Raw genomic sequence first — 288,358 nt, forward strand, 5'->3', positions numbered from 1 at the left:
TTGGTTGTTGCATGAATCTTATGTTTTAGTAGTGTCTGGCGATGGTAAACACGAACACCGGTTGCTCCGATGTCCATGTGCTGTTAAAGTCAGGCTAACTAACAAAAATAGCACCATTTTGGATCTGGAGCGGCCACTGCGTGCTACCGCGCTGCCATCTTGGATCAACAATAGGAGTAACCTGGAGCTCCACCTACTTGCTGACAGCTTATTCCTGTTTAGTCAGTTGAGATCAGTCAACAAGAACACACTGGCATGTAGAGTTATTAGCAAGCTGTTGCAAATTTACTTTCATCTGTATGATCGTTTGTGTGAAGAAATTGTCCATGAACAAATGTCATGTGATTATTTTGTTTAATTAGTCTAAAAAGTCAAGAATCAAATCTACTCAAATACTCTATACTGATATACTGCTTCTCTCATGTGCATATGCAAACAAAAGACATTCACACATCTGCCCATAGTGAAATATGCCAGTCATCATTCTTTTGTCTGTCCCTGACAAACTTGCCGTTAACTTTCAGCAAAATTGCCGCAAGTTTCCCACTTATTATTTTCAAACATTTGCTGTTCCCCACAAATGTTTGCCAGAAGATTGCAGCTTTTCACCAGTAGTGAAACCTTTGCAACAATGAACAGTTTGCAGCAATTTGGAGCTTTTCAGAACACTCTATTTTTGTAAGGGGTATTCTGAGCATTAACCCTCTCTTATACAACTCATCTTGCAGTAGTTAATACAGCTTCTTTTACTGATCTTGTGTGAAGTCTACTTATAGAATGAGGGATGAAGTCAATGATAACACATTTTAATGTCATATTAGCTGACGTTTTACATGTAATCTTGAGTGTCCTCATATTTAAATGCTCCTCTAAAAGCCTACCCCAGCAGTGTGGACGGTGTCTGAATGTTCTTAAAAAGTATGCCGTTGGTGAGCTGTGTCAAACTTCTTTTTGGCTCCGAACAAAGAACAAAGAAGCACTTCGTCGTAAGTATGCTGAAGCATTTAACCCATTTTTTTAAAGGATTGAATGGATTTTTTTTATTTTATTGTATTTTATAAAAAAAAAAAATAAAGATCACGTTTAACACTGCGGGCGGTAAACCAATTAAGTCTTCCGCGTCCATCCAGGGACCAGACGTGGAGGTTCCAGAGGTCTGGGAATGGGTGCAAGATGGTGCCCCATTCCTGAGAAAGAAGGTCCGTCCTCAAGGGAATTTGCCAGTGAGGTGCAAGGAGGGTGAGGTCCGAGAACCAAGTGTGGGTGGGCCAATACGTTGCCACAAGGATGACTTGTTCCTCGTCCTCCCTGACCTTGCACAGGGTCTATGCAAGTAGGCAGTAAGCAGCTGTGTGCCAGCGTGTCTGTGCCGAGGGGGGCTCCCGTCATTGCATACCAGAGCGGGCAGTGGGAGGATTCCCGGGAAGCGAACAGGTCTACCTGTGCTTTGTCGAATGGAATCCAAATCAGCTGGACCACCTGGGGGTGGAGTCTCCACTCTCCGCTGTGCATCGCCTGCTGCAACAACGCATCCACTGTGGCATTGAGGCTGCCCAGGATGTGAGTGGGCCGCAGCGACCTCATCCGCTGCTGACTCCAGAGGAGGAGATGGTGAGCGAGTTGCGATATGTGAGTAGAATGTACGCCACATTGGCAAATTATATACGCTACTGTCGCAGTGTTGTCAGACTGGACCAACACCTGCTTGCCACGGATCAACGGTAATAGCCTCCGCAGGGCGAGCAGTACAGCCAGCAACTCTAGGCAGTTGATGTGCCAACACAGCCACATTGAACTCCCCAAATCACCCCCAGTGCCAGCCGGGCCGGCCTTGTACCCGTTGGGCTGCTGGAGTGGCTTTCCCTCGGAAGAAGGAAAGCTGCAATGTTGCAATGGTCATATTCTCACAATGAGAACATGAAACATCCACAAACGCTGCCTCAGTGTGATCGCTGCCCAGACACATGAGGCAGCGCCCGTGGCCGTCGGAGTACGAGAGATAACAACTGCATCCAGGAATCACACAAAGATGGAAAGGCATCTTTATAAAGATGCGTCTGAGGGGAACTGAGAGTGCACGTAAATGCGCAATCTCTTCCTGTCGCTCCACACACCAACTGATTGTCACAACTCATGTTTAGGTTTCCACCCATCCAATAAAATACCTGATCGTCCCATTTTTAAAAAGGAAAAGTTTCAAATATGAAAACAAAAAATCTCGTCCTGAATTTATTAGATTTTTCCCGTATTTTAAGCTGGTCAGATATTGCGTCACAGCAAAATAGTTCAAGATCGTTAATTAAACCTTGATATTCAATGTAAATGTTGCAGGCAAGGGACCGTCTAAAAAGTCCACACATTGTGCTAAAACGTCTTAATACTGTTGTGGGTGTGATAAGGGACCGTCTGAAAAGTCCACACAAGCGACATCTGCCATTGCAACAAACACACCCACCCACTCTCATGCCTTAGAAAGAGTGTCTTTTGTACTGCAGCTCCAAAAGTGCCAACCCAACTCACGTTACATCATATACCCAAATTTGTATTTGCATATTTTAATTGTTGCTGAATTCGTTTTTACATCTGTTTGCAGGATCTTTTTCCTCTCCATGCTCAACTGAGCAGCGAGTCAGAATTACTACTATAATGACTCTTGAAAATAGGCAGCTTAATATTCATACACATTTTTAAATCAAATTGGCATATTCATCTGAATTACAGCATGTCTGAAAGTGAATGTTCGTGAATGCTAGCAACAACTCACCCGCCAGTGGATGCGATGTTTCGAGGACTCATTCATTAGTGTGACAGTGTACAGTATGTGTGGTTTTGTGTATGCTGCAATAAAAAAAAGAATGGCTCTGAATTAAGGCACGATCGGCCCATTCACAGAATTAAGATAAAGATCGGCCGATCTAGATCAGTGGCCGATCGATCGGTGCATCCCTAATTCTTACATAAAGCGTGGTTCTAGCATGCATACGTTTACTTACGTTTGCATTTGCACTGAAAAGTACAATATTAACAGCATCTAAAATGTCAGTCAGTTTATGCACAAACAACTTCAGAGACATATGTTATGAATTATTATTGACTCCATGAATATTGAAAATGACCATAAAATATACCACAAAAGCACCATACATAAGACTCAATAATCACACCGTGTAGCTCTGTTCATGTTGTGTTTTTTGAACTGTCGCAAAAACATTACATTTGTTGACCCTTGTCGTAAATCACTGCCATAAGCCTTAAAGGCACCGTAACCTGTCACTCGCAGTGCATAACATAACTGAGTCCAACAGGAAACAATACTGAACGTTTTCAGACATAACATTTTCTCCCCCCCCCTGGAAACTGAAACATAACATTCAGCCCCCATTCCCCAGTGTCACAATCACCCTGTCACATAGTCCCCATGCCAGACGGGCGGGACCCTCATTCTCTGAGGGCGTGCTGGCCGTGAAGCTGCGTCGGGCGGTGCTGGAGGAATACCCCCCAACCGGTTAGCTCTTGGCCTGGGCTGCCAACCTAGAGCCACTGCTGGGGACGGAGGTGATACCGGTGCTGTGGGGGCTGCGACTCTGTGCAGGCGGTTTGAGTGCCAACGAGTCCCATTCTCCAGTCTGTAAGTGGCAGGACCCAACTGCTTAGTCACCCGCAGGGGCTCTGACCAGTACGACTGCAGCTTATTTTGGCGGTGGAGGTGTTTGATCCTGACCCAAACCCCTGCAGAAAGTGAGGGGTTTTGCACTCTGTGCGTGACATCAAATCTCGCTTTTATCCGAGCCTGCAAACCTTTCACCTGAGCTCTGGCTTTCTGGAGCCCTGGGCTTCCACGTGTAGGAGCTGGCTCAGCTCTCAAACAGTCCAGTGGTTGCTTTAGTTCGCGCCCAATCATGAGCAATGCAGGTGACACTCCAGTGGTGGAATGTTTGGATGCCCGGATGGTCAGAAGAGTTTGGTCGAGTGCGTTGCTGAAGGTTTTCCCTTCCTCCAGACAAGCTTGGATTCCATTTTTAAGGGTTTTATTCAGTCTTTCCACCCCCCCCCCATTACTCTCTGGGTGATACACTGCCGTCCTGATGTGCTTGATGGACCGTATCGTTAGAAACTCAGTGAACTCTGCCGAAGCAAATTGGGGCCCGTTATCCATTGTGACAACACTGGGGAGGCCCCAGCGCCCAAACAGGTTGTCCAGGCAGTCGATGATGGAGTGTGCAGTGATGGAGCTCAGCTGGAAAACCTCTGGCCATTTCGAATGAAGATCGTGCACAACCAGCAGGTAGCGAGCGTGAGCAGGTGCCCCATGAAGTTCTCCACAGAGGTCGACCTGAATATGTTCCCAGGGTGAAGACGGCCAAGGGGTCGGGGTGAGAGGGGCTGTGGCAGGCTGACCAGTTTTCCCACTCAGGAGGCAGCAGGCGCAGTTACGCACCAGATCCTCAACATCAGAGTCTATGTGGGGCCACCACACTGTGTCACGGCAGCGCTGCTTCACCTTGACCACCCCCAGGTGCCCCTCATGTGCCATGTTTAGTACTCTGGACCTGAGAATCTCCGGAACGACCGCACGGTGGCCACGGGCCAGACACACTGCCCCCCAGCAGGAGAGCTCGTTGCGGAAGCGGTAATAGGGAAGCAACCTGTCATCCACTTTGGCCGGCCAGCCGTCCTGGACGTAGTTACGAAGAGTTGTGAGGGCCTCGTCTGTAGCTGAGGACTGCTGCAGCTCCGCCAGAGTGACTACTGAACTGAGGGGGCCGTGCAGGATGTGGACCCAGTCTTCGTCGCTCTCTGTGTCTGGTGTCACCTCGGCCGTCTCCTTCGTCACAGACACAGCTCTAGACAGGAGGTCGGCCACCGTGTTGGCCCGCCCAGGCATAAACTCCAGACTGAAGTTATACTGGTTCAGCCTGTCAGCCCACTGCAGCAGTCTCATGGGCCTGTGCCCCGAGCCTTTAGTTGCCAGCAGTGCCGTCAGCGCTTGGTGGTCCGTGCGGATGGTGAAAGGCCTCCCATATAGGTAAACATGCCAGCGTTCGCACGCCCACAGGCAGGCCAGGGCTTCCCTCTCCCCCACCGAATAATTCTGTTCTGATGGAGTAAGTGCCCGTGAGGCGAAAGCCACCGGGCGTTCCACCCCCTCTTGAATCTGTGAGAGCACAGCGCCTAGCGCCACCCCAGATGCGTCGCAGGTGACCATAGTGGGCGTGGTCAGGCTAAAATGGGACAGTGTGGGTGGGGACGTGAGCTGCCGTTTGAGGATGCACGCAGCTTCGTGGCAGGCCGGGGTCCAGTCCCACGGAACATCCTTCCTGAGAAGCTGGCGGAGGGGGGCCATTGAGTCAGAGTAGTGTGGCATGAATCTGAGGTAGTAAGCGGCCATCCCCAGGAAGGAAGACAGCTGGGATGGTGAATGCAGGTCTGGCAGGGACAGAATGGCCTCAGTGTGGGACATTATTGGGGCGATGCCCTCCTTCGAGAGCCTGAAGCCCAGGAACTCAACCTCCTCAACCCCGAACATGCATTTCTCAGAGTTCAGTGTGACCCCATGCTGTTCAAAACGCTGAAAAACCTGCTCCAGGCGATCGTCATGCAGTGCGGTGGAGGGCGCATGCACCACCACATCATCCAGGTAGATGGATACACCCTGGATACCAGCCAGTATGAGTGACATTATCTTCTGAAAACAGCTTGGGGCTGATGAAAGTCCAAATGCCATACGTTTAAACCTGAAAGCCCCCACGTACGTGACAAACGCCGTAAGATCCATGCTGGCCGGTGCCAGAGGGACCTGGAGGTAGCCGTTTCGTAAGTCCATCTTACTGAAAACAATGGAGCCGTGGAAATGGCTAGTGAGCTCCTCAGCCGTAGGTAGGGGATACTTATCAGGGATGATGGCTTTGTTGACATCTGTGAGGTCGACACAGAGCCGCAGTCCGCCCCCCTTTTTCTTGGCTATCACCAGGTTAGACACCCACGGCGAGGCGTCAACAGGCTCTATGACGTCCGCCTCCACAAGGCGATGCAGTTCGGCCTCCACCGCGTCACGGAGGGCCAGGGAATGCGCCGTAGGGGCTGGATAACAGGGCGGACTGATGGTTTTACAGTGGGCTGGTGTACAAAACCAGTCATGTGGCCCAGCCCGTTGAACAGTTGTGGGTAGCGGTCAGGCCAGGAGGTGGCAACTTGCAGGACATGCAGGCCCCTAGCATCACTCACACTAAAACCCAGGGCAAGGAACAAGTCTAGGCCCATAATGTTAGCTCCCTTCCGGGTGATGCAGAACTTGGTGGCAGGCGCACATTGTTGATCATACCTGACGGGCAGGCGGGCCACACCCAGAGTGGAGATGGGAGAATGGCCGTAGCCTAACAGGGGTTTAGCCACTGCTTCCAGAGGCACGCGACTGAAAAAGCGTTGGTTTTGGTTCAACTTGTTGCAGTTACGACAACGTTTCCCTTGGGCAGGGCATGACTGATCTCTGGTTGCATGTTTAGGGGAGCCACAGTTAATACAGCTCTTGTGCCCACTCTCCCTAGGCCCCCTGTCCACTCTCTGTACATCCAAACGGTCACTCACCCAGTCAGCCGCCTCTGCAGTCTCTGTGTGCTGAACTGACAGTGGTGATGATGTCACAGGCTCGTGCGCAGCGTGGCCGAACTTGCGCGCCTCCATTAGGGCCGTTTCCAACTGCTTTCCAATTACTAAAGCATCCGCTAGTGTCGTGGAGTCTGGCTCTAGTAAAAGTCTCTCCCTCAGTTGGTTACATGACGTTTTCTCTATTAACTGGTCAACTATAAGTCCATCCTCCAAAGCCCCAAAATCACAAAGTCTAGCCAGCTCACGTAATGCTGATACATAGTGGAAACGGTCTCACCCGGCTTTTGCGATCTCTGACGGAACTCAAAACGGTGCATCCGCTGGCTTCTTCCGGAGCTGAAGTGGGCCTTCAAGGCGGTCGTGGCTGTGACGTACTTATCATCCGATGAGGTGAGCGTGGCGAAGATTCGCTGTCCCTCCTGCCCGAGACAATGGCGCAGGAGCGCGCACTTCCTCGCCTCCGCTAGGTCCGAGTGTCCCAAAGCTAGCAGATAATCCTCAAACGATGTCAGCCAGCGATCCCAAGGAACAGCTGGATCACCGGGAACAGGTAGGAAAGGTGGCGGTGGTGGTAAGACGAATTCAGACATCCTCGTTCGCCAAATGTTGTGTTTGTGTAAGACTCAATAACCACACCGTGTAGCTCTGTTCATGTTGTGTTTTTTGAACTGTCGCAAAAACATTACATTTGTTGACCCTTGTCGTAAATCACTGCCGTAAGCCTTAAAGGCACCGTAACCTGTCAATAGCAGTGCATAACATAACTGAGTCCAACAGGAAACAATACTGAACGTTTTCAGACATAACAATCACAAGTAATCCATACTTTCCATGCACTATCATCCAGGTTTTCAGATAACTCTGTGTAAGGAATAGACCCAAATTTAAGTCTTTATTCAATGATTTATTTATTCTTAATTTCCTTCCGCCATAGTGATCGTAACAGTCAAATCCTTCACACTCATTTAAACATTATGACAGGTTTCATGTCAGTTATGTCAAATGCTCATAGTAAATTGTTACTAAAATTAATGTCATTGCACATTTAACTGCCTGTTAAGTTTTTCATATAGTTGAAAAGTAGTTGCTGTAGTTTAGGGGTGATGTGGGGTTAAGGGATTTAAAATATCTACATAAAAGTAAATATGTAACAACAAATTAGACAAGGACAATTACAATATCCACATTATCAGAGTAGAGGGCAGATCTGTTAGCATTGCCAATGTCCCCTGCTGAATAAGTACAGCATGTGCTTGTTTATATAGAGCGGGTACTACAGAACTGCTTAAATGGGTTATTGTAGGAATTTTATAACAGGGCTCAAGCACGTTAAGCAAATGCTTAAATCCAGTGTTTTCGAAGACCGAGTATGGTAGAGGCAGCCTTTATCTGCAACATTTAATCCATTCACATATTTACCCAAAGTAGAACTCATTGTATTCTGCACATTGACATCTGCCCTACCTGTTAGCCTTTTTAGTATCAGTGTCAAAACAATGAGAAAAAAAACATTTCCCACAATCTTATGTGGATTTCTTTCACAATATAAATCATAAAATACATTCACAGAGGGTAAGCAGTGCAAATGATGGCCAAGTACAGTATAGCATTAGCATTAGCACCATGAATGCAGAATGTAAACATGACAAATTACACATTTATCTTCTGCACATATGCACTTCCAGTCATTATCGAGAAATTAAAACATCTTCAGACAAAGAAAATGTTTAAACTCTTTATGTCACATTGATTGACTCATTGATTAATGTTTTACATGTAATCTACCGATAGGACGGCATGGGTATTACATTGAAACATATTTAAAGTCTCCTCTAAATACATATTTAAATGCTCCTCAAAATGCTGGCACCAGTATGGTGTCTGAACATTCATAAACATTATACCATTGGTCAGCTGTTTCAACCTTCTTCCTAGCTCTGAACGGAAACTAAAGAAGAATTTTGCAAATAACACACCTTGTCTCAGCAAGTTGCATAATTTGAGCTATCATTCATGTTCGCAGCACAAATGGTGTAGGTGTTTAAACTTAGGGTCAGTGGTTAGTTTAATTCGCTAGCCCTACTGTAAGGACAGCATTGTATTTGACTGAATACCACCAATAACATTTTTGTTCCTTGCAGATGATGCCACCTGGCTGACCTCCACCAGCATCATCTTGGTCATAGGATGGACTACACTCTCTTCTACTAGACTACATAGATGAAAAATACCTTTATCAGCCAAATAATAAGGACACTTCATTTACATGCACTTGCACTGTAGTCAATTCAGGATGGACTTCAAAGACACTTAGTCGTTAAATATTAGAGTTTGTTCAAAATCCATTAGTTTTAAATATTGCCCACCAACATCTTTTGACATATAAGAGGTCATAGTACTATAAAACCATACTGTATGTTTCAGAACTCAAAACATATTTGTTAGTCCATTTGTTCGCTTAATTTTTCTGTGGATACTTTTTCAAACAAGACACAGTTCGATGCAGGCTTTGAGGAGAGACTTCAATTAAAAGTTGATGCAGTGCCAACTATATTGGACCTGACAGTAATGTCGCAACAGACAAGTGTGAGTATCCATGTTAAAGCTAGTGTTTGCAATCATTTCCGGAAATATTTTTTGTTATACTGGTTGAAAGTCTCTTCACATCCAGATAGCAATCAATAATTTAAGTGGTCTAAATGTAATATATATATATATATCTTCTGTGGAAGGGACAGGACTAAAAAATTATCGACCAATCATTGCATTTGGTCCGAATGTTCTTCCTGTCTGTCAGTCTATATTTGCATACCGCCGAAAAGAAAGAAAGTGTTAGAAACTTCTTCAACGAAAAAAAGTCTGGATCAAGAGTGTGCTAAAAGAAGAATTAACATTAGCGTTGCTTTTCCACACTGGGGGCAGCTGCGGGACTCAAAGGGTCTGAAAAAATGATGGCATAGTTGCTGTTTTTCTTTTGGACATGGTTTGATTTGTTTTTTTTTTTATATATTTTGTTAATGTAATGAGTCTCTCCTCCTGGCACTTAGACTCTGCTCTGTGTGTGTTCATGTGTGATAGAGGAGGCGTGGCTTTGGAGAAACCTCTGAAGCGAGGGCGGGCTCTATACTTTCAAAGCTAGCTTGCTAACTGCTAGCCTCTCTGGATTACACACCCTAGCTTTAATTGTATTGCTTTATATTACAGTATGTATATATAAATACAAATTCTGAAACAGGCATTTCTCTGTGCAGTTAGTGCCTCTTCTGTGATGGGGAGAGTCTGAAACTGCACCCGGCTGAGGCATACTCTGTCGTGGGGACGCTCGTCCCTTGAGCTTGACTTGCTGCAGCTAGATTATAATGTGATGCTCATGACTTATTGAATCATAATATTTAAAAGGAAAAACAAGACAAAAACACTTGATAACACTAGGATTTTTTGCACCTATTTCATATTCAAAGATGTAACCTAATTATAGCAGTGGGCGTTCACATTGAAGTCTTAAAGGGGACACAACCCAAAGATTTAGCTTTTTAATTAGAGGGCCAAAAACAGGATAGAAAATGGGCAATTATTCCTAAGTTATGAGTATTTTTGATTAAAATCATCTAACTAACATTATAAGTGGACCACAGTGAACATTATAAAATAAAAAAATGCAATGCATGACACCAAGGAGTAGTTTACCCACAAATGAAAATTCTCTCATCATTTACTTTCATTTACTACCCTTATGCCATCCCAGATGTGTATGACTTTCTTTCATCTGCTGAACTCCCATCTCCTTTGGTTAATACAATGCAAATGAATGGGTACCAACATTTTGAAGCTTCAAATATCACCTAAGTCCACATAAAAGTAATCATTATTACTCCTGTGGTTAGAGCTATATCTTCAGAAGCGATATGATAGGTGTGGGTGAGAAAAGAGATCACTTTTACATGTGTTTATGGTGATTCACATTCTTCATGCATATCGCCCCTATAGAGCGGGGAGAAGAATTTCAAGAAAATGACAACTTAAATATTAATCTGTTTCTCAGCCACATCTATCATATCACTTCTGAAAATATGGATTAAAACACTGGAGTCATATGGATTATTTTAATGATGCATTTATGTGCTTTTTGAAGTGTCAAAATTTGGGCACCGATTCAGTTGCATTGTATGGATCCACAAAGTAGAGAATTATAATTTGTGTTCTGCAGAAGAAATAAAGTCATACACATCTGGGATGCATGAGGGTGAATAAATGATAACATAATATTAATTTTTTTGGGTGAACTATGATGTAGTCTTTGTTCCTTGAACATTTGTAGTTGTCAAACTCATTCATAACAAAAGTGAGAGGCACTTCATTCATTGTGATTTTAAAGCAATTAATGTTACTAAACTTAACAAGATTGTCATAAAATGTGGCTCAAGTTGTTCGTTGACTGGATGCTCCATGTCTGGAACTAACGGTAATTAAGCGTTTAGATCTCTGAAAAAGCAATGGAAAATGGATGCATGAACCAGACAGCTGGATACATGCAGTACAGAGCCATTGAAAAGAGAGTAGCGACAATCTTTGATCTCGTTGATGCGCGATCACGTGGTTCATGTAGCTCTCAATAGTTCCAAATAAATCTGTGCTGTCAACCAGTTTGAATGGTTTCGGCAGGACAGATAGCAGCACCAACTAGATTTACAGCAATATTCGGTGTGTTAACACATAATGCCCATTGGTTACTGGTGTGTTGTATCATCTATATGTCTGCTACTTTATTATTATTATTTACATTTATTTATATTATATTAACATATATCACTAGGCAACAGTATTGTGCAGCAGAGCTAGAAATGGCTATGCTTGCTACCATACTGTAGCTTACTGAGGACTATTGTTTTACTTTACATTTAACGTTAGGCTGTTTAAGTAAATGGGACTTAATACAAATTTCATAATTGTTAGTTTTTTTATTAATTAGCCCACATTACAATTTACTACATTGATAATATAAATATATATAGTACTCAATGCAATGACAAATTTAAATCTAATGTAAATATCAATCACACCACAACTGCTCAATTTAAGCCAAGAAAGGAGTTTGGTCAATAGTACAGAATATACAAGGCTACTAATTGCATTCAATAAAACATTGTATTATACAATATGTCCAGTGAGAGGGTAACGGTTGTTCCCCCACCCATGGTCTTCCACTCCTGTTATTTGCAGTGCTAGATCCAGTGATCTAGATCAGTGGTCTTCAACCCTGGTACTCGAGTACCCCCTGCCCTGCATGTTATATATTGTTTTATTGTTCCCTCTTCCAACACACCTGACTCAAATGAATGGGTAGTTATCAGGCTTCTGCAGAGCCTGATGACAACCAAGTAATTTAATTCTAACGATCTGTTATCTTACAATAAACTTTAACTAAAGCTGGCTACATAATACCACTATTTACTAAATTGATAAGAGGTCCACTAATACTTGTAATATGAAGTCATTTCATCAACTTACCAGGAAGCGTGCTTCGGAAACACTGAAAATGAATGCGGTTGCACGTTGGAACTATACAATGTTTGGAACTATTGGTCGGCCTATGACACGCGTAACTTCCACAAACTTTGATTTCAATGGAAGTCTATGGGAGTGTCGCAACACTCATTTTCAATGGCTCTGGTGCAGTACTAACAACTGTAGCACATATGTTATCTCTTATAGGTGAACAACATTTATGCCATATAATTGAAAGTTTGAGAGGTAGAACTCTAAAAGTGACTATAGATCACTCCCATTATAATGAATAATTATAATAATTATGTGCATCTAAATTACAAGACAATTTCATTGCATCTCTCGCATAGACACCCAGTAAACTCTTAGAAGAAAAGATTCCTTATAGAACCCCAAAGGGTTCTATCACTCGCTTCATATTTGGAACTCCTAAATGTTTCTGTTTAGAACACTTTTTAAGGTTTCTATAACAGGTGAAAAAGTTATATTTAGAACCTTTTCAGGGTTCCCAACATGGAATCATAACATTTGTTTTTTGTTTAGGTTTTAAATTTAGATTTGTTTATAGATATGCGAATTAAATAGTTCATATAGATGCTATCTCACTAAGAAAGTGACATAACCATATAAAACACATAATATTATTCAGTAAGCATTTTTAATAGTTTGTATTTACAACAATTTACAGTGCATTCATAAAGTATTCAGACCCCTTCTGTGACCCCAAATGAGGAAAGGGTGTTTGGCCCCCTCCAGCCAATGCCTCCACTCCTCCAGTGCCATCTTGATGGCCAGCAGCTCCCTGTTTCCAATATCGTTATCTTTAGAGTTGGGGTTAGCCGATGTGAGAAGAACGCACATAGGTGAAGCCTATATCCCTCTTACCCCTCTTTTACAGAACAGCTCCTACTCCCACATCTGAGGAATCTACCTCCAAAACAAAGGGTATCTCAGGATCAGGAAGGGTAAGGATGGGTGCAGATGTGAAGAGTCGCTTAAGTTTGTTGAAAGCTTGGTCTGCTCAGCTAGTCTATGAAAACCATCCTGTTGATTTCTTGGTAAGAGCGGAGAGAGGCTCTGCAACCGAACTGAAGTTCCTGATGAATCGTCTATAAAAGTTGTAGAAGCCAAGAAATCGCTGTACCTGCTTAACAGAGGTTGGATATGGCCAATCCAAGACCACCCAAATCTTGCCAGGATCCATCTGGAGGCAGCCTTGGGACACGCAGAAGCCAAGGAAAGAGACTGACGGGATGTGAAATTCACTCTTCTCCAATTTCACGAAGAGCTTATGTTTAAGTAGCTGCTCTAGGACCTGCCGAACATGTTGAGCGTGCTCTTGGGGGTTGTGGGAGAAGATGAGAATTTTGTCCATATAGACAAACACGAATTTGTAAAGCATCTCTCTGAGCATGTCATTAATGAAGGCCTGGAAGACGGCTGGGGCATTCACCAGGCCGAACGGCATCACCTGGTATTCATAGTGGCCTGTCGGGGTGTTGAAAGCTGTCTTCCACTCATCTCCCTTACAGATTCTAACCAGGTGAAATGCATTCCGGAGGTCCAGTTTGGTGAAGATGGTGGCACCCTGCAGGATCTCGAAAGCCGTGGACATGAGGGAAGAGGGTACCGGTTCTTGATGGTGATATGTTTAAGGCCTCGGTAGTCTATGCAGGGCCGGAGACTGCCATCCTTCTTCTCAACAAAGAAAAAACCAGCCCCAGCAGGTGAGGTGGAAGGGCGGATGAACCCACTGTCCAGAGATTCCTTGAGGTACTTCTCAATGGACAATCTCTCAGGACCAAAGAGGGAATAGCATCTTCCACGGTACTGGGAAGCAGCTCGATAGCGCAATCGTAAGGTCTATGAGGGGGCAGTGAGGCAGCTCTGTCCTTACTAAAAACTTTGTGGAGGTCTGCATACTCCGGGGGTACTCGGGATAACTCGGGAAGGGAGGTTACAGACCTGGGTCTGTCCGGCTCCATCTCGAGAGGAGCCAAGACTTCCGTGGACAGGGACTTGGGAGCAGAGGTACAATTCCGCCTGGAGAAATCTGGCGAGGGTCTAGGGAATGCTCCTAGTGGATCTGGGACACAGCAGAAGGTGGAATCAGAGACGCAGCAGTTGATTCCCCATGTCCTAACAACCCCTCGGGCCGGGTATATTTGAGGGTTGTGAGCGGTCAGCCATGGGAAGCCGAGAATCAGAGGAAGCTTAGGAGAGTGAATCAAAAGGAACTGTATCCATTCCTGGTGTTGCCCCACCCTTAGCTGGAGAGGCGGGGTGCATAGAGTAATCTGTCCAGAAACCAAAGGGCTGCCATCCACTGCCGTAATATTAAGAGGTCTAGGTAGGGTGACAGACTGAATAGAGAGGCTCCTGGACAACTCAAAATCCATAAAGCTCCCAGCGGCCCCAGAGTCTACAAAGGCACAAACCTGATGATGCTGAGTGCCATGGGTAAGGGTGGCGTGGAAGGACAGACCAGAGATCGCCGAGCAGGGGACGGTTCCTACTCTCGTCCTGGCTCCCCTCCTCCTGGACGAGAGTTGGCTTTTCCTGACAACTCAGGGCATGTGGAGCAAAAATGGCCTAACCCGCCACAATAGAGACAGCGTCTTTCCCTCATCCGTCGGTTGCACTCAGCTTGAGAGATCCTGGTTCTACCCAGCTGCATGGGTTCCTCGGGATCACAAGGGGACGAAGGCAATTTAAAAGGGTTTGCAGACTCCAGCAATCTGACCTCCTGCCGTCGCTCCTGTTGGCATTCTCTTATGCGATGGTCTACCCGGACGGCCACGTCAATGAGGGATTCAAGATCAGGTGCATGATCTCGGAAAGCCAGCTCGTCCTTGAGCTCAGGAGACAAGGCATAGTGAAAGGCGGCTCTCAGGGCTCGTTGATCCCATCCACTCTCTGTGGCAAGGGTGCGAAACTCAATGGCAAACTCTGCTACACTCTGGCTACCTTGAGAGAGGTGAAGCAGGCGACGATCCACATCTCCCTTACTGGCAGGATGAAGGAAAACTCTCCTCATCTCAGAAATTAAGTCTTGACAATTAGTGGTAAGTGAATCTTTGGTCCCGTAAGGCTGAGGCCCAGTGCAAAGCCTTGCCAGTGAGAAGGGTTATAATGTAGGCCACTCTACTACTCTCAGTGGGAAAGCTGCTTGGCTGAAGCTGGAAGGCCACAGCTTCACTGAGTGATGAAACCTCTACAACTCTCAGTGGTGCCATCGAATCGCTCAGGGGCTGGTAGTCTGGGCTCAGATGGTAAGGCAGGCATAGGTCTTGGTGAAGCATCAGGAGGAGGGACTCGGGAAGAAAAGGATTGGGACTGGCGACTCAGAAGGTGGAGGATCTGTGAAGGTGGAGGATCTGGTCATGCCTCCGAATGGTCGTGGCCTGGCTTGAGAGGGCTGACAGAATCTGTTCAAGGTTAGATGAAGGCTCTTCCGCTGGGTTCGCTCACAGGTGAAGGGAATGAGGGTTAATTAGTAGATGTTTGAACTGGGTTAGGGGTGTAAGTGCCATCTGCAGGAGAGGAGAGGAACATGGCACGGAAGGTCCAGGATGAGCGCCTTACACCTTCTTTTTTCAAATTGTATTATGTTATGATGCGTTAAGTCAAGTCAATTGGTTTTTATTTTCGTTTCAACCATATACAGTTAGTACAGTACACAGAGAAAGAGACAACGTTCCTCCAGGACCATGGTGCTACATAAAACAACATAGGACAAACGCAGAACCACATTATACTACACAACTAATTAAAATACCTATATAAAATACCTATATATACCTATATACCTATATAAAGTGCACGTGCAAACATGTCCAAAAAGTACGGGACAGTACAAGAAATTTATAACAATGAACAGGACAATAGGCACAGTGAGAGACAGTGCAGCGCCGACCAGTACACAGTAGTGCAAAAAGATGACAGTTTCTAAAAATCCAAATGTAAACATAACATACTATGAGATAGTGTTCTATGCACATAGATTTGCACACCTGAATTTGGGGATTTTATGCCATTGTTTTCTGCAGATCCTTACACGCTCTGTCAGGTTGGATAGGGACTGTCGATGGACAGCCATTTTCAGGTCTCTCCAGAGATGTTTGATTGGGTTCGAGTCTGGGCTCTGGCCATTAAAGGACATGCACATAGTTATCCCTAAGCCACTCCACTCAGTTTTCCCCAGCGCCACACCTTGCTGGTAAAATGCAGGAGCTGTCCATGGTACCAATGCAGCTATACAATGGCAGGATATAGTGATGCGCATGCGCCCTTGGTGCCAATGTTGTGGCACACAGCACTTCAGCCAGCACTGAAGTGGTCTCATGTGTAAGAGACCTAATGGGATGACGGCCGATGCCGCCGCCATAAATCCCAATGCTTTAACAGCCAATCGTCAAGGTAGTTGAAGATGTGTATGCCGCCCCGTCTCAGAGGGGCGATAACCGCATCGATGCACTTCGTAAATGTGCTAGGAGCCAGAGACAATCCGAAGAGCAGGACTTTGAATTGATACGCTGTTCCCTCGAACGCAAATCTCAAAAACATCCTGTGTTGTTGTACAATTTGGATATGGAAGTACGCATCCTTCAGATCTTTCAACACAAACCAATCGTGTGGGCGTACATGCGATAGAATCCGTTTCTGAGTAATCATTTTGAATGGGCACTTTATAAGTGCGCGATTTAAATGTCTCAGATCCAGGATTGGCCAAAGTCCGCCGTCTCTCTTTGGGACAAGAAAATAACGGCTGTAAAACCCTTTTTGTGCTTGAAAATTTGGCACAATCTCTATCGTGTTTTTCACGATTAGAAATGCTGTTCTCACTGCACTTTGCTTCCAGATCTCAACAGGCCCGGCTTCCTGAACGCGGTGTCCCCGCCTTCAGCCTCACGACTGTTCCCTGGCCGGCCGGTTCAGACGAGTTCAGAGGATGCCAACACCAGACCTCCTCAGTCTGGTATGCCCGCACACAGGCTCCCCTCGGGACAGATGCTTTGGCACACAGCTGGCCCGCAGGGCTGCGCAAATACGCATTTCCCCCAGTGAGCCTTCTTGCACAGGTGCTATGCAAGGTCAGGGAGGACGAAGAGCAAGTCATTCTGGTGGCCCCCTACTGGCCCACTCGGACTTGGTTCTCGGACCTCACGCTCCTCACGACAGCCCCTCCCTGGCGAATTCCCCTGAGGAAGGACCTCCTTTCTCAGGGACGGGGCACGCTCTGGCACCTGCACCCAGACCTCTGGAACCTCCACATCTGGCCCCAGGACGGGATGCGGAAGATCTAGCCGGCCTACCACCGACCGTCATAGATACTATCAACCAAGCCAGAGCCCCCTCTACCAGGCATCTTACGCCCTAAAGTGGAGTCGCAAACTGGTGTTCTTCCTGGGCTGAAGACCCAGAGAAGTGTGTGGTTAGGTAAGTGCTCGTGTTTCTACAGGAGAGGCTGGAGAGGAGGCTGTCCCCCTCCACCCTCAAGGTGTATGTCACCGCCATCGCGGCTCACCACGACACGATAGACGGCAAGTCTACTGGTAAGCACGACTTAATTATCAGTTTCCTAAAAGGTGCTCGGAGGCTAACTCCCTCCCGGCCTAACCTGTTTCCCTCCTGGGAACTCTCGATCGTCCTCACGGCCCTCTCTCTCAAGACTGGCCTGCTGATCGCACTCGCCTCCATCAAGAGGGTCGGGGACCTGCAAGCGTTCTCTGTTAGCGACACTTGCCTGGAGTTCGGTCCGGCAGACACATCCGTGATCTTAAGACCGCGACCGGGCTACGTGCCCAAGGTTCCTACCACGCCCTTCAGAGATTTGGTAGAGAACCTGCAAGCACTGCCCCGGGAGGAGGCAGACCCAGCCCTTTTGTTGCTGTGTCCGGTATGTGCTTTGTGTATCTATCTGGACCGCATGCAGAGCTCTAGACGCTCTGAGCAGCTCTTTGTCTGCTTCGGGGGACAGCAGAAAGGGAACGCTGTCTCCAAACAGAGGCTCGCCCACTGGGTTGTCAATGCCATTTCATTGGCTTATCACACCCAGGCCGTGCCCCACCCCTTGCGGGTCCAAGCTCACTCTACCAGGAGTGTTGCGTCCTCATGGGCACTGGCCAGGGGCACCTCCCTAGCAGACATCTGCAGAGCAGCAGGGTGGGCAACACCTAACACTTTTTCGAGATTTTACAATCTCCGAGTTGAGTCAGTATCGTCCCGTGTTCTCTCAGGTCCGAGCCCGTAGAACTCGGTAACACGCTGACGATCTGGCCGGGAGAATCGCTTGCGCCTGGCGCCCTTTCCCCACCTAAAATAGTGCACCTTTGTTCCCAGGAGATCCCATCCTTCGGGTCCCTAGTTTAATCCTCCATAGCCCTTTTGGGTCCACAGTTCAGTGGAGGAACTCACCGACCCAAGCCACTACGGGTACCCAATCTACCCTGTACTGGAATAGGTGCTCCACAGATAAGGCCTCCTGTTCGGACTCCCCCTGTGTGTAATTCTGCAGTACTGTCCCCTCACGAGCGGACCCCCGTGTCTCCCTTAGGCAGTTCCAGCTGCCTCGGTCGCCATGCTGTAAGCTTCCCCCCTCTACGAGGCTGGATCTACCACCGCACCAACTTTCCCACATACTCCTAAGCAGGCCATGTGATGTATCCACCACTCTTTGCCTCTCCTGCAGGGTAGGTGTGGCCTCCGCAGGGTCTTCTTTCCTTAATGCATGTAAGGAAAGACCCCCTTTCCTTAATGCATGTAAGGGCCCTGGCCTTAGTTGCTCTATGCGAGAAACATAGAGAGAAAAGAGGCCCAGCCAGGCTTGGCCCGTTCCCAGGTTGGCAAGCATCACCTTGTTCCCCCCTCCAGGGTAACCAGAATGATTCTGATGGCTTTAATGGGGCATTGGGGAAGGGTACGTGCAGTCTGATACAGCTGGTCGCCTTTGCACGTAAGAATACCTGCCCGCTCCTGTGTCAGCAGTTTACGTACATGGCTCAGCGCATGGCACGTTTAAAAGTGGACCCCTAGTGTCGCTTCTCTGACACAACATGGAGAGCGACAGAAGGGGAATGTCTAGGTTACATATGTAACCTCCGTTCCCCGATGGAGGGAACGAGACGTTGTGTCTTCCCTGCCACGTCGCTGAGCCGAGCCACTGTTGTGGCCGGACCATTTCTGGCTCCTCAGAAAAATCCTGAATGAACTCCCGTATTCGCCCCGCTTAAATACCTGTATGTCCGGGGGTGGGATATGCAAATCTGCCAACTTCTCATTGGCCTTTTTTCATAGATCAGAGGGATATATCGGCGCTCAAGAGAGACCCCTAGTGTCGTTTCTCTGACACAACGTCTCCTTCCCTCCTTCGGGGAACGGAGGTTACATACGTAACCTAGACGTTAATGTGTTCTACAGTTACTAAATTACAGGGTCAAGAAAAACAAAAAAGTATGATTATAGTCCCAAAAGTTGCAAAATGCCATCATATAGGATTTTTTTACCCTAAAAAAAGACAGAGTGAACCCAAATGCATCTCATTCTTCTCTTTCTTAGCAACAGATATAGCGCGATAGCTTTTCTTCTGTCAACAACTCGAACTAAATGTAAAACAAAGAATCACAATGATTATTGTTGATGATGATGATAATTTTCATACTGTTTCAATGTCTTAAACATTGTCAAAGTTAACGTTTGGATTTAAAATCAAAATTACTAACACATTTTTGATTTTGTGGCACACAGAAACTGTGGATCAGTAGCGCACTGCAAACGCAGCATATGTGAAAGCACTATAGCGCGTGATGCTCCTGTACCGTATACGCACCGCATACGCACTGCACACGGAGTATGTGTGAAACGGGCGTTAGTTCGCATTTGCGCTCCTTCAAGTTTTTTGAACGCAAGAACGTGTTGTTCTGCCTACTGAAGTTTTTTCTTTACTGTATAAACTGCGCATTGCTCATACAGCTGAAATTTCACTTACTGCCCTCTGGAGTAAACAGGTGGTACTACAAGCTTGCATTTCTTCCATATTACGGTCTGGGGGGGCATTGCGATTAAATGCGTTTTTTTTTTTATGCATTATTTTTTGTAAAATTAATCACACTGAATTAACACGTTAAATCTACAGCCCTAATATACATATATATATATATATATATATATATATATATATATATATATAAAATCCAAGTGCATAACCAGTGATAACATATAAAATTAGGTTTTCAACAAGCAATCAGGCTACACAGTAGGTGGCTGCATAGAAAACTGCAGCCATCTACTGGTTATTATTGTCATAACATGATTTTCAAGTCATGTTATTCATATTTTGTTCACCAGATGGCAGAAATCTGCCTCAAATATTTGTCACATTTTGATATTTTATTCATGTTTCAACTTATAGAAGTGTAGGTTTTTACTTTAGTAAAGTTTAATAACTGCACTTATTTGATTATGCAAATTAATGTTGAAATTGAGAAATGTACATGTATATAATATAAAAATAGCAAAAATCACAAAAGAAGAGCATAATTCTATTGTTATTACTATAGGGGCAAGGAAACTGTATCATCATCATCATCATCATCATCATCATCATCATCAAAAAAGGTTACACCTCAGCTCTTTCCAGTAAAAAATGTCTAGGGTTAATTTAAAATCTGACTTGACTCTGAATTTTAGGCCTTATGTATATCTAATAATCACACAGTAAAGATTATTCCAATAATTTCTAGTTCCCTTTCGTGGAACTCGAGCTGCGTATGATCGTTAAGGGACACTGTTCGGATGTCACATGGTCTGAAGCCCTAATACAATCATGCCTATTTATTGGCTGATGGCGTTTAAGCGACTCCCCCTATGGAGCTACATCATGGGCTACACAAAGGCGTGCGCTTTTGCGCCATCGATTCAGATTCTCTTTTCTTCAGTGCACAAATTGTCTAAGCCTCCTGAGACTACATTATACCCAAGAAAAAAATTTCTTAATAATTTAGTCTGACTGCGATGGACTGGCGACCTGTCCAGGGTGTCCCCCGCCTTTCGCCCAATGTTAGCTGGGATAGGCTCCAGCCCCCCGCGACCCTGTACACAGGATAAGCGGTTGACGATGGATGGATGGATGGATGGAATTTAGTCTGATCAGAACTTGACACGTATTAGCGTCAATTAGTTTGGCTGTAATGTTCAGATTTATCCCAAAACAAAATTAAAATGTCAACGCAGAAGCACCTGCAAAGTGCTACAACAATTATGCATTAGACTGACATTAGTGTGTGAAACTTTAGTGTTATGAATGGAATATCTTTAGACTCACATGAATAACCTGTACAGAATCAATTATTGACATCATCCACATGCAATATGAGTAAATAATGATGACCCTGGAGAAATTCCAGTGAGGCAGCAGTTTAGTGAAATGGATTTAATGAGGGTCTCTGTAGCTGCATCATTTCTGGGGCAGTTTCTTGACTTGAACGAGACCTTTGGTTGAAAATCAAATGTTTTAATGCATGCTTATGTCATGTCTAGATGAGTTTTTGTTAATGTTTTTTTTTTTCCATTTCTTTTATTTTGACATTTCTAGTTCCTGTTTCATGTCATGTTGTTCCCTTGTCATGTGATTTCATGTTTCCCTCCATGTTCATGTTCATGTGTCTTGTTTTCATTGGTTTATTGTTTCATTAGGTTGTTATCAGTTCTAGTTTGTCATTGGTTTTAGTTTATTGTCTATCTTGTTTAGAGTTCTGTTTGTTCATTGGCTTATGTTTCCCATGTACATGTATTTAAACCCTCATGTTTGCCATTGTCTCTTGTCAAGTATTGAATGGAATGTAGCTTTGTTGTTTTATTCAAGTCAAGTTTATGCCAGGTTTAAGTCGTCTAGTTTTTGTCAAGTCAAGTTAATTTTTATGTTCACATTTATAGATAGGGTTTTTTGATTGCACATCTGTAAATAAAAGTGTACTTGGGTTCTTCACTCCATTGTCTTCATCTGCTCCTAAGTCAGCAATGTTACAGAATACTTGAACCAAACTATGAACCCAGCTGTTCAGCTCATATGGCTAAGTCAGGGGAATCGTCCCCTGGACACTATGTGGAGGACTTTTGCGATCTGGCCTGCCAGGTGGATTTTAATGTGGTCGCCCTCAAGGACATTTTTCGGGTGGGTTTGAGTGAGCAAATCTCCACTGTGTTACCTGCCAGTCGCAGTTCCTTCACCCTGGCTCAGTATATTGACCTTGCCCTAGAGATCACTGGTTCCACATTCACTGTGGGGGAGGCGGATGTCAAGCCTGTGTCCCATGTCATGATCGACGAGCCAGCGTCCACGCCTGCCACGGCCAACGAGCCAGCACCCACGCCTGCCACGGCCAACGAGCTAGAAGCCTCGTCCGTCCCAGATACAGCGTTGCAAGCCTCGTCAGTCCCAGAGCCAGCGTTGCAAAATCCGGAGGAGGCCTCCTGGAGGAGGAGAAGAGCTTTCGTCTCCAAGTCTCTGCCCATGTTCACGACCACAGAGGTCGCTACAAGACTCTGTCCATGCCTATGATCATAGAGGTCATTTCCAAGGCTCTGTCCATGTACACGACCACAGAGGTTGTTTCCCAGTTATCCACGGCTCCGCCTTCCATGACTTTGCCCCACGTCATGGCAGCCAAGCCAGAGTCAGCTCCAGGCCATGTCACAGCCAAGCCAGATTCAGCTCCAGGCCACGTCACAGCCAAGCCAGAGTCAGCTCCGTGCCTTGTCACAGCCAAGCCTCCGTGGTGTCCTCCTCTTTGCAGGGACACCCCCCAGCTTGGACCATATATTTGGCCCCCAGCCGAACGATTTTGTTCCTTTAACAGGAGAGAATAATAGAGAGAGGCCCGGCTGGGCCAGCCAGTCCTTATACTTCTGAGCAGTTAGCCTTTCACCTAGGTGTACGGGACCGCTTCATACCTGCCAGTGTGTTGGGGTAGTTATGCGACGGCTTGCTGCGCTGGCTACGAGGCTCACAGAGGTCTGCCCGTCTCGCACCGCCAGTTTGCGAAACTCGGTTCAGCTCTTGTGGCATTTTCCATTGGGACCCCTAGTGTCAACTCATCGACACAACGTCGAGTGAGTGACAGACGGGGAACGTCTCGGTTACCGACGTAACCTCCGTTCCCTGATGGAGGGAACGAGACGTTGTGTCCCTCTGGCCACAACACTGAACCAACCGCTGAAAGCGCTGGGTCTTTGGCTTGGCTCCTCAGTGCGATACCTGATGTGTATTTTCAGCGTCACTCCTTTTATACCCATATGTCCGGGGGAGTGGCAAGGCAAATTCCACACGCCATTCTCATTGGCCTTTTCTCAAAATCAGAGATGTCTGGGCTCCGCAGGAGCGACCCCTAGTGTCAACTCATCGACACAACGTCTCGTTCCCTCCATCAGCTAACGGAGGTTACGTCAGTAACCGAGACGTTTTGCGATCCCACACAATAGTTTTGCATTCCCTCACAATAATTTTGTTCACTCACAATAAGTTTTGCAGAATAAGTTTTGCGTTCCCTCACAATAGTTTGCATTCCCTCACAATAATTTTGTTCCCTCACAATAGTTTGCGTTCCCTCACAATAGTTTGCATTCCCTCACAATAGTTTTGCATTCCCTCACAATAATTTTGTTCCCTCACAATAGTATTGCATTCCCTCACAATAGTTTTGTATTCCCTCAAAATGATTTTGTTCCCTCAAAATAGTTTTGCGTTCCCTCACACTAATTTTGTCCCCTCACAATAGTTTTGCATTCCCTCACAATTGTTTGCATTCCCTTGCAATAGTTTCCACTCACTCACATAGTTTTGCATCCCCTCATGACAGTTTTGCATTCCCTCACAATAGTTTGCATTCCCTCACAATAGTTTTGCATTCCCTCACAATAGTTTTGTTTCCTCACATTAAGTTTTGCATTCCCTCACAATAGTTTTGTTTCCTCACATTAAGTTTTGCATTCCCTCACAATAGTTTTGTTCCCTCAAAATAAGTTTTGCATGCCCTCACAATAATTTTGATCCCTCACAATAGTTTGCATTCCCTCACAATAATTTTGTTCCCTCACAATAGTTTTGTATTCCCTCAAAATGATTTTGTTCCCTCAAAATAGTTTTGCGTTCCCTCACACTAATTTTGTCCCCTCACAATAGTTTTGCATTCCCTCACAATTGTTTGCATTCCCTTGCAATAGTTTCCACTCACTCACATAGTTTTGCGTCCCCTCATGACAGTTTTGCATTCCCTCACAATAGTTTTGTGTTCCCTCACAATAGTTTTGTTTCCTCACATTAAGTTTTGCATTCCCTCACAATAGTTTTGTTCCCTCAAAATAAGTTTTGCATGCCCTCACAATAGTTTGCATTCCCTCACCATAGTTTTTTGTTCACACACATAAAGTTTTGTGGTCCCTCACAATAAGTTTTGCATTCCCTCACAATAGTTTCCACTCAATCACATAGTTTTGTGTTCCCTCACGACAGTTTTTCATTCCCTCAAAAAAAGTTTTGCATTCCCTCACAATAATTTTGTTCCCTCACAATAGTTTAGCGTTTCCTCATAATAATTGTTCCCTCACAATAGTTTAGCATTCCCTCAGAATAGTTTTGTTCCCTCACAATAGTTTTGTTCCCTCACAAAAGATTTGCATTCCCTCACAATAATTTTGTTCCCTCACAATAGTTTGCGTTCCCTCACCATAGTTTTTTGTTCCCACACAAAGTTTTGTGGTCCCTCACAATAGTTTCCACTCAATCACATAGTTTGCATTCCCTCACCATAGTTTTTTGTTCCCACACATAAAGTTTTGTTTCCTCAAAAAAAGTTTTGCATTCCCTCACAATAGTTTTGCATTCCCTCACAATAATTTTTATCCCTCACAATAGTTTTGCATTCCCTAACAATAGTTTGCGTTCCCTAACAATAGTTTGCATTCCCTCACAATAATTTTGTTCCCTCACAATAAGTTTTGCTTTCCCTCACAATAGTTTTGCATTCCCTCATAATAATTGTGTTCCCTCAAAATAGTTTGCATTCCCTCACAATAGTTTTGCATTCCCTCACAATAATTTTGCGTTCCCTCACAATAAGTTTTACTTTCACTCACAAAAAGTTTTGCATTCACTCACCATAGTTTTGTGTTCCCTCACAATAGTTTTGCATTCCATCAGTATAGTTTGTGTTCCCTTACAAAAAGTTTTGCGTTCCCTCGAAATTATTTTGGGTTTCTTCGCATTCCTTACTTTTACTTAAGTAACCTTATTTTAATAATATTTGTGGTAAAAAAAACTGTAGTAATAATAGAATAAAACCAAAAGTAAGGTAATAAAAATTATAATCATTCAGCCAAAAAAAAAAAAAAAGATTAATTCCAATAAGGGATGGACAAAGTTAGCAAAGTAGTTGTGAGGGAATGCAAAACTTGAAGAAACTCAACATTTTTCAGTAAAAAAAATCCTCTTCAAGTGAAATGGCACTAAAGGTATTGCTCTCACAAAAATATATTTTCGATCTAAATATTATATGAAATGCTTTTGTGCCACCTGCTGTTTAGTTTTGGAATGCTGAATCTATAATGTTGAAATGTAAAAGATAACAACAAAGACCATAATATAATAAATGCCAAGAAAGTATTTACTTTGATCTTTAAATGCAACTCATTCAAAACAATACTGAATTAAATATTTTATCATCATCTTATTTTTCTTTGTCAATAAGGCATGTTGAGAAAAGTTCAGATAAAGTACAAATGCCTTTTTTTCTTTTTAAACACCAAATCCAGTATACATCAGATCCTTATGATTGTGAGTGATTAGTAATTTTCCATAAGTATTTTCAGAATTTTCATTAGATAAAAAAGTTAATAAAATTGCTAACAACATGGTGAAAGCCCTAATGCATGGGTGAAAACAAAATATCTTGCATAATTGCACTTGAAAAATTATAATTGCTCTCATTACAGTCCTCATGGCATCACAGAGCCAAAACGAGACAATTATTTTTGTACCAGCTACTTCATATTCAGCAGTTGATTGAAACAATTTTCAACAATTCAGAGCTGAAATACCGTATATCTCAATTTTCAGCTCTTCTGAAAACATGAACACATTTTCTGCTACACCGCTTTTTATCTATATATTACACACATCTCTGCCTTTGTGGCTGGTGGATGAATTCAAGTACTGACTTAAATGGCTGAATTAAACACTTTAAGAACCACCCAACAGAGAAATGGAGATTGAAACTTAAACACACAAAGTCTTTAGCATTAAAAAGTAAACTCATCAAAATAATTAGAGATATAGCAGATTTCAATAGTGGAGTAAATTTGCAAAGACATAAATCAACAAAAATGTTAAAAATATTTTACAAGACTGCAATATCATAAACCAGACACAAAATCATCACATAAAATGGCATTTTAAAGTGCACGTTGACAATGAAAATCCATTCAATATTTAACTCTCCCTTTTTTTCTTAAATAATCACTACACAATTAAAATCACACCCTTTAGAGATTCTAAATTAATGCCATGGAAAGTTCAAGAAGCTCTCGATATAGCAAAGACCATAAGTTGAGAGCTTAAATTCCCATTGTGTTGTAGTGACCACAACAACCAATCAGCAATGATTAAATTAAGCAATGTGTCACATTTTAGCTGCGCTGTTCAACATGTTCAATATCTCAGTACAACTATCAGAATTCAGCCCACAAAGATCTCCGTTTTGAGGCAAACAGACCCCTAGTGCTGCTCTAAAGAATCCAACCGTCTGTTCAAAAATGTCTCTTTCCCCAGAGCAGTTTTCCACTCTAAGAGAAGTGAGGTTTCGACCAAACTATTCCTGAGGGCTGGTGGATGTTGGAGTTGGCACCACAGTCAATGTAGCGGTAAGCTTCCAGTGTGTTCTGTGCTGTCCGCACCATGTAGGAGGTTTTCACTGAGGTCCTGGTGTACAAGGGAGAGGTGGTTGTGTACATTTCATAAAAACCTTGATATGCGTTTTAAACTAGATTTTAAAAAAGATCTCACATTTTTATGACCTCGGACAATGTTGTTTGTCAATGACCCTTAACAAATTTTAACTTATGTTTTACTTAATTTCAATAACTGTTTCTAAGAACAACAGAAAGAAACAATAAAGGAAGTGAAAATATAATCATGAGAGGTGATCAACAGAGGAAACTTACTGCATGAAAACAACTATGTTGTGGACCTTGATGCTTGCCATAGAGCAGAAAGCACTGAAAAACAAACCACAAACGTCAAAAACTGATAAACCATGTACAGTGGCCACAAATATGTATTTGGAAACTTAAGATACACTTGAATGCCATTGCATTAGACAAAATATTTGGCATTTAATAGGACAAGCACACAATTAAAGCAAAACATCAAAAAATAAGTTTTGTTAGGTTTGTTCACAATTTTGACATTTTCAAATAGCTTAAAGAGATAGCTCAAATAAAAATAAAATTTCTCTCATCATTTATTCTCCCTCATGCTATCCCATATGTTTATTACTTTTTCTTCTAGAGAACACAAATTAAGATTTTTAGAAGAATATTTCATCTCTGTAGGTCCATACAATGCAAGTGAATGGATGCAAACATTTTGAAGCTCCAAAATCCACAAAAGAGAAACATAAAAGTTTAAACATAAAAAATTATTAATTCACATTCTTCATGCATATCACCCCCTACTGGGCACAGAGGAGAATTTATAATATACAATTATTGATCTGTTTCTCACCCACACCTATCATATCGTGTCTGAACACATGGATTTAACCACTGGAGTCAATGGATTACTTTTATGTTTCCTTTATGTGGGCTTTGGAGCTTAAAAATGTTGCCATCCATTCAATTGCATTGTATGGGCCTACACAGCTGAAATATTCTTTTAAAAATCTTAATTTGTGTTCTGCAGAAGAAAGAAGGTCATACACATTTGGGATGGCATGAGGGTGAGTAAATGATGTGGACAACTATCCCTTTAAGTGACCAGATACACACAGATTTGTGGAATAGCCAGACAAACAAGGCCAACTAATTTGTTATCATGATATCATTGTTTACAGTACAAGAATCATCGTATTTATCCAACGAGAGCAGAATGATACTCACTAAACATAAGAAAGGCTTCCACCGATTTCCATACTGATAGTGAAGTTGACCTGCATTTGAAAACCTGCATTTGTTAATGTGCAAAAACAGTGCAACCACATTCAAATAAATAAAATGGCTTTTTCATTTCTGCCACTTAATGACAACATGGTTGAATCATGAACTGCTCATACCCTTCTCTGACTGAGCGGCTGAATTTGGATGACACTGTCAAGCTGTTGAGATCCGATGACCGTCTTCATATAAAGCACCTGACAGCTCAGGCTGTCCAGCCACATCGTGAAGAAATTGGAGTTGGTGAAGTTCAGAGAGCTCTGTGAAATCATATAACAGACCATACTCAATGTCAGTGTTTCACATATTGTCTTGCAATACTAAGACCTTCATGTAGTTACAGTTCTTAAAAACAATTGAGGTTCATGTGAAATCAGTAATGTTAATAATCCATGTAATACGGGGGCCTGGGTAGCTCAGCCATTATTGAAGCTGACTACCACCACTGGAGTCGCTAGTTCGAATCCAGGGCGTGCTAAGTGGCTCCAGCCAGGTCTACTATACAACCAACCGATTGAATGCCACTGCATGTGTTACCAATTAATTATAAATAAACCATCGTTTTTTATATCAGCATTTTAATGCTTATAAACGCCATACCAATATTTGGTCAATTATTAGCTAATACATATTGGCAGCAGATACATCAGTGCTTCACTAGGTTTTGCCCATATGATGTATCCCATTCAACAACTCATCATCAATTAATCCTTTTCATTATCAATAATAACTCCAATTAGAACTCACTGACCGTGTTTACAGTAAATTCACACCATTCTTCAACCAATGTCCATTTTTTTGCTAAACCTTAAATCCAAAAAGAGGTTTACAAGCATAATGAAATAGACATAGTCTTATTGAAAGTGTTAAAACTGTTGCGGTGCTTTCAACCATCTGTATTTTGATTAAACTATGTTTCCACCTACAATCTCCTCGCTCCAAAAATGTGCGTGACATACTACATACCGTATATTACACCAGCCTGATATCTTGTAGGTCTCAAAATGAATTTAATATAGAAATTTGCTACAACCCCTGGCAAAAATTATGGAATTGCCACACTTGGAGGATGTTCACCCAGTTTTTTACTTAATAGCAAATAAACAAATCACTGACATGACAGGTAGAGTCACATGGGGTAACCTCCTCGTGGCCGTGATTAGTGGTTCTCGCTCTTAATGGGGCGCATGGTAAATTTTGCATGGATCGCAGAGAGTAGCATGAGCCGCCACATGCTGTGAGTCTCCACAGTGACTTGCACAATGAGCCACCTGATAAGATGCACATATTGACTGTCTCTGATGCTGAAGCAACTGAGACTTGTCCTCTACACCCAGATTGAGGTGAGTAATTGTGTCACCACGAGGACCTACTAGTGTTAATTTCGTCAGACGAGACGAGACTAAATATGTTCGTCAACTACCTTTTTTTCCATGACTAAGACGAGACGATGACGAGACTGCACCAATGTCCAAAAACGCTGACTAAGACTAAATTAACATGCATTATTGTTGACGAAAAAAGACGAGACTAAAATGTTTTGCATAAAATAAAAACGAAGATAAAATCTATCTTCATTTTCGTCAACAATCGTCTCCACTTTTTCATCATGAGATATATTCCGAATGAGTTTGCGCTGTTGCTCAAGTGACGGTTACAGGTCTCATACTCCTGTTGCTGCCAGCCTGTGGATGCAACACGAAACTACATGGAGCAAGAACACAACAACCAGTGGCGAACACGCGACGAGCGCCGATGACATGCTAGGTAGAAGGAAGAGGCTCGATATTTGGTCGCATTTTACTTACAATGACATTGACAAAAAGTCAGAGTGTGTCATTATAACTGACGGGAAGCACTGCAGACAAAAAATATCGGGGAAAAACACCACCAACCTTAAGCGACATCTAAAGGCTAACCACCCACACATTCAGGTAAGTTAACTTAAATGAACATCTCATAAGCTAATGCTGATTTTAGCCTTTTCAGCTTCCGAAGCCTTTGCAGAGCGGGTCTTTAGTTTAACTGGAGACCTTTCAAGTGGCCGCCGCAACAGAGCGAGAGTTACATTAGAAAGAAGTGCTTTTCTAAAGCTTAACAAAGTCTAGACGAGTGATAACTGCATACTGTTTTGGTTATTTGTTCTGTTTTCACTTTAAATAACCTTCAATTTAAAGACACACACATTTTTTCTAACACTCTACCTTGTAATGGATTTTGCTTACTGTTGCAAATCTTGCCTTTGAACTTGATTGTTTAATTGAGTCAGTGTTTAACCTAAAGCTGTAGTAACACGTAACAGAAATAATTATTGTTAGCCTTGTTAAATCTCATTTGTCTGTTATTTCTCAAGACCAATCTACAATTTAAATAGGTTGTATTTTAGTCCTACAGTACAGTTTTTCTGGGTACACTCTGAATAGAAAAATGAGACAAAAGGCAACCAAAAACAGCTTTAAAAACCTTTGTAATTTGTCAGTCTGAGTCTGTTGGGCCCCAGCTTTTGAATTGTGTTGGTTCAAAATAAAATAACCTAAAGAACAAGTTCATCATTTGTGAATGTGTCTCTTAAATCAGAAAACCAGACACTTTTAACAAAGTGAATTCAACAAAAATCATTCAACAAGTGTTTTTTGTCAGGTAATTATGACATTTAACCAATATTTGAGATGTGTTAAACACTATTTGACTGAAATGGTTATCTCAGAATTAATCTCAGAAATAATTTATTTTAAAAAAGACAAATGTTTTGACTTACACTTGACTAAGATATATTGAGTTTTCTTTTGACTAAAATGACGAGACTTTTAGTCGACTAAAACTTGACTAAGATACCTTAAATTCTCTTTTGACTAAAACTAGACTAAAATTACGAGACTTTTAGTCGACTAAAACTTGTCTAACAAAAAAAGATATGTGAATGACTAAATATGACTAAAACTAACAAGGACATTTGGCACAAGACTAAGACTAAGACTAAATTAAAAATAGGTGACAAAATTAACACTAGGACCTACTAAGATTTTGCAGGTGCGATTCACCAAAAAGGGCTAAATAGCTGATCGCTTTATCACACTTTAATATTGTTTAGTCTCCCATTCAGCTGATGAAAACAGGCTGCGTGATCATGAGGAAGGATTACATCAAGATGTAGATTGGAATGCAGGTGCGGAAAACTTTTTATAAATAAAATAGCCTTCTTCTATCCCACTGTTGCTTGCGTACTGAGTACCAGGGTGTCACAGCCATTGACCAGAAAAATAAAAAAAGGCACTTCATGTCAAAAAGGTTGCAAACCCCTGATATAACCCATTGTAAAACACTGTCACAGAGACATAAAAAGATTCACCGTCATGTTGATGAGCACTTTACTGTTGTTGCGGTCAAAGTGCACAGTCACAGAGCGAATGCCGTCATCAACAACCAGCACAGGTCGAGGAAACATGAAGAAGGCCACCAATGAGGATGCCAGCAGACACAGAATCACTGACAGCACCACATACAACTTCCTGCCAAGAGAAGAATTGCACAATCATCAATCTATTTCTGTTTGATCAAGCATTTTGCTTTGTGTGTCTATTGCTTTCTTACAGGCAAATAACAAAAAATAAATAATCTAGAGACTGTTGTGTGTGAAAATCACAGGAGATCAGCAGTTACAAAAATACTCAAACCTGTCACAAACAATCATCCATGCGATTATCTAAACAGCCAATCGTGTGGGAGCAGTGCAGTGCATAAAATCATGCAGATATGGGTCATTAGCTTCAGTTAATGTTCACATCATCCATCAGAATGGGAATAATTTTTGATCTCAGTGATTTGGACTGTAGCATGTTTGTTGGAGCCAGATGAGCTGGTTTGAGTATTTCTGTTACTGCTGATCTCCTGGGATTTTCACACACAATGGTCTCTAGAATTTACTCAGAATGGTGCCAAAAACAAAAAGCATCCAGACAGTGGCAGTTCTGTGGATGGAAATGTCTTCTTGATGAGTATGGCCAGACTGGTTCGAACTGACAAAGTCTACAGTAACTCAGATTACTGCTCTGTACATTTGTGGTGAGAAAAAAGTATCTCAGAAAGCTATTCTGTGATGCTGATTGCCGATGTTGTGGCAGCATGAGGGGGACCTACACAACATTAGGCAGGTGGTTTTAATGTTGTGGCTGATCGGTGTATATACTAATATATATATATATGTATATATATATAAATAAAATAAAAAAATATTCAGATAATTAAAGTGCATTACATTCTTGTAGCAGAAGAGTTAATCATTGATAAAAGTGGCTTTAGAACTCAATGTATTGTTTATTACCATATTATTGATCATAAGTCAATCATTGGCACACAGTTCACAGCAATCCATTTCACAAGTGAATTTGTCAATCAGTTCGAGATTTATTATGAGGGCTTGTTTAAGGAATCATCAATGAACAGCTGCATCAGACATGCTTGTGTAGCGTCTTGGATGCGTTGCATCATAAACATAACATTTTTAAGTTCAAGATTCAAGTTAAATATAGTTTAATTCTTAGAACACATATTAAGATCCCTTAGTTCGGATTTGCACTCCATCAAGTGTTTTGAAGGCAAGAACGTAATGCGTGTTTGTGTTGTTCTGCTGCTCAAGGTTGCTTTTCTTCACTGTATAAACTGCGCATTGCCACGCAGCTGAAGTTTCACTTACTGCCCTCTGGAGTAAACAGGTGGTACTACAAGCTCGCATTTCTCAGGATTCTTCCATATTACAGTCCCCCCCTAGAAATTGTGATTAATGGCATTAATTTTTTTAACACGTTATTTTTTTGTCAAATTAATCGCACTGAATTAACACGTTAAATCGACAGCCCTAATATATATATACAGATGTGGCCAAAGTTATTCATAAAAATTTCTAGGGGTGCCAATAATTGTGGCAAACAATAAATAGAAAAATATTTAATTATGAGATTTTTCCGCCCTTTCAATTAGTTTACTTCAATTAAAATATTTTGAATGAAAGATCAAAAGGATAAACAATAAAGACATATTTTTCACAGCCTTCTTTGCTCATTTTTACCAAGGGTGCAAACATTTTTGGCCACAACAGTATATATACTCCAATCAAAATGTACAAACATCTCAAAGATGATCCTGAGAATCGGGATGCACCTGAGCTAAATTTCAAATGTCATAGCAAAAAATTCTGTTTTTTGCTTTGACATTATGGGGTATGGGGTGTCGACTGATTTGAAAATAAAATTAATATAAAGCATTTTAGCATAAAGCTGCAACATAACAAAATGTGAAAAAACATGAAAGTGTCTGAATACTTATATATACACACTCACCTAAAGGATTATTAGGAACACCTGTTCAATTTCTCATTAATGCAATTATCTAATCAACCAATCACATAGCAGTTGCTTCAATGCATTTAGGGGTGTGGTCCTGCTCAAGACAATCTCCTGAACTCCAAACTGAATGTCAGAATGGGAAAGAAAGGTGATTTAAGCAATTTTGAGCGTGGCATGGTTGTTGGTGCCAGACGGGCCGGTCTGAGTATTTCACAATCTGCTCAGTTACTGGGATTTTCACGCACAACCATTTCTATGGTTTACAAAGAATGGTGTGAAAAGGGAAAAACATCCAGTATGCGGCAGTCCTGTGGGCTGAAAATGCCTTGTTGATGCTAGAGGTCAGAGGAGAATGGGCCGACTGATTCAAGCTGATAGAAGAGCAACTTTGACTGAAATAACCACTCGTTACAACTGAGGTATGCAGCAAAGCATTTGTGAAGCCACAACACGCACAACCTTGAGGCGGATGGGCTACAACAGCAGAAGACCCCACCGGTACCACTCATCTCCACTACAAATAGGAAAAAAGAGGCTACAATTTACAAGAGCTCACCAAAATTGGACAGTTGAAGACTGGAAAAATGTTGCCTGGTCTGATGAGTCTCGATTTCTGTCGAGACATTCAGATGGTAGAGTCAGAATTTGGCGTAAACAGAATGAGAACATGGATCCATCATGCCCTGTTACCACTGTGCAGGCTGGTGGTGGTGGTGTAATTGTGTGGGGGATGTTTTCTTGGCACACTTTAGGACCCTTAGTGCCAATTGGGCATCGTTTAAATGCCACGGCCTACCTGAGCATTGTTTCTGACCATGTCCATCCCTTTATGGCCACCATGTACCCATCCTCTGATGGCTACTTCCAGCAGGATAACGCACCATGTCACAAAGCTCGAATCATTTCAAATTGGTTTCTTGAACATGACAATGAGTTCACTGTACTAAAATGGCCCCCACAGTCACCAGATCTCAACCCAATAGAGCATCTTTGGGATGTGGTGGAACGGGAGCTTCATGCCCTGGATGTGCATCCCACAAATCTCCATCAACTGCAAGATGCTATCCTATCAATATGGGCCAACATTTCTAAAGAATGCTTTCAGCACCTTGTTGAATCAATGCCACGTAGAATTAAGGCAGTTCTGAATGCGAAAGGGGGTCAAACACAGTATTAGTATGGTGTTCCTAATAACCCTTTAGGTGAGTGTATATATTCAGATATATATATAATCTGCAGGCTTTATTTTTCAGATTTTATTACAGGTTACTGAACTGTATAACCCATCTGTGTACACTGTGTGAACACTTACGTTCTCCTGGGCTGTAACCTTTGATCACTGTAGGGGATCAGAGCAACCAACTCATTCACTTGTCCTGTAAGAAAAACCTTTATTCAATAAGAAAGGCAGATAACATGCAGAATCACTACAAAATGTGGTCATCTCAAGATCTCATGACTGCAATCAATGGCAAAGATTGTCTGGTTATTACTTTACACAATACATGGGCATGGTCGCTCTGTAGAAATCTTATATATATCAATTTAATTGTGAAGAATTTATACATTATGGTAGTATTTGTAATGCCTTTATTCTGATTTGACTTTAAAATTTGTCTGTATAAATGTCTTTGCACACCAAAGGCGATGCGATTATAAGAGGCGAATCGCCGAGGAATGCCCCTTACACATAGAAAGCGGCACGAATGTTCACAATTATCATATTCACGCAAAAGAAAACTGATTTCTCTACAAGCTGCAGCAGTGATGAAAAGTTCGTTGTTGAGTTGCTCAGGGAGAAATAAAACATTCGGGACACTTCACAAATGATTTCAGTTCATCTGCTGGATGAGTTGACTGGCGTATTATCATGTGCACACAGTCTGAGGCATGATAATAAACAATTGAGTGTAAAAACAATATTAACGATTAAAACATGTTATCAGTTGGAACAATGCTGATTACATGCCACTGCCAGGCATTCTCTAAATTCTTTTAGGTATTTTAAATACATTTGTTTAAAATCAATGCATAATGCAAACATATAATGACTGTTGTAACAAATGTTGTCAATTTGAACTATACTGATTGCATCTTTATGGATGTATATTAACTACATTTGCTCAAAACATGTTACTAATTAAACGTGATGCCATTTAAATGCTCAAAGTGTCTGTATAATGCAAGCAATTAAACACAGATTTCATCCAACAAAACCCATCTTCAGTCTAACCCATTAAAAGTTACTTTAATACTTGCCAATGACACATGTTAACAACTATTAACAGAAATAACAATTTTGAGGAGACATTACCATATTTTTGGTATACAGAGGCATTTTGATACAAAGACAAACAGTGCACTGCAAGTCAAAGCAATAGTATTAATATGATTAATATTTGCCAAAGACAAACACTTAAAATGTATGAAGTTGTTAATTAAAAAAGGTCGATACAAAGGCAAATATGTCATGATATGTTATATTAGAGATATTGGATAACTCTAATATAAAATAAAATGAAATACAATATAAAGACAATACACTAAGATCAGAGTATTTTAAGGGGACGCAAGGCACCCCAGTACAGAGCACATGCGATATGTAGTAGGTCTGGTCGCAAATTCCTCCACTGAACGCGCAGGCCAGAAGACTAGGAAGGAAGAATATCCAGGAAGCGAAAGCTTAGTGGCTAACCTGGGAGACACTGGATCAACTTGGTGAAGGGCGCTAGGTGCAAGCGGAACATCCGGTCGGCTGTTCCGTATTACCGAGTTCTACCGGCTCGTACCTGACAAAACACGAGACAAAGAGGTGCCGTTGCGAGGAATGTGAGTTCCGAGAACCAAGCCGTGTGGGCCAGTAAAGAGCCACTAAGATGACTTGTTCCTCGTCCTCCCTGATCTTGCACAGCACTGGTGCAAGAAGGTTCACTGGGGGAAATTAGTATTTGCGCAACACCTGGGGCCAGCTGTGTGTCAGCGTGTCTGTCCCGAGAGGGGCTTCGGGGAGTACCAGAACAGGCAGTGAGAATTGTCCTGGGAGGCAAAGAGATCTACCTGTGTCATGCTGAATCGGCCCCAAATCAGCTGGACCACCTGGGGTTGGAGCCTCCACTCTCTGCTGGGTGAAACCTGTCCCGACAGCGTGTCCGCTGCCGTGTTGCGGTTGCCCGGGATATGAGTGGCGAGCAGTGACCGGAGTCGCTGCTGACTCCAAAGGAGGAGATGGCGGGCAAGTTGTGACGTATGATGAGAGCGCACGCCGCCTTGGTGATTTATGTACGCTACCGTTGCGGTGCTGTCTGAACGGATCAAGAAGTGCTTGCCCCGGATCAGGGGAAGAAACCTCGCAGGGCAAGGAATACAGCCAACAAATCTTGGCAGTTGATGTGCCAACACAGCCGAGGAGCCAGCGGCTATGTGCCCGTTGCACGCGGCGCCCCAACCCAGTTGAGAGGCGTCTGTGGTGACCATGACACGTCTGGACACCTGCTGTAGGGGAACTACAGTCTGCAGAAACCAGAGGTCTGTTCAAGGGTTGAAATTCTAACGGCAAGAAGGGGCGAACAGTATGTGCCGAATCGCTATGCCCATCTCGGGACTCCAGTCTGAAGCCAGTGCTGAAGCGGTCTGAAGCCAGCCGTGCAGGCCTCAATCCTGTAGGAAGGAGGCGCGGCACAGGGGGCAGCTGAAGGGGCTTTCTCTCGTGAGGAAAGAGAGCTGCGACCGCAACGTTGTCATGGCCATGTTCTCGCACTGAGAATATGAAACATTCATAAAATGCTGCCTGCGTGTGATCGCAGCCCAGGCACGCGAGGCAGCTCTTATGACCGTCAGAAGCGGAGAGAAATCGACGGCATCCAGGAACTACACAGAGGTGGAAAGAAACCTTGAAAAAGACGCTTCCTGAAAAGGACGTTCAACACCTGCTGCGTATTGCTCTTTTGTGAGTGAAAATAAACTCTTTTAGAGAAATAAAACTCTTTTAGGAGGGAAAACACTCTTTTAGACAGAAGCACTGTCGAAGCGCCCAGGGGCGTGAACCGCCCAGGGGCGTGAACCGCACAGCGCCGCTGGAAATGCGCCGTAGATCCAACAGCAGTGCTCTGCCAACAGAGGTGAGTGGAACAGTAGTGAGACTGAGCTTGCTGCTGCACAACTGCTCGGCTCCGAAGATAAAATCTGACTAACAGAGACACGCCTAACAGAGACACGCCCGCTTCCCTTTATACCCGTATGTCCAGGGACAGGACATGCAAATTCTCTCTGCCAATTTCTCATTGGCCTTTGCTCAAGTTTAGAGGCTTCCAAGGAAGACCCCTTGTGTCACTTCATTCAACACAACGTACAAACAGCTTTCTGAGTTTTAGCAGCACCTGTTGCGCTGGTTTTTGTAACTGCAGCAGCTCCTGACACATGATCCAAAGCTCATATTTTATTGGTCAGGGCGTTTAATCAGCCAGCGAAGAAGAAAATATGGACACACTCACCGTTAAAAAGCTTCACTTTGTCTGTATTTGATTTGGGCAAATGTTCGCACCAGGTGAGTATGACTCGTTAGCAATCTATTGTTTCGACTAAAAATTTTAATTGTTGCGAGGAATTGAGTTTGGTGGGCAAAAGCTTTTACAGTCAAGACAAACTTTGATTTTGGCTTGACGAAGCCTTGTCTGAAAGTTCAAACTATTTTAAAAAGTATTAAGTTTGACAGATATACAGACATTACAGTAAGATAAACAGCTAGCTAGATAGTTAGTCAGACAGACTGTCAGACAAAAAGACAGTTGGACAGACAAATAGATAAAGAACAACTTAATGTAAATTAAAGGCCTTTTGTGGGTTTGTTTACATTTGAATTGCTGACAGATGGAGTTTAAATTAAGGAGCATTTCCATCACTGTACATCTATAGGACTTTTCTGATCTTTGATCGACCGCTGTATGAATATTGTAAGTCCAGTCAGTAGGAAAAGACACAACACACTACTCCAGAACAGTCTGAATGTCTGTGCAAAGTTTGTTGGATGTTGCTTAAAATCACTTAGAGGATTTAATGTTATAAATATTGGTCTCTTTGTATGGATTTTGAAAAAACCCTAAACAAAGTTTGTAGAATGACAGTTTGTAGGTGCCGTCAAGCCAGCATAACAATAATCTAATGAGAATCACAATTGAGAATAATTAGAATGACAAAACACCAATAGATACAGTAATGAGACTTTGGGGGAAATGTGTTTCTTAATTGTTATGAAAATAATGTCACAATGCAAACAATCTTAATGGTCTTCAAAAGTGACATTTTCCTAATGCAAAAGACTTTAGTGGCTGAAAAGTGACCCACATCTGTGTTAAGACTTCAGGTGATAGTTCAACCAAAGATGAAAATGTCCTCATTCACAGGTTGTTTTAAACCATATTACTTATTTTTTTTTGGACGGACACACACACACACACACACACACACACACACACACACACACATGTAGTGTTTCCATGTTTTATGGGGACTTTCCATAAACATAATGGTTTTTATACTGTACAAACTTTATATTCTATCCCCTAAACCTAACCCTCACAGAAAACTTTCTGCATTTTAAAATTTTCAAAAAACATAATTTAGTATGATTTATAAGCTGTTTTCCTCATGGGGACTGACAAAATGTCCCCACAAGGTCAAAAATTTCGGGTTTTACTATCCTTATGGGGACATTTGGTCCCCACAAAGTGATAAATACACGCTCACACACACACACACACACACACACACACACACACACACACACACACACACACAGAGATCTTATGGAGACTGTTAATCTAAATCACCAATCACTTTCATAATATTTTTCCCCATTCAAAAGTGAATGGTGACTGAGACTGAACATTCTGCATGAATTAAGATTGAAACTGAACAACATTTTTATTTTTGACATTCATACCTGATGGGATGCGTCCAGAGCCCTGGCAAGTAGGACAGGTGATACTGTCTCGACCAGTGAACTCCACATATGAGAACTGGGCGATGTCGTCCTGTCTGTCCAGCCCATCCAGAGAGTCATCGCCGCCCGTCTGAACGCTCTTCTGACCGGTCCTGCTTTGATCCGGGAGAGACAGTAGCGAGCGGCCGAGACGGCACACAGATGCACCCATGAGCTGTCCACACCAACTCCAGCCTGATAAAATGATTGTCCTTCAACACAAAAGACGATCAACAATCACTATAAAAAAAGAAATACTAATATTTTTCTGACCATTGTATAATACGTTTTTTTAGTTCCAATGAGTACGTATGAAAATACCATGGTGCATATCCATGGATTCGTATTTCGTATAATTTGTACCGGGGACATTCAATTGCCATGGTATTACTATCTGATACCATCACTGTGTACGGTCAGATAACTTTTTTTGTAAAGGAGAACATGATTTCGCATATGTCTGCATTTATTCAGCTGACAGAAGCAACTCTACTCGACAGAACAAACTACCGGCAAGCAGAAGGAATGTGTAGTTGAACGTTTTATAACTGTTGCATTTTGATTTGTGGGTAATCTGGAGTGAACATTCATGTCTAATGCATCGCTTACCTCGAAAGACACACAGATATCCGTCTAATCACTCTCTTTGTTGTTTCGGTTTAATTCAGCGGTCTGCCTGTGTCACGTGTATGTGTTGTTTCTGTCTGTTCTCTCTCTCACTCACACACTGCTCTGGATTGATCGATATGTTGACTCTCTACTGCCATCTACAACTGTGGAGGTAAACTGCAAGTAAAGGAAAACGAAGTCGGAATGGGATTATTTTGCAATAATGACAGGTTGACTGTGATTTATCCCACTTATTGCACGACTATTTACCAAATAAATAAACATTAAATATCGTTTTCATATTAAAAAGGATTACATATAGATTATCATAATCATATAATCTTTATATAAAATATGAATGCATAGAAAATAACTGCATTGTGTCACTACATTATATTTTGTAGGATTCATGGTAAAGTGATGGTAATAACATGGTATTTTTATTTAGACTCTAAAGTAAATTCTTGTCATTTTTATTTGTTTAGCTCTTTTCATAATGTGGCCTGAAGTCCATATTTAAGCAATTTACTAGTGTCCCCACAAATTCGGAAAAAATCGTGTTTTGTCCCGTATTTCCCATCTCCTAAAATTTCCCTATCACCTATGGGATTTTCTCAGTCACTTGAGTATTCTAATCAAAGGTAGCCAAAGATACAGCTTGTAAAACCAATAATATCATACTGTGTTATTTGAAGTACATGATTGGATTAAACGATCAAATCAAAATCCCCTATCAATAGACGTCCAGTTAGTGAACTGATTGAAGAGTCAATCTGAAAGAGCAAATAGATGAAATTGAAAAATGTCAAGGAAGCGTGCAAGTACATTTAATGAGGATCTTCAAAAAGTGTTTAAATTTCTAAAAAAGGAGTCATCGACAGCCTAGTAAAGTGAGGTGTGAGATTTGTGGAGCTTGATTTTTCATTGCCCATGGAGGCCAAACTAACATCGCGCAGCATGTTCACACAAAAAAGCATGTGCTTGCTGCTAAAAGTAAGTGTGCCACACCAAGTTTTAGTGATTTTATTTGTGAAGCCAAATTCTGAATCTGACAAGGTGCACACAAGTGAAGGACTTTTTGCTTATTATTCTGCTTATTATATTCATCTCCACTCAGTGTAACCATCATGAAGGCAACGCTTTTCGTACGTCTTAATTTTGGACTGAACTGCTCTGCATTTTACGATAAACTCTTGAAAGACAAGCACACACTGAGAAAAATTGCTGCTACAGTTACAGATGCTGATGCACTAGCAGGAATCTGGTCACACTAACTTGTCACAACACGTATAGTTTCAAAATAGCTTTACAGAAAGTCAAGCTTAAACAGAAAATTAAGATGTAATATCTATTAAGTCTTAGAGTCATCATTGTGCAGTTTGATTAAAATGTGATTGTAAATTGTGTCTAAATATAAATAAGTAAATGTGAATAATAATTGTTCTTAGAATAAAATTATCCATCCATCCATCTTTAACCGCTTATCCGAAGTCGGGTCGCGGGGGCAGCTGCTCCAGCAGGGGGCCCCAAACTTCCCTATCCCGAGCCACATTAACCAACTCTGACTGGGGGACCCCGAGGCGTTCCCAGGCCAGTGTGGAGATGTAATCTCTCCACCTAGTCCTGGGTCTTCCCCGAGGCCTCCACCCAGCTGGACGTGCCTGAAACACCTCCCTAGGGAGGCGGCCAGGGGGCATCCTTACCAGATGCCCAAACCACCTCAACTGACTCCTTTCAACGCAAAGGAGCAGCGGCTCTACTCCGAGCTCCTCACGGATGACTGAGCTCCTCACCCTATCTCTAAGGGAGAAGCCCACCACCCTTCTGAGGAAGCCCATTTCGGCCGCTTGTACTCACGACCTAGTTCTTTCGGTCATGACCCAACCTTCATGACCATAGGTGAGGGTAGGAACAAAATTGACCGGTAGATCGAGAGCTTTGCCTTCGGCTCAGCTCTCTTTCGTGACAACGGTGCGATAGAGCGAGTGCAATACCGCCCCGCTGCCCCGATGCTCCGGACAACCTCCCGCTCCATTGTCCCTCACTCGTGAACAAGACCTCGAGGTACTTGAACTCCTTCACTTGGGGAAAAACCTCATTCCCTACCTGAGTACGCACTCCATCGGTTTCCTGCTGAGAACCATGGCCTCAGATTTAGAGGTGCTAATCCTCATCCCAGCTGCTTCACACTCGACTGCCAAGCTGATCCAGTGAGAGCTGAAGGTCACGGACCGATGATGACATGAAGACAACATCATCTGCAAAAAGCAGCGATGAGATCCCCAGCCCACCGAATCAAGCACACCTTCCCCACCCCGACTACGCCTCGATATCCTGTCCATGAATATCACAAACAGGATTGGTGACAAAGCGCAGCCTTGGCGGAGACCAACCCCCACATGGAATGAACTCGACTGCGCCGAGGACCCGGACACAGCTCTCGCTTTGGACGTACAGGGATTGGATCGCCCTAAGAAGGGACCCCCACCCGCATCTCCGCAGCACCTCCCACAGTCTCTCCCGGGGACCCGGTCATACGCCTTCTCCAGATCCACAAAACACATGTAGACCAGATGGGCATACTCCCAGGCCCCCTCCAGGATCCTTGCAGAGTAAAGATCTGGTCCGTCGCTCCACGGCCAGGACGAAAACCGCATTGTTCCTCTTCAATCCGAGGTTCGACAATCGGCCGAACCCTCCTCTCCAGCACCTTGGAGTAAACTTTACCAGGGAGGCTGAGAAGTGTGATACCCCTGTAGTTGGCACACACTCTCTGATCCCCCTTTTTGAAGAGGGAACCACCACCCCGTTCTGCCAATCCTTAGGCACTGTCCCAGATTTCCACGCAATGTTGAAGAGTCGTGTCATCCATGACACCCCCTTCACATCCAAAGCTTTCAGCATTTCTGGTCAGATCTCATCAATCCCCGGGGCTTTGCCACTGCGGAGTTGTTTGACTACCTGAGTGACCTCCCCCAGGGAAATAGAATCTGATCCCCCATCATCCTCCGGCTCTGCCTCTACCATAGAGGGCGTGTTGGGATTTAGGAGTTCTTCAAAGTGTTACTTCCACTTCACAACACGTATAGTTTCAAAATAGCTTTACAGAAAGTCAAGCTTAAACAGAAAATTAAGATGTAATATCTATTAAGTCTTAGAGTCATCATTGTGCAGTTTGATTAAAATGTGATTGTAAATTGTGTCTAAATATAAATAAGTAAATGTGAATAATAATTGTTCTTAGAATAAAATTATCCATCCATCCATCTTTAACCGCTTATCCGAAGTCGGGTCAGGGGCAGCTGCTCCAGCAGGGGCCCCAAACTTCCCTATCCCGAGCCACATTAACCAACTCTGACTGGGGGACCCTGAGGCGTTCCCAGGCCAGTGTGGAGATGTAATCTCTCCACCTAGTCCTGGGTCTTCCCCGAGGCCTCCACCCAGCTGGACGTGCCTGAAACACCTCCCTAGGGAGGCGGCCAGGGGCATCCTTACCAGATGCCCAAACCACCTCAACTGACTCCTTTCAACGCAAAGGAGCAGCTGCTCTACTCCGAGCTCCTCACGGATGACTGAGCTCCTCACCCTATCTCTAAGGGAGAAGCCCACCACCCTTCTGAGGAAGCCCATTTCGGCCGCTTGTACTCACGACCTAGTTCTTTCGGTCATGACCCAACCTTCATGACCATAGGTGAGGGTAGGAACAAAAATTGACCGGTAGATCGAGAGCTTTGCCTTTCGGCTCAGCTCTCTTTTCGTGACAACGGTGCGATAGAGCGAGTGCAATACCGCCCCCGCTGCCCCGATGCTCCGGACAACCTCCCGCTCCATTGTCCCCTCACTCGTGAACAAGACCTCGAGGTACTTGAACTCCTTCACTTGGGGAAAAACCTCATTCCCTACCTGGAGTACGCACTCCATCGGTTTCCTGCTGAGAACCATGGCCTCAGATTTAGAGGTGCTAATCCTCATCCCAGCTGCTTCACACTCGACTGCCAAGCGATCCAGTGAGAGCTGAAGGTCACGGACCGATGATGACATGAAGACAACATCATCTGCAAAAAGCAGCGATGAGATCCCCAGCCCACCGAATCAAGCACACCTTCCCCACCCCGACTACGCCTCGATATCCTGTCCATGAATATCACAAACAGGATTGGTGACAAAGCGCAGCCTTGGCGGAGACCAACCCCCACATGGAATGAACTCGACTGCGCCGAGGACCCGGACACAGCTCTCGCTTTGGACGTACAGGGATTGGATCGCCCTAAGAAGGGACCCCCACCCGCACTCCCGCAGCACCTCCCACAGTCTCTCCCGGGGACCCGGTCATACGCCTTCTCCAGATCCACAAAACACATGTAGACCGGATGGGCATACTCCCAGGCCCCTCCAGGATCCTTGCAGAGTAAAGATCTGGTCCGCTCGCTCCACGGCCAGGACCTAAAACCGCATTGTTCCTCTTCAATCCGAGGTTCGACAATCGGCCGAACCCTCCTCTCCAGCACCTTGGAGTAAACTTTACCAGGGAGGCTGAGAAGTGTGATACCCCTGTAGTTGGCACACACTCTCTGATCCCCCTTTTTGAAGAGGGGAACCACCACCCCGTTCTGCCAATCCTTAGGCACTGTCCCAGATTTCCACGCAATGTTGAAGAGTCGTGTCATCCATGACACCCCCTTCACATCCAAAGCTTTCAGCATTTCTGGTCAGATCTCATCAATCCCCGGGGCTTTGCCACTGCGGAGTTGTTTGACTACCTGAGTGACCTCCCCCAGGGAAATAGAATCTGATCCCCCATCATCCTCCGGCTCTGCCTCTACCATAGAGGGCGTGTTGGGATTTAGGAGTTCTTCAAAGTGTTACTTCCACCGCCCAATAACCTCCTCGGTTGAGGTCAACAGCGTCCCATCTTTGCTGTATACAGCTTGAATGGTTCCCCGTTTCCCCCCCTCCTAAGGTAGCAGACGGTTTTCCAGAAGCACTTTGGTGCGGACCGAAAGTCCTTCTCCATGGCTTCTCTGAACTTTTCCCACACCCACTGCTTTGCCTCCCTCACAGCCGAGGCCGCTGTCGGTACCTTGCAACTGCCTCCGGAGACCTCCGGGACAACAAAACCCGGAAGGCCTCTTTCTTCAGTCGGACGGCTTCCCTGACCACCAGTGTCCACCACGGTGTTCGAGGGTTACCACCCCTTGCGGCACCTAAAACCTTGAGGCCGCAGCTCTCCACCGCGGCTTCGGCAATGGAAGCTTTGAACATTGCCCACTCCGGTTCAATGTCCCCAACCTCCGCAGGGATGCCTGAAAAGCTCCGCCGGAGGTGTGAGTTGAAGATCTCGCAGACAGGGACCTCCTCCAAACGTTCCCAGTTCACCCGCACTACTCGCTTGGGCTTCCCAGGTCTGTCCAGAGTCTTTAAATTATAGAATAAAATTATATTTTATTTAAATGATGTTCTAAGGTATCTGAAGTATTTCCGTACTCTGCAATATTTCCCATTATCTAAGCACAGGGGTGGCCATGGCCACCATGAACCCCATTGGCCACCCCACTCGCAATTGCCAATTTGGTCATTTTTACATATATTTATATATATATTCCTTTCATGGGATCTTAATTATTTCATTAAGCTTTGGGAATATCTTGGGTCAAACAAGGCCAGTTAATTTAAAGCATAATTCATTTAGAACATATATTACACAGAAGGAAAACATTGTCCTTTCATACATATTGGAGGTCCACATTGCAATGCCATAAGCACAGGTAAGACCATGGATGCCACCTTGTGACTGTGAATAAGGGTAGGGTTGTGCAAAACTACCAATTTTTACAATCGACTAGTCGGTCAGTTGTTTGAACTACTAGTCATCTAGTCTGTGCTGAGGATAATAATTAATAATTAGGCATAAAAAAGCGCCACACTTCAACTTGGAAACTAACAGATATTCCACAAAAGGTTAAATAACTGTAATATCTTATTGCACAAAACATCCCATTAAAACAACCATCGCTAAAAATATGCTAGTGGTCGAGCCTAGTAATCGATTAGTCAATTGTTGGATGACTAGTCTATTTGAAATACTGTAGGAAAGAGCACAGCGCATAAAGTTATTGGTTTTATGATGACTCGTACAATACTTGCACGAAAACTAGGCTTGAATTGTGAGTGTTTCGGCTGAGATGAAGAAATATATTTATCGTGTGTAAAGCACCGAAAGGCAGATGAGTATCACTGAATTTGCCGGAAAACCACTGCAACAACCAACATACTTAACTCCCGCTTCAGTTCCACTCAAATACCTGCAATTCGGGGCTGGACCAAAATCACACTAGAGTTAGAGAGAGAATGCTGCAAATGCATTCATTTCAATTGGGATGGTGCGTCAGAAGGACAAAGAGGGAAAACATAATGGTTTCGGATAGTGAAGCTCCGTCATGTGACCAAAAGTTTAATACATTTAAACTTTTGCTGCAATACACTGTAGTGTAGGCATCCATTGACCAATAAGAATCTCAGAAAGGCAGGACTAGTTGCGCTGTGAAACTGAACAAACATGGCGGACAAAAACTTGGTGAATTAATTCCCTGTCCTCTTATCTTTTATCTGGTTCATTGTCAAAAAGATATATTTTAAATAGCCATCTCTATCCGTGACTTCCCTCTGTGGCATGTGCCTTCCAAACACACCTTAAACACACCAGTCCCATGGGATAGATCTGCCAGAGCTATCCCTTGTGTGTATGTCCTCTAAATGAGATGCTTCTGCAGGTATCGTGATAATCCACTTTTATAAAAATGTACCAGCCCCCACAGTGATTTTGATTGGTTTTGCCACTTATTCAGACATATCTTTCATTGCCTAAAAGTGGTGGGCCATCACTCAGTAGTTTGAAAAATGCTCCCGTTGATTCAATGATATGGCAGATGTGAAATTAGCAGCATGGCTATGTAGGCAATCTGTTGCCTAACAACAGACAATGATAAAGTTTAATGTCATTATACAAATATGTCTGATCACAGAATGATCCCTGAAAGCACACATACAGCACATGGACATCTATTTAATGCGTGTGTTTCATCTGGAATGTGTCTGTAAGATGCTCTCAGAGGTCAAAAGGACATTCAGCTTATGTCTTAGAGATGCTTATGAATTAGAATGCATGTATATCTGCTATTTTTAAGATGATTCTGAGATGTATGAACACATTAGAATGCAATGCTTTCCAGATGAAACACTCTTTAACAGACATCATAATAGTATGTGTGCTATCTAGGATGTGATCAGACCAATCAGAATCAAGTATATTTCAGACAGCTGTGTAATAATATTTTTAGTTTCTGATTCCAGCAGTGTTCAGCTTTGCTGTGCCAGAGAATATTTGTAATGAACACGTATCCCTTAAAAGTATTTGTAATCCATTTACAAAATTTACCTGTTTGACATGCTACTTTGGCTACTGTATTTTATTGGAAAATGAAATATTACACTACAAGCACTGCTAATGACAACTGATCAAGACAATATTGCATCTTTAATCTCATTAACAACAAACACTTGGTACGTCAAATGGCTCTTCCCACATTTATAATAGGTGCAAAATTATAGTTAAAGGAATAGTTCACCCAAAAATGAAAATTCTCTCATCATTTACTCACCCTCCTGCTATCCCAGATGTGTCTGACTTTCTCTTCTGCATAACACAAATTATGATTTTTAGAAGAATATATCAGCTCTGTAGGTCCATACAATGCAAGTGAGCACATAAAGGCATTATAAAAGTAATCCATATGACTCCAGTGTTTTTATAGATATAATACATATAATACATATCTTCAGATGTGATATGATAGGTGTGGGTGACAAACAGATCAATATTTAAGTAATTTCTTGCTATTCTTCTCCCTGCCCAGTAGTGGGCGATATGCATGAAGAAAATTAATTGCCAAAAACAAAAGAAGAATGTGAAAGTTAAGGTGGAGATTGACTGAGTGGGGAGGAGAATTTTTAGTAAAAATGTATTGACCTGTTTCTCACCCACACCTGTCATATCACTACAGAAGTCATTGATTAAACCACTGGAGTCTTATGGATTACTTTTATGCTTGCTTATGTGATTTGTGGATCTTCAAAATGTTGGCACCCATTCACTTGCATTGCAATCTTCGAGTTCAGCAGAAAAAGAAAGTCATACACATCTGGAATGGCATGAGGGAGAATAAATGAGAGAGTTGCTCAATACAAACCCCATACATTTCAGATAAATAAGCAGTAAAAAAATATGAATTTTTTTTCTGACAGAAACGTAACATTTTCATGTTTAAGTTGCATTCCATTAATACTATTATCCAAAAAGTGATTATGCTTCTGCAGTGGTATTAACATGGGAATAACTACCTTAAACCAGCAAAACATTCTTAAATGTATACATGAGTGAAAAATTACCTCCCACAGTTTATACAAAAGGTTTATTTGTAAATAATTTTTTAAACATAAATCTTTTTTTCTTTTCTTTTTTTTCTTTACTAATGTCATCCAGATGTCTCTAGAAACAATCCATGATTATGAGAATATCTAAAATCTTTAAAGTGACATGTTATTATGTTAAGAGTAATTCGATTTGGATTGTCACATCTGCTGGGGATTTTGGTGGTGTTTCAGGAGCAGTGGTCGTTTCTCGTGCATTCATTGGAGTTTATCAGTTTCTTCTCAGAAATTAATATGCAAAGGAACCTGGTCATCATCTGAGAAGAATCTCACTGAAATAAAAAAATAAGACAAATCAAGAGAGTAAATCATCATCATCATAATTAGTCCTGTCAATACCATACCCTATGCACACTTCAATATAATATAAAATAATATAATATAATATTCTACTTTATATAAAACTTTAGCTATTGATATCAATTGATAACAGCCCTTTTTAATTTCTTGGGATTAAATTTATTTTAAACGAAGTCAAAAGCTAAATTAGGAATATTAAACTATGAGATTATTTGAATAAAAATAGGTCAATTAAAAATAAATGGGGCCATATAATGGGGCATCTAATTAATTCATATTTTAAAATGCTTAAACTTGTATTTTAGGGGTACATTTAGGTATAGTCATTATAATTACAAATTATGTGAATGGGAAGTCTCCACAAGGAAATGCATACAAATGTATGTGTTGTTAAATGTGTTTATGAGTGCTTAGCACATACCCTGTGATGTGGACTGCCCTGAATAAGAAGACACCTTATCCACATCAGACTCATTTTCAAAAATGGGGACTCCATCAATGTTCTGTAAGATAAATATCTGTGTTCATAGAGAAGACCAAGAAGTGCTACCAATTATCAATTCATTAAATACAGAGTATTATGGATACAATTATTAATTGAAGTGTACAATAATATTCCTGGTGCACAGGGTTGAAATGTCATTTTCTACTATACATTTGAATCTCAAAAGCCTGTCAACAAGGGTCATATTTTACCGCTAGAAAACTGCTTAAAGATCATGAATCTTATTTTTAGGACTATTAAGATTTGCATTGTGACATTATTTTCATGCCAATGAAAAACAACCCACCCCACCATATCCTATTTCTCTGTAATGCAAAAATACAATATCATGTTTTTTTAAAGTGTACAGTATTTATACAGTAATTATCAATGTAGAATTTAACCAGGACCATATTAACCCACTGGCTTACACAGGCCAGTGACTGCAGGGGGGCACCCAGCTCTCATGGGGAGCACATCATGTTAACGCATTCAGCGAGAGACGATGATATAAACCTGGGGCGCAACAGCGAAAGCCGTCCGTGTATCGCATGTTCATAGAAGAACAGTCTGCAGCCACCCCGCCCCCCAACCCTACGACTGGCCTCATTATACCAATTTACTAACAAGCACCACCTCCCATCATACATTTTTGTATCGCCTCCAGCACATTTACCTTCTCCTGTGGTGACACTGGAAGCATGTCGCATTTAGGATGGGTTTAGATCTCGTGTAAAAACCAGAACGTAATAGCATTCGCATTATCAGTGATGAGTGCGATTCGGAAGTTGTAAAAACAGTACATTTTTAGGTTTGGGTTTGATGTTTGGGTTGGGGGGTATAGTTAATAAAACATGTATTCCACTTCACTTTACAGTACAGCTGAAAACATTTAACGGTACAACTCGCATTTGGCATCCCTCCATGGACATTTTACCCAGAAAATGGAGCTCACACGTAGGGTTGCCAACTGTCCCGTATTAGCCGGGACGTCCCTTATATTGGGCCTAATTGATCTGTCCCATACGAGACCTCCCTTGTCCCTTTTATTGACTCCTATGCTGATCTAACCACTGACTGATACAACAGCAACAGTAGCAGTGCTGATCACGACACTTGAGAATGATCACCGACACATGTCATCATCCAATCACAGCCTCCCTCAAGCGAATCAGTATACGTTAAGTAAATGCGGCAAAAAAAAATGTGTGACACTGTTCAGTCCATTTGGTATGTGGAAATACGGATTAAACTGCAAATATGTATAACCCAGCAAAAAAAACAAAAACTGCATCTACAATAAACAATGGGAAGTAAAAAAGACGTGGGTTAAGCCCGTCTGCTGGACTCAACGGAAGACTTCTATACTTTATGTCGTAGGGAATTTTCAGTTGGCTATGGAGGTGAGAATTACTTGACTCAACACTGCTTCTTCAGAAATGCACAAGAAGGCCACACTAGCTAAAGTTGCAAGCAATATCGGTGCATTCTTTGGGGCAGCAGCTATGGTGGAAAATGACAAAATAGCAGCAAGTGACGCCTTGTACATGTTTAAAAGTGAAGATTGACATTACATTTGGCCATTGTATTAAAGAGGTTTTTAATTTAAGCAAATTTGGTGCAGTTCACACAGAACACATTTTGCGTTCCTCTGTACTGTTTTTTTTTTTTTTATTATTGTTTTCCTCTGCGAACAAGCTCTAGGTTGACCTATAAATATTGCGCAGCATCTCACGCCAGAGCCCCACTGAAAAAATGTCCTGTATTTAGCTGATAGAAAGTTGGCAACCCTACTCACACGTGCAACACTTACAGCTTTGTCTACATGGGGCAGAGTTTCAAATTTCGGTAAGCACAGACAGATTTCCATCGATTTGACTGTGAGATCTGTCTGATCCAGACACAGAATTTGGGGGAAATGTGATTTATTGTCATGAAAATTTCACAATGGTATTAAGAATGTAAGTTCTTTAAGTAATATATATTTCTTTAAGAAATTTTAAGTTACATATATTCTTTAAGTTCTATAAGTTCAATAGTAATACAGTGCTGTGAAAAAGTATTAGCCTCCGTCCTGATTTCTTCTGTTTTTGTGTATATTTCATACTAAATTGTTAATATTCAAACTAAATCTAACAGAAAACAAAGGCAATCTGAGGAAACACAAAATACAGTTTTTAAATGATAATGTTATTTATTGAAGCAAAAAAGTTATCCAATACCAACTGGGCATGTGTGAAAAAGTATTTGCCCCCTTAGTTACTAAATCTCCAAATCAATGAAACGGCATTCATTTTGGGGTTCAGCTGGACTAGACACATCCGCACCTGATTACTGACAGCCCTGTTCAATCAAATCAATGCCTAAATAGAACTTTTCCAGCAGCATGAAGTTGGCTAAAAGGTTTCACCCAGTAGCACACTATGCCAAGGTTGAAATAAATTCCAGATATTATGAGGGGAAAAGGTAATTGATATATGTCTGGGAAGGGTTACCAAGCTAAGTCAAAGGTTCTGGGACTCCAAAGAACCACTGTGAGAGCCATTATCTCTGAATGGAGAAAACTTGGCACAGTAGTGAACCTTCCCAGAAGTGGCCAAACTTTCAAAATACCTCCAAGAGCACAGCTATGACTCTTTTATATCTACGTCAGTTACATCTGGCGTAAATCAAATGCGGAATTCCACAAAAAGATCATCATATCTACAGTAAAATATAGTGGTGGTAGTGTGATGGTGTGGGGATGCTTTGCTGCTTCAGGGTGACTTGCAATAATTGAGTGAATCATGAATTCTGCTCTCTTCCAGAAAACCCTGAAGGAGAACATCCGGTCATCAGTCCGTGAGTTGAAGCTCAATTATTATGTATGTGATTATGTTTTTATGCAGCAAGACAATAATCCAAAACATAGGAGTAATTCCACCTCTGAATGGCTCAAAATAAATAAAATTGGGGCCTGGGAAGCTCAGTGGTAAAGACGCTGGCTACCACCCCTGGAGTTCGCTAGTTCGATCCTAGGGCATGCTCCAGCCAGGTCTCCTAAGCAACCAATTTGGCCCTGGTTGGTAGAGTCACATGGGGCAACCCCTTTGTGGTCGTTATATTGTGGTTAATTATCGGTGGGGCACATGGTGAGTTGTGCATGGATGCCACGGTGGAAGCCTCCACATGCGCTATATCTCCGTGTCAACATGCTCAACAAGCCACGTGAATGGTCTCGATGGGTTGATGTCTCAGATGCGGAGGCAGCTGGGATTTGTCCTCCGCCACCCAGATTGAGGCAAATTACTACGTGACCACGAGGACTTAAAAGCACACTGGGAACTGGGCATTCCAAATTAGGAGAAAAAGGGGGGAAAAAATAATAATAAATTTAAGTTTTAGAGTTGCCTAGTCAATGTCCTGACTTGAGATATTGTTGCAGGACCTTAAACGGGCAGTTCATGCTCGATAAACCCTCCAATGTGGCTGAACTAAAGCAGTTCTGCAAAGAAGTGTGAGCCAAAGTTCCACCATATTGTTGTGAAAGACTGATCTCCAGTTATCAGATGCATTTGGTTGCAGTTGTTGCTGCTAAAGGTGGCACAACCAGTGTTGGATAACTTTTTTGCTTCAATAAAAAAAAAAAAAATATATATATATATATATATATATATATATATATATATATATATATATATATATATATATATATATATATTAAAACTGTATTTTTTGTTTACTCAGGTTGTCTTTTGAATGTTATATCTCTTTTGAAATCTAAAAAAATTAGTATGAAAAATATAAAAAAACAGGAGAAATCAGGAAAGTAAATACTTTTTCACAGCACTGTTGTAATGTACTATATATATTGTGCGTGTGTGTGTGTGTGTGTGTGTGTGTGTGTGTGTGTGTGTGTGTGTGTGTATATATATATACATATATACATACACACATGTTCCTCAATTAGAAGGAACTAAAGTCTTTTCAGTGTACTGTGTGTGGATAAACATGCTTCTGTATTTGTTTTATGATGGGACAACTGTAGCCTCATAATCAGACACGTAACCCACTTCTCCATGAGCTTGAAGTCTCCTCTTCAGCTCCATGTTTTCTCGCTGCAGTATCTTATTCTGGACAACAGATAGAGAATCAGACAGACTCAGAGACAACAAATCAACAGACACTATTCAATCAAAACTAAAGCTCAAACATACTGAAATAGAAATCAGGACTGTTAAATTTACAAGAATTCTAATTTTAGAGGGTTTGAAACCAGCATATACAGGTGAAATTCAAAAAATTTGAATATCGTGCAAAAGTTCATTAATTTCAGTAATTCAACTTAAAAGGTGAAACTAATATATTATATAGACTCATTACAAGCAAAGTAAGATATTTCAAGCCTTTATTTGATATAATTTTGATGATTATGGCTTACAGCTTATGAAAACCCCAAATTCAGAATCTCAGAAAATTAGAATATTACATGAAATCAATAAAAAAAGGATTTTAAATACAGAAATGTCGGCCCTCTGAAAAGTATAATCATGCATATGTACTCAGTACTTGGTTTGGGCCCCTTTTGCATTAATTACTGCCTCAATGCGGCGTGGCATGGATGCTATCAGCCTGTGGCACTGCTGAGGTGTTATGGAAGACCAAGATGCTTCAATAGCGGCCTTCAGCTCTTCTGCATTGTTTGGTCTCATGTCTCTCATCTTTCTCTTGGCAATGCCCCATAGATTCTCTATGGGGTTCAGGTCAGGCGAGTTTGCTGGCCAATCAAGCACAGTAATACCATGGTCATTGAACCAGGTTTTGGTACTTTTGGCAGTGTGGGCAGGTGCCAAGTCCTGCTGGAAAATGAAGTCAGCATCTCCATAAAGCTTGTCTGCTGAAGGAAGCATGAAGTGCTCTAAAATGTCCCGGTAGACGGCTGCGTTGACTCTGGACTTAATAAAGCACAGTGGACCAACACCAGCCGATGACATGGCTCCCCAAACCAACACAGACTGTGGAAACTTCACACTGGACTTCAAGCATCTTGGATTGTGTGCCTCTCCATTCTTCCTCCAGACTCTGGGACCTTGGTTTCCAAATGAGATGCAAAATTTGCTCTCATCAGAAAAGAGGACTTTGGACCACTGAGCAACAGACCAGTTCTTTTTTTCTTCAGCCCAGGTAAGACGTTTGACATTTGAAGCCCATGTCCAGGACCCGTCTGTGTGTGGTGGCTCTTGATGCAGTAACTCCAGCCTCAGTCCACTCCTTGTGAAGCTCCCCACACATTTGAATGGCCTTTTCCTGACAATCCTCTCCAGGCTACGGTCATCCCTGCTGCTTGTGCACCTTTTTCTGCCACACTTTTCCCTTCCACTTAACTTTCTATTAATGTGCTTTGATACAGCACTTTGAGAACATCCAACTTCTTTTGCAATTACCTTTTGAGGCTTTCCCTCCTTGTGGAGGGTGTCAATGATGGTTTTCTGCACAACTGTCAGGTCAGCAGTCTTCCCCATGATTGTGAATTCAACTGAACCAGACTGAGAGACCATTTAAAGGCTCAGGAACCCTTTGCAGGTGTTTAGCTGATTAGAGTGTGACACTTTGAGCCTACAATACTGAACCTTTTCACAATATTCTAATTTTCTGAGATTCTGAATTTGGGGTTTTCATAAGCTGTAAGCCATAATCATCAAAATTATATCAAATAAAGGCTTGAAATATCTTACTTTGCTTGTAATGAGTCTACATAATATATTAGTTTCACCTTTTAAGTTGAATTACTGAAATTAATGAACTTTTGCATGATATTCTAATTTTTCGAGTTTCACCTGTAAAACAACTGATAGAGATTTGCATCAATGGACTTTTGACTCAAAAACTTTACCTTTACTGAGATATAACCCTTGTGACAAACTTGTGTATGCTGATTGATTACCTTGTGTCTCAAGGCTTCCACAACCAGGTCACGATCACCTCCCAGACAATCATTTTGTTTGCAAGCCTGGAATGCATCACCTATGATGGACACCAGCAGATGAGACTGAGAGAGAGAGAGAGAGAAAGAGAGAGAGAGAGAGAGAGCGCGAGAGAGAGAGAGAGCAAAAATAATAAAAATACACTTGATTTTAACATGTGAGTGGTGTTTGCTCATGCAAAAGTTGTCACGATGCAAAGTTATGCAAACACATTGAAGACTTCTGTAACTCACAAACTTCTTGCTCTGGAGAATGTAGCAGTGAAACACGTCCGCCGCAGGGTGTTTGGTAACAAAGCCAAGGATTTTGGGCTGTGTCGGGTGAACTGCACAGAATGAAATGGAGGACAGAGCGCAGGTGTACAGCATGAACTGAGAAACAGAGAGAGGGAGAGAGAGTGTAATGAATGTCAAGACATGAGAGTTTCCTGTATTTCTTGAGATTTGGGGTTTGTTTTGAGTTTTTATTAAATGCTGTGATTAGATCCACCTCTCTTACCTTGACATTTATTACAGAGAGAGTCATAGAGGTGCTTTCTATAAAGGCTAGTTCACCCACAAATGTAAATTCTGCCATAATTTACAAGAAAGAAAGTCATATGGTTTGGAACAAAATGAGCATGGGTTAAATCATGACAGAATTTTCATTTTTGGGTGAACTGTCAAGTTAAATATGTGTATACACCTCGGTCACACCTTTGTTTTATGTTCTAGGATGTCAATGGCACTCCGTGTAAGAAACAAATATGCTTTCTTCTTATTTTTTTTCACTTTCTCATTCATCTCTTTATTAGGATCCTGAATGAAGGAGAAAATGGAGAAGAACTGGTTACAGGGATATAAACAGTCACATTTGTAATGAGAGACATTTATGAATATATATCACCTGCAAGGTTTCTACTGCGTCAGTGAGAATCTGCAACCCAACTGCACTACCCACCTCGACACGACCCCAAAACTACAAACATAGCCCACAAACCACTATGTGAGTGCTGAACAGTACACAGTTGCGATAAAAAAAATTATGAAAGCATTAGATGACAAGAAAAGTAGCATAAACATTGCAAGTCATTGCAAAAATGTCTCTGAAAGTAAAGTTAGTTCTGAGAAATGCTCAAGCATTATTTGTTTGCTTTTATTATTTACAACATTTACACTTTCTATGGCAATTAGATGATTTACTCACTTTAACTGAGAAGGATATTTCACTGTCATCATCTATGTCATTCATTTTCACCACTCTTTTGACTCAACTGTTGAAACAAAACTCAAGTTGTAGCACAGAGGACGATAATTTTTTTCATTATTATTTTTATTATTCTCATAGATAAATAACATATAAGACATATTTTTATATCTTTATTTAACATCGCAGCTGTTTTAAACACATACTGTGCACTGTAAATATAAAAATTTACTCAATTTAAACTTAAGTTTTTACTAATATTACTAGTTTTAATTAAGTTACAATTACTCTCTAATCCCTAAAGTTGTCATTAATAAAAACATTTAAGTGATCCTAATTAAACAGTAAATAAAATGTCACAATTTGGATCATAACTTAAATATATATGTTCTTTAAACTGGCTTCGAGTACTACAAACTCAAAATTATCAAGTATAAAATTGTGGCTGTGTGGCATACCAATAAGCCCTTGCACTGGAATAAACAATGGATGTTAGGTCAAAACAAGGGAACTTAAGTCAAAAAATAATAATTGTTATTTAAAAATGTATATAGTTTTCATTATTATTAATAATTAAATTAATAATACTATTGTTCTTGTGTTGTTGTACTGTATCTGGTTGATAATTGTGATTTTTGTGAAGTCACCATTAGGGTAGTAAGTGTTACCTCACATTGGAACCTGTTAATCTTAAAGGAATAGTTCACCCAAAAATGAAAATTCTCTCAATATTTACTCACCCACATTTTATCCCAGATGTGTATGACTTTATTTCTTAAGCAGAACACAAATTATGATTTTTAGAAGAATTTCTTTGCTTTTCTGGTCTATACAATGCAAGTGAATGGTTGCCAAAATTCAGCATAAAATCAGCATAAAAGTAATTCTTAAGACTCAAGTGGTTAAATCAATGTCTTCAGAAGCTATATAGTAGTTGTGTGTGAGAAACAGATCAATATCCATTAATCCAAGTCCATTTTTACTATACATTATTCTCCCTGCACAGTCAGGCTGCCATTTAACTTTCATTGTCACATTCATCCTCTTGTGTTTTTGGTGATTCACCAAAGAAGTGAATCAAAAATATTACTTAAATATTGATTGGTTTCTCACCCACACCTATAATATCACTTCAGAAGAATTTAACAACTGGAGTCATATGGATTACTTTTATGCTGTCTTTATGTGCGTTTTGGAGCATCAAAGTTGTGGCACCCATTCACTTGCATTGTATGGACCTACAGAGTGGAAATATTCTTCTAAAAATCTTAATTTGTGTTCTGCAGGAGTAAGTGATGAGAAAATTTTTTGGTGAACTATAAGTTTAAGCCATTGTTCTTTACTCAATTATACTTTACAAAAGTGCAGATTTATGTGCACTAAGAAGTACTGAGTAGAGTCCAATGTGCCATATGGCTAATCTAGAGTCCAGTCATCATTTTCATTTTACTGTATAAGATGTGATACAAATTTAATTTAAATATAAAAATAAAAACATTGATACCTTAATCACAGCTGAGTTAAGTTTACTTGTAACTAGTTATCATTATAATAAAAAATTAAGTTCCGTTAACTTGAGCCAAATAAGTACTGTATGTTTACATAGAAAAAGCATGCAAACCGATTGCCTTAAAAAATATAGGTAAGGTCAACTAATTCGATTTTACAATATAGATGAAAACTCAATTGATACAAGTGTAGTAAACAGACTGTATATATATATATATATATATATATATATATATATATATATATATATATATATATATATATTACAAATATACTGTAAGAAACAATTTATACACTTACGTTTAGGCGAGACCTTTGTATTGTTGAAGTTATGTCTTCTTCCGCTGTCTCTCAGGGTTAAAGTCACACAATGTTAATGGTTAACTATAATATTTCTTTATGGCACATCAAACCTAATAACTCAGCTATTACCATCTGCTGTATTACCAATGTTTTGTCATACTGTATGTATTTATGGACATTTTATTTATCTATAGATTTTATATTTTTATTTTAGTCAACAACCGGATTCTTTGTTTATTTAAATTTGATAAAGGAGATGCCATAAACAAAAAGTTGTTGTAACCAGCAGATGGAGCTGCTGTAGATAAAATTATTCTGTGTTCTATTAGCGTTAAAAGAAAAAAGTAAAACAGAATGAACTAATACATATATATTTTAAACTCATCCAAATGCTGTAGTATCCATCGTTCTATCTAAACTATCACATGAAACCAAAAACATATAACACGAAAGACAAGTTCAAGTAAAATGGTTTTACAAAGAAAGACAAAAACTGGTTTGACAGATCAAATTAAAATTCATCAAATTAAAAAAACAGAGTTAAAATTCTTATCAAGTCAAGTGGTTTTTATTGTCGTTTCAACCATATACAGTTAGTACAGTACACAGCAAAACGAGACAACGTTCCTCCAGGACCATGGTGCTACATAAAAACAACAAAGGACCAACATAGGACCACATGAGACTACACAACGAAATAAAATACCTATATAAACTACCTATATATACCTATATAAAGTGCACGTGCAAACATGTGCAAAAAGTACAGGACAGTACAACAAATTACTGACAATGAACAGGACAATAGACAGTGCAGCGCCGACCAGTACTCAGTAGTGCAAAAAGATGACAGTTTCTAAAAATGTAAACATAACATACTATGAGATAATGTTCTATGCACATAGCAGTTACTGAGGTAGCAGACAGTTATAAAGTGACAGTTATTAAAGTGCAACTCAGGACACGTGTGTGTCAAACCAGTCTCTGAGTATTGAGAAGTCTGATGGCTTGGGGAAGAAGCTGTTACACAGTCTGGCCGTGAGGGCCCGAATGCTTCGGTACCTCTTGCCAGACGGGAGGAGGGTAAAGAGTTTGTGTGAGGGGTGTGTGGGGTCGTCCACAATGCTGGTTGCTTTGCGGATACAGTGTTTTTTGTAAATGTCTTTGATGGAGGGAAGAGAGACCCCAATGATCTTCTCAGCTGTCCTCACTATCCTCTGCAGGGCTTTGCGGTCCGAAACGGTGCAAGTCCCAAATCAGGCAGTGATGCAGCTGCTCAGGATGCTCTCAATAGTCCCTCTATAGAATGTAGTGAGGATGGGGGTTGGGAGATGTGCTTTCCTCAGCCTTCAAAGAAAGTAGAGACGCTGTTGGGCTTTCTTGGTGATAGAGCTGGTGTTGAGGGACCAGGTGAGGTTCTCTGCCAGGTGAACACCAAGGAATTTGGTGCTCTTGACGATCTCAAGAGAGGAGCCGTCGATGTTCAGCGGAGTGTGTTCACCTTGTGCTCTCCTAAAGTCAACAACCATCTCTTTTGTTTTGTCGACATTCAGGGACAGGTTGTTGGCTCTACACCAGTTCGTCAGCCGCTGCACCTCCTCTCTGTATGCTGACTCGTTGTTCTTGCTGATGAGACCCACCACGGTCGTGGTCATCGGCGAACTTGATGATGTGATTCGAGCTGTGCATTGCTGCACAGTCGTGAGTCAGCAGAGTGAACAGCAGTGGACTGAGCACACAGCCCTGGGGGCCCCAGTGCTCAGTGTGGTGGTGGTGGAGATGCTGTTCCCGATCCGGACTGACTGAGGTCTCCCAGTCAGGAAGTCCAGGATCCAGTTGCAGAGGGAGGTGTCCAGGCCCAGCAGGTTCAGCTTTCCAATCAGGTGCTGGGGAATGATTGTGTTGAATGCTGAGCTGAAATCTATGAACAGCATTCGAACGTATGAGTCCTTATTGTCTAGGTGGGTGAGGGCCAGATGGAGGGTTGTGGTGATGGCATCGTCCGTTGAACGGTTTGAACGATACGCAAACTGCAGTGGGTCTAGTGAGGGGGCAGCTGGGTCTTAATCTGCCTCATGACGAGCCTCTCGAAGCACTTCATGATGATGGGTGTAAGTGCGACGGGACGGTAGTCGCTGAGGCAGGACACTGAAGACTTCTTTGGCATGGGGATGATGGTGGTGGCCTTGAAGCACGTTGGAACAACGGCGCTGCTCAGAGAGATGTTGAAGATGTCGGTAAGAACATCTGCTAGCTGGTCTGCACATCCTCTGAGCACTCTGCCAGGAATGTTGTCTGGTCCAGCAGCCTTCCGTGGGTTGACTCTACGTAGAGTTTTCCTCACATCTGCCGTGGTAAGACAGAGCACCTGGTCGCTGGGAGGAGGGGTGGACTTCCTCGCCATCACGCCGTTCTGCACTTCAAACCGAGCGTAGAAGTCGTTCAGCGCATCTGGAAGGGAGGCATCTTTGTCACAGGCAACTGATGTTGTCCTGTAGTTGGTGATGGCCTGGATGCCCTGCCACATGCGGTGCGTGTCACCGCTGTCCTGGAAGTGACTGTGGATTCTCTGGGCGCATGCGCGCTTTGCCTCTCTGATTGCCCGTGACAGTTTGGCCCTAGCTGTTCTTAGGGCTGCCTTATCGCCTGCTCTGAAGGCGGAGTCTCGGACCTCAGCAGCGTGCGCACCTCCGCAGTCATCCACGGCTTCTGGTTGGAGCGTGTGGTGATGGTCTTGAGAAAGTGACATCATCAATGCACTTGCTGATGTAGCTGGTCACTGATGCTGTGTATTCCTCCAAGTTGGTAGAATCGCCATATGTTGCAGCCTCCCTGAACATGTGCCAGTCAGTACACTCAAAACAGTCCTGAAGAGCAGAGATGGCTCCTGCTGGCCAGGTTTTCACCTGCTTCTGAAGCGGTTTTGTGCGTCTGACGAGCGGTCTGTATGCTGGAATTAACATAACAGAGATGTGGTCTGAGTAGCCGAGGTGGGGGCGGGCTCCGCCCGTACGCGCCTGGGATGTTTGTGTAAACAAGATCAAGCGCGTTCGCCCCTCTCGTTGCAAAGTCCACATACTGATGGAATTTAGGAGCACTGTCTTGAGATTTGCATGGTTGAAATCTCCGGCGACAATAAACAGTCCGTCGGGGTGAGCGTTCTGCAGTTCGCTCATAGCCCCATACAGTTCACAGAGCGCTTCCTTAGCGTTAGCGCTGGGGGAATGTAAACCCGGTTATGCAAACAGTGGTGAATTCCCGTGGTAGATAAAAAGGTCTGCATCTAACAGTCACAAGCTCCAACAGCGATGAACAGTAACTAGAGACTAGCATAGAGTTCTTACACCATTCCGTGTTGATGTAAACACACAAGCCACCACCGCGAGTCTTACCGCAGAGAGCTGTATTTCTGTCGGCACGAAACGAGGCGAGCCCGTCTAGCTGAATGGCGGCATCCGGAACTCTGTCGCTGAGCCACGTCTCCGTGAAAACAAAGACGCAGCAGTCTCTAAACTCACGCTGCGTAGCCTGCTGGAGTCGGATATAGTCCAGTTTATTGTCCAGGGAGCAAACATTTGAGAGCAGGATAGACGGGAGAGCCGGCCGGCTAGGGTTTGTTTTTAGCCTAGCATGGACCCTCGCCCTCTTTCCGCGCTTCCGCTTTCTCGCACACCGCTTACGACATCCTCTCCCCCGACCACCGGCATCAGGCGACGCCGAGGGCTGGAGGCCTGGTCTCCGCAGCAAGCCGAGTACGCGTAGCGCCTCCTGCAGGTCATCATGCAGCTTGGATTTTGCATGAGTCTTATATTTGAGTAGTGTCTGGCGATGGTAGACACGAACACGATAAACGCCCAACAACAAATGTGCAATCATTTACGCAGTTAACACATACACAATATAGGTTGTGTGAATCTGCATGTGACATAACTTCTGCATGAATTGAGATCCTATGTCAGTTCACCAGATTAAAAAAATGTAGTAGTACGAGACCATTTTTATGGGAAACTGTATGTACAGACTTGTGTTGACTCGGATTTAAGCATACCTGTCAACATTTGGGTACCAAAATCCAGAGGATGCTGATGGTGCTGTAAATTGTGGGGTTGTGATTTAATGTGGTGAGTAACATAATTTTTCCTACCGTGTCCAATATTAAAATCGGAGCGACACACTTTGCAAAAGATGTGGGCATTGTTGATATGGCTTCGAGATATAAAATACATTTCTTCCATCCAGCTGGTGTTAAATTTACATATGTGTATATATATATATATATATATATATATATATATATATATATATATATATATATATATATATATATTTTGTTTTGTTTTTCACCTGAGTCTTCTCCCATCTACCAGTAATGCTTGATTTAACTTCCCGCGTCTACTACCTGTGCAGATATCAACAGCACAACTGGGTTCTACTGTAGGTTGCCAGGTTGAGGTCACAAATGGGTTGAAATTTGTATGGTGTGTTGATTGTGTGAGTAGGATGTGTTTCATACAAGATTTGGCAACTGGACAACCTTGGAATAATATATTGATGTGATTATTTATATAAGGAGGTTTGGGCCATACAAATTACGGGAGTTTCCCGGGAGAAACGGGAGTGTTGACAGGTATGGTATTAAGACAAAGTCTTTTAGCAAGGTGTGAACGAGTATGTATTGTATATGCAGGACAAGCTACATGCAGTTTCCTGTACAATGTGAAAGTATGCGGTTTTCTCAGGGCATGTTTGTACCTTTATGAAGCTTAAAATAGTTTTCTCAGCACACAGGTACAAAACCGCACACATAATGTACATATCCCTTAATGGTGCTGTTGTTTAGCATGTGTGCTGATGTACATGTGTGCACACTCACTGGATGCGGTACTGTTCCTGTCACTACATATTTCCAATCAGACATTCAAGTTTATATGTGTACAGATGCAACTAATTTTTTGTGCACTGGTGTTGGTGGAATTGCATGTGCTAGGATGCCTTTCATGGTTGTGCACTGTCTCCGTGTTTACAAAAGTGTCTCCCACTGAAACAGTTTAGACACGCTCTTCCCACGAACATCGATAGGGGATAATGGGGTGGCTGACTCCGTTAGATGGGTCCCCCGAGAGTTGTGGGGCCCTGTGCTTCAGCCAGTGTAAGCCCATGCGTTAATGCGCCCCTGTTTGCAGATTTGATATTTTGTTATCTCATTCAATTAATTTGTACATTTTAAGTGTGAATTAAGTGTCCAAAAGTGTCTAAACATTTTCAAGTGTAGATGTTTAGGCATTTTAATGTATTAATTAATCAAACAAAAAGAAGAACGAGAACAAGAGTCCCCTAGAGTGTTACAGAAAGTGAAAAATGAAAGTGAGCAAAGCGTGTTTACATCTATGTACATGTCAGTCAATCTCCACTCAAAAGTGTAATCCAAGACTCCTCCGAGGTAGAGTGGATCCCAAATGCAGGATACACTATGCCCTTGAACACTGCACTAAATGTATGAAGATGCTGCTTTCTTACTCCTTGACCTGTGCTATGGAATGCAGCAGTTCCTCCTTCATAATCCAGGGTCACTTTGACCTTCTTCGGTGGCACAACCAACCCGTCACCTACGACAATATTAGCCAAATCGTGGCATGCCGTCAGCTTTGTGTTGTTCCACTGCAGTCTCCAGGAGCTGGTGTTATGCCCCAGTCTGCTGTGGTCACCTTTACGTGGGATGCCTTTGTAGCACAGTCCCACTGACCACATACATCCAAGCCCTATCTCCACTGCTCACATGTAAACTCCCACAGAGAAACCCTGGGAGAACATGACCTCAGCAGTGGTGCAGAACTGCTCACCCTTGTCTCCAGCACTGCTTTTCTTCCCTCCTGCACACTGCTTGACTGTTTTGAGATTGGTGGACAGCATAAGGCTGGGATGGGCTGTGTCTGGGTTAAAGGTCAGATCCAGAGGGTTCATCATGCCATGGAGACACTCCAGAAGAAGACTCATCTCTGCATGGAAGGTGTCTGTTCAAAGGGTAGAACGCAGCTGTTTGGCACATGAATGTTCTTGTGCAGGTAGGCTAGTAATGGTGGTGTTATCAGCCTGCCTGACCCTTGCTTCAACTTTGAGGTAATGCTGGTTCAAAAGAAACTCTAAGGATTCAGAGAGAACCTCACTGGCAATCTAGTGGGCTGTCCGCAGCAGCTGTTGACAGTTTTCCAAATCACGTAGATTGGCCTGCCAGCTTTTGCCATTAATTAATCTCATCGTCCATTGCAGCACCCATTTGACTCTGTAGAACATCAAATATGAAAAAGGTAAATGTGAGTTACCACATCATGACTGTATGTAACGTTGAGCAAACAACACGATCACACTGGAAAACAACATGTTGCTTCTAAAAAGTTTGTACACCCTGAAATGTACCCCATTAAGTCTACTTTTTGGCCATTTTTGTATCAGTTAATGCATGAACACATTTCCCTAATGATAACGCATTACTCAGGCAACCTCCCGTGGGAGCCAGGAAGTAATTGTGTTCACGTAAACAATGGCAAGCACATTTGGGAGGTCGCATTCTCTCAAAAATTTAATTTTTACTAAACTGAAGGTTTTGTTTGGGGTTGGGGTTTGGGTGAGGATGTGGAGTTAATAAAATACGCCTTACTCTTGACTGTATTGCATCAGTTACAACTAAAAATGCTACTCACTTTGACGCCACTAAGGAAACTGGAGCTCACGTGTGCCTATACATTCAACAACACTTCCAGCTTCAGCCACTGGGGGAAGTGGTTTGAACTTTGTTAAAAGCAGACCGATTTCAGCAGCAAACCTTTCGACCAACTGTTGCCAAATTCTCAGTATGATCAGTCTGCAGCAATACACATATAGTACAATACACATTGTACTATGATTGTATTCTAGTGCTTTTCATGCTTGCCTTATATGCACTTATTTGTGTAGTCATATTGTCCAGCAGTTTATCTTCTGTCCTGTCAACAGGTCCATTTCTTTCATTAGAATTTTTGAGCAGAGCTTCCGTAATCTGTAACTTATCAGACACAGACTTTCCCAGCCCTTCCATAACTCTCTGCATTTCCTCTTTTGCCACCTCAAATGTTTGTACATCGTGATTCTGGTGATCCCCTCCCATCACGCACTCCGAGCAGAGAAACAGTCGCTCTTGTGCACACAGGTATTCCGTTACCTTCCTGTGCACTGGGCATCTCTTCCCATCTTGTTCTACGGGCAACTCCATCAATATGTGCCCATTAGAATGGTGCCATTCCTCATGCCGCTTGAGGTGACCAGGGCACAACGACACACAAACATGGAAACCAGCGGAATAGAATGAAAGCTAATGTGTCATGCGTGTCCATGTTTATAGTAAACACAACTTCCTCAGTGTGGGGGCTCTTTGTGCCACATCTGAAAACCTTGAGAGTGCTTCATCCTGTTGTGCTAACCAGAAAAGTTTGGGACAAAGGAGATGACTGTTTGAAACTGACATGGTCAAACTGAGTCACGCCATAGCCCCTTTGAGAGAGAATCAAAATCAAATGCTTTTGATGTTGCTGAAATATTTAGAAAGAGATCAATTTAAGAAAGCTGATAAGAAACAATAATACTCTAATTTTAAGGAAATACGAAGAAGGCATGGGCAGATGTTGAGCGTGTGTGAAACCAACAAAAACCAAATTGTCAAGACTTCGCTTTTTAATGCTGCACTTTATAATCTGGGAGAAGTTAAAAAGATTAAATTATATTCTTGTCCATTGTGAATACTCAGTTTAGCTGTGTATGAAGCACCACCCACACAGAAGTTCAAGTCAAGTCAAGTCAAGTGGTTTTTATTGTCCTTCAACCATATACAGTTAGTATAGTACACAGTGAATCGAGACAACGTTCCTCCAGGACCATGGTGCTACATAAAAACAACATAGGACAAACACAGAACCACATGAGACTACACAGACTAAATAACATACCTATATAAAGTGCACGTGCAAACGTGTGCAAAAAGTATGGGACAGTACAATAAATTACTAAAAATGAACAGGACAATAGGCACAGTGAGAGACAGTGCAGCGCTGACCAGTACACAGTAGTGCAAAAAGATGACAGTTTCTAAAAATGTAAACACAACATACTATGAGATGAGTGTTCTATGCACATAGCAGTTATTGAGGTAGCAGACAGTTATAAAGTGACAGTTATTAAAGTGCAACTCAGGACACGTGTGTGTGTGTGTGTGTGTGTGTGTGTGTGTGTGTGTGTGGGTATTTATCACTTTGTGGGGACCAAATGTCCCCATAAGGATAGTAAAACCCGAAATTTTTGACCTTGTGGGGACATTTTGTCGGTCCCCATGAGGAAAACAGCTTATAAATCATACTAAATTATGTTTTTTGAAAAGGTAAAAATGCAGAAAGTTTTCTGTGAGGGTTAGGTTTAGGGGTAGGGTTAGGTTTAGGGGATAGAATATAAAGTTTGTACAGTATAAAAACCATTATGTCTATGGAAAGTCCCCATAAAACATGGAAACACAACATCTGTGTGTGTGTGTGTGTGTGTGTGTGTGTGTGTGTGTGTGTGTGTGTGTGTGTGTGTGTGTGTGTGTGTGTGTGTGTTTCAGTCCAGTCTCTGAGTATTGAGGAGTCTGATGGCTTGGGGGAAGAAGCTGTTACACAGGAGGGTGAAGGGTTTGTGTGAAGGGTGTGTGGGGTCATCCACAATGCTGGTTGCTTTGCGGATGCAGTGTTTTTTGTAAATGTCTTTGAGGGCGGGAAGAGAGACCCCGATGATCTTCTCAGCTGTCCTCACTATCCTCTGCAGGGCTTTGTGGTCTGAAACGATGCAAGTCCCAAACCATGCAGGGATGCGACTGCTCAGGATGCTCTCAATAGTCCCTCTATAGAATTTAGTGAGGATGGGGAGTGGGAGATGTGCTTTCCTCAGCCTTCGAATAAAGTAGAGATGCTGGTGGGCTTTCTTGGTGATAGAGCTGGTGTTGAGGGACCAGGTGAGGTTCTCCGCCAGGTGAACATCAAGAAATTTGGTGCTCTTGATGATCTCCACAGAGGAGCCGTCGATGTTCAGCGGAGAGCAGTCACTCTGTGGTTCACTGCCAAACCAAACAACTTCCTATTGGTCAACGCAGAGAATTTGCCTCTCAAAGCATGACACATCTACAGAAAGACTAAACATTTTTTATAAATAAATATATTTATATACTCCAATAATAATAAAAAAACTTCAAAATTGGTCAGACTCCCAAAGCGTACTCAGCATAAGCATAAAACAGGTGTAGCATATAAAATCTCCTGGAAAACATTGGTGCAAGCTGCCACAATTTGAAGTTTATGAAACTTCCAGGTGTTGCAATCAAAGAAAAACAAAACACTTTTTCTTGTCAGCATTACAACTTCAAGAATGCTAAATTGCTGCAGGGAATCTTTAATCAAAGCCCTTTGGAAACGTTCAGGAACAGAATTTTCATAGCGGCATAGCTACCCTGCCAGTCAACAGTTTGGACACACAAAATCATTCATTATTAGAATACATGATCACATAGGGATTTGACATTGCTACCGAAAGTTCCAGTACCCTGACACTGACCCCATTGCATTATTTCAAATGTGTTAAGCGTGTCCTGTGGCACCACTGTTAGTGTGTTGTGAAAGCAACCTCCAAGATATGGGTTCTAATCCCATGGAAACCAGAATGTAATCAATTTCACATGAGCAAGATTCAGAGGTTGCATTTTCCCTCTAAAATTAAATTTCACTGATATTAGATATAGGGATATGGTTTTGTTTAGGGTGTATGGTTAATCAAATATGCATTCCTGTTGACTGTATAGCATTATTTAAAAGTAAAAACAGCTTGATTTTGTCTCCACTTTTTGGACATTTTACTCTGGATGTTCAACAGCAATTCCGGCTTCAGCCATTGGGACAGTGGTTCAAATTTCGGTAAGCACAGACCGATTTCAGCTGAAGAACTTTCAACCTACTGTCACAGAATTCACAGAGAGATCAGTCTCGAATTATCATAGCAGTATATCTACCAGTATATATCTACGTCATTCAACAGTTTGGACAAACATTCAGGTACTAATTCATAATATGAATAATATCAAAGTCATCAATACTATTAAATAACAAAATGGATGTATGAAAATGTAGTAAAACATTTTTTATTCAAGCATAGAACCTCTGCCTAGATTAAGAAGTTCCTATGTACACTGGACAGTTGTAAGCTGCTTTTCCTTCACTATCCACTTCAATTCATCCATTTAAAAATGTTTAAGATAAAGTTTTAGTTTTGTAAACAAATGCATATTCAGGCTCAGTTTACATTCTGTGTATGAAATGGCCCTTGTACAGGTCTAAATCATAACCCATTGAAATTGTAGATGCAGCTCGAGTAAAAAGTAAGTTTTAAAGAGAGAGAGAGAGAGAGAGAGAGAGAGAGTGTGTGTGTGTGTGTGTGTGTGTGTGTGTGTGTTTGATCTTTTAGAATATGTATTTGTTTTATTTAAATTTTGTAACTAGATAATTTTTTATCTGTTCTGATTCAGCAATTCTACATATTTCTACTGGTAATCATTATGCCACATGAATTGTAATATATTCTTAGCACATTGTACTATGTTTGACTTCACTGACTTGATTTGATTAAACTTTATTGTCCTCAAGGAAATTTGTATTGGACATACACTGCATCTGTTGTTAGAAAACATAATCATAATTACACACATAGCAAATCCACACACTTGGATTGCCTCTGAAAAAACATTGCACAACCCCTTCATACAATGTAACTTCATCCGGAATGAATTGGTACAGAATAAGATGAATATTACAGGTCACTTACGTGCTTTCAGCTAGCTTGTTGTATAAAGCTGTTATGGACAAAGGGACAAAAAGGTTCTTAAAACCATTCAGTCTGCACTTGGGGACTCTAAAGATTCTGCCTGAGGGTAGGAGCTGGTACTCTGGGTGGAGGAGATGGGTGGGGTCTGAAATGAGCTTCTGCGCCTGCCTGCCGATTATTTTACTGAAGATATCCATGGGTGACTCCCATGATTTTCATAGCTCTCAGGGTGAAGCATGTAATTCTAGATTTCAACTGTACACCAAGGTTGCCAAACCAGGGTGTAATGCCATAGTGAATGATGCTCTCAACTACAGCATGGCAGAAGAGAAGCAAAACTTTCTGGTTAACACCAAACGCCCTCAATCTACGGAGAAAGTACAGTCTCTGTTGAACTTTAGAGCAGACATCATCCACATAAGAACTCCATGTCAGTTTATTGTCATTGTACACCCAGATGTTTGTAGGAATCAACCTGGGCTATGTTGCAGTTATGTACAACCACTGGTGAGTGGTCACCAAGGCATTTGTAGTCAATTACCATCTCATGTGTTTTCTTTACATTAAGGTTGAGGAAGTACTTGTCACACCACTGTACAAATTTCTGGATCTCGTATTTGTATGCAGTTGTATCTATTATGTCTGTCATAAGACCCAGGATAGCCTTGTCATCAGAAAACTTTATCATGTATGTTTTGGCCATGCTGCATGTGCATTCATTGGTGTACAGGGTGAACAAGACTGGTGAGCTGATGCACCCCTGCCTGGCAGGTGTGAGTTAATCTGCATTATCTGCAACATTGTGATAAACTATGCATTTGATCGTGCCCCCTGACACATACTGTATGTAAATACTCTTAATTCAAGCTTGTACCACCTGAAAGTAAATAATGCATTTCTTGTGTTTAAGAATGGCTAGATGACTAGATGTAACACAACGGAATGAAACAGAGTGCAAATAATTTAATTAAGTAGTAATCAGATCATGTAATTATTTATACTTTTTTATTAATTAATTTCTAGACCTAGTTATTTTACATGTTAAATTCCCAAATACTGAAAGTTTTGGGATTTCATTTGGATTATGTTAGTCTATAGTAATTATAATTAGCTTAATTTAAGAACATTAGAACTCTATGGGAGGTCCCAACATGATATAACAAATGTGCATGTGTTTTGAATGTTAAACCATAGTTATAATAAGTTTGGAATTGTAATTCAAATTTATATGTGGTTTAAACTAGGGTTCAGTATTCAAAGAGGCCAGTTCTTTCCTTAGTGCTTGTTAATGCATATGTGGGCTGCACAGGTTATGGGGGACCCTAACCCAGCAATAGCGTCTGCTTTGAAGTGGAAATGCTATTAAATCAACTTATGGGTCCCCCTCCTCCAACAGGAACAAACATGAGCCACACAGATCAAACCCTTTCCCCACAACATACCACACAACATTGCCTCTTAAATTTAATAAATTAAATAAAGGTGCACAAGACATCTATGCTTCCTGGAACCAGGGGACAATATTAACAATACCACGTTCTTTCTTAGTACATATTAACAATACCACATTCTTTCTTAGTAGTTTGCTGTTGTTTTCTTAGGTGATCTTTCACAGTCACAGAAATGCACAAGTTGTTGTCACTTTCCATTGTCCTTCTTAAATTGATATGTGTAATACAAACATTAATGGGCATTGTGTAGTGGATAAAACCCTTGAATATTCACAAAATATAATTAAGAGTGTTGTTTATCTTCCTCAAAATAAGTAATATATCAGTTATAAATGCTTCAATGAATAACATAATATCAACATGAAAATAGCAAGTCCTGACTCCTAATCTGCAGGTAAACATCTCAGAGTCCTCAACCATGAGATTCATCTGCACAGAAGAACAGTGCCGAAACACAACTCAAGTAAAATGTTCCTCCGCAAGTAACTTTTTTATGCTTCAACCGCTAGAGCACCAAATGTTACATAATGTAGCTTTAACGAAAAATAATAATTTGGCAAATGCAGTTTTTGATTGCAAAATATGCATTATGCAACAGTTAGTTGTGCTCCTCTGGTTGGACAAGCAACGTTCCAGAAGTATCTGCATATTTAGGCCAGAAACATACTTAAGGCAAACAAGCAAATGCAGACAGCAACACTTGGTCAATGCATTGCCAATGGATGGTCCAGCTAAACACTGATGTGCACATTATAGGGGCACTTTTATTCACAAATCTAAAGGTGCACGTTTGGGTGTCCAGAAAATGGGAGAAATTTTAATGATTAGATTAAAATAGTTTAAAAATATATCTATATATTTTTATTTTTATTTTTATATATCCTTTTCTCCCAAATTTGGAATGCCCAATTCCCATTACTTAGTAGGTCCTCATGGTGGCACGGTTACTCACCTCAATCCGGGTGGCGGAGGACAAGTCTCAGTTGCTTCAGTTTCTGAGACAGTCAATACGCACATCTTATCATGTGACACATCAATACGCACATCTAAGGGGGCAACATCATACTCTAGGGGGGCACCAGAAACTCCACCGGCCGCCCTTACTCACATGTTATATGTTATTCAAGGACCCCTGTAGCATTCGTGGAACACAGTCGATCGCCTCGCGCTCGCACTTTCTCATCGCACCTTCGCACCGTGCACCACGTTACCAGGGTAATCCCATGGCACTGAATGACTGATCATGTTCATATTTCATTATACTGTCATGGTACTCCAAACAAAATATCATGGTTTTACTATGACACATATCATAAACATGGGGTTATCAAAGACATCAAATAATTAAACAAGTGTATTACCTTGGTACTTTTTTATCCTTCCGCCCCTGTTCCTGTTAAGGTCTGTGCACATCACTGTAGCTAAACATAGGGTCTACTTAACATGCATTTTTGCTTTACTGAGGCACTTACAAACCTCAGTACTCAAGGGGGTGATAGCGTTACCTTCAAAAGTCTGTACCATAAAGTAAGTTGCTATAATTATTATATTGCTGATAAACAGCAATATTATCTTCAAACTGTTGCTCTGCCATGACAGTAGTTGACCTTAAAGAGAAAACTCACCTTAGAAGTGGACGGTTCACACTAATGTTCACTATAGTGCCCCTTGGAGCAATGCTGAGAATGCAACACATACTGTATTAGTGTTGTGTAATGAATTGCAGTGTGACACATTTCAGAACGCAACAACTTTATAATACCATCCAGTTACAATTACAATAAATATATATCATTTCAACAAGTTCCCTCTATTTTAATCACATTTTGTGAGATAAAAAAATCTGCATGCAAATGAATTAGAAATTATTATATTAGTAAATGAATTAATTAAACTTATGTTTAAGATGGAGTATAGTATGTAATATGATTTAGATGAAGTATAGTATGTAACAGCACCCAAGCACATGCCGGATTGTTTATATGTGCGTGTGTGTGTGTGTGTGTGTGTGTGTGTGTGTGTGTGTGTGTGTGTGTGTGTGTGTTAATGTGATCTGAAATGAATCTACTGTTCATCCACTTTAAATTCGAGTTCATCTTGTATGACCTGTATATGGCACATTTATAACATCCCCCTTCTTGATGGAAGCTTCAATTGATGCATTACTTCTGTGAAGAGGGGAACTGGTTTGAGGGAGTTATTGGAAGATTCCTACGGCCATGCAGTTATTTTGGTTCAATAGCATAAGACATGAATGAAAAGAACCCATCTTGAATCGGGCAGAAACCAGATGCCCATGCAGACATTAAAAGGATCTTTGGAGACTCAGCTTCAGAAATAATTTAAGGAAATTCCGCAAGTGCGGAGCAAAAGCCCAAAGCTATTTATGCAATTTCCATCAGAATTTACAGTTCTGTTTAGATCTTCAGAACTTCATCTGTGCTTTGTGACTTTCGCTATATTTTGTTGGTGCATTTTGTCAACTAAAGAAGATCAAGTTTATGATAGATTGGCCCACAGTATATTGGACATTCAGACATTTTGAGCAAAGATTTTAATATGAATGTTTAATTTTATCAATTTTGGGGTTGCTTGAAGTTATGGTCAGGGTTAGGATATGTAATGTTATAAAACAAAGTTATTTGTGCTTGTGTTTGACATAATTGTCGGCAAAGACTGATGGTTCAATACTGATCTGTTCATCATGCACTTGGAATATGGCACAAGAGTCAAATGGACAACTTTTAAGGTGTTTGTCCTGTTTGGAGCTTGCCAGTATAAATCACTATCCACTTTATGGATATTGGGTTGGAATTATATAAGGGTGAGTAACATTTGACATAACTTTTTCTTTTGGGTGAACTATTGCATTAACAACAAAGCCATCTTTGTGTCCTCCCATATTAGAGGTTAGACTTGCATTTCACATGACCTGGAGCTGGATCAATCTTACCTTACCTTTCCCACCTCCATGTTACGCAGAAGCTCTCCCCCTCTGCAGCTACCCCCAGTAAGTGGGTCCTTTGGGGAGGAAATGGCTCCCAGATGTGTGGAGGTGACCCAGAGCTCTGGAGAGAGAAGTGAGCGAAGGTCAGTCTTGAGGGAAGACAAGAAGAAGAAGAAGGACAACAGAGAATCAACCCACCTTCATCTGAGAAGTGAGAATGGATTGCTTTCACCCTTGGGGCTGAGAAAACCTTTGTAAAAACTATTTGTAACCTTATTTGAAAAATGAAAAGGGCCAGTTCATCTGGTCAAACTCTGTGTTTTCATGCATTTCTGATGACAATGGTCCACATTAGTCATCGTTTACAAAATTCCTTCAACTAGAACTTTCAGTGTATTTAAACAGGACATCACATGATGTCAAATCTCCCTAAAGCAATGCTTAACATATTTAGATGTTTTGAGGATTGATTAAATATACAAACACACAAGAGTCCATTCCTGGTCTGATAGAACCTCGTGTGGCATGGGGTGTGTGGTCATGTGTCTGTCTGTGGGAGAGGGAGAGCAGTAAGGTTCGTCACCTGGGTTGTAATTACTCTGACACCTGTCTCTCATTATAGTGATGGCTGAGGGAGACCTGATAAGGCACACCAGAACGTCAGTGAGAGAGGTGTTAGAGTAATTGCAAACAAGGTGATTTGTTTGCCTTACCACTCTCCCTCTCCCACAGACAGACTGACACATTACCATGCCCCCATGCCACACCATGTTACTGTTATGAATTTAACATGGCTCGTTGTACGTATCATGGCAGTTCATTGGTAAAATGAACACTAAATTCAGTACAACAACAATGACTTTTATCTCCTTTCACACAAATCACAAGAAAAATGGCATATTATCAGTTCAAACACGTATTTTTCGCCCAGTTCCTCTCACAATGTTATCTTACGACATCTAAACACTTTGGAAACACTTTCTATGAAGCCCATATATATAATGCATTATAAAGGCATTATAATGCATTAGTAATGTCTCATAATCCACTTTATAATATGTTATAACTTCTAATAAATAATTGTAACCACAATTATAATAAATTATAATATTTACCTATCAAAATCAAATCAAATAAAATCACTTTATTGTCACCATATACACAAGAGCAACAGTGGGTGAAAGTCTTGGATGCAGTTCCGAGCAACATAGCAGTCATGACAGTGATGAGACATATGCCAATTTACAGATTGTAATCAAATTACAGTACAGTATACAATACACACAATATATAATACAAAGTATAAAAATAGTATATATCAAATATACAGTATATTGTATTGTGCTGTATTGACATTCAGGCTGTCGGTTGATTTGCCAGTATTGTTAATTGGTGGCATAGTGGTCTAAGCACAGAACTGTTAATCAGAAGGTCGCTGGTTCAATCCCCACAGTCACCACCATTGTGTCCTTGAGCAAGGCACTTAACTCCAGGTTGCTCCGGGGGGATTGTCCCTGTAATAAGTGCACTGTAAGTTGCTTTGGATAAAAGCGTCTGCCAAATGCATAAATGTAAATGTCAGTCCAGTGTGAGATAATAAGATGAATAAAGTGCAGTGCTGATGTATATTGATCATGAGAGCTCAAGAGATCAAAAGTCTGATTTCTTGGGGGAAGAAGCTATCGTGGAGTCGGCTGATGCGGGTCCTGATGCTGCGAGATGGTAGCAGTGAGAGCAGCCGATGGCTCAGGTGGCTGGAGTCCCTGATGATCCTCCAAGCTTTTTACACACACCGTCTGGTATATATGTCCTGGAGTGAGGGAAGCTCACCTCCGATGATGTGTCTGCCAGTTCGCACCACCCTTTGCAAGGCTTTGCAGTTGAGGGCGGTGCTATTTCCATACCAGGCAGTGATGCAGCCAGTCAGGATGCTCTCTACAGTGCTGGTGTAGAACTGTGTTAGGATTTGGTGGTTCATTCCAAACTTCCTCAGCCATCTCAGGAAGAAGAGACGCTGGTGAGCCATCTTCACAACGGCCTCAGTGTGGACGGACCATGTCAGTTCTTCTGTGATGTGGACACTGAGGAACTTGAAACTGCTGATTCTCTCCACCGGTGCTCCATTGATAGTGATGGGGCTGTATTCTCTGACTTTCCTCCTGAAGTCCACCACAAGTTCCTTGGTCTTACTGACATTGAGGGAGAAGTTGTGCTCCTGACACCAGTGTGTCAGAGTGTGCACCTCTCTCTGATTCATCATTGTCAGTGATCAGACCTACCACCATCATATCGCCAGAAAACTTAATGATGGAACGTGAGCTATGTGTTGCCATACAGTCACGTGTGTACAGGGAATACAAGAGTGAGCTGAGAACACGGCTCTGCAGGGCTCCAGTGTTGAGGTTCAGTGATGAGGAGATGTTGCTGCTTATTCTAACCACCTGGCATCTGCTTGACAGGAAGTCCAGGATCCAGCTGCACAGCGAGCTGTTGAAGCCCAGAGCCTGGAGTTTCACATCAAGCTTGGAGGGCAATATGGTGTTGAATGCTGAGCTGTAGTCTACAAACAGCATTCTAACGTATGTGTTCCTTTTTTCCTGGTGGGAGAGAGCAGTGTGTAGTGTAGATGCAATGGCATCATCAGTGGAGCAGTTGTTGTGTAAGCAAACTGCAGTGGGTCCAGTGAGGCAGGTAGCACAGAGCAGATGTAATCTCTGATTAGTCTCTCAAAGCATTTGCTGATGATGGGGGTCAGAGCAACAGGATGCCAGTCATTTAACAAATTATTTTGGATTGCTTTGTACAGGCACAATAGTGGATGTTTTAAATCATGTGGGGACCACAGATAAGGAGAGGGAAAGGGTGAAAATGTCCGTAAAAACACCAGCCAGATGGTTCACGCACGCTCCGATGACGCGGCCCAGAATACTGTCTGGACCCGCGGCTTTACGGATATTCAACCATCGGAAAGATTGGGTTACATCCACTACAGAGACAGAGAGTGAACTAACTTCTGTAGCTTAGGCTGTGAGAGCTCTCTCCACGAGGGTGGTGTTAGTTCCCTCAAAACGAGCATAAAAATAATTTAGGTCATCCAGGAGAGAGGCAGCGGTGTTCCCGGCAGAGTTTTTATTCCTGTGATGATATTAATTCCCTGCCACATGCTTCTAGAATCGGTGGTGTTGAACTGTCCTTCAATCTTGTCCCTGTACTGGTGTTTGGCTGCTCTGATAGTTTTGCGGAGGGCATAACTGGCTTGTTTCTGAATTAAAAGCAGAGGTCTGTGCATTATGTGCCGCACGAACATCACTATTAATCCATGCTTTCTGGTTCAGGTAGATCCATATATTTTGGTCGGTACAACATTCTCTTTGCACTTCCTGATGAAACACATTATGGTATCAGCGTAAACCTCGATGTCGTCATCAGAGGCGGACCAGAACATCTCCCAGTCTGCGTGATCTACAGTCTTGTAGCTCAGAATCTGATAGGTCTGACCAGCACTGGATCGTTCTGAGGGCGGGTGCTTCCTGTTTCAGTTTCTGCCTGTAAGCGGGCAGAAGCAGAATGGAAAAGTGGTCCGATTTGCCAAATGGAAGGTGGGGGAGGGATTTGTAGCCATCCCGGAAGGGAGAGTAGCAATGGTCTGAAACCCAGTCCCCTCATGTGTTGAAACTGATGTGTTGGTAGTATTTTGGTGCGATTGATTTGAAATTGGCTTTGTTGAAGTCCCTGGCTTCAGGGTGTGTGGTTTCCTGCTCACTAATACTCCCATCCATTTCCTTGAGTGCCTGGTCTGTGCCGGCTCGTGGTGGGATGTACACAGCTGTGATAATGACCGCTGTGAATTCCCTCAGTTGCCAGAATGGCTGAAACCGAAGCATGAGATATTCCAGATCAGGAGAGCAGAAATACTTGATAGAATGTATGTTCCTCTGATCACACCAAGATTTGTTGTTCATAAAACATACACCACCACCCCTTTTGTCTCAGCTTTTACTGAGAGGTTTTAGCTCTGTTCACTCGTGCATGGAGAACCCCACAGGTGGAGTCTGGAATCTCCATAGTCTGGAAACTATATTCATAGTTATACTTCAGAGTATAATGCTTTAGAATACAAGCAACATCCAATTTTATCTGCAGAAGTTATAATGTATATTATACAGTATATTTGTAATATATAAAATAAGTGTGCTTTAAGTAATGTGACAAAAGCAATGTTTTCTTATAAACATCTAATATATAAGTTGTTCTAAGAAATTACAAGTCATGCTTAAAGTTATATACATTACACATTCAGAAAATACAAAATAACACACCATCCATCCATCCAGATCCAACCAGCTTATTGTGTACAGGGTCGCGGGGGCTGGAGCCTATCCCAGCTAACATTGGGCGAAGCGGGGACACCCTGGACAGGTCAGCCAGTCCATCGCAGGGCCACACATACACTCACACTCACCTCCACATCCACGGCAATTTTTTGGAGACACCAATTAACCTAGCCTGCATGTCTTTTGGATGGTGGGAGGAAGCCGGAGTACCCAGAGAGAACCCACGCAGACACGGGGAGAACATGCAAACTCCACACAGAAAGGCCGGGGCAACCAGGGTTTGAACCCACGACCTTCTTGCTGTGAGGCAACAGTGCTAACCGCTGCACCACCGTTTAGGTTGATCACACATTTAGCCAATCTTCTTGGGTGAAAAACCCACCCAAATCAAATTCTATATGATTCTATACTGGACTCTATTCTATAAACTGTTTGTGCATCTTATTCGGAGACTTGTTGTATAAATAACTTCCATTGTTTAAGTTTGACTTGTAATGTATTTTATTTTACACGTTTATGCTATGGCTGTTTATAAGAAGATATTGCTTTTATAAGTTTAATTAAAGCAGACAAAGACCACTTATAATATGATCATGTCATAAAGCCGGTTTACACTATACAGCACTTATATGATTAACTTTATTATCTTCTCCTGTGTTCAAATTGGATGTTGCTTGCGTTATAATGCATTATACTTTAAAAAAATAACAATGAAGGGGATAGTATGGGGAAAGTCTTATAATGGATTATAACTGTATTTATAATTATTTATAAAAGTTATAACTTACTATTAGATGTATTATGAGACATTATGAATGCAGTATAATGCATTTATAATGCCTTTACAATGCATTATAAATATGGGGTTCATAGAAAGTGTTATCAACACTTTTATTCCAGTATATGATAAGCAGGGATGTAAAGTAACAAATTAAAAACACTCAGGTTACTGTAATTAAGAAGTTTTAATTCCCCAGGAATTATACTTTAAGTAGTTTTCAAAAAATTGTATACTTTTACTTTTACTTGAGTAAATTTTAAGTGATGTAACTTTACATTTACTGCACTATTTTCCCACCGTCTGGTGGATGCATCAAACACAGTTCAACACCTGAACATCCTGGCCGCACCTAAAAGGGCTTTTCGCAGTGAAAAAGGCCAATTGCTTGACTGTGTCATGTGAGTTTATCTTGCTCAAGCCATATATCAGCATTATTCCTGCCTCTAATTTGAAGAAACATATCAAGGTAAATTTCCAATTTCTGCTTACTAGATTCTGTGTTAATAACATAGCCTGTAATTTATCTATCACTGAGATTATTGGGTTGCTGTGAGAGATTAAGGGAATGTTATCAATAGGGCTGGGCGATAAAACAATCTTGATGTTTATCTGAAAAATGTGAGATGTCCTCGATATCGCTGATAAAAGTTTGAGTAATTTCCTATACTTAGCCAAGATGTTTTACATCTAGAACAGGGGTGTTCATTACACTGTTCGCGATAGCAAGACAACCACTGGTTGGTTAATCTAGATAAAATATAAAAGATTGACTTATTTCCTGATGTCTGTAGCTACACGCGATTTGATTGACAGGCAGCTAATGTTTGAACTAATGCGGGTATGCACCTAAACGATCAAATACACTTTATAATTCTGCCAATGCCTGTCTTAAGACATCAATGTAAATGCAGTTGGTTTGGTCTAAATTTAACGTAAGTCAATTCAAGTCAAGTCAAGTGGTTTTTATTGTTGTTTCAACCATATACAGTTAGTACAGTACACAGAGAAACAAGACAACGTTCCTCCAGGACTGATGCTACATAAAACAACATAGGACAAACTTAGAACCACATGAGACCACACAGACTGAATAACATACCTATATAAAGTGCACGTGCAAACATGTGCAAAAAGTACGGGACAGTACAATAAATTACTAACAATGAACAGGACAAAAGGCACAGTGAGAGTCAGCGCAGCACCGACCAGTAAACAGTAGTGCAAAAGAGAAATGTGGAACACTGTATCTCAAAAGGAGGACAATGTAGCCCTGCATGTGCTACTTAAATGAAAATCTCATAATTTACTCACCCACATGCCATCCCAGATGTGTATGACTTTCTTGATTTGGCAGAACTCAAATGAAGATTTTTATAATAATATTTAATCTCTGTTGGTCCTCACAATCCAAGTGAATGGTGACCACGATGACACGACCGTGGTGGGTCTCATCAGCATACAGAGAGGAGGTGCAGCGGCTAGCAGACTGGTGTAGACAACATGTCTCTGAATGTGGACAAAACAAAAGAGATGGTTGTTGACTTTAGGAGAGCACAAGGTGAACACTCTCTGCTGAACATCGACGGCTCCTCTGTGGAGATCGCCAAGAGCTCCAAATTCCTTGGTGTTCACCTGGCGGAGAACCTCACCTGGTCCCTCAACACCAGCTCTATCACCAAGAAAGCCCAGCAGTGTCTCTACTTTCTTCGAAGGCTGAGAAAAGCACATCTCCCAACCCCCCATCTTCACTACATTCTATAGAGGGACTATTGAGAGCATCCTGAGCAGCTGCATCACTGCCTGGTTTGGGACTTGCACCGTTTCGGACTGCAAAGCCCTGCAGAGGATAGTGAGGACAGCTGAGAAGATCATTGGGGTCTCTCTTCCCTCCATGAAAGACATTTGAAACAGAAAAACACTGCATCTGCAAAGCAACCAGCATTGTGGATAACCCCACACAAACCCTTCACCCTCCTGTGTAACAGCTTCTTCCCCCAAGCCATCAGACTCCTCAATACTCAGAGACTGGACTTAAACACACAACACACACACACACACACACACACACACACACACACACACACACACACACACACACACACACACACACACACACACACGTGTCCTGAGTTGCACTTTAATTATTGTCACTTTATACCTGGCTGCTACCTCAATAACTGCTATGTGCATAGAACATTATCTCATAGTATGTTATGTTTACATCTGGCATTTTTTAGAAACTGTCATATTTTTGCACTACTGTGTACTGGTCAGCGCTGCACTGTCTCTCACTGTGCCTATTGTCCTGTTCATTTTTAGTAATTTATTGTACTGTCCCATACTTTTTGCACATGTTTGCACGTGCACTTTATATAGGTATGTTATTTAGTCTGTGTAGTCTCATGTGGTTCTGTGTTTGTCCTATGTTGTTTTTATGTAGCACCATGGTCCTGGAGGAACGTTGTCTCGTTTCACTGTGTACTGTGCTAACTGTATATGGTTGAATGACAATAAAAACCACTTGACTTGACTTGACCACAAATCTGAAGGTTCAAAAATGACATAAATGCAGCACAAAAGTAATCCATATGTCTCCTGTGGTTTAATCCATGACTTCAGAAGTTAAATGATAGGTGTGGGTGAGAAACCGAACAATATTTAAGTAAATTTTTGCTAGAAATTATTCTCCCTGCCCAGTAAGTGGTGATATGTATGGAGAATGTGAATCACCAAAAATAAAAGAAATAGAAAGTGAAAGATAAAGTGGATACTGACTGAGCAGGGAGGAGAATTTATAGTAAAAATTTACTTAAATATTGGTCTGTTTCACCCAACCTTTCAATACTCTTCTGAAGATATTGATAAAACCACTGGAGTCACATGGATTAGCTTACTTTTATGCTGACTTGTGTGATTTTTGGAGCTTCAAAATTTGGCTCCCATTCACTTGCATTGTATTGACTAAAAGAGCTGAGATATTCTTCTAAAAATCCTAATTTGTGTTCTACTTGAGTATTATTTTTCAGTACTCTTTCCACCCCTGCTTGTAAGGCGATACATTTTAACGTTTGCATTACATAATCAACCACATCTACAAGCTTGTTTAAGACTGATTAAATTGTGCAGTAGCTCAACTGATAAAGCTTTGTACTTGAGATGTAAAGGACTGGGGTACGAGTCCTGAACAGCATGTGAGTCGACACATGAAGCTTGTAGAAGCACCACAAAATGACGTGGTTGCTACAACAGTTCCATTGGTTAGGTTTAAGTTTAAGGTTTTTTTGTTGCTGTTTTCCCCTCCTGTCTCCTCCCAGGTCGAGGAAGGCGGGGTTGACCTGGCGGGGCGCAAAGCACACCCCTCCCCAGGGAAAGGGGGGTGGTGTATGTCATGCCGGTGGCACCCTGGCCTGAGGTAACGCCGGGAGGAGTGTGGAGCGGAGGGGGGCAGGGCTGGGCTGGAATGTCGCACGCCCGGTCCCCAATCGGCCTGATGAGGCGCGCGAGGGATAAAGGTGACGACGGTTCGAGAGAGAGAGAATTACGGGCATGTCCGTCATGTGTGTGATTTTGTTTGTGTGTTTTGGTTTAAGTTTGCATGAAATTATTATTTATATTGACAAGCTGGTTCTTGCCTCCTCCTTTCCCATCTTAAACCCCTTACACACACACTCCTAAATGTCACATGCTGTTCCCCCCATAATAAATGCTGGGGCCATTGTTGCAAACCTACAGTACTTGCTCTAAAATTCCCTCCATGTTTGCACATTCTTCCCCACTTTACGCTAGGGATGATGGTTTATCTGGCATCCTCTGCTGTAAATACATTCAGAGTGACCTCTTTTTATAATTGCCTGATCGAATTCGGCCTCTGTCCCCATGGCCAAGTGTTTCAGAACAGGCATAACAGAATTTGATGTACAATTACGCTTCACCAATTTTCATACATTTTTTTCTGTAAATGTTCCTGCTGTAAGCACACTTCAGGACGACAGTCATTATGCCTAAATACAATTAAGGCAAACATAGTTAAACCCCATTCAATCAGCCACAATGATGGAGGCATGAGGGCTTCCATCCACAGTGTCGCTGGTTGCAAGGCGGCCGCCAAAGGTATGCCAAGAGCACCATCACTCAGCATTTGGCACCCTTGGTCCAAGTTATAGAAATTGTGGGTTTGTCCCCTCAATGCCTCCCTTTTGAATGATGGTTTATCCCCACATTGGTTGATACCATCTTAAATGCTAGAGCTCCATCAACAAGTAGGTTATATACATATAAATGGCATTTTTTGCCATTTTTTTGGTTAGTTCAGTGTTGGATTTTTGAAAGAGCATTTTGGGGCTCGGATTATCCCAGCAATGCTCAAAGTGTACATGGCTGCTATAGCGGCTGAACATGCGCTGGTGAATGGAATTTCTTTCGGAAGGCTTTCTCTTGTCCCTCGCTTGTGCGTGGAGCATGGAGAGCGTGGCGTTAGACCTTTTCGTACTGTTCGTGTCCATTTATGGGATTTATTTGTGGTATTAGTCTCTCGGCAGCTCTGTTCGAGCCTTTAATATCAGTATCTGATACATTTCTGACTTAATATGGTCCTGTTATTAGCATTGGCATCATTTGAGAAGGTTGGTACCCTGTCGATCAATCCTTTGTGTATGGAATTTGCACCAGGGTTATCTAAGGTCATACTGAGACCTTGTTTGGGCTATTTGCATAAAGTCATCTCTACTTCCTTTAGCTTGCAGATTGTTAATTTTCTCCTTTTTCTGCTTTTCTCCTCCGCCGTTTGAGTCAGAAGACCATATAAGGCTACATATGTTATGTGCAGTGCATTATGCCCAGTGCAGGCTATGTTTATGTTTACCGTACCAGCCAATGGCGTAAGTCAGAGAAGTTGTTTGTGTGCGTTGTTGGCCGCTACAGGGGTGTTTTGGTGTCCATGCAGATACTACCTCATTGGATTGAGGATGCAATCTCGAGTGTTTAAGAGGTGCGTGTTTTGCCTTTGCCTCTGGGTATTCATTCCCATTCTACGAGGAGCATGACATCTTCATGGGCATTGGCTAGAGATGCATCCTTGGAAGACATTTGCATGGTGGCAGGATGGTCCTCTCCACATACTTTTGTTAGATTTTATAATTTGAACGAGAGTTTGTCACCTGTTTTACAAGTTCTCTGATGGATCAGGTTACACTGCTGTTAGCTTGCCACATGGCTTAGAGAGTTGGCAGCTACTGTTCGCATGGCGTGATGTTATCTCGTCCCAGTTGCATCTTTACACAACATTTCCTTGAAAGGGAACGTCTTGTTTACGAACGTAACCTTGATTCCATAAGAGGGAACGATAAATTGCGTAACTGGCCATATTAGGCATAGTTGCTGCATAGTCTCATACTTGTTGCAGAAAATCTGGTGAAATTGTGTCAAAGCAACCATATTTATGTGTTCTGTGACACGGCTCCCTAAGGCCATCGCTTAAGCGCCATCAGCCAGTGAATTCATGTGATTATATACAGGCTTCATATCACGTGACTCACTGACGTAATCCCAATTGCGTCATTATACAACGTATCATTCCCCCTAAGAGAACCAAGGATACATTCATAACCGAGATGTTTTAGTTAGGGAGGCTGGTTTTAAAAACCTTATCTGTTTGAGAGATCATTTAACTCACTTTTAGCACCACACTGTGGACATTTCACCTAGATATTGCCACGATACGTATCCAACTTTTTCCAGGGGATCTTACAGGGGAAACAAAAGTGGGTGTGACTTCCACTGGGAAGTTGTTCTATAGCATTGGCTAGCTCTGGCTGCAGTCATTTTAGGACCTGTTTACAGGTACTAAGATGTACTTCGGATGATCCCATTGCAAATGGTCAGCGCTAAATATAGTTGTAAACGGGTGCAAAACGAATTGTGATTGGATCACAAAAAACATTCAGAAGTAGTCTGAGTTTAATTTTTAAACACCATCCTGATACATCACAGACGACATTGTAGCACCAACTCTCACCTGTCAATCACCCACCGAACAAAAGTTTAAACTTAATTTTGTATTTAAAAGGAAACAACCAAACTTGAAAAAGCGATTATATACCCTAGCATGACAATTTCACAGCTCTTCCTCTTTGTGTCTGTCTGATTTCAACATGCATGGTGAGATGACAAGCACACACATCTGAAGCTGAACTAACAGAGGTGCTATGATAAAACAACTGATAATTTTGCTCTAAATGTTGCATTTCTAATTTTATTATATTTCAACTGCATCTAAGAGTAACAGCACAACAGATTTGTTGGTGCATTATTTGTCTTCATGACTTTTTTGCAGTTTATTATCATTCAACAACACACTGACACAGAGATTGATGTTTGTCATCATGAAATCAGAGACTCTCCCCTTGAAATCCCAACACTGCATCGAAAGAATGAATGGACGTACACTGCAACAACAGTGTTTACTTGATAATGGAAGTAATGGCCAAATTTCGTTCTAAGCATCACGGGACGTAGTAAAAAGGTGGATAAGGAGCCACGTAATGTAATTTTGCAAGTGTCGCCACAGTCACCCAATTTTCATGTGATCAGGCTGGTTATGTGCCTCTAAATTATACACTTTATCTTAAATTTCAAATTTGCAGCCATTTCTTATACAGTATGTATTTTTTAATGTGCAGGAACTATTCTTGATCCCGCTGTGTTCTAATCCTAGCACTAATTTGTAGAAAGTTAACAAGGACTTGTTGTTATGGCTGCATTTTCATTGTACAAGCAGCAAACACTAGCAAACACAGATTGCAATGGCCTCTCTTCTGTGACACAACTTTTTCCACATGTTATCAACAGTGAGGTCATCGCCACAATATCAAACAAGTCCTGCAGATGTACACCTTCAGATATGGAAAGATTCTTTCAGTTCAGCTGTTCATTTACTGACCACATTCAGTTGTTTCTTCTGTCACATTAAAGCGTGTTTGATGGTCATTTCTAAGCCTACGATTTTTTAGTGCATGTTGATAGACGTGTTGTTTTGCGAGGTACAAACATTTAGTCTTTGTTCATTGACATCCCTGAAAGCTCTGAAAGGAGGTGGCAGGGGGGGAATTTGCAAAAAGTGAAGGAAAGAGAAGAGCGCTGGTGGAGGAGTTCGAGGGGGCTCAAGTGTTAGTGAAACATTATGTCATGGCCTTGACGAGGAAATGAAATGCACAGCATCAATCAGGCGGTGAGCCAAGATCAAAGCCAGCCCCACACTCTCCCATATGGATCTGTTTGACCAGTGCTTTGCTTTTTTTCATAATTTTTTCTCCTTTTCTGAGAGCGGGCCTTTAGTTTTTTCCCTGTCAGAAATTCCTCCACCTTACTGAGGCAACAACGTGGTAGCAAGCAAGGTGAGAGGTCTCGGAAAACCATACCTGCCTTGAAATTTCTTTTTCACAATCATATATTCAACTTTCTCTACTTTTACAACACCAAGTTTCAAGTTTCTGGTTCTTGTTTTCTGCTTGATTTGTTCAGGTATAGATATGTTTATTGAACTGTTGATGCATTATGCGTGTGCATTCATAATTGAACGTTAGCCTGCATTTATACGCGTGACAGATTGCACTAAGGAATGCATTAAGGTAAATGCAAATGGTTTGGGTAACACTTTGTATCAATGTTCTTAATGTTCTTTGTAAAGGGTTTATACAGGGGGTTGTTAATAAGTCATTTACAAATGCATTATAAATCATTTATATGCATTTATAACTATATGAATAACTGCAATACTTGCCAAATAGTGAGCATTTTAAATTACTTGTTATAAATGCCTAATAAATACACTTAAAAAACATAAATTTCATGATTATTTATGTCACAATGCATCAAAAATCAATTATTATAGTGGAATTAAAAGGAGAAATTGTGTCCTCTTTGTGTTTAAATTCTTTACTATAATGTTTTGACTAACTTGTGCCTTGAATTATCAGGTTGATGTCAAAAGAATGGTGCAACTCTGAGTGATTTCCCAACTTACCAAGTCCTAGTTACCTAAACTCTGCAAAAACACATGCCGATCATATCGCCCACGACTATCATATCGCCTTTGAAGATATGGATCTCCATCTTGAGTACTTTTATGTTGCCCTTATGTGGATTTTGGAGCGTTAGAATTTTGGTCACCATTCACTTGCATTTTATGAACCTACAGAGTCTAAATATTCTAAAAAAAATTTTTATTTGTGTTCAGCAGAAGAAAGAAAGTCATACACATCTGAAATGGCATGAGGGTGAGTAAATGATGAAAATTTTCAATTTTCAGATTTCTTTAAATCGGATTATTTACCTTGAAATACAATCTTAAATATTTCTTCGTCGTTTTATTTTAAGCATAACTTTTCTTGTTTTAAATTATTCTTAATGCTAAAACTTATTCCCAAATTTCCAATATGTTCATAGACTTTGGAATCCTACTGTATATTATTTTAATATCTTTGTGACTAAAACAGATTCCTAACGTCAAGATTATGCTTCTATATTTTCTCTGTATATACCTTTCCAAACATATTAGCCCATATTTGCGCACATGATAACAATCATTCACTTTACATGGATGCAATAGGCTTGTGTACCCCAATACCACTTTCACCAGGAGATCCTATGTGACTATAGTTGACCCAAGTCTCATCCCCTCCCATCCAAATCGCTTCCAGTGAACTGTTGTTTATGTGACATTGTACAGTTTCTCCAAAGTTCCAGTACCTCTGGGCTGTTTATTTCCTGTCAGAAAGCTTCAGTGACGTTGTGTTGTATAAATATCTTGATCAGATACAGTTGCGTGGTGTGGAAGGAACATGTGATCAGATTTGCAGATTTTGCCAGGTTTTGACAGGGACCACCATGGTGCTAAACTAAACAAGCAAAAATGCCAATAAAGTGGCTCCGCTGTGTAACTCTATGTGACAAAATAGAGCACAGTGGAACAGGTTACAGTATGTGACCTGTGGAGAGTTTTGCAGATTTTACTCTCTATCAAATTAACGGAATTAATGAAAATACATTTTATGTTTATTTACATTGTCTGATTCAAAATGTTCCACTCATGTCTGGTACATTAGTTATTTTGCACAAAAGCAGAGGTATAAACAATCAGCCAGATAGAAACTCAGCAGATGTTGGGTGTATAAATGTATAACAAAAGTGTACAAGAGTCATTCTGTGCATAAGTTTCCAGCTTTTCACATAAAACCTTTGAACATACACCCATACCACCAAAGGCGATCAAAAATACTAATACTATCCAGCAGTTCTCATTCAGAAATAAATACATAGTCAGCTAAATTCAAATGAACCTTATAACCTGATATTTAAATTTCATCACTGCTAAATATGTAACTGCACCTACACTCAAATGCAAATTTCATGGCAGCGGAATTTGTTTACTTGTTTACTTAAATTCAATGTTATATATTTACAACATGCATGTCTAAAATATAGTTTTGTTTACCCTTGGAATCTCTTGCTATGCTAAAATGTCAAAAGCGAATCATTGCAAAACAGCAAGTCTGCCTGAGACTTCAAACTCTCAGCTCCTTCCTATTGTCTGCATTGGGGGAAAAAGAGGTGGTGTTGGGTGTTAGTGTGGTGTAGGGGGTGTGTGGACCAAAGCTTGTTTGGGGGAAATCTGGAACCAATATGCTTCAGACAATTTCAAGAAAACTCTACATGGAATCTTCGCCCCTACCTTAAATCAAGCCCCCACCCAATGGCTATTTCCCCCAATCACAACTTATATCGCCTTCCTGCTTCCTTTGACAAGCTCCACCTCTAGTGCAATGCCCCCAACCAATCACTGATCAAAGTAGGTAGGGCTTTGGAAGACTAAGGCACTGGCCTTCATAAAAGACCTTGACAGACAGACGGTGATTTGAGATTTCAAGAGCACAGCTGACCTAGACATACTTCAGAGACAGGAAGGAGACTCCGAAACAGGAAGTTTATGGACCCAGATGAACGGCCATATCTTCTTCTTGAGTTTGAAAAAGTCACTTTAAATTCAATTTTTCTTGATTTGTTTTGTTAGGCTGTAGAATTGTTCTCAATCAAAGCCAAAGAAAGGTGTCACAAACATCAAGGGTCGACTGCAGAAGTACAGGATTGACAAGTGAAGGACTGACTGCCATGCGAGAGGAACAGTCTTGTGGTGACTTTCCCGAGGGTGGAGTCCTACCCTGCGAAGAGGAGCAAGAACGTTGGCCCAACAAGTGCCCCGTCGTTGTTGCACCACCAACAAGCGCTCGAAAGCGGGTAACAGGTCCCAAAAAAGAGCCTGGAAGACCGCTATCACATGAGGATAAACCTTCTCCTGAGGTCCCGTCCACAATCGCTCCCTCTGGCCCCAAGCGACCAAAAAGAAGCTCTCCATCTTCTTCATCAACATCGTCCTCTTCATTAGTGCCCACCATCAGTGCAGTGTCACCTCTACCCGGTGAACCTTTCGAAGACCTGCATACGCAACGAGTGATCGCCAACGTCCGAGAACGCCAGCGCACACAGTCCCTAAATGACGCTTTCGCCTCGCTGCGGAAGATCATTCCCACTTTGCCTTCGGACAAATTGAGCAAGATCCAGATCCTCAAACTGGCTTCACGATACATCGACTTCCTCTACCAGGTGCTTCAAAGCGATGAGATGGACGCCAAGCTGGCCAGCTGTAACTACCTGGCCCACGAGAGGCTGAGCTATGCCTTCTCCGTATGGAGGATGGAAGGCGCTTGGTCCATGTCCGCTACCCACTAGATGTCTATCAGTTCCTAACCCTATACCTACCAATCGTCCGACCAGCCTCTGAACTCTGAACCTGCATTCTTCCAGAGAGAAACTGACTCTGATTTTTAAAGTCTATCGCTGCCTCTCTACAGTACTTGCCACAGCCTAATTTCAACAGCTCTTTGACCCTTGCTGAAATGACCTGACCCTGCTTAAAGCTGATCTCTGCCCTTCCAATACTGATATTTTCTCTTTTTCTCAGCACAACCCTCTGCAGGTATGTCAGACCTCAAGTGTATAAATTAAAGTGTCTGAACAGTAATGAAAGGTGAAAGCTGACGTGACCACATGGTAACAATTTTGATGGTTGACTTCCTAGTTTATGATCTGCAAGTTCACACTTTTCTAATTGAGAAATATTACTTATGGATTACTGTTTTATTGGGTTTGTGTTATTACATATATCACAGTGAACAGTGCTTTGTGAGTTTAATGGGTTACATTTAACAAAAATGGTTAATGTGGAATTGTGCGAACGAATATTCGCAATCTAAACAGTTATATTGTTGTTCTGTGAATTCTTTAGTAAATCTTAGTAAATATATTTATCAAATGTCATGCAAAGGAAATAGAAAATAGACTAACATATACTGAACTGTACCCAGTATTAAATGCCATTGCAAGAAACTCCATGAAAAGCCAAACAATTATAACTAAGGTTTATTTTATTTTTTACTTTACAGTTTTCTTGGAACTGGGCCTTGACTTTTTTGTGGCTTGGGCAGCATTGGAACAGAACAGAATCTGTTTTTGTGGCTAGGCCTTCAACAAGTTAGAATAACTTTCATCCTATGAACTTATGGCATTGGATTCTATCTCTCGGTTTAGTCACTTTTTTCAGAATCTAATTTATACATCAAATGCAATAGAATAATGAAAGTTAAATTGCACACATATGAACATATGTTTGTTCAAGGGTGCATGATACTTTTTGAAACATCATGATAGAGTTATCTAACCATTTAATAGTCATTCAAAATCTGGTTAACGATAAGCAAACATTGCAAGTGGTAAGCATAGAGACTGATTATATATTATTTTTTCCCTCCTTTATTGTGATTTAGGCCACTGGTGATTAAAATCTTTTTTTTTTTTAGCATATTTTGTTTTGGGGTGAATTTTATGTAACTTCAGAAAAAAATCGCAGTCTAATGTAAAATCCTGATTTTGAGTTTTGAGGTGACTAATGTGTGAATTTAACATACTGTGACATTCAATACTATTTTTACCCACCAAAATTATTGTTGTGATACAGTTCAAAATGTCAGCTACTTTTAAGTGTAATTTTATTTAGTTTATTTTTTTTTTGTACAATTTTTAATAACAAAATTTAGGTAATGTTTAATTACAAACATTGCAATTTTACTACACTGGGTTTTTGAGTTAATATTGAAACATTTATCTTCCAAAAGTTCCATAAATCAGGACAAAAGTGAGTTAGAACACACACACACACAAAAAACTGAACTATATTGTATTTTATTTTCCACAAAATAATTTATTGAACCTATGCAATCATATTTTCAGATGACTCCAAATATTGATAGTAATGGTTAGTCGTTCATAACTCTCCTAACAGTATTACTGCCAAATGGTATTAAAATAAGTTACAAATATTCAGCAAGAGTTACTGTTAATAAATTGTAATAATACAATACAAATAGGGTTAATAATACAATACATTTGCAAATTTTAACAAATAAACATAAAAAAATCTCATGATATCTCAAGCTGATTTTTGAGATTTAAGCCCTGTTTGAGAATATAGCATCTCCTATTCAAATGTCATATTTCAGTTTCCACGCAAGGCGTTATGGCAAAAAATAAAACTGTACTGACTGAAAATGGACTCAAGCTAATTTGTTCTTGTCATGTGGTTAAACACTTACCTGTCAGGTGTACCTAAAAAAAAACATGGCTTTTATAGAGACTCCTCTGATGCCGGTGTAAGTTTGATATTATGCACAGGCCTGCTGGCTTCTTCTTATTGGTTTCTTAGCCGTATTGCCTTAATCACTATATGTGCTTGAAGTACACCCCACATCTTTTCACAGAGACACTGTGAGGCAGGGGCCATGTGTGCTATTAAAGATAACAGTGCACAAAGACAAATTGTAATGGAAAGAAAAGTGAGTGAACAGGAAGAAGGAAAATGTGGAGAGGACTCTCCTTTAGCCCATGGGTGTAAATCGGCCTCCCTCCTCCCTTCACGGGATCTCGTATCCAGTGTCGTGCAATCAGAGGCGACCGGGCCTAGACATGCAGGAACCTAATGATTGGAAACAGTTGTGGCATCTTACAGAGGTGTGTCAATCAGCATGTGTGTATGAGAGAAATACACACTTTACAACACAAACACACACACTAATTGGTCGTGTTCAGATAATACTGCAACATATATAAGTTTGATATTAACATGATGGGTGTAAGATGAACATTTATGTAGTGATGCATAGTAAAGATATGTCACTTCGTACAACTTTGAGGCCCCTAATGCTAGAATTTGGGGCATTTCAAGAGTACTTAGCAAATATTATGTCTGGCTATGTAATTTTAGGATGATAAAAATTAAGTACTGCCGTGGCATGTGACAGGCCCAGTCAGAATCAGCAGATATTTTTAGCATTTTTTAATACGGATTTTGAGCAAAAATCTGCAGAGTTCTGTGCAATGTGGTAGCTATAAATTAACATGCAAAGGCCTGGGGATGTGTTCAACTTCCATCAGTACTAGAAAGGTGGCAGTCTTTGGAATATAAATGTTCTACAGAGTTCTGTGGGTGCAGATCCTGTGTGGAACCGCTTCACTTTTAGCTCATGTTGTTTCATTTAGTTTTTGCCCGCTAAAGGTTACTGCATTCTGATTTTAAATGTGCACTCTAAAAAAAGATGGTTCTTCAAAGGTTCTTTAATGATTTTAATAGTCCTATTTAGAATAATATCTTCATGAAGAACCCCTTTGTGCCAAAATATTTTTTTGCGTTTGGCATTAGGGGTTCATTAGGATTATTCCTGCCCTTTTTGTTTTTAAATATAACGTTCAATAAATTCTTTCAAAGCCACCATGTCATTGTTCACTCACAGCACTGGAGTCCTAGCAGCTCAACCAACAGCTACACAGACTGTGTAACCACAGGTAAACTTGATATATATATAAGCAGAGAGAAGAATCCTCACCGAATACAGCTGGGAAACAGGGTGTAGCTGCTTAAAACAAATTATAAACAAAAATGTATATATAAATGTATATGTCGCTGAAATATTTTAACCATTAATAGTTTTAGCAGGAACGTTTTCAGGGACAAAAAAATCCCATTAGCTCAGTTAAATGGGAGTGAGCATTTGCTTATTTTTCGTTCACTTCACTCGCAGTTTTTGAAAGTGAAACCATGGCGAATTTAAAGTTTACAGTTTATTGTAAATGTGTTGTTTGGGTGCCAGTTTGTTTTTTTAAGAGGTTGGCCAAATTTGAAGCCATGATTTATACCACTTTTGTTACCGCTATGGCAGTAACTGCTTTATTCACGTTCCTAGAAGAATATACAGTTAAACTGTATGGCAGAAGATTTTTATTGTGATTTCAGGTATCCATCCCATCCGGGGTATGATTCATTTTCTGCTCTGATAACAGCATATGCCTGCCTTAAAGCTATCAGATTCTCCCTCTTTCTTTTTCATATCTATTTTTGCCATTCATTTATACAGTGTAATTAATTTATTCAGTGTAATTTCTTTGTGTCATAGGTTTACAGATAAAAAGCAGCTACACTCTGTCTCCCAGCTGTGTTCGGTGAGGATACTTCTCTCTGCTTCTCCGCTAAGCACATGAGTGATAAAGAATGAATTTGTGATCCATATAGAATTTTGGAATGTTTCAGTTATTTACTTGGGTTTATGCATGCATTAACATTTTGCCCAGTCACAAAATTAATAAATAAAGAAAATACAAATAAACTATCAAACCTTATTTCACTTACACTCACTTACATTGTCCACATTTACTGAAACACTGACACTGAATGTAATTGTATATTTCTAGTCAGACAATGCTTTTGGATCCCAAAAGCTCATTACCTGCAGAGAGGGTCTGCCACTCAAATACACAAAAACACACAGTGATGGATGGTGAAGACATCATAAAGGATTGTGCAGATATTCTAGTGAAGCCTTTGGTTTAGTTTAGCCTTCATTACATCTATTTTGTGTTTCCATGTGACATTGCTCTTCCTTGAACGATTGGTTGTCAGAATGGAAGAAAAATACAATCTATTCAATAGATAAAAGAATGTACACATTTCTATCCCAGCCTTGATGTGTGGAGCAATGTAGGTTTCTGCTACATTGAAATAATGCTATTTCATTTGCATATACATTTATTAAATCTGTCACATTGTGTAGTTGTTGATGTATTTATTAATGATTTATGCAGTTTGGATTATTTAATCATAATAATTAATGCATTTAACCAATGACTGCTGTAAAAGCATTGTTATTTTTTCTACAATTTTTCATTTAAGTCTTCTTGACACACATGCCTTGCTTTTATTTATGTGTTTGTTTGTTTGTTTGTTTGGTTATATTTAATGTAAAACCATAATTATGGCTATAATATTTTATAGGAGCAGATATATAGAGGGGTAGATAAAAACCTCATTGCATCAAAAAGGTTCTTCATAGCACTTTTTAGGTTCTAAATGACACTTACGTAGAAGGATCATTATGGAAAGTTTAAAAAGAAGGGTTCTATTGAGCTCTGCTATTTCTACAAGCTGAAGAACCCTTATTTGGTATTATTTAGAACATTTGTCTTAAGAGTGTAGTGTGACATTATAAAAATGTAAGGTCTTATCTAAAAATATAGTAAAAGGTTAAAAAAAAGTATCTTTTGATTAACCTGGAGATGGTGGGGGACTTTAATACATGTTAAGCTCCATCAACAGCATTTGTGGCATAATGTTGATTATAACAAAAACAATATTTTTTAAATGATTTAATTTTGGCTCATCTCTCGTTGAATTTAATAAAGCTGTTTCAGTAAGTCACTGGAAGTGAATGGGGCTAGTCCATAAACATTCAAATACACATAGTTTCAAAAGTATAGCTACAAGATCTAAATATTTATTTACCTGATTTTAGTGAAAATCACTTACTAACCTCATCTGTGAAAAGTTATATCCAATACCAGGATTACAGAGTTTCATTGTCATGGCAACAAAGTTGTAATATTGGATGTAACTTTACCCTGGTAATGCTAATAAGGCTAGTAAGAGATTTTATCACTAAGATCATGTAACACATATAATGTTTACATTTTGTGGCCATACTTTTGAAGTAATGTGTATTTTATTGTTTAGGGCTGACCCCATTCACTTCCCTTTTACGTTACATACTGTATTTTTTATAAAAAAAAATTATAAATGAGGGATACATCTAAATTTATATATATATATATATAATAGCCAGAGTTCCTTTTGATATCTTTTTAAACAACATTTTGTTCTTTGAATCTGTTTGATAAAGGTCATTTTTGAACTCCAAATGTTCTCTCTCTTTTAAGTGAACTTCTGTTTATACTTCTTGTATTTACCAATACGCAATTGTTACTATTTTTAAATTAAATCAAAAGTGCATTTTTATGTAACAAACTATTTAATTTCACATGGATTTTCTTAGTCATCAAATCCTTACAAGTTTGCTTGGTATGTGTAAAAGTATGTGTTTATGAAAGCAATGTAACTATGACACTTTGTAAGAATTTATTTTAGGTTGTGGTTCGAATTGGATTAGTCATATCCACAACATGATATATAACTTCAGCATTGTCCTTAATTTATAAGAGATGACTAAATGTGTTTGCCGGTACTCATGGAATTTGTTTGTTTTAGGCTGCAATGACATGTAAATTCCAGCAGGGTGACTGGGTAATTTATATATATATGGGGTCCTATGAGGTCCGAAAATCTGAGATCACTAGTAAAATATTTTAGTTTAATTTTTTCCAATTTAATACAAAATATTTTATAATTTCAGTATGACAATTTGAGTGATAATTTAAACGAATTTCAGAATTTCTTAGTATGTGGTATGCCCATGTCATGTAATTGAACTGACAAGTACATAGTACAATAAATAAATAAAATAATAAAATAAATAATAAAAAAAAAAAAAACAAGGAAATATGATCCCAATGAATTAACATGTCATAAAATTTGTCTTCTATATGTTTTAAATAGTGTAGAATATTAAATATTTCCTACTTAATTTTACAGCATAACGCTTAAGTTCATGTTCAGGTTTAAATTAGGGTTTGAATGCAAATTTTTAGACTACACTGCACTGAATATATTGTAAAATCCATACAAATTACAGCAGACTGTACTGTAAGTATAACTGTGAATAGTGTTTTTGAAGAACATTTGATTTTAAAGACACATTTTGACCAATACCCCAGAGGACATCTTGCTTCAACTAGAAGCCAAACATCTTTTCCTTCCGCAAACTATGCAACAGAATCTAAAAAAGAGTGAAAAATCTGACTTTGGAAATCACTCGGATTCAGTGGCAGAGTGCTGATTTGAGATCAGTCTTCACTGACTTTAGATGACTTATGATATAGACTCACAAAGGCAGGCACTTACAGACTATCAGACTTTTATGATGTTATGAGGACTCTGCATTTAGAGGATCACATTTAGCTAAACCTGAGCTTGAAGAATAAATGCTATGTAGACTATTCAACTACATTCTCTGTTATTAAGAGCTGATCATTACAGAGTTGTTGCGCTTGTCATTTATGCTGTAAATAAGCCGACAGTACTGCTATTGTGACAGTGTAACAATTTCATCATGGCATACATCCCATTTTTAAAGAATAAAGCTATAAGAACAACGAAAAATATATGATGATGTATGTAACCCTTACACAAGGGTAGTTGAACTCTTGCAAAAGGATAGCTGACATACTTTTGTCAAGTTAACATGTCCTGCAGTGTGACATGCTACAGTATACTATGTAAAACTATACATGTAAAACTATTTTAAATAGCATTTGTAAAACTATTTTTTCATTTTTCTGCATACAGCTTTCATGATGTCATATTGATTAAGAGACTACACAGAATATTTGTACATTTAAAAATGTATTTGTCACACTACAGGACCATTTAAATGAACTAGTGAATGAAAATATGTGATTAAAATTGGCAACTAAATAAACACAATTTGATCAGTTACAAGACACATGATATACGCTTCCCCTTATACATTACTATAAATGTGTTGATGTTGAAATGTTATGTGTCAAGTACCATTAAAGGTTTGCAGATGAATAAATGTAGTTGTAGTTTTCTGACCACACGGTCAGAGCAATCATAAAGCTATAATTATTTTGAATAATAATAATTCAACACAATCACAGTTTCAGGAGAAATATATTCATTCAAAAAGTTCTTAATAATAGATCAGGCTGTCAAAAAGGTGTTCATATTCTGTTGTAAGATCTCATGGGGATCCAGACACTTCTAATTACTTCATTAGAATAAAATGTCAGACAGATTTTCTTTGCCTTTATCCTTCGTAGAAACTTGATATGTGTCTGGTTGGCAAGAACTAAGAAGGACCGCTTAACCACAGTGCTTTGTTCAGTGAGTGTAATTAGGCAATTAGAAGTATGTTTGAAGCTAAATGGGCCAAATTCAAACATGCTGCCATAGTGGCCCAGGCTAAAGTAGCAGCCTTTGGCTTTGTGTTAAACTAGTAACAACAGGAGGATATGGTCAAGCAACTTTTAGATTGATAATGTCCCGTATTGACAATCAAAATCTTTCAATTTGTTAGTTTTGTTTTCTTTTTATGACATTGGTGGCTAATATCAAGTTGCCACAGTTTTATTGTAGTAAATATGGTATTTTGGTAGAAACTATGGATACCAGTATTATTTCTGGTCGTATTTCTAATTTCAATGTATTTTACTTTTTTTATGGCTAATTCCAAATTACCATAGTTTTATTCTATTAACAATAACTAAATATCTATAAGTTATTGCATAAGTATAACTATGGTGTCTTGGTGGAAACTGTCATTTTTGGTGATACAATGGTTTTCAGTTTCCAAGTATTTTTTGTATATATATATATATATATATATATATATATATATATATATATATATATATATATATATATATACATATATATATTGTCTTTTTCTTTTTTATGACAGTCGTTAATACCAAACTACCATATTTTTACTATAGTTACTTTTTTAGCATAAGTATAACTATGGTATTTTGGTGGAAACTGTGGTTAACATGGTGTTTTTATAGTGGCGATGCCATGTTAAAAAACTAAAAGTAGATACTGTATAGTTGTCTGATTTTTTGACAAATAAAAGAAAACAAATGGACAAGTGTTTTGTTTTTTTGTCAGCAAAACAGAAAACACACATAGAAATGATAAAAAAAGTCTAATTAAATTTAGACAACCAAAAAAACTTTTTTTTTCATTTTAATTAGGAAATTAGAAACAGTACAAAATAGACATTCTTTTCTATACACAGAGAAATGAAAGAAATTAGAAATAAGGGAATTGTTAATTACATGAAGATTCGAAACAATTTCTGTTATACTTTGTTACACAAAACACAGTTACTGGGGTAGACAGATGAAATATTTCAAGGCACAAAGGTGAAGTTTTTGGTCATAACTATTTACATTGTCAAAAAAAAAAAAAAAAAGGGCAAAGTTTGAAGAAGAATAAACGACAAAGGCTTTAAGACATTGCTGGTACAGTGACCATGCAGTCAACACACTTTTACAAGAGTGGTGACAAACAACAGCACACACTCTCCATTTCAATTCATAAAGCATTCGGAGAGACAAGAGAATACAAGCGCTTTGAGAGGTATATCAAAACAGTACAAATGCACAAAGCTATTTTTAAAAATACACCATTAAAATATAACTTTATATATGATATATCAAGATCTGTTCATATTCACAGTCCAAACTGCCAGGTGAAGTGCTGTCAAATTCTGTTGGTAACCAAGTTGGTAAGTATAATTTTGATTAATTCAAAAAATTTGCAGAGCAAATGTACTGTTTGAAGTACAATAAATACACAGCAAGATTGCTGCTAGTTCAAAGAGATAAACAATGACTATATTAACGATGAGCGAATGTTCGCATTTGTTCTATTTTACAAGTCTTCATGGGGGTCTGGTGGGCAAAGACTGCCCAGGGTCTTCATGAAAACCTCACCCATAAGAACACAAAACACTGACAATGATGAAAAATGGGATGGTGGTACTATATACAAAGAATCATGCAAACGTATAACTATCCACAGTGGTTTGGTACAAGGCATGAAAGGGTAGAAATCAACACTTATTGGTCTGCAAAGGCAGGTACAATGCTGATCACTTATCATATTGGTTTTAGTAGGAATGCAGTTTTAGATCAGAAACATACTCTGCGCAAGTACGTGAATGTAAACATATCTAGCTACACAATGTGTCAGAATGCAATTCACAAAGCAACACAAATATGCATTACATTCTCAGTATTACCGGCAGGCATTAGCTTAAAGTGTCTTCTTCTATGTCAACTACTGTCATGGTTGAGCAGCATTTTAAAAATAATCTGAAGCTAAACAAGTTTGTTAATGTTAGTTGAATTGTTGACATATAGCTAAAGTTTGGTGGCACTTGGCTTGAATGAAAATGTAAGACTTTTAGACCAACCAATATTATATGGATGAATATAATATTGGTTGGTCTAAAAGTCTTACATGTTCATTCAAGCCAAGTTGTACGATATCTTACAATTTCGCCAACTCGCATGAATTATTATGAGTTGTCATGAGACCATGTTGACCAACCTCAGTACTCAAGGGGGCGATAGATTTAACTTCAAATATCTATGCCTCTATGACTTCAAATATAAAATACCTATGCCAAATATCTATTTTGTTCTGTCATACAAAACACCGATTTTCCTATAAAAATAGTAGTTAGGTTAAGGGTTTGGGTAAGGGCTTAGTCTTTATGGTTAGGTTTGGTTTAGGGGTTAAACTTCGGAAAAATCTCAATAACATTGTTCATTTACCTTTCTTTGTGGGAGTATAAGTTGTACGTTGAGTGAATTTCGTATTCGTTTCTTATGATTTTGCCATCGCATACTGTTATTATGACTTCTCATGAGATTGAATTGGGTTGGTTACTGCCACAGCAACGCAAGAATGCACGTTAAGAAGGACAAACGTTCATGTCTGCATTTGCGTACTTGCGTAAAGTTTGTTTCTGGCCTTAGGGAAAAGGCTAAATGCAACCCTAGCAATAAATCTGTATATAATCCGAGAAGGAATGCCTCAAAATGTATTCAAGATATAACAGCAATTTGTCAGGTCATGGTTGTTTCTTGTAGTGGACGCAAGATAACATAACTAGCCACCACTGGTGCATTTGGATGTTAAAACAGAGGTATAGGGTTGTACAGAGTAATAACAACTCAAAACGTTTAGAACAGTCAAGTGTAAAAATGGTAACAAATCTGCACAATGATAACCAAAGCAAAAATAGAATCAGCGGCCGCTGAACTGGAACGAGCATCATTTACATATTACGTTCTCCAGCCACCTCTTGCATGTTCGTTTATTAAGTACCACTTACAGTACTTTCCACTCAGTTTAACACATTTTACCATGTTTAAATTGATTCAGCAGAATGGCAATGATTTAGACCCCGGAAAAAGCACAGAAAACGTAAAAAGTCTGGGCCTGATGATAACGGACTCTCTGGCCACATCTACGCTAATCCGTTTTCCTTTGAAAACTTTGTGACAGACGTTTTCAGTTTCCAAACGTTATTGTTTTCCAAAGTATGCCGTATTGGAGTGCATTATCATTTTCAGTGGAGGAAAACTCTGTTCCAGTGTGGATGAGAGGCGTAAACGTAGTAAGATCGATGTGGAAGTGTGCCTCACAACTGATTCTGTCTATAAGTTCATCAACAACGTTGCACAACACAAAAGTCAAGTGAGTACCAGGAACTGTGCTGTTGGTTGAACGTAATGTCGCCGAGATACTGGTACAGCATTTTCAACTATTTGGCCTGTCAATATTATGCTATTAGAACAGCTGGCAAATGTGTGGTCACACTAAACAACTATTACAAGTTATATGGTTTGACAAACCGAATATGCTGACGTTGAAAGGGGTTGAGGCACAGGATATGGTGAACAGTGACACAGTTTAAAGAGGTCCATCTGCTTTGGTAAACCGTTGGTATGATATTAATTTCTGTTCATTGAAGATGACAAAAATGTGAATCCCAGTGACTGAGAGACATATTTAACATGTATGAACTAGTATGAATTAGTGATCTAATTGCAGTCTGTGGAAAAAGAACACTATCCAAAAACAATGCAACCCTTGTGAAAAGTGAAAGGATAAAAAAAACCTTCCGAAATTTCTAAGTGCAGAGCAATTAAAAGAAATCATGAAATGTGCACCAACTTGAGACATGTCTTCTCCACAGGTTTAAAGGCTGGTAATTTCCCTTCCAACAACAACCAAAATCATTGAAAAATACACGTATTCCTTTAAATATAAAGGAATTTATCCCTAATTCCAAGGACTGCTTTGTGCCATTTGAGTGGCTTCCATCGCCCTTTCAATTGTCATTTTGTGATTTTGCAGTGGTCAATTGAGGTTTGATTGTGAATACAGAATGGACAAATGCTATGATTGATAGATACACACACAAATTAGTTTGGTCTAACAAAAGAGACTGATCAACTTCATGTTATTGTTAGTCTTGGGAAAGTGTCAGCATTTCCTGTGTCCATAATAACAATAAATGTACAGTGGTCATAAGGATGTAGCAACATCTTTGTACAGAAACGGTTTCATCTATAAGGATTACATATCCAAACATACATGGTGATGTGGGTGTAAATGTGTATGTGTTTTGGGGCGGATGTGTGCAATAATCTTGCTAATAGCTGGTTTCTCCCTCTGGCCTTAAAAACTATGAGTCATAACACAATATCAGATACACAAAATCAGTACAAATATGAATATCTCAAATTATTCAAGTTTATGGCCTTCATGCTAGGAATGCAGGTAGAATGCAACTTGAAAAGAACAAAAAAATAGAAAAGAATGTTAAGTGTAAAAGTAGATACATATTTAGATTGTTCTTTTCCCAGAAGTTTGGAAAAACAATTCACGGTTCACATTATGGAATGCACAGTGCAAAACAAATTAAGATTTCTAAAACCCACAGAGATCAGAACGTTTCCTTCTTCTTTAGTGGTTGAAATTGGTTAATAGTAATGACATCATAGAGTGGAGCCACTTTGTGGTTACCAGGTGCAAGGAAACCCCTCATTTTCGCTCAGTACATCAATAGTTCGCTGGTCAGGGGTAGTAAAGTGGGCTGCCTTTGAAAAATGTTCATCTCATGCATCTCCAGCTACAATAAGTAATATCTTTTAATGCACCAGAGGTGAGAATTGTGAGGAATTCTGGAATTCTTCAGCGCATTCTTTTAGTGAACGTTATAAACACACTAGTGCAACAAAGCTTGCTTTCTAGTGTACTTGTCTATGTGGTAGGTGAATGTTGTGTGTCCCAGAGCCCCAGCAGAATTGATGCAGGTTGTTAGCTTAGCCGTGTTGCACTGGTGTTCAGTGTTGAAGTGGCATCTTGGGGGAGGGGCCATAATGAGGAACCACACCCCCCAGAGGCACTGCTGGTCTTAAGGCACAGCTTACTCAGATGACATGGAGTGCCATGAGGTACTGGACAGTTTATCAGACCTGGTTTAGAGGGAGTCTTCTTCATGCTCCATAGGTTCATCAGCAAGGCTGTAAAACACATGACGTTTATATTTAGCATCAAACAATCATCATATGGCTTTTTACTCAGGAATGCAGAAAAAGTTTAATTATCTCCGGTAGTGAAGCCCAGCTTAGGTTAGAAGGGAAATTGGCACCTGTATAAACATTAGTATGCTAGCTACAAATCCGTAAGTGGAATTTAAATGATCTTGAAGCTAATTCAACTGTACACTTCTATCTATAATCCAACGATGTGGATTGAATTCAAGAAGAAATGACATACGCAACCCATTTTACCTCAGTAATGTGACATATTTCATATAGCATTTTCAGGATACTCATGAGATAAATGTAGGGCAGGATTTTTTTAAGCTATTGATTAAAGATTACAAAGAGTATTTTCTTCGGAATTACATGCACACAATAAGTCAAAGGTACAAGTATGTGTGTTTACTGTCTTTCGTGAGGGCCCGAACTACAATCCCATGAAGCATTGCGAATGACGTTATCATATATAACTATAGAAATATATAAAAAACTATTCATTTTAGGTTATTAATTATAAGTATACAAGCCATAAAGGTTATGTTTATTGCGAAATATTCCGATATACACAAAAATATTAGTGTCAGGGAGACCGACTCTTTTGCATCACTCAGAGAGCTTCATTCCAGTCTTATTTTGTGGGTTTACTAGACCACCGCTCTCTGATAGGCAGTACTTTCACTACTGTACCATGGGTACTGTAGTTGTTATCTTGTTATCAGTTCTGTTCTGTAATTAGTTCTTATGTTATTAGTTCTGGTCTTTTATTGGCTGTGTTGTAATCTTGTTTGCCCATGTCCATTTATATAAGCCCTCATGTTTTCCTTTGTGTTTTTTCATGTAATGATTGTGTAATGATGTTTGCTTCTCTGGTTCATGGTTCTCGTCAAGTCTAGTCTAGCCAAGTCAAGTTTAGTCTTGTCATAGTTTATGATTTGTTTTGGATTCACGTTCTGGAATATTTTCACTTTGTAAATAAACTGCACTTGGGTTTGTCACATCACCGTCCTCGTCTTTTCATATCCTGTTCACCCTGTATCAGGGGTGTAGCCAGAACTTTTTTTCAGGGGTGGCCAGGTAAGACCCAGTGATTTTATTGGGGTGGCCAAAACAATTCACTACTGACAGTGACATGCTGTACCAAAAGCAAATTCTACAGACAGAAATTCTGTAAATTCTACAAAATGTATAGATCACAAATGTACAAAAATGAATTTAAAGTTATCAGTTTATTTCCAATGCCATACAAAAGAAGGAAAAAATGTGTTGGCTGCATATCTTAAAAATAAAGGCTGGTTTGGAGTGGATGTTTGAGTCATGTTTTTACTAGCTGTACCAATGTAGTCGCGAGTTCAGAACCCAACTTGATCAGCTTTTCCATGTTGCTGAATGTGCTGTTATGTACTGATCCTACGTTGGCATTGTTGGCCAATTGTAGTTTGTAGTTTCTTTTTCCACTAAACTGCAGTGAAATCAGAAACAAGTGACCAAGCATCTCCACTTCAATAAATAATGCAATAAAGTTGGACAATCTTTATTTACAATTAGTTGAAAATGTAGGGGTCGTCTCTAATGATACAGGCAACATTGGAGCATACATATTCAAAACATTTACAAACATTTCCATAACATAGAGTACACAACTTCAGTAACATTTGAAGCAAATTATTTATAGGCATACATCTAACTCCAAAGTGTGCATGTAGGTGTCAACACCTTTTAGATTTTTGATATAATATATATATATTTTTTTATAGTTATATGTAAGCTTTTCTATATTCATCAGTATGGTAATAAGCCTTGGTGTCGGGATCTGGATTTTATTTAATGGAAAAGCTGATCAAGTTGGGTTCTGAACTCGCGACTACATTGGTACAGCTAGTAAAAACATGACTCAAACATCCACTCCAAACCAGCCTTGTTTTTTTTTTATTAAATTTTTTTAAAGATATGCTGCCAATAACGTACAAACAAGGAAGTCTTAAATGATGCCTAAACTAAAGACCGCTAACTAAATTCAGCTGACTCGATACAAGTGTTAACGGAGGATGATAATGGCCTACTCGGACAACACATGGTTTCCTAGAGCTGGCAGAAAATACTCAAAACGGACAAGAGTAGCGTATCTATCAACCATAAATAATATAATATTGAGCAGCAGCCGTCGAGTTGCATTGGAGTGATTCACCACCCCTCTTCGAATGATTGGCTAGAGGAGGAGCTGTCGATCAAGAACTAGTGCACCAATGAGGACGCAAAACTCCACCTGATTTACATGAAAATCTAATCACAAGTTTTGGAAAATCAAGCGCAGAACTTGGAAACAAAAGCAAAGCAAAATAAGCATACACATTTTTTTAAATATGAGCAAAATTGTTAGAGAGCACAAAAAACAATAATATAACAAAGGAAAACATGATTTTGTTTGCAATTCTGATGACATTGCATACATTTTTATGTTTATTTGCAGCATATCTGAAATGTGTTTATATATTTTTGATCTGTGCTTTTAATTTATTTTTGCACTTATAATTTTTTTATCTGTGCTTATTTTTTGTTTTACGCTTATTATTTTGATTCATGCATATTATATTTGAATCTGTGACCACAATATATTTGGCGGCATTTTGATCCCATAAACTGCAACGGTCGTGATATGACGTCACACCTCTACACACAGAGGTTTGTGCCATGTGGGCAGGTCGCAGCTGTTCGGCCTTAATAGTGCAGACTGTATGTGTCAAAAAGTGGCAAAAAAAGTCACTTGTCTGTCAGTGTTGTCAAAAGTGCTTTGCAAAACAGGGGTGGCCAGAGGGGTTGCCAAGCTTCAATATTATACAACCTCTTAAGATGTACCGTATGTGTGCTTTATACACCTTAAGAAGTCATTTATTCATATTTAACTTGGAATCATATAATAAAAATAGGGATATAAAATGTATTTTAATATTTTAAAGACTTGTAAAATATTGTACAGGTGTAGAATATCATGAAAAATTATATTAACATGAGCAAGACTTTCCCAAAAAACTCATGTTCACACTGTTATATAAGCTACTTTTATCCAAGAGTTTGCGAGCTGAGATGTATTATCACCAGGCACTTGTCAGTAAATCATGGTCAACAAAATTGTTGCTTTTGCTGTTAAAAAGTGTTCTCTTTTTGTTTCAAACTTCACTGCTTTAATAACTTGTTGATCAGTTTGGTTCTTTCACGCATCAAATAGATTTAACTTAAATCTGGTTGTCACTACCTGAATTTTTCGGAAGTTAATTCAGTTGTAAAATGTGGCTCTCACTTCCATAAATAACCAAACTCTGTGCGTACGGAACAGAATCAAGAACAAGAGGAATGACAACCGTATTTTGCTGTGGTGTGTGCGTGGCCACAGATACACTTTCTTCCGCAGGACGCACCTTTTACTGGTCAGCACTTCCACAGAGAGGGACGCCATCGCATTCACCGTGTCTGTCTCCTCACAGTCTTTCCTCTGGGCACCCAGAAATGACATGCCAACTGTGCTCATCAATGGCTTCAATGACGACCAATACTGACCTGAGACAGAGACAGAGAGATGTCATTATTAGCATGAACACAGGCATATTGGCATGAAACAATTTAAGACGTTAACAAAAAATAGTAAACATTTATTAAATTGTTTTTTAATTAAAGTTGCAGTATGTAAGATTCAGAAACCCTCGTTATTAATGACACCTGTGGCCCTTAAGTGAACTGCAGCCAGTTACCTGTTGCTCGTGCTCGCGCTTGTGCACACATTCCATAGGGATGTAAGACAGTATCGACCAAAACAATGATGTAATGTACAAAGAGACTGAACGTGATTCACCGATATCATGCTGACAGATGAGTTAGCATAATTAAAATGACACAGTTCTGATTGGTTTACTACAAACTTTGAGACTGAATATTATATTTGACTCTACAGTGTAGGAACAGCGATAAAACAAAGTGTGGATACAGGTCTGACCATGCGAGTAGTTTGAAGTAATCACTTTTCTTTGCATGATACATTGACTGCATTTATATGATAGCCTATGTCGGCGTTAGCTAGCTAGCAAGCTTTATCAATAGCTGTTAGCTAAATTTGGTGGATGATGACAGTAGCTGTTAATAAAATAGACTTATTATAAATATTTTGAATTTTGAAAGTTATAAATAGACCACTTGGAATTTGTGTTGGAGTCGGTGTTGTGCTGGGAGCCAGACGTTTCCTGGATTCCATCTCTAAGTTAATGTTACCTAGTGTTGCAGTTTGTTGTCACTGTTGAAAGGCTCTTGGGAGCGTGCATAAACGTCACATCCTTTGGATTTTCCCGGCAAAAGCGACCCACTCCCTTAGCAAGAAAATCAGTCTACAGGCTTTAATAGGTAACCTAGGAAGTCCGGGAATGGCTAATTTTTTAAGTTGCGTTACAAGCCATTCACACATTGGCAAAAAAAATACATGAAAATTTTTACATATTACACCTTTAAAAAAATAACTTAAATGACAACAGAAAATGTGGAATAACTGTAATGCATGAGTTGAAATAACTACTTTTATGAATTTTAATGGTGATTTTTAGTACTTTTTGGACCTTGAAATGGGAAAACTTGATATCTTTTTTTTTATATAGAAAGAGCAGAGTGAACATTCTGCAAAACATCTCCTTTTGTGTTTCACATGAGAAAACTGCTCCTTTAAGTGAAGAATGCAAATAGAGAGAAGACAGAAAAAAAGAATGAGGAAGCGTGTGAAAGGAAACAGGTGAAGAGAGCGCCTTCGCTGAAGTGTACGCCACATAGTGCATCCCACACCGTTGTTTTTATTGGAATAATTTTGCAGAGCTGAACCCATATGGTCAAACATGATGATGATTATAATTAATTATAAAGAATCAAACAAATGTGTGCTATCAGGAAGCTAGTGCATTTCAGGATAATTAGAGGCAGGCTAGAGGACAGACTCACTCTGTATCTGTATAACTCTTTGAAGTGAAATAACTCCATTGACATTGGGCGTCTGCAGTAGAGTGGACTCAGGAAGAGGCTCCTAACAAAAAAAGTGTTGTTATTTTAACTTTTAATAAGTTAATATGAGCAAGACTTCCCAGAAAGCTCATGTTCACACCCTTATAAAACCAGAATTCTCTGTATCTGCTCACGCCAATCATATAACAGGATTAAAAAGGTATAATAAATGCATTATAAAGGACTAGTGATCACATTTAAACAGCTTTATACATGAAATCTGACCTCCTGCCCCAGAAGAGCACTGACACAGGCCTCGGAAGCATCACATATGGCTGTGAGGTCATGACCTCCCTCTAATGCTAGAACCACGCGTCCTCCTGCTAACGTCATCAACTGCCGAGTCAAAAACCCGAAACCTGCCGGGAGAAGAACAATAATATTATCATCTCAGGGGTGTCCCTAAAGACATAAAACACACAGTTTAAGAGTGACTAAAAATAAAAAAATAATTAATATAACTGAATACAGGAAGATAATATTTAAATCACATGTGTGATAGAAATATCCTACATTTAGCAGTGACTTTGTATCCTCCTAAGGGAGCAGGATGTCCTTCTGCGGCATCAAACCCAGAGGAGACTAACACAACATCTGGGGAGAATTCTTGAGCAATGGGCATCACCACCGTCCTAAACAAACAATGTACAGACAACATTAGGTTTAGAATATTTTTGTGTTATTACATGACTCTCTGAAAAACTTGAATGTGATTGGTAAACTGAATCATGTATTTGACTGTTGTTCCACGCAACCAGTTTCATACATGCTAGTTGTGCTAGTTCTATGGCTCTCGTATCACTTTGAAGTGTCTTTTTCCTCACAAAATTAGACAATGCGACTCTTTTAGAATAAACTACAAATCCTTGGGTCACTTTTAGTTAATCAAACACACAAGCAACCGAACAAAAACGACACATAATGAAAGTGCAAGTACCAAACTGTCCAACACACAGCATGATAATCCAAATGACTAAAGTGTTTGAATTAGTCTGTGTTGACTTCTCTCCCTCTCTCTCTTCCTTCCTCTTTTCCCCATCTCTTGCGTTCTTGCGCTCGGAGGACGCCAGACCTGCCAGCGATTTCGCCTCTTGAGCGCATCACAGGCGAGTTCAAAGCGACCGCCGCTGCATCTGGATCCCATTTGGAGCTTGTCATTCTACTCACGTCACTGACAGCCCGCCATCTGGGAGCTATTTGCCTTAATTATCCAGGATCCTCCACTACTCCCCCCACCTCTCCGCCTACCCTCACCGTTGTTACCAATCCCGCCTCCCCTCTAGACCAATAAAACTACCCACACTCCCCTGTGTGGGGTGGAACATTTTAGTTTGGGTGGAGGGAATGCACAAGACTGAGAGAGAGAGAATGTAGCATTCATTAAAGACCAATAAAAGAAGGAGAGAGAGGTTACAAGACACAGGAAGTCAAGGAGAGACTGGCTGATAGAGATGCAAAATTCCCAAAACTTTCAATCTTAAAAGATCTTAAAGGTCTTTTTAGTCGCCCACCCACTTTCACACTAGGTCCCTGGTTAGTGTGTGGTTATCAATGCCTGCCTAGACCCAAAGTATAAACCCAAAACAGGCTTACTTGAAAAAAAAACTTTTAATGAAACCACCTACAGGGGACAATTAAGTGGCATGTGGAAGTAGCCAAGCTCAAGTTTGAACCGAACACAATGAAAAAGCTGGGAATCATTTGAAGCTCTGCAAGCCTTTGAGATGACAATAAACACCTTGACTGATATGGGTTTGCAGACGGCCGTTGGGGGGTGGCCAGGGATTGTGCCCAGCTGAGATCAAAATTCCTTAAGTTGGATATGTCAGCAACATGATCGGGAATCCATTTCTTGGCGAAATACCGAAAGACCCTTTTATGATCCAGTGCAATATGAAGGGTGCCCACATGAAGAGGACCTGACTCTCAGAGATAATTAGCAAAACTGATGATGCAAGGTCAAATTCCTCTTCCTGAATTCTGCATTCAAACAGATTACCACATCAGTGGCTGACTTGCACATGATGGAGGCATGTAGTCACTTACAATATATGTAAACTGGATGGTGGTAGGACAGAAGACTTGGACCAACCATGACTCATGGAGATCTTGGATGATGCATGATTTGGATTAATTGGCTACGTGAATTGCCCTTGAGCAAACATTTGGCACCATTTCACTTAGTCACAATAAAAGATCACTAAAAATCGGAATGATTTAGGCAAAGTTGTTCTTTTGTGGAATGAGGTGTGCAAGCTTACATTGCAACAGGTGTGCAGAATGATAAATCTGTCTTTAATTGCATCTAACCCTAAATCAACCTCTCAAACTGAAGCCAGCAAATGTCGCTTTCCAACGGATTGTGATTGTTGGATAAGAAATTTAAAAAAATATTCAGCAAAATTAACAATTCACTATTTAAATTTCCAGGACTTTTCAATGACCATTTAAGATTTTATTTATAGTAACGTATCAAGGTCTGGACTGCACAATTTTAACATTACCTGATATTCCAGGTTTTCTTTGAGTATGGCAGCCCTGGATAAAGCCCTGTTAACACTGTCAGCAAAATTGCCACTTGATTTGCTAGTCCCTGTTCTGTAAGCCGCTAGTGCATTATAATGTTACTGTAGGACTGCATGTCCAGACTGATCTCACAGTGAAATCAGTATGTGCTTACTGAAATTCGAAAACACTGTCCCCAGTGACCAAAGTGGTAAGTGTTGTTGAGCGTATGGGCACATTTTCTGTATAAAAATGTCCACTGAGGGGTGCCAAAAGCAAGTTGTTTTCAGCTGTATGGGCTGTAATACAGTGAAAAGTAATGCATATATTATAAACTGAATCCCCCAACCCAAAACTAAACCTAAACCTGACCATCAGTGGAGTAAAAATGTATTGTTTGAGGGAAAGCGATTACTTCCTGGTTTCAACATGGGATCTGAACCCAGGTCTCCCAAAATAATGACACAACATTCTTCTGGTCACACCACAGGGGAAGGAAAACATGCTGGAGCCGTTGCAACATGGTCTGACAGGAGATTGAGCTTGTCCGTGAGTCAGTACAGTGTGGCCGATCCTAGGGTACAGAACTCTCAGAAACAACAGGCAGACTTCCCGTGTGATCATATTGGCATGTCTGGCCATATCTTTTAAAATATCTGATCACAGATGAGACATATTGCCAGTTAAGCTAAGATGTCATTGTAGTTTGACAATGAACAAGCTGTCTTGTCACTTAAAATGAACTTTCTACAAGGGATAATGCTTTACAAAAACTTCAGCAGTGCTCAGTGCATCAAATCATTAACAAGATTAACAATCTATCAAACATATGAATCAAACTCACTCAGAATGATGACAATTTCTATAAATATAACATTATAATTTGACAAGTAAACCTTGGTTTCCTGGTTGCTAAAAATACCCTAATACCTTAAAAATAACCCCATTTTGCAGAGTACTGAAATCATCTCCCATCAGACATCTTTGTGTCAATTCAAATGTGTTGAGCTTTTCCTGTGGCGCTAATGATAGTTTGTTGCGTCAGAAGTCTCAGAGACATGGATTCTGGTCTCACAGAAACCAGGAAATAATTGTGTTCACATAATCAACGATGAGCTTGATTCAGAGGTTGCATTCTTCCTCTGGAATTAAATTTGTGCTCCACTGACGGTAAGGTTTAGGGCATATAGTTACAATGTCCATTTCTTTTGACTATATTACATCATGAATAAAAACAACTCGCCATTTGTTCAGCAGCACTTCTAGCTTTGTCCACTGGATGCAGAGGTTTGAATTTCAGTAAACAGATACAGAACATTCGCCAAATAGTCAGTGTGACCATTCCGGTCTTGCAGTTTCAAAAAAGGTAAAAAATATGGATTTGTATAAATGGATATGATATATATATATATATATATATATATATATATATATATATATATATATATTATTATTTTGTATTTTTTTGTGAAAGTATTGTTAAGAGGCACTGTCCCTATTATAAGAACCCTGTACATAACTTTGGATAAATACCAACAAGAACAAATAACCAAATAATGTAATAAATGAATACCTGAAAGCAGCCAGGTACTCAGCATCGCCCATGGGAGGCTCCAGTCCACCAGTCCATGCCACATTTACATTAAAGCCCTCTCCACCACCAGAACCCACCTGGAACAAATGAAATACAGAACTGTTGTTTAACATATTGATGCTCTGTCCACCATCATCCTTTTATGCCAAAGGCAATTATGCACCTATTATTTTCTTTGAACACATTCATTGAAAATCTTGAGTCAGTAACAGCTCTGTGCTCTTACAATGTGTTATAGCAATAAACAGAAAAATGGAAAAAAAAAAAAAAAAAGCTGATTCATATTTGTTATGGTGATTAATTATCTTTGCATTTTAACCTCTGATGGTCCTCCACTACCAGGGAAGAAGTTGCCATTGTCATAGCGATGAAGAGAGACATAGAGAACGCTGGGGTCACTGTAGAATATATCCTGGGTGCCGTTGCCATGGTGAACATCCTGCATGATTGATGTAAATTATAAAATTACTCACTTTGCATGCTATGATGGTATACAAAGAAACAATACAGCATAAAAATCAACAGGTATTTCACTTCTGCGATTTATTTTACATGCAACTGACTTACAGATATTTGTGCAACACAATATTTATAATTTAAAAATATTTTAACCATTTCACTTGTATGTGAGGTTTTATTCAAATATCCCAGTATAAATGTATAATTTGTGTGGTCACCAACTAGGGTTGCACTATCTTTATGACCATATTGGTTATCAGCCAATATTAGTTTTATGTTCAGTATTTATTTATTTACCATATTTTTTTATCAGCATTGGCCAATATTGCATATTTAATCTGCTGATATTGGATATTAAATTGTGGACTAATTTCTGCATATCCAATTTCAAAATAATTATACACTCAAGTTTTATTTTTAATTAAAAAAAATTCTGTAAGGATAGATACAAATAGTAAAATATTACAAATATTTTTAACAAATATTACAAATAGTAAAACTGGTAAATCCAAAAATTAAGTAAAATATTACACAAATTACAAACTGTACATAAGCTACAGATTAATAATTTTGTGTTTTGTGCATTATTAGCAATGAAAATAACATAAAATAATTGTCAATTTATCATTATCAATAAGAAGGTAAATTTCATTGCATCCCTAGAACATTTTAAAAACTAAAATTCTTATTTTTCACCAAAACATCAGCATATATTTACCAGATTGACATGAAAGCACTTCAGCTTTTGGTGCTAATGTATTGTCATTAACTGAGTTAAGAGCTCTCACCCAATCAACAATGAGGATTTTACTGGCACTGAGCTTCTGCTGGAGCTGTTTAGCAGCAATTGCCACAGAGTTAAAGAAACAGAAACCCCTAAAACAGCAAAGAGAGAGAGAGAGAGAGAGAGAGAGAGTGAGAACTTCTGCCATATTTGTCAACAGTCAATGATTATAGGAAATGGAACAACAAACAATGCAGTAGTAAGCAAACAAACATTCTGATTGTTGAAAGTGTGCACAGAGTTCTGCTATTAGAGAAAAATTCAAATATTACATAAAATCTTGTCCGAATTTATGTTTCTCATAATTTAGGATAGTTTAGATAGTTAATTTATTTAACTTCTTTGTTTTGCCTGTACATTATTCACATAGTAAAATCATACTTTACTATTATTTTACAATTTAGAAAATTGTTCTAATAAAGAATGAGTACCTCCAAAGTATCTAAAAACTTTAGACTGTCAGACTAAATGTATATAGATTATAAACATATGGAAGCTTAGAAAGGAGTTTTCATGAATAGATATGCACTAGGATGTGACAGTCTGTAAGGGAGCGGGCGAAATACTGAGAAATGTGGAAAGAGTGAACTCAGCAACTAATAACTGCTCAAATAAATCAGCCTCTTTCCTCCCGCCCCCTCCAAACCTTCATTATCAAGCCATAAATATCCACAAACACGGACAGGCGTGCTGACACTCCAGCACAAACACAGTTCTGCATGCCAAATGTGAGGTGAAAGAGTGCACATGGTAAACACAACACAACAAACACACAAACACACAGATAAACACAACACACACACACCCACACTGCAAACAAACACATCACAAGCACACACAATATCGCACTCATGATACAGCATTGACACGCATGTGCAGGTATGACCAAAAACATCAGAGTCATTTTGCAACACGGTAGCAGCATATACAGTAATGTCACCATAGAGATATTATTGCTGGATATTTCAACCCCAAAATGTTTTCTATAGTACATAGCCATGCAGTAATGTCTATTTCTCAATAATCTAGAGACTTTCAATTGTTAAAAATGAAAGATCACTCAAATTTTTTTTCTTGATGGACACAAACCAAATAAGTTGATTAAAACATGCCATAAATATTTTATATATATATATATTTATATTTATGCACAGTTTATACAGTGAAGAACACTTCAGTAGGCAGATCAACACAAACTTGCGTTCCGTTCTTGCATTCAAAACACTCGAAGGAGCGCAAATGCGATCTAAGGGATCTCAAGATGTGTTTAAAAACATTTTATGTTTATGATGCAACACACCCGAGATGCTACACAAGCATGTCTGACGTAGGTGTAAATTGACGGGTCCTTAAACAAGCCCTCATAATAAATCTTGAACTGATTGACAAATTCACTTGTGTAATGGATTGTTGTGAACTGTATGCCAATGATTGACTTATGATCAATAATATGGTAGTAAACAATACATTGTATTCTAAAGCCGCTTTTTGTATTGTCTTATCAATGATTAACTCTTCTGCTACAGGAATGTAGTCCAAAGCATTGTAATTATCTGAATATTTTATATATATATATATATATATATATATATATATATATATATATATATATATCCATCCATCCATCCATCCATCGTCAACCGCTTATCCTGTGTACAGGGTCGCGGGGGCTGGAGCCTATCCCAGCTAACATTGGGCTGAAAGGCGGGATATATATATATATATATATATATATATATATATATATATATATATATATATATATAATTTTTAAATATTTAAAGATAACTATGTATAATTATATATTGATATGAATATGTATAATCTTTATATATTGAATCATAATTATAAATGTAATCGATTGACAGCCCTAATATATATATATATATTTACTCTATAACAGAATCTCCACCAGGTGACACATTTCTATTGCATGGTACCTCCAAGCCCTACACAATACATTAAGCTTTACCACTCATTTAAACTCAAGCACTTAAAAGATTTAAAGCATAAAAAAGCAGGTTCTGTGCATATCGCCCAACGGATGTGTACAGAGTAGACTTACATGGGGTTTGATTGGTCCGCATGATGTCCTGGTGGCCTTACCACAGCAAAGCCATTCTGAAACATGGAAACCAACATGTCATTAAGTTAGCATTAGTCAGCCACCCCTCATGTTTTCACAAAACTGCTTCAGCAAGTGGGTTAAAGGAATAAACCTATTTCATTAAAACATTCTCTATAACCTTCATTAAGTTGATTTACCAGAAGAGAATCTGATTGATCTATTAAGATTCAGTCAGAGTCTAGATTTAACGTAGGAATGTTCCATATTGTGATAAGTTTGATCTCTTCGGCTAGCTACTTTTGTAGTGATTTTGAAAGTAATCAAGAAACTACAATGGCATCTTACCATCAAATCATTTTTCTGAGAAAAGGTAGTTGATCTTCAGCATATCAAATTGGGTTTTTTAGATATTGTGTTTTGAACAGACCTTGAGCTCTCCTTTAGCCACTCTGAATGCCAACTCTGTCACGCTCCCAGCCGCCATGCGAGAAGCTGTAGAGGTGTGCATCTCATTCCAGATGGTGTCGTTATCAACCTGTTGAAACAAAAGTATAGTCAGAAAAAAGCTATGGCAAAAGCTAAAAAATTGGATTTCTGTATTTACCTAATTATTGCTTTTATTTTACAGATTTATGCATTTCTAAACATGAGTTAACACTACATTTTGAGCATGTTTTAGAGTTTGTGTTATGAGTATGTGTCTCCACTCAGGCCCTGGGTCACATAATCCGAAAGAGCTGCATTACATGACAAATAACCGATGTCAGTCAGCGATTCTGCCAGAATGAAATGATGTGGCTGAATTGTCTTGGCGTGCACCAGTACATTTATCATTGTGACAGCCGTGATCAACATTCATGAGTCGCAATCGGTGGTTCAACTGCGGGGCATTGGTGTGTGATGCCAGTGTTACATGCTGTGTGATGGACAGTTTCAGTAGACGTCTCTTCATAAACAGATGATATAGAGATGTAATCATGAATGGTTTGCATATCCCATTTATAACAATAGCAGGAAATGTTCCCATTGTCTGGAGAGGTGAGAGTATTTTATATATAGTTATATACTGTAGCATCAATCAATAAATGGGGTCATAATTAGTAAGACAAGCATCAGTTTTACTATTGCTCATAGAAATTCAAACAAACCCCTAATTCAACACAGATGGGAATTCGAAATGCTGCTCCTGAATGTTCATGTGAACTGAAATCGACTCTGCCAAATTACTGACAAGTGCCAATTCCAATGTGTTCAACGCATGAGCAACCTGAAAGACACGGGTTCTGGTCATGTGCAAACCAGGACGCAATTGCATGGTAAATGTGATTCAGAGGTTGCATTTTTCTTTATAATTACATTTCTATTCCACTGACATTCAGATTTAGGGTTGGTGATAGGGCATGGATTAACAACTAAAAATACAACTCACTGTTGGCGCCACTCTGTGGAACTTTCACCTCAACTACACTTCTAGCTTTGGCCACTGGGGACAGCGATTCAAACTTCGGTAGCACAGATCGACTTCAGCAGCAGAAATTTTGAGCTCTTGTTGTCGAATTCACAGTGTGATCAGTTTGAATCCTACAGTAAGAACACATTTTCAACACGCATCTCGTCCCTTACTGTTTGTACTACAGACATGAATGGCACTTCAAATTGTGCAGCATGTTGAGGAAAGGTGTACTGCTATATTTGCTACAGGCACAGTGCCGACAAAAGTGCTTCTGGAAAGACAGATTTATTTATTTCAACCTGTTTGGTTGAAAAGAGTAGCGTCTCTAGTTTGGTATAATATGCTGCTTAAAAAAAGCAATTAATTTTTCGCACGTCAGCACTGATAAAGATGAATGTGGAAAATGAGACATTATTCCCTCAAAAGTTGAAAATCATTTTTGTTATTTTGAATATTTTTCAACATTGACACATCTGTGGGCAATTTTGCTTTATTTAAATATCAATTTTGGTATATCTTATTTTATAACTGTACAATACTGTTATTTGGAAATGCATTCCTGTATATTTAATATGCACTTTCACATTGAGAAGAAAGAAATGTGAAAAATTTTGCATTCAGAGGCTTTATATGGAGTTAGGATGAAAATAAGGTGCATTTCGAACTGTTCTTAAACCAGTGCAGACAGACAGGGCACTGGAGGTTAAGTCACTCACTAAATAGGGTTCAAAGGGGCATCCTATAACTTTCTATGCAGCTAAGTGCATTCACTCCTAAAATCCGACCAAAAGTTCAGTTTCAGGCTGCAGATGATGTCTGGACCACTCAACATGTTTGGCAGACATGGATCAATGATAATTGGTACATAGATTCAGAATTTTATAATTGTATTTTAACATGGTTGGTAGTGATTTGATGATGATGGCCATTTCTTTTAATCAGAGTTATTTATTCAGCTTTATAGAAAATCAGCTGTAATGTCTGTAGTTTCTCAAAAACATGATTAACCAACACTTCTGGACACATGATAAACTATTTGATGAAAACAATTTGACTTTCTATAACAGCTTAGTATGCTGTCCACATACTGTATGTTTTTGCTTGTTTATTAGGTGCTGCTAGTTACAAATCAAAAAGGGAAATGGAAAATGCACACAGCACTCACACGGGGGTCTCAGGAGGTTAAAGAGAGATCCGAGCCATATTCAATTTAACAGAATATCATAGATTCATTTGGGTGGGCTCTTTTGGTTTGGGCCATTAAGTAACCACCTAGAACACACCTAAAACAGCATAGCAACATGATAAAACTACTCAGATTACCGTAGCAACTGGATAGCAATGCTCTAGCAACAACCAACCTCACCTTAACTTTGTGGTGCAGACTAGCATCAATCACATTTTAAATAATACATGCACTAAATGCATATAGCCAGCTGGATTCAAACAGATGTCCACAGGCGAATGATGACCTAACATGTTTATCGCACCATATTTGTATAAATATCACTCATGCTTCCAAAAGCATCTAGATGCTTGTTATTGTTCAAAGCATCCACAAGGCAAAGTGTGTGTTATGAATAATAGAAAGTAAACACAATTTTAAGAATACCCTAAACAGAATGGAGGCTTGAATGATGGACACTACAAATAGATTTCCTGTTATGTACAAAACATAATGATATGTTAAATTATTGTGTGTGTGGTCTCGATATTAGTATAAAAATGTCTTCTTGTCAGTGAGCAGCCTTATTGATTAGGTATAATTATCATATGTAAAAAAAAAATAAATGGCCTGAAATATCAACTTTTCAACTAGCGTTATACATTTTTTTAAGAAATGTGAATGTTGCTGGCATGTGCAAAACTCGACGCCACAATACTTGGGTGTTGTGGGTAGTTGCCAGGCTGTTGCTATGTGATTGTATAGTGGCACAAGTCAAAGTTGCCCATGCCCAATTCTCTTTTGCAGCATTAATACATAAATAACCAATTCCGGTGAACAGTGAATGGAAAAAAATAATTAAAGCTCAAAACAGTCTATAAGAGGCTATAGGCGAAATAGATTATGAAAGATGAAATAAATGTGTTGCAATACATCAGATTGCATATAACTGCGGGTGTATCTCAAAGCATTTGACAGTGGTGCTTTTACATTTCAAACGGTGTCATTCACATACATCAATGTTTGAATTATTGGCCATTTGTTGCAAAGTTCTGCCCATTTGATAGCTCGCCCTAAGAGAGCTTGGCAAAGTCCAATACACAAACACATGCTGTTTTTAATGAAAAATAAGCTTCCATAAACTCCAAGAGAAGCACAGTGACCTGGAATGATGCATTTAGAGCCTCTTGTCCAATCAACATTGACCATTTGCTCCATTAATTTGAATGGTACAGGTATCTGCCATAGACTCCCATTGAAGCATCGCCTCAACAGCCCTCTATGGGCTGACATTTATGGACATAATCATTTATAAAAAAGCAAATTGGGTTTCTTGAACGAACAGCATAATGATGTGTGATAAATTACATTTTTATTTGCTAAAACTTTGAAATGCACAAAGAGTAATATGCTATTTATATATTATTTGCATCTATATTAGACTCGTCATTGCCAGATTTATACTGAATTCCCCTGTGGTCTGAAAGAATTACCACAGGTTTGAATAATGGAAGGAGCACACTGATGTGAGTGTGCCATCATTGGCAAGTGAGCGATAAGAGTAAGAGGGATTATTTATTTAACCTGCATCTGCATGTCAAAATCTAATACTTCTGTTTAGGTGTTTGTAAATTCCCTAAACCTACGTATGAGCATTAGTAATAGCGATGCTTGCTTAACAAAAAAGCAGCATCAAACGTTTATGGAGACATTATGGATATATCATATAATAGTGCATTTATACAAGCAGGAGAATACGGGGTGGCCACGGATGAGGTTATGCATTCCCTTCTATCTCTCTGTTGTTTGTTGCCCTGCTCCCCACGTCTTCCTTTTCTCTTTCATTTTCTCTCTTTTTTTTTCTGCAGAACTTGCATTGCTTGTGGTTTGGCACTGTGAACAATGAGAAGGCTGGAATTTCTTTTATCCTTCATAGCACATATTGTTCCAATAAATCCTCATGGACCTGCACAGAGCTTGATCGGCAGAGTGAAGTTTTCAACATTCCCTCCAGATTTTCAGCTGCCCATATGGACTGTAGTGGGATAAGCGGCATTTGACCTCAGATTTGGGAATGGAAAGGTCCAGAAGCCAGAAATGAATGTTCTAGGGTCTTTTTTGTTTTTGAGGACATATTGTGTAATAAATGTTGTGCTTATATGTTTGAAATTTTGTAGACAAATATAAACTGTGCCTGCATATGAACTCCTTTACTATTTATTTATTTATTTATTTATATTTAGATATTTTTATTAAATTAATTAATTAATTAGTTTATTATTTATTTATTTATTTATTTATTTATTTGCATTTATTTATTTTTATATATTTATATTTTTATTTCTATTTTTATATTTACATTATTATTCATATGAGTTGGAGTTGATAATAAGTTAATAAGTGTCCAGCATATATGGGAACTACTGTTTAAAAACCAGTATTGTGGTCCTATTCTTCAATTTACTATTATTTCATAGTTTTAATTACTCAAAAATGTATAAAATATAAATATGAAATATTAAAGAATGAGTTGCTGTGTTCAAACTTTTGACTGCTATTACATGTGCAGTGTGTATTTCTAGAGTATTGTGTGGGATTTCACTTACCCCGACTCCCCCACAAGGCAGCATGATAAACATCCGCTGTGACAGTATGCCTGTTGGACACAGAGTGACATCAAGTTGATTAGCTGTCATACTCGTATTCAACGTCTGACATTTCCAAACCTTTAGTTATTTCAAAATGTGTGTGAGTGTTGTGCTTGCCAAACTGCACTTGACTGGTTTCTATCAGTTCTGAATGATGTGTGTGTGTGTGATGATCTCTTACCGGCCAGTTTGCGATTGTCCAGTTTGAGGCGGTTCAGTGGGTTGGTGCCGTACAGCAGAACGTGTCGCTCCGTGTGGACAGATTGAAGCTCCTCTAGGGTGGCTTTCCTACCACGAATACTCTGAAAAGCGATACATATATTATAAAGACATTGCATAAAAAATGCTGAGAGAGAAATTTCCTGTTTTTAACATGGTGCGAGCAGTCATGTCATTGGTGTTAAAGTAGGGTGACCAGATTCCTGCTTTTGGAGAATGGGACAGCCCCCTCCAAACAAAAATAAAATTGATATATCCTTACCTAGGCCCAGATCAATGCGAATTAGAGGATGCATCTGCATCTGTAACTGTTGTCACCATGTACATTTCAATGGCAGCAATTTTTCTCAGTGTGTGCTTGTCTTTCAAGAGTTTATCGTAAAATGCAGAGCAGTTCAGTCCAAAATTAAGACGTACAAAAAGCATTGCCTTCATGATGGTTACACTGAGTGGAGATTGATCCGGTGTCCATACCGTGTTCATTAATGAGAACACACGCTCCACAGATGTAGATGTCCCAGGCAGTTATAAAACAAACTCCACGACCTTGGCTAAGACTCCAAAGTTGATGTTCTTGCTCTCCAGCTCACGAAAAACGTCTGTCCATCTCTCAGACATGGCCATCTTGTTCATGTTCCACTCACTGATGTGACGAGTGAAAATGTTTTTCACGCAAGCCCACTCTTCAAAAAGCTTGGTTTCATCGATCACACTGAGAGCGGGGATTCTGGAGTAGAAGTGTTTGTGGCTGCTCTGAATGTCTTTCCACTCTGTGCGTCTCTCAGTAGGGCCCACTCAAGTTTTTCTGTGTTCTCCAATGAGCGGCTCTAATTTTGGAGGTAATCCACTGATGCTGAATAAACGTTTCTCACTGCACAAAATAAATGATTCGCATGCATGTCACCAGCTTCAACCAGGATATCCAACTGCGAGAGTATGAATGATTCCTCCAGCATGACCTGCAATCTTTTCTCAGGTGATGAATATGCAAACCACTTCTGTGGCTGATACGTGGTCTTGCTCTACTATCTCCAGTGCATGGTTAAAAGTGGCTGTTTGCTTGAGTGCAAAGCCAATCCAATGTTTAGTGCAAGGATCACTAAAAATGTCTCTAAGAAACGTTGGCCATTTTTCTTGAGAAAGAAAGTAGGCACACAGACCATTGAAAATGTGTAGTATTCTTTCAAGAGCTGGACCAAGAGAGAGGAAACGTGTGTTGCCATGCTGCTGTAAGTTCTGATAGTCCAGCTGCACAAAAGCGAGTATGTTGCATATGACAGCTTCAGATTTGGTGCAGGCAGAAGACAATTTCGGACCATACAATTTCTTGATCAATTTCGCATTGCAGTCAGCCGACCAAAAGCTATGGCCGTGCACAACAGAATAATAAGCAAAAAGTCCTTTACTTGTGGGCACCTTGACAGATTCAGAATTTGGCTTCACAAAAAAATTGCTATAACTTGGTGTGGCACACTTTTATTAGCATCCACATGCTTTTTTTGTATGAACTTTTTTGTAAATATTTACTCATCCTCATATCATTCAAATTGTGAGTTACTTTCTTTATTCCGTCCAACACAAGAGAAAGAATGTCCTGTCCACTCTTTTTCCCGATAAAGAAAGTGAATGAGGACTGGGACTGTTAAGCTCCAAAATTACAAAAAAGCACCATAGAGTATTGTAAAAGTGGTCCATATGACTCATGCACTTTAGTCCAAGTCTTCCAAAGACATTTGATAGCTTTATGACAGAAACAAAGTGTAATTTAAGTCATTATTCACTGATAATCTTACCCTCTAATGTGCTTTTAATCAAATCAAATCTAATCAAATCACTTTATTGTCACACGACTATATACACATGTGCAACAGTAGGCGAAAGTCTTGTGCGCAGTTGCGAACAACATAGCAGTCATGACAGTGGCGAGACATATACCAATTACAATAAACAACATATGTACACAACACAATTTACATATCAAATGTACACATAATTACACAACACAATAATTATATACAATGTACAGTAAACAATACACACAATAAAAATGTATTGAGGAGAATATATTTGACAGTCCAGTGTGAGATATAAGATTAATAAAGTGCAGTGCTGATTATTGATCGTGATAGATCAAGTGTTCAAAAGTCTGATTGCTTGGGGGAAGAAACTGTCATGTAGTCGGCTCGTGCGGGTCCTGATGCTGCGATACCGCCTGCCTGATGGTATCAGTGAGAGCAGCCCATGACTCGGGTGGCTGGAGTCTCTGATGATCCTCCGAGCTTTTTTCACACACCGCCTGGTGTATATGTCCTGGAGGGAGGGACGCTCACCTCCGATGATGTGTCTGGCAGTTCGCACCACCCTTTGCAGGGCTTTGCAGTTGAGGGCGGTGCTATTGCCATACCAGGCGGTGATGCAGCCAGTCAGGATGCTCTCTACAGTGCTGGTGTAGAACCGTGTGAGGGTGTGGTGGTTCATTCCAAACTTCCTCAGCCATCTCAGGAAGAAGAGGCGCTGGTGAACCTTCTTCACAACGGCCTCAGTGTGGACGGACCATGTGAGTTCCTCAGTAATGTGGACCCTGAGGAACTTGAAGCTGCTGACTCTCTCCACCGGTGCTCCATTAATGGTGATGGGGCTGTGTTCTCCGTCTTTCTTCCTGAAGTCCACTACAAGTTCCTTGGTTTTACTGACATTGAGGGAGAAGTTGTGCTCCTGACACCAGCGTGTCAGAGTGTGCACCTCCTCTCTGTAGGCTGTTTCATCATTGTCAGTGATCAGACCTACCACCGTCGTATCGTCAGCAAACTTAATGATGGCATTGGAGCTATGTGTTGCCACACAGTCATGTGTGTACAGGGAATACAAGAGTGAGCTGAGAACACAGCCCTGCGGGGCTCCAGTGTTGAGGGTCAGTGATGAGGAGATGTTGCTGCCCATTCTAACCACCTGACGTCTGTCTGACAGGAAGTCCAGGATCCAGCTGCACAGCGAGCTGTTGAAGCCCAGAGCCCGGAGTTTCACATCAAGCTTGAGCTGTAGTCTACAAACAGCATTCTCACATACTGTATGTGTTCCTTTTTTCCAGGTGGGAGAGTTTTAATCATTGCAACTGGATCGTTGAGTCGGTGAGAACACTCAAACCGAATTATTCAAACCGTTTTTGTAAAGTTGTACAACCACTTCACAATTTATTTTGAGGACTAAGTTTTCTTGTTTACTGATAAAATTATCTAAACATCCTTAAAACAAGAAAAAATAATACTAGAGAAGCAGAATTACATAAAATCTTAAGTTTTGTTTCCAGGAAAAATCTAACAAAATGTAACAAAAGCTGTCTCTTTTGCCCTTTGAATCAAGTTTATTTTTATCTTACTCCATTAGCAAATAGTTTTTTCTTTCATAAGCAAAATGTTGTTAGATTTCTCCATAAACAAGAGAAAATGTCTTATTTACTTTTGCTTCTCAAGTAAATGTATCTTGTTTTAAGAATGTTAAGATATTTACTGGAAACAAGACAAAAATACCAAATAACCTTTTTTTGTTGTTGTTGCAGAGTACAGCAGATGTCAAGATTTTTACTGAATAACAACTTCAATTTCAGGCTGATCCTCACAAAAAACTATTTTCATATCAGCAGAAATATTCCTTTAAATGTAGTCTTTAATAGTTTACGTAACTCTACATTTTGGAATGATGTGACATATTATTCATCGCCCCCTTTAGGAGAGGAAATGCATTGCAGTCAATTGTAAATACCTCACACTGGCCCCGGAGGCCTCGCTCCTGCAAGCGTGACCATATGCTCTGGATCCTCCCTGCATGCTCTGGGTGACTACTGTTGTCTCCACATGTACACTGGTGCTTCAGCATTTGAGAGTCATACACCAACCCTACCCATACAAACAATTGTGTCATGAATGATACAGAATTAACCCTCCGGGTATGAGGTGATTGGTGGGGACTCTTTACCTGTGGTGAAGCGGGGTTGGCTCTGTGGCGGTTCTGTTGCCGTGGTGAGAGGCAGGGGTTTGTCCGGCAGTGTTAGTGAGGTGGAGGCTGGTGACGACTGCGTGCGAGAGAGTGGCAGGTGCGTGCAGCCGAGCATCATGGGTACAGTCAATGTCTCCATGTGGGCTGTCTGTCTGCGCATTTGCTGCAATTGCTTTTGCGTTTCCCACAGACGTGACTGCAAAGAGGTGTTATTCGGATTGTCAAATCAAAATGGGGGTTGGGGTGCTTAATTGTCATAAAAATAATGTCACAATGCAAAAAAATCTTAATGGTCCTAAAATAGGCTTTGTTTTCTTTAGGCAAATTTTTTTTTCTCTTGATTTTGGGGAGAAATATGAACAGGACATGTTTTATTTTACATACTATCATTAGTAAATCTTAATTTTCAGTCATGTTTAATTGTCAGCATTCCCCACTTTGCAAATGTAAAAAAATAATAAGTTTTATTATATATATATATATATATATATATATATATATATACATTATTTAATTTTAGTAGACTTTACAATAACTCTTTACAAATACACTGGTGGCCAAAAGTTTGGAGTCAGGGCATTAATAATGTGAAAAATTACAATTATAATTTGACATTTATTTCCAGAACTTCTTAAACTATGTGCAGCAATGACAGCTTTGCAGTTTCTTGACATTCTAGCTGTCAGTTTGTCCAGATACTCAGATAACATTTCACCCCACACTTCCTGTAGCACTTGCCATAGATGTGGCTGTCTTGTTGAGCACTTCTCATGAACCTTACAGTCTAGCTGATCCAACAAAAGCTCAATGGGGTTAAGATCCATAACACTCTTTTCCAATTATCTGCTGTCCAATGTCTGTGTTTCTTTGCCTACTCTAAACTTTCCTTTTTGTTTTTCTGTTTCAAAAGCGGCTTTTTCTTCACAATTTTTCCCATAAGATATATATAGATATAGATATAGATATAGATATAGATATAGTTAAAGTCTTCTCTTTACTGTTGTTCATGAAACTGGTGTTGAGTGGGTAGAATTCAATGAAGCTGACAGCTGAGGACATGTGAGGCATCTATTTCTCAAACTAGAGACTCTGATGTACTTATCCTCTTGTTTAGTTGTACATCTGGCCTTCCACATCTCTTTCTGTCCTTGTTAGAGCCAGTTGTCCTTTGTCTTTGACAAGGACAACTTTGTAATGTACACATTTGTATGAAATCTTCAGTTTTTTGGCAATTTCAAGCATCGTATAGCCTTCCTTCCTCACAATGATTGACAAACGAGATTCTAGTGAAAGTTTCTTTTCTTTTTTGTCATTTTAGACCTAATATTGACCTTAAGACATGCCAGTCTATTGCATACTGTGTCAACTCAAAAACAAACACAAAGACAATGTTTCTTAATTTAACGAACCAAATAACTTTCAGCAGTTTTTGATATTATGGCAAGTGATTTTCTAGTACAAAATTAGTAATTTAGCATGATTACTCAAGGATAAGTTGTTGGAGTGATGGCTGCTGGAAATGAGGCCTGTCCAGAATTGATTAAAAATGACTTTTTTCAAATAGTTTTTACATCAGTAATGTCCTGACTGTTGAATGCCACTTTGGTGAACAAAAGTACCAATTGTCTTCTGAAACAGCAAAATCTGTGCATTACTCCAACTTTTAGCTGCCAGTGCATAAATATGTGGCTTATTCTTTTGTTTATTTATGCTTAACATATGGACAAGTGGCTTACCTGGTTGAGAATGAGGGCATGTTGCAGGTTGATCTGATCTTCTAGATTCTCCAGCTCTCTCTGTGACTCCGCCCTCGCCCTACCCTGGTGGGCTTCGCCGGCTGATGACCCCACCTCCTCTGAGTCCATTTCCTCTGAGGGGATCTGCCTCAGACGTGGCTTCTCGCTGGACTTCGACATGAGCTGCAGGACACATAAACAGAGACCGTGACGAATTACCTTTCAATTCTGAGGATGTATTAAGAGTCCTACACTATACTGATATACTTCATACTTATTTTTATTCATCTTCCACAAACTTGCAGATTGGTATGATGTTATATGTTGTGTCATGATGATGAAAAAACTTACTGATATCTGATCTGATCTTTCAGAGTGAAACATATTTCCAAAAATCTGATTTTAATTGAATTTCAAATCTCATACAAATGTGGTTTGGATTGAGTTCATAAAAAATATTCTGACATTTTCTTGTTGCCTTTGTTCCTAAATAAAAACTTGTTTGTTTGTTTTTTATTTAGGAACAAAGGCAACTTTGATGATGTCAGTCTTATGTGTGCTATCTACATTTGCTTTTTAAAATAACATTTATACTTGTTAGGTAATGAAGGATAATTAAAGTAAAAAAATGTCTGAAAATCTCACATAGATCACAGTCAAAGTTTTTTTTTTTTTGGAAGGCAAACATTAAATGAAAAGTCTAAATCAATCTATCCCTCGCTCTCTATATATTTGATATTTGAGTTTACAACTTTCAAACTATACATGCACCTAACACTGTACCTCTATTCTGGGTAACACTAGTTACATGAACTAACGATAAAAAATACATTTACAGAATTTATTAATCTTAGTTAATTTTATTTTGAACATACTTCAACATACATACTAATACAAATTTTAAATCAAAAGTTGTATTTGTGAACTGTCATAAACTAACAATGAACATTTTTTGAATTAACATTTAATAAGATTATGAAATGCCGTATAAAATATATTGTTCATTGTTTTTGCTCATCATAATACCAAATGCATTAACTAATTGTAACGAATGGAAACTTATTGTAAAGAGTTCCTCTATTTTGTTGCTTTACAAACACTCCTATTTCATTAAAGACATGCAAATCTAATTTACAATGTGTTTAATAATGTGTGATTTTCCAAAACATGAGCTGACACCTACTTCAGTGTAGTTCAGTCATTTCAGACAGTATTTGTACCTTGCCCAGGTGAGTTTGTTGTTTGAGTCTCTCCAGCAATTGTGTATTGTGATGCTGCTGAAGCAGGTGAGAGTGAAGGGCTCGTTGACTCTGAGGCAGCGGTTCTGAACGCGTGCGGCTCAGAGGTTTATGAGGACCAGATGCACTGAACTGCAGAGGAACCGAACCCAAACCTGGAACTGATCACACACAGCATGGGCAAATCTGATTATACTTTCAGAAAAACACAAGCATATGAAAGCAAAATATTCAAAGTAGATATCAAAATAGCATGCCAGATATATAACATCACAAAAAATATGAATGATAAAAGAATTCGCAATAACTTAAACTGAACATTATATTTTTTATTTGATATGTTTAACATGATGCATGATTTATGAATAGATTTTTTTTTTAATTGCATTAATGACACTGACATTTCTACTTTCAGTGTACTTATATTTGAATTTCGGGCAGCCTGATTTGTTTATTATTATTATTATTAGTAGTAGTAGTAGTAGTAGTAGTATTAGTAGTATACATATGATAGTAATAGTAATATTATATTTGTATTATTAATAAACATTATTATAATAATAATTATTATTATTATACATAATATAATATATAGAAATTTGCTATGAAGTGTATATACCTGTCTATAATATTGGTTTTCTGTTATGATTGTTATTGTTATTATTATTATTGTAATTGTACAGAAAATAATACTTATAAATGTTATAAATTTATATATATATATATAATTATAAATAATATAATGTTAACTAATTACTCTACATTTGTTGTGCATTGTGTACACATATCTATAATGTTTCTTAACCTATTATTATTACTATACATAAAATAATATTAAATAGTATATTTATAGTATACTATATGTAATATAGTTATTATAATAGAATAATAATTGTATATATATATATATGATTAGAAAGAATAGAATGTAAACTTATTACTCTAAATTTGTTGCGCAATGTGGAAACCTGTCTATAATGTAGAAAATCCTAAATATAATAATAACTATACATACAATTATTATAATTATATAATATTAATATTATAATAATTGATCATTAATGGTTTTATATAATGATATATTTTTTTTACATTTTCACTATAATTATCTATAATTATACCTAATATAATATAAAATAATTAATCTAAATTTGATGTGCATTGTATTGACCTGCCTATGATGTTTCTTTATCTAATTTTTGTTTATTTATTGTAAATGTATATAACGTTTAGTGTGTAAATTATTGTGTCTGTTTGTCTGTCTATCTCTGAAGCTACCATGCAATTTTCTATTCTCTTCTTTTCTTTTCTAGACCACTTATAGATCTGTCTATCTATTTTTGTTGTATTCTAAAGATTGAAAAATCATAAATAAAATAAAATTATAAAAAAAGAAGTTATGAAAATGTAATTTGGACTCTATTTGAGACTGCTGTGTAAGTAGTGACCACTAGAGGGAGCTTGTATCAAGCTAAAAGTATTTTCTCACAGTAAAAAGCACAAGATTGATTTAGACCGCAGATCTCTCACCAGACATTAGGGGGGTATGTACGAGTCCAGAGGGCTCCAGGATGAGGACGGGCTGCATGAGTGACGCTGTCTGCTCTTCCACACTCATAGGAACCAACACTGGAGAACCACCAGGAACCACCGGCACTCGACCCAGCTTCAGTGAACCCAGGTCGCTCTCTAGCTACAGACACATGACCAGAAGAAACTAGTGCTTATAAATGTGTAGTCCAACCCAGAAGGCTATTTCGCTATGAGTTCGCTCAGGAAGTTTTACTGTGTTTATACGCTGTTTTTGATTTATGAGTAAAATAAGGTCTGTGGTTAACATTATTTAAAAACCATCACATTTCAAATGTGTTTTGTGCATTAAAATTTAAGCTACCACAGGACTACAAACGTGGGCCAATATTACACCTTCATTAAAAAGTTGAATTTCAGACACTGCTTTTAACACGTTATACCCAACATTATGCATGAATGTAAAAAAATGAGGGTTGTCATGGTGGTTTCGATACCTTGGCATTGGCGGGGAGTCCTAGAGTGATGGTCGGGAGACTCGACGGATTTTGCACTGTGAAGTGCGCTAAAGACCCATCCTGTAACAGCAACCTCTGAGCCTGTGCACACACACAATTTTATATTATTTTTTTTATTTTAGGGCTTTTAGACATATGGAGAAACAACAGGAAATCAAAAGGAAAGAGAGAGGAACAGGATGGAAAAATTACCCAAGTTGAACCAGGGTCTCAAACATGAGCACCACTGCTTAATATATTGAAGTACCCACATTGACCACATGGCCACAGCTCCAACTAGCCTCTTTATTTTACCTGTAATTTATTTGTTATGAATTGATAACTTCTGATCGTTAATTTAAAGCCAGCTCATAATGTTTTCTGGTCTGTGGCCTTCTAATTAAATAATCTTTGGTCTAACCACAAAACATAAATGGCGATTTAACAAGTAGATTTTTATACTTATAGAAAGTAGCGTTTTCTTTGTTTTTGTTGTTGAAAATAAAGCAGGAGGTTTTAATTTCAACAGATTTTATTTCCATTTTACTGTTGCTCAAGTCTAGTCTCCAGCTCAAAGCCGATTGTTGCTTAGTGACTCTCAATGTTGACAACATACAGCCGCTGTGGTCTGATGCCTTATCTATGTCACTTTCAGCCAATGGCGAATTCTCAGGGCCAGCAAAGCTTTCAATCTTTCATCCTTTCAATCTCAATCACCTTTTTCCCTATGTATTTTAAATAGCTTTACCCTCTTAATTAATCTGCAAACAAATAGAGAAAAATTAAAAGTTTATCCAGTCAGAATTAATTCCTCGATGCTCACAAGCGAAGCATTACAACTGTTTCACAAATCACATGCCCAAAGCCAGGCTTGTTTGCCGCAGCAGCACATGAGTTTGAGCTCCACCCCTCAGGCCTTCAGAATTTCCACAGAATCTCACAACAGTGCAAATGAATGAGCAACTAAAGTCATTGTCAGATTCATCAGCCAATTAGATTGATTTATTTTTTCTTGGTAGGTGTGATCTTTAGGATATGTCCCTGTCGAAGCCTTCTAGCTGGCCTTGAGTGACGCAATCACAATTTAAGTGGCGTAATTTGAAAGCGAAGAGCGTGAGATCTTGCTGACAAGTCGACTGTCATTACTGCCGCTATCGCCATTCAGAAAGAGATCCTTATGGATTTAAAACCCTGAGATGTTCTGCATGACCGTGTGATTGCTTAATTTATCAATTATGAAAGGAGGACTGATTTTCACTTCAAGTAAATTGGTAAGTGGAATGCATTTATGTTCGGAGATATCAAGTAGAAATATCCCACATCCAATTTGCATGGAACACAGCATAACCGTGGACCCTGAAGAAACTAAATGTATTGCAAGCAACATTTAAATCGCAAATATTATTAGATAGATTTTTCCAGGTATTATAGACCTCCTTAGTAGATATATATGAAAAATTATGATTTTTGAATGTCGGTTCGGAAGATGTTCATTTCACAACGCTGTAGTTAAAATTAGGCTTGCTTGAGCCTTAAGTGTCTTTTCAAGTTCTGGCTTTCATGGGATGTGTATTTAAAATGTCAGTTGGTATTACTAGTTAGCTGCGACATAATGTATGATGCCCAAAGGCATAGGTGTCTTATTCATTGTGAAACTGCATTTTCTTAATGGCATGAATCACACTTAAGGCCTAGACTTTTAATACACGGTCCGCCACTGCTTTCAGCATGGTGTTGGCACTGCGTGAGAACAGACCAGATTATTATGTGGAAACTACATAAGCGGAGGAGTGCGGAGTAATAACGCGATGAGGAGGTTTCTGATGGAAAGGAGAGATTTGGTGTCCTGGCAGCTGCCTGCAGCTGTCTTTCTCCTGTGTCTTTGTTTAAAACATGTAATTATCCCAAAGGGCGGCGTGGAGCAGCAACAAGCTCCGGTTTCTCAACAAACACTCGCTCCGAACAAACAACCCCCACCGGAGAAATATTAAAGAACCGTCCAGTCATGCCTCTGTGTGTTTGTGTGTATGTTTGGCTAGAAGCTTGTTTTCGACATAAAAACACCCTTATTTTTTTAAATGACTCCCAATAGAACTGCACAGACTTGACTATATCATTACGTAATTGGTAAAATTCCCTAATCATTGGCTTTCATAATGGCATTGAAATGAGTTCACATTATACAGAAGCCCAATGACACTTGTTTGAAGAGTCCATTTTGTGAGTTTGAGGATCGTTGCCTTCTGGAGTTTCAAGGTTTGGTTAGTTAGATTCAGTAGTTAGCCATTGCTGGTCAATGCAGTAAACAGGGGCAACTGTAGAAAAATCAATCATAAGGGGGGTCAGCCCTCAATGGCAAAATAAGATGTACACATTTATTGCATTCTCTCTGTTGCATAATATATATATATATAATGTATATTGCAAGCATATATAATAATTACAAATAATAACTACATTTCCTATGATCCTGCTGAGAAAGATCCACCAATCATGAAGAGCAGAAAACAAAGTGAGCCAAAAGAGCTCTGCAGTACCCAGCCACTTCCATGACGCACTGTGAATGTTGCAATCGAGTCGCTCTATCTACACTCTCAAACTACTTGTTTATTTCTATATATCTGAATAACTTTAAATCCAATTACATCATTCACAAGGCCTCATGGGATTATAGTTCATTCCCTCTTGAAGGACATTAGTAAAGGTTGCTTTAAATCAAAGGATGTAATGTTGTGTTTCTCCTCGGAGCTGCTTAGTTTGGTTAATGACTTTGAACTCTAACTTTAAAAGATTTTAAGAAACCCCTAGCGAGTATTGATGCTGACTACCACACCTGGAGTTGCGAGTTCGAATCCAGGGTGTGCTGAGTGATTCCGGCCAGGTCTCCTAAGCAAACAAATTGGCCTGGTTGCTAGGGAGGGTAGAGTCATAAGGGGAAACATCCATGTGGTCACGATTAGGGGTTCTCGCTCTCGATGGGGCACATGGTAAGTTGTGCATGGATCGCAGAGAGTACCACGAGCCTCACATGCTGTGAGTCTCTGCGGTGTCATGCAAAGTGAGCCACGCAATAAGGTCCAATGTCAGTTAACTGACTCAATAAAAATTGTGTCCAAAAATACAGGTCTGCATTTGGGGATAGCTCTCTCCAAGTACAGTAGAACTCCTTTGATTACCTCATGGGATAGACTGGCATTAGGGGGCAGCACTCCATTTTCAGTGGGCAGACTGTCGTTTGGAGAGCTACAGCCAGATACTGGTGTACTACTGCTACTGGGGGACGAATCTGATAAGAAGAGAGAGAATTTATTAGTCAATGCCATTTAAAATTTGGGCAGCACATCGATATACTGTATATGTATTAAACTCAATTAGTGACTCATTGTATTATCATGCAAAATGAAAATAAATAAGCAATGACATATGTCTAGGCGTGTATGTAGTGGTTACCCATCGTATCAGGTACTCGGTGCTTGAAGGTGGGCGGGGCGCTCTCTTTGCGAGTCAGCGGGCTCTTACGAGTGTTTAGGTGCTTCTTTAATCTATGTTTCACCTTCAGGTTGGGCTCCGACGCTGGACAAAGAAGAAAAAACAAAACATAAGCATAAAAGTACAACAATAGGAACAATCGTTGCCAAGAATCTACTTTTTTTTTCCACCAAGCAAATCAGTTGCAAGTTTCCTTGTGTTGGTTGGGGACATTGTTCAAATCTGTTAAAAATCGTAATGACATTGTTTGTTGGTTTGTTAATTGTTCTCTATAGGACTAAACAATTTCGCTATCTGGTGCTATTATTACAACTTGTCATGAGATGGATATGGAGGGGCCTTCTAGTTGTTCAGAAACACACCATTTGGTGGATATATACTGTAGATGTAGTTTTGAACATCCCCATTGGCCTGAATTATTGAGACGTAAACCTGCCATCTAGATCCTCTATGTTTGATCACACAGTTATAACTCGATTCTTTAAAAGTTATTTCTGTTTTAAGTTCATAAATCTTTTCTATACTTCCTGGTAAATACTAATGCTGTCATTGTAAGAGCTGTTAACTACAGTATCATACGATCAACACTGAGATCTGGAGCTGTTGAAAACAGTAATTCAACAGCTGTATGTACTCATCCTTACTGATCAGTAAATACAATAACCCTTGAACTGCATGTCTTGAGCTTACAATGTTAAATGTTTCCTTATTTGACTATCGAAAGCAAAGTGATTTTGACAAACTGCACTGAACTGATCTGAAGTGGACAGGTCAAGTATTTAAAAACTCTTGTCAATGACTACTTGAAAATAAATGATTTCCTCTGCAAAAATGTTCAAGGCCAACTGAGAGGTTTCAGTCATACATGTCAAAACATTGATTTAGAGAGTAATTTAAGGTGGCTTTAAAGAACACAACAAATTTCCAGCGAGGACAAGTATTTTGTTTGTTCACATTGAACTAGAAAACACTGGAACAGAAGATTTTATTATTATTTATTTTATTGAGATTTTATTGTGGCGGGTCTTCCCAGTGCATTGGAAATACAAAATGTAAAAATGCTAAATACAGAAATACAAAATATCCTTTCAGACAAAAAATACGTTGGTGGAGTTTTGGCCCATTCTTCTTTACAGAACTGCTTTAGTTCAGCTACATTTTACTGCCACAGCATCTCAATCGGATTCAAGTCAGAACTTTGACTAGGCCACTTCAAAACTTTAATTTGGCTTATTTTGAGCCATTCAGAGGTGGACTTACTCCTATTTTTTGGATCATTATCTTACTTCATAATCCAGTTGTGCTTGAGCTTCAACTCACGGACTGATGACCGGACATTCTCCTCTAGGATTTTCTGGTAGAGAGCAGAATTCATGTTTCCCTCAATTATTGCAAGTCACCCTGAAGCAGCAAAGCATCCCCACACCATCACACTATCACCATCATGCTTGACCATAGGTATGATGTTTTTTTGTGGAATTCTGTGTTTGATTAATGCCAGATGTAACGGGACCCCTGCCTTCCAAACAGTTCCACTTTTGACTCATCAGTCCACAGAACATTCTCCCAAAAGGTTTGAGGATCATCAAGATGTGTTTTGGCAAAATTCAGACATGCCTTAATGGTCTTCTGGGTTAACAGTGGTTTTGGATTCGCCACTCTTCCATGGATGCCATTTTTGGCCAGTGTCTTTCTGATAGTGGAGTCATGAACAGTAACCTTTATTGATGCGAGAGAGGCCTGCAGTTCCATGGATGTTGTCCTTGGCCTTTTTGTGACTTCCTGGATGAGTCATTGCTGTGCTCTTGGAGGAATTTTGGCCACTTCTGGGAAGGTTCACTACTGTGCCAAGTTTTCGCTATTCAGAGATAATGGCTCGCACTGTGGTTCTTTGGAGTCCCAGAGCCTTTCAAATATCTTTGTAGCCCTTCCCAGATTTACACAGTTCAATCACATTTTCCACATAATTTCTGGAATTTCTTTTGGCCTTGGCATAGTGTGCTACTGGTGAGACCTTTGAGTCAACTTCATGCTGCTGAAAATGCTGCTGGTTGAACAGGGCTGGCAGTAATCAATCATTATATATATATATATATATATATATATATATATATATATATATATATATATATATATATTATATAACCTTTGGGATATATATATATATATATATATAACCTTTGGATATATATATATATATATATATATATATATATATATATATTTATATCCCAAAAGTTAATTGGATGTATAGTTAGAGATAAAGTATGTTAGGTTTTAGGTGTATATTACCAGCTGACTGTATGTTATCCCATTTAAAACATTGCTACTCACCAAATAAATAAATAGATCCAGAAACACAGAATTCTAATTCATCTTCCTCTCATTGCATATTTTGTGAAAGTGACAGACTTTACAAATAAATAAATACTTGGACATGAAATAATGATTTTAGTTCTTGTAAACAAGTAACGAATGCATAGATTGACCAATCAGAATGAAGTCGTCCAGAGAGCTGTGTTGTAATACGACATAATGAGCATTAGACTTTTGGTCAGGGGGTGGGAGGGCTGTGTTCTCCACTGTCAGAGGTGAATGAGAAGCGTAATGCAACCGTATACAGCCTTGAGGAAGAGTGAGACACTGTAAGTGAGTGTGAGCAAGGCAGTGGTGCTGGAACAAGTCCATACAGCACACTTGCTAATTGACGTGGCCCTGCCTCAGACATTCATAATTTTTTTTGTGTGACTTTAGTGTTCAAATACTTTCGGGTCCCACTGTATGTTTGTTGTATGGTGACATACCTGCTCGTCTCAGCGGGGGCTCGTCGGGTCCTTCACTGAGAGATGATTTTGGAGAGGACAGGAGAGGCTGTAGAGAAGCGCTGGGATCTGGAACCAACTCCCTGTGAAAACACAAAAGAGATCTTTATTTAATGAAAAAATGTGAATCCAAGCCTGCGAAATATCAATCCTTTTGTGGGTGGTAATAAGAGTTGTTTCTGACCGGTAGGCGACTGATGGGCTGCTAAGAGGGTTGGAGTTGGTCCTTTCCAGGACCGCCTTCTGTTTATTCAGAATCACCTCCGCCAACTTCTTCTTCACCACCGCACTGGCTACCGCACCTGCCAATCAATAAAGCCAGCCAAAGAAAATCATACCAAAGCTCTTGGAATTTTGGAACAATGCTGCAATGCAAATAGAGCATTGTTTGAATCTAAGGTATTTAGCATTTAAAATGTTATATATATCTACATATATATATATATATATATATATATATATATATATATATATATATATATATATATATATATATATACACATACACATACATATTTATATAACAGGCTTTTATGTATTTTAAACATTAAAATTTTTTTATATAATTTTATTTGCATTTTATTATATTACATGTATATTACAATTTTAAATGATGTGCCCCTTACATTTTTAGAATCTTAGAAACTTAGTTTTTAAAGCTTTTATCTATTTCAAACTTTTTTATTTTATTTTATTTTATTAATAATATAAATAATGAGTCACCACAATCAATAAAACCAGCAAATTAAATCATACAAAACTACATAAAATCAAACCAAACAAATTGTTTATTAAACAATGCTGCAATGGAAATATAGCCATGATTCTCAAATATTTAGCATTTAAAACAGGCAGTTTTCACTATTGTTTAAAACAGACTTTTATTTATTTTAAACATTAAATAATTAATTTAACTGTACCTATAGTATATTGTATATATGTTATATTCTACGTCAACAGGTGGGCTCCTCGATCAATGTACTGCATCTGTCAATCAATAAGATAAGCCAATAAAATCATAAAGAAACACTAAATTGACTGAAGGGGTCTTTTGAATAGGCCATTTTTTTAAATAAAAAAATTACATTTATATCTATCTATATATCTATATCGATATATAAATATATATATAATATTTTTTTATTATTGTTAAATTCAATACAACCAGCCAAAGAAAATCATAAATGAACAAAACTAATAGCAAATAACTACAGTATCATATGATCAACAAATGAATAAATGAACAAATACCAAACTAGATCTTTTTGAGTCTCAGATATTCACCGTTTTTTACCTTTTACAGAGGCAAATTATTTTATATGAATCATTTATTTTATTGTAATAATTTATTTCATTACACTTCAACACCTTTAAAGGGTTTGGCCCTCGACAAGAAAACATTTTCAGGATTTCTTTTTTTTTTGCCGTGACAAACTAAGAATAAATTGACATTCCTTGTCAGCAATTGTCTGACCAAAGGCTGCTTTGAACTGCTTGTTTTCTCCCACAGAAAACATATCAGTGATGTGTCTATGCATGGCCTGTACTGTGAGCGTGGTTCAGCTCTATTTGCAGTGAGGTCAGGGAAAGGAAACTGCATGTTGATTTAGTGCCTCCCTCTCCATCCAGTGTGGCCATGTGTGTAATAGTGACTCTGACCGATATGGTCAATGTTGGCATGGTTGCTCTTTGCACTACATAACGTCATGGTTACTGTTGTAACCTCCGTTCCCCGAAGGAAGGAACGAGACGTTGTGTGGTGACACAAGGGGTCTTCCTGGGATGCCAAACGTACCTCTGAACCTGAGAAAAGGCCAATGTCAAGTTGGCAGACAGAATTTGCATGCCCCGCCCCGGACATATAGGTATAAATGGAAGCGGGGCCAGTCAGGATTTTGCACTGAGGAGCCATAAATAAGGTATGGCCATTTACATTGGTAGAAGTGCTGAGGCAGGAGGGACACAACGTCTTGTTCCTTCCCTCGGGGAACGGAGGTTACAACAGTAACCATGACGTTCCCCTTCTTGTGTCGAATGAAGTGACACAAGATGTCCCATATAATAACGCCACGCGCTGACTGTGTTACATGAACTGTCGAGACAGGTGCAAGCAGGCTACTGCGTGCTAGAGGCACCTGTGTCGGCTGCACGTAGCCCTCCCCAACGCCTCCAAAGACTCACAGCGCAGGCAGTGGGAGTTGTCTTGGGAGGCAAAGAGATCTATCTGTGCCTTGCCGAATTGGTCCCATATCAGCTGGACCACCTGTGGGTGGAGCCTCCACTCTGCATTGGGCGAAACCTGCCGCGACAGCGCGTCCGCAGTCGTGTTGTGGTTGCCAGGGATGTGAGTGGAGCGCAGCGACCTGAGTCGCGGCTGACTCCAAAGGAGGAGATGGCGGGCGAGTTGTGACATATGATGAGAGCACACGCCGCCATGGCGATTTATGTACTCTACTGTTGCAGTGCTGTCTTGCCCCAGATTAGTGGGAGAAACCTCCGCAAAGTAACTCTTGAGAATGAGCCAGGATGAGCCAGTCCTGGAGGTAGTTGAGTATGCGGATGCCCACTTCCTTTAGCGGGGCAAGAGCTGCCTCTGCGATCTTCGTGAAGACGCAAGGGGACAGGGACAGGCCGAAAGGGAGGACCTTGTACTGATACGCCTGGCCGTCAAATGCAAACCGTAAGAAGGGTCGGTGTCGAGGCAGAATGGAGACATGGATGTACGCGTCCTTCAGGTCTGCCGCCGTGAACCAATCTAGCTGTCGAACGCAGGTAAGAATCTGTTTCTGTGTGAGTATTTTGAACGGGAGTCTGTGTTAAATGATCTCAACCGGGCCCTGTGTAAGGCCCGGTTGAGAACTCGCAGGTGCCTTGTCAACGTCGTGCATCTCGACCATGTTCAACCAAAGGTGACGCTCCTGGACCATGAGGGTGGCCATTGCCCGCCCGAGTGCCTGCGCTGTGACCCTCGTGGCTCTGAGAGCGAGGTCGGTGGCAGAGCGCAGTTCCTGCAGCACATCGGGGTCGGGACTACCCAGATGCAGATCTTTAAGTGCTTTGGCTTGATGGACCTGCAGGAGAGCCATGACATGCAGGGCGGAGGTGGCCTGTCTGGTGGTGCTGTAGGCTTTGGAGGTCAATGATGATGTCATCCTACAGGCTCTGGAGGGGAGTACCGGGCGGTCCCGCCAGGTGGCGTCATTCTCGGGACACAGGTGGATTGCAACCGCCCTATCCACCTGGGGGACTTCCGTGTACCCGTGGGCCGCCCCGTCGTCCAGTGTAGTGAGAGCGGACGAGCGGAGGGGTCGGTTATGGGCAGTATAATGTGCCCTCCACGACCGTATCAGCTCGTCATGCACTTCTGGGAAAAATGGGAGAATGCCCCTGGATCTATCTATCCGTCCGTCCGTCCGTCCGTCCATCTATCTATCTATGAAGCTACAATGCAATTTTTTTTTTTTTTAATTATAGAACAACAGGGTCCCCTTTATAGAACAGCATAATAGAACAACAGGGTTGTTCCCCTTTATAGAACAACAGGGTCCCCATGTCGATGAGTTTTCAACCACAAAGTTTTGTTTTCACTCTGTGTGTTATTTCCTGAGGCGGCAGTGTCTCTGTTTCAGGGAGGTGTACTATTAAAGAGGGCATTACTGAATGTACTGTAACATCAGCAGTGTTTTGTTTCTGGGTGCAGTTATTTGCATAAGAGTTTAGCTAACTGTTTGGCACCCATTTTAAGTGTTTGCTATTGTTCGGATTGTTTAGCTTCATGGGTGAGGAAAAAAATTCTACTGTAACATGTCAGTTGCCTCTTAGCTGAAGAAATGTGACAAACTGAAATGAAAAATCCCGATTGTTCTTGTGGCTAAAGATGCATATTAGTAACATTTGAGTGATGAGTGTTTCATTTTCAAGGAATCGCATTCATCATCAATAGATACATAGATCAAAACATTTAGACTTTTAGCGTGCTAATCAAAATACCTAGAGTTGTCCCAATACCATTTTTTGGTGAATGAGTACGGATACTTTTTTCAGTACCGAAACTAATAGCAAAACCTCTTTGTTTGTTTGTTTATGAATTCCATATCAACAGTTTATTTCAATTTTTTCACCATAATGGTTTCATAATAAATTATAAATGAATTCATTAAAACTTTAATCAAATGAAAATAGAACAATACATTTTCAATATAATATTGTATTATTTGAATGAAATGAAGTGCTTTTATACAGAACCTCACAGCATAATTCAAAATACAACAATGGAGTTATTTTGTCAGTGCATTAAGTGCAGCATAACAGAGCATCACAGATGTGATATATATATATATAATATTTATGTATCATTATTATTATTTTTATTATTAGTAGTAGTAGTAGTACTGTATTACAGTGAATATTGCATAACTATAAAGTTGTGATATATTTCTGTCATAATTTTATCCATTTAAAGTGAGATTTTATTTTGGCAGAAATTTGGGAGGATTTATCCTGTCTACAGGGCCAGTGTGATTATTAAACTGCAGAAGACTGCCATTTAATTAAATACAGTAAATATGTGGTCTGTATGTGCCTTGTGCTACAAAGTGAATTAGCGCTCTGCTCGCTGTCATCTACTACAAACAGAGCATGCAATGCTCATGATGGTGTTTTCCATAAAGATATCTATCTATGGTTTTCCCTGTATGAGCAGCCGGCTTCATATATTCACTATGAAGTGCGCAGCACATGCAAACTATATATTTATCTTAAAATCACTATATATTAAATCACAGCCTTTGCAATTTTATAATCACACTAGGACATAACGTCATTTTATTTGTGCGGTGAATGTTTCGCATTGTTGTGGTGATGTGTGAGATACCGTATGTAAAGAGCATTGCTTCAGAAATCTACTTATGATTGAAATCTTTATATGTATTTATGTATACACATTTTTTGCTACAAGTGTCATACACACAAACTGACATTCACATATTGTTTTTTTTTACTTTTTAGGTGTGTGTTAAATGCTTTTTTATGTTTATTTTTTATGTGTAGCACAATCGACAGCATAATCAATTATTGATTATCACTTAATCAGTTTCAATAGTATAACCATAAGACGTAAACATTATGCATGTTGACATGATTGTAGTGTATTTCAAATGCTAACTTACATTTTCTGTGTAAAGTTATTTGCAATACTAAAACTATGTTGTAATGACAACGTGATGCCAGTAAACCCTGTAATCTGGTAAACTGTGTAATGCTTGTACATCAAGGATTTTATGGCACTAAAAACATGTTAACACAAATAATGGTTATATCTTGTGGCTATACTTTGGACACAGTGAGTAATTTAATGTTTATGGACTGGCCCCCATTCACTTCCATTGTAAGTGCCAAACTGCAAACAGTTTTTTTTATAACCGAGGGACGAGTCAAAACTTTTTTTGTGGTAATCAACATTATGCCACAAATGCAGCTGATTGAGTTTAACTTGTATTGAACCTGGAAAATTCCTTTAAGCCCATAAGTACAAAAATATATATAAGATCATTTTAATTATTTTAGTCTTTTGACAGCCTTAATATTTCATAATCTCTGGAATCGACTTCAGCACCCGTGTAAACCCCTGATTGGGAATCACTGGTCTATTTGATAAGCAGTGTCTGAACAGTGGTTTTGTTCAGGGGTTGTTGTGTGGTCAGAACTCACTCTGTTGGCTCTTGTCCTTGTGCTTGAGTTGCTGTAGCTGTTGTTTGGCTTGCTCCTGGTCTCTTAGACGCTGCTCCATGTTAAGCTGCTACAGGAAGGAGATAAACCAGTCATAATCAATCACAACAACGATACTTTTTTGTGCAATATCCCAAAATTCACAAAAATAAGTAGCTGGAAAGGTACTTTGGGAAAAGTGTGATATCACAGTAAGCGTATATGGCAAATGTACCTGTATATGCTGAAGCTGTGAATGACTGTACTGGGAACAGTGCTGCGGATTGAAGGGACTGAGCAGCAGAGGGGGGTGGAGAGGGGACAGGAAGGCCGTGTCCGAACCCGGACGCACCAGACGCTCACCTACACGCAGGTCCATGTGGGTGGGGCCCGCGGGAGATGACAGCAAGGATTCTGTATAAAGAGACACAGTGTTATTCATCTCTCCAAACTAACAACTATTATGAGGTAAGATATAACAACCATTACGTATGAAAATAAATCACTTCTACTCAGAAACGTACATATTTGTAACATTTGTAGCTTTAATTAATCTGCATTAATGCGCACAACACAAAATATAAATTACAAGGTAAACTTAGATAGTTACATAAAGAAAAGAATAAATCTGACTCAAATGATCAAGTACTGAACTGAGGTCGTGGGAAATACTAATAAGCTTTGCGCTTGAATAAATTAAGCATGTTAGTTTGGTCAAAAGGAACTTATTTGGGGCATTTAATTAGTTGTTATAAAGACAACTTTAGTATTATTGATGTTTTTACTTTAATTAGTTATTTTGTCATCATTAGGGTGATTAGTGTTTCCTTTTGTAAAGTTGGAAACAGTTCAATCCGTGTAATCTTTCCTGGCATCTTTTCTTTCCTTTCCTTGCACATGTGAAGGTGCGTTGCTGATACAGATACAACTTCTTTGGGGAATCAAGTTTAATGACTGACCTCAGTCATTATTTTCTTTTAAGCCAATTCAATAAAGTAGAAACAATTATATAAATGTTCATTTGAAACAACGTGCTATTAGTTGAACATTTTATTCATATGATTTAATTTTTTTTGAACTGGTTGATTTGTGTATATCTAACAAAGTTTTTCTAGTTGTGCTGACATAAAATGACCATAAGTTGAATTTACTTTAGAAGCGTGCTGCAAAAATGCTAAATATAAATTTTAAGTAAATCCAACACATATCTTTTTCATTGTATGTGTGAATCTCATAAAAACAAATCCATGTCATCTTTCACCTAAAAATCTAAAGAAAAAAATAAGAAACTATAATTTGCATAACGTAACTTAGTTATAACATACATAATACATACATAACATATAAAATAACTGCATTATATAGATATATATATATAGATAGATAGATAGATGGATATATTCAATTCCGCTTTAAAATAAGGGCAGTAATACTTCCATGATGTATAAACAATTTACAATTTAAATAATGAACATAATGTCACAACACACACACACACACACACAAAATAATTAATGGTCTTAAAAAGATGCTTCAATTTCTTTTTAAAGCAAAGCGTCATTTCTTATTTCTTTCTTACATGTTCTTGACAGCTTTTATAAGATTCACAAACTCAGAAATGCTTAAATATATTAAGCTCATACAGGGAAATGCCTTGATTTGTTAATGCCATATAAACCAATGACATCACATTTCTACTCGTGCTACACGAAGGCAGGTGGACATTTGGGGGGAATAAAGAGTTTGAGAAAAGAGGGAGAGAGCTTGTGAAGGAGAAAGTCCATGTTCCTATTTTTCCCTTACAGCACATTCCACTGGGGTATTAAGAAGGCCTGATTTCCATTACTTTTGCATGCTGCGTTAAGAATATTTGCATGGTACCAGTGACTCTGTAGGAAGGACTGCCTCACCCTTACAACAAACCCTCTCATTCACAGCACACATAGTGATAAAATATTGTAAATGTATGTACGGTGGTACATAGCATTGATGTCCTTCACAAAGTGCTGGTACATTGCCCAGATAAAAGACGAGCAGGTTTATGAATGTGACTAAAACTGGGTCATACTTCCCTTAAAAAGAAAGTAAAGTAATTCTCCTTAACACAAAACTTCTCAATCACATTACTGTAATGTGAGAGAGAAAAATATATATGTAGTTTTAATTGTAAGGTATTTAAAAATCATGGTAGTATATGTTGTACACCCTTTAATTAATGCTGATTAACTACATTTAATAAAAGGTATTGCAGTAAGTGACCAAAAGTACGGTAATGCTAATCTAATGACAATAACCATTGAAAATTATTAGCATAAAATTTGATGCCCTATTGATGCCCTAAAGCACACTTACTACTGTATTCCTGTGTATTGTAGCTGCTTTGTCACCGTTATACTGACACAAAGTCATCAAACTAAAGGGCTTTCTACAGCACACCAATCAGCAGTGTGGAAAACGACTCACAAGTGACTTTATAAAAAGCAACCGGCGAAGAACAATGCGCACCTCTGAGCCGGGGAGTTATGCAAGAGAAAAGTGGAAAATAAAAGGGAAACCGGTGGTCAAAGGAGATGACATGAGGAGGTACTGTAGGTAATAGTGACAGTCTAAGACTAAAGACTAAAGGAGTGAGAAGATTGTTGCTAGGGCTTTGCAAGTCAGTTCACACAGTCAGTGTTTTGAGACTGACAACAAAGTGACAGTGACAAAAATAAACATTAAATATGGCGACGTCCATTTACACTGCATCGTCATAATTGAACAACGTTATTTAATAAACGTGTCCAATCAAGGCGCAAGTTCATCTGACAAATCTTAATTAACTGACAGCAGTTTGATTGTTATGGTAATGTATAAATTATGTATAATGTGTATAGAATGCATTTTAGTGTATTCTTCATCCTTTGACATCAACTTGCCCAGGAACAGCAGATGAAAATTAGCCAATTTTAGATAAATCTGTCACATTTGCATCAGTGGGATATTGTGTTAATGTGTATTGTCCCTGAAAATTAAAACAATAAAATAAAATGTAATATTAGGGTCAAACCAGTTGAGAATCATTGAGACAGACTGCAGTAGAAGGACTAAACGTGACCCTGTGTGATTACTGTACGCCCATTGGAGTTGTTTACAGAGCGAGAGATGCCCTGACATGTTCTAACACAGTCCAGGATCTCCTCAGCCACCTTTTAGGATCCTGAAATTGAGAGGAGGAACATTTTGGCACCGCAACCCTGGATGCCAAACATGTTTTGGGTTATTGCTTCCCTGAGCTCTAAACATCTAGCATATTCCCACCCAGACTTGTACAAGATCTGCACTGTTCTACTGTGCTCCAAAGGAAACAACACAACTCCCACACTTTTTTCCTCGGCATTCCCTTCCTGATAACAGAACAGTCACTATATTCCTGCCTGGATTTTTCCAGCTTCCAGTGTTGCATGGTGTATCGTAAAAACGACCTCTAGGGCAAATGAGGGTTGACAGCTCCAGGAAAGGAACTCAAACTCCCTGAGGAAAATGAGATAGAATTGAACAAAATTGTGTTTTCTGACCTCTGGAGCTCTACAGATGTGAATCCCCTTCTAAAAACAATTACCATGGTACATGGCTTATAACATGTTTTTTAACACTAACATGACTGTAGAATAAGAACCTTGAATTACCATGAAAACATCTTGTCATATATTAATATGGTAATCAGACAGTGCCAATGATACAATATCATTTCCATTAATCTCAAAAGGCATTTGGCCTATAGAAAGGCATATATATATATATATATATATATATATAGAGAGAGAGAGAGAGAGAGAGAGAGAGAGAGAAATACATATTTGCAATTTAGTCCTTTATGCTGCTTGAGAATAGAAATATAATATCAGAATACAATGTTACTTTTGAATGGTTGCACTTGCACATATTTAAGAAGCGTTTACTCTTCCTCACCTAGATTTTCTAGAAGTGCACACACATATATACACTCAGAGTTGCGGTCCGAGTGACTCACCTGATGAATAAGTGTACTTGAGATGATGAAATTATGAGATGAAGAAATGTGTAAATGAGTGAATAAATGAAGGAATGTGTGTGTTTGTGTGTGTGTGTGAGGGGGACGTCTTCCTTCCGAGACTGGATGTACAGTATGTAAGAAACTTTGTGTAAGTATGAATCAGCTTCTAAGTAAACTATGAACCATGAGTAGATGAAGACCTTTTGCAAACAAAACGATTTCTATTTTCTCAGGCACATGTTAAGTCTTCTGGATGTACAACTTACAGAAATCAAGAAGTACACACAGATGTCAATAGCCATATTATACTGTTCATGTGTTACACTTGCTATAGTTTACTTCCACGTTGCTTCTTCGTCCAATAGCATTGTCAAATGTCAATCTAGTCAATCACTGAAACAACAGCACCACCTTGAGTTACAAATAGCATGCATAATATGTGTATACGCATATGGGAACCTGATGATTCACTATCGTTGAACAGAAAATCAACGTGATAATGTTGTCTTTTGTATTAAAATAGGACACATTTGTGTTGTGATAAAGGAATAGATATCCTGTGATAGTAAACTAAAATGAATATTCCGGGCTCATTGTAAGTGCCTCACTGTTACACAGATTTTCCTTTTTTTAAGAAAAGTAATACATTTTTTGTGGTAATCAATATTATGCCATAAAATATTGTTGACTGAGCTTAACTTGGATTGAACACAGAATATTCCTTTAAATAGATATTAAATAAATAATCATAAAAAATGTAATTTAGGGACAAATATATATTGTAACACTAGAACATATCACAGGTAACTAACAACCCTATATACTTCAGGTAATTAGGCAATTAGAAAAATAATGTCAATTTTGGATTTATTTTTATTATTCATTATTCATGGAGAAACATTTAGGAATACTAAAGCTATTAGAACAGGACTGTGATGTTCCACTATGACCTGAAATATGGCCATATTTCAAACTTGGCAACTTCAATGTTAGGGTGTTGCTTACAGTTCCTTACTACAGTCTCTTCTAAGCCTAAGTAAAAGATTTAAACACACATAAAATAAATATGAAACTTTGGGGAATATTTTAATAACTGTATTTGGAGGGAACTATTTCAAGTCAACAACACAACTTTCCCTTGAATGATGTTCACTCTTGCACATTATTTGACTGCAGTTAATTACTTCCTTCAGTCACCTGTTCATTATGCATTAGGGATGAAACGGAGGCAAGTCAGAGATAGTTTTGGGTTTTAGTTGGTTTGTAATATCTCACCATGACAAGAAGGAAGGAGGAGTTGTGAAACTTAATAAAATAAAGGTTCTTCAATGGTTCCTTGCAGCATTTTAGGTAAAGCAAGAATGTTTTACTAACCATCAGATGAAAATCATGCAATAAAGACTAAGACCTCTCCTTAACAAGCTAAACGATTTCCAAACCACCAATGGTATGGAGAGAGTTACGTGCCAAAATGCTGAATAAATAACATCTAAATAGTGCTAACGTAGGAACATGTGTGATATGACACTGCTGACTATAAGACATTATTTCTATCATTAGTATCAGTTTAAAAAAAAAAAAAACTAAAGTTCCTGTGTATATCACACTCCCACTTGCAGCTCTCTCACACAACGACCTGTCTGACCAGCACAACAAGTTTAAAGAGCTTCTCTCAACACACTCTGGCTTTGAGTCAAGCCGTATGTGTGTGTGTATGTGTGTGTGTGTGTGTGTAGTGGGTGTGTGTTGTTATAGTCAGATGCTGACTAACTTCAGAGCTTCAATGGATCAAAAATAAAGCTTAAAGGTGCCGCTACGTGTGAACTAGTTAAAGGAAAAACACTTAATCACACAGTCACACATGAATTACATAATCAAAGGCTTGTTTGCTTGTCTTTCTATGTCTCTTTTACTCTTTTGCCTTTATTGGACTTTAAAAGCATGACTGAATGAATCGTTAATAGCTTTTATATTGTATTGCAAACATATGTGTATATTTTTTTGTACATTTAGATTTTGCTCATAAACAATGCAGAGGGATTCACATTTCACTGTCTCAAAACTTTTTCGAAATGCATCCTGCCTTCATCATCTTGTTGGAATTATCCTAAAAACAAAATGACAACTTGGAAATTCTAAGTTGAAAACTCGTAGGAGCGTAGATCCATGTGTAGATGTACCTTCTAACTTTAATTGTTGAGGACTCTGCCATTTCTGGTTCATTTTACATGATGTCACAATGGTCAAGTAGGAAAATTCGAAGCTTTCATATAATTTCGAGGTTCCATAATTAAGAAAATGCATAATTAAGAGATCAACAAAGATGCAAAAGTTGAAAAAATGTTGACATGACTTGAGTGCAACTTAAGTCAGGCAAGGTCCACATGAATCTGTGTACATTTAAAACATTCAGTTTTATCATTGTTTTCCAAAGTATGCAGTAATAGAGAGTGATTTCAAAGCGCTCAATATTTGGTGGAGGAAAGTGGCATTCTAGTGCATAAGTGTAGCAGAATCCATGTATTTCACACATTTGTGTGGATGTGGCCTTAGAAATTATTCATTGCTATGACAATTAATGTGTAGATGTACATACATCTACCTTTAATTTAAGTCTCTGCCATTTTATTTATTTTTTCGTAAGTGCTGTAATTCCGACATTAAATGAAAATGTATTAGTGTGGACGTGGCCTCAGAGTATAATCACAAATTCTGACTCTAAATTCTGATTGGTCAGGCTACATTCTAATCCGTTGTAAAATGCAGATAATATGCCAAGTTGCTACGTTGCTTACCACATTAAGAAAGAGCTTGCAGATTGCTGCGAGAGACATTAACTATGTAGGAAATCGATTGCCTGGGACAACGGTCGATTGTACTGTTTTCGAATATTAGAGGAAAATATTTGATCACAGAATACCGCGAATGATCAATTACAATAAATTATTCTAGAGAGCTGTGTAATAAGTACACCTAGTATTGGGCTGATTTTGGTAAAGATGGGGGAGTTGACAAGTTGGTCAGTGCTTGTTTGCCTAGACCACTTGATCTTGATAAATGAGTCTGTCTCAAGTACACCATCTGTACTAAGCCCAGTTATGTGCTACATAAAGCAACAACACACATACATTCCTGCTGGGCAGCGATGTCGCCTGAATCACAGCAACATGAGAAATGGAAAACAATAGGAGGAAGCACAGAAAAAGAGCCAGTTTGTGTGTTTTGTGCATACTGATCTGAAAATAGCGCCAGCAAGCAAAACAGGAAGCGCGGAACGAGTGACATCTGTTTTTCCGGGGAGAGATGTTGATGTTAGGCTGCGTAATTAGCTATGCCGGAGTGGGAGGGATTGATGTTTCTTTTTTAGCTCTGATCATTTCAATGCCCACTTTTGTTTGTTAAGCTCATCTAACAGTAGAAGAGGGTTCAAAAGTGCGACAAACTTCCTCAGGGCAGAGAATAGCAATGGCAAATAGAAGAAGAAGATGTAAAAAAATAGTAATGATCTTTTTTTACATTAAATATTGTTGTAAGGACAATCTGCTTCTAAATTACACAATATATATTACAGGAATATTCACTACAAGTTAAGTTCAAAGGTCAGCATTTGTGGCATAATGTTGATTACCACAAAATCTTATTTTGACTTGCTCCTTGTTTTCTTTAAAAGCAGCAAAAATCTGGGTTACAGTGAGGCACTTACAATGGAAGTGAATGGGGCCAATTTTGAACATTAAAATACTCACTTTTTCAAAGGTTTAGCCACAAGACATAAACAATATGCATGTAAACATGATTTCAGAGTGATAAAATCACTTACCTTTTCTGTATAAAGTTAAAGCCAATTTTACAACTTCGTTGCCATGACGATGTAACGTCAACAAACCCTAAAACCCTACAATGATTGTAAATATGGCAGTTTAAACAACTTTAATGCTCAAATAATACATGGGGTTTAACAGAATATTTAACTGTAAGCTTCACATTTATGTGTTTAAATCCTCCAAAACTTGGCCACATTCACATTTCTTTTTTTAAAGAAAAGGAAGGACGAGTCAAAATATATTTTTTGTGGTAATCAATATTATGCATCAAATACTGTCCACTGAGCTTAACTTGTATTGAACCCAGAATATTAATTTATTAGAATTCCGGTGGAGTTCTGAGGGCGTAGATTCCGTGTGAGCCATACAGTCAACATGACATTATTTAGTCCATTAATTTATTAATAAAAAGAAAATCATTCAGTAATTAAGACTCATTGATTCATTCAAAACATGTTTTGTGTAATGCACTTACAGTGGAAGTCTATGGGGCCAGCATTCTAGAGGGTTTAAAAGTAGAAATGTGCAGCTTTCTATGATACCCGAGTTGCAACACTGCCAAGGATATGTGAATTCTACTGTAAATAGAAGTGAATTATTTCAGTTTTCAATGCGGCATTTCAATGATATCAAGCTGTAGTATGAGAGAGTTAAATGTAAACTTGGAGTTAATGTTTATGTCTTGCCCTTTGCAAATTAATTAATTATTTGTTAGATACCATTCTTTCTACCTAGTCTCAAAGAACAAATTTTACTATAGCAACATTTTAGCAAACTAACATTTACATGCATATTCTATGTTTCACTGCAGTTTTATGGTGAAAATAACACTAGAGGCACTACATCAACTGTGCGTTTTATTCACTTTCACAAAAATCACGAGTGCAATGGCTGATTATGATTATTTTTCACTCTATTACTCACACACTGCTATGTTATGATACCGAAACACTTTTACAATAACGTATCGTTTGAAAAACAATATATTTTAATGCTTTTATTAAAGACTCACCGACATTTACACACTAATTCCAATGTCATGAGCTTGTGCTGTTGCTCAACTGATAGAAGGTTAGACTTTGGTGCAAACTGACACGTGAGACGAGAGTGTCATAAAAGCAGCACCTGATGAAGTGGTAGTGTCAGAAAATGTGCTATTCATTTTTCATTTTGCTTTTGACGCTATTGGTTAGGGATAGATGTTGGTTAAGGGTAAGGATGTCTGTTTTGTTCACCTCTCATTTGATTTTTGGACATTATCGGTTAGGTTTAAGTGTTGGTTAAGGGTAAGGATGTCTGTTTTGTTCACCTCTCATTTGATTTTTGGACATTATCGGTTAGGTTTAAGTGTTGGTTAAGGGTAAGGATGTCTGTTTTGTATAACTCTCATTTGCTTTTAGGTCACTATTGGTTAGGTTTATGTTAAATTATTAGGTTAGGAAGGTACGTTTTACTCATAAAAACATCCATCTCGTATTTACCTTAAAAACCTTGTCTGATTACAACACCATTTCACTCGCTTTTGGTGCCCCCCGCTGGATATTTCACTTGGAAACAGCAGCCAAATGTGTAATGAAGCATGTAATTGCAAAAATGTTCCAACAGTCACGTAATGTTCATGAGATCAGGCTGATTATTTGATCCAGCTTTCACTTTAAATATATTACTGTACTTTTTTATTCATTCTTACAAATGGAGAGACAACATTATATTCTTTGGTAATGGAGAGTAGGCCACCGATGTGAGCTGAAGTATTTAACCTGGAATGTTCATTTACTAAACTGGCTGCTTGAAAAATGATCATTCATGTGTGGATTTTAATGTGACAGCAGTGACCTCTTTAAGAGCATCTCTGTCTCCACAGATCCTGGAGATGCTTTCTCTCAATGTGTGTGTGTGTGTGTGTGTGTGTGTGTGTGTGTGTGTGTGTGTGTGTGTGTGTGTGTGTGTGTGTGTGTGTGTTTGGAGGTTCAGAGAGAGCTGGGGGGTATGGGAGTGGGGAACAGATTTGAAAACCTGACACTCCTGAGAAAGTAACACAAGAGGCCCCGTTCAGTCGCCACTGGAGCAAGAATCTCTTAACCTCCCATTTGAGAGGCAAATACATACCTTTTTTTGCAGTTTTTGTGCGTGCGTGTGTTTATTTGAAGTGTTCAGTATAAAAAATATTAAATCTCTCAAATAAAAAGTTGATTTATTTTCACTTCTAGATGTACTAAAATTTGTCTGGAATAGCCTAGCATTTTTTTATCATTAAAAAAAGTTTGACAAACCCATTCCCCTTCACTTGATTACATGGAAAAGAGAAGCCTGGATGTTCTTCAAAAATTCACCTTTTGTGTTAAGGTTTGAAACAAGACAGAATTGTTATTGGTGAACTTTTCCATTAAACATTTTGCTTTTCTTACTCCAAAGCAAATGTTCTTACTCAAAAGGCCTCAATGAAAGTTTATGAAGAATTAATAAATGTAGGAATTGGTAGAGCAGGTCTTTGTTTCAGTTATTTACTTTGTTTTGTACTTGTTGTGTTTGACTACACCATTGGTTACTTAATGTAACACAGTATTTGATTTGTACACACAAATTCATATTGTAAACACATACAAAAATGTTACACTTCTGATATCCTTTAATTTGAAAATACCTTTTGTGTAACATAGGGTAGAGCTACTGTTTATAATAACACGTAGACAGATGCACTTAAAATGTTCATCATTATGGAAATTGACATGCGTACTGGGAATCCAGCCTCTGAAAAGATTTAATCTCTCTCTACAACACAATAAAGAGTTTTCAGAGATCAAACCTCAATAGGGCACATCAGGTTTAGGCAAATGTGCATTCTTGCATTGCTATATGGCTGTGGATTGCTATAACACCCCTTGTGGCAACGCTGAGAATACAACTCGTACTTGCATTGTGTAATAAATTGTGTTAGGACACATTTATCTCTGATTTGTTGTATCTGACCTGTTGAAATCTGAAAAGAACTCATCGTTTGGCAACAGACTCCTGAGGGCAGTAAATGCAATAAAAATAGCATTTCTTATTTCCAAATATGTCTTTGTGACAAGGAGGAGGGCATGGCAGAGTCGTGAGGATGCACCCCCGGACCTGAATTGTTCTAATCAGCCGGAAGGAAGATAAAGATGAGCGGGAGGCACCAGTTCGAGAGAGAGAGAGCGAGAGCGAGAAAGAGAGAAAGAGAAAGAGAGACACACGGCCGCTGTGTGTGTGCACGTGTATGTGTGTTTTATATTATGTTTCAGTTGATTAATGTCATTAAGGGTGAGTTCACACTTGTAGTTTGGTTCTCTTATTTCTTATGATACATTTAGTCCTTGTTCGCTTAGCGTTCACACTGGCTTTTTTAACACTTTACCTAAAGATACAAAACAAAAGGCATAAGGATAAGATCACAACATGATTGGACAGCTCTAATGATGTATATTTTGTGACGGAACTTGCCGAACATCCAAAACAATGCTGGCTGCTGGGCTAAATGTGCTTGTTGGACCCAACCTATCACTGAAAATTTGCCTACACTTGAGAATTTTTGTGCATTGTTTTTCCAGTATACTGGATATGCTCGTTAGACCAAATGTTAATAAGGAACTTTACCTCCTCATTTCTCGATGTTTGCCCTCTAATCATTTTGTTTTGCTTACACCACTCTTACTGCTCTTTCTATGTTATCAAATTAAGTGATTTTTAGTGTCGCTTCTTGTGACATCAAATCCTGTTATTGGTCCATTTAGTCGTCTTTGGTCCATGCTGCGTTCATTTATCAGTCAAACCTCACCGGAGTTCGTTTGGAAGCGGGCCGAGACCCACTACTCATGGTCCGCTTGTTTGATGCGCACCAAGGTTCGGATGGCAGCGTTCACACTTTTTCAAATGATCAGCACTAACAGAGCAATCGCACCAGAGTTAATTTTAATCTAACCAAACCTGTCAAGTGTGAACACACCCTAAAGTTATGTTAACTCTTCTGCCGGTTCCAGCCTCCTCCTTGTCCATTTTAAGAACCCTGTTACAGTCTTCCTGAAAAGTAAGAATCATTAATGGAACCCTTAAAGAATCGGAACTGGAATCGTTGAAGTAATTACAATTCCCATCCCTAATCATGAATTGCATTCTCACCCACAACCTAGTCTCATAGAATAAACATTACTATAACAAAACAAAAAACTAAAATTTGTACTTGCCGTGTTCTGTTTTGCCACAGTTCACTGGTGAAATGAACACTAGATGCTCTACAACAACTGTGTGTTTTATTCAGTTTCACAAAAATCACGTGTACAACTACTGATAATGACTTTTATAACACTTCTTTTACGCTCTATTACTCACACACTGCTATGTTATGATATCAAAACACATAATTTGAAGAACAATACATTTTAACACTTAATTTACAGAACCATCAACATTTGCACACTTACTGTATTCCAATAGCTCAACTGATAAAGTGTAGGACTTTGGACTTTGAAGACCGTGGCTTGAGACCAGTCAAGTGTGCAAACTGAGACAAGACTGACACGAAAAGATGTGGTTGCTTCAGAAAATGTGCTTTTCATGTTGAATTTCCTTTTAGGACACTATTGGTTAGGTTTAAGCATTGGTTTAGGGTAAGGATGTCTGTTTTATTCACCTCTCTTTTGCTTTTAGGAGACTATTAGTTAGGTTTAGGTTAAAGTTTTAGGTTAGGGAGGTAAATTTAATTCATGAAACCTCAATCTAATATTCAACTTAAAAACCTTGTCTTATTACGACACAATTTCACTTGCTTTTGGTGCCCCCCACTAGACATTACTCTGTTTCATGAGATCAGGGATCACATTTCGTAATCCAACATCCCTTTAAATACAACCTTGAATAGCTAAAAGTGTTTAGGTTTGCTTACTTGGGTAGATCATTTTTAAGGCCATGAACTTCTAAAATTCAACCAGGTGAAATACTTCACTCATGTCTTTATTTTAACCACCATAGCCACTGATGAATGGGAAATAAAAAACAGGTCCAACACAGAGATAGAAACATAGCATGAGAGGCTGTGGCAGTAACATCATAGTCGCTTTGGCACAAAGTGTCTGCCCAGCTCAGTGAGTCAGAGTTTGTATGTACACACAGTATGCAAGTGTGTGCACATGCTGGTCTACATACTCTGCATACTTTCAGATGAGGGGTCGTAACATTATGTAAATGCTCTGGTATGTTCTTAAACCTGTTTTCTAGTGAAGTGGCCTTAAGGTGTTAAAACATCAGATTAGGGGAGATAGTTTATTGAATGTGTAAGAGTTTGGCACAGAGTTTGTTTTTATAGATGTGTGAGAACACACTAAGTGTGTGTATGTGTGTGTGTGTGTGTGTGTGTGTGTGTGTGTGTGTGTGTGTGTGTGTGTGTTTGTATTTGTCGCACTACATCTGTAAGCATAATTGCTTACGTCAGTGTGTGTGTGTGTGTACAATTGTGGGTACAAAACTTTCTTTTAGGGTTATAATTAAGGTTAATCATTAGTAATTAAAATAATCTATATATGAAAAAGTCTTTGGTATGTCCTCATATAGATTAACTATTAATGTGTGTGTTTGATTGTGTCCATCTATATTTGACAGTACCACATTACCATACCATACATCTCTATATATGAGTGCTTGTACAACATGATCAAACAGAAGGCCGACATGTTGTTTCCAATACTTCTGGTACCCTACGATCGACCACATTACAAATGGCATCTCCAATCAGACATATTTGCATCGACTCCTGTGTGTTTACCTCCCCCTGTGGCGTGACCGGAGGCGCATTGTGTCAGCAATGTGGGAGACCTGGGTTTGGATCCCACAATGAAACCAGGAAGTAATCAAATTTCCATAATCAGTGAGAAGTGCAATTCAGAGGTTGCATTTTTCCCTCTAACATTACATTTTTACTCCCCTGATGGTTAGGTTTATATTTGGAGTTTGGGTTGGGGGTTACAGTTTATAAAATAGTCATTCTTGTTCACTGATTTACAGCCTGTTGGCTGAAAACAAATAGATTCACAATTTGTTTTGGCGCCCCTCTGTGGAGATTACACCTGGAAAATGTAGCTCACATGTGCCCATACACCCAACAACAGCTACAACTTTAGCCACTGGGGGCAGTGTTTCGAATTGTTGTTCTCATGTTCTCTGGACTGTGCCCCAAGAACACCACCACTGCAAAATTTTACAGAAACATGAGCTTCAAAACACCTTGACACAAATAGCTGCCACAGTCAGCTGGAACAATAGCAATTAACAATCTACATTTAACTAATATAAGAAATATCCCCACAGTCACTCATGCTTTAAGTACTACTAGTCTGATCTTTGGAAAGAAATAAAAAACCCACCTTGGTGGAGACAGTAGACAAATTACACTGAGAGCAAGCAAGCAACATGGCTTGAAAAAACGTCTAGGTTACTGTTGTAACCTTCGTTCCCTGATGGAGGGCTCGGTTACCTCAGAACTTGATAAAAGGCTAATGAGAATTTGGCAGACAGAATTTGCATGCATCTGTTCATTCAGGTTCATTCAGGTTTTGCTCTGAGGAGCCAAGAATAAGGTTCGGCCATTGCAGTGGCTCGGTTCATCTCCTTCCCTTCATCAAGGAACAGAGGTTAAAACAATAACCTAGATGTTCCCTGTCTGTCGCTCACTTCGACGTTGTGTCGAGTGAAGCGACACTAGCAGTCCCTATTCTCTATATATCACGCCATGCGCTGAACCGTGTACGTGTGCTGCTGATGCAGGTGCGGGCAGGCAGTTGGAGGATGCCACACTTCTCGACGAGTGTGCTCGAACCGGCAAGGGGGTGGGCATGGCCTGGGTGTAATAGGCCAAAGCGATGGCATCAACGACCCAGTGGGAAAGCCTCTGTTTGGAGACAGTGTTCCCTTTCCGCTGTCCACTAAAGCAGACAAAGAGATGCTTAGAGCATCTAAATCTCAGCGTGCGGTCCACATAGGTACGCAAAGCATGCACCAGACACAGCAAGGAAAAGGCTGGGTCTTCCTCCTCCCGGGGCAACGCTTGCATCGTCCCTGTAGGGGGTCGTAGGATCCTTGCACACGTATCCTGGTCATGGTCTTAGGACGACATGGTTGTCTGCTGGACCGAACTCCAGACAAGTGTTGCTGACAGAGAACGCTTGCAGGTTCCCAACCCTCTTGATGGAAGTGAATGTAATCAGGAGGGCCATCTTCAAGGAGGGGGCTTTGAGCTCGACTGATTCTAGTGGCTCGAAGGGGGGTCTCTGAAGGCCTGAAAGGACCATGGACAGATCCCAAGAGGGGAACAGGCATGGCCTGGGAGGGTTCAGCCTCCGGGCACCTCTAAGGAACCTGATAATCAGATTGTGCTTCTCTAGAGACTTACCATCCACTGTGTCGTGGTGAGCCGCTATGGCGGCTACATAAACCTTCAAGGTGGAGGGGAACAGCCTCCCCTTCAGCCTCTCTTGTAGAAATGAGAGCACTGAACTGACTGACAGCTCAAGACAGCTGAGATGCCTGAGCACCTGGTCCCTGTGGGCGCACAGTGACTCTTGAGAGAGGGCTAGGATGAGCCAGTCATCAAGGTAATTGAGTATGTGGATGTATACTCACTTCCCTTAAAGGGGCAAGGGCTGCCTCTGCGACCTTCGTGAAGATGCGAGGGGACAGGGACATGCCGAAGGGGAGGACCTTGTACTGATATGCCTGGCCATCGGACACGAACTGTAGGAAGGGTCGGTGTCATTGCAAGATAGAGATGTGGATGTACGTGTCCTTCAGGTCTACCGCTGCGAACCAATCTTGATGTCAGATGCAAGTTAGAATGTATCTTTGCGTGAGCGGGAGTTTGTGCAAGGCTGGTTGAAAATGTGCAAGTTCAAGATCGGTCGTAAGTCGGCGCCGTTCTTGGGTACGATGATGTAAGGGCTATAGAAACCCTTCTTCATCTCGGCTGGAGGGACAGGCTCTATCGTGTCTTTGAGTAAAAGGGTCGCAATCTCCACACATAGGGTGTTGGTGTCTTCGCCGTGCACCGAGGTTAAGCAGACGCCGGCGAAAGGGGCCGGGGGCCTAGTGAACTGAATCGCATAGCCGAGTTGGATTGTCCTGGCCAGCCAGCACAATAGGTTGGGAAGCTACGTGCAAGTTGGGTTGACGTACCTGAAGAGGCTTCGTAGCTGGGCGGAGCAAGTAGTGTGGCTTCAGGAGGCAAAAGCGCATCCTGAGGCATTGGTGCTGAGCGAAGACTCGAAGCACTTACCTTGCTCCGAGCACCCGGCCTTGGGCAGTTTAGTGACTGAGGAGCAGGTCCCAATAAGGCATCCTCTAGACTCATCAGAACCGGCCAGTTGGGGGACAGCAGTAGTGGGTCCGGTGGCGAGGAGTCCACATCCGGTGTGCCGGGACAGCTGGAGTGTGGCACCGGGCTGCTGTGAGAATGGCATTTGTGGGCCAGATGACTCGAGGAAATGATGCACTTATTGAGAATGTGGGTACAGAAGCCTGAAGGGGGTGCGGCAAAAGGAATCATTTCAAATAAGGATTCTCCTCCCGGCCCACCTCCGTGGGACAGAGTGGTCTGCTTACCAGCTCCAGAGCAAACATCTCATTCCCTGGGTTGTCCGTCTCAGGAATGCCTGGGAGTATTCCGGGTCCTCAAGGATGTTTGGGAGATGGGGGGCGTGCACTTCCTGTGGGGTGCTCGACGCTGGGCTGAGAGCTGGGCCCAGGTAGAGGCAGAGCTACCTGACGTTTGGAAGCGTGGCTGTGAGCGATGCCCGGACCCGAGGAACCAATCGTCTAGCTTTGAAGGCTCCCGACATTGACGCTGGCCAAGACAATTATGTCGGCCATCTGGGCATCAGCCTTAGATTGGGCGTGCTGGCCCAAAGGCGGCATTCCAGTCGAGTCTTCCGCGTCAGATGCCAGATCGCTCTCCGATGCAGCAGCAAATTCATCATCCAGCTCGGGGGGCTCGAGGGAGTAAACAGACTGGCCGTGAGGCGACCTGCTCTCACCTCGAGCTTGGACGGAAGTCAACAAGGGTGCCGGGGAGTGGGGTGAAACCGAGCCATCCCTAAATCGCCTCCATCGCCATCACATTCCTCCCTTGTTCTCTCAGGCTGGGGAGCCCCCGGCATGACGTACACCGCCCCATTCCTTTCTATATATATATATATATATATATATATATATATATATATCCCGCACTATCTCGCCAGTGGCGACTAGATTTTAAATGATTGTTGTAATCAAATATTTTTGGTCACATTTGCGACCATTTTAGTCGCAGTCTGGAGTCCTGCTTCACACATCGCAAGTGCTGCAAATAAGTGTTGGGGGCCCTAGAGGCGAGGAGGTTTAATCAACAACTGAGGAGACCACAGCCATTTTAATTAGCCACACACACACGCAGAGACTTCCCTATGTATGCTGGCGATAGGGCCTGGTTTGTTTTGTTTCCTGTTTCACTGAGGAAACACTGGTGATTACAGCTCCAGTCATGGATACCTCAAAAACAATCTGCAGTTTTATATAAATAGCCGGAGGTTGAAGTAGTGTTTGCAACACTCACTCTATCTCTCTCTCTCTCTCTCTCTCTCTCTCTCTCTCTCTCTGTTTTGCTCTATCTCTCTCTTTCTCTGAACTATAATTAGTCAAAAGTGTTGCTGCCATGTGGTCACTTTCGGTCAGTAACAACATCCTGTTTCATGTATTACCCTTATGTCTGTCTATCTCATTCATTCTTGCTCTTTCTTCTCACATTTTAAATAAATAGTTCAGCAAAAGATGAGAATTCTGTCATCATTCCACATTTTGCTGAGTAAATGATGACTGAATTTTCATTTTGGGTGAACTATCCCTTTAATATCATGTTGGTTCTGGGCCACAGGTGTTTGGGGCCATCCCATAAATGTGTAAATTTAGTATTTCCAGTTTTCATAGAGACCCTTCTGTGCCAAGAAAGCTATGTAAAAGTGCTACAATGAGAGCAAGCTGGGAGAGAGAGATGTTAGTTATGAGCACAGACTGTACAAAAGGAGAGAGACAAGAGAGCAAAAGACACTTCCTGTTTGCAGACTTGGTCTTCGTTTCCTGTTCGTGACTTCTTGTATGCAGCTATTTTTATAACTGCCAGTTTCTATTGAGGTAGAAGACAACAGTTTGTGTTTCAATAGCGAAACTGTCACACATGTGCTAACATAGCTAATTTAATAAAAGAAAAAAGAAATTGGTTCCTCTAAGCCAGTGTTTCCCAACCTCCCACTATCCATCTATACTAACCTTCATCAATATTTTTCCTGTTCAAGAACTTGTCCATGTTTTCTGTCCATGAGTCGAGGCATCAACGCTCTGTTCAACGCCAGCGTCAAGCACCGCTTTGAGTTGCAGAAAGCGTCACAGAGGGGTGATTTTACGAGTGTGCCAAGTAAAAAAGTGGGAGGTGTGCAAAATAAACTTTGAAAACATGTATTTGGAAGAGAGAAAAATGTCTTGCTTTGATAGCAGAAAGTAATAAAACGACTCGTTTATGTTTAAGTATAAGCGTTTTCTTGGTGAATTTAAATTAGTCCAATAACTGGGGTCTCTAATATGAATAAACGATAAGGTAATATTTGATTAAAATAAATTATGAGACATTCAATGTCTCTTCACAAATTTGGACAGTTTTTAAATATTTATTTTTGCTTAGTACTCTCAGAGATATTCTTGGTGAAGCAATAGCATGTTTGTGAAAAACACTTTGGTGTAAAGTCACTTTATAGACTTCAATGTATTCTGCAGCGCTGATGCGAGTCATGTGAAAGACCCTTAATGCGTATAAATATCAGTCACTTTTGCACATTAATCATTGCTCTTCACAGTCACAAAAGTGACCGATCATGGTTTCAAAAAGGTGAATTTCTCCAAAAGACGAGGAGATTGGATCCCTGGAATTATTATTTTTTTCATGCATTTATTTATTTAGTAGAATTTGATAATTTTCCACGGCATACCTGACAATCTTCTGTGGCACAGTGGTTGAGAAACACAGCTCTAAGAAGCACAGTGATGGTAGCTATCTAATTTTCATTAATAATAATAATTCTTATTACTGTAACATGAAAGAAATCTCATTATCATTACTGTAACATTAACCCATCTCATTATTGTAATGTAAATAAATCTAATTCTCATAACTGTAACAAGAATAAATCTAATTCTCATTACTGTAACAAGAACAAATCTCATTCTCATTACTGTAAAATGAACAAATCTCATTCTCATGACTGTAACAAGAACAAATCTCATTCTTATTACTGTAAAATGAAAAAATCTCATTCTCAATACTGCAACATGAAAAAATATCATAGTCATTACTGTTGTGTGAACAAATCTCATTCTCAATACTGTTACATGAAAAAAGTATCATTCTCAATACTGTAACATGAACAAATCTCATTATTGTAATGTAAAGAAATCTAATTCTCATTAATGTAACTTGAAAAATGTAATTCTAATTACTGTAAAATGAAAAAAAATCGAATTCTCTTTACTGTAACAAATAAATCTAATTTGCATTACCGTAACATGAAATAATCTCATTCTCATTACTGTAACATTAAAAAATATATAATTATCATTAATGTAACAAGAAAAAAGCTAATTCACATTACTGTAACATGAAATCAAAATCAAATTCTCTTTACTGTAACAAAACCTAATCTCATTCTCATTACTGTAACATCAAAAAATCTCATTCTCATTATTGTAATGCAAAGAAACTCTAATTCTCATTACTATAATTTCAAAAATCTCATTATCATTACTGTAACATAATAAAATCTAATTCTCATTACTGTAACAAGAACAAATCTCATTCTCATTACTGAAAAATGAAAAAATCGCATTCTCATTACTGTAACAAGAACAAATCTCATTCTAATTACTGTAAAATGAAAAAATCTCATTCTCAATATTGTAAAATGAAAAAATCTCATTCTCATTACTGTAAAATGAACATATCTCATTCTCATTACTGTAAAATGAAAAACTCTCATTCTAATTACTGTAAAATGAACATATCTCATTCTCATTACTGTAAAATAAAAAAACTCTCATTCTAATTACTGTAAAATGAAAAAATCTCATTCTTATCACTGTAACATGAAAAAAATCTCATTATCATAACTGTAAAATGAAAACAATCTCATTCTCATTACTATAACATGACAAAATATTATTCTCATTACTGTTGTGTGAACAAATCTCATTCTCATTACTGTAAGGCAAAACAAATCTCATTCTCATTACTGTAACATGAAAAAATCTTATTCTCATTACTGCAACATGAAAAATCTCATTGTCATTTCTGTACTGCAAAAAATAATTCTCATTTTATAACATGACAGAGTCTCATTACTGTTATGTGAAAATTACAGTAATTAGCAAATCTAATTCTTATTATTGTAATGTCAAAAATCTTGCATACTGTAACTACTGCTAAAAAAATTGATGCTCATCACTGCAATGCTAAAAAATGTCATTCTCATTACTGAAATGCAAAAAATCTCACTCATTACTGTAATGGGAAAAAACTATATAAATTATTAAAATTTTTTGTAAATATTACAAACAATTGTATATTTGTATATTGTTTGTAAAATAAATTGTAATAATGTCTTAATTTAAATTTTCTTTATGCAAATTATACATTCTTATTTTTACATTAAATTTTGGGGTGAAACATGACCCAAACCCATTTATTCGTGAGAATCATATAATGTATCTATCAGTGGCCTCAAAAAGTATAAAGTAGTTAATATAACAGACAACAATACAAGAATATCAGCTAATTCTGTGTCAAAAGCACAAAGAATACTTCAAGCAATGCTTAAAACTGGATTCTGCGGGCTTTCCAACTAAGTGAAATAAGACGAATAGCAGTGGCCATTCAGAATACAAGGCCTCCACCATGCAGTGAAACCCTGCAGTTCGAAGAGTTCACTGAGAGCTAGCCATTAAACAGAGCTGCTTACTGGCTAAACTAGCCTAACGTCTGATTAGCCATGAGAGATTACCACCTAAATCAGAGCGTAGAGATGGAAAACCTAGTTAAGAATGAAACCCATGAAGGTCTTTTCCGTTCAACACAAACTGCAGAGCTTCCAAATATCTGGTTATAAAAAGCCAGTGGGGTCTAAAAGTCTGAGACCACTAGTGAAAATTCAGTATATGGGTGTTAAAATGGTGTGTGGATGTATTTGTACGAGGATGCATCGCTTAGCATCATGTGCAACCTTGTTACAGAAGCCAAATTCTCCCATTATTCTCTTATTCTGTGCACTACATAAGAAAAAAAAAAGAAAACATAACTTTCAGTGCGGTTGTGAGATAAGTTGACCAATTTAAATAGGCCTCCCCTTCTTGCTCTCTATTTTACTGTTGCTAAATCGACTTTGTGCAAGACAGGATCTCCAATTTTAGACACATTTGACCGCATTCACATATACACCCTCTAGCTCTCCTCTAAACTCACTTCTAATCTCACCATTTGTCTTTACTTTCTCTTAATCTTGCTTTTTATCACTGTCCTATTAAGTCCCCATTCTACACACTCAGAGAAATCTAATGTGACAACACATTCTTTTATTTCATATTCTTTTTATATCTCTCTATTTTTCTGGGTTATATCTCTCTTTCATACACACTCAACATCTCTTGCTCTTATTCTTTAGTCTTACAGTTTTTCTCAATTGCTAAAACACATTTCTTGAAACATTCACCCATTTTCTCACAACTTTAAATACAAAACCAAATCTTCAAACTGCATTCACAAAACCCCTGACTCTTCTGGCAAAATCAAACAATCGCCTCAAAATCATTTAATCTGTGATCAAAATCAAACAATACTTTCATACACATCCGTTCAATATATAAACACTACAGAGCATTCATTAGACATAACATCAGAAATTGGAGGACACAGTGTCCAGGGCATGTAGTTACAGTTATATAGTAAGAGCAATTTGCATTTACTGACTTAAAAAGTATAATAATCACAACTTACATTTGTAGTACAGTGAACCTTTTGTATACTGTAAGTCCTCAAGTAATACAGTATTGAATGTCTGTATATTCAGCAATTTCATACTGTAAATATACAGTAGTCCAACTGCAAAATGAAAACACATTACAGTACACTCACTCAAATATGTTGTGCAACTGCAAAATCAAAGTCAATGAGAGATTCATTCTGCCTCAGCATCACGTTTTCAAATCATTAGAAACAAGTGTGAACAATTTTGAGACGTTGTGCGTAAACGATGACAACTGTGTTGCTTTTGCTGCCCGTGCTTACCTTTTGAAACAAGTGCATCACATTGCAAAAAGAGTGGTTGATTCGACAAATGGGTTTAGGCCACTGAGCATGTGGTTCAGAGAATGGGGTTTAGTGTTTTAGCAATTCAGAAAAACTGTAAATGTGTGGTATTAAACAGTTCATTTGATCATTTATTTTTACCCCAGAGGATTTTTTTTTCTTATAGGTTGCTTTTTTAATTTTTTTCTCCTAAAATCCCTTAGGAGAAATAAAAATAGATTGCTCTTCCTTTATCTCACTGGTTTCCAGGAGAAATACTTCACATATTAAAGAGATCTCATTTGCCGAGAAGAGAAGAGAAGAGAAGAGAAGAGAAGAGAAGAGAAGAGAAGAGAAGAGAAGAGAAGAGAAGAGACGAGAAGAGAAGAGAAGAGAAGAGAAGAGAAGAGAAGAGATGAGATGACAAAAGACGACAACAGACAAAAAGAGACGAGAAGGGAAGGGAAAGGATGACGAGAAGAGATGAAAAGGAAAGGAAAGGAAAGGAAAGGAAAGGAGAAGAGTAGAGAAGAGAAGAGACAAAATTACAAGAGATGAAACAAGACAATAAGAGATGAGACAAGAAGAGACGAGAGGGCAAGAGAAGAGAACATAAGAAAAGAGATAAGACAACAAGGGATGAGAAGAGACGTCAAGAGAGATTCAACCATATATATAAAGACAATTTCACCAACATACATCAGTATTTTTCACTCAGTTAGACTCTCATTTGAGTAAAATTGAAAACAATTTAAAAGAATAAAATGAAAAGTAGATTAAAAATGATAAATGAGGGGGTCTATTTTAGGAGTGCTAGCATTAAGTGCAGCCCTATGCCATAATTTATAAGCTGAAAGTCAGTGGGCATGGCGATTGGCAATACAATGTTGGTATATTCACACAAGCATGTGCTAAGTCTAGGTGCAAGAAGGTTTGTCGAAATGGCATGTGCAACGCGCAAATGGACTGGATTAAGTGCAATTGAATTCTGAGGTCCTTCTCTGGGATTTCCACCATCTGCGTCCTATTATATAGTCAATTCTCTGTCAGGCACCAACGATATAAACAAAGACAGCACATTTGTAAGAATTAGGTAATGTAAATGGACTGTATGCAATTAATTAGAAGAATTCCTGGGAGTCCTTGATGATTGTCAGGCATATTTCTATGACAGTGACTCTCCTTTTATACACATAGAAAATGTGATTCTCTTCTGAATTTGGATGAAGACTCTGCTAAAGTATAGTGAATATAATATTATTAATAATTTTCATCTACTGACAAACAAATCATGGCTAGTATTAACAGTGATTATATCGGCACGCACTTCACTTCTACCATTCGATTTTGATTAGGAAAAAACCTATTAATGTATTCATACACTAATAAAATAAATAAAAAACATTTCTAAATTCAAATTACACTTTAAACTAATCAAAAATATAATCAAAATAACAAAGTGGTACAAAAATTATACCAAATCCAAACATTTAATCTGTCTTTTTAGACTTAAAATCAATCTCAACAACAGGTGGAAAATGACTAGTAGGCTATAAATTACATAATGCAGTAAATATAATTATAAATATACAATAATAATAATACATATACATATAAACATAACTTAAGCAAATTAAATAAAAACCATAAACCATGACCTCTATAAAGTGTAGTACAAATCTCAAGCAATTACCCCTGAAAAATTGCAATTGTCAGGGACATTATTTGATGTCCTGTACTTTCAAAATTTGGACATGAACTTCATTACCACCTGCTGGTGGAATTTCTAAACTGCAAATGCAGGAACTGAATTTGAACTTTGCGCTGAGTTAAGAGGTGGTATTGAAACATCTTAACGCAATGACCTATTTCTCAGGAAAATAGCAAATTGTGCATGGCACCACTTCAATTACATACAGTACACACAACGTTTGAGCGTATACACCCAAAATAGTGCAAACACTCCCACCCACAGCCATTTGCGCTTTGCGCTGGCATGAAAATGTCTCTTAGAATTAGCGCTCTCACGAAAATCGAATAAGACTTGGCGCACTGTTGTAGTGCGTAGTGCTTTGCTTTGCACACTCACAAAATGTTTTAAAGAGTTTTATAAAAGTTTTATTGACAAGACAAGAGAAGAAAAGAGATGAGAGAAGACAATAACATATGAAAAGAGATGAGATGACAAGAAAGGGAAAGAGAAGTGAGGAGACGAGATGAGATGACAACAAGAGAAGAGAAGAGACGAGATGAGAAGAGATAACAACAAGAGAAGAGACAATAAGACGAGATGAGAAGTGACAAGAAGACAAGAAAAGGGGTTTGAACAGAAGAAGACTTAAGCAAAAGTCTCAATATTCTTTCCTTTTAATCTCATTGACATCTAGGAGAAACAATTGAGATTGATTTATTTAAATGCAATTGTCTTTTTCTTTCCTTTGGGAAAGATCCTTAGTTTTGTTTTCTCTCTCTATCGCTCAGTCTTGAGTGTTCTTGCAGAATGCACAGCTGTCTGAGTTATTCAGACCCTTTGCTTCCGCGACAGCTGCTCAGGACATTCGTCCAGCTAGTGCTCATCATTGTGTACACATGTGTGTGTGTGTGCAATTTTGCGTATTTTTAGCTGCTCAGACATTATTCAGCATCTGCAGTTACACAAGATGTGGGTATTCCCGTAAACAACACACTAGGGGAATATGTCTGCATGAAATGGTGTGTGGATGGAATATTTGAACAATTTTTGAGTGCTGAAGTTTGATTCACTTTCAGTAGCAGAGCAGGCTCCCACTCAATCCCAAACAACTTTAAAAATGTGAGTGTGTAATTCTGGGAGAATAGCCAGTCCACACATAATTTAATTTAGATTAACCCCAATTAAAAACAAACGTGAAACATTACAACATTGCATAAAGTCAGCGTTCAATGTTGTACGTTACTAGTCTTGTGAACATGGAAAGATAATTTGTGGTTTAAAAGTTTAGTCTGGTCAGGGTTAGCGTTAAGGGTTAGTTAGTGTTTAACTTTAGTTTTGACCCACCCAGAGGAAAATTGTTTATTGCTCATAGGTTGCTTTTTCAAAGCTCAGAAGACTTGATGGAGATCTTAGATTATGATTCATTTAGGTACAAACATACTTTTCAGATGCTTCTCCAAAAATGCCTTAGGAGAAATTAATATAAAGTTTAATTTAGTATCCTATTAATTTTCCACATGCGTACAACTGTAGTTCCAGCTTGACCACAGGGGGCAGTTTGGATATTCAGATAGCATAAACTGATTTAAGCAAACCAAAAAAATGACCTTCTGTCATAGATTTCCCCATAAAATCATTCTGTGTAAAAATAATGTATTTATTTGTCAGCTCTTACGAGAACAAAAGCCAGAAGCAGACTGCTGACATTGTTACTTCAAGTTACACAATTTGGCCTGCATGCTGGGATGGACTGAGAAGTTATAAGCGGATTGCGGAGTCACATCAGTCAGCTGATGCTACCCAACATCATCAGGAGTGTGTGTGTCAGTGGGACTGCTTCTGATTTTAAGAGTGACCACATTACCAGGCCAATGACTGGAATGCATCTGATGAAGAGAAGATAGTGTGGAGGAAAAAAGCAGGAGTAAAGGAGAGTTGCCTCAGGGTGAGGTGTATGTGTTGGTTTGAATGGTATGTCTCAACAATGGAGGGAACACTATGGCTTGAAATATAGTCTAACTTATAGTTATGCAAGCTTGATTGCACACAAAATATATCAGAATACAATTCACAATGCACCTGCAAGTGTTGCATTCTCAGTATTGCTGCAAGGGGCGCAACAGCAGCTTGGCTTAAACTTCTTCTATTGCCTGCAGAAGTTGACTTTAAAACACAGACATTTTTAGGGAACTGTATCGCCCCCTTGATTACACAGTGAAACAAGAACATAAAAGGTATAAACAACGGACTGCATGCTTGCAATTTATTGGCCAAGCATTTGCGCCTGCATTTGTGTTATGTATTTCTGGCCTATGCTTGTAATGTTGGTTCAATACATTAAAACATAACTGTTATATAGCAAGTTTTTCACTCGAAATAGACACAGTGTAAATCATTCTCGAGAGGCAGAGAGCGTAAGAGAGCGAGATAATGGAGGTTACGTCTACCCACAATTTACAGCACACTCAAAATGGCGCCACTCAACAGTTTAATTCTGTATTTGAACTCCAACAACTCACAAGTGGACACAAAAATGCACATAATGACACCTCTCTAAGCAGATTTCCTTCTATCCATGCAGCCCTCTTTCCTTTCCTCCACCATCCGTCCCCTTTCCATGGATTCTTTTCTTTAACAACCATTCTGGGAAAGGCTTCGCCAGGAACACATCTCATACATATGCAGCCTCACAAACTTCTGTCTGAGCCTTCAACAATGAGGGAGGACATTAACATTCCTGGTAACCTCAAACACACACACACTGACGCACACTGGCTCACTGAGCTCTTTTTGTACACACGAACAAATGAGCACCTTTGTGTCTGAACACTTCCTTGTCTCCAAACATTCAGGTGGTCAAACACAACGTTCTGATCCTCGCAGACCTCGGTTTAATTTGCTTCAAAAAACAGCAGGCCGGAGTGGGCTGCTCTGGGAAAACGGGATTATTTAATTACCAGCCACTTTTTAATGCTGGCTTGAGTTAACATGGTTTGTATTATAAACAGAAACCAACAGGGCTTGCACAACTACTTATTTTTACTAAATGACTATTCGTTAATTCGACAGAACAGTTCACATGAATTCAAACACCTTCTAAGAAGTCTGATGTGTGCTTCGCTTATAACAGGCTTTATAAACACAGCTTTATGCAGGTTACCATTCAAAGACAGTCACACTCAAATGCACCAGGACATAGTATGTATATTTGACATAATAATATACCACATTGAGCAAGCACAATCTGAGGCCACGGTATATATGATTTTTCAACATAGGCCCAAAGAATCAAATAGTGGTAGAATTAATTGACTAGTCAACTATTTAATAAGTCGACTAATCACAACATCCTCTGCAAACCAAAAACAGAATTTTCCTCCTGATGCCACCATATAGAGGAAGGGCAATCTGAGGCCACGGTATACACAACTTGTCGACATAGGCCCAGAGCATTAAATAGTAACAGAACTACTCAACTAATCAAATAGTCAACAAGTTGGTGCAACCCCTACTAACAAAGAAGCAGAATTGTTCTCCATCACCATATTGAGCAAGTACAATCTGAGGCCACAATTTACATGACTTGTTGACATAGGCCCAAAGCATCAAACAATGGTAGAACTAATCAACTAGTCAACTCGTTCGACTGGTGGACTAGTTAACAATTGGACAAGTTGGTGCAACCCCTACTAATCAAGAAACAGAATTCTCCTCCTGCTGTCAACAACTAGAGTAAGTACAATCTGTGCAATACTCAATGTCAACATGTTAGTCCAACCCCTGATATTTTATTAAAGAAATTTAATTTCCCTCCTACTGTCACCATACAAGCACAACTGAAGTCACATGGTCCACCACTGGTCAGCACAGGCCCACAGCACTGAATTCTGGAAGAGCTAATCAACTAGTTGGCACAACCCAAACCAAGCAAGAAACTTACTTGTTCTCCTACTACCTCTAGTACAATGGACTAGTTGACTATTTGACTAATCAACTACAAATGAACACAATTCATAAGGGGCAGCCTATAAATGACTTTCAAATCATCAAGCTTGGTAGATCTTTTGAGAAGGAAATTCCATGGTGATTGTTACCTCATACAAGAACCAGCAATCACACTCAAAATCAAAGATATTTCAGAAGACTCTGTCATATCCTGGATGAATCACAAATGTCTCCGATTTAAGAAAGCAGACAGAACCTTCCTCGTCAATGCTTCAATCCTCTAGTGATAAAACACCCATCACGTTTGATGTCAAGACTTCAATCAACAATTTTTTTTATGAAGAATTTGTCTTCTCACAGGTTGTGTCGGTGATGTTTGTACAAGTTAAGAGGTAACCTGTGCCCTGAGGCTGTAAGTGAGTCTTTTTTTTCTGTTTGAGCTGTGATGACAGCCGCAACGTGAAGGAGGCTAGTGTCAGCTGACCCCCGTAACAGGAAATGTGATCCGTACTGCAGCTCCCTGAAAAACAATCTTGCAATTGTCAGCTTGACTCTCCTGTCTCCCTCACCCTCGCAGAGGGGAACGCAAAAATATACCTCACAATGAACATCTTCCCATCATTCCTGTCAGCTAACAGCGTTGCCTCACTGTTAAATCAATTCCAGTGAACTATCACAAAATCCCAAAGGAATTTGACATGAGATAAAGATGGTACAATGTTACAGCTACAGTTTGCAAGTCATTGGTTTTGAAAACCAGCTTAAAGGCATAGTTCACCAAAAAATCTAAATATTGTCATAATTTCCTCAAACCTCATGTCGTTCCAAACATGTATGACATTAAATGTAAATGACTTTAAATAAGTAAATTATGACATTTTTGGTGGACTATCCCTTTAAATATCAACACATTTGATTTAGAGCTTCAGTGGTAGAAATTATGTAACTAGTTTAATAATGAATAAACTAGATGATTGAACACATACAGTATATGACAGCTGAGAATTCACTTTGAGCTAGTTTAGATAAACTGTGGTTTAGTTATGCAACACAAACAGTCAACACAAAAACTAGTTCAGTTGCACTACCCAATATCATCCATATTATAAACTTTGATGAAACTGAACCCTAGGTCATTATAACAGTATCGGGTCTCTGGGTCTACATAAATCATAATGTGGAAAGACAAAAGTAACAGAATGATCAGCAGGCTTCACAAGCGGTCCACGGGGCCCGGTTACAGCCAAACAAAAGAGCGAGAGCGGTGTCGGATCCCTCTTATGGGCACGGCTGAAACATTACCCATGCACCGCTGGCCATAACCTCATCGTGTTTTTTTCCGTGAACAGATCGACCCAATGTGGTGCACGCAACACGAGCTGTGCACAAGCTCCATGACTCTACAGCTTCAAGCAATATCTAATGCCAGGCATTAAAAGGACATAATGCATTTATGTTTGTTTACACTAGCATTTGCTGAGTCACAACTTTTATTGGATGTAAAAATAGTGATTGAATATTACTCATACAGTCTTTTGCACGCTTCAAAGAATGTACACAGCAAATCTATATATATTAATCTATAAATGTGTTTCAACATCTAAATTAACTGGTTTGATTCAAGTCAGACTATATTTTTTAACATCACTGAATCAACCTGAATTCATTAGGTTACACCAACAAAATAACTGTACAGGTAGAAATAGCTTCTTAGGACAATACTTAAATTAACGTAGAATAAGTCATATTTGTATTAGTCTAAAGTAGGTACCTCATTTAGAGTAAGTCAACCTCTTATGACATACGTAATGCATAGTCAAGCAGTGCCAACTCACTTAATCTCTGTGAACTAGACAACGCAGGTTAGACATCTAGTAGACTGTTGGGTCTATGATTACTGATGCAAAGGTAAAGCAACACAAATAGCCATATCATTTATTCAGTGTCAATCTAAGCCCAACACAACTGAAAAGAGAGCTCTGCAATATGTCCATTCTGACTGTGCACATCCCACACTCAACTGAACGCTTCCTCATCTCCAAATGATCAGAAAATTTCCTCTAATGAAAGAGTTGTGCAACTTTGTTCACCATAAACCCTCAAACTGACTTCACAGATTTCAACAATATCAAAAAAGAAAAGATAAAAATTATAAATAAGTGTATAAGCGAGTGGTGCATGCTTATAATCAGTGTTCCAAATCTTTGACCAATGAACTTCCATTAATTTTCAAGTTTTTTGATTGTTGCTCAAAGAGAATTATTAAAGAGATTGCATGAAGGGTTTTCATGACTCTTCCAGGGAAGAAATGTATATAAAATTAACTGATCATTTCAGGTTTTCCATGACCCTGTGTAAAACTTCATGAAGGAAATACTTTTGGTTAAGCTGGCCTATTTAAATGTACAATGTACAATCAGTACAATGAAGAGAATTTCACAATCTCCTTGAGAAGGTGTATAAGGTGTTAACATCTCTGTAATGAAGGTAAAGCATACAGTACCTGCCACTCCCCAGCAGTAACTGTCCCTTTGGTCTGACTCTACGATCAGTCCTGCTGCACAACTTCCATCTGTGGGATGAGAAAATGTGCAGATGTTTCTGAGATCTTTATCATGTTTTTTTTTCTCACACCATTGCAAACATGTGCCATGGTAATCATACTAAAATTATTATTTCAGAAAATAATAATTTTCTGAAAGCTACACTTTGAAGGAGATCTCATATATTGTGATCTTACAGTGTCAACAATGACCATAGTACTGTAACTATGGTATTTTGGCAGAGACTCTGATCTAATTTGCAGAGTCACACATGCAGTAACACTCTAAGACTGTCACCATACCTGAAGGTCTGCAGTTCTAGACAGCATTTTACGGCACAAAAGACATTCAAAGACCCAAAAAATGCTGTCTAGATAGGGAGCTCGAAAGGTTTTGAGACACAGGCAAATCACATACAACCTGAAACTCTTCCTAAAGTTAAAGGATGTGCTTCAGGCCTCAAGACCGTTCCTTTAAATGCAGAGAGAACTACAATAAGTTTCACAAGAGATCATTTAAAAAAGGCCTCTGTTTGGATGCTTAAACCCACAGTTTTATTTGTTTGTTTGTCTCTTTAGTTTCTATCATCATTCCTTATATCATTATAAGCATATCACACACACACACACACACACACACACACACACACACACACACACACACACACATATATATTAATGCAGAATATCTGCGTGCATATGCAATAAAAAAGGTATTGTCATGTAGCCTAAAGTGTCATTATATAGGTTTATGTCTTTGTCTTTATATGCCTAAATGCTTTAATAGAATAATGTGTTGTATTAATAAATAAATAAATAAATAAATAAATAATTGTTTATTCACGTAAAAAAATAAAAAATAATTATAATATGGCTGAATCATCCTGACTATATTTGGTTAGACCAATAAAAGTAATTTTAAAGGTTAGATCAGATAGAAATAACTATGTTAACATGGTGCACATTTCACTTTTTAAAGTGTAGGTAAAAGCTTTAACTCATCAGATTTAATAATTATAATAGGTTTTAAAAGTCATGCTTGGTAACAGAAGCCTAAAAATATTGAATTAATGACAACTACTCTAAAAACGCAAAATACTCGTTTAATAATATGAACCATTAAAGACGCGTCTCTACCTTATGAGAAAGATATAAGCATGCAACAGGTTGAATTTCCTTGTTTGAAGCTCCTTCTTCCTTTTGCAGTTTTTACAAGTTTCTTTCTTTTTTTTCTTGTGTTAAATCTTGTTTTAATCCTTTTTTAGAAGTCTGACATCCATGAAACCAGACCAGCAGCGACGTTCGGCACTGATACAAGAGAGAGAATGTGAGTTATTACAAGTATCCCGGTAAGCCCCGCCCCTGAGGCGGACGAAAATAGAAATGTGGGCGGACTCCACCAAAAATAGCTTGTGACGTCACCCGGCTGCATTGTTTCCTTCTCTGTTATTTCATTGGCTGTGGCTGCAGCCAATCCTGCAGCGCACATCCACACTGCACTCTAGTGTACTTCAAAGTCCTGTACTCAAAATTGAAACTATGGCCACTGCAATAACAGGCCATTTATTGACAGAACTAGTTATAACTTATTCAAAATAACTGAAAACTTTTCACCAGATTTCATTTTAACTTTTTGAGACATACCTTTTTCCAGCCTAATGTTAATAATTGTAATATAGTTGCACATTTATTTGCTCATAGATTTGCACATATTTACAGTGGCGTCCAACAGTCTGAGACAACTACTGATTTTTTTTCTAAATTAATCCCAGATATTCAATGAGGTCTCAGATTTTGGACCCCACTATTAAATGGTCTTATACTGCTGTTCGTGTGTTTAGATTGTATATTTGAAAGAGTGAAAGACTGTATTGAATAGTGCATTAGGGTTATTAGGATGCTGTATTTATACTTGCAATTACATTACTGTATATAATGAATGGTAACCAGAATTTGAATCTCCAAAAAGCACATAATTGCAACATAAAGTAACCCATATGACTCCAGAGGTTAAATCCATATCTTCAGAAGCGATGTAAGCAATATGAAGCAAATAATGCAAATCGACAAAAAACAAAAGAAGAAGAATTTGGAAGTGGAGATTGATGGTAATGTAAGACTGAAATATTGATCTGTTTCTCACCCACACCTATCATATCGCTTCTGAAGACATAGATTAAACCATTGGAGTCATTTGGATTACTTTTGTGCTTCCTTTATGTAATTTTAAGCTTCAAAGTTCTCGCCGGCATTTAAATGCATTAAATAGACCAACAGAGCTGAAATATTCTTCTAAAAAACTTTGTTTGTGTTCTACAGAAAAATAATACACATAAAAAGTAAAAGATGAGGGAATTTTAATTTTTTGGTGATCAATCCCTTTAATGCATTCTTGTTGCATTGTTTTTGTTGCAGTTTCTCTTATTAAAACATAACTGCGCATGGAGGCAAAACAGTGTACGTATGCATATATCTCTCTTTCAAAATAAAAACATTTAGTTACCTTTCTTTCTATCTTTCTCTGTAAAACTGAACAAGTCAGCATTCACGCGCCGCACACACGCTCTGACACCACTACCTGACCCGTTTCTCAGAAACCAGGACAAACAGTGGCAGTCTCCGGTGGGTTTCTGATTTCCTTTGTGAGGCCTGCACACTCAGTTCTCGACACTGACTCACATCGGCTGTGTCTCAAAATCTAGTGTGTTGTCTAACTAGACTGCATTTGTGGGCATCATTTTAAACTGTCTACCTAGAAATCATTTTCGTATGCAGCCCGAAATTGCTATACATGCTGTTAAATTTTTTTCATCATTATGCAACATCTTTACTGCAACAATAATTGCTGCAATTTCAAATTGATTTTCTGAGTTTTCTACTCAACTGCCTTCATTAGTAAATACATTTCATTGTGCAAAATCACAATTGTGTGGATTCCCATTGAGATGACTGTATTTAGAATGTGGAATTTCGCCGTACGTAGCCAAATGTGACTGCACTTTTATTGGCTTGACATTTTTTAAGTGTTGGTAGTCTAACTATATAGCTAAGTTAGCTATATTCTATATATAGCTATAGCTAAGTTCGCTCTATTCTGAGTCACAGTCATATTTAGCTTTGAAATATGTTTATGAAACTTCAGATGAAGTCACTGTGCAACGGATGTTATAAAGAAGATACAAACATAGAATGTGCACTGAATCACAGTTTTATCAATAATGGCACTCTTCCATGCATACCGTATATGCGTTTCGTCAAAAGTCACATGTTTGACATTGTAGATTTTTCCAGCAAATATAAAATCTCCATGCTATTTAATTATTTCAATTTCTAGGGCAGAGGAAACAGATACCCCCACCCACCCCCCACACACACACACACTTACACACACACGTGGGTGGTTTACGAGGACATTTTTGTAGGTTACAAACTGGTAATTACAAGGGTATTATGCTATACTTGTGATTTATGAGGAAATTTCTAGGTCCCCAAAATTAAAATCGCTTAAAAAATCATACTAAACTATGTTTTTTGAAAATGTAAAAATTCAGAAATTTTTATGTGAGGGTTATGTTTAGGGTTAAGGGATAGAATCTACAGTTCATACAGTATAAAAATAACTATGTCTATGAAGAGTCCTCGTGAGGATAGCCACACCAACATGTGGTTGTGTGTGTGTGTGTGTGTGTGTGTGTGTGTGTGTGTGTGTGTGTGTGTGTGTGTGTGTGTGTGTGTGTGTGTGTGTGTGTGTGTGTGTGTGTGTGTGTGTGTGTGTGTGTGTGTGTGTGTGTGTGTGTTATAATTACACAGCCCTTCAGTCTGAATCATATCCGCCAGAAACCGAAAATAACAAGACCACGATCTAACACTGAAGCAGCACAGCAGGGGAACAGACGATACACACACCTACCTGTAAACTCTCTTAAACTGCCAGTGAAATCCAATGACACAAGCACTTATCTTTCAGTATGTTTAGTTTTCAAAGTCTATTCAAAAGTCACGATGCAAACTGAAGAAGACATTTTTATAATTTACCATTATTTCTAGGTCACTATTAAAACTTTCTTACTTCAGATCAGATTTTCTTGCTTTCATTTTCAAGATGATCTTTGGAACATCCTCAAATCATGCAGGATGGATCATTAGCTTTTGCACAAACTTAAGGAGTGTATGCCAGCTCGAGTGCATGTTGGCATTAAAGCAAAAGCAGGACAAACCAACTTAATACTTAGAAATTCTGAAATGAATTGACATGTTTCAGTTTAACATGTCATCTCATTTTCATGCCGATAACAGAATCTGTAACGGAAATCCTTGTATTACGTTAAATAGAAAAGAATGCAAATTAGAAATATTTTCAAGGGTGTTCCAAAGAAGGATAAAAATCAGGGGGTTTCTGTCTTTAAATACCAGTAAAAGCAAAAGACACAGACTGAACGTGTGCTTTGTTCAGTATGCACAGGAAGTGGTCAACCTCCCAGTCACACATTTCTACAGAGACACAACCATTTTCAGGTAAATACAATTGCTTTAAACTCACACAGCCGTGAATACCTATAATGCAAAGTGGAGAAATCAGACAAGAACAAGAGATAGATTCTGATTGTAGCATTTCGAGGACTGTGATTTCCCTTTTTCAGATTAAGAGCATCTTGATACATGTAAATCTATAATAGTCTGGAGATGTATAATATTATTAACAGAAATCGAGGTTTGCTTTTATGCAAGATTTTCACTTCTGCTAAATGTAAAAAATAAATAAACTTTTAGTGGTTTAAAGGGGTAGTTCACCCGAAAATAAAAAATCTGTCATCATTTACTCCATCTCATTTCATTAAAAATGTAAAAAAGAAGATATTTTGCAGAAATATTTAGTTTAGAATGTTCTTTTTAAACAATAAAAGTGAAGAGTAAATGGGGCTGTTGAGCTACAAAAATGACTAAAAGCAACACAAAAGTATTGTAATTTCCGAAATCACAAGATCACTAAAGTCATGAGATAGCGCTGGGTAAGAAACAGACTGAAATTATTAGTTGTTATTCACTGAAAATGTTTACCTCCGTCACAAATCTCATTGACTTGCCATGTCACTATTTTCACAAGCTGTGCTGGGTTGATTACTTCACAATTGCAATACTGATTACAAATTGCATGACTAAAATTGTAATCAGTAACTTAATCTCTTTAGGTAATCTAATCTGATTATTTTGTATTACTTTTGGAATACCTCTGACCTAATTGCATATTTGATGGCAAATGCATTTCAGTACGAACATCTAAACTATTTTTATATAATTTTTATATAATTATTAGTGAAGGTCACTGGACCCAATGTACAGTAGACATAGTATATAACAGTTATACATCAGCAGTGTTTAGTAACTTGCATAATTATTCGTCATGATAATGCATTGTCTAAAGTAATTTATGTCACCGGTAGACTGATTTAGAATGAAGAAAAAAAAAGGCAATCAATAAAATTATAAACAATTAACTCCTTTTGCATGATTAATGTAAAGTAACTGTAAACTCACCATGCATATTGTAAAATGTAATTGAATCTAATTACAAGTGCTTGATTTTTTTTTTAATAAAATAACATAATCCATATTACATGTTATGCATTACTACCAGCAGTGGTCACAAGATATACAAGAACCAATAGCGTTTGACATCATTGACATTTTCCTGTGAAAAGTTTGAACATATCAATGTGCAAATGAGATTTGAGAGCTGTTTCAGATTTTCACTGAATAATTACCTACATTTAAGTCTGTTCACAAAACGTCTCGGGTTTCATGTGTAACCCTTGTTCCCTGAAAAAAGCTGAAGGAGATGCAGCGCTTTGCTAAGCGCTTTTGGGAGCAATCCTGCATTGTGAACAGCTGTGAATATGTGTGTAACACGTCAATGAACATCACAAACTTGTTCAGGCATGAGCTTCAGATGTCGACTCAAGGACGTAAGAGCTTGGAGAAGCATGAACATCCAAACTATAAAATCTGATGAATGTGTGCGGAGAGGACCAGCCTGCCGCATCACAAACCTGCTGCAGATGGACCCCTCTAGCCAGTGAAGAGGTTCCCTCTAGCCACTATACAGTACTTTTCATTGAATAGCCTCCTTTCACTCATAAATATGGTAGATTGTGAAAGTAAAATGAGTTGTGAATGCCATTTTATGTTGACTTTTTCGAAATAATCAAATTTAGACTTAATTGTTACAGTTATTAGTTGTATCGAGAGATCAGAGAACAGAACAGCTTTCTCTCTTTGTAAATCTTTCTATTTTGAAACATGATGACTGAACATGCTAGAAAATTGGTCATATGAATCAAACAGATTTAATTACATCCCTGGCTTTAGTGTGCTCTTTCAATTTCAGCTACAATACCTTCCTCTAAAATAACATCCCCACACCCACACCCGCCCCACACACACACACACACACACACACACACACACACACACACACACACACAGTGGCATTTGGATAGACAATAAAAGAGAGTCATGCACAGGCCCGGGGTCTGTTGTGTGGAAATGTTAGTATCCAGTTCAACATTCAACCTCTCTTACCCTTTACTGCCCGAGTATATACCAGCCAAAACCCTAATAATGATAATTCCTATGTGCAATTTATACATATATTTGTTTCTATGTGGCAAGAGGAGAAGAGATGAGAGGAGAGAAGATGATAGGAGATGATAAGAGAGGAGATAAGAGGAGAAGAGATGAAATTAGAGGAGACAACAGGAGAGCAGATGAGATAAACTGAGAGGAGATGAGGGGAGGTGATTGAAAAGGAGAGGACAAAAGATGAGAGGAGACCACTGGAGAGGAGATGAGAGGAGAAGATACGAGACAAGAAGATGTGAGGAGACCAGATGAAAAGAAATGAGAGGAGGAGACGATAGGAGAGGAGAGGAGACAAACTGAGAGGAGATGAAATGAGGGAAGACAATTGAAGAAGAGAAGACACAAGAGGAGATGAGACAAGAGGATAAAAAAAGGAGAGGAGAGCATTGGAGAGGAGATGAGAGATGAGACAACAGGAGATTAGACCTCAAGAGAGGAGGCGATTATACAGGAGACAAGACAAGAGGAGACGATGTGAGAGCAGAAGATTGGAGACGTGACATGAGAAACGGAGCGAAGTGGAAAGAAGACAAGATGAGTGTAGAGGAGACTATTGAAGAGGAGAGGAGATGATTGAAGGAGAGATGAGAGGAGAGGAGATGTGACAAGAGGAGAAAAAAGAAGAGGAGACAAGAGGAGAAATGACAAGAGGACACAATAAGAGAAAAGATGATTGGAGAGGAGATGAGATGAGACAAGATGAGATGAGATGAGATAAGATGAGAGGATAGGAAAAGACAGAAGGTGAGATAAGAGGAGACGAGAAGGTAGGAGAGTACAGAGGATAATTGTTTTGCTCAGAAGTTGCTTTTATAGCACAGGAGACTGTAGGAGGTCTACATCCTTTGTGAGAAATACAAATACACATAGAGGATAGAGCTATACAATTCATGTGGACAGATAATTTGATCATATGAGTTCATATTGACATCTCTGACTATTGATTACAGACTTCAGTATTGTGCTGCTTGAGCACAGTTTGAGACATTGTTGAGACCTCAGAAATTCTAGAGTAGACACTTGTAAGATTACTAAGGTCATTACTGAGAACCAGAAGACTTCATTTGAATTTCATTGTGTTTTATTTTATTTTATTATACAGTACTTGTGTACTGCATTTGCACCATTGTTTTATTTATTTTATTTAGCTGTTGCCATGCCAATAATGCACACTGAACTAAAATGTAATTGAGTGAGAGGGAGTGAGTGGGAGAGATGTTGGGTCACGGTGTGCCAGGAGGGTCCGTCACTTAAGAACTCTGCAGGAATTTGAAGAATGCTGGATAAGGAGAGAGAGGTGTTACAGTCCCGAGAGAGAAAGAATTTGAGATGGGAAGCTACAAAAGGGAGAGGCTTTGAAAACACAGAGGAAAAATAGATGGAGCTAAAGGAAAAGAGATGTAGAGCAAGGAAAAGAGAGGTGTGGACTGAAAAAGGACAGTTTTGAAGAGAGTGCAGTGTGTGTGTGTGTGTGTGTGTGTGTGTGTGTGTGTGCGTGTGTGTGTGTGTTTCTGTGTGTGTGATGGGAATAGGGATTATTAGGAGGGAGTATTTCAGGGTGTGGTGTGCAGCGGCGTTATACTTCAGATAATTTGACACATACAGGTGAAACTCGAAAAATTAGAATATCGTGCAAAAGATCATTAATTTCAGTAATTCAACTTAAAAGGTGAAACTAATATATTATATAGACTCATTACAAGCAAAGTAAGATATTTCAAGCCTTTATTTGATATAATTTTGATGATTATGGCTTACAGCTTATGAAAACCCCAAATTCAGAATCTCAGAAAATTAGAATATTGTGAAAAGGTTCAGTATTGTAGGCTCAAAGTGTCACACTCTAATCAGCTAAACACCTGCAAAGGGTTCCTGAGCCTTTAAATGGTCTCTCAGTCTGGTTCAGTTGAATTCACAATCATGGGGAAGACTGCTGACCTGACAGTTGTGCAGAAAACCATCATTGACACCCTCCACAAGGAGGGAAAGCCTCAAAAGGTAATTGCAAAAGAAGTTGGATGTTCTCAAAGTGCTGTATCAAAGCACATTAATAGAAAGTTAAGTGGAAGGGAAAAGTGTGGCAGAAAAAGGTGCACAAGCAGCAGGGATGACCGTAGCCTGGAGAGGATTGTCAGGAAAAGGCCATTCAAATGTGTGGGGAGCTTCACAAGGAGTGGACTGAGGCTGGAGTTACTGCATCAAGAGCCACCACACACAGGCGGGTCCTGGACATGGGCTTCAAATGTCAAACGTCTTACCTGGGCTAAAGAAAAAAAGAACTGGTCTGTTGCTCAGTGGTCCAAAGTCCTCTTTTCTGATGAGAGCAAATTTTGCATCTCATTTGGAAACCAAGGTCCCAGAGTCTGGAGGAAGAATGGAGAGGCACACAATCCAAGATGCTTGAAGTCCAGTGTGAAGTTTCCACAGTCTGTGTTGGTTTGGGGAGCCATGTCATCGGCTGGTGTTGGTCCACTGTGCTTTATTAAGTCCAGAGTCAACGCAGCCGTCTACCGGGACATTTTAGAGCACTTCATGCTTCCTTCAGCAGACAAGCTTTATGGAGATGCTGACTTCATTTTCCAGCAGGACTTGGCACCTGCCCACACTGCCAAAAGTACCAAAACCTGGTTCAATGACCATGGTATTACTGTGCTTGATTGGCCAGCAAACTCGCTTGACCTGAACCCCATAGAGAATCTATGGGGCATTGCTAAGAGAAAGATGAGAGACATGAGACCAAACAATGCAGAAGAGCTGAAGGCCGCTATTGAAGCATCTTGGTCTTCCATAACACCTCAGCAGTGCCACAGGCTGATAGCATCCATGCCACGCGCATTGAGGCAGTAATTAATGCAAAAGGGGCCCAAACCAAGTACTGAGTACATATGCATGATTATACTTTTCAGAGGGCCGACATTTCTGTATTTAAAATCCTTTTTTTATTGATTTCATGTAATATTCTAATTTTCTGAGATTCTGAATTTGGGGTTTTCATAAGCTGTAAGCCATAATCATCAAAATTATATCAAATAAAGGCTTGAAATATCTTACTTAATGAGTCTATATAATATATTAGTTTCACCTTTTAAGTTGAATTACTGAAATTAATGAACTTTTGCACGATATTCTAATTTTTCGAGTTTCACCTGTACATGACTAAAGCAAGTTAAAGCAAACACAAAACTACAACATATTGTGTCTGGCAGTTTACTTTTGGGCTCTATTATGAGACTGGCCCATGGCTGCTAATTAAAAATCCCATGTCAAGAGTTTAAAAATGAACAAAAGCCTTGTGGGAGGTGCAGTATTCTGGGAATCTTGGAGGGGGTCCTAGTTCTTTGAATTTTGGAATTTTTAGTCACTGATTTTGTCATGTGTAACTTTGTCTGCATTTTTGTTTTTGTTTAGTAGCCCTGAAACCAGCAAACCTTGCAAAATAAAAAAGCTTTGCAGAGGAGAAGTGGTGAAGTTTAAACTTAGAGTTGGGAAATCTGTTCATTCACCATGACTGAAACATGCCACTTGCATAAGGTGCCACATGATGTGATTTTATGACTTATTTGTGGTGTGCATTTTACACAAATGCAGATCTTTATTAAGGCTTCAGAAGACCGGATGTAGTATGCTAGTAATATATTTATTAGTTTTATTTTTAGCTTTCATTTTGTGGAAAAGAGCAGCTTGAACATCTCTTTTTGTCTTCCATGGCAGAAAGTTATACGCATTTGTTATTTATTTTTGTGTGTGTGTGTGTGTGTGTGTGTGTGTGTGTGTGTGTGTGTGTGTGTGTGAGCGTGTATTTATCACTTTGTGGGGACCAAATGTCCCCATAAGGATAGTAAAACCCGAAATTTTTGACCTTGTGGGGACATTTTGTCGGTCCCCATGAGGAAAACAGCTTATAAATCATACTAAATTATGTTTTTTGAAAATGTAGAAATGCAGAAAGTTTTCTGTGAGGGTTAGGTTTAGGGGTAGGGTTAGGTTTAGGGGATAGAATATAAAGTTTGTACAGTATAAAAACCATTATGTCTATGGAAAGTCCCCATAAAACATGGAAACACAACTGTGTGTGTGTGTGTGTGTGTGTGTGTGTGTGTGTGTGTGTGTGTGTGTGTGTGTGTGTGTGTGTGTGTGTGTGTGTGAATTATCAATTAAATGCTCCTGTGGCTTTGTCTGCTTGGCTGTAAAACCGAGTCTTTAAATATCCAGGAGTGGTTTTAATTCACACCCTTTAACACAAATCTAAATTTACCTTATCATAACTCAGCAGTTGTAGATCCCTTTTGTAATTCTGTGAGACAATATACTGTACATGTTTGTGAGATTTATAAAGAATAATTTCATATGTATAACATAAGAAATTTCATTTTAAGATTAAATGTAACATTGAACTGTTTCTGGGTTAATAATTAAACAGGCTAAAACAGTTTCTGGCTACAAGTTAAACTGTGGCTGAGTAATTTATTGAGGTAATGATGCTCAAACAAGCTGGTCATTGGCTTACTGGTATACTGGAAATGAGGGCAAATGCTCTCCATCTTTGTAAACAATAATGCACAATGCATTTAGAAAAAATTGCAAAGGATGAGTTGTGAAGAGCGACATATGAAGTGTTTCCACTCTCTTTCCAGTGTTTTTGGGTGTGTAGGTACGTGTGGGCAGCTCAAAGCGAAACGATGCGGTGCTGAGAGTTCAGTTACTGCTGCTGGTGCTGGTGGAAACCGTTTCAGATGTGAAGTTCACATACATCAGAGACCCCCTGCACATCAGCATCATATTTTATCAGATTACAGCACGGAAAAAAATAAAAACACAGATGGATGAGGCCAGGGGCTCTTCAAGAAAAACACACTTATATTGGAAACAGCTCAATTTTAAAGTAAAATAAAATACAACACAACACAATAAAATAAAATAAAATATAAAGTACTTCCTCGCACACATATGAATTTGATAGACTTTATATCCTGTATATCTGTAATGAACCAGACGAGGAGTGAGGATCTATATGCAGTTTTTAATGGAAAAACAAAAGATGAACACAGGGAACAAATGAAACATCCACGAGGGGAAAACCAAAATATAAACAAGAGAAACATCCACGAAGGGCACGGGCAGGAACACAGTCAAGGACATACATTACATTTAACAACTGACAACAAATGATAAAACAATGGGGTTTAAATACACAAGGATAATGATACACAGGTGAAAACAATCAAGCTGGCAGTGATGAGGGCAGGGAATTATGGGAAGTGTAGTCCGGGACAGATGACACAGGGCAGACAACAGGGGATCGTGACAATATCCTTGTTAAACCATTACCTTCCCTTAAATATTCACATGAGATGTGTTTAAATGTCTTTACCATTTTTTTACCTTTATTTATGTTTTGGTTTGATTGTTTGTTTACCTTTTTTCACTTATTTAATATAAATGTTACAGTTTATCTCATAGAAACATTACAACTTCAGAAACCACCTTGTCCCATAGATTTCCATTGTAACTGTGTTACTGTGCACACGATCAGTATGAATGAATTCTGAGAGCTACCGAGGAGAAGATAATGACTTAATTAATGATTTGTTCAGACCGAAAAACTTGTATCAAACGCATGATTTATGAGCATAAAGAACATGAGAAACAGTCTGGAAAACCTGAGCTCATTAAAAGCATAAGTAGCTCATGGAGCAGTATAGCAAGTTTTTATGGAAACAGCATATTTACAATGCAAGTTAAGCATTTTGACTAGTTTGTTTTGTTCACCTGTTCATTAGCTTCATTGTCTTTGCAGATATACGTAAATTGTAGGATGACATTTATGTTGAAGATATAGCTGATTAATGTCACATCTTTAGGATGTGTTTGACAAACTAGTAGTGAATTATTTAAATAAATTCTTTTTTTATTTTTCTTAAAAAAAAAAAAAAGAAAGAACAAAGAAAAATCATTATTAGTGCATTGTTAATATCTGTTATTCTCATTATATTTTCATCAAAATCGTTATATTATCGTTATGATGCATGTGGTCTTTGTTATTGTTAATGAAACCAAAAGACCCTTCTACAACTAACTTTTTCACCAGTAATCTCGTTGACAACATTAACACTTCAGAAGATTTGTTATATAGCGCATCAGTCATATGGACTTTACTTTTATAGTGCTTCTATGCCGATTACCACAGAAAACAATTTTTAATTTGTCCCTCAGTCCCTTATTCATCCCTTTACTAGAGCTGCAGTTATAATGAATATTCCTTTAACTGCCAGACAAAATTAAAAAAAGTGAGCTGAATGTCTTAACGTGAGTTTTCAAGAGAGTAGTATAGAAATATTATGCCACTCCTTGGGTGACATAAGTTTCTAAAATCCCTAAGATTTAAAGAAAGATTTTTCGACAGAGATAAATATATGATCCTCTAAGTTAGAAAGAGCAACTCAAAATGTCTCGAGGGCTGGAATTCAGGGAAATGACAGTGTGTACCAAATAATGTGTGGTACCTTGATTTACAGCAAAATAAGTCGACACATCACCAGAATAAGAAAACACGTTAAAAGAAGACAGGTATAATTCACTTGTTGCTCTAATAAAACTGGTCAAATAAAAGCAAGTTTCATGGAAAAATGTACTGCAGTAAATGTATTCATATGGCTTTATGAGGTGCAGACTTTCCTGAGTGGAAACTATTAGTGAGATTTCAGTTTGCAGCGAAATATGGACAGTTTTAAAAGAGCTCAAACTGATACTGGGTATTTCCCAGTAAGCCCTGAGGTGGACGTGCTGTACCGCTACTGACAACATTTGACATCATCCGACAGCGCACCCACATTTCTCAACAACAACAATCCTGAAAAGGTGGGCAGAAGAGGTGGAAAGAAGGGCTAAAAATAAACTCGAGCTCTGTCTCTAGTCGTTCTGTCTCTTTGTTTTTGCAGCGTCTCTCTCTCTAGCGCTCAGTTGTTCCTTTCAGTGGCTGCGATGTGAACTCGTTCCTGTCATATTTCACTTCTGAACTCTGTCACACAGAGCTTGAAATATGCGGTCCAGCTGACCCATGACTAAAAGGTCACCCCATATGGTTCAAACTGGCCTGTTTAATCTTTGAAATCCAGATCAAAATTCAGGAATTATCCAGTGAGTGTAGTGCTCTAAGATTGCAGACTGTATGCACATTCAACGAGCATGTGAAACCTCTTAAATGCTTTTCAAATTTGTTTTGAAAAGTATGAGAGTCGAGTAAGAAAATTAAAATACTTTTATGGATGCAGATGAAATAGACCTGCAGAGAGGAAAACAGTATGACCAGCATGGATAGTGACACAATGGAATCCTCGATGGCTTTATACATCAGTATAAACAACAGTATTTCAGTAGATTGTGCGAGACAATGATGCGGTGATGATGCACTGCAGCAGGGATGCAGACCCTCAAACTGAAGCGTATGCATAACGTATGAGAGCGACTGTCCTGGTTTGAGTCAAACGCAAGAATGCCATGGAAACTTTCACAGTCAGCTTTCCAACATAGAGAAAATAGAACGGTTAATGGAAATGAGTTAAATGTGAAAAGAACAGGTAAAATTGTACAGGTCATCAGTAAAGTTTGAGAAAGATAAAATGAGTTAAGTTGAAGCATTACCTAACCCAACTGGTATACTCACATTTTAAAACTGAACCCAAACCAAACCCAAAGTCTCTCTCTCTCTCTCTCTCTCTCTCTCTCTCTCTCTCTCTCTCTCGCTTGCACTGAGCGAGCAGATCTCAACACATTAATTCTCACAGCTCTAAAAGACAAAGGATTGCTCACTGTAAATCTATACAGAAAAATTATTTACTTTGTATTATTCACAAACACAATCAGTAATACTTTACATGAATGTTCCCTTTGTTACCGGTCTTCATTAATGACCAATAACTAATTTACAAATGCATTATAAATCCCTCATATACGATTATAACAACATGAATTAAAAGGGTAACTGTCATGGAATACTTGCCAAACAGTGAGCCATTTGAACTCACATGTTATAAATGCTTAATAACAATTATTCAACATTGGTAATCTCTGAAAATGTTCATGTAAAGTGGACACATATGAGGCATTTATTAAGGAATTGCCGACATTAGAAACCTGTGTAAATAAAATTAATTATGTTTTAATGGTCATTATGTATGTTGTGAATATTTACTTGCCCTTTTTATTCATGTTGTTAAAAATGCATAATAATGATTTATTATGCATTTGTAAATTGCTTATTACTTATTAACCTGTTAAACCGTAAACCCCTTAATACACCATGAATAAAGGCAACATTAATGTAAAGTGTTACCACACAATCGAATTCAAAAACTAAATAAAGCAAAACAAAAGAAAACCTGTGAAAACTCACACATCACAATGCTCTCATAACCTCTTTATTTTGGTGTGATGCAGTTGATAAACATCTGATCTGGAAGTCCTGCAAGAGATACTCTGTACATGATCGTGTCCTTAGTCAAGACACAGCAACAAAGACACAACCAGTGACCTGATTTGGGATCTGTTTGTTTAAACAATGGAAGATGGGATGTGTTTAGAAAAAAATCATCGTTTTGAAATTCTGTTTGGAGATACTAGTGTTGTTAAGATACTAGTACTAATACTAATATAGATACTAATTATTGTTAAAATTACACACTTTATTTTTAACAATAAATCAATCATACACATTCTGGCTTGAAAGTTGGTAAAGTATAATATTTAGTGATTTTCACAGAATGTTCTGCTGGGAACATAAAATCAGTGTGGTAAGCCAGGAGTTCAGTCTTTTGGATGAGATGTTAAACCGAGGTCCTGACTCTCTGTGGTCAATAAAAATCCTAGAGCACTTCTTGTAGAGCGTAAGGGTGTAACACCGGAGTCCCAGCCAAATTCCCTTCAACGGCTCTTCTCAATCATGGCCTCCTAATAATCCCCTCCATTAACTGGCTGTATCTCTCTACTCTCTCATCTGCACAAATAGCTGGTGTGTGGTGAGTGTACTGGTGCACTTTGGCTGCCGTCGCATCATTTACATTTACATTTACATTTACATTTATATTTACATTTATGCATTTGGCATCCAGGTGGATGTTGCACACTGGTGGTAGTTGAGGACAGTCCCCTGTTTACTATGTGAAGCACTTTGAGTGTAGTGTCAGAAAAGTGCTATATAAATGTAACATTCATTCATTCATTGAGAATATTTTAACAAATGGCCATTCTTCTCATTTTTATTTATTTATTTATTTTCCCCCAGGACATTTCTGAACAAATTTGAATGTTTTGCCATCAACAGGTTTTCCTCTTTTTAAGCATACAGTATATATGTTTGTTTAGTGACTGATAAGGAAGAAAAAAATAAAAACATCCCCTAATTGAGGAAAAGATAGAAAGTTGACAATGAAGTTAAAGGAATATTCCAGGTTCACTACAAATGAATTAGAAGCATAATGTTGATTACCACAAAAATGTATTTTGACTTGCCCCTTGTTTTCTTTAAAAACAGCAAAAATGGAGGTTACAGTGAGGCACTTACAATGGGAGTGAATGGGGCCATATTTTGAACATCAAAATACACACTGTTTAAAAGAACAAGTTTTAACAGAAGAATAAATGTAAGTGCTTTTATAAAATTATAAGATTGACATTTCTGTTGAAACACTCAAAATTGGCCCCATTCCCTTACATTGTAAGTGCCTCACTGTAACCTAGTTCTTTGCTTTTTTTTTTTTTTAAGAAATGGAGGGGCAAAATAGTTTTTGGTGATAATCAACATTATGCCACAAATACTGTCAATTGAGCTTAACTTGTTTTGAACCCAGAATATTCCTTTAACTTCAATGTCAACTTTTGTCTTTTGGTACTTTATGTAAGTTTGTGCTTAAGACAAATGAAACCTAGAGAATTTAAGATCTAGGTGCAGTAATAAATCTCACTTTGAAGGAATTTTCTTAATTTATTATTAGTCCCCTATTGTTTTCGTTAGTGTTCCAACTGCTTGCGGGAAAATTATGAAATTGCACACAGATAGAGGACAGTCTGATATGTTACCACAGCAAATTTGGCATCTCTACCTCAAACCCTCTAGTGCCACCAACTACCCAAATTTGCACTCACGTTTATGTTAATAACTTTTGAACCATGAGTCCTAGAAATGAAATTCTTCTGATTCCTTGGCTCAAGATTCAATTGCACACTAAGACATCATTTATGTCATGACATTTTTTTGCCATTTTGAATTTTACTTGCCGTATCAATACGAATCTCGGTATGTGTCTTTGGCACTGTGCTCTGAAGGGACACAAAACGTTTTTGGAACAAAAATTATAATGCTATTTCTAAAACTGCTAATAGCTATTGCCTCCTTTCACCTACTGTCATGAGACTGATCTTGATAGATTGCGTGGTTCATGCCGGGAACAATGATGCCAATTATGTCATGATCGAGCAAACTTCCTGTCCGCAATTTTAAAATGTTTTGAAAACCTACTTTTTCTAACACCTCCTAGATTGTTTGTCCGATTTGCATGAAAATTGGCCTGCATCATCTAGAGGCACTCAGGACAAAAACACATCCACAGAATTTTGATAGACCATACCGTTTTCGAATGACGCTTCAACTAATTAGACGAAAAACGTGCAAAATTGAACTTGAGGCTGTATCTCCGCAATGCTTTGAGGGATTGGGACGAAACTTGATATGTGTCATCACAATTAGGCCCTGAGGTTACCTGCAGCATTTTGGCGCACTGTCCCCTACTGGTCAGGAGATAGAAAAATTGCTATTTTGGCTTATGACTCTTGAAAGCTTTCCTGCATGATAATCATCATGCTCAGATAGTACCTCAGCAGTTTCAGAACAGTGCCACATACTGGAGAAAAATTCTAAGAACTAGCTATTTTTAGTTTTTTTTTTTAAATAAATGTTTTTTTTTATTGAATGTTTACTTTTTCTAACTTCTCATACACTGTTCATCGGACTCTAACTAAAAACATGCCTCAAAGCTTCTTTTGCTGCTCATGGTGTTGATAATTGGCTTGACCCTGGTATCGCTGCTTGCAGGAAAGGAAAGTTCACGAATGTAATAAAAGATAACAGTGCTCTTGGACTACAAAAGGCCATCAGAACAGGATAAAAAGAAGATACACAAAAGTGTTATTTAGCATTCACTTCATGAGTACTACTAAAAGTAAAATACATTAAACGGGTAGTTCACCCAAAAATGAAAATTCTCTCTTCATTTACTCACCCTCATGCCATCTTACATGAGTATGACTTTCTTTCTTCAGCAAAACACAAATTATGATTTTTAGAAGAAAATGTCAGCTTATTAGGTTCATACAATGCAAGTGAATGGTAACCAAAAATATGAAACTCTAAATAAAGTTAGCCTAAAAGTAATCCATATGTCTTCTGAAGTGATATGATAGTTGTGGGTGAAAATGAGATCAATATTTAACTACATATTTACTATAAATCTCAACTTTTGCTGTTTAGCAATTTGCTTTCTTTGTGTATATCACCACCTACTGGGCAGGGACAAGAATGCATAGTAAAAAAGGACTTATATTTTGATCTGTTTCTCACCCAAACCTACCATATTGCATTTAATGGACCTACAGAGCATTGATATTCCTCTAAAAATCTTTATGATTAGCAGAAGAAAGAAAGTCATACACATCTGGGATGGCATAAGGGTGATTAAACGATAAGAGAATTTCATTTTGGGGTGAACTATTCCTTTCAAAGATAAACAGGAAGAGAGACAAACAAATAATAATCAACAGGAAACTGATCGTAGGCAAATTACCACATCCGAATGGTATTTCATGTAATCTTTCTATTACATAGAAAAAATCCCAACCTCATAACACTAGCAAGAGGCTTTCCCATCAAACTTATTTATGGACATTTCCTATTTACTTAATACACTGCAGTCCCCAGCGGAGGGCAAAAAACACATGACCACATCTGAAAAGAACGTTTGCTAGGACTCTATAAACAAACCACTAATGTGGATAATGCCAAAATTGTTGAGATCTAAAATAGTTTTCTCATATCCTGCTCAGTATGGAGCTACTCTCTGCTGCCATGTACAGAAGACATATTTCCACTTCTAAAGCAATATTTCAGAGCAGCTTGTATAAGTGATCACAGCTGATGAATTCCAAGCGCTCTCTGTGGCACCCACTGAAACCCTTTCCTTTCATTTATCAAACCATTTGCATCAACAGTTTGGGTAGTAAAATAAAATATCAAAGCAAACATAAGCATTAAATCTTAAGTATAAGTATATATTTCAGAGACAACTATAAGTAAGACACCCATAGGTTAAGTTTCTCGGTAGCATAAGCGCTGTCTTTTTGTGGTGCTTCGAAAATTGCTTTGTTTTGAGCGACCCACTTCAACCCGCCCCAACAACATTTCTAAACCAATGGCATGAGTTAGGGGACTATCTCTTTGTTTGACCTATGGCAGACGAGGGGCATATTCAGAAAAACGTTTTTAAAGTTAAAGTTATTTTTTCTGTTTAAGTTTATTTTTGCATTTCAATTTGGTTGTGCTAGTGGTGCAGAAATTACATACATCAGCTTTAAACTTTGTAGCACCATTTGTGCTATATGAATGAAACCACAAATCATGTGGCATGTTGAAAAGAGGCAGGGGCAGACTGGGACTAAAAAGTGGCCCTGGACTTTCTGCCCCAGATTGGCCCACCAAACTCGGCCCGCAACTCACCACACCATAACACACTGGCTCATTGATTTAATTTTCCAGCACAACTTCACTTTTTTTTTTTGAAGGACACTGATGACAATGCTTAAAATTTCATGTCAATTGCTCACATAACTATGTGTATATATATATATATATATATATATATATATATATATATATATATATATATATATATATATATATATATATATATGTATATAAAATATATATAAAATGGGCCAGAATACGTACATATACAAATATAAACATATGTAAAAATAAATAAACATACCTCTTAAATTGTAGAAATTAGCAGACATTTTGTAGGAGTGGTGGTGGCGTAGTGGCTAAAGCACAGGGCTGTTAATCAGATGGTCAGTGGTTCTAACCCCATGGCCACCACCATTGTGTCCTTGAGCAAGGCACTTAACTTCAGGTTGCTCCAGGGGGATTGTCCCTGTAATAATTACACTGTAAGTCGCTTTGGATAAAAGCATCTGCCAAATGCATAAATGTAAATGTAGATTAATTGCTCGTATTTTCCCTCTGTGAGTTTGTTGCATCTATATATCTGTAGTGTTTTAATTCCTTCCGCAGATTATTCTTGAGAAAAAGTGAAACGCTCTGTGCTTTGACAAACACTGTTTCTGATATCCTTTAAACAAAGTAAGCCTCAAAGACTCAAATAGCCACAAAGTAATATTTTTCTTTATTTATTATCTGCATTATTATCTCATTTTGCTCCATGTGAAATGAATAAATTAAACAAATGAATATGTACTGCTCATAGCTTTGATGTTTGCAGATTTTATATATGCTGCTGTTATTGTATTTGCTGTAACTTGCAGTTATTTGTCATTTTGTGATTATTCAGAGCTCAACTTATACTTAATAAGTTGTCTTTGGTTGTCACCATTATTGTGATTGTATGTCAATTAATGAGGTACACAGCAAACACGCAGATAATAAAATATGTTACAATGTGTAATTCAAAGTAATTTCAAAATAAAATGCATTATATTCACTATACCTTACAGAGTTGTTTGAATAATGACTATATAATGGGGCTGTGCAGGCTTGTTGGAGCCCAGGGTGGCCACCAATATCTGGTGAACACGTTCACATTTTCTTTAGAATAGGCATAAATCTATTTGTTTAAATCCTGCAGACAGGCTCTTCTCGGCTGTTGGCACTGATCGTACATACATGTGGCTTGTCTGGGAATGGAAGAGTTTAGAGATCAATCTTTGTCTGAAAGGATGTGCAGTCTGGTGACCTTTCACCCCTCTTGACCCCAGGACTTCATGTGAGCTGACCTTTGGTAGAACATGTTGGTGAGTGCGAGTCGGAGATCAGGTTTCCTGTGATCCATTTCCAGGGCTCATTATATTCATTAGTGGTGCTTGCTAAAGCAAACATCACTATTACTATTGGGCATAATTATGATTAGGGTCAATAAAATGGACAAAAACTATTACTTTTATCCAATTGTCTAATTCCATTTGTCATATACACTTGGGGTTGGACTTTTTTTTTACTTGGGCCAGTAAGCAACCACTCAACAACCACCTTGGAATGCTCTAAAACCACCCAGAACAAAATAGAAACAAAATAACAATGGACTAACAACTACCCTAAACATCCTAGCAACCACCCAGAACACCTTAGCAACCATATAACACCCTCACAACCACCTACAACACTCTAGTGTGGCAGCAGGGTTTTGTATGGGCAAGCACCTCTCACACTTTCTTCAGAAAATGTAAAGATCTAGTTGAATGAACTGAATGATTCTGAGTTGAAAACTAGATGGCCTAAAATAACAATTATGGGTTGCAACCTCCCCTACAACATTTCAGGTTCATGGATCAGGGTACCCCAGATTTCCGCCTGAATAAATGTAATTGGAATGCCCTCTAAGAGGGGGAAACAGAAAAAAATGGTTGGACTCTTATTATCTAGGTGACAAGTAGTTAAATGCTTTATTGAGTTGTAAATCAACAAAACTGACCTCCCTACCCTAAACCTTCACCCTAAACCTAACTGATAGTGTCAGAGAAGCATATGTGAGATAAAAAAGCAATCGCTGTAGTAAATATTTCACCAGCAACTGCCGCGATATGAACAACGAGCCGATAAAAAATATTTTGCATAAATGTCAGACTGATCTCACAGTAACATCGGACACAGTAGGTTGACATTTCTTTAGATCAAATCAGTCTGTGCTTTCTGAAATGCAAAACACTTCCCCAGTGGCCATAGCGGTAAGTGTTGTCGTGTGAATGGGCATGTCTAAATCCCCAAACCAAACCAAACCCAACCCCCAAACCTAAACCTAAACATCAGTGGAGTAAAAATGTTATGTCAGAGTGAAAAATGCATCTTCTGAATCGTGTTTGTTACTGATTATGCGAACATGATTACTTTCTGGATTCAGTGCAGGATCTTAACCCGGGTCTCCACGCTGCTGATGCAAAATGCTTCTAGTCACACCATAGGGGAAGTTAAACACACTGGAGCCGATGCTAAATATGGCTGATAGGAGATGGTGCTTGTCAGTGAGTTAATGTGGCTGACCGTAGGGTACCATAACTCCGGGAAACAATATGCCGACTTACCGTGTGATCATGTTGAAAATGTAGGTATAGTAATGATATTCTATGAGACCAAGTAGGCTTGTCAGTTGGTGGGTCAAGTTCTGATAGTATCATGGATAGCAGGGAAAAAACTGCAAAATGCAAATAATAAAATGCAACTAACTATAAAAAATTAATTGTGAACCAGATTACATGAACTACAGGTCCAATTGCAATGAAAATGCACATGGTTTGTGTCAATCACAATGTGTTTTGTGCCTTGAATTATTGGCTGCTGAGAGCATAAACCCATAGAAATGGTTTTGTAAAAACCAAGCACTCTATATAGACAACATAAAAAAAAAAAATGATGTTTTCCTATTCAGCCTACAGTTATGTTAATAATTTAGCATATTGTTGGGCTCATGCAATTAATGGTAATGTTAAAAAAACATCAATGCTTTATTTTAATAATGTTTTTGTGTTCTTTTATAAGATTTTGTGAGAAAATGTAGTACTCTGTCTCCACTTGATTTATAATGTAAAATCTGTCCTGAAGCAAAACCAGGTGAGAACCACTGCTCTAAAGCAAAGGTAAATTAACATTTGAATCCTGAATAAAAACAGAGAAATCAGCTGGCAGCCCACAGAGATTGGCAGTGCATTGTAAATGTTGACAACAGCTGGATGATCTGAGGGCTACCCTGAACTGTACAATGATATTCCCAGTGGAGGAGAGGATGAATCCAGGACAAGCCAGTGGCCGAACAGAGAGTAACACTTCCTGTACAGGTCAGGAAGGGCTACCGCTACTCTGTCTTATCACTAAAAGCACAGGCATTCCTGGGAGACACAGCAGAGGGCTACAGCAGAGAGCAGATAATCAGAGGAAGAGGGTTTTAAATTCTGTTTCAATGAATACCCCTGGAAAACTTGGAATCTCTGGTCCTGAGACGTTAAAGGAATAGTTTGGCCCCAAAATGACAATTCTGTCATTATTTACACAACCTCATGTTGTTCCAAATGCTGTTACGTTACGTACATGTTACAAAATCACAAAAGGGGAATTTTGAAGAATCCACAGGCTGTGAAGCTGTGGGATGAAAAAAAATCCCCATAAAAATAGTCAATATTACTTGTGCGCTATATTCCAAGTCTTCTGAAGCCATTTGATCTGCTCTCTGTCATTCTCTGACAACTGTCCACTCTACTGCAGTTTTGAAATGAAATATGGTGCCTATGATGTGGGTTGGACGTCAATAACTAAACATAATGACATCAAACACCATAAATGCCAATTTCGGTTTAAATTTCATCTGTTCCTCAAACAGAACTATCGCACAGCATCAGAAGGATTGCAATATAGCACACAAGTTATATGGACGACTTTTATTTCACTGTTTTTGTCCTTTTTGGAGTTTGACAGCCGTAGTAACAGTGAATTGTCGACATTTGGCAAATATCTATGTGAAGATTCTTCAAAAGTCTCCTTTCTTGTTCCACAAAAAAAAAAATACCACCATATGGATTTGGAACAACATGAGAGTGATTCAATAATGTCAGAATGGTGATTTTTAGGTGAACTATCCCTCTAAGCTTGAACACACTAGAAAAAGGCTGGACAACAAACAATATGAAACCTGAGTTTCATTAGCAGGTTTCTCTTAATAGTGTCAAATTTCCAGCACATCGTCTTCAGGGACACGTCCGGCATATGACATGTTATTCATCGACTACTTCAGCAGAAACTGACTGCGTCCACAACCAAAGCTTCCCCCTTTTAAGTTCAAAACTAAAGACTTCAACATATTACATGTGTTTACTTCCTTATTTTGATGTTAAAATGGGCATACCACATTGACAAAAGCGACAAAAGCCATGAGATTTTGGTGAAACACATGTCTACATCAGTCTGTGGGACTAATGCATCACAAGGCCTGCTGCAAGGCCACTTCCTCATGGATGTGAGAAGAGGGCATTTCCTCTCAATCTCCATCATTAGCCTGCCAGTATACCCACAATACCATCGAATCCCTCAGCAGACTCTAAGTGAGTACATCTTTCAGTTTCATTGAAGAAACTTCCTGTTACTTTTTAGTCCTAGGGAAAACGAAAGTTAAATCCATTATGATTACACACGCTTCCCTTTAAAAATAAAGTTTCCGATTAGAATAAACAGGGTTTAGAAGAACTGTTTTATTTTATGTATTTGAAAAAACAGCATGTAATAGTGCTTTAAAGATTCCACAAACCAATTTGCTGATCCGAAGAACCTATTTTGTAACATCAAGAAGTTTTTTACTTGTTAAAGAACTTAACCCAGTCTTCAAAAAAATATTGCATAATTGCATTAGATGAAATATAAAAAATTGGCATCTCCAAGCAAAAGGAATTGGACACTTTCTTAAAACTAACTATGTGCCATTTTTTGCGATGCCTTTTAACCAACTGGAGTCAAGGTGATTTTAGTGTAACCACAGTTGAAGTTCATCACATTAACTATGGACAAGTTCCACTCATGTCTGACAACTAGAAAGAGTCTAAACTAAATTTCTTCTTATTTGTGAAAATTATAGAACTGATTTAGAATTTAAAACCTAACAAAAGTGTTTTTATGAAATGTTTCGCTTGAAAATTGTGCTTGTGCTGTCTTGTTCTACGACACTTGGCTTGTGCAATTAGTTGATAAGAAGCAGGTGCTTTGCTGAATGTAAGGTGCTTTAAATAACCATTGAAGAACCTTTCTTTTTAAGTGTTTACATGGCAGATATTCAATCATTCCTCCCATGCAAAATTATACAAACCATCCCTTCCATCAATCTATTTCCCCTTTCCACTTCCCAAACCCAAAAGATTGCAAACACCGTACTGTACAAGCCATTTAAACGCACTAAAAATGTCTGCAAACATCTCTCGTTTTCCCTTTCCTGAGTATAAGACTGTTATTTGTCCTAGACTGACACAGATGCACATATGTCTGACTCACTTCAGCTCTGGGTGGGTCTGTTTCCAATTTTCTCACCCCTCCACCCATAAAAAGAACAGTTACCTCCAAAAACAACAAAAAAAGTGAAGAAAATGGCTCGCCGACCACTAAAACTTCCCCTCCTTTCAAGACACACACACACATATTGAGGCAGCTAACAAAAGCCACTCTCCTTACGATTTCTAAACTGTTATCAGTGCTTTCCTTCCTCTCTTCGCAAGAGCGTGGGAGCATGGAGGAGAAAACCTGCACCCGCAGACAACAGGAGGAAGCAAGTAATCTGAGTCGAGGCGCTCCAAACGATTCAAGGGAGAGGAGGAAGAGAGACAGCTGAGAAACCCTGAGAGGAACAGCAGTTTGGCTTTGCACAGGACCAAGATGTCTCAAAATTCAATTAAAATAAGAACACACATCAGAAAAAGTTCTGGAGACCTGAAGCAAGCTCATCATTGAAGAGTCCTCATGATGTCAAATGAGATGGAAACTGGAAAATGTGACTGAATAGATTCGATAAACATCTTAATACAGACTCTTACCAGCAAGTCGAGCATACATCCAGTGTGTAGGGCTTTACAGTGCCTCTGTGTCCATAACCAAGGACCAGTCGCTAAGGAAGTCTCTCGGTTTCACTGTGTCCAACCAGCACAGCAGTCGGTGTCCGCAACAAAAAACGTACAGTAAAGTGAATGATCAAACACGTGCAACAGCCTCTTCCTCTGTTCAATCAGAGAATGCTTACAGATACCGGCAAGAAGTCTTTGGAGGAACAACTTGTTTCAGGATTCTCCAAATGTCTGAAGCTACAAGCAGAGGAAGAGAAGGAGAGGAAAGAGAGAGTGTGTGTTTGGTGCTGAATGGAGGGCTGGGGGGTTAGGGGAGGTGGGTGGGAGGGACGCACTCTAAGGAGGCCGGGGAATACACCAGACAATAGAAGGAAACAGAGCATCAGGCGCTAAATAGCAACAGTCAAATTATTACAACCAAATTAGTACAACCAATTACAATAACAAGCAATGGCATTAAAATAATTTCATTTTTTTGCTAATTTTTGCATACTTTTGATTGTTATATTTTTAACTAGGGCTTTCAATAGATTAAATGTTTTAATCAAATTAATTCCAGGATTTGAAGACTGGTTTATCCAGTTAATCTCAATTAATCGCTTATCAATTTTTTATGAAAAAGGCCCCCCAGATAAATTTGGTACATAATAATTAAAATAATTATAATTACAATAGGAAATAAATGTAATTAGCATTAAAATACAATACATAATATACTGTACATACTGTATATTGTAGCAACAGATGATTAAAGCACTTAGACAACACAAAAAGTGTCTTTGAAGTCAAAATATTGTTTGTTTTATTTTCATATCATTGAAAATAATCCTATTATTGGCCTACTTCTGTCTGTGCTATTTTTAATTATTAATCATGGATTAGACAGATGCTGGAGCATAACATTTTGGTTGCGTCACACCTCTAATCATAACCACAGTTTTTTAGGATGCTGTGCCAAGTTTAACATAATTTGAAACTTTGAAAAACGCTTCTTGAAATCCTTGCATTCTGTGGTGCTTGGTTATACGAGTCTGTGGAACGCTGCCTGGTTGTTGTTTGACAAGGCCTGTACAGAAGGAGTTGTGCTGACTGCCCCCTTCTGCTTCATATTCGCTAATACATTGAGGCTGAACTGCTTCTATAGTAGGAACCAGAGCATGTGAGCGCAGTGGAACCAGCTGTCGATCGCTCAAATCCAACACTCAAGTTCAAAAGTCAGCACTCCTGAGCACAAGCGATGTTGGAGCAGAGCGGTCGCCAGCCTTAATTAAAAGTGAATGCACTCAGCCTTCTGCCATCACACCTTCATTAAATCCTACAGCAACAAAAACAGTGTTACCAAATTCGCTAGGAATTCCAACTTGGATTTTCTGCCTGTTGAATATGTTGTTTATCATATTAATCACTGAGTGATGTGTTTGTTTCAATTTATTGTGCTTGCTGTGAGTAGACTCCAATATAAGTTCAGCTTGCACAGTCTTCAATCAGCCCTCTTTAAAGTGTGATGATGCAAATAATTTGTATAAAACAATAGGTTAAAGATAATTTCTTTGTCAACATTCTTGTTTTATTTATTTGCATCAGCTACAAAAAAAAAAAAAAAAATATATATATATATATATATATATATATATATATATATATATATATATATATATATTAGTTTTTTGCCCCATAATTCATAACATATTTTCTGTAGGTAAACTTTTAACTACATTGTAAAGTGATCAATGGAAAGGAGGAGGCGAGAACCGGCTTGATAATATAAATAATAGTTTTAATGATAAACTTAAAAGACAAACACACACATGACGGACATGTCCTTAAACGATCTCTCTCTCCCGCACTACCATCTGCAGTCGACCTTTATCCCTCTCAAAGGCTTGATTAGCCTTATATGGGACCGGGTGTGTAGGATCACGACCCGGTCCCGCCCTCCGCCTTGCCACATTCCTCCCTCGTTCTCTCAGGCTGGGGAGCCCCCAGCATGACGTACACCCCCCCCCTTTCCCTCAAGCCCTGTCTGCTGGCAGGTCATCCCCGTCTACCTGGACGAGGGAGGGGACAAGGGGAGGGAAACAGAAATAATTAAACTGGGGGGTACTTCCTGTAACAGTGAAGTACCCCCCCCCCAAAAAAACACAGTAAAATTTAAAAGAGAGGGAAAAGGCTTATTTTAATCCACTCTTATTTGTCAGTGTTGAAGTGCACACATATTCAACACAACATGTAGTGCACTCTGGGAGGAGCAGAAAGTGAGCACCTCAAGAGCGTTCGGAGTGGGGATGAAAACAGCATGCAACGTGAAACCAGAAGACGTCGCTCAGGGGTGTACAGTAACGAATTACAAATACTGTAATTAACTACTTTTTTTCCCAAGAATTGTACTTATTTCAGTAGTTTAAAATTGGGATACTTTTATTTGAGTACATTTTAAGTGCTGTAACTGTACTTTTACTACACTATTTTACCTCCATCTGTGTTCCCTACTTCTCTGTCGTGATTTTATTTTTATCTATCAACATGATTGGCTAGGGAGTGTCTCGTGACTCCCGCCCAATCAAATCACATGTAAAAAACTTGAACGGCAGCTGCAGATCTGGCGCCAACTGTGTAGAATTCCTCAAACACAGTTTACAGCTGAACATCACGGCAGCACCTGTAAGGGCTTTTCACAGGGAAAAAGGCCAATTGCTTGATTGTGTCATGTGAGTTTGACTTGCTCAAGCCAGATTTCAGCATTAATCCTGCCTCTAATTTGAAGAAACATATCGAGGTATATTTCATATTTCTGCTTACTAGATTGTGTGTCTATTATGTAGCCTGTAATTTATCTATCACTGAGATTATTGGGCTGCTGTGAGAGATTAATGGAAAGTTATCAATAGGGCTGGGCAATAAAATGATCTAAATGTTTATCTGAAAAAAGGGAGATGTCCTCGATCAAACATTTGAATAATTTGACATATTTAGCCTGTATCCTACATTTAGAAAAGGGTGTTCATTACAACGATCATGATAGCACTGGTTGATTGATCTAGATAAAATATAAAAGATTAACTTTTTATTTCCTGACATCTGTAGATGTCTGTTGTTTGATTGACAGGTAGCTAATGTTTGAACTAATGCGGTTACACGCCTAAATGATCAAATACACTTTATAATTCTGCCAATGCTCATCTTGGTGATGATTTAATTTAAACACCCCCCCATGTGCTACTTAAAGAAATAATTCACACAAAAATTTAAATTCTCTTATCATTTACTCACCCTCATGCCGTCTGTCTATGACTTTCTTTCTTCAGAACACAAATTAAGATTTTTAGAAGAATATTTCTAGTGTAGTTAATGGTGATCAGAACATAAAAGAAACATAAAAGTAATACATACAACTCCAGTGGTTTAATCCATTACTTCAGAAGTGATATGATAGGTGTGGTTGAGAAACAGACCAAGTCCTTTTTTTTGCTAGAAATTCTTATCTCTGCCCAGAAGGTGGCGATATGCATGAATGTGAATCACCAAAAACACAAGAACAACAATGTGATATTTAAAGTGGAGATTCACTGAGCAGGGAGGAGAATTAATAGTCAAAAAGGAATTAAATATTTATCTGTTTCTCACCACATCAATCACATTGCTTCTGAAGACATGGATTAAACCACTGGAGGCACATGGATTAGACTACTTTTATGCTGATTTATGTGATTTTATGAGCTTCAGTATTTTAGCACCGATTCATTTTCTTTGTATGGACAAAAAGAGCTGAAATAGTCTTCTAAAAATCTTAATTTGTGTTCTGCAGAAGAATGTCATACATATCCAGGATGGCATGAGTGTGAGTAAATGATGAGAGAATTTTCATTTTTGGTTAAATTATTAATTTTTAAGCGTGATATAGCCCCTGTACCAAACAACTTTTCCCATTCCTGCTCCATCTCTATTGTGCAGGACATGACGTGCCATGTGATCCTACTTATTTAGCATTGTTTTGCATTCCTTTCATCGTTTGAACATGTTTTATGCACAACAATAATGCTCGGTTGGCATTAAGGGAAATTTAGACCCTACACATAAACTGATTTTAATCCAATTGTTTCATACTTTATGTTTTAACATGGTGATCAGTGTATTGAAAATAACTTTTTAAACTTTTCATTTCTGTTATCATGTCTCACTTTTATTTTTTGGACTCAGATTCATGTAGTGTTTATCAAATAAGTGATCTAGTGATAAGTGATGTATTTTAAAGGTTGGCATACAGTTTTCATTATAATGAGGCATAGGTTTTGCAACTCAGTACTCAATAATCACTACTCATGAGTACTTTTAAATAAGCTACTCTTTTACTCTTAGCTATCCTAAAAACTGAGTAGTTTTTAGGATAGCTAATTTTACCCTACTCAAACTAAATGTTTTGGGAAGTAACAGTCCTTCTACTTGAGTATGATTTTTCAGTACTCTTTCCGCCCCTGTATATATTAAATATATATATTTTGTAATATTTACTATAATTATTTTGCAGACAACATACTCTGATTAAGATGCTAGACAATTTGCACAGTAAAACTTTCTCTAAAAATGTGTGCCTTGAAATTCATCCCCTTAATAGTCAACCAACCTCATAAATTGACTAGTTGTTGGACGACTATTTGACTGTCATGATCCATAGTTGGGTAAAGTTCATGTTATACTGTTTTATTGAAAGCAGTACAAGAATTAGCTTTGAGCAGCAAGCTATACTAGTATAGAAAATCTACAAATACTTAACCCACAAGGACTCCATTTTTGTCTGCCTGTTCAATTCCGTGTGTGTTTTGTTACATATAATATATGCACAATAACAATAACAATGTAACTTCCCTGTAATGAGGTCTTTGGGTCAGAGCCTCTCCACTACAAAAGTCTTTATTATTAAGAGCTCTTATTGCACACACAACGAGACAGATTCCACCTCTCTAATTAAATTTCTAGATGAAGACGTGAAGTCTGAACTCAACTGACTGTCTCTGTGACTGCTTTCACATAAATGAACCCTGAGACAGAAAAGAAAAAAAATACATGATTGGGAAATTTGACATTGAAATGCTAAGTTATTTAGAAGAGGTTATGTAAAGTTCAGCCATATCTATAGAAATTTTAATAATGAATGTCTAATCACCTTTAAAGTTTAATTTAAAGAAGCCAAATAAACTGAAATATAACAATAATCCATTTTACCTATTTAACTCAGTTAACCTAGTTATTTGCACAGACAGGTTGTATTCTATGGAACACACACAAATTTACAAATTTCATGTCTTTGTTGCTCATTCAGAAACAATTTAAAGATGTTTTTGAAAGACCATATGAAATCAAAATTGGAGCTTTGAAGGAACAAGCTATTCAAACCTCCTGTTTTAAAAGGAAATACATTTATGCAGAAAACTGTGCTTCTACATTTCATGAGCTCTATAAATACCAACAATCCTGATGAACATTAATATATTAGCTTTGATGATCACCCCTGCATTTTATAGGTTTACTACATTTGCTATATGTAGCCAAGTAGAGAAATTTCATGTAATTTAACTCTAGTCATGAATTGGTCGTGTGTCGTTGTGTCGAAGAAGCAACACTAGGGATCCAATTTAAATCACGCCATGCGCTGAGCTGTGTACGTGCACTGCTGACACAGGAGCAGGCAGGTACTTGACGTGCCAAAACGACCAGCTGTATCAGACTTCACGTACCCTTCCCCAATGCCCCATAATGTCGTCGGAACCCTTATTGTTACCCTAGACAGGGGAACAAGGTGACACTTGCCAACCTGAGAACGGGCCGAGCCTAGCCGGGCCTCTTTTTGTGTTTTTATGTTTCTCGCATAGAGCAAAATGGCTGGGGCACTTACACGCATCGTGGGTTGGGAGTCTTACCCAGTTTCCACTGGGACCCACAGGGCTAGAGAGGAGTCATCCAGGGAGCCGAGTGAGTGGGCTCTCCTGGGAGAAAAAGCACACGGTATTTCCTCAGCCGAGGGAAAGGGCGCTAGGTGCAAGCGATTCACCCGGTCAATTCGTCAGCGTGTTACTGAGTTCTACCGGCTTGACCTGAGAAAACACGGGATGAGACTGACTCTACCCTGAGATTGTAGAATCTAGCAAAGGTATTAGGTGTTGCCCAACCCACAGATCTGAATATGTCTGCCAGTGAGATGCCTCTGGCAAGTGTCCATGAGGACGCAACACTCCTTGTTGAGTGTGCTCGGACCCGCAGGGGGGGCATGGCCTGGGTGCGATAGGCCAATGAAATGCCGTCCACCACCCAATGGGAGAACCTCTGTTTGGAGACAGCATTCCCTATCCGCTATCCACCGAAGCAGACAAAGTGCTGCTTAGAGCATCTAAAACTCTGCGTGCGGTCCAAGCATGTATGAAAAGCACGTACCGGACACAGCAACAAAGGGAATGGGTCTGCCTCCTCCCGGGGCAGCACTTGCAGGTTCAATATCTGATCTCTGAAGGGCGTGGTAGGAACCTTGGTCACGTAGCCCGGTCGCGGTCTTAGGATCACATGTGTGTCTGCCGGACGGAACTCCTGTTAACTCTTTTAAGTTTGCGCTGTCGAAGCGTCCAGGGGCAAACTGCACTGCCGTGCAGAGAAGGAGAAAGCTGCTGATGTGCGCCGTAGATCCAACAGCAGCTCGACCAGAGGTAAGAGGAACAGTTGTGTGTGACTTGCAGCTCGCTGCATGCACGACCATCGACTCCGAAGAAAATTTATGAATGAAACAGACGCATTTTCCCGCCTTTATACCCGTATGTCTGGGGGCAGGACGTGCAAATTCTGTCCGCCAACTTCTCATTGGCCTTTATTCATAGATCAGAGGTATATTCGCCGCTCAAGAGATACACCTAGTGTCACTTCTCCGACACAACGTCGAAGTGAGCGACAGACAGGCGTTTTACATACATTAAAGAACTCGGTGTGTAAATTGAGAATTAATCATACCTTTAATTAATGATTTATAGCCCAGAGTGTTATGTAAAATGTAATGAGAATTGTATTGTTTAAAACTGTTAAACTTAAAGCCTGTTTAAAAATACATAAATGCTTTGAGTGATTTAAGCATGTGATACAGTTGAAGTCAGAAGTTTACATACACCTCAGACAAATTCATTTAAACTAAGTTAATACATACATTTAAATTAAGTTTTTCACAATTCCTGACATTTAATAGTAGAAAACATTCCCTGTCTTAGGTCAGTTAGGATCACAGCTTTATTTTAAGTTTAAGTTATGTTAAATGGCAGAATAATAGTAAAGAGAATTATTTATTTCAGCTTTTATTTCTTTCATCACATTTCCAGTGAGTCAGTAGTTTACATACAGTACAATTTGTTAGTATTTGGTAGCATTGTCTTTAAATTGTTTAACTTGGGTAAAACGTTTTGGGTAGCCTTCTACAAGCTTCTCACAATAAGTTGTCAGAAAAAAAAACAAAAGATATTTTTGTATTCTGTGTGGTTTATTCACAACCTACCGACTACATATAGGTGATACAAAAATGTGTCATAAACAGTCACATAGACAACTATGAACTTTGGGTAAATCAGTCTGACTGTAGTAGGTTACACATTCAGGGATCTGGGCATGATGGATATTTTGTGTCACATTTATGTACTAGCAATGATTGATAAGCTTTTGTGATGCAGTTTCGCTATAATTATTGTTTTTATTCAAACTCACATCATAAAGACATTTTACATTGTAATAACATGATTAAAAGTTATAACAATCAACACATTTGAGATCATGTGGACTTTCAAGAGAGATTTTAAGTTAATACACTGCTGTTAAATATTGCATAAATGCAAGGGGGGCATCAAAACCATATGAGTTTCATTTTGGTCATTGAAAAAAACAACATGCATCATTATGAATGGCAAACACTGAGAATGTGGTTATCATTAAAATGGCTAAACACACAGACGAATGGTCACCAGAGACCAGGACACACACACACACATACAAACACACACACACACACACACAAACACTATGAGAAGAAAATTCTTTAGATGGTTCCCCTAACTGTATTAGGGAGGCTTGTTTGTTTTAATAGTCACTGATATCAAACCCACATCATTGATTCAAATGTTAGAAGCTCAGCTAGATCCATCTGCTTTTACTCATGATCTGCTAAGCAAACCCATCCCCATAACCTTTCTGAAGCAAGCAAGCAAAACTATTATACAAACATACATACAATATATATATATATATAGGGTTTGGCATTTGAATATACCACTTGCACTAAATTTGAAATTTAGCATCTAACTAATCGCGGGACTAGTCCGACATTATGAACTGAAATGGTTTTTATCTGATTTAGTTGCAAACATATCATAACAACTCAAATTTGGTTTGTTCTCCCATGCCCATCATGCTGCAAACTTTCACAATTAATAAATTTTTAAATGTTTGTCTGTAAAGAGGCCGCTTAACATTTAGGCATATGGCCAAGACCTTAAAAAAGTCCAGCAACATGCAAACAATGCCATGTCTTTTTTTTTTTTTTTTACCGATGCACATCCTACGACCAACAATTTTAAAACCGTTTTGTGTTTGTATATATTCTGATGCTTCCTTTTCCGACAATTCACCACAGCTCCTTCAACAATAAGAAAACAGAGATGCACAGACAAAGACAGACAGAAGGACAAGAGTCAGGAATAGAAGAAAAAAATGCAATCCAAACACAACATGAGACAGCACGACTAAATCACTTACAACAGTTTACCATGAAAACGTACCATGCTGTCTGCCAACATGAAGCAAGCTGAGAGCCATCACAATCATGCCCTTAACCTGAGTGGGACTGTCCTTGGGATTGTCATAACCTTTTAAATACAGATATCCCCTGTCGATCAACTTGATAATGCACATGCGCTTTAGCTATACAAGCAAGGAAACTCTTGCTTTTTAGCATAAGCTAAGGTAAGCACAATCAAAATCAAATCAAATCAATTTATTGTCACACGACCATATACACAAGTGCAAAAGTTCCGAGCAACATAGCAGTCATGACAGTGACGAGACATATATCAATTACAATATACAACATATTTACACAAAATGACACAATATAACACAATATATACACATCATTAAGCAACACAATAGTAATATACAATGTACAGTAAACAATACACACAATATAGAATACACATCCAATAAAAAAACTATAAAAATTATATAAAGTGTATATATATATAAAAAAATATATAAATAAATAAAAATTAAAAAAAAGAAATAAAAAGAAATATACACTCACCTAAAGGATTATTAGGAACACCATACTAATACTGTGTTTGACCCCCTTTCGCCTTCAGAACTGCCTTAATTCTACGTGGCATAGATTCAACAAGGTGCTGAAAGCATTCTTTAGAAATGTTGGCCCATATTGATAGGATAGCATCTTGCAGTTGATGGAGATTTGTGGGATGCACATCCAGGGCACGAAGCTCCCGTTCCACCACATCCCAAAGATGCTCTATTGGGTTGAGATCTGGTGACTGTGGGGGCCATTTTAGTACAGTGAACTCATTGTCATGTTCAAGAAACCAATTTGAAATGATTCGAGCTTTGTGACATGGTGCATTATCCTGCTGGAAGTAGCCATCAGAGGATGGGTACATGGTGGCCATAAAGGGATGGACATGGTCAGAAACAATGCTCAGGTAGGCCGTGGCATTTAAACGATGCCCAATTGGCACTAAGGGGCCTAAAGTGTGCCAAGAAAATGACCGTTTCGGCCCATTCTCCTCTGACCTCTAGCATCAACAAGGCATTTTCGCCCACAGGACTGCCGCATACTGGATGTTTTTCCCTTTTCACACCATTCTTTGTAAACCCTAGAAATGGTTGTGCGTGAAAATCCCAGTAACTGAGCAGATTGTGAAATACTCAGACCGGCCCGTCTGGCACCAACAACCATGCCAAGCTCAAAATTGCATAAATCACCTTTCTTTCCCATTCTGACATTCAGTTTGAAGTTCAGGAGATGGTCTTGACCAGGACCACACCCCTAAATGCATTGAAGTAACTGCCATGTGATTGGTTGATTAGATAATTGCATTAATGAGAAATTGAACAGGTGTTCCTAATAATCCTTTAGGTGAGTGTATATATATATACACAGTAGTTGTATTGTGAAGAAACTATAATTATGACAGTCCAGTGTGAGATAATAAGATTAATATAGTGCAGTGCTGATTATTTATCATGAGAGATCAATTGTTCAAAAGTCTGATTGCTTGGGGGAAGAATCTCTCATGTAGTCAGCTGGTGTGGATCCTGATGCTGTGATACCGCCTGCCTGATGGTAGCGGTGAGAGCAGCCCATGACTCAGGTGGCTGGGGTCTCTGATGATCCTCCGAGCTTTTTTCACACACCATCTGGTATATATGTCCTGGAGGGAGGGAAGTTCACCTCCGATGATGTTTCTGGCAGTTCGCACCACCCTTTGCAGGGCTTTGAGGTTGTGGGCGGTGCTATTGCCATACCAGGCGGTGATGCAGCCAGTCAGGATGCTCTCTACAGTGCTGGTGTAGAACCGTGTGAGGGTGTGGTGGTTCATTCCAAACTTCCTCAGCCGTCTCAGGAAGAAGAGGCGCTGGTGAGCCTTTTTCACAACGGCCTCAGTGTGGACGGACCATGTGAGTTCCTCAGTGATGTGGACACAGAGGAACTTGGAAGCTGCTGACTCTCCACCAGTGCTTCATTGATAGTGATGGGGCTGTGTTCTCTGTCTTTCCTCCTGAAGTCCACTACAAGCTCCTTGGTCTTACTGACGTTGAGGGATACCTGACGTCTGTCTGACAGGAAGTCCAGGATCCAGCTGCGCAGCGAGCTGTTTAAGCCCAGAGCTTGGAGGGCACTATGGTGTTGAATGCTGAGCTGTAGTCTACAAACAGCATTCTCACGTATGTGTTCCTTTTTTCCAGGTGGGAGAGAGCAGTGTGTAGTGTAGATGCAATGGCATCATCAGTGGAGTGGTTGTTGCGGTAGGCAAACTGCAATGGGTCCAGTGAGGTGGGCACCACAGAGCAGATGTAATCTCTGATTAACCTCTCAAAGCATTTGCTGATGATGGGGTCAGAGCAACAGGACGCCAGTCATTTAAACAAGTGATTTTTGATTGCATTTACATTTACATTTACATTTATGCATTTGGCAGACTTACAGTGCAATTATTACAGGGACAATCCCCCTGGAACAACCTGGAGTTAAGTGCCTTGCTCAAGGACACAATGGTGGTGGCCATGGGGTTAGAACCTGTGACCTTCTGATTAACAGCCCTGTGCTTTAGCCACTACGCCACAACCACTCCGCTTTAGTACAGGTACAATGTGGATTGCTTTAGTACAGGTACAATGTGGATGTTTTACATAGACTCTTGCCCCAGTAAATGTAATTATGTAGGCCTGGGTAACATATAGGGGCTTCTGTAGAACATAAATAGATGTTGTTCTACTTCTAATAAAATTAATGAGAGAAACTGGAACACCCAATGGTCAACAGGTAAAGAAAAGGAAGTCCCTCCTTACTGGTAAAAGAGCCAGTCACCTTTTAGATACCGATATTGCCTGTCAATAATCTTGAGAATGCACATTAGTTGTGTAAATTATTATAATTTTGTATTTGTTTTGTGTAATCTGAGGCAAAGAAGCACAATTTTACTGCTGATTTGAAGTATGTTCTTTGATCGTAATCTTGACCAACCTTTTTGGTGATTTTGGGTTTTCCCCATTCAAGTAGATGGGAGCTGCACTTGTATGCCGCTTGTTTACATAGAAAATAGCTGCTCAAAGAGTGTCCCAAAGATAGCCACCGAGTGGACTGACTTTGCAAAAAAGACTTTGAGACATGTCAGGACTGCATTCAATTCTACCACTGCACGCTCTGCTTATGCAGCCATGAACTTGTAATCCAGGCAGAATGTAGTTTGCCATTGTCCTACTGGAAAACCACTACTGAATGTGTGTTATCTCTGATACCTCAGATGTCACTGTCTTAAAAAATGTCATTCATCTGTAATGTATATCATGACATGGGCTTGGTAATAATTCAGTAAACCTTTGACAGTCATTATCATTAGCTGCTGCATACCTGATGCTAGTTAAGGTATGCAAATACCAGATGTGCCGCCGACATCTCTGGGCTCAGTCTCATCTTAGATGGAAAGTAGAATAGTGGAATTGTGTTTTTTGGTCTGACAAGACCACATTTCAAATATTTTTTTGAAAAAAAAAAGCTGTCGTGTTCTTGGGACCAAAGTGGAAAAGGACCATACCAGCTGTTATCAGCGTAAGGTCTGAAAGCCGCAGTCCTGACCTGAATATGTACTGTACATTAAATTCACAAGGTAATTGTGTTGTAGTTCTTTCAATATAGTGCAGGTTGAATAGAATTTATAAATCACTCCTTTTTGTTTTTTATTAGCATTTTCCATACTGTCCCAACTTTTGCTGAATTTTCTGAAATGTAGGTAAATCCATTTTGTTCATAAAATATAAAAGAAGCCTTTTTTTCCAGAGGCAATGTCTCATCAACCACACAGAAATGAATAACAATTGGCTGAAAATCATTCAGAACAACATTCAGAGCAACACTCTGACAACCTCCTACCACAGTGGCTTAGTGAGCTACACTTGAAAGTTTTAGATTCATTTCATTCAAGTTACACTTCTGTAGCAAGGAATGAAAAAAAAAAAACAACAAGTTCTTAAATAGTTCTTGAATAAAACTAGTTTTAGATTCGAGATTTTAAATGTTTTACATTAATTGGTCTTACTGAAAGAAGGAAGAGTTGTTTCATCTGGAAAAATTCAGTGAGCTAAATATCTAGTGATAGTGCATGTTAGCAGTCTGCCTCTGTTTATTGCCATTTTCAATATGCAATTATTTTACTTTTATTAACTAGTTCTCAAATTTTTTTATATTGACTTTTTTGTATATAAAAAAACTAAATTAAAAAAAAAAACTAACCAGAGTTTGAAGCTGTTTAGATGTTCCGATTACAAAAGCATTTGCAGATTTCCAATGGATACTGTACTGACCTGAAGATCTTGAAGTATTGCAGTGTAAAGATTATTTGGGTTTTCCACTTAAACCGACAAGGCTATATGTTTGACTGTGTTTGACTATTTCCTGCATATGTTTGGATAATGACAGGTTTCAGGCTTTGAGTTAATTTAAATTGGGGTTGCTGCCTTTATTTATGAGGACAAGGGGACATTTGTTAAACTGCATATGTGCCTTCTCTTCTCTGTGTGTTTGGCACAGATGACAATGAAAATATTTGAGCAATATAAAAAAGTAAAAAGAAACAAGGGTCCCAAAGAGGTAAGGAAAAAATGTTGTAAGAAAAAAATTATGCGTGTGTGTGTATGTGTGTGTGTGGTGTGTGTTAAAAGGAGGGAACGTGTTGCTGGACGCAGCTGTTGCATGTCCAGCAGTTTTGACATGAGAGGGGAGAGTGGGAGGTTGTTATTGTTGTCAAACTAAATAAGTATCTTTTTAAATAGCTGTAGCACAAACAAGCAATATCAGAGCATCGGTGGATGTTCCTTGTCACCTACTAAACAGGCAGTATGTTAAAGAAAACAGGGTGTTGTTCAATGTGGGCTTGGAGCAACATGAGGGTGAGTAATGATGAAAGACTTTTAATTTTTAGATGAGAAAAAGGTTTATTTTTTCCATCTGAATTAACTGGAATGTGCCTTATTACACATTTTGCAGCAGTTTCACAATTAAATGGTGTAATCAGACACGGTTTTTCAGGTGAATATTAGATGGAGGTTTTAAATAGAACAACATACCTCCCTAACCTAAAATTTTAACCAAAACCTAACCAATAGTGTCCTAAAAGTAGAGAGTTATACCATCTATAACACTCTCTTGCATGCTTCGAACCGTGGTCCAAAGTCCAATACACTATGATGTGAGCTGTTGCACAAGCTAATCACAGTGGAATAAGTGTGTAAATGTAGGTCTGTAATGCAAGCATTAAAATGTTTTTTTTTTGCGTATAGTAAGTGTTCCATATCTGTCACTCACTCGACATTGTGTCGATGTAGTGACACTAGGGGTCATTTTGAAAGCCCGAGACACCTCTGATCTTTGATAAAAGGCCAGTGGGAATTGGCGAGTGGTATTTGCATGCCCCTCCCCCGGACATACGGGTATAAAAGGAGGGGACGGATATACCAGTCATTAGATTTTCTCTTCTGAGCCGAACAGTTGATGGTTCAAGCTGAGTTAAGCGATTTCCATCCCTCACCTCTGCTGGATCCTTACGGTGCATTACAGTGGCTTTCTCCTCTCTCTGCACGGGTATATTGCAGAGATCAGCCCTGGGTGCTTCAGCAGATCACTTAGAGTGTATTCTAAAAGAGTATTTTCCCTCCTAAAAGAGTATATTCTAAAAGAGCGGCACACATTGGAACGTCTATTTCAAGACACGTCTTTTTAAAGATGTCTTTCCGATTCTATGTTATTCCTGGTTGCGGTCGATACCTCTTGCCTTCTGACGGCCACGATCGATTTCGTAAGAAAGCAAGCCACCCCAGAGGCTCCCTGCCTCGATCCTTCTACGTACAGGTTTGAGGCCAGAGCAGTGAGCACTGGGGGCGATTTGGGAACCACAATGGAACCACCTCTGCCGGTTAAATCCCCACGTACCTTCCATTCCCTGGCACAGTCATTTGCTCTGGTTAGGCATTCGGATGAGTGCGGCGGCTTGTCCTAGGGCGAGTTCGACCTCTCATTAGGTGCCCGTGAAGGCGATGGGCTCTCGAGTGCAGCATCGGAGAGCGGACTCCTCCTGTCTAACACGGAAACCTCCGCTGGGCTTCCCCCCTCGGGTGTGGTCACCCAGTCACAGATGGAAGCTGAAATGACAGACATGCTTTCCCGGGCCGCCACAAGCGTTGGGCTAGAGTGGAACCCTCCGCTCTCCCCTGAACCCTAGCGGTTTGATTATTGGTATCTGGGCTTGCGGCGCCACTCACAGCCAAGCCATGCCCCAGTGTCTTTCTTCCTGGAAGCGCACGAGGAGCGGACGAGTTTGTGGGAAGCACCTTCCACTGCCCGGTCCCGATCTCTCGGCCCCCCCACTCTCACTACCCTTGATGGCGGAGCAGCCAGGGGTTACTCGCCGATGCCCCAAGTGGATAAGTTGCTCGTGGTGCACCTGTGCCACCTATGGCATAACCAGGTTTGAGATGCGCAAGGCCGACAAGGCATGCTTCTTGAATGCCCCCATCTCCCAGGCTGGCCTCTTTGGCAACACTGTCGAGGATTTTGCCCAGCAGCTCTCCACAGTGAAGCAGCAGGTCTCTTTAGCAGGTCCAGAGCCCCGGCGGATGGTTTTGACGGACCGCAGGGACGAAACATCTCCCACCTACTCGACCGATCTCCAGGTGAGTATCAGGTGTCAGATAAGTGCTTTGATGTCTCTTGATTCAGCAATGCCACAGGGCTCAAACCCTGTCAATGTGGCCTCCCTGGCTAGCGAAATTCAGTTTGCCAGGCACCCACCACCTTGCGCGCGGAAATCGCCACCCTTCTATGGATGCACGCGATAGAGCTGAAATCCAGCTGAAATGAAGAGCGGGTTCTACAGCCCCTGTCCGCATTCTCAACTACTTCGAGGGGATGTGTTGTGTGTGCACAGGGCACATCGCGTGGCCATCACGCTGATCTGTCGCTGCCTCTCCAGCCCTTGGAAAGACCTCGCATTTCTACGGGCAGGGGTTCCCCTAGAACAGGTCTCTAGGCGCGTCGTGCTCACAACCGACACCTCCAAGACAGGCTGGGGCGCTATTTGCAATGGACACGCGGCCGCCAGCCCCTGGAGGGGCCCACGGCTATGTTGGCACATCAACTGCCTCGAGTTGTTGGCAATACTGCTCGCCCTGCGGAGGTTCCAGCCGTTGATCCAGGGCAAGCACGTGTTGGTTCGAACACACAACATGGCCGTGGTGGCATACATCATCCACCAATGCGGATTACGCTCCCCTCACATGTCACAACTCGCCCGCCGTCTCCTCCTCTGGAGTCAACAGCACCTCAATCGCTGCAAGCTACTCACATCCCGGGTGACCTCAACACCACGGCAGATGCGCTGTCACGACAGGTCGCTCTCAAGGGAGAGTGGAGACTCCACCCTCAGGTGGTTCAGCTAATTTGGAGTCGATACCTGCAGGCACAGGTAGACCCATAATCCTCCCATTGCCCGCTCTCGGAATGCCCTGGCCGAGGCCCCCCTCGGCATAGATGCACTGGCACACAGCTGGCCACCTTAAATATGCAAGTATGCGTTACCCCCAGTGAACCTACTTGCACAGACCCTGTGCAAGGTCAGGGAGGACAAGGAGCAGGTCACCCTAGTGGCTCCCCACTGGCACCGCCGATCCACGTAACCCAGTTCAGCTAGTAGTGCCGTTTTTGTAGGGGAACACTAGTGTCACTACATCAACACAACGTTGATGAGTGACAGATAGGGAACATCCTGGTTACTTTCATAACCTCCGTTCCCTCATGGAAGGAAAGAGACGTTGTGTCCCTCCTGCCACAATGCTGAACTACCTGCTGAAATGGCCGGGACCTTATTCCCGGATCCTCAGCACAAAACCGAATGAGAGTTATGGATCTCCCCTCCTTTTATACCCGTATGTCGGGGGGAGAGGCATGCAAATACCACTCGCAAATTCCCACTGGCCTTTTATCAAAGATCAGAGGTGTCTCGGGCTCTCAGGAGTGACCCCCTAGTGTCTAGTGACACAAATTCTCGTTCCCTCCATCAGGGAATGGAGGTTACGAAAGTAGCCAGGACGTTTCGATATCATAACATAGCAGAGTGTGAGTATTAGAGCAAATAAGAAGTGTTTATAAAGTCATAATCAGCATTTGTTGTCAGATTTGTATAATCAGATTTGTGTGAAAGTGAATAAAATGCACAGTTAAGGCAGCGTCTCTAGTGTGCATTTCACCAGAAAAATGCAACGAAATGTAGAATTTGGCATATTAAAGTCAGTTTGCAAAGATGTAATTATAGTAATGTTCCTTCTATGAGACTGGGTTGGTAGTTTTGGTATTTTCACGCAATCTCGGTGTAAGTGGCATTAGCAAACCCATGCATGCAAAGCACACCCAATATATATGAAGACAATAATTAACAGCTATTGCAAATGGGTTGTATATAGTACATTAGAAGATATTAGAAATATACTGTAGAGTTATTTTGCACAGTAACTTTGTCCTTCTTGAATGTCTGGTACACCTCTTTGAACGTGTGGGAAACGTGCTGCTTCTCAGGAGTAATTGGATGTGGTCTCTTTTAAATATACATAATTTCGATATTGTTAAAAAATACACACAAAGATGTTCACCACATTATTGGTGGACAGTATGAGTGAATTATTTTTTTTTTTTGTGAGCAATTACAAGGGAATCTCTCTAATACACACACACACACTTACACATACATCGTCTATGGTATATTAACTCAACAGACTCTCATAGAAGAAGGCACAAAACAAAAACAAAAAAAGAGCGAGAAGTAGGAGAAAAGAAAACAAATGGAAAAGGAAAGAACCTGAGAGTGAAAGAGGGATGAAAGAGAGAGGAGAGTATGGTAAAGCAGGATTTGAGAGGAATATAAAAACATGAGTATGAATAGCAGCTGCACAACTCAAGGAAATGTTTGAGAGATGTGCGAGTATGTATTCAGTTAAGTGAGAGAGAAAAGAGGGAGAAAACAAGTGTGTATGACGACCTCCTTAAGGGCCTTCCTCAATGTGTGTGTGTATAATTATAGCTGGTCCCAGTGAGCCGGCCTTATAGAAAGCAGCCTATATTCTGATAAAGACATTTCAGTGTTTCCACACTCACTGCATGACAGCACAGATGCTGTTTTTATGTACTGATAGTTGGAAGAAAGCCACCAAGTGAATCTGACAAAAACATGACAAAAAATATGTGTGTGTATATATATATATATATATATATATATATTTCATGAAAACAATTTCACAATGCAAATATATATATATTTGCATTGTGAAATTGTTTTCATGAAAAATTAAGTAACCTTTTACCCAAATTATCTAATTATTGCGATTCGAAAATATCCACTGTTTGGGCAATGGAGATTATTTTTATTATTCTTTATAATGTTCTTATTTGTTCAGGTCACAATTTTTTTAAAGTGTTCGTGTTATGGTGTATTTTGGTAATAACTGAGTAATACTAATTTAACTGCTTGTAATTGCTGTGTTATTTAGTATTTATTTATTTATTGTACAGTATTTAATTTGATAGTTTTTACTATGATAATTAAAAATTGTAACGTGTAAAACGGACACTGTAAAATAAAGTATTACTCAAATTATATTAAAAAGAATGTATTTTATTTATTTATTATTTGTCTTAATGTAACGGGAATGAGGTTAATTGATGTGAAAATAATATCCCAATACCTAATTTTATTTAAGAAAAATATAATTCCTTATTACACAACACTCTGGAATACTCAATTCAGATCAGTCAATGTTGCCATCTAGCGATTTTATATTTCTCAGTAACAACCGCATGTCCACATATCAGAACGCCCATCTGGGTATTGCGAGTCATCTTTCCTGCATCTCAGATCACTGTGCAATTTCTACAAGTAAGCAAAAAAAAATATTTTTTACTCAGTTCAATGTTTCATCTCCATTAATTAATTTATTTGGCAAGTAGTCTTGTAATAAGCTGGATAACGAGGAGTCAGACAGTCATTAATTAAAGAATAAACACCAACAGAACTGCGATGCAAACTGGAGGTTGATTTCAGCTGTTCAGCGATTTATTTCTTCTCACATCAATATTTTATGTCTGTTTATAGATTTACAGTATTTGATTAGTAGCCGTGTAATAAGCAGAATAATGCGCAGTCAACCGGTCGTTGCAAAATGAACCCCTTCAGGCTGATACAAGAGTCCTCTGCTATCCCTTACTAAATTCTTTCTTATAATTTTGAGGTTAAATATAACCTGGACATTTCTTGACAAGTTTTTTGAGATTCACTCAAGACACAGGGCTGAACAGTAAACAACAATTGCAAGACATATAATGCAGACATACATATGAGAACGTCTGTGCGTGTTAGAGAGAGGGTTAGCATGTGGCCTAGTTTAGCGTTACTCACAGGAGTGTAGAGCAACATGACCTCTGTGCTGCTCTGTTCCTACTGAGGCCAAAGTCAGTACTTAACCCCAGAGACCAGCCTATAGAGAACCATTCATCAGACATAGACCTAGAGAGTGACCCAGAAACAGAAAGATGAAAATAATTTATTTGATTGGTTGTGTTTGGTTGAACGTTCCCACAATAGAACCAAACACTGGAACTAGAATATAACACCCCAAAAGAAATACGAATCTGTGCTGCTCGATTCATCAGCACCAATTGCACCTCTAATAATTAAAAAAATCTGGTGTTTAAAAATAAAAAAATATTGTATTTAAATGTCACATATCTAGAATGAAAAAGTTGTATTTAAATGTCACATATCTAGAATGAAAATGGAAAAAACTTTATGTAAATTTCTTTAGTCATTGTTCTGGCAACATAGAAATTATTTTACATATAGCCTACAAGCTGTTGTTGGTATTGTGCTTCTTCTCTTCATCAGTCATTTTATTGTTGTTGAAGTTTGGAACCAATCTACTGAAAATGAAGAATCAAAGACTAATTGGTGCTTCTTAAATTACTGGCTAAACACAACAGATATATAATAGAATAGTCATTTACATAGCTTCTTGTTCATTTGAACTTTGCAATAGATTGAGTATTGAACAGAAAACACATGGGAAAGATATCTATTATATTGGCCAAATATAACATTTTAGCTGGGGGGCACAGTGGTTGAAGTGATGGGGCATGAGACCCCATGAAACGGCGACAATGTGTACAGATTTCACAGAACCTGTCATCTTTTTGTTTCCAAGACTTTTTGTGTCTGCCCTTATCCACGGCTTTATCAAGGTTTGCCTTAATCTAGTCTTTCATATTGGTGTGATATATTGCATTAAGTGTTTTAATCACATGGAAACCTCCAGCTTCAGAATGAGTTGAAATGAATAAACTCATTGAGTAGAAACGGTTAACTCAATGCCAACTCATTAAGCGAGATGAGGTCTTTAATGTCCTCTGAATCTAAAATCATGGTCATAAAATTGCTCTTAAAGGAATAGTTCACCCAAAAAGGAAAATTCACTCAACATTTACATCCCTGATGTGTATGAGTTTCTTTATTTTGCTGAACACAAATTAGGATTTTTAGAAGAATATTTCAGCTCTGTAGGTCCATACATTGCGAGTGAATGGGGACCAAAACTTTGAAGCTCCAAAAGCACATAAAGACAGCATAAAAGTAAGTCAAATGACTCCAGTGGCTAAATCCATGTCTTCTGAAGTGAAATAGTGGGTAAGAAACAGATAAATATTTAAGTCTTTTTTTTTAACTATGAATCTCCACTTTCACATTCTTCTTCTTTAGTATTTTGGTGATTTCATTCTTTGTGCACCTACTGGTCAAAAGTGGGGATTTATAGTAAAAAAAGGACTTAAATATTGATATTTTTCTCACCCACACCTATTATATTTCTTCTGAAGACATGGATTGAACCACCGGAGTTGTATGGATTACTTTTATGCTGCCTTTATGTGCTTTTTCAAAAAGCAGAGCTTCAAAATATCCCTTTAAAAAAAGGAAAAACATAATCAGAGAGTAGCTGCCCATCTGTGTTCAGTCATCCAGATAAAACACTGAAAAGAAGGAAATATTTAGAGAACTTACAGTAGCTATAAACATCCCAAAGCCTGGGATGAGTACCTAGAAACTAATGAGGATATGAGGGTATTTTAGGTATCAAAATGAGTCACAATTGTGTCTGAAGCTGACAGAGTGAATAAGAAACACTCCCTGATAGCTTCTAATTAGTCCTCTAATTGCAAATTACTGAGTTTTTTTTTTATTCACTGATGACACCCTGAGCTAAAAATGAACTCAATTCCATTGTTAAAAGTTAATATCCTAGTAGCTTTGAGTGGACAGTTATTTTGGCTGTGCTCGGAAGTGGAGTTGTAGTGTACTGCTTACTGCTTTCTATTTATATACTGTATATATATATATAGTATGTCAAACAAAATTAATTAAGGAACAATAAACATAAGTTTTCATCATAACTAGAAACCTAGATTCAAAATCATTAACACTGTTATGGAGGTCAAAATATATAACCTATTAGCAGAAAGTAGTACATTTGTTATACCTTTGTACTTGTCACAGTCAGTTTAAATTATTGTTTGTATTTGATTGTAACAATGTCTTTGAAGCCCAGTTCTATCTGTTCATGCAGGGGATTAAACAGATCAATGTTTTACATACTGTTAAATACAGGCTAATCTACAGAATAAAATCGTTTTAGGTGAGCTTAAAACACAAATTCAGATAGGGCTTTTCTTTGGTGAAAACGGCTCAGAATGCAGTAAAAGGTGTGTTGCTATCTAAAATAGGTCAGGAGGAAAAGTGTTTCCGAGTCTTTTCCATAATGTCCATGATGTAATGGTGACCTACAAAAAACAGATGTAACTTGGGGCCCTCTGAGAGCTGCATGCTCCCTTTAAGTTACCCACTGGCCTTCCAGTCATTTATTTCTGCTTCTTTTCTTCACTTTATTTATTTTACTTGCACCATGGCCCTGCCAAATTTGGGTGGGGAAATGTCTTCTCCGTATATACCAAATCTGCAAGACAGTCAGATAATGTTATCAGAAAGTGTGACCAATTGCAGGCTCTCCTTTCTCCTCTACAGTAGTGTGTTGTATCTGTTAAATTAAGTTATCTGGACATGGATGCCATTTAGGTGCCATGAAAAGTGCGTTTCTTAGTTCAGTGGTCATGTGCCTCAAACTAGTGATTCTTTACAAGTTTGTTTCCAACAACATTATAAGTTACCAAACTAAATACATGTATACAGTTGAGGCCAAAAGTTAACATACACTTTGGTTAAAGCCATTCAAACTCAATGTTTAACAAATCAACACATTTCATGTAACAATACATTTCATGAGTTAATTCAACTAGGGTATTCCGTAAGAGGTTATTTCAGAATAATTGCTAAGGGACAGATTTATTTATTTCAGTAAAAAAAGCAAAAATCGATGTTACAGTGAGGTACTTACAATGGAAGTGAATGGGTCCAAAAGGCAAAATGGAGGCAAAATTACATTTGCCGCCTTCCGATATAAACCAATCATTATCTGGGGTAAGTTTTCAGGCCAATCATCTTTCAGTATCACGTTAACACACCAAAAAGCCTGCTTGTGGTTAACCCAAGGCGACAGGTGAAATTAAGCCAACATATTGAAATCCAAATTGTTTAAGGATCTTAAAACAGGACTGAACCCTGAGCATTTTGCAATGCATTATAATCCTACATACATAAATTCAAATCAATTAAGGAGCAGAGGATGGAGTTACTGTAAACATACAGTAGGTGACCAGATGTCAGATTGAACGGGACCATTCATTCATTAAGAAATATTTGAATTGATCATCTGTAGATAGAAAAGTGATGGTTTGGTGATTGGAAAGATTATAACGCATTGCAAATTGTCAAGAGTATTTTTTTTTCTCCCCTTTTATCCATAACTTGGAATGCCCAGTTTCCAATGCGCTCTAAGTCCTCGTGGTGGCATTGTGGATCATGAATCTTAGTTGCCTCTGCGTCTGGGACTGTCAATCCTTACATCTTATCAAATGGCTTGTTGAGTGCGTTACCATAGGGCGTGTGCAGGCTTCACGCAGTTCTCCGCAGCATCCACGCACAACTCACCACGTGCCCCACCGAGAGCAAGAACCACATTATCGTGACCACAAAGAGGTTACCCATTTGACTCCACCCACCTCAGCAACTGGACCAATTTGGTTGCTTAGTCACTCAGCACGCCCTGGATTCAAACTTGCGACTCCAGGGATGGTAGTCAGCATCAATACTCGCTGCGCTACCCAGGTATTTTAAGATATCAGGTAGAGATCATCCTTGCAAAAAAAAATAAAAAATACATCTGAAGCTAAAAGTAAAACCTAATGCAAGCTTGTATTGGTTTGATCAATCAATATTGTTGTATATATTTGTCTCCCAAGAAAATTCCTCAGAGACCGCCACTGGTGAATGTGATTTTGAGGTTGCATTTTCACTCTAATATAAAAATTTTACTTCATTGACCCTTAGGTTTGGGGATGGGATTTGGGCATTGATTTAAAAAAATATACATTTCTGTTGATTTTTTTTAATTACTTACAATTAAAATACAACTCGCATTTGGGGGCACTCTGGGGGCATTTCAACTGGAAACTGAAGCTCACACGTGCCCATACATTCAACAACACTTCCAGCTATGGCAGCTGGGGCAGTGATTAGAATTTCGGAAAGAAAACACTGATTTCATCAGCAGAACTTTCAATCTACTTGTAGTGGTGTGGGCAGTAAGCTTTGCACCCTGTTGGCTTTTAAATGCACTTCAACTAGATACAATTAGCTCCACCCAGACCAAACCCCCTCGTTAGCTGAGCTTATATAAAGAACCTGTGTCATCATGGCTGACTCTTGGCTTTTTCTCTGCCTTTTGTTGTCACATGGGACTATCTTTGTGACTTTTAGTCTGTTGCCTGCCTGACGGTTATCTGCCTGGGCTTGGAAGGGATTCCAAGCTCCCTTGCCTGGAATGGTGTGATGAACTCTCCCTTAGCCTACTAAGTACATTTGAGTGAAGGTTGTTAGCTGCTGTTTTGCCTTAGTTTAGTTGTCTTTGGATTTTAATTGTTTTAGTACCTCTTTGTTAGTGCCTCCCTGTTTGGTTTGCTTGTATTTTAGGTTATCAACTGGTTTGTTGTTTTTTTGGTTTTGTTAAATATTTAGCTTTTCAGTGGAGCTAGTAGCCAGCTTGCATAGAGACTAGGCACATTAGTGAGGTTCCCTTCACAGATTGTAGTGATAACTGCATGGTGACACGATTTGTGGTGACATGGTTTGCAGTGACTGGCGATTGCAGTGGGCACATGCGGTGGGTAAGTTTGTGCATCCCTGGAACACCCCCTTAGTAGACTGTCTCTCCACAGCTGGCCCCTGCCCACTTTCCCCTCCTTTTCCTTTGAGTAATTTAAGCCATAACTGGGAGTGTATTCGTTTTAAAAGAATTACCTGATTGTTAAATATATATTGTAATAAAACCTTTTCTACATTTTCTATTGCAATTTGATTTAAACATCCTCATTTTCAATCATCCTCTTTACAGTTATAATTTATTCATCAATAAATTAATACTTCTTCCTTTGCATAACTGGGGAGCTTGTTGAAATAGAAATAAATGTTTTTTGGGGTGAAAGTCCCCAGGTGGCATGGTCTGTTAGTTGGACTCGGGTGGCGTTTCCTCCCCTAGCGGCACCCGCCTTGCTACATACTGTTGCTCAATTTACTGTCCTTGTGTCCAAAATCAAATACTGAAAGAGTATGTTCTGTATTTGATGAAGGACGCACTTCACACTCAGTAAAACAGTATGTTATTTAGGTATGCATGAGCGTTATATGAATACATTGCAGACAGTCTCCAGGAACATGCTTTTTGACCCGTGACCCAAAACTTTTACCCAACTGTAGCCCATCCGCCTCAAGGTTTGACATATTGTGCATTCTGAGATGATAATCTGCTCACCTCAATTGTACAGAGTGGTTATCTGAGTTACCGTAGACTTTATCAGTTCAAATCAGTCTCTGTTGACCTCTCTCATCAACAAGGCATTTCCATCCGCAAAACTGCCGCTCACTGGATGTTTTTCATTCAGAGAAATTTCTAGAGACTGTTGTTCCATGAAAATACCAGGAGATCAGCAGTTACAGAAATACTCAAACCAGCCCATCTAGCACCAACAATCATGCCACACTCCAAATCATAGAGATCAAATTTTTTCTCATTCTGATGGTCAATGTGAACATTAACTGAAGCTCCTGACCCATATCTGCATGATTTTATGCACTGCACTGCTGCCACATGATTGTCTGCTTAGATAATCACATGATTAAGTATAACTGTACAGGTGTTCCTAATAAAGTAGTCAGTGAGTGTATATCACTTCAGATGAAAAGAGCCTTCCGACTCATGGTTCACCATTGTTCATTTATATTCAGAGCTTTGAACGTGATGTTTCCTCAGCTCCAGAGGTGTTATGGGATCGTAAAGTGTCCAGTTGATTTGCACTTCAGAATCTTGCCGTATATAGTAGATCAACTGCGTATTTCACGTTTACCTTTTTATGAATACTGATGTTCTGGACATCCTTCTCCATTAGAATACTGTTTTTGGCATACAGGGAAGTATGGATATTCAGACGAAGCATGTGATCAGTCTTTTGCCTTTCCCTCATAGACTTTCATTGTAAGTGCATTATTGTCAACCCAACTTTTAATTGTTTTTACAAACTGTGGGAAAAGTAAAAGTTATTTCCTGTGGTGATCAACAGCAAGCTTGTATTGAACCCTGAATAATGCTTGAAATATTTTCATTTAGACATGAAGAAATTATTAGTAATTGTTTTCCATTTTAATGCATTTTATAAGAAATCTTACAAATATTTATTTTTATTTTCTAGAAAATAGATAATTACTTTTACAGCAGTTGTGAAAAAAAGTAAATTTATGTTTGGTTTATTTTAGCTTAAACATGGCAAAATTATAGATAAGTAAAAGGTTTTCTTAATAGTTTCTGGCAGCTCTATATGTCAGCTAAGAATTGCACAAAGACTCTTTTTGGCTGTTTGTCAAAGTGATTGCATACACTTGTTGCCTGCAAACAGCAGAGAGCACTTCAGTGCACCTGTATGTGTAAACGCTTACACACACGCACTTACACACACACACACACACACACACACACACACACACACACACACACACACACACACACACACACACACTGCTGAATCCCTATAGTTTGCTGTGTGTGGAGGATAATCTGTCTATCTTGCGGTGGAGTGAACGAGTGCAGATGAGAAGAGAGACAGAGGGCGGGTGGGGTGTAGGTAGATGCTGTCACACACCTGCGCTGAGCAGGAAACCACTGCTGTCTTTGAGACCACCTCACAACAAATATTACACCAGCCCTCTCCCTTTCTGTCACTCTCTCTTTCTCTCTCGCTGTATGTGGGAAAGCTCATCGCAAACACCTACACAGGCTTTACATTTCATCTCTTTTTCTGTGAAATGCACATGCATTCAAGAGCATGGCTTCCACAAAGGAAATGTATTTTCAATTGATTCATATCTGTGTTTGATGAGTGAAGTGGGGTTTGTTGAGTTAAAGGCTAAAACATTCCCATACAGACACACAAATAAATTTGTAATAGTGCGTTTCAGACAGACAGACATTCCGTTAATGTTCCCTTTTATAAAGGGGTTAATTAATGACTAATAACTAATTTACAAAATATATATACATCATAAATCATTGATATGAGGTTATAACAAAATGCATAACATGCAATTCCTGCCAAAAAGTGAGACATTTTACATCTTGTTATAAATGCTTAATAACATTATTCAATATTAGTAACATTACATTTTACCTTAATGTTAAGTGGACACATATGAAACATATATTAAGGAACTGACACCATTAGAGACCTGTATATAAATTTCAGAATGGTTTAATGGTCATCAGCCTTTATTTTATGATATGTTGTATATGAGCATGAAGCTGAGAAGTGTTTTTGCAGAGGACTTTAGGTAACTAGGACTAGGTAAGTTTGGACAGGACTCGGAGAAGCACCTATCTTTTGACATCAATGGGACAACAACACAAGTGAGTCAAGACATTACAGTAATGAATTTAAATACAGAGCAAAATTATATAATCCCTCTTTTTCATCTCACTATAATAATGCATTTTTAGTTGCATTGAGACAAATCACGTAAAAGAGCATTTTGTGTTTTTTATTAAAATAAATAAAATATGTGTATTTAGTAAACATTTATAACCTTTTTATGCACATTGCCATAACTTCATATAAATTATTTATAATCCATTTGTAAATGACCTATTAGATTACTTTAGTAATTAATTAACCACTTTAGAAATCCTTAACAGAGGGGAAAAATTAAAGTGTTCCCAGTATATATATATATATATATTTAAGCAATATCATACGAGCAAGAGTGTGATATGGCCCTACATCAGCACTGCTGTGATTCAGCAAAACAGTTTTTTGGGGGAAAAACTGTGCATGGAACCACTTTATTATGTGGCAGATAAGGATCTGCCGTTGCTTGTTCAAAAGACATGATGCGTCCAAGCTTCTGTTAGTACTTCAAAAATGTAAATTCAGAAATAGTATCATGGCTTGTGCTGTTTTGAACAAGTTATTGGTTATTGCGATCACCTGTTGCCACACCCAAGGAGAGATGCTGTCAACTTTCTGGAGATCAGCTTTCTAAGTACAAAAATTGCTGTCCATGCTGGGGTATTGCTCCCTATTGCAAGAGTCATTCACTACAGAAACCACAATGTCCTCCACTTTAAACAGTGTGTCCACTGTTTATGTGGAAAGTCTGCTAAGAGGTAAGCGCCTTCAGTTCATATAATTAATCAGTCTGTTGTGTCTCTCAGCTGTGATGAGCCATAATACTGAAGTTGTTAGTTTAAAGCCATTTAAAGCTATTTCCTAGCATTAGTAGTGTAGTAGTAATACAAGCAATCATGAAGAGCTGTTGTATGTAAACGGCTAAAGCGGCTTCACTTCACATCCCCTAACTGGCTCATATTACACATAAAAATTATATTTTGCCACCACCTGCTGGCTAACATATGTAATGTTATAAAAAATGCATGTAAAAAAAAAAGACAAACAATAGCTCTTAACAGATCTGCACTGCTCATGCACTTTAGTTTAGAAAGGCATGAACACAAGCGAGTGATACACACATAGTGAAGCATCCGAGTGCTGATGGTGTCAGACCATCAGTGCTCATGGAAAATCTCTCCTCCAATCAGATTTGAGGACCCTCAGTGCTCATGGAACATCTCTCCTCCAATCAGATTTGAGGACCGGTCTGATTGGAGGAGAGATGTTCCATGAGCACCGATTCCTCAGAATATCAGCTCTCAGACATTTCACTGTTTGTATCACTCCGCTCATGTTCGTGGTGTTCTAAACTAAAGTGTAAAAGCAGCACAGATGTATAAAAAGATTTATGTGTGTTTTTTCATTGTGATACATTGTCATTGTGATATCAAAGACTTAAGCCTGCAGATGGAGACAAAAGACTATTTTTGTGTGTAATATGAGCCTGTTGATGTGAGGTGCGACTCATCATGTGTCTGTCAGTGTTTTCATTCATCTGCACTCCGTGATCACTGGGATTACTACTACAATACTAAAGCTGGGAAATAGCTTTAAACAGCTTTAAACTAACAACTTCAGTACGAAGTAATTCAGCGCTTACCTCTTGCTGGGGGTTCCACACTGGGGAAGACATACTGTTCAAAATGGCAGAGGAGATTACGGTTTTGAGGAGATACGTCTGCTTGGACGGCTATTTTTCCACAGAGATAATAGGATACATTTGACAAAAAAGACATTGTCCTCAGAAAGCTAACACACAACAGCATCTCTGCTTGGAAGTGGCAACAGACACAGGTTATTGTACATGCTCTCTCTCTCTCTCACACACACACACACACACACACACATAGTTTCTCCAATAACTTGTTAGAAACTGCCCAAGCCATGATACTTGTTCTAAAGTGATGTTTTTGAGAGCCTTGGATCGAGGGATCATTTGGTTTGACCCAGCAATGGCAGATTCTGATTTGTCACGTAAGAAAGTAGGTCCATGCACAAATGCATTGATTTGTGACATAATCAGTTTTTCCTAATTTTTTATTTTTTATTTTACTTGTTCATTGAACTGTGTGATAAGCAACATCACACTTGCAATCATGGTATATGGCCCTAATTCAGCACTGCTGTGATTATCTCAGATTACTGTTGTCCTAGCAACCCCGGTTCAAGTCCTTTTGTCTCACTGTTTTCCCATACGATTTCCTGTTTCCACTCTTAATATTTCATTTAATACTACTTAAAATAATAGATAAAAATGAATATTAATGTTGATTTTATCAAAGTGATTTGGTCACGGTTAACGTTGAGGAGTGCAGAGAATGATTTGATATGGAGCCGGGGTCTGTTGATCACACTCATTCCCATGTGAAACTATGGTTACTCTATAAAAAACAAGGTTATTTTTTTCTAAGGTAAGGTTAGGTTTAGGGTTAGGGCATAATGTAGTATGTCTGTGGGGCACGCTGCACACTAATTAAACACAATAAACACACTGCAGTGATGCCCATATACTGTATGTTAGTATACTTAGTATACATATACTACCATTATCTGCACCAGGGTCGGGGTGCAAATAATATCTGCCACTATTTGCACTGGGGAGTAAATAGCATACACCATTATTTGCACCAGTGTGCAGATAGCATCTGCCCACTTTTAATCTCAGCTTTGAATAACATAGTTATATTATGCCCAGGCTTTTGCTGAACATGCTTGACCCAAGAATTGACAGCTGGCAACCAAATCTCTCCAAACATATTCAAACCCACATTAAAACTACATAAAAGCATTTTGTGAGTGATAGAAAGAGAGAGAGAGAGAGAGAGAGAGAGAGAGAGAGAGAGAGAGAGAGAGAGAGAGAGATAAAAGTCAAAGGAAAGGACAGGGAATGACATTATACTCCTACACAATCACACTGCACCCTGTGAGAATGGGTTTTGCTGTATTGGGTTACAAGAGGACAGTTATCTCATAAAAGCCTTTTAACTATTTTTCATTCTTCTCTCTGTGAGATGGATTACACTGGATAAAAAGGCATCCAATGGAGACCAAACACGTCATCACCTCTCACTATTAGAAATAATACAAACAATATTCCAAAGTTTTGCTGAAGAACACGTTACAAATCTTCGGTGTCAATGTACAAGAAAACATAAATGGCTAGTTCACCAAAAAATTACAATTCTCTCATTTACTCATCCTCATATCGTTCTAAACCTGTTTACTTTCTTCTGTGGAACATGAAGGAAGATATTTTGTAGAATGTCCAAGCTGCCCTTTTCCATGCAATGGAAATGGAAGCAGATTCACATGGCCCAGCTCCAAAAAGTCCAAAAAAGCACAATATAAGTAGTCTGTTTAATTCGTAAGCTATATTTAATTCTTCTGAAGGCATCTGATAGCTTTGTGTGAGAAACAGTCTGAAATGTAAATTGCTATTCACTAATAATCTTCACCACCATATCTCTCAAATCTAATTTGTGCTAATGTACATTCAGGCATGGTCTGCTGGACCAGTTTTGATGTCAAACATCATTGCTTCTCAAGTACCTGAATGTTTTGAATTAAGCACAAGTGCAAATGAGATTTAAGAGCTAGAGCAGATTTTAAGCAAAACGACTTACGTTTTGGTCTGTTCCTCACGCAAAGCTATCATATGACTTCAGAAGACTTGCAGCATAGCACAAAAGTCATATGTGATACTTTTATGGTCTTTCTGGAACTCAAAAGCATGTCCATTTTCATTATTGGTAAATGAGTAGCTTGGTTCAAAACATCGTGTTACATGGAAGAACGTAAATATTACAAGTTTGGAATGTTATGAGAAAAATATGTTTTTGGGTAAATTATGACATTCAACTTCAAGTGGAGGGAGTTTTTTAGATCCCAAAATAAAGAGATAGCTCTCAGACATGCATTTAAAGTTCAAAATCACTCTCTTGTTCACTTTGCGATTATCTGATAAAACACTGATCACAGTACTCATGAGATGAATGTCTCTATCCAGTGCCAATAGGGGAAATCATTTCCTCCTGCTAGTAATCATCAAGGGTAAACCCCATGTTTGACCATGCACAGACTAGCCATTGTTTATGCCTGTAACATTTGGTGTTTCTTATTAGTCACAGCTTCACTCTCTGCATAGCTGCTGACGCACCCAGAGACAGAGAGAGAGAGAGAGATATGTATACACACACAAAGAGAGTATGACTTCCGTTAATTAAGGAGAAAAGGAAGAACTAGTGTTGATATGGTCCAGAAATGAGCATTGCATCAAAATGAAATTGCAACATGTTCCTGTTGCAGTTTTGCACCAAAGCCCAGACTTATGCTGCGTTCACACCGGACGCGAATAGCGCGTCAGGCGCGAGTGATTTCAACTTTAAGTCAATGCAAAGACGCGTTACGCGCGTAAAGAATTCCTGCGGCGCGAATGAGGCGTAGAGCGCGGCGCGGTAGACGCGAATACGCCTCATTCGCGCGTCAAGTTCGCGCGAAAGGCTTGAATTGAACGTCTGGCGCGTTACGCGCGAATGGTGCATTTTGTGCATTCACGCGTTTGACGCGAATTCGCGTCTGCCGCCCGAGTTGAAAAATCTGAACTTTGGCGTCAATTCGCGCCGCGTTAACCAATCAGGAGCCTAGCTGCCTGCTGTCACTCAGGAGGTAAAGTGACGTAAACTCCCGCTCGGAATCTTTCATTCCAAAATCACTGACAGCTAACTTATGGAGGAAAAATTAATTCTTGCTGTAAGCAGTCACCCAGAATTGTACGATTCCACTTCATATTTTTACAGAGACAGGAACAAAAAGGACCTCGCTTGGAAGAGGGTCAGTGAGGAGATTGGGCAACCTGGTAAGTTGTAAATACAAATTAATCTTTAATATTTGTCCACTTCTTTACGATAGAAATGCTACAGTCACTGTAATTTCTTGAACAAGAACATGTGGACATCAAAACATGCAAACTCAGAGCGAGGGTTTACAGTTTTATTGAAATTGTGATGAACAACAATTCGCATATTTAAAAAAATATTGATGTTTTGTCCTGTGTTGTATTACTCCTGTAATGTGTATAAAGACGTTGCAAAATATTTATGGGTATATTTTTTACACGCGCATATATATATATAATTACACATTTCACTTTTGTGTCACGTTATTGCCCTGCTAAGCAGCTAGCTATTTTTAACTATTTTCCTGCTACTTTTGAGTCACGTTATTGACCTGCTAACCAGCTAGCAAGCTGCCTTGCGCTATTTTACAATTATTTTCCCGCTTATATACAGCTACATTTTTTGCTTACAAGATATTGTTTATTCAGAGGACTTTTGCAGAAAAAGTGGAAGAGCCTCAGGGACACATATCTGAAGGAGAAGAGGAAGGAGATGGACAAGAGAGTGGGTCAGCAGCAGGGTCTGGGAAGAGGTGGAAGTACTCTCAGATCTTGGGATTCCTCGACCCCTTCGTCACCCCACGGGAGACTAGTGGTAACATGGAGGGGTCGAGGCCCGGATCAGAGAGGACAACCACCTCGAGGACCAGGGACAGCCTGGAGAAACGGCGTGGGAGACAGAGACTGGTGTGTTTCCAATGAATCCACATTACAAGGCATATATGCTGTCATTGTTTACAGATGAAGAAATGTAATCTCTCTATGATCATTGTTACCAACGTGTTGTATTAACATTTAATATTGTCTTGACAGAGGAAAATGATCAGAGGGGGGAAGAGGATATTCTGAGATCCCTTGCCTCTTCTCCTGTCTCCCCAGTCCCTGGTCCCTCAGCCCCTGCTGCTGAACTCACAGGTGTGTGAAGGCAATAGTACATACATACTTTTTAGCTACTGTTCATTTGCATGTTTATCTATGTACATGTCTGAAGTATAACTTGTAATAACTTGTTCAAAACAATTTCACACTTGCATTTAAGCACTGTCTATGTCACTGACACAGATAGTATTCTCACAATATCTAGACAATTTTGTTGTTTCAATTAAATTGTTAACCTTTACTGTGAACATGAAAATCAGGTATCATCTTTCTGCCTTCTCATTGCACTGTGTATTGCTTTCACAGGCCAACAGAGGAGGAGAGCCCGACGGCGGCCCCGTGAGCGGTCCCAGGATGGTCCGTCGGAGGTGGAGCAGACGCTGTTGGAGCTTCTGACACAACCTCCGGCGCGACCTCCAACCCCACCGCCACGCTCCGCTGATGAGTACTTCCTCCTCAGCCTTCTGCCTTTTCTGCAGAGCATGCCGCCTCATTTAAAAGAAACAGTTAAATTTCAAATTTACAAATTGGCAATGGAAAATAGCACCATTGTGCTAAATTTGGAACAATTGGACCCCCACACAGTAAACTTTAAAAATAAAATAAAAAAAAGAGGCGGCAGGCTCTGCAGGAAACGCAGAATGCCCTCCTTCCTCTTCTCCTATGCCGTTCCCTGTGGCTGTTCCACCTTCCAAGCGAGGTCCTTTTTGTTCCTGTCTCTTAATGTAAATAGTTTGCACATATTGTTCATTTTTTTCAGTTCATATTGTTATTTTATATGTTTTGCCTAAATAATTTTTTTACGTTTTGCCTCAATATGTTTTTTAATGTTATACCTCAAATTACTTTATATGTTTGGCCTCAATAAATTATTTTGTAATATGACTAAATGCCTGGTGTGGTTCTAATGCACAAACAAAGCAAATCTTTTATCACATAACTTGATTTCAATATATGAGACATTTTGATTTTGTATTGATTGCTATTTATTCCATATCTAAATCTAGATTATATGAAACATTATTATTGTAATGTAAAGACAACCAACATTAGTGTCTGGACAGTGTTGAATAAGGAAAAAAACACAGGACAGGTTAATTACTTTTGGAGGCTGGCTCCATTTATCATCAAAACAAAAATAAATAAATAATTTAACCTGATATACTACCATGGAAAACCTGACATTTTTAAAAAGTCTCAACTTAATAAATGTGCATGTTGTGGACCTGACATCCTGGAACTGGGGCTGACAACCTGGGAAAAAAAATACAAAATATAATAATAATGGACTATTTTTAGATAGTTTAGCTCTTTATAGGTTTGTGGGTGGCTCTTAAAAGAGCCGTTGTGGGGAAGTCATGAGGAGGACTTCAAACGCTACTCCGTCGGCTGCCATGGTACTGCTCCCTCCGCCGAGAAGTGTGCCATGAAGACATCCCTCACCCGGAGTGCCTCTCTGGAGGAGTTGTTGGCCGCAACCCGACCCAGACCTGGCAGTGGCTCCTCTCCAGCATGTCCCGCCCCTCGCAGCAGGTGCCTCTCTCCCTCCGAACACCTCAGAAAGTTGTGGAGAAGACACGTCGCCTTCACACACTTCTCCGCAACTTCTGGGTGGACCTCAATGAGGCGGCGGTACATCCTCCACTGTGAGGAGAGGATGCCAAAGGCGTTCTCCACCACCAGCCTGGCTCTGGAGAGGCGGTAATTGAAGACACGCCTCTCTGGAGGAAGGGTGCGTCCAGGAAGGGCCGCATGAGGTTCCTCCGCAGCGGGAACGCCTCATCAGCCACAAAGACATGGGGCTGGGGTCCTCTTTCATCAGCACCGGGAAGAGGCTGGTCAGGAGGCAGATGAAGTGTACCAGCACGGAGAGCCTGTCCAAAGGCGGAGTTTGCCAGAATCCCACCGTCGCTGGTCCTGCCGTACTCCCCAACATCGATCACCCGAAGCGATACCTCGCATCCACAACTGCAAGGAGAACGATGGAGAATGTTCCCTTGTAGTTGTGGAACTGGGATCCTGAGTTGGGGGTGCCTTCATTACCACGTGCTTCCCATCCACCGCTCCACAGCATAGAGGGTAGTTCCACCGCTCCTGGAATCCTTCTGCGATGGACCTCCAGTCATCAGTGGTGGGCACAGCCATGTACTCCTCCACAAGACAGTCCCAGATTGCAGTCACAACCTGGTGGACGATCTGGCTCACTGTTGAGACACCAACCCTGAAGCTGGACGCTATGGTCCTGAATGAGTCCCCTGTGGCAAGAAACCTAGAAAATATTTTTATAAGTACACTTGTAGTTACATATTCAACTATATACAATAACCAGTCTGTTTTACTTTAATGCACCATATTTGTTTGTTTGCTAGCAATTTTGCAAGCAATTTAACAAAGTTTTGAATCTTCAAAACAAAAGGGTATATGTGTATATGGTTTAAATCACTAGTGTGCCAATAACCAATAACTGATTATCAAAAGAAAGAGTAACGTTACTACATATTGCTTACAGATAGAGACATGACAGTATCATTTTTAGGTTATAGCAGTTAACCGAGTAACGTTATCACTAGAAAGAGCACTACATATTGCTTACAGATAGAGACATTATCACGTCTGCCAAAATAATATTTTATTTTTTAGGTTAACGTTACAGCAGTTAACTGAGTATCACTAGAAAGAGCACCAACAGTGGTATCCGTACCACACAGTTTGAAAAACATTGCTAGCATAGCGTAAATTAACATATATTTAATATACTGTATTTAACATTTTATATACATTTACTAACCGAAGACAGATGGACAGGCACTCCGCAGCTGGGATAGAGCGCCTGTAGTTGGTGTCCTGAAGGGTGATCCTCGCTCCGATGCGGGACAACAGGTCATCAAACTGGGCGCGGGACAAGCGGAAGTACCGCTGAAAGCGGCTGTCATCCAGGTGCAGCTCCTGGAGCAAATGATGAAATTCGCCGAACTGGGAACGCCTCCGGAGGGTCTGGTGGACCCAAGTACGGCGACGACGACCCATACGCCGCTGTTCTGCTCTCCAGAGCAAATACAGAGCGGTGACTCTCTCCACGAATGCTCGATCAACATCAGCCATCTTGTAAAAAGATGGCCGTCAACGGGTTTCGCCTCCGGAGTTTCATCGGATTTCGCCTCCGACGCGCGTCACGCGCGTAAATTTTGCTTCAAACTTTTGTTTTTTACGCACGTCAATTTCGCTCTTGACGCGCGAATGGATTCAAAGTGGTCAAGCGTATAACTAGACGCGGTAGGCGCGAATTTGACGCGCTATTCGCGTCCGGTGTGAACGCAGCATTACACTGCATTGTCTTATTAGAATAGCTAAAAGTATCAAAATTAATCATTTGGACATAGCAACATGGAGAAACTGTGTACCTATGTACAGTATATTTGCTATGTACCATAGTAATCCTATGTTTGTTTGTTTGTTTGAATGTTTTCTTACCGATCTGATACCATCACTTTGCCATGGTACCGCCATAGTAATTTTTAAGGTGTCTTTTTTTCTTTCTTTTTTTTTAAGAATTTTCACAGAAACATTACTTTTTTAATTTAGCTACCTGTACATTAACTTCTATTTTATGATTTACATTTATAAGGACCCAGGTCAGTAATATCAATTCCTCCCAAACTCCAAATTGTTCATTAAAATGAAACAATATGTTTCAATTGTGTATACAATTAAGTGAGTATATCCTCAGTCACTTTTGGGTGCATGATCAACTGTAGACATCCTGTATATTAATGGATTAATGGTTATGATATTACTTTGTAGATTTCTGACTGGCTAATATTTTTTAGCTGTTTCAATAAATGGTTTTGGTGGATTTTGCATTGTAAATGTTACAGTAGGTCTAGTATTTCAAACTCTTTCCAAAAGAGCAGAAATAAAAATTGGTTTTCTATTATACAATTTCTCCCTGATTTAATGTTGAATGTTGAATGGCTATCATAACTTTTGCATATATACCCACATATATATATATATATATATTTCTATCAGGAATACTTGCAAACTTGAGTGAGATTTAAGATGACATTTATTTGATGAATATAAAACAGAAAAGTAATGTCTCTTTTTGGGGTAGGCCCTGTCTGGCAGTCCGAAGAAGTTGTACTTGGAACCGTCATATCCTGCCGGAGATAGGAGGCAGGGGTGAGGTGCCTACCCCTGTGCAGGACGGGACTCAACCTGTGGTGGTGGGGTGGTGGAGGTTTCTGTGTTAGTACATTGAAACAGCATTGTTATAGATTGTGAGCAGACTTATAAAGCAACGGCTTACATGTGATTGGCTGGAAATTACCCAGCTAATGGTGCGATGATGTACAGCTGCTAGTCTTCCCGCTAGAACTACGTTGCACTTACATTTCTATCAGGAAGACTTGCAGACTTGAGTGAGATATAAGATGACATTTATTTGATGAATATAAAACAGAAAAGTAATGTCTCTCTTTAGCGTAGGCCCCGTCTGGCGGTCCGAAGAAGTTGTACTCGGAACCATCATATACTGCCGGAGATAGGAGGCAGGGGCGAGGAGCCTACCCCCAAAAGAGAGAGGATGCAGAATACTGCCCCCAAAAGAGATGATCCAGTCGGGTATGAACCAGGTCTTGTGATCATTCTGGAGAAGAGGGGAGAGAAAAGAAATGTGAACACCTAGATTTGACATGAAATGCACAATATCTCTGGGATGGTTGTGAAATACCTTTGCAATAGGAAAAGCTGTGCAACATGGAAAGCAGTGTGTGTTTTATTTTTTTATTTTTTATTTTATTTTTCCTCGAGTGTGATTTTGGGCACTCAGTTGAGGGCCCAGGTTGTGCAGAATCTTTGCCAAAGACGAACAATGTGGTATGCGGCCCTACATTGGGCCGGCGTTGCTGTGCAGTGTATTTGTTGAAAGATAAACAACATTTGATTATGAAAACCATCCAACGAGGGAAAGAATTGTTTGAGGTGTCTTTGCCGAAAGGTGAACAATGTAGCATAAAGCCATACGATAATGGCGACGTTGCGTGCAATCCCTTCGTTGAAAGAAAAGAACATGTGATTATAAAAACCTTCTGACAATAGAAGAGTTGTTTGATGGCTATCTTTGCTGAAAGGTGAACAACGTGCGTAGAGCCATATGATAATGGCGACGTTGCATATAATACCCTTCGTAGAAAGATATTCCATGAGGCTCCAGCCCTCCAACAAGGTCGGCCGTTGTTTAATGGTTATCTTTGCCAAAGTGAATAGCGTACATAAAGCCATGTGATAATGGCGATGTTGTCGAGCTTTCCAGCAAGGGTGGCTGGCTTGTGCAATACCTATGCAAAGGAACCATGCTTGAAATTATGGAAGCCCTGGCGAGGAGTGTAGACATAGTTTTGCGGCATCCTTGCGAACAGTGGGCTTGCTTGGATTGAATCATTGTGTAGGGAAGGATGTGCTGGGAGAGAGCCACAAACCACCAGCAGATGAAAACTTATGGCTGATGGAGAGTTGAGCTTGTTTGATGATTTGGGTTGCGTCGACTATATTTCAGGTAGGATTAGGAAGACCAGCTCCTGAGCATCTTGATGGTGGATTCCAGTATACCTCGAAGAGCACCAGCAGAAGCTGCTCTGATGCGAAAGGAATACCCCAAGAAGACATGATGGGAGAGACCATAATGTTTTAACCAGTGGCGAGAGATCAGAATGGAAACTAGAATGCATGGGAGTTGGAGGGAATTTAAATGGGGTAGTAAGAAGGGGCTTAATCTGGCGGGAGGTCTGAGAGGGGTGGTGAGTTTTTTTATTTTTTATTTCTTTGGTCTGTGGAACTCCTGCGAAACAGTGAAAAACCCAGGAATGTGTCTGACTGAGATAATGAAGTTGCAGGAAATGCTCTGCCGTGTCAGACGTCTCATAAGGGATGTGATGGTTCGAGGAAGACTGGCCTTTATTGATTATAGTGACGACTCGTGAATTGTTGCATAACTACGAGGTCTTTGCATGTCCAAAGGGAATCCCATATAACGCTGGCCATGACGATGGGATAAATTTCAATGAGAGCGGATGGAACGTAAAAATAAAACATCTGGCCATTTCCCTGTGAACCATGATCCTAGAGGTAACCCCGAATCCTTTGGAGGGAGCCGTGTCTGTGAAAAGGGACATGTCATCCGAAGATTCGCAGCAGCTTTCATCAATTGAATATGTGGGAGAGGTTGTCTTCGGAATGAGCTAGTGTGAGGAGGGGGGAAACGAAGGAGTGGTCTTGAGGAATGATGTGCATGGCAAAATTGAGGTGGCCTAATAGGGTCGGGAGGTTATGAGACCCAAACTGGCCTGAGAACGACGTGCAAGTAGACCTGATCCTGTCGAGTTTCTTTAGGCAGGGAAGCTTGGGTGTTTAGAGAATAGAGAGTGATGCCTAGAAATTCAAGAGACGTTGCGTTTTTAGTTTTTTTTTCCTCGAGCTGGAAAAGATTTTGTGAGAAGAAGAATGTCTTTGCTTCGTAAGCGTCACAAGTGTTCTGTTGGCTGTAAAACTGAACATAAGTCTTCATGTATTCCTGGCATCAGAGCCACTGAAGATGCAGTGGACAAGTATTGGAAATGTGCCCCGAAACATACAAAATATGTATATGTTTGTGCAAATCATTATATACCAGAGTGCTTTGTGAATGTGTGTCAATATAAATCAAGATCTTCAAAAACTATATATTTTTATTTTATTTTATTTTTTTACAGCACCAACTGTTCGGGTTCCAGCTTTACACCCTGAAGATATATCACACTTTATATTTTGTGAATGTTTGCAAAATCCCCTTTCCGAATGTGCATTATAGCTGATTCCACGGCTAATGCAGCTAAAGTTACCATTGTCTCTGATTGTATTCACTGAGACCAGATATACATATATATATATATATATATATATATATATATATATATATATATATATATATTCATACAGGTATAGCTGAACTCTGGTATTTACGCTGTCAGTCGTATAGGTTCTAATTTGTTGTTGCTGTAGTGTACTGAGCGTGACCCTGTACAATAAGCACTGACTGAACATTATACATGCAACACGGTGAATGACATGCGAGTGACCGAAGTTACCCTCATGTGATCACGCTGTGAACATGTGATTGCCTGCACTATGAGAGCAAATGAGCTGTTGACATGAAACACTGGCTTTTGATATTGATGCGGATGTGTTATGATGAACAGACAGCATGGCAGCTTATGATGAAACAGCATCAGAATGCTTATGATAGATATGATAAGAACTTAGCTTATGAACTTAGATTTTTATGGACTTCGCGAGGAGCGCACTCCTTCCGCGAAGTAAATGTATATAAAAAACATTTTATATACATTTACTAACCGAAGACAGATGGACAGGCACTCCGCAGCTGGGATAGAGCGCCTGTAGTTGGTGTCCTGAAGGGTGATCCTCGCTCCGATGCGGGACAACAGGTCATCAAACTGGGCGCGGGACAAGCGGAAGTACCGCTGAAAGCGGCTGTCATCCAGGTGCAGCTCCTGGAGCAAATGATGAAATTCGCCGAACTGGGAACGCCTCCGGAGGGTCTGGTGGACCCAAGTACGGCGATGACGACCCATACGCCGCTGTTCTGCTCTCCAGAGCAAATACAGAGCGGTGACTCTCTCCACGAATGCTCGATCAACATCAGCCATCTTGTAAAAAGATGGCCGTCAACGGGTTTCGCCTCCGGAGTTTCATCGGATTTCGCCTCCGACGCGCGTCACGCGCGTAAATTTTGCTTCAAACTTTTGTTTTTTACGCACGTCAATTTCGCTCTTGACGCGCGAATGGATTCAAAGTGGTCAAGCGTATAACTAGACGCGGTAGGCGCGAATTTGACGCGCTATTCAGCGTCCGGTGTGAACGCAGCATTACACTGCATTGTCTTATTAGAATAGCTAAAAGTATCAAAATTAATCATTTGGACATAGCAACATGGAGAAACTGTGTACCTATGTACAGTATATTTGCTATGTACCATAGTAATCCTATGTTTGTTTGTTTGTTTGAATGTTTTCTTACCGATCTGATACCATCACTTTGCCATGGTACCGCCATAGTAATTTTTAAGGTGTCTTTTTTTCTTTCTTTTTTTTTTAAGAATTTTCACAGAAACATTACTTTTTTAATTTAGCTACCTGTACATTAACTTCTATTTTATGATTTACATTTATAAGGACCCAGGTCAGTAATATCAATTCCTCCCAAACTCCAAATTGTTCATTAAAATGAAACAATATGTTTCAATTGTGTATACAATTAAGTGAGTATATCCTCAGTCACTTTTGGGTGCATGATCAACTGTAGACATCCTGTATATTAATGGATTAATGGTTATGATATCACTTTGTAGATTTCTGACTGGCTAATATTTTTTAGCTGTTTCAATAAATGGTTTTGGTGGATTTTGCATTGTAAATGTTACAGTAGGTCTAGTATTTCAAACTCTTTCCAAAAGAGCAGAAATAAAAATTGGTTTTCTATTATACAATTTCTCCCTGATTTAATGTTGAATGTTGAATGGCTATCATAACTTTTGCATATATACCCACATATATATATATATATATATTTCTATCAGGAATACTTGCAAACTTGAGTGAGATTTAAGATGAATTTATTTGATGAATATAAAACAGAAAAGTAATGTCTCTCTTTGGGGTAGGCCCTGTCTGGCAGTCCGAAGAAGTTGTACTTGGAACCGTCATATCCTGCCGGAGATAGGAGGCAGGGGTGAGGTGCCTACCCCCGTGCAGGACGGGACTCAACCTGTGGTGGTGGGGTGGTGGAGGTTTCTGTGTTAGTACATTGAAACAGCATTGTTATAGATTGTGAGCAGACTTATAAAGCAACGGCTTACATGTGATTGGCTGGAAATTACCCAGCTAATGGTGCGATGATGTACAGCTGCTAGTCTTCCCGCTAGAACTACGTTGCACTTACATTTCTATCAGGAAGACTTGCAGACTTGAGTGAGATATAAGATGACATTTATTTGATGAATATAAAACAGAAAAGTAATGTCTCTCTTTAGCGTAGGCCCCGTCTGGCGGTCCGAAGAAGTTGTACTCGGAACCATCATATACTGCCGGAGATAGGAGGCAGGGGCGAGGAGCCTACCCCCAAAAGAGAGAGGATGCAGAATACTGCCCCCAAAAGAGATGATCCAGTCGGGTATGAACCAGGTCTTGTGATCATTCTGGAGAAGAGGGAGAGAAAAGAAATGTGAACACCTAGATTTGACATGAAATGCACAATATCTCTGGGATGGTTGTGAAATACCTTTGCAATAGGAAAAGCTGTGCAACATGGAAAGCAGTGTGTGTTTTATTTTTTTATTTTTTATTTTATTTTTCCTCGAGTGTGATTTTGGGCACTCAGTTGAGGGCCCAGGTTGTGCAGAATCTTTGCCAAAGACGAACAATGTGGTATGCGGCCCTACATTGGGCCGGCGTTGCTGTGCAGTGTATTTGTTGAAAGATAAACAACATTTGATTATGAAAACCATCCAACGAGGGAAAGAATTGTTTGAGGTGTCTTTGCCGAAAGGTGAACAATGTAGCATAAAGCCATACGATAATGGCGACGTTGCGTGCAATCCCTTCGTTGAAAGAAAAGAACATGTGATTATAAAAACCTTCTGACGATAGAAGAGTTGTTTGATGGCTATCTTTGCTGAAAGGTGAACAACGTGCGTAGAGCCATATGATAATGGCGACGTTGCATATAATACCCTTCGTAGAAAGATATTCCATGAGGCTCCAGCCCTCCAACAAGGTCGGCCGTTGTTTAATGGTTATCTTTGCCAAGGTGAATAGCGTACATAAAGCCATGTGATAATGGCGATGTTGTCGAGCTTTCCAGCAAGGGTGGCTGGCTTGTGCAATACCTATGCAAAGGAACCATGCTTGAAATTATGGAAGCCCTGGCGAGGAGTGTAGACATAGTTTTGCGGCATCCTTGCGAACAGTGGGCTTGCTTGGATTGAATCATTGTGTAGGGAAGGATGTGCTGGGAGAGAGCCACAAACCACCAGCAGATGAAAACTTATGGCTGATGGAGAGTTGAGCTTGTTTGATGATTTGGGTTGCGTCGACTATATTTCAGGTAGGATTAGGAAGACCAGCTCCTGAGCATCTTGATGGTGGATTCCAGTATACCTCGAAGAGCACCAGCAGAAGCTGCTCTGATGCGAAAGGAATACCCCAAGAAGACATGATGGGAGAGACCATAATGTTTTAACCAGTGGCGAGAGATCAGAATGGAAACTAGAATGCATGGGAGTTGGAGGGGAATTTAAATGGGGTAGTAAGAAGGGGCTTAATCTGGCGGGAGGTCTGAGAGGGGTGGTGAGTTTTTTTTATTTTTTTATTTCTTTGGTCTGTGGAACTCCTGCGAAACAGTGAAAAACCCAGGAATGTGTCTGACTGAGATAATGAAGTTGCAGGAAATGCTCTGCCGTGTCAGACGTCTCATAAGGGATGTGATGGTTCGAGGAAGACTGGCCTTTATTGATTATAGTGACGACTGCGGAATTGTTGCATAACTACGAGGTCTTTGCATGTCCAAAGGGAATCCCATATAACGCTGGCCATGACGATGGGATAAATTTCAATGAGAGCGGATGGAACGTAAAAATAAAACATCTGGCCATTTCCCTGTGAACCATGATCCTAGAGGTAACCCCCGAATCCTTTGGAGGGAGCCGTGTCTGTGAAAAGGGACATGTCATCCGAAGATTCGCAGCAGCTTTCATCAATTGAATATGTGGGAGAGGTTGTCTTCGGAATGAGCTAATGTGAGGAGGGGGGAAACGAAGGAGTGGTCTTGAGGAATGATGTGCATGGCAAAATTGAGGTGGCCTAATAGGGTCGGGAGGTTATGAGACCCAAACTGGCCTGAGAACGACGTGCAAGTAGACCTGATCCTGTCGAGTTTCTTTAGGCAGGGAAGCTTGGGTGTTTAGAGAATAGAGAGTGATGCCTAGAAATTCAAGAGACGTTGTGTTTTTAGTTTTTTTTTCCTCGAGCTGGAAAAGATTTCGTGAGAAGAAGAATGTCTTTGCTTCGTAAGCGTCACAAGTGTTCTGTTGGCTGTAAAACTGAACATAAGTCTTCATGTATTCCTGGCATCAGAGCCACTGAAAATGCAGTGGACAAGTATTGGAAATGTGCCCCGAAACATACAAAATATGTATATGTTTCTGCAAATCATTATATACCAGAGTGCTTTGTGAATGTGTGTCAATATAAATCAAGATCTTCAAAAACTATAAATTTTAATTTAATTTTTTTTTTTTACAGCACCAACTGTTCGGGTTCCAGCTTTACACCCTGAAGATATATCACACTTTATATTTTGTGAATGTTTGCAAAATCCCCTTTCCGAATGTGCATTATAGCTGATTCCACGGCTAATGCAGCTAAAGTTACCATTGTCTCTGATTGTATTCACTGAGACCAGATATACATATATATATATATATATATATATATATATATATATATATATATATATTCATACAGGTATAGCTGAACTCTGGTATTTACGCTGTCAGTCGTATAGGTTCTAATTTGTTGTTGCTGTAGTGTACGAAGCGTGACCCTGTACAATAAGCACTGACTGAACGTTATACATGCAACACGGTGAATGACATGCGAGTGACCGAGTTACCCTCATGTGATCACGCTGTGAACATGTGATTGCCTGCACTATGAGAGCAAATGAGCTGTTGACATGAAACACTGGCTTTTGATATTGATGCGGATGTGTTATGATGAACAGACAGCATGGCAGCTTATGATGAAACAGCATCAGAATGCTTATGATAGATATGATAAGAACTTAGCTTATGAACTTAGATTTTTATGGACTTCGCGAGGAGCGCACTCCTTCCGCGCCGGGTTGTGCATACCAATTGGGGATGCGGTGGCTCGATTGAGGGAGATCTCCTAGGTGAATGAGACATGGATGAAGATCCGGGTTTGCTGGTTGTTTACTCCCCATGGGTTTGAAGTGGGCAGAAGTTGAGATGAAGTGATGACGTTGTTGGAAAGAGAAGGCGGGCTTCCTGTGCACTGGTTCTCCTGTGGCCTGGAGAGGCAGCGTTTGCAGGTACACCACCTGATCCCTAAACGGGGTTGTGGGAACCTTGAGAACCCAGTCGTGGTCTCAGGATCACGTAAGAGTACGCCGGACCAAACTTACATCAGGTGTCACTGACAGAGAATGCCTGCAGGTCCCCAACCCGCTTGATGTACGCCAGCGCAGTCAGGAGGGCAGTCTTCATTGAGAGCACCTTTATCTCAGCTGATTCTAGGGGCTCAAATGTGGCTCTCCGCAGGCCCCTCAGGACCATGAAGAGATCCCACGAGGGAATGAGGTTCATCCTGGGAGGATTCAGCCTCCTCATGCTTCTAAGAAACCTGATGATCAGGTCATGCTTACCGAGGGACTTACCATCTACTGTGTCATGGTGCGCCACTATAGCGGCCACATACACTTTCAAGGTGGAAGGCGACAGGCACCCCTGTAGCCTCTCCTGCAGGATGGAAAGTACTGACCCGACAGCACATCTCTGGGGGTCTTCACGTCGGGAAGAACACCACGTAGCAAACAAACGCAACTTCAAGGCATACAGGCGCCTCATAGAGGCAACCGGAGGGCGAGATCGGTTGCTGAGAGCAGATCCTGCATCAATCCCGGGTCATGACTACCCTCAAGCAGTTCTCTCAGCGCCTTGGCCTGGTGCACTTGCAGGAGAGCCATGGTGTACAGGGCGGATGTGACCTGCCCAGCAGCACTGTAAGCCTTGGTCGCCAGGGAGGACATGAGCTTACAGGCCCTGGAATGGAGTCTTGGACAATTCCGTGTTTTGCGAGCACAGGTGCACCACAACCTCCTTATCCACCTGAGGAATCGCTGTGTACCCCTTGCCATCCCACCATCGAAGGTAGTGAGAGTGGAGGAGCACAGAGATTGGATCCAGGAAGTAAAAGGTGCCTGCCATGATTTCGTGAGCTCCTCGTGCACCTCCGGGAAGAATGGGACCAGGGCAGGGCACGGCTGTGAGCGGTGCTCTGAGGATTCAGGGCAGGGTGGAGGTTTCCACTCCATTCCGATGCTCGTGGCCACCTGGGCAAGCATGGCCGCCAGCTCCACTTCAGCCTCAGACTGAGCGACCACACCCAAAGGTGGGAGCCCAGTTGAGTACTCCATGCCTGACTGGATCAGCCCGCTTTACAATGCTGCGATCGAGAGCTCATCCTGTTCCTGAGCCACGAATGAGACATTAAACTCACCGCGGGGTGAGCCGCCTGTCTCATCCCAGAACTCATATGGGTCAAACGAATGTACTGGGGAATGGGATGTCCATGGGGGATTACCCGATGGAACCAAATTGCCCCCAGTGCTAAGCGACGTGGCTTCATACCCGTAGGTAGAAGGACCAGGGCAGAGAGCAGCTGGAGTGGCTTTCCCTCTGAAGAAGGAAAGCCGCGACCACAATGTTGCCATGGTCATGTTCTCGCAGTGATTGTGGCCATCAGAGGTGGAGAGGTAGCGACCGCAGCCACGAACTTAACCCTCCAGGGTCGATGGACGTGCCAGTGCGTCCTGCTAGATATTTTCGTCATTACAGCGGAAACAACATAAAATTATCCATCATTTTGGGGCATACAGATAAGTGTAAGACACCATTAGAGACTATGAAGGGTCTACTTTTATTTGTGTACACTCAAAATAACAACAAAACATAGTGCTTTTGTAAAATAAAGAAAATAAAAAGGGTGATCTATCAGACGTCTCTGTATCCACGAGCATATTTCTGAAACACGTCACAAAAATGAACAGAAACTCCACGAATACTTATCACACAAACATGAAACATATGTCTAAAGAAAGCTTAATATTTCTACTTTTAAATAAAACAATTCAAATTTAAAACAAATATTTACCTGCAGTGTAATCTATATAAAAAAAGCGATGTACAGTTTTTCTGGCTCAGCTCATTATAGGTAATGTGATCACACCCACTAGCAGAGCGCAACATTCATACGCTAATGTGCTGAAGCGATCAATGCAAATGGTAAATGCCCCCGACAGTGAGGTTTGATGTAAACACAATTTCTTCACTTTACTGTGCATTTGTAATGATACACAGGCGAGGAAACTCCTGGATAGTAAGGAAGAGTTAACAGTTTCCTCAGAAGAAGAGCGGGACTCCGATGAACGTTTGTATTTTGAATAGAGACTTGATCCAGCCGAGGATACAATTTCGGACGAGTAAGTAATTTAGTTTTCATTAGTTGACATGCTATTTTATATAAACATGTACATATTTTACTAGTGGGACTGTTTCCAGACTTGCCAGCCAGGATTCAGAGTATTGACATTTGAAATATGTCCTAATAAGCAAGTTTTAGTTACATTTAAATGCTTTTTTGGCTAAAGCAGGTATTTAAATTGTATGCTGTATGATATAAATATGATATGTAATATGATATAAAATTATATAATGTTTAGAATATATTATCTAGTGTTTATGCTGTTTATGTGTTTATTTAAATAAAATTCCACAAAAGACAAATGAAATACCATGTGAAAAAGTGGAACAACTGTTTTTTGAATTCAACCCAGCCCAGTTCTTGAGTCCTTGAACAACGAAAGGAATGACAGAGTGAGAACAAAATAAAATAAATACAATAGTACGGAGTTCAGTAAACAAATATAGAATTGGAGAGTGCAAATTACTCTGGTCTGGGAAAGCGAGGGGAAGCTAAGAATTACCAACGTGATAATTATGTTTATATGAATCAAAACAAAACAACAAGCCTCTGCTAATCACAGTGGTGGACCTTCTGTTGTTTCAGAAATCAAGCTGAGATGAAGTTACAGTGTCAACAATACATCCGTAGCAGCCCCGTTCGGATGGAAAAGAGGCCCTCCATATGCAATAGCAATGGTAATCCACACAAAACCCTGCAGAGTCACACTTCAAGCATCATGGACCCTTCCAAAAAAAGACATCACTATTTTCACCAGAGTGACACTCACTGGAGAGAAAGCACCAGCAGAGTCGTTATGGTTTTCCCTTAGATATGCCATCCCACCAGAAAATCTAAATAAACACATGGACAACCACAAGCATATATCTGGCCCATTGTGCGTAAAGCATTTTTTATAGTCCTTTTTTATCATTCTCTCCAAATTTGTCTGCGATTGTACTCTCGCCTGCATCCTAATGGGGGGGAGGGGGGGGGTGGCTTAAACAATCAAATAAAGGAAAGAGATCGGTTGAGAGATGTAGTGCAAGGAATGCCCAAAACATAATGTTAACATAATGTATTTAGAAAGGGAAATATGCTTTTTGTGATTAACTTCATTACAATAAGTATTTTAGACCCAAATGTTGACAGCGTGTATTTTTGTCCCTGTTATTTTCAGTTAAACCTTGTACTCAGTCATAAAAAGTTTTTGGCTGGATGTCACGATAATAACATGGTACAACAATAGGATTTTGATGTTGTAGATACTCGCACTGTACACACACTGACCATTTCATCCATCCATCCAACCAAGCAACCCAGTGCCCAAGTCTTGATCTACCATTACAGTTTATGGATGCCTGAGCAAAGAGTAAAAACAGACACAGTTGGTCTTGCATAAGACCTTGGAGAGGCATTTTATTTATTTATTTATTTTTAAAAAGAAGAAAACGTTACATACCTGTATATAATGGGGAAAATAAAGTGCTCAAGTGGAAATGGTGCAGTAAGTACACTGAGGTTAACTGATCAGAGAGATCCAAGTATAGGGTCAGCGTTCAGTCATTGCACACATTCCACTCCAGTGGCCTGACGTATAATCGTTGCATTTACATAAAATGGGCATAGAAATTCGAAATTTATAATAAATAAATTTGCCGTAAACTCTTTTACTGTGTGTGGGCTGGAGAATTGTCAAGTAAGGAACTGACCAGACTGATTCCAAACTCTTTTAAAATAAAACATGCATGTGAATTGGAAACCCTAAATTGGCCATAGGTGTGAGTGAGATTTAGAGGTCTGTACTGGCCTTAAAATTAAACCCAAACCGACTCGTACCCGTGAACGCGTGGCACGACCCTACCCGCCTCGAGTGGTACTGTCATATTTTAAGCCCGACTCGAACCCAAAATCTCTCACTCTCTTTGTGATTCCTTCTCCCTTTTCATTAATTATAAACTCCAACCCTACCGAACTTAGAAAGTCTTGATTGACAAACATGTAATTGGAAATAATGTGCACATGTATATCATGACTAAAATGGTGAAATGCTTCCTCCCACACAGATACGGTCTGTGCAAGACAAATTTCTTAGGAAAGATGATTCAGACACCGAAATGGGAGACTTATGGCCAGGGCGTTTCCACTCCGCACTCACGGTGAACTCTGAGTCTGCAAGATAACCCTCTCCCCACTCTGAATGCTTTATTCATCAGGCCACAGCAGAGATCCACACAAACATACACAGCCGTGGAGAGGAAATATTTTCACTGCCATGTGCTGCCTTGAGTTGACACCCATAAAATTTTGCCTGGCCGTTCTCCACCCATTCACACACACTTATCACCTGTTCTTCCATATCTCTGCTTCACACCGCCAGGCTACATTTCACCCAAAGTGTCTGTATATATCAATAGTATGTGTTGTGAATTGTCTATATGTACAGGAGCATTATGCACCCTTTTTTTAAAGAAAGATAAAACATGACAAAAGTGAAAAACACACTTTTTAACTACTTAAGGCACCTATACACAGAGACAAGTCTCTTGCTTGTAGGAGCGCAGAAGAGCCATTAAGATGGTGTGGAAAGAGCCGGGTCTTTTGAAATCAAGTGGGAATGCATCAAATTGGATTTCAGAAATAAAAACTGGACTGAAAATGTAATTGAATAACAACATCAGTTGGCATTTCAGCAGAAGTTAAACTGTTCTCAATTTCGTAAAACCTTTTGTTTTTCCTCTAAGTCTTTTTGATTGACCATTCCCATTTACTTGAAGATGGATTCTCAATATTCTCTGACATACTGTAAACTAGCATGTATAGGCAACTTTAGATGTCATTTACATAGAAGGAGATGGGATAATCTAGGCCAGGCCAAGGACCACTTGGTGGATGAAGGGATGGCACAGGGGCCCCCTATTACATACTGAAGCTTTCAAACTTAAGTGCTGCATTTTAAAGCCCAGCATTGATGTGAAAATGATGTCACAGTTCCGGCAGCTATTCATGTGGACAGCCAAGTGGGCGTAAATGATTTCTAAAGCCACTTTAGGCACTGGTTTAAATATACTTAATATTACATTTATATTGCATTGCAGTAGTGCTGCGGACCCTCTAGAGTTCACGGAACCCTCTGGTCTGGGTGTACATTTTGTTAGGGGACCAGGGATAAAATTGCTACCTAATAAATTGTTGTTTTATAGTACATTGACTAGAGTTCAGACATATACATCTCCTGACCTCCTCTCACACATGCTCTTGAAGTGCACAATCACTGTTGTTGATTCCACTTTCGTCTCCTGTTGTTGACATTTACAATATCTTCTTGAAAGCAATGAAAGCAATGGCACGACTGTGAGTTATGCCACCTTGAGGAACCACTTATTAGTGCAAACAATTCCAAGCACATGCGCAGACTATGCGTATGTTGTTAGAAAAATTGGATGTCACAGGTACAATGCATGCGTACACTGCTGATGACAGAATTTACATCACTTGCCCTGCATGCAAACCCTAGAATGCACGTAAACGAAGCATACTTTGGACTTAAGACAAACACCATTTTAACTAAAATAATCATGCAACTTAGATTTTAGTTTTCACACACACCTTCCTGTTGACTGGTTTACACTGAACAAATCCAGCTGCAGCAACAGTTGTTTGCTGTGCTTCCTGGATCTCCACGGAAACCAGAGCCTGGCTGTTATCGGATCCGTTTGGCTTTCCTCCTCGGGAAAGAAGAATGCATCAAGAAAGAGCAGAAAGGGAGGGAAGCAGAGAACAGGGGTGAGCGAAAGAGAGAGAAAGAGAGACAGAGAGAGAGAAAGAGAGAGGGAGGGGGGCGATGTCATGGTCATGGTCCCGTGTGGGAATATTTAATAATAAACATTAAAAATACCACAGAAAGACTTTGCCACATTCCCACAGTCCAAATACAGCCAGGGCCTGACAGCACGGTTATAAATACCAGCTATAGAGTGGCCCCAGAGTGCACTTACAGTACAACACACACATATACACAATGCACATGGACACACATATCCACACATAGAGTACATCTGGTTAAACAATGTAGAGTTTCTACTTACACTTTTTGAGGCATATACTGTATACCTGTGTGAAATGCATGGATACATATACATACTAGAGCTGTCAAAATTACTGTGGTAACTCTTGCAATTAATTAAAAATGTTCACATTTTCTCAAATGTGATTAATGCATTGACCAATTTTCACATTCGATTCTGACAATTTTTTCAGCTCTGTGTGAATTCTAAACACTGGTTGGAATAGAGCGGAAATTGTGCAATGTGTCTGGCAGGACATTACACTGATGTACACACCAGAAAGGACCTCTAACAAAACAAATCCAGATGGGACTTGTGAAGAAAGTAAAGTACTTTGTAAAAATTGTAAGTCAAAATGTTTACCACAGAAGCACATCAAGTCTTAACTATCAACTACAAACCAAACCAAACACATGATATATGGCACTGATGAGGGACCATGCGCAGATGGTTGGAGTTCTCCTGTTAAGGGTCTGTCGACGCTCCTCTCAAAGTTCTTATAATTTCACATTTGTTCCCATTGTACCAGATAATTTGGATGAAGTATAATTATGTGGGCAATGCCAGTGCTAAAGACAGAACAAGATGTTGGCAGTGTTCAGAATGGTATACTGCCATACTACTCTTACTATTTCTTTAATTCACAGATATGCCAGAAGCAGTAAGTGGAAGGGTATGCCATTCCAGACACAGTCATTGTCTGCAGCTCTTTTCATGTGTTCATAGCGGCGCTTAATGCCTGATGCGAATCATGCAAATTTCAAATCCAAAGTGGATAGCCACAGCCTGCTGGCCCATTAATATTGTGGAAGATGAGGGTCTAAAAGATTTAGGGTGCATTGCAACAGATACGTAACATATGGGGACTAGTTCTTTCAATTATAAGACAGAAACTATGGGGGCTAGTTCTTTCGGTTGAACTGTCAAAATCACCCTAAGATAGATGATGGCATTTTTTAAGCAGTCTCCCAGCCTGGCCAAGCTTGTTTAGCTTGGAGGTCCATTGGACATTTGAAAAATGTCCCCAAAACATCTCTAAAACCTACATAAACAAAAAATATTGTCTTTTGGAATATTACAAATTAAATTATTAAAATAAATATTGAAAGTAAACTAAAGTGCAACTACAGTCTGTGATTATCACCTGTCCTATTGAGTGCACACACAAACTCAAGAAAAACAGAAGTAACACAATTACACAATATTATTTGATAAACATAAATGGCTCTTACACATTTACACAATTGCTCTATTCCAAACCTATTTAGCTGCCTCTTAAGGCAGAATTTTAAGGCATCCTCCAGACATGAAAGCTGTTCCAAAAGGTAAGATACATTTTTTGGGCCAAATTGTAAGGAAACATCTTAGGTATTCTTCCCAGAATGCACTACGATGATGAAAAAATTAATCCAAGATGGTGCACGAGTCAAGAGAAACTTATAAATATATTTATAATCCATTCAATACTGAAAAGTACTGATAAAGATTTTTTGACATATTTCAAAACTTCTACGTTACTGGTGTAACCTCCATTCCCTGATGGAGGGAACGAGACAATGTGTCGATTGTAGTGGCACAAGGAGCTTCTTTCGGGAGCCTCGGATACCTCTGAATATGAAAAAGGCCAATGCCAAATTGGCTTACAGAATTTGCATGTTCCGCCCCCGGACATATGGGTATAAAATGCGGGGATCGCATCTGTTCAGACGGGTTCTGCACTGAGGAGCCGAGAATAAGGTTTGGCCATTACAGCGGCTTGGTACAGTGTTGTGGCAAGGGGGACACAACGTCTCGTTCCCTCCATCATGGACCGGGGGTTACACTAGTAAAGTAGACGTTCCCTTTCTGTCACTCACTCAACATTGTGTCGATTGTAGTGACACAAGGGGTCTCTATTCAATAGCACCACCTACACTGAACCGTGTTACGTGATATGCTGATGCTGGTGCAGCAAGCTGTAGCGTGCCATTGAGCATGGGCATCAGAATGCACGTAACCTTCCCCAACGCCCCTCTAAGACGTCATATTCTTTTTATTAGGTTCCCGGCATCCGACCAAGGATTTCCCTTGAGGGGTGGGAACAAGCGCCGTGACAAGCATGGGAGCTGGCCGCGCTAGCCATGGCCCTTTTCTCTCTCTATGGTTCTCCTCATAGAGTGTTAGATGCAGCTGGGGACATCTAGCTATAACATGCATCGGTAAAGGCATTCTTTTCCAGTCCTATTCTTTCAGGGGGAAAAGACCCTGTGGAAACCACATCCTGCCAAGGCTGGGGAGGTGAAAATGTGGTAAATATATAACATGGGTCTGTTACCCCACAGATGGAAGTAGCACGGTGGTAGGTCCTGCCTAATGAGGGAGGAACTCTACAAACATGGTGACCGAGGCAGAGGGGACTGCCCAAGGGAGACAAAGAGGCTACCACTTAGATCTTCCATATCCTGTCCAGGGGCCAGATGTGGAGGTTCCAGAGGTCTGGACGCGGATGCCAGATGGTGCCCCATCCCTGAGAAAGAAGGTCTTTCCTCAGGGGGATTTACCAGGGAGGTGCTGTCGCGAGGAGTGTAAGATCCGAGAAACAAGTCTGGGTAGGCCAGTAAAGGCCACTAGAATGACTTGTTCCTCGTCTTCCCTGACAGCACCTGTGCAAGTAGGCTCACTGGGGGAAAAGCGTACTTGCTCAGCAACCAGGGCCAGCTGTTCCTCTGACCTGAGGGAGTACCAGTTCGGGTAATGGGAGATGTCTTGGAAAGCGAACAGGTCTACCTGTGCTTTGCATAACAGTCCCAGAATGGCTGAACCACCTGGAGGGGGAGCCTCCACTCTTCTCTGTTGCGAAAGCGCATCCGCTGTTGTGTTGAGGCTGCCTGGTATATGAGTGGCATGCAGCGACCTCAGTTGGTGCTGACTCCAAAAAAGGACATGGCAGGTGAGTTGTGACATATGACGAGAGCGTGTTCAAACAGATGCCTGTTTGAAGGCATCTGTGGTGACCACGATGCGTCTGGACACCTGCTGCAGGGGAACTGCTGTCCACAGAAAACAGAGGTCTGTCCAGGGGTTGAATAACTGACAGCAGATGGGGGTGAAGATCACACATGATCAAATGCATGCGGCGGCGCCACGTCCATCTCGTGACTCGAGTCTGAAGCTCCTGCACGAACATCTTTTCCCCTGGGTGGTCCATCTCGGGAATGCTTGGGAGCCTTCTGGGTCCTTGAAGAGGTTTGTGAGATGGGGGGGTGTCCGCTTCCTGCGGGTAGCTCAACGCTGAGGCTGAGAGCTAGGCTCTGGTTGAGGTGGAGCTACCTGCTGGTTTCTTTCTACCGCAGGGGGACACCCTCGGCGAGCAGACAGGGCTAGGCTGGGTGTTATCAGGCACTGAGGTAAGATATGCTGAATGGCCTCCATCTGCTTTTTCACTGCTGAAAACTGCTGGGCAAAGTCTTCAACGGTGTTGCCGAATAGACCGAGCTGGGAGATGGGGGATTTGAGAAAGCGGGCTTTGTCTGTTTCCTGCATCTTGACCAAGTTCAGCCATAGATGACATTCCTGGACCACAAGGGTGGCCATTGCCTGTCCGAGTGCACACGCTGTGACCTTCGTGGCCCGGAGGGTGAGGGCGGTAGCCGAGTGCAGTTCCTGCAACACATCAGGATCAGGACTAACCAATTGCAGTTCTTTAAGTGACTTGGCCTGGTGGGTTTGCAGGAGGGCCATGGCATGCAGAGCGTAAGCGGCCCGCCTGGTGGCACTGTAGACTTTGGACGCCAGGGACTACGTCATCCTACAGGCCTTGGAGGCGATCCCGCCAGGTGGCCGTGTTTTGCGGTTGCAGGCGCACTGCAACCACTTTTGTCCACTTGGGGGACCTCCGTGTACCCATGGACCACCCCTGCCGTCGAGGGTAGTGAGAGCAGATGAGCGAGGAGGACGGTTTCTGACAGTAAAAGGTACCCTCCAAGACTTCGTCAGCTTGTCATGCACTTCCGGGAAGAAAGGAACCGACGGGGATGCCGTGGCTTTGAGCGGTGCCCTGACCCGAGGAACAGTCGTCTAACCGTGAGGACTGGGGGCGGGAAGTTCCAGTCCATTCCAATGCTCTCGGTGGCCCGGGCAAACATTCCGGACATCTGCACATCGGTCTCAGTGTGGGCGAGTAGACCCGAAGGTGGCAGCTCAGTCGAGTCCTCAGCATCAGACGCCCCGACACTCCGATATTCTCATCCAGCTCAAGGGGTCTGAAGGAGACATTGAACTAGCCGTGGGGCGAGCTGGTCTCACATCGAGCCCAGATGGAAGCAAACGAGAGCACAGGTGTGCGAGTGGTCCACGGGGATTTACCCGGCAAAATCGCGCCCGCCGAACTCTTCAAATCGCATCCATCACCAGCCAAGTCGGCCTCAATCCCGTGGGAAGAAGGCATGCCGCGGGGGGGGTGTTGACGGCTGGAGTGGCGTTTCCTTTAAGGAAGGAAAGCCGCGGCCGCAACGTTGCCATGGTCATGCTCTCGCAATGAGAACATAACACTGCCTCAGAGTGATCGCATCCCATACATGTGAGGCAGCATATATGATGTCAGAAGCGGAGAGATATCCAGGAACTACACAAAGGCGGAAAGGCATCTTGAAAAAGACATGTCTTTAAAAAGATGTTCAATGCCAATTTGTAAACTCTTTTAGAGGAAATAAACTCTTTTAGGAAACGCTGTAGAAGCACCCAGGGGCGTGGACTGCACTGGCCTGCAGAGAATGGAGAAAGCCGCTGGTAATGCGCCGTAGGATCCAACAGCAATGCTCTTAGAGGTGAGTGGAACAGTAGTGAGTGTCTCAGCTCGCTGATCACACAACCGCTCAGCTCCGAAGAAAGAATCTGACTGAACAGATACACAATTCCCGTGTTTTATACCCATATGCTCGGAGGCGGGACATGCAAATTCTGTTCGTCAGTTTGGCATTGGCCTTTTTCATATTCAGAGGTATCCAAGGCTCCCGAAAGAAGCCGCTTGTGTCACTACCAATATTTAAGTTAGCTGTTCATAGCAATTTAGCATGTTAGCTTTGCAGCATACGAATGGCATGCTTAATTGAAATCATTTGTGAGTCTCTTTGCTCTTTTAGAGCATTCTAAATCACTTATGAAATTACATTTCAGGTTGTATGTACCAATGTTGCTACTGGATTTTTTTTAAACCAGCCTTAGCTGGTAGGCTGGTCTCCGAGTCTGGCCAAGCTGGTGTTTAGCTGGTTGATCATCCCAACTGCCCAAAATATCTCTAATACCAGCAAAACAGACCAAACAGGCTTCATAGACTATGACCAGCAAATCAGCTTAGGCTGGTTTAAGGCTTTTTTTTTTAGGCGGTAGGCAGCTAGGCAGCTCTCTTTGGAACAGAGCTACTATTTTCATCTTTTTGTCACCATTTTGTCAAGATCTCTTTTCAATCATCATGCTGGCCTGGCCAAGGAAAGCAGAGGAAGCTCTTACTGTCTTTTTTTCCATTCCTGAAACAATGAGAGTGGAAGCTGGCTGTCTGCCACTGTCTTTGTGTGTTTGTGTGCAAGTTATCTAGCACTCTAGCTTTCACAGGTCAGAGGGCTTAACCCAACATGGCTCCCTCATTCCTGTTATTGGACAAGATATTAGTCTCAGTGGAGCTTTGGGGTTTGTGGCCAATTTTAGATGTAGTACAAATGAGGGTGTGAAAACTACAACAGCATAAAAACAAATGAGAAAATGGTGAATGGAAACTTCTAACAGACTGTTTTGAAGCTTTTATAGAGTTGACTAATTTAATGTGTGACATATAACTTTGATTTGACTTTAGTTACATTTTTTGTTTTTGGGTTTTGTTACATTTGTAATGATTGAGACAGCTGAAGACAGGAAATGATGAGGAAAGGGATTGGAACATGCATCTCCCACATATGTAAAACTGATGAAAACCGTATATATATATATATATATATATATATATATATATATATATATATATATATATAAAATAAATTGTGTCCAAATGATTTGCATGTACAGAGTAAGATTTGTGAAAGCATAAATCAAATTAGTGTAAAGTGAAAAAACAAATAGTTTTATAAAGGTTTAAATCAAGTTGCAAACATAAGAAAAAAATATTTGCAATATTTTAATGCTTTGCATAAATGTAATTTGTGTTGAAAATCTGTAACTTCATATTACCACATAATAATTGGATCTGCATTTTTCTGACTTTTGCACCTAAACATGGCAAAAAAACATTGCAAACCTGCGATCAGTAATAACTGACCTGTGGAAATACACACCAGTTTTGCAAATGATGATCACTAATAAATCTTTGCGTGGATGCATATTTAAATGTACTCAAATGAAATTGAGGTTATTACAGATAAAATGCATACAGTTCAAGTCTGTGGTGTCGTAAAGGTCTTTGTTTATGCCTACTTTTCACAACCCATGGTTTATGGAGTTTTTTGTCAAATAGAAATGTTTTACAAAGACGTATTTTCAAGGTATCATCAGAACAACTAAACATGAATGATCGGAACCAAGGTACACTATACGACACAACTGTATAACCCGTTCCTCAAAGCCTCATTTTCATTTGTGTCCAAATAAATGTCGCTCTATCCTGAGTCTGACTAAGGGAGACTGATAACTGTGAATTCTGCAACAGTAGGTCTATAGTTTTGCTGCTGAAATCGGTCTGTGCTTAACAAAATTCAAATGACTGCCCTCAGTTGCCATCCATCCCTTAAAATACAGGATCGTACCATATTAAATGATGAAAAGTCCAGTATATTAAGCTGGTCAGATGGTGTCATGTCAAAATCGTTCAAGGAAGTTGCATTTTATGTTCTCAATTATATAATAAATCCAACAGGAAGGCATATTTTATTAACCCTACTCCCTAACCCAAACCCCAACCTTTAACCTAACCATCAGTGGAGTACATTATATATATATATATATATATATATATATATATATATATATATATATATATATATATATATATATATATATTTATTTGTATTTATTTTTAGCAAAAATACATCCCACTAGACCAGAACCCGTGTCTCAGAGTTTTCTCAGTAGCTTTAGAGAGAAATGTGTTCACTCTTAAACAGGGGCGAAAATATCTTATGGGGATGCCATTTGTCTGACATTTGGCTGCATGGGGTTGATAACATGGTACATGAACTTCCGAAAGTGACATTTTGATTTTCTGTGTCATCATGTTGTCTAATGTCCATTACTGAAATAAGTGTATAATTGTGTTGTAACTTTGCTAAGCAATATTAGCATGTGCTAAAGGATTTGCAAAATCTTGCTTTCACTGTACATGTGGAATTATTTTTCTGGTATTTGATACAGTGCCAAAAAAAAAAAAGCTTTAACTCTCAGCTAGAGATATTTCATCATTTAAAACAATACTTCAGCGAAGAACAATATTTAGAGATTAATTTGATCTGACTCTTACAACCAGCAATCCCTTCAACACATAGAGGAGAGCGTTTGACTCAGCAACAACCTTCTATTGTGTCTTATCTACACAAGTGACTACTTGCTGGTTTTTAAGATTGGAAGACGTAGAACAGAAACAGTCTTTTCTCATTGTCCTTCTTCTTCTCTCTTCCATAAAAAGGCGGGTTCCACAGAGTGTATTTATTGCTCTAATAAAATGAAATGCATATCTGTGGTGGCAGAATTATTGTGCAATAAAATTCTGAAGAACCAGAATATTCTCACCGCAATAATCGAGTCATGGACACCACAGATATTTCACTTATGGCTTGGCCAGAGTCGGTTATGATCTCATGGGCCATAAGCCAAGTAGGTATGGGTCATTTTAAAGATGAATCTGCTTTTATAGTCACAATATCTGTTTGAAATATTTACCTTATGGCCGAAAGTATATGGTCACCCCTACTGTTAGAAAATAGGGTTATTCTAGCCACACCCTTTGCTCACAGGTGTCAGAATTCAAGCATACCCTTAACTGCAGTTTTTTTAACTGTAGTGCAAGTGTGGTAAATTGGATGCAGTATTACTGCAGTAGTGGAAACCATATATGTGCATCTTTTCTCTCACTCCCTATGCAATTGTGTGTGTTTTTGTGTTTTGTGTGCTGGAGAGAGAGAGAGAGAGCGAGCTTGCACACAACTGATGATGCGCTCTCATCTCAGCGCGTGCACCTTGTTTACACTATTTACACTTTAGCGTAATTTTAAATATATTTGCATAACCTATATTTGAAAATGTATTTTCATAAAATACAAAGAATAAGTGGACTGAGGATTTTTTCCTCTTGCTGTCACCATATGGAACAAGCGCAACTGAATTCATGTGATTTTCCACTAGTAGGCATGAACCCAACACATTGATTAGAGGCAGAACTAACCGACTAGACTAAACTGTACACCACTTTATACAAATTTTATACTTTATACAAATATTACATGCAACTGACTACATGTGAAGCAAATTTTCAGGTTCATAGTATGAACAAACTCACTCTTCCACTGTGAATTAATTGTCATCCAAAGGCATGCATTTTCTTTTACAGATGTCATCCTGAGAAACAATGACCTTCTGTATAGGGCTTTATTTGCTTTTAGCACTAATACTGCCACATAATGATACTTAATGTGAATAATCCAATAAGATGGAAGCGCAACAAAGCACAGAGGAAATGCTGGCTGCTTCACTCCAATGAGTCGTCTGAATGTGGCTTTAGTTTACTGTGTCTGGGTTTGTTTTGTACATAAAAATAATACCATAAAGAGGTCCTTTCTCCATCACTTTGATCAACAACTCGAAATTGCTGCTGTGTTTGTTTGCGATGAGTGCATCTTTGTGTTATGTCCCCCTGGTTACATTGCAAAGGTTCTGTCCTTTTGGAACCAGTGTTTAGATCTCACACCGACCTGAATAGAATGCCAGAATCTAATGTCAAATATGTAATTACATTAATCGTGTAAAAAAAGCTCAAGGGGTTTCAAAGTGGCACAGTCATTGGATACCACCTTTCAAACTGGACAGTTCATCAAATTTCTTCCCTTGTAGAGCTGCCATGATAAACTATGAAAGAAGCTATTGACAATCAAAAGTAGTTGGTGGACACAACGTCCTCTATTTCTGTAAGTGTAAACAGGAACCGGTTTATTTGAGGCACAATTAGAATAAAAAAGCTAAGTTCTCAGAAGCCATGTTTGTTATTTAAACAAGTGTTGCAAGGAAATTACATTGCTGTGGAGATAGCTGCTTACTGAAAGAGTCGCATGTATATGAGCATAAAAAGAAAGCCCTTTCTCGCGTTAAACAACTTTTTGGTGTCCGTGTAAAAAAAAAAAAAGATTTAACACGTTAATGCTTTACCAATTCCGTTCCTGGCCTCTGGGATGAACGAATAGTTTGAACTTCTTCTCACTCCCTGTTCATGCTGAAGAACTAACAAGCCATGTTTTCTGCAACCCAACAAATGTGGTCTGGTCCAAACTTTTTAGAGCATCCTCTTCTTATGATTTTTCTCAGCAAATTCAGAGGCACATGTTGCAAATGCCACTAAAGGTAATTGATTGTTGTCAAATTTGATTGCCTACATTTGTGCAGTGCACCCAACCTTCATTCAGCATGTTTCACATTGATTGAGGCGTTCCAATATGTGACAAGAAATTGGTGAAAAATGTCATAGGCACTTACAGTATATCAATCCTCTAATAGTGTTAATAGGTAAGTGAGACTGGTCCACAACTGGTGAAATTTCCAACCTGGTCTCATAGCAACTTAAATTACAATACCTACATTTTTGGAAAACATATACATGGCTCATTAAACATTTTGTGGGAGTTTCATGATGAAATAATTACTACAGACATCACAACAACAATTACTTTTATTCAGTTTCACACAAATGACAAGTACTCAAGTACACTTTTTCGATTTGTTCCTCGCACAATGCTATCTTATGACATCGAAACACTTTTACAATAGTGCATTGTTGTGCAGTAACTCAGCTGATATAGCATTGCACTTGCAATGCAAAGTACCGGGGCATGAGTTGAGTGTCAACACGTGAGCTGAAAGAGTAAAAGCACCACACAATAACAAGGTTGGGTAGGGAGTGAGGCAGGTTTGCTGATGTCAAAATCCATAAAGCATTACCCTTAAAAACCTAATCTGTTTAGGAGGAAATTTAACTTGCTTTTAGTGGCACACTGTGGACATTTCACCTCGAAATGCCCGTGATACATGTAATGAACCAGGTAATTTCATTTACATTTATGCATTTGGCAGATGCTTTTATACAAAGCGACTTACAGAGCCCTTAGTACAGGGACAATCCCCCAGAGCAACCTGAAGTTAAGTGCCTTGCTCAAGGACACAATGTTGGTGGCTGTGGAGATCGAACCAGCGACCTTCTGATTACCAGTTTACCAGTTATGTGGTTTAGACCACTACACCACCACCACTCCATTTTTCAAACATTTTGCCACATTCACATAATGTTCATGAGGTAAGGCAGGGAATAGAAGCAATAAAGGTCTCTAGTTCATATCTCCTATCATTAAGGTGTCTTGACTTGGTAAGTGGACAGCTGGCTTTAGTAATTTAAAATATGACTTTATCCAAAGTGACTTGCACTACACTTAGTACGGGAACAAACCTACTGTCTACTATCATCTGTTCACACAGGTTCCAAACATTCTTTCATTTCTTTTATTTATATATAGCACAATTCAAACTACTGTTGTTGACCAATGTGCTTTACAAGACCGTCAGATAAAACGCTATCAAACACAATAAGTCAAATAGAAGGAAAGTACATATGGCGTAAAAAGCATATATCGTACAATATCATAGGTCATACAGTATTATCAGCTAGAGAGAGAAAGTGCGTTCTTAACATGGACTTAAAAACAGTGTGCCTCTGGAGTCAGAATCAGCACCAGAATTTAATTAATTAATTTAATTTATTTACTTTGTTATTGCACAAGCATAAATGGTAACTATGGCCAAAGCCAAACATCAGCCACCACTGGAAATGTGTTCTCAGTGTGAAGAAACATGCTTCATAATTTGTCAGCTTGAAAATAATTGATGGTCCAACAGAGGTAGGTGAATGCCAGGAGAACATTACCTCTCTGAATTACATGGTGCCAACTGTGATGTATAATGGAGAAAGAATAACAGTCTGGGACTCTTTATTCATGTGTTTAGGCAAGATATCATAATTCCACTGAGGAATTTGAAGGCAACTGCTTACAGTATGCAGTAAAATATATTATAGATTACACCTTACTCACAAATTAGTTTTTTTGCCTGTCCAAATTTATGAAATTGACTGATTTTTAAACAGAATTTAACAGATAGCTGTAGCGTGCTGCATCCTCCACAACCTAGCTACACAATTTTGAATTAAACAGTGGAAATTGCATTTAATACCTGAGTTGCATAATTCCTTTAGTAAATTAGTTGCTATAACAATGTAGATAATGTGTGCAAATAATTTAATTTGAATTCTGGCCATTAAGTTTGATAATGGCAGATGATATGGCAGCTGCTGTCAAATACTGTCAACCTACTGTGTGTTTGTTACAGTAAGTTTCTGACTGTGCCCTTCCCTCATGTTCCACTTGTGCGTCAGCAGTCTTACCACAGTCACTCTTTCCAAAATCCCTCCCAAGTTCTTTGTAACCTCTACAAAACCACTCCAGCCCTCCCCGTCTCTCGCCTCTATTTCTCACCCACACTATAAATATTAATAGTTAAGTCAATTCAAGTCAATTTTATTTGTATAGCGCTTTTCACAGCACGCATCGTTTCAAAGCAGCTTTACAGAATATCAGCATTAACAGACGATAAGTTATTTCAAATTATATATATATATATATATATATATATATATATATATATATATATAAAATAATAATAATAGTTTACTCAACTTAATATTAAGTTATTAAATATTACTTGAAATGTCACATAAGTTCTTTAAACTTCAAGTACTACTAACTCAAAATGATCAAGTACAAAACTGCGGCTGTGTGGAATACCCATTAACCCTTGTGTTTGTTTGGTCAAAACAAGGGAACCTATGTAGTAAAATAATATATTGTTTTATGTCAGATATAATTCTTATAACTATTGTTGTTGTTTTATTGCAGCTGGTTGATAATTGACATTTTTGTGAAGTCGCCATGAGGGTGTTTAGTGTTACCGCTGGTGAACTGTTAAGTATAAGCCATTCTTCGTTACTCAATTATACTTTACCAAATTGCAGATTAGAAGTACTGAGTAGAGTCCAGTGTGCCATATGTCTAACCTAGAGTCCAGTCATAATTTCTATTATATTGTATGACATATTATAACCCATTTTAAATAATTAAATAATTAAAATTAAGCGCATAACTGTTAATCAGAAGGTCGTTGGTTTGATCCCCACAGCCACCACCATTGTGTCCTTGAGCAAGGCACTTAACTCCAGGTTGCTCCTGGGGATTGTCCCTGTAATATGTACACTCTAAGTCGCTTTGGATAAAAGCATCTGCCAAATGCATAAATGTAAATGTAAATTAAATCAAAACATCAATAATTTAACCACAGATGAGTTAAGCTTACTTGTAACTAGTTAAAGTTACTCAAAAAATTAAGTTCAGTTTACTTGTGTCAAATAAGTTCATTTACTTAGAAAAAGCATACAAACTGATTGCCTTGGAAATCTATGTAAGGTCAACTAATTTGATTTTAGCTGTGCGGAAAGTGAACCCCATTTTCTTAACTGCCTGCCTCTCTCTCTCTTTCTGGACTGATTTGTGGACAGCAGGCTTCATATTCTGTGGTCACCATTCCAGGGGAGCCTCCCTCATACTTGCTGGTTTATGTCAAACAAGCTTTGCCGGTCTCCTGGGTAGCAGTACATTTGTCTGGATTAAAATACTAATCTCATTGAGAATTTTCATCAACTTTTGCTGTGCTTTGGAAATGTTTTTGACCTCTCTGGTATTTCTTTTACCCCAAAACATTGTTTGTGTATGATTCACAGTCTTCAATGCATGATGGGTATACATATTGGGATGTGGCTGCACAGTTTGTCTTGGAACATATAGTTCATTAAATTAACTAATACAGCAAAACCTACAATGCAATTTAGTACTGTGACAGAGTTTCATTTTATTTGTTTAGAAGGGTTATTTTGACTTGTTAGTTACTTATCTGATAACTAATGGTATTCATGATGGTTAAAACATCACTAAAGTTTGTTGTGGATCTTTAGCATTTGCTTATGACTGTGTGTGACAAGACTATATTTTAAATTAATTAAGGTCAGTACTGTAGCGCCCCCTGTCTGTCTAACATCGCCAAAACCTTTGCTTCTTGGAATTACAATTAGAAATGCAGTTCTGCCAGCAGAGGGTGCTTTAAACTAATAACAATCATTCACGTAATCACATTCATAATCACATTCATTACAATAAAGCATTTTAAGGAAAACAGCTAATTTGGGTAGTATTCAGAACCCATAAAAAAAAAAAAAAAAAAAACACACATTTAACTCTATCAGGGAATTGTGAACAATATCTCAGCACTGATAGTGCAAATTCAGTTAAATTTGACTCTGAGTGTTAACACACCAAAATAAAAAAAAAAAATAAAAAAAAAGAAATATTCAAAAAATTAAGAAATAAATTATTTTAAATAATTAAATAATTAAAATTAAGCCCATAACTGTTAATCAGAAGGTCGCTGGTTTGATCCCCACAGCCACAAACATTGTGTCCTTGAGCAAGGCACTTAACTCCAGGTTGCTCCGGGGGGATTGTCCCTGTAATAAGCAAATGGAAATGCTAATGAAGGTGTATAAAACATGGTATATTAAACTCTCTTTTGATAATCATAAAACTGCAGCACAAATGCTAGCGTTGCAGATTTGTTTATCAATTGAGTCGCCAGGAAACATTTAGGGTGAAAGTCAAACAGCTGCTAAGCTAAAGGGAGCATTCCGTTTTGTTTCTTTATAAATCATCCGAGCATCTGGCAATGGAATGTACTTATGGGCAGAGATCTGAGATATCAAGTAGGAATATCCCACATCCAAGTTGAATGGAATGCAGCCGGACTCCATATTTCCTTGCAGGAACGCGAAACATTAGCTCACCCAATGCTAGACGGAGCCATTCTCTCTGACATCTGTAGCTCACGTGCATGAAAGTTGATACAGGAAATCAGCAGCATAATAAATATGTTAACTGGCACAAAGAATTGAATGTATTTTGAAAATACACAAATAACAAACTTTTACAAATACAAATTAGATTTTATTTTTTTCCAAGAATTTAAAATACAAAGTACAAAATAGCATTTTGTATTTCAGATACATATATCAAATACATGTACCTCATCTGAAACATACTGTAAAATATAGTGCAACCATTTTCTTTATCCACCAGTGATGAACTTCTACCCAGGCTGCTCAGGTCCTGTGGTGCATAGAGAATAACCTGCAGCCCTCCTTCACTTAATTTTACCCTTCATTACTGATCCTAATAAAACTACAACTAGGGAGAAGTGTGTGTGAACTGTATGTATGCTTTTGTAGTTAATTAATATGTCAGATGCAAACACACTTGGGGATATACAATATACAGTATATGTTACACAGCATGGTTCTCTGTAGCAGGATGACTTGAATAAACATTCCATTAATATTGAAGACATTTTACTTTCAATGAAGGAAGTGACTGCAATTTAATGCGACTGCAATGCAATTGTTATGCTATATTTAAATAGCTAAATACATTTTTTAAATGTGATTTACTGTATGCAATGTATTTGCTGTTTAAAAAATGATCATATCCTAACTTAATGTGCAGAAACAACTTTATGTAAACCACAGAGCAATTTCCAGAAACAGGTGGTTTAGGAAATATAAAAACAAATAGGTTGACATGCCATATTGCAATGCGATTGCTACTGAACTGTGTAAATCACAGCCTAAGTGCTGAAATGCCCTATAATCTGTGTGTAACAATTATGGAAAGGTGGAAGCTGGGGCCGGCTTGACAAAACACGTAGATTTGCACTTTTCAGTCACACACAATAAGGCTGCTTTTCAGCAGTACACAAAAAGGTTTGCAACACCACACTGACAAGCAGACACTCTGCCACTGTCTCCTCTCCTCAAATACTCCTGCTGCCCCTCACTCGAACATGAGACTGGTGTGGCACACAGGTGGAGCTCATTCACCACTTATCTTTCTGGCCTCACTCTGCCTAGACACCACTCGGCCCCGCCCTGCTTGCCACACTGTGATTGCTCAATTTGTATCAATTTGTGCATTATGGTTCAACAAAAGCCGGCGATACATGGTTTTAGCCTTGAATCACACAATACTAACTGTCTGCTCGATCAAAGCTTCTGATTGCTCTAAAGAGAGTATCAGAGGCTCTTGGTCGAGAGGGACAGAAGACTGGAGCGGGGTGGATTATTTTGTTCTCTTCTGCACTCTATGGTCAGAGCGGTTAAACTCTGCATTAAATCAGCCAAGGTTTCATGCCACAATACCGCAGAACAGCTTTGCTTTTACCTCAGATCAGCCTCCCCCTTAGACTATGGTTGGCTGCAAATATTGGATTCTGGTGTTTATATTGAACAGATATATTTCTGTGTGGATCTGGCCACAGTTGGCAGAAATAGATGTATGTTTTCCCAGTTTTTTGGATTTAATATCAGGGAAACACCATATAAGTTATGACATGTACCAAAGCTATTTGGTCATTAACCATTGTAGTAGTACCATGGTATTCTTTTAGATACCTTGGATTGCCATGTGAATGCCATAGTACATTACATTTATAAGGGTAATGCCCATATATACATATACATTTTCCATAGCTATTTAAGCTATATTTTGGAGCAAGACTAAAACTGCAGTGTTCTAGATTTGCATGTTGCTCTCATTGTAAATGGGGTGTAAATGGGAGTTTACACACACAGCATTTGCAGTAGGCTAACAAAGTGACATTCTGTTTCAATGAGAGTTAATCATTCAACAAGTTCATGTTATATGATGCATTAAGCACTTCTGCAAATATATGTTTCCCCTCCAGAATATTAATTGTTAGCGGCAAGAAAATGTATTCATTGTCAGAATGGAATGGCATCTTATTTTTACAGGAGTCGAGCAAGTTTTATTTACCATGCAGAATCCAACCCCCTTTCGACCCAAGGGGTAGGTGATTGGTATGCAATATTTCATATTTCTTGTGTGAATATTTTATTGAATATAATGTTGTATCAATCTTATGTGGTGTCATATAATAATAATAATAATAATAGTAATAAACTTACACCCTTTGACAACTGTCAAATCAATTGAAGATTTTCGGTTCTGAATAGAAAATATGATATTAATATATCCATTTACTACATAACACAATATTCAATTATGGCAGGGCGGAGGGCAGGGCCGGGTCGTGATTCTACACACCCAGTCCCTTTTCAGGCTAATCAAGCCTCCGAGAGGGATACAAGCCGACTGCGGAGGATGGTGCGGGAGAGAGAGATCATTTACGGACATGTCCGTCGTGTGTGTGTTTGTCTATTGTTTAAGTTTAATCATTAAAAGATTATTTATATTGACAAGCCGGTTCTCGCCTCCTCTTTTCCATTGAACTACATTACGTCAATGTTTTATTTTTAGTTTATTTTAGCTATTTTATCTGAAGTAAGTTAAGTTGGATATGTTTATTATTGTAACTTCCCAAATAGCACACATAAATCAATGAGATGTTTGTTTCATCTAGAAAACATTGTATTCTAATTAACATATACTAAACATCTTAAATAGATCAAATGTATTATTCTTAATAATAAACATCTCAAAGACATCTGCTGAATGTTTTGTTTGACAGCCACAAGAAAGCATCTTACTGAAATATTGCTGATGAGCAAACAACCTAAAACATACATCTTCCAGATGTAAACACAAATTTTTTTTTGGACTAAGATGGCGAATAATCTCTCCAGATTCTGCAAATTAGTGGTAATATCTCAAGTATTTTCAGCAAAAACAGATTAGCGTACATATCGTACACCCAACAGGAACTCTTGGACATCGATTCCTGCAATTCTGACATTGTTATTAGCGTACTTCCAGAGATCTCTAAACCAACAAGACCTCCGAACATCCCCACACCGACTGGAGGGCTCTACAGACGGACACGCAAACAACGCCGCAGGGGGTCACACAGTGGAATTCGAGCGAGGCAAAAGCTAACTCCACATCGACTCGCTCTTCCAAGTCTTTTCCTCGCCAATGTTCACTCGCTGGTGAACAAAATGGATGAACTGCAGCTGCGGATAACCACACACAGAATGATTATGGACTGCAACATCATGATTTTCACAGAAACTTGGCTTAACAGTGGAATACCTAACAGCGCTATCGAGCTAGCTGGACGCTGCCTCCTCTGTGCGGACAGAATAGCTGATGACTGCGGTAAGACACAAGGTGGGGGTTTGTGTATTTATGTTAACAAAACGTGGTGCACGGACACCACCATCACCGAGAGTCACTGCTCAGCTAACCTTGAGTATCTCATGGTTAAGTGTAGACCTTTCTATTTTCCCAGAGAGTTTACATCAACTGTAGTAACAGCAGCCTGTATACCACCGGATGCTAATGCTAAGATTGTCATGAAAGAACTGCATTCTGCCATCAGTAAACAGCAAACTCTGCATCCCGAGGTAGCCTACATTGTCGAGGGTGACTTCAACCACTCAAATTTAAAGACTGTACTGCCTAAATTCCATCAAAATGTATCATGCCCCACGAGAGGAGGAATATTTTTAGATCAAGTCAACACAAATATAGCTGATGTATACAAAGCTGCTCCCCTCCCCCATCTAGGACACTCAGATCACCTCTCTTTGTTTCTACTGCCCAAGTATTTATGCACTCATCAAACGTGTGAAACCAACAGTAAGGACAGTCAAAGTGTAGCCATAGGTAGCTGACTCGGCACTTCAGCAGTGTTTTGGAAACACTGACTGGAGAGTGTTCGCAACTCAGGCCACCCACGACTCCCACAAGGACACTGATTCATATGCCTCCTCCGTTCTGGACTGTATCAACTCAAACATCAACAGTGTCACCACCCTCAAAAGGATTACCACTTTCCCTAATCAGAAGCCATGGATGAACAGTGAGGTCAGACTCCTGCTGAAAGCACGAGACATTGCATTCAGATCAGGTGATGCTCAAGCCTATAGCTCATCCAGGGCTAACCTGAATAAGGGCATCAAAAAGGCCAAGCACAACCACAAGCTAAGGATTGAGGATCACTTCAAGAACAACTCTGACCCCCGACGCATGTGGCAAGGCATCCAGGCCATCACAGACTACAAAGCTACTAACTCCACCACCCCTGTCACCGACACCTCCTTGCCTGATGAGCTGAACCACTTCTATGGCCGCTTCGATAGGGATAACAAGGAAGTGGCCATCAAGGCTGTGGTCTCTGCAGTTCACCAGCCCCTCACACTCTCCACCACCAATGTGTGTGTGGCACTGAGCAGGATTAATGCATGCAAGGCTGCTGGTCCTGATGGTATCCCCGGATGCGTACTCAGGGCCTGTGCTGTGCAGCTGACTGAGGTAGGGACTGACATATTTAATCACTAGTCACTAGTCCAAGCAGCTGTCCCCACATGCTTTAAAACCACCTCCATCGTGCCGGTGCCAAAACACTCCAATGCAACAAGCCTTAATGACTACCGTCCAGTTGAACTCACCCCCATCATTATGAAGTGCTTCGAGAGTCTGGTCCTGGCCCATCTCAAGACCTGCTTACCACCCTCACTGGACCCCTTCCAATTCGTCTACCGTCAGAAAAGGAGCACAGAGGATGAAATCTCTACAGCACTTCACTCTGCCCTGTCCCACCTTGACAATAGAAACACCTATGTGAGAATGCTGTTCATTGACTTTAGTTCAGCATTCAACACCATCATCCCCTCCAAACTCAGTGAACTGGGCATCAATTCCTCCCTCTGTAACTGGATTCTGGACTTCCTGACCAACAGACCCCAGTCTGTTAGGTTAGATGATCACACCTCCTCAACCATCATGTGTGCTGAGCCCTCTCCTTTACTCCCTCTTCACGTACGACTACACACCTGTACATGGCTCTAACACCATTGTCAAGTTTGCAGACGACACTACGGTGATTGGTCTCATCAGCAACAATGATTAGACGGCCTACAGGGAGGAGGTCCAGCACCTATCATTGTGGTGCACTGACAACAACCTGGCTCTCAACACTAAGAAGACCAAAGAGCTCATTGTGGACTTCAGTAAGTCTAAAGCTGGCCCATTCTCATCAACATGACTGAGGTGGAGCGTGTCACCAGCATCTTTCTGGGTGTCCACATCTCTGAGGACCTCTCTTGGACCCTCAACACCTCTACCCTGATCAAGAAGGCTCACCAGCCTCTCTTCTTTCTGAGGAGACTCAAGAAGGTCCACCTGTCTCCTCAGATCCTGGTGAACTTCTACCGCTGCACCATCGAGAGCATCCTCACCAACTGTGTCACAGTTTGGTATACCAACTGCTCTGCCCATGACCAGAAAGCACTGCAGAGGGTGGTGAAAACTGCCCAACGCATCACCGGTTCCTCACTCCCCTCCATCGATGCCATCCAGGGCAAACGATGCTTGCGTAAGGCGTGCAGCATCATCAACCACAGACTGTTCACCCCACTCCCCTCCGGGAGGAGATTCAGGTCTCTCCACACCCAAACCAGCAGGTTCAGAGGAAGCTTCTTTCCTGCGGCTGTCACCCTACTGAACGCTCTGCATACCGGTGACAATTGACAATGGATATGTTAGCTATTTTACGAGAAGGAACTTAAGTGGACATTTTAGCTATTATGTGTGAAGTAATAATCAAAAAAGTAATAATTGAACATGTTAACTATTTTACATTAAGTAACGTGTAGAAGTAACTTCTATTTGGACATGTTGGCTATTTAATGTGAAGTAACATGCGTTAGACATGTTAGATATTTTACATTAAATGAAGATTTAATTTACATTAAATGAAGTAACTTGTATTTGGACATGTTAGCTATTTTACATGAAGTAACTTGCATTGGACATGTTAGTTTTTTTTAATGAAGTAACTTGTATTTGGACATGTAAGCTATTTTACATGAAGTAACCTGTTAGCTATTTTAAATGAAGTAACTTGTATTTGGACATGTTAGCTATTTCACATGAAGTAACATGCATTGGACATGTTAGCAATTTTACATGAAGTAACTTGCATTGGACATGTTAGTTTTTTTTAATGAAGTAACTTGTATTTGGACATGTAAGCTATTTTACATGAAGTAACTTGCATTGGACATGTTAGTTTTTTTTAATGAAGTAACTTGTATTTGGACATGTAAGCTATTTTACATGAAGTAACCTGTTAGCTATTTTAAATGAAGTAACTTGTATTTGGACATGTTAGCTATTTCACATGAAGTAACATGCATTGGACATGTTAGCTATTTTAAATGAAGTAACTTGTATTTGGACATGTTAGCTTTTTTACATGAAGTAACTTGTATTTGGACATGTTAGCTATTTTAAATGAAGTAACTTGCATTGGACATGTTAGCTATTTTAAATGAAGTAACTTGCATTGGACATGTTAGCTATTTTAAATGAAGTAACTTGCATTGGACATGTTAGCTTTTTTACATGAAGTAACATGTATTTGGACATGTTAGCTATTTTAAATGAAGTAACTTGCATTGGACATGTTAGCTTTTTTAAATGAAGTAACTTGTATTTGGACATGTTAGCTTTTTTACATGAAGTAACTTGTATTTGGACATGTTAGCTATTTTAAATGAAGTAACTTGCATTGGACATGTTAGCTTTTTTACATGAAGTAACTTGTATTTGGACATGTTAGCTATTTTAAATGAAGTAACTTGCATTGGACATGTTAGCTATTTTAAATGAAGTAACTTGCATTGGACATGTTAGCTATTTTAAATGAAGTAACTTGCATTGGACATGTTAGCTATTTTAAATGAAGTAACTTGCATTGGACATGTTAGCTATTTTAAATGAAGTAACTTGTATTGGACATGTTAGCTATTTTAAATGAAGTAACTTGTATTTGGACATGTTAGCTATTTTAAATGAAGTAACTTGTATTTGGACATGTTAGCTTTTTTACATGAAGTAACTTGTATTTGGACATGTAAGCTATTTTAAATGAAGTAACTTGTATTTGGACATGTTAGCTATTTTAAATGAAGTAACTTGCATTTGACATGTTAGCTATTTTAAATGAAGTAACTTGTATTGGACATGTTAGCTATTTTAAATGAAGTAACTTGTATTTGGACATGTTAGCTATTTTAAATGAAGTAACTTGTATTTGGACATGTTAGCTTTTTTACATGAAGTAACTTGTATTTGGACATGTAAGCTATTTTAAATGAAGTAACTTGTATTTGGACATGTTAGCTATTTTAAATGAAGTAACTTGTATTTGGACATGTTAGCTTTTTTACATGAAGTAACTTGTATTTGGACATGTTAGCTATTTTAAATGAAGTAACTTGCATTGGACATGTTAGCTATTTTAAATGAAGTAACTTGCATTGGACATGTTAGCTATTTTAAATGAAGTAACTTGCATTGGACATGTTAGCTATTTTAAATGAAGTAACTTGCATTGGACATGTCAGCTATTTTAAATGAAGTAACTTGTATTTGGACATGTTAGCTATTTTAAATGAAGTAACTTGTATTTGGACATGTTAGCTATTTTAAATGAAGTAACTTGTATTTGGACATGTTAGCTTTTTTACATGAAGTAACTTGTATTTGGACATGTTAGCTATTTTAAATGAAGTAACTTGCATTGGACATGTTAGCTATTTTAAATGAAGTAACTTGCATTGGACATGTTAGCTATTTTAAATGAAGTAACTTGCATTGGACATGTTAGCTATTTTACATGAATTAACTTGTATTTGGACATGTTAGCTTTTTTACATGAAGTAACTTGTATTTGGACATGTTAGCTATTTTAAATGAAGTAACTTGCATTGGACATGTTAGCTATTTTAAATGAAGTAACTTGCATTGGACATGTTAGCTTTTTTAAATGAAGTAACTTGTATTGGACATGTTAGCTATTTTAAATGAAGTAACTTGCATTGGACATGTTAGCTATTTTAAATGAAGTAACTTGTATTGGACATGTTAGCTATTTTAAATGAAGTAACTTGTTAGCTATTTTAAATGAAGTAACTTGTTAGCTATTTTAAATGAAGTAACTTGCATTGGACATGTTAGCTATTTTAAATGAAGTAACTTGCATTGGACATGTTAGCTTTTTTAAATGAAGTAACTTGTATTGGACATGTTAGCTATTTTAAATGAAGTAACTTGTATTTGGACATGTTAGCTATTTTAAATGAAGTAACTTGTATTTGGACATGTTAGCTTTTTTACATTAAGTAACTTGTATTGGACATGTTAGCTATTTTAAATGAAGTAACTTGCATTGGACATGTTAGCTATTTTAAATGAAGTAACTTGTATTGGACATGTTAGCTATTTTAAATGAAGTAACTTGTATTTGGACATGTTAGCTATTTTAAATGAAGTAACTTGTATTTGGACATGTTAGCTTTTTTACATGAAGTAACTTGCATTGGACATGTTAGCTTTTTTACATGAAGTAACTTGTATTTGGACATGTTAGCTTTTTTACATGAAGTAACTTGCATTGGACATGTTAGCTTTTTTACATGAAGTAACTTGTATTTGGACATGTTAGCTATTTTACATGAAGTAACTTGTATTTGGACATGTTAGCTTTTTTACATGAAGTAACTTGTATTTGGACATGTTAGCTTTTTTACATGAAGTAACTTGTATTTGGACATGTTAGCTATTTTAAATGAAGTAACTTGTATTTGGACATGTTAGCTATTTTAAATGAAGTAACTTGCATTGGACATGTTAGCTTTTTTACATGAAGTAACTTGTATTTGGACATGTTAGCTATTTTAAATGAAGTAACTTGTATTTGGACATGTTAGCTATTTTAAATGAAGTAACTTGTATTTGGACATGTTAGCTATTTTAAATGAAGTAACTTGCATTGGACATGTTAGCTTTTTTACATGAAGTAACTTGTATTTGGACATGTTAGCTATTTTACATGAAGTAACTTGTATTTGGACATGTTAGCTTTTTTACATGAAGTAACTTGTATTTGGACATGTTAGCTTTTTTACATGAAGTAACTTGTATTTGGACATGTTAGCTATTTTAAATGAAGTAACTTGTATTTGGACATGTTAGCTATTTTAAATGAAGTAACTTGTATTTGGACATGTTAGCTTTTTTACATGAAGTAACTTGTATTTGGACATGTTAGCTATTTTACATGAAGTAACTTGTATTTGGACATGTTAGCTATTTTAAATGAAGTAACTTGTATTTGGACATGTTAGCTATTTTAAATGAAGTAACTTGCATTGGACATGTTAGCTATTTTAAATGAAGTAACTTGTATTTGGACATGTTAGCTATTTTAAATGAAGTAACTTGTATTTGGACATGTTAGCTATTTTAAATGAAGTAACTTGTATTTGGACATGTTAGCTATTTTAAATGAAGTAACTTGTATTTGGACATGTTAGCTTTTTTAAATGAAGTAACTTGTATTGGACATGTTAGCTATTTTAAATGAAGTAACTTGCATTGGACATGTTAGCTATTTTAAATGAAGTAACTTGTATTGGACATGTTAGCTATTTTAAATGAAGTAACTTGTATTTGGACATGTTAGCTATTTTAAATGAAGTAACTTGTATTTGGACATGTTAGCTTTTTTACATGAAGTAACTTGTATTTGGACATGTTAGCTTTTTTACATGAAGTAACTTGTATTTGGACATGTTAGCTATTTTAAATGAAGTAACTTGTATTGGACATGTTAGCTATTTTAAATGAAGTAACTTGTATTGGACATGTTAGCTATTTTAAATGAAGTAACTTCTATTTGGACATGTTAGCTATTTTAAATGAAGTAACTTGTATTTGGACATGTTAGCTTTTTTACATGAAGTAACTTGTATTTGGACATGTTAGCTTTTTTACATGAAGTAACTTGTATTTGGACATGTTAGCTATTTTAAATGAAGTAACTTGCATTGGACATGTTAGCTTTTTTACATGAAGTAACTTGTATTTGGACATGTTAGCTATTTTACATGAAGTAACTTGTATTTGGACATGTTAGCTTTTTTACATGAAGTAACTTGTATTTGGAAATGTTAGCTATTTTAAATGAAGTAACTTGTATTTGGACATGTTAGCTATTTTAAATGAAGTAACTTGCATTGGACATGTTAGCTATTTTAAATGAAGTAACTTGCATTGGACATGTTAGCTTTTTTAAATGAAGTAACTTGTATTGGACATGTTAGCTATTTTAAATGAAGTAACTTGTATTTGGACATGTTAGCTATTTTAAATTAAGTAACTTGTATTTGGACATGTTAGCTTTTTTAAATGAAGTAACTTGTATTGGACATGTTAGCTATTTTAAATGAAGTAACTTGCATTGGACATGTTAGCTTTTTTACATGAAGTAACTTGCATTGGACATGTTAGCTTTTTTACATGAAGTAACTTGTATTTGGACATGTTAGCTATTTTAAATGAAGTAACTTGTATTTGGACATGTTAGCTTTTTTACATGAAGTAACTTGTATTTGGACATGTTAGATATTTTAAATGAAGTAACTTGCATTGGACATGTTAGCTATTTTAAATGAAGTAACTTGCATTGGACATGTTAGCTATTTTACATGAATTAACTTGTATTTGGACATGTTAGATATTTTACATGAAGTAACTTGTGTTGGATATGTTAGCTATTTTAAATTAAGTAACTTGCATTGGACATGTTAGCTATTTTACATGAATTAACTTGTGTTGGTCATGTTATATGTTGTACATGAAGTTCCATATTTACTACAGAATATACATCACATAATATACATCACAGGGGTTACCAGAGTAATCGGCACCTGTGGAGCGCTTATCCCAGTACAGGGCATATTAGACCCCATGGTGGGGCTTTTTGCAAACTCCTCCTCCGATTTTGCGAACCATAGGGCTAAGGTGGAAGGACATCCAGGGTCCATGACTTCGTCAACTCGACTGGGAGTAAAAGCGCACCGCCTCAGGGGAGGGGAAAGATGCTATACACATACATCCGGCCATCTGTTCTGTATTACCGAAATCTACCTGTTCGTACCTGAAATTACACGGGACGAAACTGGCTCATCCCGGAGATTGTAAAATCTTGCGAAGGTATTGGGTGTTGCCTAGCCCGCTGCTCTGCATATGTCTGCTAGAGTGGTGCATTGGCCAGTGCCCACAAGGATGCCACACCTGTTGTAGAGTGTGCACGAAACTAGTGTGCCATGAAGGATTGTCAGGAGTCCCGTGAAAAATCTAAATAAATAAATGCATAAAATGCAAACTCCTCACCTTTCAGAGAAATTCGACATTGTGAAACCATAATCGGTCACTTGATCAGTCACTAATGTGCAGAATTGAGTGATATTTATATGCATTAAGGGTCTTTCACATGACTCGCATCAGGGCTGCAGAATACTATGAAGTGACTTTACACCAAAGTGTTTTTCACACACATGTTTTTGCTTCACCAGTAACGTCTTGAGTGTACTAAGCAACAAGAAATATTTAAAAACTGTCCAAATTTGTGAAGAAACAGTGAATGTCTCATAATTTCTTTTAATTGATTATTACCTTATCGTTTACGAATATTAGAGACCCCAGTTATTGAACAAATTTAAATTCACCAAGAAAACACTTAGACTTTTACTTTCTGCGATCAAAGCAACTGCAAGCTTTTTTTCTCTCTTCCAAATACATGTTTTAATGTTTATTGTGCACACATCCCACTTTTTTATGTGGCAAACTCATAAAATTGCCCTCTGTGTCGCTTTCAGCAACTCTTGTCATGTGGAGGGCAATGCGGCACTTGACGCTGGGTTCAGCCTCCAGAACCAAATTAAAATTGCAATGAGAAGTCGTCTGTCCGAGGCATAGATACAAAATCAAATGGAAATTGCCTCAGCATCAGTATCCCTTGATGCATTTGATTACGCACAGGCGAGCACCCAGTTTAAGTCGATACGGACTAGGAATAAGGTTTGAGATATCGATTGAGTTCTGTTCAGTTAATTTTTTACATGTTTTGTTCATAATTTAATCGTATTTGTATTTTTTTGTAACATTGCGTTGTTCGTATGTCATGTTTTTTTGGCATCCGCTGTCACTGCGGGAAAAAACATTAATCTGCTTCGTGTGGTGTCTCTGTTGTTCATCTGTACGACTCTGTACATCAAAATGACTGAAGATGAGAAAGTCTAATGCAAGCACTGTATGTGACTTTTTTTGTATAGCCGAATTTCAAACCTTACAAGTAAACATGCTAATAAGACAGACAGAAAACATGGACAAGTTCTTGAAAAGGAAAAATATAAACGATTGTTAGCCTACGTGGGATAGTGGTGTGCCGTAGAATTTTTTAGTCGTAAAAAGTGTGCCGTGGCAGAAAAAAGGTTGGGAAACACTGGTTTAGAGACCATAGCCACCATAGCAGCTCAGAGTGTCTAAAGCTCTGAATGCGATCCAAGTGGGTGCGCAAAGCACTTACCGGACACAACAACGATGATAGCGCTTGCCGTTTCACCACCTGATCCCTGAAGGGTCCTACATGTGGCAATATGAACCTGCTTTCACTGTGTTGTTGGACCAGACCAACACATGCTTGCCCTGTATCAACGGCAATAGCCTCCGCAGGGCGAGGAGTACAGCCAGAAACTCTAGGCAGTTGATTTGCCAACCCAGTCGCGGTTGCACACGGCTCCCAGGCCAGTTTGGAGTTACCTGTGGTGACCAGTACCACCTTCAGGTCTTCTGCCGCAAACCAATGCCGGACGCATATCAAAATGTGTTTCTGTGTCAGCATCTTGAACGGGACACAGTGTAAGGCCTGGTTCAGAACTTGCAGCCCCAAGATTGGCCGCAACCCACTGCCTTTCTTTGGCACGATGAAGTAAGGGCTGTAGAACCCTTTTCCCATCTCGGCTGAAGGGACAGGCTCTATCGCGCCCTTGCGAAGAAGGGTCACGATCTCCACACGCAGGGTGGCGGCGTTCTTGCCCTGCACTGAAGTGAAGTGGACTCCGGTGAACCAGTGTGTGTGGCTGGCAGACTTAATCACCTAGCCTAGTCGGATGGTGTTGGCCAGGCTCTGCAATGGGTTGGAAAGCGTTAGCCACGCGTCCAAGCTCCAGACGAGGAGCACTAAGGGGACAATCGCGTCTGACATACCTGGGGGTGGGGCCTCGCGACGGGGGGAGTAGGCGACGTCGTGTTGAGGAGCGTTGCTTCAACCCGAGGCGGCTGTGCTGAGGGGGAGCTCAAAGCACTTACCTTGCTCTGCGAAACCGGCATAGGATGGGTTAGCAACTGAGGAGGAAGGCCTCTTGGGCCATCCTTGAGACTCGTCACAACCGGTGGGCTGTAGGTGTGGTGCGGCCAGGCGCGCTAAGGCAGAGAGACCATGTCGTGAAGGCTGCGGGTGCTCGGTCATCCATCTCAGAGGCGCTTAGGAGCCTTCCGTGTTCCTCGTGCCAGCCAGGGAGACAGGGGGGGGCGTTAGCTTCCTGCAGGGGGCTCTACGCTGGGGCCAAGAACTGGGCTCGGATGAGGAAGAGCCCATCCGACTGGGCAGGGGGATGCCCTCGGTGAGCAGATGGGGGGCGGGATCTTGAGCCATGCCGGGACAAGATGTGCTGGATAGCCTCCATCTGCTTCTTCACCGCTGAGAACTGCTGGGCGAAGTCTTCAACGGTGTTGCCGAAAAGTCCAATCTGTGAGATGGGCGCATTGAGAAAGCATGCTTTGTCAGCATCCCTCATCTCGACCTGATTCAGCCACATGTGGCGCACCTTGACCACCAAGGTGGACATCGCCTGCCTGAGTGCACGCACCCTGACCTTCATCGCCCGGAGGGCGAGCTTGGTTGCCGAGCGCAGCTCCTGCAGCACATCGGGATCAGGACTACCCATGTGCAGTTCTTTTAGTGCCTTGGCCTGTTGTACCTGCAGGAGGGAGATGGCATGCTGGGCAGAGGTGGCCTGTCCAGTAGCACCGTAGGCTTTGGTAGCCAGACGATCCCGCCAGGTGGCAGTGTTCTGTGGGCACAGGTGCATCACTACTGCCTCATCCACCTGAGGGACCTCCGTGTACCCGTGGGCTGCCCCGCCATCAAAGGTAATGAGAGCGGACGAACCTGGAATTGTGTATCGGGCAGCGAAATGTGTCCTCCATAACCTAGTGAGTTCGTCATGCACCTCTGGGAAGAAAGGAACCGGGAGGGTATGGCCGTGAGCAGGGAGGGTGGAGGGTTCCAGTCCAACCCGATGCTCGCGGTGGCCCGGGCAAGCATGGCGGTCAGCTCTGCGTCAGCCTCAGACTGGGCGGGCAGACCCTAAGGTGGCAGCCACTCGAGTCATCTGCGTCCGACATCGCCAGTGTGCTCTCCGATGCAGCGATCGAAGACTCATCCTTCTCGCAGGCCCAGAAAGAAATGTGATGCTGGCCGTGAGGCGGGCTAGTCTCATTTGGAAGTGGACGGGAGCAAAAGAGCATGCTGGGAAACAGGAGGTCCACAGGGATTTACCCGGTGATACCGCGTCCATTGAACATCCCAAATTGAATCCAGCGCCAGCCGGCCCGGCCTAATACCTGTGGTAGAAGGTGCAGTGCGGGGGCGGCTAGAGTGGCTTTTGCCAAGACCTTGCCAAATGCAAAAGACCTTAACTCTAGAGTTAGAGTGTGGAACTGAGAAAAATTACTTTAAAGTTTTTTTAGTTGTCCAGCCAAATGTATTATAGGTAGGACACTGAAAATCTGTAAATTCTATGTTTTAGTAATGAAATGTATCTACATAAAAAAATCTTGAGTTCAAACTTGACTTTTGACCCCTATTTTGAAGTTACTGTACTCTGCCTTTGTATTGTCGTCAAAATGTGAGATGTCACACCAAGGCAAAAGGCAGTAACTTCCACATTATCAATATTTGGTTGCTGATCACCATTTACAAAATCATTATAGTAACACCTGTATGAAATCAAGTGATCATTGCATTTATTTTGGATGATTTACAATTACTTATAGCCATGTACTTATTGCTATCTTGTGCTTTGGTTGTATTCTGATGGCATTTGTAATACATTAGACATGACACATACCTCCATAGCAGTAAAGAATATCTTAAATTGGTGTGCAAACTAACAAGTGAATGATATGAATAAATACAAGATAAGCATTTTTGTAATGAGTAAACATAATAATTTAATTAATAATGGAATACAAAGATATAACAAATCATGTACAAATTTAAAATGAATGGGACTGGAATAAGAGATAATAAAATCACGTACAAGTAAGTGAACTTGGAATCCTGTTAATTTCTTGTTGTTTCATGGTGCTTTTACTCGTCATCCCCGTAACATTGCTCACAGGCAGTGAACACCAGAAAGCCCTCCTGTTTGGGGGCATAAAAGTACATAGATTTGGGCCGGCTCTGGTGCTGGCTGTAGTGCTTTGACAGGAGTGAGGGGAAACTCCATAAGAGCAAAAAGGGTGGTGTCAGGTGTGCTGCAGAATAGCTCATCAGAACCAAATGCCGGGAAACTATTATACAGACAACTATGAACCAGAACTGTCCATGTTTTTAATTTGGGTGCTGGATCACAATCAATAATTTGAACTGAAATAGAAAACTTTTGTAACATTATAAATATCTTTACTGTCACTATTGATCAATATAATGCATCCTTGCTGAATAAAATAATATTTTTTTTTCCAAAAAAATAAAAATTTACTGACCCCAAACTTTTGAAAAGATACCTTTTTCAATTAAATAACTATATTATTTCGATTTTTGGACCCGTTCTGTTATTACTACACTCTACGGTGTGGTAGGCCTCACTGCAACAAACCCCCTCACTCATCTTCATGTTTACATTTCCCCCCACACATACACAAACACTACGGATATCTGAACTCTGAACTCTTGACTTAATTTGGACATATATTTTTGTTTGGACACTGACTTTTACTCAACATACTTTAATCTGCTCACTGAGGATCTGAGTTTAGTGGTTGGAGCCATTCCTATGGTTTGAGGGTAATTTGTATTTGTTTTGAACTTTGATGTGGTAGCATTGTAACTGGATTTGAATTAGCTTGAATGTGGTGGTGTTAATAGACATTCAAGTTTAAGGGTGAACTTGATAAATTGATAATAGAACTAATTGAGGAAGTGACATACTAAATTTTTGGCATTTTATTTTCATGTCATAACTTGATTGTGATATCAATACTATTGTCATTCAATTATAATTTTCTTTTCATTGTTTGTATTCAACTAAACCTATTCTGTATATTTTTGTTCTAATTCAAAAGCCGGTATTTTGCAACATTTAATTCTGGTCTTGTGAGTTTCATTTTAAACATTTCCCTTTGCTCCAGTAGTCGAACCAATTGTGTCAACTGACCCAAATACATATATATTATTCATTAATAAGTTCTTATAGGTGTTACAGATGTATTACAGATGAGCAAACAACCTAAAAAATACATCTTCCAGATGTATACACACACACCAAATAGACGTCTGGTGATGTACGTTTGCTATAAGGGTTGCTGCGGAGATTCCCTTAAAAAAAAATAGAGAGTTGGCGCTAACTTGCTGCAAACCTGTTGCACATTTGACAATCATTAATTTTCACTTGCAAATGAGCTTTGCAGCAAACTCCTCATTGTTGCCAAAGGTTTGCTGCTTGTTCACCACTACCAGTGAAGAGCTGCAAACTGCTGGCAAACATTTTCTAGTTGGATTTGCTAGGGTCTTTTGAGTGGTTTTCAGCATGCTGCTCTGTGGTTATGGTTTTCTGGGTGGTTACTGGCCCAAATCCAAAGATCCCACCTACAAGTCTCTATGATATTCTAGCAATTTGAGTTCAATTTGAATTTTTTTCAACCATTTAATGGAGTGCAACAGTGCTTGCACAATTCCACAATCTGGGATCCAGAAGTATTTTTAATTTCTCCATAGACTTTTCTTAAAATCCTCAATAAAAGAGTTGTAGGGGGCCTGGGTAGCTCAGCGAGTATTGACGCAGACTACCACCCCTGACGTCGTGAGTTTTAATCCAAGGCATGCTGAGTGACTCCAGCCAGGTCTCCTAAGCAACCAAATTGGTCTGGTTGCTAGGGATGTTAGAGTCACATGGGGAAACCTCCTCGTGGTCGTGATGAGGGGTTTTCGCTCTCAATGGGGCGCGTGGTAATTTGTGCTTGGATCGCGGAGAGTAGCATGAGCCTGCACGGACTGTGAGTCTCCGCGGTGTCATGCACATTGAGCCACATGATAAGATGCATGGATTGACTGTCTCAGAAGCAGAAGCAACTGAGACCCAGATTGAGGTGAGTAACCGTGCCACCACGAGGACCTACTAAGTAGTGGGAATTGGGCATTCCAAATGCAGATGGGAGTTTTACTTACACAAACATGTTCTGAGGGCAGAACGAAATATGATTGGTTATTTTTGTGAACCAATCAAAACGTAGAGGAGGCGGGTCCAAGAATTGAAAAACAGGCAGGATCAAGTAAAGAAAAAAAAACATTCTCAGCAGTGTCAGTAGTGGGAGCGTGCGTAGGTTGGAAGAATTTGAGTACACTTTCTCCAAAGGTAAGATTTTTTTTTAAGTTTATTTGGTAATGTAGGTTTAACTATTTCAGCTATCTTGAGTCAAAGAGCCCATTATTATTAGGCAAATAGCCAGTTAGCATTAGCTTAGGTAGCATTATAACAGCTCTCCTCATCACAGAACATGTTGAACTCCAAATAACTGAAGCACGTTAGGATGTTTGGAAGAAAATAACTCAAATCTGAGGGTCTACAGTCGAGTGACTGGTGTTGGAGTGACAAAAAGCCCAAATCTAATCTGTTCTGTGGTGTGATTAGTATTACTGGTATAGGGTAATGCTGCTGCTCTTGGGGTAGGAAAACTGTGTTGTATTAATCCCACTGATTAGTATTACTGGTGTATGGTACTGCCGCTGCTCTTGGGGCAGGAAAACTGCACTGTATTCATTTCAGTGGTTAGTATTACTAGTTTAGGGTAATGCTGCTGCTCTTGGGGCAGGAACACTGTGTTGTATTAATCCTAGTGGTTAGTATTACTGGTGGAGGGTAATGCTGCTGCTCCTGGGACAGGAAAACTGTGCTGTATTAATCCCAATGGTTAGTATTACTGGTGTAGGGTAATGCTGCTCCTCTTGGGCAGAAAAACAGTACTGTATTAATCCCAGTGGTTAGTATAACTGGTGTAGGGTAATGCTGCTACCCTTGGGGCAGGAAATCTGTGCTGTATTAACCCTAGTGGTTAGTATTAAAGGTGGAGGGTAATGCTGCTGCTCTTGGGCAGAAAAACTGTGCTGTATTAATCCCAGTGGTTAGTATTACTGGTGGAGGGTAATGCTTCTGCTCTTGGGGCAGGAAAACTGTACTGTATTAATCCCACTGATTAGTATTTCTGGTGGTTGGTACTGCTGCTGCTCTTGGGGTAGGAAAATTGTGCTGTATTAATCCCAGTGATTAGTATTACTGGTGGAGGGTAATGCTGCTGCACTTGGGGCAGGAAAACTGCGCTGTATTAATCCTAGTTAATAGACTGCTAATAAAAAAGTTACCAAATAAACTTTAAAAAAAATCTTACCTTTGGAGAAAGTGTACTCACTTCTCAAATTCTTCCAACCGACACACACTCCCACTACCGACACTGTAGAGAATGTTTTTTTTTTCTTTACTTGATCCCACCTGTTTTTCAGTTCTCGGAACCGCCTCCTCTAGGTTTTGATTGGTTATTTTTGTGAACCAATCATATTTCGTTCTGCCCTCAGAACATGTTTGTGTAAGTAAAACTCCCATCTGCGTTCTGCAGCAATCTGGTAATCTACTAAGGATTTAAACATTCCAACCAAATCAATATTTTCCCCTCATTTTTACATTTGTGGGATTTTAGGATAGCCAACTTTGCCTGCCCTACTAGAAAGTTACCAAGCATACACTGTGCTTTCCATTCTTTCTTTTACTTTAAACCCAAAATAAACAAATTATTTGTAAACATAAAACCAAGCTCAGTGAATATTTTGTTTAACAATTCAAACAAAGGAGTTAATCTAAAACAATCACAAAAAAAGATGAAACAGTATCAAGAATATTACAAAAAGGACATACAGATAAAACCATTCCATTGAATTCTGACACAAAACTATTTGTTGCCACAGCACAATGGAGCACTCTCCACTGGAGATCTCTTATTTCTGTAGAAATTGATAGATACTCTCTCCATTTAGGATCAGTGCATCTTTTCAATTGAGTATAAATCAAGGAGTCCACACACATAAAATACAGCATCTGCTTTTCAACATTTTGGAACAATACATCATTAAACCCCTTTAATAAAAAAGTATTATTTAAATCTTCATCCAATTCAAAAATGTTTCCTCTAAGATCCAGAAAGTCAAAGATGTTTCACCATTCTCAATAAATTTGATTACATAGGTCAAGAAAGATTGAGGAAAGTATTTTTTTAAGATCCTCAATCAACCCTTTAACATATCTCTCTGATCTAAGCCCAACTTGATCAGCTATTGATCTAGTCGCATGCCATTGACATTTTGTAGAATCAATTAAGTCCTTTACAGTAGCTATTCCTGTCTTTAAAAACGTATCAATCACTGAACTTGAAATTTAAGAGTTTGTTTTAAAAAGATGATTAAAAAACAATGGTTCCAAAACACCATAATATTCACTATCCTCTCTAATCTTATTTAACAATTGCCAGGCTTGGTGAACAGACACATAAAAATTAAAAAGAGAACCACCTATTTTTGAAACAAAAGTTTTTTTCAATTAAGAACAACTGTAATCTAATCCAATTCCCCAATATTTTGTAAAATAGACAAACTATATGCAATCGAGTGTATCTTATCTGAACAGTATAGCAATTTGTTTAAAGTCTCATTGTATTAACTCTTGCATTCAAATGTATAAGTCCTTGTCCTCCTTCAATCACTGGGAGATATAAAACTCTAGGAGGAAGCCAATGATATCCATCCCAAAAAAAATTAACAAAAGCTTTTTGAATTGTAATAAGTAGCTCTTCAGGAGGATCTAACACTGTAAATCTATGCCATAACATTGAGGCTGCCAAGTTGTTGACAAATAAACACCTCCCTTCAACTTTGAAAGGATCCACTTCCATTTCTGTAGTCTCCCCGTAACTTTGTCAGCTAGGCCTTCCCATTTCTTTTTCATGTAAGAATCAGTTCCTAAATATATCCCAAGAACTTTAAAACCATCTTTAATCAATGCGCATTGTTTTGGAAGCTGAGGAGGTCCCATATTTGGCCACTCACCAAGCAGCAGAGATGTACACTTTTCCCAATTCATTTTAGCAGATGTTGCTTTCTGAAAGATTTTCAAACTAGAATTCAAAGCAGTCATATCATATCAGTTTTACAAGTGGAATTTCTGGAAACCTAGGAACATCAAGTCCATACAATCGTTTCCTTAAAGATGACAGTAAGGGTTTGATAGATATTGAATATAAAAGTCCTGAAAGAGGGCATCCTTGCCTTATGCCTCTCGTTATTGCAAAAGGCCTAGTCAGGCAACCATTAATTCGAAGCATACTAGATGTTTCACTATATAGCAGTTTGATACAACAGACACATTTTAGACCAAAGCCAAAGGCCTTCAAACTCTTTAGTAAGTATAAATGGTCCACTCTGTCAAAAGCTTTTTCCTGATCTAGAGACAAGAGTCCAATATCAGTTTGATGTTTTTTGGCATCTGCAATAATGTCTCTTAACAAAAATAGTTTATCGAAAATTGTCCTTTTGGGGATACAGTATGACTGATCCTCATGAATTATAGTTGCCAAAAATGTATTCAACCTATTGGTTATAGCTTATGACAGTATTTTAAAATCAGTACACAGTAATGGCACATGATGCCAATTCTTTAAGTATCCAAGATCCCCTTTTTTGGGTATTAATGTCAGCACTGCTCTATGTTAGGATACCTTGGTTAAAGGACTCCTAAAAAACGTTATACAAATCTTGTCCAAGCACATTCCAAAAGCTTTTGTAAAACTCAGCAGACAGACCATCTGAAACACTCTTTGGTTTGAATGGAGGAGTCAGGAGACAGCGAAGCAGCTTGAGGTCAGTTTTATTTTTGTCTGCTATGAGACTCGACGGTAACCATCGAACACAGGTTATGGATATATACAGCACTTTCTATCAATGGCTAATAATGTCTGTCTGCAGGTTTCTCTCTCTCCCTCTCTGGGTACTCTGTGTTCCTTTTATGTCTCTCTCCGCATCACTATAACAAGACACAGGTGTTATTGTTGATTATAAACCAGGTGACAAGCCTTACCGCTCTCTCTCTCCCGCCGACCGACACACGACCACGCCCCCACGCCACACCATCCAATCCAGGTGATTTGCCAATTTTCAACCCCTGCATAGCACTTGACAGCTCAGAAAACGTCAGAAATCTCTCTAGCTCCATCTTCTCTTTCATAGACAACAGTGGAAGATCTAGAAGTTCTTCAACTGCTGCTTCATCACAATGTTCTGACTGGTAGAGTTTCTCATAAAAGGAAATATCGGAAACTATAATTTCTCGTTGATAAGTAGTTTAATTGCCATTAGAAAGTTTCCGTTTATGAAAACATTTCTGCTCTCTTGACTTTTTCTCTAGTCCAAAAAAGAAGGCAGTTGGAGCATCCATATCATTGTACTTTATATATCTTGTTCTCACAAGAGTTTCCTTCTGTTCTTCCAATAAATCCTTCAAAAGGCATTTATTCGCTTTAATGATATCAGTTGATAATAATCTGCCTCCATCGTTATTGTAGTTTTGCTGAAGAATTTCTTCCTCCAATATCTTCATTTTCAAGTTGTCAGTATTATGTGAAGTATATTGTTGGTAAAAGGTATTTATCTGCACTTTTCCAAATCCCACCACTGACTTAGAGATGCATAACTAGACCTCTCTTCCCTCCAAGACTTCCAAAAACAGCCAAAAGAGTGCACAAAGATGTGATCTTGGAGTAATCTGTTATTAAAGTGCCATTATGACTGATATGGTTTAGGTGACAGGACAGACATAGACATGGAGAAATAATGATGATCTGACACAGATGTTGGTGAGATACAGTTACCAAAAAATCTTCCTTTATTACACTCCTCAACATTAAAATGATCCAGTCTCGCACCAGAGACATTATAAGAATTCCTTTTTAGCCAAGTATACTTTTTAACATGAGGTAAGCATTCCTCCACAAATCTACCGGATTATGTCTATTATTTAAAGATTTAAATACATCTGCTGAACCAAAATGAGGTTCCTATCTAATTTATGATCTACAGTACAATTAAAATCACCACCTATTACAACAATCTTATCTTGAGAACATTTCAACAATTCTCCAGAACTTTTTTCAAAAAATCACTACGTTCACTTCCTATATTAGGAGCATAAATGTTAAAAAAAGAAAATATATTATTGTCTATCATTAAATCAGCTCACAATAAGCATCCAGGTATTATTTCTAAAAAAAACTGGATCATCTTTTACATGCTTTGAAAATAAAAACGCAACACCAGCACTCAGATTTGTACCATGACTAAGGTTAATATTGCCCTCCCATTCATTTATCCACTCCGCTTGATTACAGGCATAAGTATGTGTCTCTTATGACAAAATTACATCTGCTCTTTTAAGGTGCAAGTACTTAAATAAAGTAGCTCTCTTTTGTATATCCCTACAACCATTTATATTTAAGGATCCAATGTTAAAGGACACCATCAGGATTAAAAAAGATAAGAGACATAAAATCCAATACTGATGTATTTTGTTGTACATGATAATTCTTTAGGGGCTTTTCTTTATTCTTTTTCTGACAGCCCTCACAAACGTCTTTAGTCGATAATGCTTAGGCTGATCAAGTTCTTCTAATGTTGCTTTCTTCATGGCTATTCCAGAAGATTCAATAAAAAGCCTTAATTCAGGAAAGAACGTTTCAATCTTTGGCTTTCTCTGATTTTTTTGTAGCATTCAAAAAATTATTTAGTTTCGATAATAACGAGACTTCGCAAATTTTCCAACAGTACTTTCCTGTGAATTAAATTCAGCCAAATCATCAGTAATTAAATCCAAACACTCACTATCAATTGTCTTTTCAGTCAAGAAATCAGTATCAGTGTAAGACACGTTACTACTTGATGTCTCATTTGAGACATCACTGACTTTAGGCCCATCTAGTTCTCTGGGTTGCTCTCACTCACCAACAGCCTCCACACTGTCATTCATTCCACTCTGTCTAGCATCAGACATGTTGACATCTGTCTCAGTGATCCCAACACTACAACCTGGATGCAACTGTTCTCCGACATCTGTAAGCGCAGACTTTGCAGCTTTCGAATCAGCTGTTGCGCTTTCATTACTCACTTTAGCTGGATCATTATCCTCCGGAGCATTCGGATTCTGATTAAATTCAGAACCATTCCTTACATTTTGAGCCTCTTTAACCACAGGACAGGCTGTTTTAATGTGACCATTTTTTCCACAGTCAAAGCATTTCACAGACTCAGTGCTGATAAAGAACGTATTGTCTTTACCAAGCACTGTTAATTTAACAGACACCCCAAGCGTTGCAAATTCAGCATGTAATATCGTGATAGCCTGATGTCTGAATGTCATGACATGTTTCAACTCGTTGGTTTTCAAACCCTGAGGAATCATTTTGATCGGCCCAACCAATTTTCCATAACAAGCTAAAATAGATTTGAGCACTTTATCCGAGATAAACGGAGGTATGTTTGACAACATCACCTTTTTCGAGAGATTAGATAAGGGTAACACTGGAACAAAAATATCCTGGACAGTCAAACCACACTCCACTAAATGATTAACCATTTCAACTTCTTTCAGGAAAACAACCATTGCTTTATTCATTCTAGAAGCAGACATGATGTTTTGTGCACCTATTTCTCTGCTAATAGCAACCAACACACTCTCAATGGATATTGATTCATCTGCCGGGGTGCACTTGCATGCATGCCAAGCAGACAAACAGGAAAGACCATTGGAATTTGAGCCCATTTCTATCAGCTATGCTGACAAAAATCAGCACTCTAATGCCCTATCTTCTAATCCAATGCAATATTCAGAAGAAATAAACCCAGAGAAGAAGAAAAAGTTTGAAACTCACTCAATACCTCCACACACTCTTTCCACTTGCTCCCCACAGTCACTCCGCACATGCACACACACAGAGAGAGAGAATTTGAAATTCACCTTTAATATTACAAAGAAACACATCAATAGGTCAAGAAAATAGACCTTACATATCATTCAATTTCCTGCATGATTAAAATAATTATAATTATTAAGAAGTCAGCATCAATCAGCATTTTCACATATAGTACACAGAACTTCATTTATCCCCCAAATTTCCCCAAACAACCCACCATTTTATAATAAGCCTACTCTACATTCAGTCTAGCAGCTACAAGCCCTAAGAACATTGGAACCATACTTATTGCATCTTGCCATAATACTTTATTTTTCCTGGATTTCCAGGAGTATATAGGCCCATAAACAAAAAACTGAAAAGAAAAATCATTACCCAAAGATGAAAACCATTTACTTAAAATAGAAAACAAATTTCCTAATCGAAAACATTGCAAAAAAATATGAATATTGATTCGTCTTCAAGACAGAAAGGGCAACCGACCCCTATACTAGGATTGAGATGCACCACATGTCTGTTTTGGCTATGGCTCCATGTACAATCCTCCATTGGAAGTCTCCTGTCCATTTATAAGGATCTTCACAGCAGAAGGGAAGGAGAACACAAGGAAGCGGGTTTTCTAGACTCAGGTAAGACTTTTAATCAGCCAATTCAGTGCTTTATAACTTCACAAACCCATCAGATTCACAGGCACATGGTCACTTAAACTCATCAGCTTCACAAGCACGAAGTTACTTAAACACATCAGTTACACAAACACAATAGATTAAACACAACCACTTCAGAAGCACCGTTGCCTTCCTTGTGCCAGACTCTCTTCCCTGCTGGTGGTGTGGCTGCTTATATGCCGCTCTCTCCATGCTCACTGTAATTAGAAACAGGTGTTAAACATAATCTAGCTCAGGTGCAAGCACCATTCCGCGTTCTCTCTCTCTGGACTGATGCTTGACCGTGACCCGCTGCCACACAAGTACATAGTTTTCTTCCCAGTAGTCTCAAAAGAGTCCAGCTCTGGGGTTTTAAAGGTCAACAGGCAATGAACATCTTCTTCCAGATTCTCCACAGCAACGCTTGATAGTCTGGAAAAACAATTCCATAATCCATCAAGAGAAGAACATGTTTCCACAAAACTCTATAATCCTCTTTCAGATTCCTACATAGTTCTATGATTAACTGCCGTATCAACCTAACAGATTTCACACCAGTTCTTTGACTCAGAGTCTCTGGGCTGTTGTTAAAAATGTTGCCCAACTTTACATACCCAACAGCTATCATACGAGTTAAAAAACAAG

The 288,358-nt window shown here is 39.4% G+C and overlaps 4 protein-coding genes across 8 annotated transcripts; 1 reads left to right on the forward strand and 3 right to left on the reverse strand.

Moving 5' to 3' along the window:
* Positions 1 to 25,764: 25,764 nt before the first annotated feature.
* On the reverse strand, positions 25,765 to 40,343 carry LOC127628467 (transmembrane protein 106C-like). Its single transcript, XM_052105222.1, has 8 exons — positions 40,243 to 40,343; positions 39,595 to 39,845; positions 34,969 to 35,032; positions 31,664 to 31,823; positions 28,434 to 28,574; positions 28,261 to 28,310; positions 27,325 to 27,378; positions 25,765 to 27,082 (listed from the first exon to the last, which is right to left on the reverse strand). The coding sequence occupies exons 2-8, from the start codon at positions 39,803 to 39,805 to the stop codon at positions 26,947 to 26,949; spliced, it is 816 nt and encodes a 271-aa protein (XP_051961182.1). The 5' UTR covers positions 39,806 to 39,845; positions 40,243 to 40,343; the 3' UTR covers positions 25,765 to 26,946.
* Positions 40,344 to 47,702: 7,359 nt separating this feature from the next.
* Positions 47,703 to 58,555, reverse strand: LOC127628468 (PTB domain-containing engulfment adapter protein 1-like). Its single transcript, XM_052105223.1, has 9 exons — positions 58,471 to 58,555; positions 56,662 to 56,728; positions 56,362 to 56,433; positions 56,172 to 56,273; positions 55,710 to 55,847; positions 55,437 to 55,541; positions 53,566 to 53,625; positions 49,451 to 49,532; positions 47,703 to 49,001 (listed from the first exon to the last, which is right to left on the reverse strand). The coding sequence occupies exons 2-9, from the start codon at positions 56,704 to 56,706 to the stop codon at positions 48,952 to 48,954; spliced, it is 654 nt and encodes a 217-aa protein (XP_051961183.1). The 5' UTR covers positions 56,707 to 56,728; positions 58,471 to 58,555; the 3' UTR covers positions 47,703 to 48,951.
* Positions 58,556 to 88,703: 30,148 nt separating this feature from the next.
* twist3 lies at positions 88,704 to 97,642 on the forward strand. Of its 3 annotated transcripts, XM_052105940.1 has the most exons (3): positions 88,704 to 89,881; positions 93,408 to 93,453; positions 93,703 to 97,642. In XM_052105940.1, exon 1 carries the CDS (start codon positions 89,017 to 89,019, stop codon positions 89,632 to 89,634), a length of 618 nt encoding a protein of 205 aa, XP_051961900.1. In that variant the 5' UTR covers positions 88,704 to 89,016; the 3' UTR covers positions 89,635 to 89,881; positions 93,408 to 93,453; positions 93,703 to 97,642. The 3 variants fall into 3 exon arrangements, with proteins under 3 accessions (XP_051961900.1, XP_051961902.1, XP_051961901.1); XM_052105942.1 differs by lacking the exons at positions 93,408 to 93,453; positions 93,703 to 97,642 and adding an exon at positions 92,748 to 93,365; XM_052105941.1 differs by lacking the exons at positions 93,408 to 93,453; positions 93,703 to 97,642 and adding an exon at positions 90,348 to 92,713.
* Positions 97,643 to 98,212: 570 nt separating this feature from the next.
* Positions 98,213 to 197,654, reverse strand: LOC127628941 (histone deacetylase 7-like). 3 transcript variants are annotated; one of them, XM_052105927.1, is made up of 26 exons: positions 197,347 to 197,654; positions 171,829 to 171,897; positions 141,719 to 141,897; positions 141,487 to 141,574; positions 135,962 to 136,079; positions 135,760 to 135,860; positions 132,917 to 133,039; positions 132,643 to 132,752; positions 129,467 to 129,568; positions 128,970 to 129,132; positions 127,422 to 127,600; positions 126,202 to 126,384; positions 124,445 to 124,661; positions 124,232 to 124,365; positions 120,435 to 120,555; positions 120,212 to 120,261; positions 115,415 to 115,522; positions 114,985 to 115,040; positions 112,924 to 113,011; positions 111,996 to 112,115; positions 111,656 to 111,753; positions 108,091 to 108,209; positions 107,803 to 107,936; positions 107,518 to 107,599; positions 105,963 to 106,101; positions 98,213 to 102,528 (listed from the first exon to the last, which is right to left on the reverse strand). In XM_052105927.1, the coding sequence occupies exons 1-26, from the start codon at positions 197,363 to 197,365 to the stop codon at positions 102,486 to 102,488; spliced, it is 2,943 nt and encodes a 980-aa protein (XP_051961887.1). In that variant the 5' UTR covers positions 197,366 to 197,654; the 3' UTR covers positions 98,213 to 102,485. The 3 variants fall into 3 exon arrangements, with proteins under 3 accessions (XP_051961887.1, XP_051961889.1, XP_051961888.1); XM_052105929.1 differs by lacking the exon at positions 197,347 to 197,654 and adding an exon at positions 173,005 to 173,159; XM_052105928.1 differs by lacking the exon at positions 171,829 to 171,897.
* Positions 197,655 to 288,358: the final 90,704 nt, after the last annotated feature.

The sequence above is a fragment of the Xyrauchen texanus genome, chromosome 35 (genome assembly GCF_025860055.1).
Source record: "Xyrauchen texanus isolate HMW12.3.18 chromosome 35, RBS_HiC_50CHRs, whole genome shotgun sequence".
Taxonomy (NCBI): domain Eukaryota; kingdom Metazoa; phylum Chordata; class Actinopteri; order Cypriniformes; family Catostomidae; genus Xyrauchen; species Xyrauchen texanus.

Coding starts and splice junctions, on each gene's coding strand:
- LOC127628467 (XM_052105222.1), bottom strand. CDS start 39,805: ATGGGTGCATCTGTGTGCCGTCTCGGCCGCTCGCTACTGTCTCTCCCG. Junction 35,033..39,594: donor CTCTGGACGCATCCCATCAG/GTATGAATGTCA, acceptor TTTTTCTTACAG/GACAAGTGAATGAGTTGGTT. Junction 31,824..34,968: donor AGGTTACAGCCCAGGAGAAC/GTAAGTGTTCAC, acceptor TTCTCTTGGCAG/GAAGTTGTATGTGGTGCTGT.
- LOC127628468 (XM_052105223.1), bottom strand. CDS start 56,706: ATGAATGACATAGATGATGACAGTGAAATATCCTTCTCAGTTAAA. Junction 55,848..56,171: donor TCCTAGAACATAAAACAAAG/GTGTGACCGAGG, acceptor TCTGTTTCTCAG/TTCATGCTGTACACCTGCGC. Junction 49,533..53,565: donor GACTTCAAGCTCATGGAGAA/GTGGGTTACGTG, acceptor TTTATCTTACAG/AACATTGATGGAGTCCCCAT.
- twist3 (XM_052105940.1), top strand. CDS start 89,017: ATGCGAGAGGAACAGTCTTGTGGTGACTTTCCCGAGGGTGGAGTCCTA.
- LOC127628941 (XM_052105927.1), bottom strand. Junction 129,133..129,466: donor GACTCCCCGCCAATGCCAAG/GTATCGAAACCA, acceptor ATGTGTCTGTAG/CTAGAGAGCGACCTGGGTTC. Junction 108,210..111,655: donor GAGTACCTGGCTGCTTTCAG/GTATTCATTTAT, acceptor TTGTTTGTTTAG/GACGGTGGTGATGCCCATTG.